General features: G+C 50.0%; 32 protein-coding genes and 4 pseudogenes across 37 annotated transcripts in view; 10 read left to right on the top strand and 26 right to left on the bottom strand.

Annotated features, from left to right (window-relative positions):
- Positions 1–5,194: 5,194 nt before the first annotated feature.
- Positions 5,195–6,156, bottom strand: LOC132074810 (mas-related G-protein coupled receptor member H-like). The gene has a single exon (XM_059474837.1). It carries the CDS (start codon positions 6,154–6,156, stop codon positions 5,236–5,238), a length of 921 nt encoding a protein of 306 aa, XP_059330820.1. The 3' UTR covers positions 5,195–5,235.
- A 12,558-nt stretch (positions 6,157–18,714) lies between these two features.
- Positions 18,715–28,320, bottom strand: LOC132074458 (mas-related G-protein coupled receptor member H-like). Of its 2 annotated transcripts, XR_009418612.1 has the most exons (2): positions 26,295–28,320; positions 18,715–19,704 (listed from the first exon to the last, which is right to left on the bottom strand). XR_009418612.1 is itself a non-coding variant. In XM_059474291.1 (1 exon), exon 1 carries the CDS (start codon positions 27,550–27,552, stop codon positions 26,632–26,634), a length of 921 nt encoding a protein of 306 aa, XP_059330274.1. In that variant the 5' UTR covers positions 27,553–28,320; the 3' UTR covers positions 25,743–26,631. The 2 variants fall into 2 exon arrangements, 1 of the variants encoding a protein (XP_059330274.1); XM_059474291.1 differs by lacking the exon at positions 18,715–19,704 and having other exon boundaries at positions 25,743–28,320.
- Positions 19,961–20,956, bottom strand: LOC132074953 (mas-related G-protein coupled receptor member H-like; annotated as a pseudogene).
- Positions 28,321–29,548: 1,228 nt separating the features above from the next.
- On the bottom strand, positions 29,549–31,865 carry LOC132074198 (mas-related G-protein coupled receptor member H-like; annotated as a pseudogene).
- A 3,475-nt stretch (positions 31,866–35,340) lies between these two features.
- LOC132074194 (mas-related G-protein coupled receptor member H-like) lies at positions 35,341–36,231 on the bottom strand. The gene is given in 1 exon segment (XM_059473803.1): positions 35,341–36,231. A coding segment is annotated over 1 exon segment (891 nt).
- A 7,045-nt stretch (positions 36,232–43,276) lies between these two features.
- LOC132075031 (mas-related G-protein coupled receptor member H-like) lies at positions 43,277–44,140 on the bottom strand. Its single transcript, XM_059475168.1, has one exon. The coding sequence runs from the start codon at positions 44,138–44,140 to the stop codon at positions 43,277–43,279; it is 864 nt and encodes a 287-aa protein (XP_059331151.1).
- Positions 44,141–56,148: 12,008 nt separating this feature from the next.
- LOC132074715 (mas-related G-protein coupled receptor member H-like) lies at positions 56,149–58,159 on the bottom strand. The gene has a single exon (XM_059474692.1). The coding sequence runs from the start codon at positions 58,157–58,159 to the stop codon at positions 57,251–57,253; it is 909 nt and encodes a 302-aa protein (XP_059330675.1). The 3' UTR covers positions 56,149–57,250.
- A 3,525-nt stretch (positions 58,160–61,684) lies between these two features.
- Positions 61,685–62,626, bottom strand: LOC132074965 (mas-related G-protein coupled receptor member H-like). The gene has a single exon (XM_059475075.1). It carries the CDS (start codon positions 62,624–62,626, stop codon positions 61,685–61,687), a length of 942 nt encoding a protein of 313 aa, XP_059331058.1.
- Positions 62,627–77,785: 15,159 nt separating this feature from the next.
- On the bottom strand, positions 77,786–135,991 carry LOC132075182 (proto-oncogene Mas-like). Its single transcript, XM_059475393.1, has 2 exons — positions 135,593–135,991; positions 77,786–79,451 (listed from the first exon to the last, which is right to left on the bottom strand). The coding sequence occupies exons 1-2, from the start codon at positions 135,845–135,847 to the stop codon at positions 78,732–78,734; spliced, it is 975 nt and encodes a 324-aa protein (XP_059331376.1). The 5' UTR covers positions 135,848–135,991; the 3' UTR covers positions 77,786–78,731.
- Positions 83,922–90,752, bottom strand: LOC132075181 (mas-related G-protein coupled receptor member H-like). Of its 3 annotated transcripts, XM_059475392.1 has the most exons (5): positions 90,366–90,752; positions 88,540–89,210; positions 87,617–87,814; positions 86,742–87,189; positions 83,922–86,495 (listed from the first exon to the last, which is right to left on the bottom strand). In XM_059475392.1, the coding sequence occupies exon 5, from the start codon at positions 86,430–86,432 to the stop codon at positions 85,452–85,454; it is 981 nt and encodes a 326-aa protein (XP_059331375.1). In that variant the 5' UTR covers positions 86,433–86,495; positions 86,742–87,189; positions 87,617–87,814; positions 88,540–89,210; positions 90,366–90,752; the 3' UTR covers positions 83,922–85,451. The 3 variants fall into 3 exon arrangements, with proteins under 3 accessions (XP_059331375.1, XP_059331374.1, XP_059331373.1); XM_059475391.1 differs by lacking the exon at positions 90,366–90,752 and having other exon boundaries at positions 88,540–89,377; XM_059475390.1 differs by lacking the exons at positions 87,617–87,814; positions 88,540–89,210; positions 90,366–90,752 and having other exon boundaries at positions 86,742–87,414.
- LOC132074192 (mas-related G-protein coupled receptor member D-like) lies at positions 89,482–92,216 on the top strand. Its single transcript, XM_059473798.1, is given in 5 exon segments — positions 89,482–89,971; positions 91,375–91,395; positions 91,398–91,667; positions 91,670–91,914; positions 91,917–92,216. Coding segments are annotated over 5 exon segments (1,326 nt in total).
- LOC132075198 (uncharacterized) lies at positions 94,702–95,769 on the bottom strand (annotated as a pseudogene).
- LOC132074190 (proto-oncogene Mas-like) lies at positions 97,772–98,683 on the bottom strand. The gene has a single exon (XM_059473795.1). It carries the CDS (start codon positions 98,681–98,683, stop codon positions 97,772–97,774), a length of 912 nt encoding a protein of 303 aa, XP_059329778.1.
- On the bottom strand, positions 101,119–102,851 carry LOC132075188 (uncharacterized). Its single transcript, XM_059475401.1, is given in 4 exon segments — positions 101,119–102,085; positions 102,087–102,433; positions 102,436–102,743; positions 102,745–102,851. Coding segments are annotated over 4 exon segments (933 nt in total). The 3' UTR covers positions 101,119–101,914.
- On the bottom strand, positions 106,402–121,482 carry LOC132075195 (mas-related G-protein coupled receptor member D-like). Its single transcript, XM_059475407.1, has 2 exons — positions 118,099–121,482; positions 106,402–106,481 (listed from the first exon to the last, which is right to left on the bottom strand). Exon 1 carries the CDS (start codon positions 121,436–121,438, stop codon positions 120,545–120,547), a length of 894 nt encoding a protein of 297 aa, XP_059331390.1. The 5' UTR covers positions 121,439–121,482; the 3' UTR covers positions 106,402–106,481; positions 118,099–120,544.
- On the bottom strand, positions 106,560–109,856 carry LOC132075197 (mas-related G-protein coupled receptor member H-like). Its single transcript, XM_059475409.1, has one exon. It carries the CDS (start codon positions 109,788–109,790, stop codon positions 108,924–108,926), a length of 867 nt encoding a protein of 288 aa, XP_059331392.1. The 5' UTR covers positions 109,791–109,856; the 3' UTR covers positions 106,560–108,923.
- LOC132074187 (mas-related G-protein coupled receptor member H-like) lies at positions 113,286–117,620 on the bottom strand. Its single transcript, XM_059473781.1, is given in 4 exon segments — positions 113,286–115,852; positions 115,854–115,994; positions 116,942–116,948; positions 117,440–117,620. Coding segments are annotated over 4 exon segments (1,062 nt in total). The 3' UTR covers positions 113,286–115,119.
- Positions 124,996–125,997, top strand: LOC132074186 (mas-related G-protein coupled receptor member A1-like). Its single transcript, XM_059473780.1, is given in 4 exon segments — positions 124,996–125,176; positions 125,179–125,457; positions 125,460–125,695; positions 125,698–125,997. Coding segments are annotated over 4 exon segments (996 nt in total).
- On the bottom strand, positions 128,657–129,561 carry LOC132075083 (mas-related G-protein coupled receptor member D-like). The gene is given in 2 exon segments (XM_059475256.1): positions 128,657–129,312; positions 129,315–129,561. Coding segments are annotated over 2 exon segments (903 nt in total).
- Positions 135,992–141,122: 5,131 nt separating the features above from the next.
- On the bottom strand, positions 141,123–142,351 carry LOC132074886 (mas-related G-protein coupled receptor member A7-like). Its single transcript, XM_059474925.1, has one exon. The coding sequence runs from the start codon at positions 142,349–142,351 to the stop codon at positions 141,434–141,436; it is 918 nt and encodes a 305-aa protein (XP_059330908.1). The 3' UTR covers positions 141,123–141,433.
- Positions 142,352–145,329: 2,978 nt separating this feature from the next.
- LOC132075155 (mas-related G-protein coupled receptor member A1-like) lies at positions 145,330–146,339 on the top strand. The gene is given in 5 exon segments (XM_059475364.1): positions 145,330–145,519; positions 145,522–145,791; positions 145,794–146,038; positions 146,041–146,206; positions 146,209–146,339. Coding segments are annotated over 5 exon segments (1,002 nt in total).
- A 2,626-nt stretch (positions 146,340–148,965) lies between these two features.
- Positions 148,966–151,177, bottom strand: LOC132075194 (mas-related G-protein coupled receptor member H-like). Its single transcript, XM_059475406.1, has 2 exons — positions 150,603–151,177; positions 148,966–149,983 (listed from the first exon to the last, which is right to left on the bottom strand). The coding sequence occupies exon 2, from the start codon at positions 149,870–149,872 to the stop codon at positions 148,967–148,969; it is 906 nt and encodes a 301-aa protein (XP_059331389.1). The 5' UTR covers positions 149,873–149,983; positions 150,603–151,177; the 3' UTR covers position 148,966.
- Positions 151,178–152,579: 1,402 nt separating this feature from the next.
- Positions 152,580–155,428, bottom strand: LOC132075184 (mas-related G-protein coupled receptor member A1-like). Its single transcript, XM_059475397.1, has one exon. It carries the CDS (start codon positions 155,403–155,405, stop codon positions 154,428–154,430), a length of 978 nt encoding a protein of 325 aa, XP_059331380.1. The 5' UTR covers positions 155,406–155,428; the 3' UTR covers positions 152,580–154,427.
- Positions 155,429–161,911: 6,483 nt separating this feature from the next.
- On the bottom strand, positions 161,912–163,855 carry LOC132075196 (mas-related G-protein coupled receptor member H-like). The gene is given in 3 exon segments (XM_059475408.1): positions 161,912–163,106; positions 163,109–163,429; positions 163,432–163,855. Coding segments are annotated over 3 exon segments (870 nt in total). The 3' UTR covers positions 161,912–162,981.
- A 3,190-nt stretch (positions 163,856–167,045) lies between these two features.
- Positions 167,046–168,020, bottom strand: LOC132075185 (mas-related G-protein coupled receptor member H-like). Its single transcript, XM_059475398.1, has one exon. It carries the CDS (start codon positions 168,018–168,020, stop codon positions 167,046–167,048), a length of 975 nt encoding a protein of 324 aa, XP_059331381.1.
- Positions 168,021–170,504: 2,484 nt separating this feature from the next.
- LOC132074240 (mas-related G-protein coupled receptor member H-like) lies at positions 170,505–171,491 on the bottom strand. The gene has a single exon (XM_059473892.1). The coding sequence runs from the start codon at positions 171,489–171,491 to the stop codon at positions 170,505–170,507; it is 987 nt and encodes a 328-aa protein (XP_059329875.1).
- Positions 171,492–173,490: 1,999 nt separating this feature from the next.
- On the top strand, positions 173,491–174,437 carry LOC132074239 (mas-related G-protein coupled receptor member H-like). The gene is given in 2 exon segments (XM_059473891.1): positions 173,491–173,932; positions 173,935–174,437. Coding segments are annotated over 2 exon segments (945 nt in total).
- Positions 174,438–176,406: 1,969 nt separating this feature from the next.
- Positions 176,407–177,363, bottom strand: LOC132074993 (proto-oncogene Mas-like). Its single transcript, XM_059475116.1, has one exon. It carries the CDS (start codon positions 177,361–177,363, stop codon positions 176,407–176,409), a length of 957 nt encoding a protein of 318 aa, XP_059331099.1.
- Positions 177,364–184,345: 6,982 nt separating this feature from the next.
- On the top strand, positions 184,346–185,280 carry LOC132074238 (olfactory receptor 4S2-like; annotated as a pseudogene).
- Positions 185,281–188,347: 3,067 nt separating this feature from the next.
- LOC132074604 (olfactory receptor 4D5-like) lies at positions 188,348–189,295 on the top strand. The gene has a single exon (XM_059474509.1). It carries the CDS (start codon positions 188,369–188,371, stop codon positions 189,293–189,295), a length of 927 nt encoding a protein of 308 aa, XP_059330492.1. The 5' UTR covers positions 188,348–188,368.
- Positions 189,296–194,857: 5,562 nt separating this feature from the next.
- On the top strand, positions 194,858–201,081 carry LOC132074237 (olfactory receptor 5V1-like). The gene is made up of 4 exons (XM_059473889.1): positions 194,858–195,773; positions 198,440–198,509; positions 200,305–200,364; positions 200,856–201,081. The coding sequence occupies exons 1-4, from the start codon at positions 194,858–194,860 to the stop codon at positions 201,079–201,081; spliced, it is 1,272 nt and encodes a 423-aa protein (XP_059329872.1).
- Positions 201,082–209,692: 8,611 nt separating this feature from the next.
- LOC132074651 (ferritin heavy chain) lies at positions 209,693–213,093 on the top strand. Its single transcript, XM_059474601.1, has 4 exons — positions 209,693–209,952; positions 211,290–211,436; positions 211,873–211,998; positions 212,766–213,093. Exons 1-4 carry the CDS (start codon positions 209,842–209,844, stop codon positions 212,922–212,924), a joined length of 543 nt encoding a protein of 180 aa, XP_059330584.1. The 5' UTR covers positions 209,693–209,841; the 3' UTR covers positions 212,925–213,093.
- A 794-nt stretch (positions 213,094–213,887) lies between these two features.
- On the bottom strand, positions 213,888–220,803 carry LOC132074650 (bestrophin-1-like). Its single transcript, XM_059474599.1, has 9 exons — positions 220,652–220,803; positions 220,395–220,489; positions 219,672–219,905; positions 218,939–219,093; positions 218,157–218,234; positions 216,625–216,777; positions 216,105–216,185; positions 215,383–215,534; positions 213,888–215,098 (listed from the first exon to the last, which is right to left on the bottom strand). Exons 1-9 carry the CDS (start codon positions 220,801–220,803, stop codon positions 213,919–213,921), a joined length of 2,280 nt encoding a protein of 759 aa, XP_059330582.1. The 3' UTR covers positions 213,888–213,918.
- Positions 220,804–226,340: 5,537 nt separating this feature from the next.
- Positions 226,341–240,317, top strand: RAB3IL1 (RAB3A interacting protein like 1). Of its 3 annotated transcripts, XM_059474506.1 has the most exons (12): positions 226,985–227,226; positions 230,460–230,694; positions 230,880–230,975; positions 232,398–232,475; positions 233,050–233,265; positions 234,576–234,704; positions 235,434–235,562; positions 235,650–235,762; positions 236,064–236,087; positions 237,378–237,477; positions 238,044–238,110; positions 238,450–240,317. In XM_059474506.1, exons 1-12 carry the CDS (start codon positions 226,985–226,987, stop codon positions 238,530–238,532), a joined length of 1,512 nt encoding a protein of 503 aa, XP_059330489.1. In that variant the 3' UTR covers positions 238,533–240,317. The 3 variants fall into 3 exon arrangements, with proteins under 3 accessions (XP_059330490.1, XP_059330489.1, XP_059330491.1); XM_059474508.1 differs by lacking the exons at positions 226,985–227,226; positions 236,064–236,087 and adding an exon at positions 227,519–227,852; XM_059474507.1 differs by lacking the exons at positions 226,985–227,226; positions 234,576–234,704; positions 236,064–236,087 and adding an exon at positions 226,341–226,495.
- A 6,442-nt stretch (positions 240,318–246,759) lies between these two features.
- On the bottom strand, positions 246,760–261,883 carry LOC132074284 (acyl-CoA 6-desaturase-like). The gene is made up of 12 exons (XM_059473985.1): positions 261,428–261,883; positions 257,964–258,074; positions 256,769–256,966; positions 256,554–256,655; positions 255,943–256,068; positions 254,665–254,725; positions 254,257–254,333; positions 253,995–254,092; positions 253,315–253,411; positions 252,347–252,426; positions 251,192–251,317; positions 246,760–250,306 (listed from the first exon to the last, which is right to left on the bottom strand). Exons 1-12 carry the CDS (start codon positions 261,632–261,634, stop codon positions 250,255–250,257), a joined length of 1,335 nt encoding a protein of 444 aa, XP_059329968.1. The 5' UTR covers positions 261,635–261,883; the 3' UTR covers positions 246,760–250,254.
- A 7,754-nt stretch (positions 261,884–269,637) lies between these two features.
- LOC132074285 (acyl-CoA (8-3)-desaturase-like) overlaps positions 269,638–273,661 on the top strand; it is a 9,087-nt gene continuing 5,063 nt past the window's right edge. The window contains exons 1-5 of the mRNA XM_059473986.1: positions 269,638–269,883; positions 271,823–271,933; positions 272,209–272,406; positions 273,169–273,270; positions 273,402–273,530. Of these exons, the coding sequence (XP_059329969.1) occupies positions 269,686–269,883; positions 271,823–271,933; positions 272,209–272,406; positions 273,169–273,270; positions 273,402–273,530 (738 nt within the window). The 5' untranslated portion in view covers positions 269,638–269,685. The remainder of the gene's footprint in view (positions 269,884–271,822; positions 271,934–272,208; positions 272,407–273,168; positions 273,271–273,401; positions 273,531–273,661) is intronic.

The following is a 273,661-nucleotide window of genomic DNA, read 5'->3' as shown; positions in this document are numbered from 1 at the left end:
GGAAGAATTCAGTGGGAAGGAGTGAGGTGGGAGGGTTGGGTTGTTCTGCAGAGAATGTGAAAGTAAAGCTCAGGGCAGAAGATGGGGGAGCTGAGGAGGGCACTGCAGTCACCCGGAGGGGGTGTCAGGAACAGAGCAGCTGCTGCAGGAGAGGAAGGTGGGGTAGGGAGGAAGGCAAACATTCCACTGACCTGTTCCCTGTGGGGCAGCAGCAGGCAAAGGGGTCTGTGCAGATCAGCGGCGCTTCCTGGTCCCTCTTGCTCCTTTGGGATCCATGTCCTAAAGTGGCTCGTGCCAGGTCAGGGACATGAAGGAGAAAGTGCCCAGGTCACCAGGAGCTCCCCACTCCCATCCTGCTGGCTCCTCTGTGTTCCCTGTCCGGGTGTTGCTCCCCAAGGCTCGGTGGGGCCATAGGGCAGGGGGAAGTTGTTTTACAACTTCAGCTATGTCAGAGCTCCACTCCCTCAGAGTTATATATCTTGATTTTTTTTTTTTTCTTGTCCAAAAAGGAATTGGCTTTGGTCAAATGTCCACATGTAGAACTTTGCAAATGGCTTCTCATTTTCTTCTGATGAGAAACATTCCTTCCCTGCAGAATGACCCATTCTCCAACTGCCTTCTCTCTCTCTACCATTCCTCATTTCTCTTCCCTGAGGGGTCATTATCCCTCCAGCAGCAGAGGGGTGCTGCTGGTGCTGGTGGCACTGGAATGCTGCTGGCAGTGCTGGTGAAGAGTCAGGCTGCTTGTGAGAAACTGCTCCCATTCTGGGAAGAGCTCTGGGACCATTGCAAAAGCCTCCCCTGTGCCCAAAGAAGCAAAACTGAGGCAAGAATTCCCATTTTTGCATTCTCCCTCAGGCTCACACAGCCCAAGGGAAGGACAGCACTCAGTTGCTTGCAGCCAGGCTATCAGCACTTGAAGCCCACCCTGATTACTGCCAATCCCCTTGATGATGCAGTGAAAGCTGTCAGTGACCAGGGTGCTGTGAACTCCCTGCCAGCCCTTCACCAGAGCTGCTCCTGCTCCTCCTCAGTCCTGGGAACACTTGGGGTTGTTTGTGACACCTGATCCCAGACTGTCCCTTTGCAAGCAGCGATAACTGCCAGTATACCAGATTGCGACAAACCCTATCCAGACTGGCCTTGGCGACTTTCAGGGATCCAAGGTCAGCCACAGCCTCACAGGGCAGCCTGTGCCAGGGCCTCAGCACCCTCACAGGGAAGGATTTCTTCCCAATATCCAACCTGACCCCACCCTCTGTCAGTGGGAAGCCATTCCCCCTTGTCCTGTCACTCCATGCCCTTGTCCAAAGTCTCTCTCCACCTCTCCTGGAGCCCCAGCAGCTCCTGGATCATGAAGTGTTTGCCCTTGAAAGGATTGGGCTGGTGAGGGGATGTGAGATTCCATAGCTGGGAACACAAACACGGTGTCAGCAGGGAAGAGAGGTGACAGTTCTGGTCCCAGGACCAGCAGTTTCCAGGAGGAGCACCCAGATCCCTGAGGCACATGTCAACCTGGGTAGGAATCATCTCATCCCAGCTTTCCAGGAATTCCTTGGAATTTACTGTAGGCTGCCGCCTGACTGCAAAGGGAGGATGTACAGGATGTAGTGGATGACTCAGATGCAACCTGCAACTTTCTAAGGATTAAAGCCAAGAGAGCAGCATGGATTTGCCTCTTCTTGGAAGAAATGCCATTGCTGACATCCTAAATCATCCCTCTGGTGTGTTCCAGGGCTCCAGCTGAGCCAAAGAATTTTTTATTGCACGAATCTTCTTGGAAACTATGTGGTGAAGGTGAAGTACCTCTGAAATTGTGGCATACACATGGCAAAACTAGATTTGAATCAGAAATCAAACTTTAAGAGGACATTTGTAGTGCACGGTCCTTAGGATCCACTGCAGGAATGACAGGGGCCAAGTTAAGGCAGTTCAAAAGATGAAAATTTTTGAATTATGCTTGCTTAAAAGTGAAAGATGCAGCTGAGATGGAGCCCAAGTGCTGTGGGCACAGGTGTGGTTGCTGAGGCTCTCTCCCGTTGCTCATTTCCCGGGCAGAGTGAAGAGCAGCTGAGGAGCAGAGCCCTGAGCCCGTGGCAGGCTCTGAGGCAGCTGCCTGTGTGTGAGAGCCCTGGAGAACACGAGGCAGCACGGAGAGCAGGGGCTGTGGCAGGAGCTGGGACAGAGCCCGCGCCGGACGCTGCTCGGGCTCAGCCCGCGGGCTGCGCTCCCCTTTCCCAAGGGACCATTCCAGGGAACCTCCTGCAGATCCCGGCCCAGGGACAGCAGCTGGAGCCTGGCAGCTGAGGGCAGTGCACTGCGGGCAAGTTCTCCAGGCTGCCAGAGGAAACCAGGTCAGACTCTTCTCTTCCACCTTCACCAGGGCCCCCTCATTGGGTGGAACCTGGTTATGGATTTTGGGGGCAGAACTGAGATCTGTAGGGAATTAAAAGGTATAAATAGTATGGGAAAAGGGAGGGAATATTGAAACAGGAGTGTCCTGCTGAAGGAATCCAGCAGCTCAGTGATATCAACTGACACCTGAGAGTCCAGGTCAGATCCATCCCAAAGCCATTTGCTCTCTGACACCTTCATGGGCAATCCTCTCCTTCTCCAATTCCTTTTCTGTTCCAGCTGTGTCATTTCCACAGCCAGGAAGGAGGTATCTCCCTGGGTGTTGTGCCAGGCACACAGGACCAGGCTCCCACATCCTCCTTGCCATCTGTCCTGTCCCTCACCCCTTCCTGTGCTGCTCCACATGGAAGCTGTGGGTGGGAAAAGATGGGAAAAGCCACGTTTGGGGGACAGCAGCGTTGCTCTGGTGTGTCTGTTTGTCACCCCTGCAGCTGTGTGAGGGCAGGAGAAGCAGCAGAGGTGTCACCATGAGCACTTTGTCCCCTGGCACGGAGGGAGCCAGCCCTGCGTGCTGGAGCCAGCCCGGTGGGAAGGAATCCCAGGGGAGCTGGAATGAGGAGAGCCACGACAACTGGAGCCAGTGTGACAGCAGGCAGTGGAGCAAAGTGCCTGTCCCGCTGCTGCTGCTGCTGCTGCTGTGCCTGTGTGGGATGGTGGGAATGGGGCTGTGCTCTGGCTCCTTGGCCAGCAGCAGTGTCCACCCTCTGACTGACTTCCTGCCTGGGAGCTGTGCCAAGGAACTCGCCCCATCTGGTAGTGTTGCCTTCCAGAGGGCTTTTGAGGGAGTGGCAGAGCCACGGCATATGGACAACACAGGGCAGTCGTCATGCAGTGGAATCATCATGAAAGAGAGGCATCATAAAATAGAACCATAAAATCTCCAGAGTTGGAACGTAGCCACAAGGTTCATGGAATTGAGCTCCTGGCCCTGCTCAGGACATCCCAACAATCCCAGCCCATGTCTGAGAGCATTGTCCAAATGCTCCTTGAGCTCTATCAGGCTGGTGCTGTGTGCAGCAGGGGAACTCCTGCCTGGGGTGGTTGCTGGATGACCTGAGGAATCCTCATGGAATGGTTTGGGTTGGAAGGAACCTTAGAGATCATCTCATTTCATCTCTCCTTCTGCCATGGGCAGGGACACCCAGGAAAACTTTTGGTTTGAAATTGTTGCTCTTTTGAAAGGAAGCTCAGGGAGGGAGTGGCTTGGGTGACACTGGAAACAAGGATGGTGCTGGGAACTGGGAAAAGTACATTAAGGGTCATGATCTTGCTGCACTTGCCTTGGGAGAAGCGCCTTGGCTGAAATGTCATTCCCTGGAAAAGATGTTGTGGAAAGTTCCTACTCTACACTGGGCAGAAAAAGGGAAGACAGGCAGTGAAAACACCTTTCAGATGTCAAAGTGTCTCTGTTATCTTAATTATAAAGAACTCCTTAGGAGTTAGAAATGCTTATGAGCATTATAAATGCTCCTAAGTTGTTTAACCTCATGTGTGTCTCAAAACGTGACTCCACACAAGGCTTTCACTCTCACTTCCCTTTCCAGAACCAGTGGCACATTGGTTTCCCCTGGATTTAAGGCAGTGGGAAAAGGAGGGACAATTTCCCCCTGAGCAAGAGATGTGGCTGCTGCCCAGGTCTCTCCCAGGAGGAATCAGGAGCTCTTGGCACTGCCAACATCATCCCAAGCATTGCAGGCACGTGCCTTAGGAAGGGCTCGGGTATGGGACAGGGACCTGCCCTGCTCCCAGACCAGCCAGAGGCTTTAGAATGGGATAAAAGAAGGAAATGAGCCATTTTGGACACTGTTTCACAGGCACAGGCTTTGCAGTGAAGCCTGGATATTGTTTATTCAACAAATCTGATTGAGGGGTGGTTACAGAATGACAAAGATCAGGAGAGGCTGGACTGTGGCTGGAGCTGCTGTGCAGAGTGGCCGTGCAGCTCCTCCTGAGGGTGGCCAGGTTCAGGATGGAGGTGCTCAAGGGCTTCCCTGGACACTGATGCTGGGGAACCAGAGGATGAATGGCCCCATTCTGCAGAAGAGCAGCATAACCCCCTGATTTCTGTGCAATTAAATGGTCCAAGCATCTGGTGATGGGAATTTCCATATTCCATGTATTTCTTGATACAGGTATAGCAGTTCAGTGGAGTTCACTTTCGACCCTGCACTTTACTCAGAGGGATTCAGTTCTGGAATTCTAGAATGTGAGAAATCCCCACTGAGAGGATAAGGGAATGTTGCTGTCCCTCCCCAGCTCTGCAGCCCTACCTGGTGTCCCTTCCCATCAGCTGGGAATGCAGGGCTGGCTCTGCTGGACAGAAGGGGAAGGATGCTCCCTGTGATCCCAACCCCTCTCCTGCCATCCAGAGGCACCAGCCCTGCATGGATTTGGGAAATCACTGCCACCCTGTGCTGGGTGTGTCCCCAGGGATTAAGGTGTCCCATTCTTTGCAGGCAAGGGCTCCCTGGAAACACCATGGAACTCATCTGCTGAGCCAAAGGAGTTGGAGTTCATTCCCTGGGGCAGAGGCCATGAGGGTCATTCCATGGGGAATGGAGCTGGGGAACAGCACTGAGCCCAGCTGCACTGCTTGGAGCCATGTGGATCCAGGAGAGAGTAGGAAAGCCATGCTCCAATGTGCTCCCTGCAGAGCATCCCACAAAAATCACCCAAGGCAATGCCCCTTCTCCCTTCTCCTGCAGGAATACAGCACCATGCGGTGGGTGGTATTGATTAATCAGGAGGCTCAAGGAAACCTTCCGCCTACTTGGGCCCTAGTGGGATCCTTGAGGAAAGCAGTGGAAGTGATCAGCACGTTCAGACCCCCGTGTCCATGGCAGGATAATTTCTGCGGGCTGTTTTTACTTTTGGCTCCTCAAAGACCCTCTGGAGGGAGAGCTGGAGGGACTGCACGGAGCAGGGCCTCCAGCGCCTCCCTGCCAAGAAGTAGATGAAGGGTTTGATGCTGCTGTGGATGCAGGTGAGCAGGAAAACAACTTGTGAGGATACAGCGATGTAACCGAGCTGCTGCAGGAAATTGAAGAGGTTGAGGAGGAGAGTGAAGAGCGCAATGATGACGATAACGATGTTGCGCCTCTTGGGTCGCTGCTGCTGGCAGCCCTGCTTGGACTTGATGAAATTGACTGTGTGAGAAATGGCCACAGGTGCAGGAAAGAGTAGCAGGATGATGGTGTACATGGAGATGAAAAGTGCCCGGCAGTGCTCCTGCTGCTGTGATGGGCACAGGAATGTCACCATGGGAATGACAGTGAAGACAGCAAAGAAGGCCCAGTATTGGACAGTGCCCAGCACCCACAACAGGCGCTCGGGAAGCTCCCAGTGGCAACAGAGCCAGCAGAGCTTGTACACACACTGCACATTACTGCCACCTATCAACCACAACAGCCCCCAGTAGGGGGACACCACTGACAGCTGGAAAAGGAAATTTCGGTACAGCAGGGGCAAGATATGAGAGCAGGACACATCCTCCACCAGGATGAGGAGGGCAGACGGGACCGCAAAGAGGAGGTAGAGGAAGTCCATGACAGCCAGGTCAAAGAAGTCAGAGTTCCTGCTTCTCAGGTTGAGGAGGCCGATGACAGCCCCGTTGCCAGCCAGCCCACAGAGGCAGATGAGCAGTGTCACACTGTGTATGGCCACACTGGTGACATCTGTCTCACACAGATCATCTCCTTCAGTGGGTGAGGCAGGAGATGGGGACACGGTGGTCACCTCCATGGATGGACGCTGGGCAGACAATGGGATGTGGCCCCTGGCTGTGGTCAGAGTGGATGGGCAGTCAGTGCTTGGATAATCCAGGGATGGACCGTGTTGCTCCTCAGCAGCTCCCTGCAGTGGGAAGGATTCAGTGGGGAGGAGTGAGGTGGGAGGGCAGTGGCTATTTGGCAGGGAATGTGAAAGAAAAGCTCAGGGCAGAGGATGGATGACCTGGGGATGGCCCTGCAGTCACCGGGAGAGGGTGTCAGGAACAGAGCAGCTGCTGCAGGAGAGGAAGGTGGGGTAGGGAGGAAGGCAAACATTCCACTGACCTGTTCCCTGTGGGGCAGCAGCAGGCAAAGGGCTCTGTGCAGATCAGCGGTGCTTCCTGGTCCCTCTTGCTCCTTTGGGATCCATGTCCTAAAGTGGCTCCTGCCAGGTCAGGGACATGAAGGAGAAAGTGCCCAGCTCACCAGGAGCTCCCCATTCCCATCCTGCTGGCTCCTCTCTGTGCCCTGTCCTGGTGTTGCTCCCCAAGGCTTGGTTGGGTCATAGGGCAGGTGGAAGTTATTTTACAACTTCAGCTATGTCACAGCTCCACTCCCTCTGAGATATTTATCTTATTTTTTTTTTCTTTGCCACAAAGGAATTGGCTTTTGTCAAAAGTCCACCTGAAGAATTTGCAAATGGCTCCTCGTTTCCTTCTCATTAGAAATACTCCTTCCCTGCCAAATTTCCCATACTCCATTCACTTTCTCTCTACCATTCCTTATTTTCTTGTCAGAGGTATCAATGTCCCTCCAGCAGCAGAGGGATGCAGGGGATGCTGGTGGCACTGGAATGCTGCTGGCAGTGCCGGCAGTGCTGGTGAAGCATCTGGCTGCTTGTCAGAAACAGCTCCCATTCTGGGAAGAGCTCCAGAGCCATTGCCAAAATCTTCCTTGGGCCCAAGGAAGGACAACTGAGGCAAGAATTCCCATTTTTGTCATTCCAATGCAGGCTCACAGAGCCCAAGGGAAGAACAGCACTCAGTTGCTTGCAGCCAGGCTATCAGCAATTGGAGCCCACCCTGATTACTGCCAATCCCCTTGATGATGCAGTGAAAGCTATCAGGGACCAGGGTGCTGTGAGCTCCCTGCCAGCCCTTCACCAGAGCTGCTCCTGCTCCTCCTCAGTCCTGGGAACACTTGGGGTTGTTTTTGTGGCTGTCTGATCCCAGACTGTCTCTCTGCCAGCAGGGACACCTTCCACTATGCCAGGTCTCTCCAAACTCCATCCAGACTGGCTTTGGACACTTTCAGGGATCAAGGGACGGCCATAGCCTTTCTGAGCAACCTGTGCCAGGGCCTTGCCACCCTCAAGGAGGGATTTCTTCTCAATATCCAATCTGACCCCACCCTCTGTCAGTGGGAAGCCATTCCCCCTTGTCCTGTCACTCCATGCCCTTGTCCAAAGTCCCTCTCCACCTCTCCTGGAGCCCCATCAGCTCTTGGATCATGAAGTGTTTGCCTTTGAAAGGATTGGGCTGGTGAGGGGATGTGAGATTCCATAGCTGGGGACACAAACACGGTGTCAGCAGGGAAGAGAGGTGACAGTTCTGGTCCCAGGGCCAGCAGTTTCCATCAGGAGCATCCCAGATCCCTGAGGCACATGTCAGCCTGGGTAGGAACCATCTTGGAATCCACTGTAGGCTGCTGTGTGAGTCCCAATGGAGTATAGAGGATGACTCAGATGCAACCTGCAACTTTCTAAGGATTAAAGCCATGAGAGCAGCATTCATTCTCAGAAGAAATTTCATTGCTGAAATTCTAAACCATCCCTCTGCTGTGTGTCAGTGCACCAGCTCACACTGAATTTATTATTGCATTAATCCTCTTGGAAGCTGCGAGGTGAATGTCCAGTGCCAAATTATGGTATACAAGTGGGAAAACTAGATTTGAACAAGAAATCAAAGTTTAGCAGCACATTTTTTGTGCAGGGTCCTAAGGACCCACTCCCGGAAATATAGGGTACAAGTTCAGGATTGACCATTCCAGGGAACCTCCTGCAGATCCTGGCCCAGGGACAGCAGCTGGAGCCTGGCAGCTGAGGGCAGTGCACTGCGGGCAAGTTCTCCAGGCTGCCAGAGGAAACCAGGTCAGACTCTTCTCTTCCACCTTCACCAGGGCCCCCTCATTGGGCTGTGTGGTGGTTTTGCACGGGAGGTGTTTACAGAAGTGGCGTCAGTTTCTGTTGAACGCTCAATCTGTCGAGCGACTGGGAAAGCTGTGTACGCCTCTGTGAAAAACACACGTTAAAGATGGAGAATCTCGGGAAAGCTCTTTCTCTTGTGCTGGGTACAGAGGTATCCCAGCTGGGCGGCCCTGCCGTGGAGCCGCCCCCTTCCCGGGGCTGCCCCGGCCCAGCCTCGCCTGTCGGCCTCAGGCAGGGCAGGGCAGGCCGCAGAGCCGATGCTGAGCTGAGCCGTGACTCTGACATCTTGCTCAGCCTCACCTCTGCCTTAGCCTGAGCCCCATGGCCCGAGCCGGGCCCCAGGAACAGCCCCGGGCCAGGGCCAGATGTTCGCCCATCAACTCCTCCCCTCTGGTCCCAACTCCCCAAAACACCGAGCCCCGTCTGACCATCTGCAAGCCTTCAGCAAGATATTAACTCGTTCAGTCCTTCAGTCCTCCCTTGAGTGAGAGAAAGGAACTACATACAAGCATGTAAAAAGCAACATAAAAACATCAAAGTCAGTAAAGGAACAGTTAGATCCCAGACAGGAGGGATAAGGAGATACCTTGATCTTAAGGCTGTAATCCTCTTGTAAAGTTATAAAGACTCTGTTTCTCTATAACACATGAAAACATGAAGAGATGAAGAGTTCCAATTGTGATAAATAGGTATGATTTGTGCTGATAAAAATTGAAACAATAATCAATATTGATACAGTAATTAATACTTGAGAATAATAAAATAGTTAATAGTTAAAAGTTGTAATGCCAAAGAAGAGAGTGAAAGGAGGGGCTCCACCCCCCCTTCCCAGCAGATGCTCTCAAGGACCACAAGAAAGAAGCTGAAGATACAGTTGCTAAAAATGACCAAGAACCTGGTTGGATCCCAAGAAAATGCTAATTATAAAGGATTTATTGCCTTGATATGTAGATGCAGTGATACGTTAGTCTTGGCTTACATTGTATTGGCTTGGTGCGCATGTGTAACCCAAAGGTGAATTAAAGGACAAAGAAGAAGACTACAGAGCCTTCATCAGTGACAACCCCCAAAGACTTGTGCAACCACCAAACCGAGTGGTGGTGTGTGCGTGATAAGCGAGGTAATGAGGGCGGAGATAGAGATATGACGAACCGAAAATAGGAGGAGATGGTATTGACACATGGCATATAAAGGGTAATTTTACTTAGCAAGCTCGTACGTGAGGTGGCGCTATTATTTGAACCAAAATATCCCTTATTTATATATTTTCTAAACTATTCAATTAAAATTGTTACTACTTTTAATATTGTTTAGCTTTTTTTTTGTGATGGGATAATTGGGCAAACATAACAATTTTGGTGCCGATACCTGGGACTCTCTCAACTCCGGGGAGGTGGATAGTTTCTGGCAAGGAGCTCCCTACCAGACTTTTAAGTGGTCCCAAGGCTAGACCACTCTCCCTTGGGAAAAGAGAGTTCTTTTTACAATAACACATAAGCAAATTAGTTATTGTAAGCGCGCAGGAGAGGCTCCCATCAGAGTGCTGGCTTATAGGAGGGAGAGTACCCATAGAAAACTGCTTTGTGCACGAAGACCCTTGTGAGAAAAGGAGGCTGTGAATATCACAAGGTTTTGGGTCGGGGGCAGCTGTATGCATGTGTGAGTGTGTGTGCAGTGTCTGAAGACGGGGGCTGTGCAGTCCCAGACCCCCGAAGCAGGTGGGACCTCCCAGTACCGCATTTTCACGCCGTCCAAGAGGAGGCCGGCCGGAAAAGGAGAGAAGTGAAAGAAAAGTGAATGAGTGGGGACCCCAGGAGGGTTTGACCCAGGGGGAAGGAGGGGATCCCTGCTCCAGGCACCTGTGGGAAGGTCCTTGGGCAGGAGGGATTGCCCAGTAGGGAGACTGAGAGAGTGAATGAATAGGTTCAATTTCCTTGGAGGGGTCGGTAGCAGGCAATTTAGTATGTGATTAGATGGTGAGAGGACGGAGCTAATAGATTGAGAAAGAGGGAGATATAGGAGTGGAACAGGTAGATTGAAAAGGCAGTGTGACAAAGTAATAAGTGAGGAAGTTGAGCCACGAGGTGAGTGTGGGAAACTAAGACTCTCCTGGCACCGGGGATTTCTTAGTTTGTTGCCGCCAAGAATGAGTCAGGGAAAAAGTAAGTTCCTTTTAAAGAGATAAAGTAAGTTCCTTGACCCAGGGGCTGTAGATTGTAAGAAAAATTTGCAGTGGTTGGAGGTATCTGGGAACCGTGAGGGGGCTTCTCAGAGGGGCAGCATTCCTCAGGACAGCCCACTGGGGATGATAATACGGTTTTGGGATGAATAGGAATCCCGAAGGGAAGAAAATCAAGAAATTTGGAGGGCAGTGCCTAAAAGACATATTATAGGAAAAGCTTTGAATGAGCATCAGAAAAAATATGAGTCCCTGGCAGAATGGTTAAAAATATTAAAAAGAGACTTGCAATTATATTCAAGTATAGATACTGATACTGCAGTAGGGCAGGTTCTGTTAAAAATTCAGTTTGTGACCAGATCTTGCGGTGACATCAAGAAAAAGCTAGAAAAATTAGAAGACTGGCAGGACAGGAGACTTCAAGAGTTACTGAGAGAGAAGCACAAAGGGTGTTTGTAAAGAGAAATGAGAAAAAGCAGAAATCAGATGCCAGAAATTTTGTGGCAGCAGTTCAAGAAATGCAGGCAGCTTTGAATACAGAAAAATCTGCAGGGAAAAACAAACAGCGGATGTCAGGATCTATTTTTAGGAACACAGGACCTGTGCATTTTTCCCGCCACAAGAAAAGACACTTAAAAAATTCTTGCCCCACTTTGAAGAGTGCGGGACCCATCTGTTTTTATTCTCATAAAAAGGGGCACCTGCAAAAAAATTGCAGAAAGAAACAGCAAGATGAGAAAACTTCTCAGGAGAATCAGAGAGGTCAAGAGTTTTGTTTAATGAAGAGGACCGAATTACAACCAGAAGACCCCTTGATAATAAAACTAAAAGTAAGTCCTCAGAGAGAAGAAGTTGTATTTTTAGTCAATACAGGAGTTTCTTGGTCGACAGTGACAAAATTACCCCAGGGATGTGAGATAAGTCGTGAGTGAGTTTCAGTAATCGGAATTACAGGAGAGGCTTTCCCTGTTCCTGTAATAAAAAGAGTACAAATTGAAACAGATGACAAATTTAGAGTAAATGATTTATTGTTGATACCAGAGGCCGAGAATAATTTGTTAGGCAGAGATCGAATAATAGCCTTAAATTTACAGATAAAACCCTGTGAAGGAAAACTTAAAATTTATTCTTTAACTGAAGAAGATAATCTAGAAATTAATGACATGGGTTGGCATTCAGGTGAAGTGGGAAAAAGTTTAGGGTAAAGGAAAAAGTTTAGTCCCTCCTAGTCAGCACAAGCCTGTGAATTTTATGCATTACTCTGTGCATTATTAATACTAAAAGGGCACGAAGGGACTATTTATACAAACTCCAAATATGCTTTTAGTGTAGTTCATACTTTTAGAAAAATTTGGAAAGAAAGGAGATTTATAAACACTCAAGAGAAAGGGTTAGTACATGGGGAATTGATAATTCAGATACTTAAAGCTTTAAAAGGCTTAAAGAAAAATAGTAGTAGTTCATATAAAAGAACACCAGAGAGGGAGTCAGAGAAATAATTTAGCTGATGAAGAAGCAAAAAGAGCGACCTTAAGAAAAAGAGATCCTGAAATCATGACCTTACAAAAACTAGAAATTCAGCAGGAGACACTTTCCCTTCCGCTAGCAGAACTGGCAGCTATAAGGAAATTAGGAGCAACATTTAAAGAAATAAAGTGAGTTTTTCCTGATGGCAGGATTATGATGCCAAAAACCAGTGGCACATTAGATCTTAGATAACTTGCATAGATGGACACACTGGAGAGCAAGAGCCTTTTGTGATGACTTTTTAAAATTTTATGGGTGTATAAAGACATTTGAAATTAGAAAGCAAATTACCCAGGAGTGTCTTACATGTCAAAAGGTAAATAAGAAAGTGTTGAGGAGCCCTCCCTCTGGAGGATGCAAAACAGCCTACAGGCTATTTGAAAAGATCCAAGTTGATTTTATAGAATTACTAAAAGTAGGTCGGTATAAATATTTGTTAGTTATAATAGATCAATTAACTCAGTGAATTGAAGCATTTCCAGCAGCTCGAGCTACAGCTCAAACGGTAGCTAAAATATTGTTAGAACATGCAATTTCAAGAATGTGATAATATGGTAGAATTTAAGTTTATTTATATTAACCCTAATTTATTGAGAATGAACTAGGCTTCCTGGATGCTGCTGACCGCAATTCCCTTGAGCTCAGAGACAGAAGAACGCGGGTGGAAAAAGAATAAAAGACTTTGTGAATCAGTGGGAACAGCCTAAAAAGATCGAAGATTTCCTCCAGGGTCACCCAGCAGCAACACTATTGGAATTGGTTACAGAACTGCAATCCCAACAACTGAGATTGATAACACTGGTTGTTCAAGGGGTCCAAAGACAAGTAAAACGTTGGGAGTGCAGTAAACATGGCTTAAGGTATCATCCCTGGATATGTATTGTTTGCACACTTTGTTTTAACTCATGGTGGAGAGTAATTAGGAGGGAAGAAAAGGAAAGACAATTGATTTGCTTGCTTTGCTATGGTTATGTATTTAGCCAGCTAATTATAGAATGCATTGCTAGTGATTTTTTGGGATACCTTTGAGACTGGGAGATGGGACCCTTCTAGCAGCAATTAGATTAATAGAGAACTTAGATCAATTGATACTTGCTCTATTGGCTATAGCACAAATAAGAGAACGAGCAATTCACAACATTATAGACCAGTGTCTCATAACTGATAGTTGTTGTGGAGAAGAAGTCTATATACCACATCATAGGCGCATTCCAGGGGCACACTGGCGCTGCGAGTGTGCCTATGGGAGGCGGCGACTTAATGAACTCCCTGCCCTGTAAGCAGAAAATCATTAGTAAAATCTTAGTGTAGTTGGCATATCCCTGGAATTTTGGAGAATATAAATTTATGGTGTTCTGGCCTAACCTTTTCCCTGTTCTCTTCATTTTAATTATTCATTCTTAACTAGCCAGAACAGAGAAACAGCATTTAAAAAGGGACAAGGAAACTCTGTGGGCCTATGGGTGCCAAGGAAACCAAAAGCACCAGTGACTAGATCCCGGGATATTACCTTTGCTACCGAGAAGACTGGCATCTCGGCCCTTGGTTGCAACCCAAGGGGCCTTGAGAAAGGTAGAAAGGCAGATTTCCTGAGGATTATTTTCACTGTGATCATTCTGGTACCCTTGGCGGTTGGCCAAAGCCAGAAGGCCTCACTGTGATCATTCTGGTACCCTTGGCGGTTGGCCAAAGCCAGAAGGCCTCACTGAACACAGTTTCGGCAATGAAAAAGCAAACAAGGCAAAAACCAAGTCCCAGCAATTTCAACATTGGTGACTTTTGCACTCACCCTGTGTGGATTAAAGACAAGATGGAATCTGTGTTTGTGACACACCCGTATGTTAGTTCTGCCTGCTACAATCACAGCAATTTTATAGATGTTTGTGTTAAAGAAGTTATAGATGTTTGTGTTAAAGCAGGAAAGATGTATAGGGTAGAGAAAAATTTGGGATATAATGGATGAGCTCCTTATCCCCATGGTAATCAGATTAGCCCTCAATATGAAAGGTTTTTTGTTTTGAAAGAAATGATAATGGAGATGATCCAAGTGTAGGAATAGGAGGCCAGGCACTAAGAGAAAAATTGAAAGAGAAAATAAAAGAAGAAAAAGAAACAAAGGAGAATAGAGGAAAGAACAGGAGAAAAGTCAACAGAATTGGCTGAATTGTGTAAACAGCTAAAACACTATTACAAAGATTGGGATTTGCCAGCCTCGAATAAGAATCTGTTTGTGGGATTGATGCAAAGGATTGCTACAGAATTGGAATTATCCAGATGAGGGATTTGTGGAGGTCTAAAAATGGCTGAAAGATGGCATTGGAAAGGTGAGAGCTTAGCTGCAGAGCAATTTTTAAAGTGGAACCACACCCAAATTTCTGGAACATTGAAGAGACCCGAAGGACAGATTTTAAGCCATCAAGTAATTGGAATCATTTGTATAACTCGAGAAGGAAGGAAATTTAATAAAGTAGCAGGGCATACTCCTTGTAAATCCACATTGGTGGTTAATATGGATAATCGTTCAAAAATTTGGCGACCTGAAACCCCGTTGGATATTGGGGACCAATAAAAGAAATAAATTGTGAATGGGATGAACAAATTAATTTATGCTGGTCTAAAGGTCCTGGAGCTAACCCCTACCAATCCATCGACAGCCTGAGGTCTTATTGGGAACAACTGGAGAAAACTGATAAGAAATGGAAAGCCTCAGATGGGATATGTTGGATTTGTGAGCAATGAGTACACAGTGAGTTACCTCAAAAATGGGGAGGAACCTGTACCTTGGGAACAATACAACCCTCCTTCTTTGTTCTACCAAAGTCTAGGAGCAATGTGCTAAGAACTCCACTGTAGGAAACCCTGCAGTGGAATAAAGGAGATTTGAATTTAAATTTTCCAACAGCAGGAGGGAATCAAAAATGGGGGAAGGACGAATGGCCTGCAGAACAAATTATAGCATATTATGACCCAGCAACATAGGCACAAGATGAGTCATGGAGATATAGGACCCCAATTTACCTGTTGAATAGTTTAATAAGGCTCCAAGCAGTAGTGGAGGTGGTGTCAAATCATACCTCCGGTGCTTTAAAAATGTTGGCCAGGCAATATACACAAATGCGGGCATTTGTGTACCAAAACAGGATCGCCCTAGACCATCTGTTAGCAGAAGAAGGAGGAGTTTGTAGAAGATTTAACGAATTTAAGTGCTATGTAGAAATTGATGATCATGGGGAAGCTATCACAGAACTTGCAGAGGAAATTAAAAGAGTGGCTCATGTGCCAGTACAAAAGTAGAATTCAATCTTGAAAGCAGATTGGTAGGGTAATCTCTTTGGAGGTGTTTGGAGGAAAAAGTTAGAGTTCATGTTGCTATGCTCAATTCCGAGACTTCTGTTTCTGCCTTGTATGATTTTGTGTTTTATTAGGCTAATTCACTCAGTGATTCAGGGGATGCAGATTGCAACAATGTCTCTAGATTCAGAATAAGCAGAAAAAGGAAAACCAAGATCTATAATAGTATTAAAACCTAATCAACCCCTGTTAAAGAACAAGGACTTAAAAAGATTGAAATAGACCAGGAGATGCTAACTAAACTTGAAAGAGAGTGTGAAAGACTAGAAGCAGTAATAGAAATGCTGGAAAAGTTTGAAGCAGGAAAGAGACAATGAGAAAACCAAAATTCTGAAAGCTATAAAAGATATCATGGCACAGCTTTTTAAATACAGCACGAATCATAATGATCAAAAAGAGAAATGGGGGATTTGTGATAAATAGGTATGATTCGTGCTGATAAAAATTGAAACAATAAGCAATATTGATGCACTAATTAATATTTGGGAATAATAAAATAGTTAAAAGTAGTAATGCCAAAGAAGAGATGAAAAGGAGGGGCTCCAGCCACCCCCCCCCCCCCCCCCGCCCGCTTCCCAGCAGATGCTCTCAAGGACCACAGGAAAGAAGCTGAAGATACAGTTGCTAAAAATGAGCAAAAACCTGGTTAGGTCCCAGAAAATGCTAATTATAAGGGATTTATTGCCTTGATATGTAGATGCAGTGATACATTAGTCGTGGCTTACATTGTACTGGCTTGGTGCGCATGTGTAACCCAAAGGTGAATTAAAGGAGAAAGAGGAGGAGGAGAGGTCTTCATCCAAAATGACCCCCAAAGACTTGTGCAACCACCAAACCGAGTGGTGGTGCGTGCATGATAAGCGAGGTAATGAGGGCGGAGATAGAGATATGATGAACCGAAAATGGGAGGAGATGGTATTGACACATGGCATATAAAGGGTAATTTTCACTTGGCAAGCTCGTACGTGAGGTGGCAAGGGTCCCAGAACTCTGCCCTCTGTACCCCGCGGTTATTGTTTGCTTATGCACTATTATTGGAACCAAATTATCCCTTATTTTAATCAAATTATACTGTATCCAATTTAATATTTTTATTTTAACAATTCAATTAAAATTGTTACTACTTTTAATATTGTTTGGGTTTTTTTATGATGGGATAATTGGGCAAACAAAACGATCCCAAAGCCATTTGCTCTCTGATATCTCCATGGGCAATTGTCTCCTTCTCAAATAGTTTTCCTGCTCACCTCTGTCCTGTCCGCAGCCAGGAAGGAGGTATCTCCCTGGCTTTTGTGCCAGGCACACAGGACCAGGCTCCCACATCCTCCTTGCCATCTGTCCTGTCCCTCACCCCTCCCTGTGCTGCTCCACATGGAAGCTGTGGGTGGGAAAAGATGGGAAAAGCCACGTTTGGGGGACAGCAGCGTTGCTCTGGTGTGTCTGTTTGTCACCCCTGCAGCTGTGTGAGGGCAGGAGAAGCAGCAGAGGTGTCACCATGAGCACTTTGTCCCCTGGCACGGAGGGAGCCAGCCCTGCCTGCTGGAGCCAGCCCGGTGGGAAGGCATCCCAGGGGAGCTGGAATGAGGAGAGCCACGACAGCTGGAGCCAGTGTGACAGCAGGCAGTGGAGCAAAGTGCCTGTCCCGCTGCTGCTGCTGCTGCTGTGCCTGTGTGGGATGGTGGGAATGGGGCTGTGCTCTGGCTCCTTGACCAGCAGCAGTGCCCACCCTCTGATTGACTTCCTGGCTGGGAGCTGTGCAAAGGAACTCACCCCGTCTGGTAGTGCTGCCTTCCACAGGGCTTTTGAGGATGTGCCAGAGCCAGGGCATAGGGACAGCACAGTGGAATCATCATGAAAGATAGTCAGCATAAAATAGAACCATAAAATCTCCAGAGTTGGAACGTAGCCACAAGGTTCATGGATTTGAGCTCCTGGCCCTGCTCAGGACATCTCAACAATCCCATCCTATGTCTGAGAGCATTGTCCAAATGCTCCTTGAGCTCTGTCAGGCTGGTGCTGTGTGCAGCAGGGGAACTCCTGCCTGTGGTGGTTGCTGGATGACGTGAGGAATCCTCATGCAATGGTTTGGGTTTGAAGGAACCTTAGAAATCATCTCATTCCAAGCCTTCAGTTGTGGGAAGGGACACCAAGGAAACCTCTTGCTTTGAAATCTCTGCTTTGACTATTTTCTATTCACCAGGTCTGAGCTTTCTCTGTCTCAGAAATGGGCTTCCTCACCCTGTGGAACTTTAAAATTATGTGACCCCAGCTGAGAGCTTTTCCCATTGGTTTTTCTTGGTTTGTCTGCTTCAAACCAGCAAGTAGATGGATAAAAAATCTTGGCACAGCAGTGCAGAACAATTCCTTGTTGAATCCTATCCATCTGCAGCAGCTCCTGTCACATGGGAATACATTGTGGAGGCTTCACTCTGAGCATTGTTGCAGCGGTGAGTGAGGAAGTATTTGGCATGGCCCCTGGAAGGTTTTCTCCAGCAAGCATTCAAGATCTGGGGCTGTGCGCTATCTTGTGAGGTGGAGAAGTTTGGTCTTTAACAATTCTTCCCACCAATACCAATCTAAGGTTCTATGGAAAATGAAAGCTCAGGTAGGGAGAGGCCTGGATGACACTGCACACATGATCCTCCTGCTCTTACCTTGGGAGAAATCCCCTGGCTGAGCTGTTCTTCCATGGACAAGAGGTTGCACCATGGAAACTTTCTGCTTTCCAATGGACAGGATAATGGGAGAGAAAAACCCTCTCAGATGTAAAAGTCTCCCTCTTCTGTTAATTATTAACAACTCTTTGCATAAATGCTCTTTAGGTGTTTAACCTCACGTGTGTCTCCAAAGCCTCACTCACCACCCACGGCTTTCACTCTCAGTTCCCTTTCCAGAACCAGGGGCATGTTGGCTTCCCCTGGATTAAAGGCAGTGGGAAAAGGAGGGACAACTTCCCCCTGAGCAAGAGATGTGGCTGCTGCCCAGGTCTCTTCCAGGAGGAATCAGGAGCTCTTGGTTCTGCCAACATCATCCCAAGCATTGCAGGCACGTGCCTTAGGAAGGGCTCTGGTATGAGACAGGGACCTGCCCTGCTCCCAGAGCAGCCAGAGGCTTTAGAATGGGATAAAAGAACGAAATGAGCCATTTTGGACACTGTTTAACAGGGACAGATCCTGAGTGAGGCCTGGATGTTTATGCAATGAATTCTTGGGCCGTAACTAGAACTGTGAAAACAAACAAAAACTGTAAATCCAAACTTAGTTTAGTGACGGCAGTGAGGGAACACATGCAATCAATCAATATGATTGCTAAAGCAAGCTTCTGTTTATTTGGAGTACTGCGGCACTTTTATATGTTTTCAGTAATTATTCATATTCGTCGTTAGTTCATTGGTTTAAAGCAAAAGGTTATGTGTACATACTCCTCCTACTTGGTGGTTTCTATCACAGTGTTCTTCCTCATTCTCATCTCTTTTACTTCTCTATTTCTATATTGCAAAACCTGATTTCTTCTTCATTCTTGCTGCTGTCCTTGCCCTCTTGACCTTGTCAGCATGATGCAGCATACTTTGCAAACTCCTTACAATGGTGTAAGGCCTAGTTCTGTCAAGTGAAGCCTACTTATGCTAAGCTAATATGGGGTTTGCTTGTACAACATTTCCAGGGACCCATGGCTCTGTTCATCCAGCCATTCTTGACAGTTTAGGGGTAGTTTCTGAATGACAAAGATCAGGAGAGGCTGGACTGTGGCTGGAGCTGCTGTGCAGAGTGGCTGTGCAGCTCCTCCTGAGGGTGGCCAGGTTCAGGATGGAGGTGCTCAAGGGCTTCCCTGGACACTGATGCTGGGGAACCAGAGGATGGATGGCCCCATTCTGCAGAAGAGCAGCATAACCCCCTAATTTCTGTGCAATTCAATGGTCCAAGCATCTGGTGATGGGAATTTCCATATTCCATGTACTTTCTGATACAGGCACAAAGGATCAATTGAGTTCACTATCACTGCACTTTACTCACAGGGATTTAATTCTGGAATTGAAGAATGTGAGACATTCCCACTGAAAGGATAAGGGAATGTTGCTGTCCCTCCCCAGCTCTGCAGCCCTACCTGGTGTCCCTTCCCACCAGCTGGGAATGCAGGGCTGGCTCTGCTGGACAGAAGGGGAAGGATGCTCCCTGTGATCCCAACCCCTCTCCTGCCATCCAGAGGCACCAGCCCTGCAGGGATTTGGGAAATCACTGCCACCCTGTGCTGGGTGTGTCCCCAGGGATTAAGGTGTCCCATTCTTTGCAGGCAAGAGCTCCCTGGAAACACCATGGATACTCATCTGCTGAGCCAAAGGAGACGGAGTTCATTCCCTGGGGCCGAGGCCATGAGGTCATTCCATGGGGAATGGAGCTGGGGAACAGCACTGAGCCCAGCTGCACTGCTTGGAGCCATGTGGATCCAGGAGGGAGGAGGAAAGCCATGCTGCAATGTGCTGCTCCCTGCAGAGCATCCCACAAAAATCACCCAAGGCAATGCTCCTGCTCCCTTCCGCTGCAGGAATACAGCACCACGGGGAGGGTGATCCTGTGGATAGTGATTCATCAGGTGACTGAAGGAAACCCTCAGGCTTTGTGCCAAGGTCCTTCAGAAGAGCAGTGGAAGGGATCAACAGGCTCAGACTGCTGTTTCTGTGCAAGACTTATTTCTGCGTTTGTTTTTTTTTTTTTTGCTGCTCAAAGACCCTCTGGAGGGAGAGCCAGAGGGACCCCATGGAGCAGGGCCTCCTGCACTGCCCTGCCAAGAAGTAGATGAAGGGTTTGATGCTGCTGTGGATGCAGGCAAGCAGGAAAACAACCTGGAAGGGCACAGTGAGGTAACCGAGCTGCTGCAGGAAATTCCAGAGGCTGTGAAAGAGAGTGAAGAGCACAGTGATGAGGATAACGATGTTGCGCCTCTCGGACTGCTGCTGCTGGGAGCCCCACTTGGCCCTCATGAGGACGATTGTGTGGGAAGTGACCACGGTGCAAGAAAGAGGAGCAGGATGATGATGTACATGGAGATGAGAGCTGCCCAGCAGAGCTCCTGCTGGTGTGATGGGCACAGGAATGTCACCGTGGGAATGACAGCAAAGAGAGCAAAGAAGGCCCAGTATTGGACACTTCCCACCACACACATCACGTGCTCAGGAAGGTGGCAGCTGGAGCAGAGCTTGCAGAGCTTTTACATAGACTGCGCAGTCCTTCAAGACACCAGTGCCCTGTAGAAGGGGACCACTGACAGCTGGAAAAGGAAACTCACGTACATAAAGGGCACAATAGGGGAGCAGGTCATGTCCTCCACCAGGAAGAGGAAGGTAGAGGGGACTGTGAAGAAGAGGAAGAGGAAGTCAATGAAAGCCGTGTAAAAGAAGTAACGATTACTCTTTTTCAGGCTGAGGAGCCAGAGCACAGCCCCGTTCCCAGCCAGCCCACAGAGGCAGATGAGCAGTGTCACACTGTGTATGGCCACATTGGTGACATCTGTCTCACAGACATCATCCCCTTGAGTGGTTGAGGCTGGAGATGGGGACACGGTGGTCACCTCCATGGATGGACACTGGTCAAGCACTGGGATGTGGCCCCTGGCCGTGGTCAGAGTGGATGGGCAGTCAGTGCTTGGAGAATCCAGGGATGGACCATGTGGCTCCTCAGCAGCTCCCTGCAGTGGGAAGGATTCAGTGGGGAGGAGTGAGATGTGCAGGGGAGGAGGGCAGTGGGAATGGTGGGGTGTGAGAGGGAAGCAGTGTGCTTGGACTGTTCAGCAGGAGATGCAGAAAGGAAGTGCAGAGCAGAGGATGGATGACCTGGGGAGGGCCCTGCGGTCACCGGGAGAGGGTGGCAGGAACAGAGCAGCTGCTGCAGGAGAGGAAGGTGGGGTAGGGAGGAAGGCAAACATTCCACTGACCTGTTCCCTGTGGGGCAGCAGCAGGCAAAGGGCTCTGTGCAGATCAGCGGCGCTTCCTGGTCCCTCTTGCTCCTTTGGGATCCATGTCTTAAAGCAGCTCCTGCCAGGTCAGGGACATGAAGGAGAAAGTGCCCGGGTCACCAGGAGCTCCCCACTCCCGTCCCTCTGGCTCCTCTCTGTGCCCTGTCCTGGTGTTGCTCACCAGGAGTCATGGGGGGAGTGGGAAATTGCATCTTTGGCTACATCAGAATGTCACTTCCTCTGAGTTTTTGGTCGTGTGGTTTTTTTTCATACAGAGGAAGTGACTTTTGTCAAAAGCTCCAAATGAAACATTTTGCAAATGCCTCCCTGTTTCCTCCTGATGAGAAACATTCCTTCCCTGCAGACTGTCACTTTCTCCTACTGCCTTCTCTCTCCTGAGAGACTTGTACCATTTCTTGTTTCTCTTCCCTGTGGGGTCATTGTCCCTCCAGCAGCAGAAGGATGGTGTTGGTGCTGGTGGCTCTGGAATGCTGGCAGTGCTGGTGAGGCAGCTGGGTATTTCTCAGAAGTAACTCCTGTTCCAGGAAGAACTCTGGGATCATTGCCAAAGCCTTCCTATGGCCTGATGAAGCCGATCTGAGGTGGTCCCTCTCCTCTCCTCTCCTCTCCTCTCCTCTCCTCTCCTCTCCTCTCCTCTCCTCTCCTCTCCTCTCCTCTCCTCTCCTCTCCTCTCCTCTCCTCTCCTCTCCTCTCCTCTCCTCTCCTCTCCTCTCCTCTCCTCTCCTCTCCTCTCCTCTCCTCTCCTCTCCTCTCCTCTCCTCTCCTCTCCTCTCCTCTCCTCTCCTCTCCTCTCCTCTCCTCTCCTCTCCTCTCCTCTCCTCTCCTCTCCTCTCCTCTCCTCTCCTCTCCTCTCCTCTCCTCTCCTCTCCTCTCCTCTCCTCTCCTCTCCTCTCCTCTCCTCTCCTCTCCTCTCCTCTCCTCTCCTCTCCTCTCCTCTCCTCTCCTCTCCTCTCCTCTCCTCTCCTCTCCTCTCCTCTCCTCTCCTCTCCTCTCCTCTCCTCTCCTCTCCTCTCCTCTCCTCTCCTCTCCTCTCCTCTCCTCCCCTCCCCTCCCCTCCCCTCCCCTCCCCTCCCCTCCCCTCCCCTCCCCTCCCCTCCCCTCCCCTCCCCTCCCCTCCCCTCCCCTCCCCTCCCAGTCTCTGCACCTCATTCCCACCCCACTCTCCATCCTCACCCCATCCTATCAAATCCCACAGCTTTCCCAGATGGAGCTGCTCCCCCACTCTGAGCTTGGCCTTTCAGGCTCTGCTCTCCTCTGGATTTGCCAGCATCCAGACCTCCTCCAGCCCCCTCTGACTCTCTCCTGACCCCTCCAGCCTGCTCTGACACCCCAGAACCCACCCAGGGCTGATTTTTTCCCTGACAGTCCTTCTCCTCCCCTGCTCCACCAGGGACTCCAGCAGAGTCCCTGCTCCTCTTGGCCACAGGGTTCTAGGACCCAGGAGGGAGGAGGAAAGCCCAGCTCCAGTGTGCTCCTCAGGATCACACAGGATGATAAATGTGCCTGGAACCATTGTAGAAACAGATAAGGAGGCCTGCAATGGTGTCAGGGCAAGTGTTGTAACAAGAAGGCCAAAGGAAAAGTTCAAGGCAAGGTCACCTTTAATATCTCAGCACTCAGTGAACACAATCACTGAGGTTACCCCAGCCTTCAGTTTCATAATCCAGGTTCTCTGACAATGGTTGCTTCCAAATCCCTCGCTATGTTCCAAGTTGGTTTCCCCCTAAGATGTATCTATGCCTGATGTAAACCTCTCCCCTTGCTCCTCCCCTGAGGTTATCCCCTTGCTGGCTGTTTGTACCTGCCCACTGTTTTTGGCCTGCTATAAACCACTAGAGAGCTGCTCTCTCCCTCTTTCCCTTCCGAATCTCTGCATTAAAGGACTATTGGGAGACCAGGCCGGGAGCATCCTTTGACTCTTTTACTTTTCTCCCTGATGCCGGTAGAGTTAATCCCGCTGTAGAGCCCCAGCTCTGAGGTTCAGCTCCTGGTGAATTCATCCTGGAGCTGTTCCATACACCTTGGCGTGCCCGCGGGTGTCCTGAGAGAGCAAGCTAAAGGCTCCAGTGGCTGGCATCAGCTGGCGCCCGACGTGGGGCACCATTTGTAGCATCCTGCATTGCTACTAGTGAAGTGCAAAGAAGCAAAAAGGGCCTTTGCACAGCATCCACAGATGTTTAATTCTGCTGTGAGGTGAGATGCTCGGAGTTTCCCCCACCCACACACATGGAGGGTAGTCCAGGTTTTACTCTCTCGGGGCCTGGGGTCTGACCCTGCTCTCAGGGCAGTACAAAGATCAGGGCCCATCAGGGAAAAAGCAGCAAGTGGCTCAGTGAAACCACCACCACCTGCCCACCGTGGCTGCCTTGAGAGCCCCGCGCTGGCAGCGTCCCTGGGCACCATCTGAGACAGACCCAGGAGGGGGCTGAGCTCCAGCACAGCCACCGGTACTGGCAGTAGGACAAACTCCACATGGCAGCACACCAGCACCACATCCAGCACCAGCAACACAAACACAAACCCACTGGCAAAGGTATAAAAGTCCTTGCCATCAACATTTTGGGGACAGTAAAATGGTTCAGTTTAAAAAACAGATACAGTTTCATCACCTGGAGAGATAACAAAGAATATGTGTTTGTTCATCAGACTGCTACAAAGAATAAGCCTGTGAAATACCTCCACAGTCCAGGAAATGGAGGAATCGTGGCATATAATACAAGGAAGAAAAGGCCCCCAAGCAGCCAATGTGACAGGACCTGGTGGAGTTCCAGTGCAAGGTAGTAAACATGCATCAGACTGCAAACCTGCAAAATATTATCCACATCATAGAAGTCCTCCACACACCTACCAAGGAAATAGAACCTCAAACCAACAACCATCAAGTCCCAGCAATACCCTAAAAGGAAGAAGAACACAGAACACCAATGAGGTGTCCAGCATCCAAAAGTCCAGGTTGATAATGAAAGAACCTTCCAGTCCAATGAGTCCCACTTCTTCTAATACCCTTCCCCAGTTCCTCCCTGCTAGTAAAGTCCAGTGGCCTCCCTGCCCCCCTCTCACTTTTTCCTTTCCATTGTCCTATTACCCCTTTTTTATGTTCCCACAAATTCCTACCACCTTTCCCCCCTTTCCATACCCTCCCTTAACTAATCCCTTCCCCCAGAGTTCCTTAGTAATATCAGAGGGAGGGTAATTGGGAGGGAAAGAAAGGAAAGCTCCCCTAAAGTAACCATCTTTTTCTGAAAAGTTAATGATTTCTATTTGGAGTTTCCAGCAGGCACACCAGCACCTACACTGCCTTGTACAGAGCCAATTACAGCCAGCAACGCTATCACACGTAGCAGAGAACCAGTCCCTGCTGAAGGAACCTTCTCCTGACTCAGTTTCCTGATAAACCGTACTAAGAAAACCCCACGTTCCCTCCTGCCAGCTCTAAGACACTCCAGGAAATCTGTTTGGACATTGAGAACTCAGAATAGTTTGCATTTTGAAAATTGTCTTATGCGCGGTTTTGATTGTTTTTGTCATTTTGTGTTAATTCAGTTAATCCTTCAGAGAAGCTGTCTTAATAATATAAAAAAATGGGAGTTGTGGAGGCCCTGGGAGGAATCCCCTAAATTAGGGTGACACAAGAAGCTTTCACGAAAGCCGTTACACTCCATTGGCTCCTTCCCCTGTTCCTATGTCTGGAAATGAGTTCTAGGAAAGTGATATTTATGTATTAGATAATAGACACACTTTAATGACTGTGTGGTTATGATGGATAAAACCCCTGTTAGAAAGTCTCACCGCACACAGATCAGGGAGAGATCCTTCTGTGCAGGTAAGGAATTCCTGCTTTATAATGCTGCTTCCCATTGTGTTAGAAAGTTTATTTCAGCCGATTTCAGAGTCAAGATGCAAACGGGATGCACAGCACAGAGAAGAGGAGACCTGGGGATGGCCCTGCAGTCACCGGTAGAGGGTGTCAGGAACAGAGCAGCTGCTGCAGGAGAGGAAGGTGGGGTAGGGAGGAAGGCAAACATTCCACTGACCTGTTCCCTGTGGGGCAGCAGCAGGCAAAGGGCTCTGTGCAGATCAGCGGCGCTTCCTGGTCCCTCTTGCTCCTTTGGGATCCATGTCCTAAAGCGGCTCCTGCCAGGTCAGGGACATGAAGGAGAAAGTGCCCAGGTCACCAGGAGCTCCCCATTCCCATCCTGCTGGCTCCTCTCTGTGCCCTCTCTGTCCCGGTGTTGTTTCACAATCTCAGTGCAGTCACAGGGCAGCTGGAAATGGTTTTGCATCTTTGACTTCCACAGAGTTCCACAGCCTCGGGGTTGTTGATCTTCATGTTTTTCATTTTCCCCACGAATCAAGGGGTCTTTGTTGTGACAAAACGACAACTCACTTCTTAAAATTTCAAAAGTTTATTAAAATACAACAAGGGACAAGGTAAAAGGAACAGTGCTCGGTACGCACTCGCAGCCAGAGGCATGGCCAGAGGCACACAGAAGCAACGGGCCCAAAACAGAAACAAGATTTGTGCTCTCTTTGTAAATCACCCCCGGGTAATCCATCCCCCACATTCAGACACATTCCGCTTTTTCAACACAGCTCCTCCTCCGTCCCGCCTTCCCCGGGCTTGTGCAGTGCTTCGGGCTTCGACTGCCCACAATGGTCAGATTGGTCAAATGGTCAGATCAGCATTACAACTCTCAGCGTGAACACAGTACTCGTATGAGAAAAACTCAAAATCTTAAATAAAAAAAAAAAAAAGAGAGAAAGAAGAAGAAGAAGAAAAAAAGAAAGACAGAAGGGTAAGGATGCTCCCTGTGATCCCAACCCCTCTCCTGCCCTGCAAGGATTCAGGAAATCACCACCACCCTGTGCTGGGTGTGTCCCCAGAGATTAAGGTGCCCCATTCTTTGCAGGCAAGAGCTCCCTGAAAACACCATGGAACTCATCTGCTGAGCCAAAGGAGATGGAGTTCATTCCCTGGGGCCAAGGCCATGAGGGTCATTGCATGGGGAATAGAGCTGGGGAACAGCACTGAGCCCAGCTGCACTGCTTGGAGCCATGTGGATCCAGGAGGGAGGAGGAAAGCCATGGTGCAATGTGCTCCCTGCAGAGCATCCCACAGAAATCACCCAAGGCAATGCTCCTACTCCCTTCTCCTGCAGGAATACAGCACCACAGGGAGGGTGATCCTGTAGGTATTGATTAATGAGGTGACCCAAGGAATCCCTCAGTCACTCTCCTGGGGTCACTCAGCAGTGCAGTGGGAAGATTCAACAGACTCACACCCCCGTGTCCCTGGTGGCATCATTTTTGCGTGCAGTTTTTATTTCCTGCCCCTCAAAGACCCTCTGGAGGGAGAGCTGGAGGGAGTCCATGGAGCAGGGCCTCCAGCACCTCCCCACCAAGAAGTAGATGAAAGGTTTGATGCTGCTGTTGATGCAGGCGAGCAGGAAAACAACCTGGGAGGGCACAACCATGTAACCGAGCTCCTGCAGGAAATTCCAGAGGCTGATGATGAGAGCCAAGAGCACAATGACGAAGATAATGATGTCGCGCCTCTCGGGCTGCTGCTGCTGGGAGCCCCACTTGGCCTTAATGAAATCAACAGCGTTGGAAACGAGCAGAGGTGCAGCATAGAGGAGCAGGATGATGATGTACACAGAGATGAGAGCTGCCCGGCAGTGCTCCTGCTGGTGTGATGGGCACAGGAATGTCACCGAGGGCATGATAGTGAAGACAGCAAAGAAGGCCCAGTATCTGATAAGGGTCAGCACCCACAACAGGCGCAGAGGAGGGTCACAGCAGCAGCAGAGCTCAAAGAAGTTCCGCATATATCGCGCACTGCTGCCGGCTGACAGCCGGTACAGTGCCCAGTAGGAGGAGAAAACTGAGAGCTGGAAAACAAAGTTCATGTACATCAAGGGCATGACAGGAGAGCAGGACACATCCTCCACCAGGATGAGGAGGGCAGAGGGGACCGCAAAGAGGAGGAAGAGGAAGTCGACAAGAGCCATTTCAAAGATGCTAGCGTTCCTGCTTCTCAGGCTGAGGAGGCCGATGACAGCCCCATTGCCAGCCAGCCCACAGAGGCAGATGAGCAGTGCCACACTGTGTATGGCCACGCTGGTGACATCTGTCTCACACAGATCATCTCCTTCAGTGGGTGAGGCAGCAGATGGGGACACGGTGGTCACCTCCATGGATGGACGCTGGGCAGGCAGTGGGATGTGGCCCCTGGCTGTGGTCAGAGTGGATGGGCAGTCAGTGCTTGGAGAATCCAGGGATGGACCATGTGGCTCCTCAGCAGCTCCCTGCAGTGGGAAGGATTCAGTGGGGAGGAGTGAGATGTGCAGGGGAGGAGGGCAGTGGGAATGGTGGGGTGGGAGAAGGAGGAGGGGTCTTGGGCTGGTGTTCAGGGGATTGATAAGGGAGAGAGAAAAAACATTTTCAACTCTTCTGAAGTTCCTTAAAGACTAACTGGGCAAATAGATAAAAATATGTAAGATGTGGACCCTGTCTGATAAATGTGGCTGGAGCCAGAGTAGAAACAGATAAGGAGGTCCACAGTATTTTTAGGGCAAGTTCTGTAAAAAGAAGCAAGAGACCCTGGCCAAAGGAAAAGTTCAGGGCAGGGTCAACTTTAATATCACAGTACTCAGTGAATGCAACCACAAGAGACCCCGCTGAATGATCATCCAGGGCCATCAGAGGACACTCAGTAGGAAATGGATGCATGGAAATGAGTTCTTGGAAAATGGTATTTACGTTTATGTTTAAGGTGTTCTTTAGATAAGAAAAACTTTTAAAGTCTATGTATGGTTATAATAAATAAAAACACTGATGTAAAGTCTCACAACACACAGAAATAATGAGAGAACCTTCTGTGTGTCCTGCTGCCTAATAGTTCACTAGTAAAATGATTAGTTGGTGTTAGGAATTTTATTCTGTCTGATTTTGGTATCACTCCTCATCCATGCCATGCCATGCCATGCCATGCCATGCCATGCCATGCCATGCCATGCCATGCCATGCCATCCCATCCCATCCCATCCTATACCATCCCATCCCATCCCTCCCATCCCACCCCGATGGGTTCCCAGTCCCTGGCCTCTCCCTGGCTGCAGGTGTGGCCTGTTCGGCTCTGCTGCTCTCCAGTGGGAGATTTGGCATTGGTGGCACCCAGAGCCCTCCTGCCCCCTCCAGCCCCTGTCTGCCTGATGCCTTGGGCTGGCTCCCTGGAACAGAGGCCAGAGCAGGTGAAGAGAATAAAAGGAGGCATCGATGAAAGGCCTTCAAAAGGTTCACTCTGGGCTCTCAAAGCCTCTGAGAGGGGCTGCACCCAAAATGGATAGTGGTCATGAGGTTTTCAGACAGATATAAGTGTGGTCCATTTACAAATCAGGGATTAATCCTCCAATTACAGCTTCAGGTAAGGAAAGTATTTAAACCCAGTTGGCCCTACCACAATTCATTTTTGTCTATACTTTCCTTTTGTCTATACTTTTCTGAGACAGTAGAGCGTCCTTGAATTTCAGACCTAGAGGATTGGTTTTATCTGTCCAAACGTTGCAGACAGTTACATAACACTTTCCATGGAGCTTAGAGTTATGCAGTAATGCAGTACAGAAAAATAGAAAGGCTAAAATCCTAAGGCATCATGCCCCCTCTGACATCCTCTAGAAATTCCCCCCAGGCTGCCTTCCCTTCCAGACAGCCCCGCTCCTCTCCTGCCCCACTCAGGAGCCCCAGCAGTGTTTCTGCTCCTCCTGGCAATTCCATGCTTCTGCAGCGCAATGAACAGCAGTGCAGCCATTCCTGTAGTGCCTCTTGTTTGTGTCCAAAGGAGGCTGGGGGGCTGGAGAGCAGGGATGGAGCTGGGGAGGGGCATCTCCAAGAGAAAGACGGCCCCAAAGCCTTCCGGGGCAGGCCGGGGTGAGCAGCCCGTGGGGAGGGAGTGGAGCCTGAGGCCCGGGGCTGGGAGGGATGGGAAGGACGGGAGGTGGGTGGGCTGCATGGGGAGTGGGATGGGAGGGTGGTGTGGGAGGGGTGGGACATGATGGAGCTGCTGGGAAGATGTGGTGGGAAGGTGTGGGGTGTGGTGGGGCTGGAGAGAAGGTGTGGGGTGTGGTGGGGCTGTAGAGAAGGTGTGGGGTGTGGTGGGGCTGGTGACCTCAGGGAAGCCCCAGGGAGGGGGGTGATGCCCCATGGAGCCCATGGTGACAAACACAGGTGTCACCCTGCTCCTGGAAGGGGGTGGCTGTGCTGAGGATCACGGCCTCCTCCTCTCCTTGCTGCTGCACCACCTGAGCCTGCTGAGGGAGCAGCTGAAGGCAGTGGAGAGAAAGAATTTCTGAAAGCAGAGACATCTTTGCACCTGGCTCACAAAATTAAAAATTAACGATCTCGGGGGAGATCTCTGCTGTGACACTCACAGAGCACTCGGGGTGGGGAATGCTGAGCCCCTGGGCCATTGTGTCCGTGCCAGCCCAGCTCTGGGCACTGGGGATCATGGTTGCTGCAGGGAGCACAAGCCATGGCTGTGTCCCCTCTGACACCAAGATGTGGAAGACGAACAGCAAAAGCGTGTTAGACTAATAATGATTTTGAGTCAAAATTGTGAACATATTGGAAATACATTTGCCACAGACAGCTTTAAAGAAAAAAAACATATTTCAGGCATGTTTATGCAATATAATATTAAGGATTTTTTATAGATACTCCCAAATGTGGCCCCAATTTCTTATGTCATGGTATAGGTGTTTTGTTTCTTTTAATTAGTACTAGAATATGCCATCTATCTTAGTTAAATGTATAAGCTGGATTTTTTTCCAGTAAACAACATTTTATAAATGTAACGTACACGACTTGGATATGGCTCTCTTATTGCCATTGCAGTTTATATCTTGCAATTTTTTAATTACATCTTTTGGTATGCATAGGCCTTTGAAATCCTAACCTTCTCAAGGTATCATTCTTATTCTATGACATCCAATTTTTTCTGGTTATATGATAACCATTCAAAGTACTTTATTGATTTCTTTTCTCCATCTATTGAGTAAGTTCTCTATGGGGTATGCGCTGACAAAGTTTTCTACTGACACTCAGCCAATACAGATCCAAATCAAAACCAGCTAAAAAACCGCAGTCAAATAAGCCTTGACTAATTAAACATAGTTCATTACAGAAATTTCTAAGCAGTCACAGAATTCCTGTCTAACTACCTCTCTGTCCCCTCCCTCCAGCCACATTCCCAGCTGGCAGCAGCAGCCAGAGGAAGCCGGGAAGCGCTGGCAGAGGGGGCAAAGGCAGCTCAGGGTTCATGGTGCTGTTTATTGATATCAGACCTCAGTGGGATGCAGGAACCAGGTGCCAGGGGGAATTTTGGGGTCACAGCTGTGTTGGGAAGGATGCATTTGGGGGTAAAGTGCTCTAGGACCTGTGAGGGAGAAGCAAATCCATGCTCCAATGTGCTCTGTGCACAGCATGCCTCACACATGGCCCCTGTCACTGCCTGTGCTCCCTTTCCCTGCAGGAATAAGGGTGGGAGGGTGATCCTAAGTCACTGCCCCATGGTCCTGCATGGGGGCACTTGAAGGGTTCAACAGGCTCAGAACCCGTGTCCCTGGTGGCATCATTACTGGGGGCAGTGCTCCCTTCTGGCTCCTCCAACACCTTCTGGAGGCACTCCCTGAGGGACCCCATGGAGCAGCACCTCCAGCACTTTGTTACTGAGATGTAGATGAAGGGGTTGATGCTGCTGTGCGTGCAGGCAAACAGGAGAACAACCCGGGGGGACACAGTGGTGTAGCCGAGCTGCTGCAGGAAATTCCAGAGACTGAGGGGGACAGTGGGGAGCACAGCGAGGAAGACAATGATGTCAAGGCTCTTGGATTGCTGCTGCTGGGAGCTACCCTTGAAGTGAATGAAGAGGATTGTGCTGGACATGACCATGGATGGAGCAAAGACGAGGAAGTTGAGGATGTACAGGGAGATGAGAGCCCCGCGGCAGCAGAACTTGTGTTCCTGTGACTGTCACAGGGAATTCACCGCAGAAATGGCAGCGATGGCAGTGATGGAAAGGGCCCAGAGCACGGCACTGACCACCACCCATGAGAGGTCCTGGGGAAGGTGGCAGAAGAGCCCAGGTGGGCAGAGCATGGACCTGCCCCTCTCGATGCTGATGCCGTCAGCCGGTACAGCCCTACGCTGTGGAACATCGGGAAGAGGAGGAAAAGGAAGCGTATGGATGCTGGGGACATGATGGAGGAGCAGGAGAAATCCTCCTGCAGGAAGAGCAGAGTGGAGGGGCCATGAAGATAAGGAAGAGAAAATTGATGATGGCCTAGTCAAGGATGTAGGCAGTGATGGGTTTCATGGTGTCCCTGTGGATGTAGAACCCGAGGAGCCCGAGCACAGCCCCGTTCCCAGCCAGCCCACAGAGGCAGATGAGCAGGGTCACACTGTGTGTGGCCATGCTGGTGACATCTGTGTCACACAGATCTTGCCCTTCAGTGAATTAGTTGGCGGGGGGGACACGATGTTCATCACCTGGATGGCAGCTGGGCAGGCAGTGGGATGTGGCCCCTGGCTGTGGTCAGAGTGGATGGGCAGTCAGTGCTTGGAGAATGCAGGGATGGACCATGTGGCTCCTCAGCAGCTCCCTGCAGTGGGAAGGATTCAGTGGGGAGGAGTGAGATGTGCAGGGGAGGAGGGTGGTGGAAATTGTGGATTGGGAGAGGGAGGTGGGAGGTTTGGGCTGGTTAGCAGGAGGTTGATAAATAACACAGAAAATAAACATTTTTAGTTCTTCTGAATTTCTTCAAAAGCAAAGCAGCCAAAATTTTAAAGGATGTGTTATAGATGGATAATGGGATGATTGGCTCTCACAGTTAAGGGATGAATACTGTGTGAATATTAAGAGAAGCTTCAGTGATATATCATTATGTTACTGCACTCTGTTGTTTAGATGTCCCCTGTTCTCCCCATAGTCCCCTTCTCTCCCCTCTGTACTGTTGCCATCAGAGAGCCTGAGTCATCTAGGACAGGTAGAAAGAAGGGGTGTACAAAAGCTTGTTGCTGGGGGGGAAGAGGTGCAGCATGAGAGCACCTGACCCTCCAGTCAAGCTGCAGGAAAGCAGGCTCCAGCAGTAAACACAAAGAAGGGCTGACTGACAGACTTTGGGAGGGGCCAGGTTTAGCTGATGCAACCCCCGGGGTATCAAAGGTGAAGCATCCATCTTGAAGATCAGCCAGCCACGTGGTGGGCAGCCATGAGGGAAGCTCCCAGGCCTGCTTCTCCTTATTTAGTCCTTTTGTTGCAGTTTCTGTTAAGGTTCAATAAACCTTTAAAAATTAAAAAAAGTGGGTGTTTGTTTCTCACAGGATGTAAAGGCTGGCACATAGGATGGCAAACATGGCAGGAACCAGAGCAGAAACAGATAAGGAGGCCTGCAGTGGTTTTGGGGCAAATTCTGGAATAAGAAACAACACTGCTTGGCCAGATGAAAAGTTCATGGCAAGGGCACCTTAAATATGGCAGAATGAATTTAATATGACCACCAGAGAGACTCTGCTTAATAAACATCCAGGATCATAGAAGGACCTGCAGGAGGAGGTGGACGCATGGAAATGAGTTCTAGGAAAATGGTGTTTATGTATTAGATAAGAAAGACTTTTCAATGCTTCCATGTAGTTGTAATGGATTAATACCCTGTTGTAAAGTCTCACCATACACACAATACAAGGAGAGATCCCTCTGTGTCCTGTGCAGGTCAAGAATTCCTGCTTCCTTATGCTTTGCATTGTGTTGGAAAGTTTGTTCTGGCCCATTTCAGTATTAGGTTACAGACGGGATGCACAAGAGAAGAGAGAGGAGCTGTGGAGGGCCCTGCGGTCACCGGGAGAGGGTGTCAGGAACAGAGCAGCTGCTGCAGGAGAGGAAGGTGGGGTAGGGAGGAAGGCAAACATTCCACTGACCTGTTCCCGGTGGGGCAGCAGCAGGCAAAGGGCTCTGTGCAGATCAGCGGCGCTTCCTGGTCCCTCTTGCTCCTTTGGGATCCATGTCCTAAAGCGGCTCCTGCCAGGTCAGGGACATGAAGGACAAAGTGCCCAGGTCACCAGGAGCTCCCCATTCCCGTCCTGCTGGCTCCTCTCTGTACTCTGTCCTGCCGTTGTTTCGCAAAGCTCGATGGGAGAGTCGGAAATTTAATCTTTGCTTACGTCATAATTTCCCTTACTCTGAGTTATTTGTCTTGACTGTTTTTTCTGCCATAGAGGAAGTAGCTTGACATGCAGATTTCTTTGAATGGCTCCTCATTTCCTCCTGTTTAGAAACTCTTTTCCAAATGGGACATTCTCCAAATGCTTTCCCTCAGCAGGTTTCTACCATTCCTCATTTATCTACTCTGAGGTGTCATTGTCCCTCCTGCAGCAGAGAGCTGCTGGTGGGGCTGGTGGCACTGGAATGCCGCTGGCAGTGCTGGAAGTGCTCAGAGCACTGTGCGAGCACCTGGGTGCTGCTCAGAAACAACTCCCATTCCGGGAAGAGGTCCGGGATCATTGCCAAAATCTTCCCTGGCCCTAAGAAAACAAACTGAGCTAAGAATTCCCATTTCTCTCATTCCAGTGCAGCCTCACACAGCCCAAGGGAAGGACAGTACTCAGTTGCTTGCAGCCAGGTCAGCAGCACTTAGAGCCCACCCTAATTACTGCCAATCCCCTTGATGATGCAATGAAAGCAATTAGGGACCAGGGTGCTGTGATCCCCTTTCCAGCCCTTCATTAGAGCTCATCCTCCTCCTCCTCAGATTTGGGAGACCTTGTGTTTGTTTTTACCTGACCCCATCCCTCTGGGCAGCCTGTGCCAGGGCCTCAGCACCCTCACAGGGAAGGATTTCTTCCCAATATCCAATCTGACCCCACCCTCTGTCAGTGGGAAGCCATTGCCCCTTGTCCTGTCACTCCATCCATGCCCTTGTACAAAATGCCTGTCCACCGGTTCTAGAGCCCCATCAGCTCCTGGATCATGAAGTGTTTGCCCTTGAAAAGATTGGGGTGGTGAGGGGATGTGAGATTCCATAGCTGGGGACACAAACACGGGTTCAGCAGGAAGAGAGGTGACAGTTCTGGTCCCAGGACCAGCAGTTTCCAGGAGGAGGATCCCAGATCCCTGAGGCACGTCAGCCTGGGTAGGAATCATCTCACGTCAGCTTTCTGGGAATTCCTTGTAATTCACTGTAGGCTGCTGTCCAACTGCCAGAGGAGTGTAGAGGATGACTCAAGGGAAACAGGCAACTTTCTAAGGATTAAAGCCAAGAGAGCAGCATGGATTTGCCACTGAAAAGAAGTGACATTGCTGACATCCTAAATAACCCATCTGCTCTGGGGCAGAACTCCAGCCCACACACATAATTTATTATTGCACAAATCTGTTTGGAAACTGTGTGGTGAAGGGGATGTGCCACTGAAATTGTGACATACATACGGCAAACTAGATTTGAATCCAAAAGAAAAGTTTAACAGTACATTTGTAGTTCAGGGTCATAAGGATCCACGTCAGGGGATGACAGGGGGCAAGTCCAGGCTGTTCAAAAGACAAGATTTTGGGATTGAGGTTGCTATAAAATAGGATAGAAGCTGAGATGGAGCCCAAGTGCTCTGGGCACAGGTGTGGTTGCTGAGGCTCTCTCCCGTTGCTCATTTCCCGGGCAGAGTGAAGAGCAGCTGAGGAGCAGAGCCCTGAGCCCGTGGCAGGCTCTGGGGCAGCTGCCTGTGTGTGAGAGCCCTGGAGAACACGAGGCAGCACGGAGAGCAGGGGCTGTGGCAGGAGCTGGGACAGAGCCCGCGCCGGACGCTGCTCGGGCTCAGCCCGCGGGCTGCGCTCCCCTTTCCCAAGGGACCATTCCGTCAGTCACTGTCCTAGGGTCGCTCAGCAGTGCAGTGGGAGGAATCAACAGACTCAGACGATCATGTCCCGGATGGCTTAATTTCTACGTGCAGTTTTTTTTTTTCTGCTCCTCAAAGACCCTCTGGAGGGCGAGCTGGAGGAACCCCACAGAGCAGGGTCTTGTGCACCTCCCCAACAAGAAGTAGATGACGGGTTTGATGCTGCTGCTGATGCAGGTGAGCAGAAAAGCAACCTCTGAGGACAGTGCAATGTAACTGAGCTGCTGCAGGAAATTGCAGAGGCTGAGAAGGAGAGTGAGGAGCACAATCATGACGATAACGATGTTGCGCCTCTCGAGTTGCTGCTCCTGGGAGCCCCACTTGGCATTAATGAAATCCACTGTGCTGGAAACGAGCATGGGTGCAACAACGAGGAGCAGGGTGATGGTGTACATGGAGACGAGAGGAACACAGCAGTGCTCCTGCTCATGTGAAGGGCACAGGAATGTCACTGTGGGAATGACAGCAAAGAGAGCAAAGAAGGACCAATATTGGCAGTCATCCACCACCCACCTCAGGCGCTTGGGAAGGTCCTAGCGGCAGAAGAGCTTCCAGAGATTGTCTATAGGCACCACATTGCTGCCGTCCATCAGCCAGAATGTCTCGCAGTAGTAGGAGACCACTGAGAGCTGGAAAAGGAAATTCAGGTATAGCAGGGGCAGGATAGGAGAGCAGGACACATCCTCCACCAGGAGGAGGAGGGCAGAGGGGAGCGCAAAGAGGAGGTAGAAGAAGTTCATGACAGCCATTTGAAAGATGCCAGTGTTCCTGCTTTTCAGGCTGAGGAGGCCGATGACAGCCCCGTGCCCAGCCAGCCCACAGAGGCAGATGAGCAGTGTCACACTGTGTATGGCCACTGTGTTGACATCTGTCTCACACAGATCATCTCCTTCAGTGGGTGAGGCAGGAGAGGGGGACACAGTGGTCACCTCCATGGATGGATGCTGGGCAGGCAGTGGGATGTGGCTCCTGGCTGTGGTCAGAGTGGATGGGCAGTCAGTGCTTGGAGAATCCAGGGATGGACCATGTGGCTCCTCAGCAGCTCCCTGCAGTGGGAAGGACTCAGTGGGGAGGAGTGAGATGTGCAGGGGAGGAGGGCAGTGGAAATTGTGGGGATATGGAGGTGGGAGGGTTGGGCAGTTCAGCAGGGGACACAGAAGAGAAGCACATTGAGAAAATTGCATGTATTTTATGATTGGCTTTTCATAAATATTAAAATGAATGTTGTATGTGTTGTGTTAGAAAGTAATGTTGTATTAATTCTTTTAAGTAGTGTGTTAAATATAGGTTTCGGTTATAAAAATTGTTAAAATAAAAACTATGCTATGTAAGATGCTTTGTTTAAAAAGAAAGGATTTGCAGCAAGATAGCAGCCACAGGACACCTAAATCTTTTAGAGAAAAGAATTTATTGCCTTCTTATCAGAAGAAACTAACTTCTTCCCGCCTTGAAGGCGCTGTTAGGATTAGAGGGAAGAAGTTGATGAAGACCAGATGGAATCCTGTGTTTGAATGGAATTTATGCATCATGTATGAAGTGTACGAATATGCAACGGGCTATTGTTTTTAAGGGTTAATCCTTTGTTAGCGGGGATCAGTTTTCGACCTCATGATGCCCAAAAAAGCTACCTGGACGTCTGTAACTCTTTGTTTTTATTGTCTCATATTGTCCTGATTCAATTTTTCCAAATTGTTATAATCTAATTGTGTTACTATTTTTTTAACCATTTTATTACTATTAAACTTTTAAAAAAACTTTGAAAACAAGTAATTGGCGTTTTTCATAATTTGGTAGCAGAGGATGGTTACTAACACCTCGCTGCCGGTGCTTTAGGAGAGTCAGAGTGGGGAAGGCACGCCCTGCCCTCTTTGGCAGCCTCCCTCTGTCTCCCCTGGGGTGACCGACAGAAGCAGGTTATGATCTGTGGACAAAAGAGGCAATAAAACAAAGAGAAGGGAAAAAGTCTCCCTACAACCGCGGTAATTGGCCCCCTAAGAGTAGTAGTGCACACGAAGAACCCGGGAAGGAAAAAGGATTGGTAAATATTTCTCGGGGGGGCAGGTATGGGGGATGAATGTGTGTGAATGAGAGGCGGGCTGGCTGTCCCAGACCTGCCAAGTGAGTGAGGAGTCTCCCATGCTGGGTTTTCGTCTTTTCTCGAGAAAAGCAGCCAGTAAAGAGAAGAAGCCATTAATGAGAGAGTGAAAGAATCCCCCGGGGTAACTGGGACTGGGTCTCAGGGAGGGGTTGGACCCCTCCCAGGTAGGGAGCAAGGTTTCCTAGCCCAATCCACTAGGAAACGGGACAGGAGAGGCCCCTAAAACCTGCTGGGTGGAGGGATTTATATTCCAAGAGCATCCAAGAGCAGAGTTGAGCAGAATTTTGTCGGAGTGAGGATATGCCCAAGAACACTCAGGGTGGGACAACACAGCTAGATTGAGGGATGAAAAATTTTTTTTTTCCTGCTTGAAAGGCACAGCACATGGTTGTTAAGAGGTTATTCAATGCCGAACTGAGGTCCAGAAAGGCGTTAGCAGAACGGGCCCTCCTTGAAGAGAAAAGAGGATAAGTTGACTAGAGAAGGAAAAAGAATGTCAGGAGCACCTGGGCACGCCAGGTTTGGGGTTGTCAGTTTGGGAGGTGTCCGAGCGCTCCCTACGAGCAGCGGGGTCTCGGGGGCTGCGGCAGGGACCGATCCATGGAGGTGCCCCGGGCGGTGCTGGCAGCACAGGACACAGGTTTGTGGACAGGAGCGGGCTGGCTCTGGGGTGGAACTGCCGGGGGGCTCTCAGACTGTCGGGGTCCCGAGCCCAGGATGGCAATGTGGGCCCGGTAAGTGGGCCGAGAGAGGGAAGGAGAGAGAAAGAGAGAGAAGAAGAGGGAGAGAGAGAGAGAGAAAGGGCAAAAGGCACCCAAGGCATATCCCCAGGGTCCCCATGCCCGTGGCTGCTCTCCCCTGCTCCGGCCCTGCAGCCAAGTGGCAGCACCGGGAAAAGGCCAAGAACAGCACTGACAGCAAGCCTGTGAAGAGAGGGAGAAGGGCCTAGCACTAAAAGATAAAATCAAAGCAGAGATTGATGACTCTCCAAACCTCACAAAGTAGTTGGTTTTTCTTAAGTAAGAAGTTTTTTTGGTTTTTTTTCAATTTTTTGTGTTTTGTTTGCTGTTAAAGAAAAAGTTTTTCCTGAAGAATGGATTTGTAAGGCTAAAACAATTAAATGCTGCCCAAAAAAGTAAAAGCAATAGATGTGATACATCTCATGTTAAAATTGGTCTAGCATTCTTATTTAACTAACTGCAACTCACAGAAAGAAGAATTTGCCTCTGCAGCTAGTAGCACAGCTGGATAGAAGAAGAGGCTGCTGTAGAGAAAGCTTTTAGCTAAACCCAGAAAGTTTAGAAGAAAGGAAATGGTAAAAGTTAATGCAGTATTATCTTTCTTTTATTCCTATGCTATTAAGAAGTCCTTTCCAGGTACTACTGAAGCAACAATCAGAATCATGGAAAGAGGGTGAATTCACACCAGCAAAATCAAAGGACTTGTGAAGCAACCTGAGGAATGGTCTATCACATTTAAACCGGGTGGTACCGAACTGACTTTCCAATGGAGACCGAGTGGTAATAGTTTGGGAAAACCCAAATGATCCAAGAAATGTAAAAAGAATAACACTGAATTAAGAAATAAGATAACGCTTATATCACTGGTTTCGAGCACAGCCTGAATAAAATATCTCCTTGGAGGAGGAATACTTCAGATAGAAGGATCAAGACTGTTTTTGTATTCTGATCTTAGCCTGAGAACTGTAGAGGAGAGAAGGGGAATTACCATTTCCATTAGTAAACTTTATTTGATTCATTCCAATACTGGACATGCTAGCTGGGTTATAAGTAAATGCCTAAATTGTGACAGTAATTAGTATTGTGGTCTGCAAAATTTATGCTCTTATTGCATAAAGTGTTAAGGTAATAACTCTGTTTAGTGGATGGAAATTATTAGTGCCTGTTGAATGAGAGATACCTGAGGAACAGTAAGAGACTACAGTTAAACGGTGTCAAAAACAATTTGCCTGGAAATTAGTTAAGAGAAAGTAACAAGAAAATAGAGGACAAGACCAGATTGGCCTCTGTATTCGCCACCGAGAAGATCAAATACACCTGCTGTGGGTTGCAGCCTCACAGGCATGGGAGGTGGGAGTATAAGCCATACTGGGCCTCTGTTATTCCTGTTTCTGGCACTCATTTGTTGTCTTTTCCCTTTCAGGATACCAGCAAGATTGTGTCACAAATGCTACAGAAAGCATCACATAGAAAGAAACCAAAGTTCCTCCTTTATTACGCACACCCATGTCAACAGCCACTGCTATAACCCATCCAAATTAAGAACCTGTAAGCAAAATGGAGTAAATGATTGGATTACAAGAAACTTAGGAAAAAGCAGTAATAGATTTGGAACTGAATGTCCAAAAGGAGAGAGATGGATTTGTTTTAAATTTAATCTTGAAGATACGGTTCAAGATTTGGTAAAAAAACAAATAATAAACGAAAAGGTAAAACCAGCACAGCAATCTAAATCTCTATTGACTCCAAATTATCTCTTGAGTCGTATTACAAGACTCCAAGGACTTAGAGAAATGATAGCAAATAAGGCTGCACAGGCATTAGAGTTAATATTAAGTCAGCTAAGCCAAACAAAAACTGTAGGGTATCAGAATAGGTTAGCTTTAGACTATTTATAGGCCAAAGAAGGGGGTGTTTGTGGAAAGTTCAATATAGCAGATTGTTGAACATTGATGACCACAGAAAAGTCATTCTAGCAAAAGCAAAAGAAATCAAAGAAGAAAAATATATATATGCATATAATAACCCAGGTACCAGTCCAAAAAAATTAGAAAACAATGTTAAAATCTAGCTGGTGGGGGAATGTATTAGAAGAAATTAAGATCTTTCATTTTGTGTTACAACTGTTTCTATATTTCTTCCTTGTGTAATCCCCTGTTTTATTTTGCCAGCATAGTCCAAAAGATGCAAGTAGATAAGAAATATTGCTCAAGCCAAATGATTTACAAAGAATAAGAGTGGGGATTGTGAAAAATGCATGTATTTTAAGATAGGCTTTTTGCAAAAAATAAAATTAATATTATCTGTGATGTGCTAGAAAGTAATGCTGTATTAATTCTCTTAATTACTGTGTTAAATATAGTTTTAGGTTATAAAAATTGTTAAAATAGGAACTAAGCTATGTAGAAGCTTTGTTTAAAAGAAAGGACTTGCAGCGAGACACCAGCCACAGGACACCTAGATCTTGCAGAGAAAAAGAATTTATTGCCTTCTTATCAGAAGAAACAAACTTCTTCCCGCCTTGAAGGCACTATTAGGATTAGAGGGAAAAAGTTGATGAAGACCAGACAGAATCCTGTGTTTGAATGGAATTTATACATCATGTATGAAGTGTATGAATATGCAACGGGGTGTTGTTCATAGGGGTTAATCCTTTGTTAACCTGTGTCCTTTTTCAGGCTCAAAATGCCCAGAAAAAGGTACCTGGGCGTCTGTAACTCTTTGCTTTTATTGTCTCATATTGTCCAAACTTAATTTGTCCAAATTGGTATTACTCTAATTGTATTACTCTTTTAATAGCCATTTTATTATTATTAAACTTTTAAAAAATTTTAAAAACAAGTGATTGGCGTTTTTCACATGACCCATTTCTCTATTAGGATACAGACGGGATGCACAGGAGGAGAGAGAGGAGCTGGGAGGGCACTGCAGTCACCCGGAGGGGATGGCAGGAGCAGAGCAGCTGCTGCAGGAGAGGAAGGTGGGGTAGGGAGGAAGGCAAACATTCCACTGACCTGTTCCCTGTGAGGCAGCAGCAGGCAAAGGGCTCTGTGCAGATCAGCGGCGCTTCCTGGTCCCTCTTGCTCCTTTGGGATCCATGTCCTAAAGCGGCTCCTGCCAGGTCAGGGACATGAAGGAGAAAGTGCCCAGCTCACCAGGAGCTGCCCATTCAGCCGGCTCCTCTCTGTGCCCTGTCCTGCTGTTGTTTCCCAGGGCTCGGTGGAATCACAGGGCAGTAGGAGATGGTTTTACATCTTTGGCTTCCACAGAGCTCCACAACCTCTGAGTTTTTGATCTTTTTCATTTTCCCGTAAAAATCAAGTGATTTGTTTTCTTTGTTGTGAGAAATGATGGCTCACTTAAAATTTTTAGAAGTTTATTAAACTACATCAAGGGACAAAATAAGGTAAAATGGAAAGCGCTCAATGCTCACTCGCAGTCAGAGGCATGGCCAGAGGCACACTGCCCAAAATAATAACAGGATTTGTATACTCTTGGTAATCCAACCCCCACATTCAGACACATTCCGCTTTTCTAACACAGCTCCGCCTCCGTCCCGCCTTCCCGGAGCTTGTGCAGTGCTTCGGGCTTTGACTGCCCACAATGGTCAGAGATCAGCATTACAACTCTCGACATGAACACAGTACTTTTATTAGAAAAACTCATAAGCTTAAAACAATTTTTAAAAATGAGAAAAAGACAGAAGGGGAAGGATGTTCCGTGTGATCCCAACCCCTCTCCTGCCATCCAGAGGCACCAGCCCTGCAGGGATTTGGGAAATCACTGCCACCCCATGTTGGGTGTGTCCCCAGGGATTAAGGCGTCCCATTCTTTGCATGCAAGAGCTCCCTGAAAACACCATGAAAGTCATCTGCTGAGCCAAAGGAGATGGAGTTCATTCCCTGGGGCCGAGGCCATGAGGGTCATTGCATGGGGAATGGAGCTGGGGAACAGCACTGAGCCCAGCTGCACTGCTTGGAGCCATGTGGATCCAGGAGGGAGGAGGAAAGCCATGCTCCAATGTGCTCCCTGCAGAGCATCCCACAGAAATCACCCAAGACAATGCCTGTGCTCCCTTCTCCTGCAGGAATACAGCCCCACAGGGAGGGTGATCCTGTGTATATTGATTCATCAGGAGGCTCAAGGAAACCGTCAGCCACTCTCCTCAGCTCCTACAGCAGAGCAGTGGAAGGGATCAAAGTGCTGTGAGAGTCTGTCCGAAATATCCTTCATGTTTGCCTCATGATTGCCAGGAAGACCACCGAAAAGTTAAAAGCTGTTGAGCTGGTGGGATGGGGGGAATTACGTGCTTCTTAGCTCAATGTGTCCACAGGTGTTGTTTTCTAACACGCCAAGCTGATCTTGAAGGGGCACCCTGCCCTTTCTGAACAATGGACCTGGACTTTCTCCCCACCTCCTGGCCTGGCTGGTTTGAGCTTTGGGGTGGTCCCTCTTCCAAGAGAAGACCCCTCTCGCCTGCCTTCCACCATCATGGCAGACAAGCAGAGATGTAGGCCTCTTCATCAAGGAACCAAGACAAGAAACCCCTGTGCAAGAAAACCCCCCTCGCATCTTCTTCCAGAGACTGGGACTGAACCCTTCTCAACTCGGGGGAGGTGTGCAGTGTGGGGAGGAAAAGCTGCCCAGAAGTAAGCGCAGTGTGAGTACTGAGCCATGAAAACAATGGTACCTGTTGCCTGGCTTGAGTTTGTGTTCCCCCTATTCTTTTACCCCTCGAAGACCTTTGTTTCAGCTGAGAAACCATTCCCCTTCCCCCAACAAAAGATGGAATAACTGGGGTCCTGGTCAGCTGTGCCTTTTGAGATCTCCCTGGACGTGGCCTGGAGAGCTTTTGACGGCTGGACCTCAAAGGATAAAAGCTGCATCACATTTCGGTAGCTATACCCATCTCCCATCCTTTCCTCCCTCTTTTCCTTATCTTCTCCTTTTTTCCCTGGTTCCCCCCCCCCGCAAATGCCCTGTGCCTTTGTTGGTTCTTTTTGCACCTTAAAATCACCGCGTTACCCATTCACTAGGGCGGATCGCGAGAAGTGCCCAGACCGCTGTGAGTCCATGATGGACTCATCACTGTGGGCGATGTGTTCTTCCGCCACCTCAAAGACCCTGTTTTCTTCTGCCTCCTCAAAGACGCTGTTCTGCCTCCTCAAAGACCCTCTGAAGGGAGAGCTGGAGGGGGTCCATGGAGCAGGGCCTCCAGCACCTCCCCACCAAGAAATAGATGAAGGGTTTGATGCTGCTGTGGATGCAGGTGAGCAGGAAAACAACTTGTGAGGACACAGTGATGTAACCGAGCTGCTGCAGGAAATCGCACAGGTTGAGGATGAGATTGAGGAGCACAATGAGGAAGATAATGATGGCGTACCTCTGCTGGGAGCTCTGCCTGGCGTTAATGAAGCTGACTGTGCTGGAAATGAACACGGGTGCAACGACGAGGAGAAGGATGAGGGTGTACATGGAGATGAGAGCTGCCCGGCAGTGCTGCTGCTCATGTGATGGGCACAGGAATGTCACTGTGGGAATGACAACAAACAGAGCGAAGAAGGCACAGAATTGGAAAATAAGCACCAGCCACACCAGGCGCAGAGAAGGCTTCCAGCAGCAGCAGAGCCAGCAGAGCTTGTACCACATAAAGGTGTTCTGCATCATCCAGAGCACCCTGTAGGTGGAGACCACTGAGAGCTGGAAAAGGATGTCCAGGTACATCAAGGGCAGGATAGGAGGGCAGGACACATCCTCCACCAGGAAGAGGAGCGCAGAGGGGACCGCAAAGAAGAGGAAGAGGAAGTCAGTGAAAGCCAGGTCAAAGATGCCAAGGTTGCAGGTTTTCAGTCTGAGGAGCCAGAGCACAGCCCCATTCCCGGCCAGCCCACAGAGGCAGATGAGCAGTGTCACACTGTGTATGGCCACGGTGGTGACATCTGTTGCACACAGATCATCTCCTTCAGTGGGTGAGGCAGGAGATGGGGACACGGTGGTCACCTCCATGGATGGACGCTGGGCAGGCAGTGGGATGTGGCCCCTGGCTGTGGTCAGAGTGGCTGGGCAGTGAGTGCTTGGAGAATCCAGGGATGGAGCATGTGGCTCCTCAGCAGCTCCCTGCAGTGGGAAGGATTCAGTGGGGAGGAGTGAGTTGGGAGGGGTGGGCTGTTCAGCAGGGAATGTGGAAGATAATCTCAGGGCAAAGGAGGGGGGAGCTGGAGGAGGCACTGGGGTCAGCGGGAGTGGGTGTCAGGAACAGAGCAGCTGCTGCAGGAGAGGAAGGTGGGGTAGGGAGGAAGGCAAACATTCCACTGACCTGTTCCCTGTGGGGCAGCAGCAGGCAAAGGGCTCTGTGCAGATCAGCGGCGCTTCCTGGTCCCTCTTGCTCCTTTGGGATCCATGTCCTAAAGCGGCTCCTGCCAGGTCAGGGACATGAAGGAGAAAGTGCCCAGGTCACCAGGAGCTCCCCATTCCCGTCCTGCTGGCTCCTGTCTGTACTCTGTCCTGGTGCTGCTCCCCAAGGCTTGGTTGGGTCATAGGGCAGGTGGAAGTTATTTTACAACTTTGGCTATGTCACAGCTCCACTCCCTCTGAGATATTTATCTTAATTTTTTTTTCTTTGCCACAAAGGAATTGGCTTCTGTCAACAGTCCACCTGAAGAATTTGCAAATGGCTCCTCGTTTCCTTCTCATTAGAAATACTCCTTCCCTGCCAAATTTCCCATACTCCATTCACTTTCTCTCTACTATTCCTTATTTTCTTGTCAGAGGTGTCAATGTCCCTCCAGCAGCAGAGGGATGCAGGGGATGCTGGTGGCACTGGAATGCTGCTGGCAGTGCCGGCAGTGCTGGTGAAGCATCTGGCTGCTTGTCAGAAACAGCTCCCATTCTGGGAAGAGCTCCAGAGCCATTGCCAAAATCTTCCCTGGGCCCAAGGAAGGACAACTGAGGCAAGAATTCCCATTTTTGTCATTCCAATGCAGGCTCACAGAGCCCAAGGGAAGAACAGCACTCAGTTGCTTGCAGCCAGGCTATCAGCAATTGGAGCCCACCCTGATTACTGCCAATCCCCTTGATGATGCAGTGAAAGCTATCAGTGACCAGGGTGCTGTGAGCTCCCAGCCAGCCCTTCACCAGAGCTGCTCCTGCTCCTCCTCAGTCCTGGGAACACTTGGGGTTGTTTTTGTGGTTGTCTGATCCCAGACTGTCTCTCTGCCAGCAGGGACACCTTCCACTATGCCAGGTCTCTCCAAACTCCATCCAGCTTGGCTTTGGACACTTTCAGGGATCAAGGGACGGCCATAGCCTTTCTGAGCAACCTGTGCCAGGGCCTTGCCACCCTCAAGGAGAGATTTCTTACCAATATCCAATCTGACCCCACCCTCTGTCAGTGGGAAGCCATTCCCCCTTGTCCTGTCACTCCATGCCCTTGTCCAAAGTCCCTCTCCACCTCTCCTGGAGCCCCATCAGCTCTTGGATCATGAAGTGTTTGCCTTTGAAAGGATTGGGCTGGTGAGGGGATGTGAGATTCCATAGCTGGGGACACAAACACGGTGTCAGCAGGGAAGAGAGGTGACAGTTCTGGTCCCAGGGCCAGCAGTTTGCAGGAGGAGCATCCCAGATCCCTGAGGCACATGTCAGCCTGGGTAGGAACCATCTTGGAATCCACTGTAGGCTGCTGTGTGAGTCCCAATGGAGTATAGAGGATGACTCAGATGCAACCTGCAACTTTCTAAGGATTAAAGCCATGAGAGCAGCATTCATTCTCAGAAGAAATTTCATTGCTGAAATTCTAAACCATCCCTCTGCTGTGTGTCAGTGCACCAGCTCACACTGAATTTATTATTGCATTAATCCTCTTGGAAGCTGTGAGGTGAATGTCCAGTGCCAAATTATGGTATACAAGTGGGAAAACTAGATTTGAACAAGAAATCAAAGTTTAGCAGCACATTTTTTGTGCAGGGTCCTAAGGACCCACTCCCGGAAATATAGGGTACAAGTTCAGGATTGACCATTCCAGGGAACCTCCTGCAGATCCCGGCCCAGGGACAGCAGCTGGAGCCTGGCAGCTGAGGGCAGTGCACTGCAGGCAAGTTCTCCAGGCTGCCAGAGGAAACCAGGTCAGACTCTTCTCTTCCACCTTCATCAGGGCCCCCTCATTGGGCTGTGTGGTGGTTTTGCACGGGAGGTGTTTACAGAAGTGGCGTCAGTTTCTGTTGAATGCTCAATCTGTCGAGCGACTGGGAAAGCTGTGTACGCCTCTGTGAAAAACACACATTAAAGATGGAGAATCTCGGGAAAGCTCTTTCTCTTGTGCTGGGTACAGAGGTATCCCAGCTGGGCGGCCCTGCCGTGGAGCCGCCCCCTTCCCGGGGCTGCCCCGGCCCAGCCTCGCCTGTCGGCCTCAGGCAGGGCAGGGCAGGCCGCAGAGCCGATGCTGAGCTGAGCCGTGACTCTGACATCTTGCTCAGCCTCACCTCTGCCTTAGCCTGAGCCCCATGGCCCGAGCCGGGCCCCAGGAACAGCCCCTGGCCAGGGCTAGATGTTCGCCCATCAACTCCTCCCCTCTGGTCCCAACTCCCCAAAACACCGAGCCCCGTCTGACCATCTGCAAGCCTTCAGCAAGATATTAACTCGTTCAGTCCTTCAGTCCTCCCTTGAGTGAGAGAAAGGAACTACATACAAGCATGTAAAAAGCAACATAAAAACATCAAAGTCAGTAAAGGAACAGTTAGATCCCAGACAGGAGGGATAAGGAGATACCTTGATCTTAAGGCTGTAATCCTCTTGTAAAGTTATAAAGACTCTGTTTCTCTATAACACATGAAAACATGAAGAGATGAAGAGTTCCAATTGTGATAAATAGGTATGATTCGTGCTGATAAAAATTGAAACAATAATCAATATTGATACAGTAATTAATATTTGAGAATAATAAAATAGTTAATAGTTAAAAGTTGTAATGCCAAAGAAGAGAGTGAAAGGAGTGGCTCCACGCCCCCTTCCCAGCAGATGCTCTCAAGGACCACAAGAAAGAAGCTGAAGATACTAAGATAGTAGAAGCTGAAGTTGCTAAAAATGACCAAGAGGTTGGGTCCCAAGAAAATGCTAATTATAAGGGATTTATTGTCTTGATATGTAGATGCAGTGATACGTTAGTCTTGGCTTACATTGTTCTGGCTTGGTGCGCATGTGTAACCAAAAGGTGAATTAAAGGACAAAGAAGAAGACTACAGAGCCTTCATCAGTGACGACCCCCAAAGACTTGTGCAACCACCAAACCGAGTCGTGGTGTGTGTGTGATAAGCGAGGTAATGAGGGCAGAGATAGAGATATGACGAACCGAAAATAGGAGGAGACGGTATTGACACATGGCATATAAAGGGTAATTTTACTTAGCAAGCTCGTACGTGAGGTGGCGCTATTATTTGAACCAAAATATCCCTTATTTATATATTTTCTAAACTATTCAATTAAAATTGTTACTACTTTTAATATTGTTTAGCTTTTTTTTTATGATGGGATAATTGGGCAAACATAACAATTTTGGTGCCGATACCTGGGACTCTCTCAACTCCGGGGAGGTGGATAGTTTCTGGCAAGGAGCTCCCTACCAGACTTTTAAGTGGTCCCAAGGCTAGACCACTCTCCCTTGGGAAAAGAGAGTTCTTTTTACAATAACAAATAAGCAAATTAATTATTGTAAGCGCGCAGGAGAGGCTCCCATCAGAGTGCCGGCTTATGGGAGGGAGAGTACCCATAGAAAACTGCTTTGTGCACGAAGACCCTCGTGAGAAAAGGAGGCTGTGAATATCACAAGGTTTTGGGTCGGGGGCGGCTGTATGCATGTGTGAGTGTGTGTGGAGTGTCTGAAGACGGGGGCTGTGCAGTCCCAGACCCCCGAAGCAGGTGGGACCTCCCAGTACCGCATTTTCACGCCGTCCAAGAGGAGGCCGGCCGGAAAAGGAGAGAAGTGAAAGAAAAGTGAATGAGTGGGGACCCCAGGAGGGTTTGACCCAGGGGGAAGGAGGGGATCCCTGCTCCAGGCACCTGTGGGAAGGTCCTTGGGCAGGAGGGATTGCCCAGTAGGGAGACTGAGAGAGTGAATGAATAGGTTCAATTTCCTTGGAGGGGTCGGTAGCAGGCAATTTAGTATGTGATTAGATGGTGAGAGGACGGGGCTAATAGATTGAGAAAGAGGGAGATATAGGAGTGGAACAGGTAGATTGAAAAGGCAGTGTGACAAAGTAATAAGTGAGGAAGTTGAGCCACGAGGTGAATGTGGGAAACTAAGACTCTCCTGGCACCGGGGATTTCTTAGTTTGTTGCCGCCAAGAATGAGTCAGGGAAAAAGTAAGTTCCTTTTAAAGAGATAAAGTAAGTTCCTTGACCCAGGGGCTGTAGATTGTAAGAAAAATTTGCAGTGGTTGGAGGTATCTGGGAACCGTGAGGGGGGTTCTCAGAGGGGCAGCATTCCTCAGGACAGCCCACTGGGGATGATAATACGGTTTTGGGATGAATAGGAATCCCAAAGGGAAGAAAATCAAGAAATTTGGAGGGCAGTGCCTAAAAGACATAATATAGGAAAAGCTTTGAATGAGCATCAGAAAAAATATGAGTCCCTGGCAGAATGGTTAAAAAGATTAAAAAGAGACTTGCAATTATATTCAAGTATAGATACTGATACTGCAGTAGGGCAGGTTCTGTTAAAAATTCAGTTTGTGACCAGATCTTGCGGTGACATCAAGAAAAAGCTAGAAAAATTAGAAGACTGGCAGGACAGGAGACTTCAAGAGTTACTGAGAGAGAAGCACAAAGGGTGTTTGTAAAGAGAAATGAGAAAAAGCAGAAATCAGATGCCAGAAATTTTGTGGCACTAGTTCAAGAAATGCAGGCAGCTTTGAATACAGAAAAATCTGCAGGGAAAAACAAACAGCAGATGTCAGGATCTATTTTTAGGAACACAGGACCTGTGCATTTTTCCCGCCACAAGAAAAGACACTTAAAAAATTCTTGCCCCACTTTGAAGAGTGCGGGACCCATCTGTTTTTATTCTCATAAAAAGGGGCACCTGCAAAAAAATTGCAGAAAGAAACAGCAAGATGAGAAAACTTCTCAGGAGAATCAGAGAGGTCAAGAGTTTTGTTTAATGAAGAGGACCGAATTACAACCAGAAGACCCCTTGATAATAAAACTAAAAGTAAGTCCTCAGAGAGAAGAAGTTGTATTTTTAGTCAATACAGGAGTTTCTTGGTCGACAGTGACAAAATTACCCCAGGGATGTGAGATAAGTCGTGAGTGAGTTTCAGTAATCGGAATTACAGGAGAGGCTTTCCCTGTTCCTGTAATAAAAAGAGTACAAATTGAAACAGATGACAAATTTAGAGTAAATGATTTATTGTTGATACCAGAGGCCGAGAATAATTTGTTAGGCAGAGATCGAATAATAGCCTTAAATTTACAGATAAAACCCTGTGAAGGAAAACTTAAAATTTATTCTTTAACTGAAGAAGATAATCTAGAAATTAATGACATGGGTTGGCATTCAGGTGAAGTGGGAAAAAGTTTAGGGTAAAGGAAAAAGTTTAGTCCCTCCTAGTCAGCACAAGCCTGTGAATTTTATGCATTACTCTGTGCATTATTAATACTAAAAGGGCACGAAGGGACTATTTATACAAACTCCAAATATGCTTTTAGTGTAGTTCATACTTTTAGAAAAATTTGGAAAGAAAGGAGATTTATAAACACTCAAGAGAAAGGGTTAGTACATGGGGAATTGATAATTCAGATACTTAAAGCTTTAAAAGGCTTAAAGAAAAATAGTAGTAGTTCATATAAAAGAACACCAGAGAGGGAGTCAGAGAAATAATTTAGCTGATGAAGAAGCAAAAAGAGCGACCTTAAGAAAAAGAGATCCTGAAATCATGGCCTTACAAAAACTAGAAATTCAGCAGGAGACACTTTCCCTTCCGCTAGCAGAACTGGCAGCTATAAGGAAATTAGGAGCAACATTTAAAGAGATAAAGTGAGTTTTTCCTGATGGCAGGATTATGATGCCAAAAACCAGTGGCACATTAGATCTTAGATAACTTGCATAGACGGACACACTGGAGAGCAAGAGCCTTTTGTGATGACTTTTTAAAATTTTATGGGTGTATAAAGACATTTGAAATTAGAAAGCAAATTACCAAGGAGTGTCTTACATGTCAAAAGGTAAATAAGAAAGTGTTGAGGAGCCCTCCCTCTGGAGGATGCAAAACAGCCTACAGGCTATTTGAAAAGATCCAAGTTGATTTTATAGAATTACTAAAAGTAGGTCGGTATAAATATTTGTTAGTTATAATAGATCAATTAACTCAGTGAATTGAAGCATTTCCAGCAGCTCGAGCTACAGCTCAAACGGTAGCTAAAATATTGTTAGAACATGCAATTTCAAGAATGTGATAATATGGTAGAATTTAAGTTTATTTATATTAACCCTAATTTATTGAGAATGAACTAGGCTTCCTGGATGCTGCTGACCGCAATTCCCTTGAGCTCAGAGGCAGAAGAACGCGGGTGGAAAAAGAATAAAAGACTTTGTGAATCAGTGGGAACAGCCTAAAAAGATCGAAGATTTCCTCCAGGGTCACCCAGCAGCAACACTATTGGAATTGGTTACAGAACTGCAATCCCAACAACTGAGATTGATAACACTGGTTGTTCAAGGGGTCCAAAGACAAGTAAAACGTTGGGAGTGCAGTAAACATGGCTTAAGGTATCATCCCTGGATATGTATTGTTTGCACACTTTGTTTTAACTCACGGTGGAGAGTAATTAGGAGGGAAGAAAAGGAAAGACAATTGATTTGCTTGCTTTGCTATGGTTATGTATTTAGCCAGCTAATTATAGAATGCATTGCTAGTGATTTTTTGGGATACCTTTGAGACTGGGAGACGGGACCCTTCTAGCAGCAATTAGATTAATAGAGAACTTAGATCAATTGATACTTGCTCTATTGGCTATAGCACAAATAAGAGAACGAGCAATTCACAACATTATAGACCAGTGTCTCATAACTGATAGTTGTTGTGGAGAAGAAGTCTATATACCACATCATAGGCGCATTCCAGGGGCACACTGGCGCTGCGAGTGTGCCTATGGGAGGCGGCGACTTAATGAACTCCCCGCCCTGTAAGCAGAAAATCATTAGTAAAATCTTAGTGTAGTTGGCATATCCCTGGAATTTTGGAGAATATAAATTTATGGTGTTCTGGCCTAACCTTTTCCCTGTTCTCTTCATTTTAATTATTCATTCTTAACTAGCCAGAACAGAGAAACAGCATTTAAAAAGGGACAAGGAAACTCTGTGGGCCTATGGGTGCCAAGGAAACCAAAAGCACCAGTGACTAGATCCCGGGATATTACCTTTGCTACCGAGAAGACTGGCATCTCGGCCCTTGGTTGCAACCCAAGGGGCCTTGAGAAAGGTAGAAAGGCAGATTTCCTGAGGATTATTTTCACTGTGATCATTCTGGTACCCTTGGCAGTTGGCCAAAGCCAGAAGGCCTCACTGAACAGAGTTTCGGCAATGAAAAAGCAAACAAGGCAAAAACCAAGTCCCAGCAATTTCAACATTGGTGACTTTTGCAATCACCCTGTGTGGATTAAAGACAAGATGGAATCTGTGTTTGTGACACACCCGTATGTTAGTTCTGCCTGCTACAATCACAGCAATTTTATAGATGTTTGTGTTAAAGAAGTTATAGATGTTTGTGTTAAAGCAGGAAAGATGTATAGGGTAGAGAAAAATTTGGGATATAATGGACGAGCTCCTTATCCCCATGGTAATCAGATTAGCCCTCAATATGAAAGGTTTTTTGTTTTGAAAGAAATGATAATGGAGATGATCCAAGTATAGGAATAGGAGGCCAGGCACTAAGAGAAAAATTGAAAGAGAAAATAAAAGAAGAAAAAGAAACAAAGGAGAATAGAGGAAAGAACAGGAGAAAAGTCAACAGAATTGGCTGAATTGTGTAAACAGCTAAAACACTATTACAAAGATTGGGATTTGCCAGCCTCGAATAAGAATCTGTTTGTGGGATTGATGCAAAGGATTGCTACAGAATTGGAATTATCCAGATGAGGGATTTGTGGAGGTCTAAAAATGGCTGAAAGATGGCATTGGAAAGGTGAGAGCTTAGCTGCAGAGCAATTTTTAAAGTGGAACCACACCCAAATTTCTGGAACATTGAAGAGACCCGAAGGACAGATTTTAAGCCATCAAGTAATTGGAATCATTTGTATAACTCGAGAAGGAAGGAAATTTAATAAAGTAGCAGGGCATACTCCTTGTAAATCCACATTGGTGGTTAATATGGATAATCGTTCAAAAATTTGGCGACCTGAAACCCCGTTGGATATTGGGGACCAATAAAAGAAATAAATTGTGAATGGGATGAACAAATTAATTTATGCTGGTCCAAAGGTCCTGGAGCTAACCCCTACCAATCCATCGACAGCCTGAGGTCTTATTGGGAACAACTGGAGAAAACTGATAAGAAATGGAAAGCCTCAGATGGGATATGTTGGATTTGTGAGCAATGAGTACACAGTGAGTTACCTCAAAAATGGGGAGGAACCTGTACCTTGGGAACAATACAACCCTCCTTCTTTGTTCTACCAAAGTCTAGGAGCAATGTGCTAAGAACTCCACTGTAGGAAACCCTGCAGTGGAATAAAGGAGATTTGAATTTAAATTTTCCAACAGCAGGAGGGAATCAAAAATGGGGGAAGGACGAATGGCCTGCAGAACAAATTATAGCATATTATGACCCAGCAACATAGGCACAAGATGAGTCATGGAGATATAGGACCCCAATTTACCTGTTGAATAGTTTAATAAGGCTCCAAGCAGTAGTGGAGGTGGTGTCAAATCATACCTCCGGTGCTTTAAAAATGTTGGCCAGGCAATATACACAAATGCGGGCATTTGTGTACCAAAACAGGATCGCCCTAGACCATCTGTTAGCAGAAGAAGGAGGAGTTTGTAGAAGATTTAACGAATTTAAGTGCTATGTAGAAATTGATGATCATGGGGAAGCTATCACAGAACTTGCAGAGGAAATTAAAAGAGTGGCTCATGTGCCAGTACAAAAGTAGAATTCAATCTTGAAAGCAGATTGGTCGGGTAATCTCTTTGGAGGTGTTTGGAGGAAAAAGTTAGAGTTCATGTTGCTATGCTCAATTCCGAGACTTCTGTTTCTGCCTTGTATGATTTTGTGTTTTATTAGGCTAATTCACTCAGTGATTCAGGGGATGCAGATTGCAACAATGTCTCTAGATTCAGAATAAGCAGAAAAAGGAAAACCAAGATCTATAATAGTATTAAAACCTAATCAACCCCTGTTAAAGAACAAGGACTTAAAAAGATTGAAATAGACCAGGAGATGCTAACTAAACTTGAAAGAGAGTGTGAAAGACTAGAAGCAGTAATAGAAATGCTGGAAAAGTTTGAAGCAGGAAAGAGACAATGAGAAAACCAAAATTCTGAAAGCTATAAAAGATATCATGGCACAGCTTTTTAAATACAGCACGAATCATAATGATCAAAAAGAGAAATGGGGGATTTGTGATAAATAGGTATGATTCGTGCTGATAAAAATTGAAACAATAAGCAATATTGATGCACTAATTAATATTTGGGAATAATAAAATAGTTAAAAGTAGTAATGCCAAAGAAGAGATGAAAAGGAGGGGCTCCAGCCACCCCCCCCCCCCCCCCCCCGCCCGCTTCCCAGCAGATGCTCTCAAGGACCACAGGAAAGAAGCTGAAGATACAGTTGCTAAAAATGAGCAAAAACCTGGTTAGGTCCCAGAAAATGCTAATTATAAGGGATTTATTGCCTTGATATGTAGATGCAGTGATACATTAGTCGTGGCTTACATTGTACTGGCTTGGTGCGCATGTGTAACCCAAAGGTGAATTAAAGGAGAAAGAGGAGGAGGAGAGGTCTTCATCCAAAATGACCCCCAAAGACTTGTGCAACCACCAAACCGAGTGGTGGTGCGTGCATGATAAGCGAGGTAATGAGGGCGGAGATAGAGATATGATGAACCGAAAATGGGAGGAGATGGTATTGACACATGGCATATAAAGGGTAATTTTCACTTGGCAAGCTCATACGTGAGGTGGCAAGGGTCCCAGAACTCTGCCCTCTGTACCCCGCGGTTATTGTTTGCTTATGCACTATTATTGGAACCAAATTATTCCTTATTTTAATCAAATTATACTGTATCCAATTTAATATTTTTTATTTTAACAATTCAATTAAAATTGTTACTACTTTTAATATTGTTTGGGTTTTTTTATGATGGGATAATTGGGCAAACAAAACGATCCCAAAGCCATTTGCTCTCTGATATCTCCATGGGCAATTGTCTCCTTCTCAAATAGTTTTCCTGCTCACCTCTGTCCTGTCCGCAGCCAGGATGGAGGCATCTCCCTGGCTTTTGTGCCAGGCACACAGGACCAGGCTCCCACATCCTCCTTGCCATCTGTCCTGTCCCTCACCCCTCCCTGTGCTGCTCCACATGGAAGCTGTGGGTGGGAAAAGATGGGAAAAGCCACGTTTGGGGGACAGCAGCGTTGCTCTGGTGTGTCTGTTTGTCACCCCTGCAGCTGTGTGAGGGCAGGAGAAGCAGCAGAGGTGTCACCATGAGCACTTTGTCCCCTGGCATGGAGGGAGCCAGCCCTGCCTGCTGGAGCCAGCCCGGTGGGAAGGCATCCCAGGGGAGCTGGAATGAGGAGAGCCACGACAGCTGGAGCCAGTGTGACAGCAGGCAGGGGAGCAAAGTGCCTGTCCCGCTGCTGCTGCTGCTGCTGTGCCTGTGTGGGATGGTGGGAATGGGGCTGTGCTCTGGCTCCTCAGCTTCTGCATCCACAGGAACCCCATCACCCCCTGTGTGCTCAGCCCGGCCATGCCTGGCTCCACCTTCCTGCTCTCCATCACCATCACCCTGGGGATATTTTCTGTCCCAGAGAGCTTCTGCCACCAGCTGGGCTCGTGGGGTGTGACATCTGGGCTGAAGGTCCCCATTCTCTTGGCTTTCACTGCTGCTGTGTCCTCTCTGACAGCCCTCAGTGCTGTCACAGCTCTGTTTGTCCTCCCGTGTCCTGCTGGCCCTGCCCCTGCTCCCAGTGCTTCCCGGTGCTCCTGTGTGCCCTGCTCTGGCTGCTCTCCTTGCTGCTCACTGCCACCCTCCATTGCTGCCCTTTGGTGCCCATGGCCTTGGTGCTGAGCTGCCCCTTCTCAGTGCTCAGCCTGCCCTGTTCTGCTCTGGCCCTGCTGGCCAGGCTCCTGTGCTGCTCATGGAAACAGCTGCCAGGGAAGCTCTGTGCCCTGCTCCCGCTGCTCCTGTCATCTCCTTCCCCTTCTTCACTGCTGATTTTGGGCACTGGCTCTTGCTGAGGGCGTTTGACTTCTCTGTCTTTGCCCCCAGCCCCTCTCTCCTGCTCACCTGTGCCCAGAGCAGTGCCCTCCCTCTGATTGACTGCCTGGCTGGGAGCTGTGCAAAGGAATTCACCCCTTCTGGTAGTGTTGCCTTGCAGAGGGCTTTTGAGGCTTTTGTGCCAGAGCCAGGGCATAGGGACAACACAGGGGAGTCATCATCAGGTGGAATCATCATGAAACAGAGTCATCACAATATAGAACAATAAAATATCCAGAGTTGGAAGGGAGCTACAAGCACCATGGAGTTGAGCTCCTGGCCCTGCACAGGACATCCCAACAATCCCAGCCTGTGCCTGAGAGCATTGTCCAAATGCTCCTTGAGCTCTGTCAGGCTGGTGCTGTGTGCAGCAGGGGAACTCCTGTCTGGGCCAGTTGTGAGTGACACCAGGAATCATCATGGAATGGTTTGTGTTGTGTCCTGGTTTAGGGAAAATTTGGGATGAAACCTTCAAATGGGATCACTCTAGAAAATAAATTTAAGCAGCCCCTCCCCCAGCTGGTTCAGAAAAATATTACCTCAGAGAACAGTGGAAAAAACAGTTTATTTAACAAGCAAACTATTCACAAGCATAAAAAATGAAAGCAATATTAAACAATAAAATCTCTTGCTGTTCTGAAGAGTTGGCAAATTCAGCCAGTCCTTGTTGTGGAGTGTAGTTTGGCTCACTCAGTCCCTTATCATTCCCTCTGGTGCTGGAAAATGCCGCGTCCCAGGCCCCGGTGGGCCACAGGTGTGAGCTCCTGGTGCTCTTCTGTGTTTTCAGTCCAGAGCAGGTTTGAACAGTTCCAAGCCAAAGGAAAACCAAAGTCTCAGGAACATTCTTCAGAAGAGGAGCATAACCCCCTGATTTCTGTGCAATTCAATGGTCCAAGCATCTGGTGATGGGAATTTCCGTATTCCATGTACCTTCTGGTACAGGCGCAAAAGTTCAGTGGAGTTCACTATCGGCCCTGCACTTTTCTCAGAAAGATTCAGTTCTGGAATTGAAGAATGTGAGACATTCCCACTGAAAGCATAAGGGAATGTTGCTGTCCCTCCCCAGCTCTGCAGCCCTACCTGGTGTCCCTTCCCATCAGCTGGGAATGCAGGGCTGGCTCTGCTGGACAGAAGGGGAAGGATGCTCCCTGTGATCCCAACCCCTCTCCTGCCATCCAGAGGCACCAGCCCTTCAGGGATTTGGGAAATCACTGCCACCCCATGCTGGGTGTGTCCCCAGGGATTAAGGTGTCCCATGCTGTGCAGGCAAGAGCTCCCTGAAAACACCATGGAACTCATCTGCTGAGCCAAAGGAGATGGAGTTCATTCCCTGGGGCAGAGGCCATGAGGGTCATTGCATGGGGAATAGAGCTGGGGAACAGCACTGAGCCCAGCTGCACTGCTTGGAGCCATGTGGATCCAGGAGGGAGGAGGAAAGCCATGCTCCAATGTGCTCCCTGCAGAGCATCCCACAAAAATCACCCAAGGCAAAGCTCCTGCTCCCTTCTCCTGCAGGAATACAACAATAAAGGCTGGGCGATCCTGTGGATATTGATTAATCAGGAGGTTCAAAGAAACTCTCAGCCTCTGTGCTGAGGTTATTTAGCACAGCAGTGGAAGGGATCAGCAGGCTCAGATCCCCGTGGCTCAGATCCCCGTGTCCATGGCAGGATCATGGCTGTGGGCAGTGTTTTCTCTCGGCTCCTCAAAGACCCTCTGGAGGGAGAGCCGGAGGGACCCCATGGAGCAGGGCCTCCAGCACCTCCCCACCAAGAAGTAGATGAAGGGTTTGATGGTGCTGTGGATGCAGGCGAGCAGGAAAACAGCCTGAGAGGGCACAGTGATGTAACCGAGCTGCTGCAGGAAATTCCAGAGGCTGAGGAAGAGAATGAAGAGCGCCACGAGAACAGTAACGATGTCACGCCTCTTGGGTTGCTGCTGCTGGGAGCCCCACTTGGCCTTAATGAAATCAATTGTGCCAGAAATGACCACAGGTGCAACAAAGAGGAGCAGCACGATGGTGTACAAGGAGATGGAATTTGCCTGACAGTTCTCCGTGCATGAGAATGCCACCATCAACATGACAAAATAGAGAAGAGTGAAGGCCGACTCCTGGACACTGATGAGCACTGGCCTCGGGCGTTCGGGAAGCTCCCTGCGGCAGCAGAGCCAGCAGATCGTGCGCATATACAGCATAGTGCTGTTGAATATCAGCCAAAACAGCCCCCAGTAGTAAGACATCGCTGATGTAGCGAAAAGGAAATTCAGGTACAGCAGGGGCAGAATAGGAGAGCAGGACACATCCTCCACCAGCAGCAGGAGGGCGGAGAGGACTGCAAAGAGGAGGTAGAGGAAGTCAATGACAGTGAAGACAAAGATGCCAGTGTTCCTGCTTTTCCGTTTGAGGAGGCCGATGACAGCCCCGTTCCCAGCCAGCCCACAGAGGCTGATGAGCAGTGCCACACTGTGCATGGCCACGCTTGTGACATCTGTCTCACACAGATCATCTCCTTCAGTGGGTGAGGCAGGAGATGGGGACACGGTGGTCACCTCCATGGATGGATGCTGGGCAGGCAGTGGGATGTGGCCCCTGGCTGTGGTCAGAGTTGATGGGGAGTCAGTGCTTGGAGTATCCAGGGATGGACCATGCAGCTCCTCAGCAGCTCCCTGCAGTGGGAAGGATTCAGTGGGGAGGAGTGAGATGTGCAGGGGAGTAGGGCAGTCTGAATGGTGGGGTGGGAGAGGGGGGCGGGAGGGTTCAGCTGCTGTGCAGGGGATTGATAAGTAGGAGACAATAAACATTTGTAACTGTTTTGAAGTTGCTTATACACTAACTGGGCAAATATATAAAAATATTTAAATATGTGGACCGTGGGTGATAACCATGGCTGGAGCCAGTGCAGAAACAAATAAGGACGTCAGCAGTATTTTTAGTGCAAGTTCTGTAACAAGAAGCAAGAGCACATGGCCAAAGGAAAAGTTCAAGGCAAGGTCACCTTTAATATCAGAGCACTCAGGGAGTACATCCACGAGAAGCCCCTCTCAATGAAACTCCAGGATTATAAAAGGACTCCCACTGGGAAGTGGATGCATGGAAATGAGTACTAGGAAATTGGTGCTTATGTACTAGATAAGAAAAACTTTTTAACGGATGGTCAAAAAGAATAAAAACACAGTTGTAAAGTCTCACAACATACAGAAATAAGGAGAGATAAATCTGTGTGTCCTGCTGCTTAATACTTCCTTTGGTAACAACATTAGTTGTTTTTAGGAACTTTATTCTGTCTGATTTTGGTATCACACCTCATCCCTATCTCCACCCCAATCTGCATGCCATGCCATGCCATGCCATGCCATGCCATGCCATCCCATCCCATCCCATCCCATCCCATCCCATCCCATCCCATCCCGATGGGTTCCCATTCCCTGGCCTCTCCCTGGCTGCAGGTGTGGCCTGTTGGGCTCTGCTGCTGTCCACTGGGAGATTTGGGATTGGTGGCACCCAGAGCCCTCCTGCCCCCTCCAGCCCCGTCTGCCTGATGCCTTGGGCTGGCTCCCTGGAACAGAGGCCAGAGCAGGTGAAGAGAATAAAAGGAGGCATTGATGAAAGGCCTTCAAAAGGTTCACCTTGGACTCTCCAAGCCTCTGAGAGGGGCTGCACCCAAAATGGACAATGGCCATGAGTTTTACAGACAGATATAAGTTTGGTCCATTTGCAAATCAGGGGTTAATCCTTCAATTACAGCTTCAGGTAATGAAGTCATTTAGCCCCACTTTGCCCTCCCCCAATTCACTTTTGTCTATGCTTTTCCATGCTGATGGCAGTGTCTTTGAATTTCAGGCCTAGAGGAATTGTTTTGCCTCAGCAAAATGTGCAGACAGTTAACTAACACTTTTCCATGGAGTTTAGAGTTATGCACTAATGCAGTACAGGATATGAAAAATAGAAAGGCTAAAATCCTAAGGCATCATGCCTCCTCTGACATCCTCTAGAAATTCCCCCCAGGCTGCCTTCCCCTCCAGACAGCCCCGCTCCTCTCCTGCCCCACTCAGGAGCCCCAGCAGTGTTTCTGCTCCTCCTGGCAATTCCATGCTTCTGCAGCCCAATGAACAGCAGTGGAGCCATCCCTGTAGTGCCTCTTGTTTGTGTCCAAAGGAGGTTGGGGGGCTGGAGAGCAGGGATGGAGCTGGGGAGGGGCATCTCCAAGAGAAAGATGGCCCCAAAGCCTTAGGGGCAGGCTGGGGTGAGCAGCCCGTGGGGAGGGACTGGATCCTGAGGCCCGGGGCTGGGAGGGATGGGAAGGACGGGAGGTGGGTGGGCTGCATGGGGAGTGGGATGGGAGGGTGGTGTGGGAGGGGTGGGACATGATGGAGCTGCTGGGAAGATGTGATGGGAAGGTGTGGGGTGTGGTGGGGCTGGAGAGAAGGTGTGGGGTGTGGTGGGGCTGGAGAGAAGGTGTGGGATGTGGTGGGGCTGGAGAGAAGGTGTGGGATGTGGTGGGGCTGGAGAGAAGGTGTGGGATGTGGTGGGGCTGGAGAGAAGGTGTGGGGTGTGGTGGGGTTGGTGACCTCAGGGAAGCCTCAGGGAGGGGGGTGATGCCCCGTGGAGCCCGTGGTGACAAACACAGGTGTCACCCTGTTCCTGGAAGGGGGTGGCTGTGCTGAGGATCACGGCCTCCTCCTCTCCTTGCTGCTGCACCACCTGAGCCTGCTGAGGGAGCAGCTGAAAGGAGTGGAGAGGAAGAATTTCTGAAGGCAGAGACACCTTTGCACCTGGCTCACAAAATTAAAAATTAAATATCTTAGGGGAGATCTCTGCTGTGACACTCACAGAGCCCTCGGGTTGGGGAATGCTGAGCCCCTGGGCCATCGTGTCTGTGCCAGCCCAGCTCTGGCACTGGGGATCATGGTTGCTGAAGGGAGCACAAGCCATGGCTGTGTCCCCTCTGACACCAAGACGCTTAAGTATCACAGCTAAAATGTGTTAGACTAATAAAAATTTTGAGTCAAAATGATGAACATATTGGAAATATATTTGCCATAGACGTGTTCAAAGAAACAGTAATTTTATCGGCATTTTTATACACTGTAACATGAAAGATTTTTTTTGGATACTCCCAATATTGCCCCCAGTTTTTTATATCAAGGTAAGGGTGTTTTGTTTGTTTTTATTCCTACCAGAATATGTTGTCTCTCTTAGTTTAATAGATAACCTGCGAGTTTTTCCTGCTAAACAATGTTTTAATTAATTTTATGTCCTGGTTAGACATTTCCTACAAATTAAGTTTTCTGAGGTGTACAAGCCTAGGAAATGGCTCTCTTATTGCCATTGCAATTTATCTCTTGCAATTTATTAATTAAGTCTTCTGTTATGTATTGTCCTCTGAAATCCTAATTCTCTCAAGATATCATTCTTATTCTATGATGTCCAATTAATTTCTATTTATATGAAAATCATTAAATACTTTATTTAATTTTGTTCTTCAACTCTTGACTCAGTTCTCGAAGGGCTATGGGTCGATTGATTTTTCTACTGACACTCAGCTAATACAGATCTAAATCAAAGCCAGCTAAAAAACCACAGTCAATTATGCCTTGACTAATTAAACATAGTTCATTATTAAATTTCAGAACAGTCACAGAATTCCTGTCTAACTACCTCTCTGTCCCCTCCCTCCAGCCGCATTCCCGGCTGGCAGCAGCAGCCAGAGGAAGCCGGGAAGCGCTGGCAGAGGGGGCAAAGGCAGCTCAGGGTTCATGGTGCTGTTTATTGATATCAGACCTCAGTGGGATGCAGGAACCAGGTGCCAGGGGGAATTCTGGGGTCACAGCCGTGTTGGGAAGGATGCACTTGGGGAACGATGCCCTAGGACCTGGATGAAGGCTCCAATCATGCTCCAGTGTGCTCTGTGCAGAGCATGCCTTACTCATGGCCCTTGGCAAATGCCCCTGCTCCCTTTTCCTGCAGGAATATAGAGCAAGACGGTGATAGCATGGATGTTTAATAATCTGCAGGCTCAAGGAAAACTTCAGCCACTGCCCCATGGTCCTGCATGGGGGCATTTGAGGGGTTCAACAGGCTCAGACCCCCGTGTCCCTGGTGGCATCATTACTGGGGGCAGTGCTCCCTTCTGGCTCCTCAAACACCTTCTGGAGGCACTCCCTGAGGGACCCCATGGAGCAGCGCCTCCAGCACTTTGTTACTGAGATGTAGATGAAGGGGTTGATGCTGCTGTGCGTGCAGGCAAACAGGAGAACAACCCGGGGGGACACAGTGGTGTAGCCGAGCTGCTGCAGGAAATTCCAGAGACTGAGGGGGACAGTGAGGAGCACAGCCAGGAAGACAATGATGTCAAGGCTCTTGGATTGCTGCTGCTGGGAGCTACCCTTGAAGTGAATGAAGAGGATTGTGCTGGAAATGACCACGGATGGGGCAAAGACAAGGAAGTTGAGGATGTAGAAGGAGATGAGAGCCCCGCGGCAGCAGAGCTTGTGTTCCTGTGACTGGCACAGGGAATTCACCGCAGAAATGGCAGCGATGGCAGTGATGGAAAGGGCCCAGAGCACGGCACTGACCACCACCCATGAGAGATCCTGGGGAAGGTGGCAGAAGAGCCCAGGTGGGCAGAGCATGGACCTGCCCCTCTTGATGCTGATGGCCGTCAGCCGGTACAGCCCTACGCTGTGGAACATCGGGAAGAGGAGGAAAAGGAAGCGTATGGATGCTGGGGACATGATGGAGGAGCAGGAGAAATCCTCCTGCAGGAAGAGCAGAGTGGAGGGGGCCATGAAGATGAGGAAGAGGAAGTTGATGATGGTCAGGTCAAGGATGTAGGCAGTGATGGGTTTCATGGTGTCCCTGTGGATGTGGAACCCGAGGAGCCAGAGCACAGCCCCGTTCCCAGCCAGCCCACAGAGGCAGATGAGCAGGGTCACACTGTGTATGGTCATGCTGGGGATATCTGTCTCACACAGATCATCTCCTTCAGTGGGTGAATTGGCAGCTTGGGACATGATGTTCATCCCCTGGATGGACACTGGGCAGGCAGTGGGATGTGGCCCCTGGCTGTGATCAGAGTGGATGGGCCGTCAGTGCTTGGAGAATCCAGGGATGGAGCATGGGGCTCCTCAGCAGCTCCCTGCAGTGGGAAGGATTCAGTGGGGAGGAGTGAGATGTGCAGGGTCTCACTCCCTGCAGTGGAACTTGTGGAGGGCAGTGGAACTTGTGGTGTGTGAGAGGGAGGCGGGAGGTTTGGGCTGGTTAGCAGGAGGTTGATAAATAACACAGAGAATAAACATTTTCAGTGCTTCTGAAGTTGTTCAAAAGCAAAGTGGCCAAAATTTTAAAGGATGTGTTATAGATAGATAATGGGATGATTTGCTCTCACAGTAAAGGGATTAATACTGTATGAATATTAAGAGAAGATTTATTGATGTATCATTATGTTATTGCAGTCTGTTGTTTAGATGTCCCCTGTTCTCCCCAGAGTCCCATTCTCTCCCCTCTGTACTGTTGCCATCAGAGAGCCTGAGTCATCTAGAACAGGTGGAAAGAAGGGGTGTACAAAAGCTTGTTGCTGGGGGGGGAAGAGGTGCAGCATGAGAACACCTGACCCTCCAGTCAAGCTGCAGGAAAGCAGGCTCCAGCAGTAAACACAAAGAAGGGCTGGCTACAGGCTTTGGGAGGGGTCAGGTTTAGCTGATGTAACCCCTGGGGTATCAAAGGTGAAGCATCCATCTTGAAGATCAGCCAGCCACGTGGTGGGCAGCCATGAGGGAAGCTCCCAGGCCTGCTTCTCCTTATTTAGTCCTTTTGTTGCATTTTTTGTTAAGGTTTAATAAAACTGTAGAAATTTTAAAAAGTGGGAGTTTGTTTCTCACAGGATGTAAAGGCTGGCACACAGGATGGCAAACATGGCAGGAACCAGTGCAGAAACAGATAAGGAGGCCTGCAGTGATTTTGGGGCAAATTCTGGAACAGGAATCATGGCCAGAGGAAATGTTCAAGGCACGGGCACCTTTAATATGGCAGCATTCATTGAATATGACCACCAGAGAGACCCCTCTGAATGAACCTCCAGGACCATAAAAGGACTTTCAAGAGGAGGTGGATGGAAATGAGTTCTAGGAAAATGGTGTTTGTGTATTAGATAAGAAATACTTTTTAATGCCTACATGTGGTTCTGATGGATTAATACCCTGTTGTAAAGTCTCACCTAATACCCTGTTGTAAAGTCTCACCATAGAGACAATACAAAACAGAGATTCCTCTGTGTCCTGTACAGGTCCAGAATTCCTGCTTCCTCATGCTTTGCATTGTGTTAGAGAGTTTGTTCTGGGCCATTTCAGTATTCGGATACAGAATGGATGCACAGGAGGAGAGAGAGGAGCTGGGGAGGGCCCTGCAGTCACCGGGAGAGGGTGTCAGGAACAGAGCAGCTGCTGCAGGAGAGGAAGGTGGGGTAGGGAGGAAGGCAAACATTCCACTGACCTGTTCCCTGTGGGGCAGCAGCAGGCAAAGGGCTCTGTGCAGATCAGCGGCGCTTCCTGGTCCCTCTTGCTCCTTTGGGATCCATGTCCTAAAGCGGCTCCTGCCAGGTCAGGGACATGAAGGAGAAAGTGCCCAGCTCACCAGGAGCTCCCCATTCCCATCCTGCTGGCTCCTCTCTGTGCCCTGTCCTGGTGTTGCTCCCCAAGGCTTGGTGGTGTCATGAGGGGAATGGGGGAATAGAAAATTGCAACTTTGCCTACCACAGAAATTCAGTTCCTCTGAGCTATTTATGTTGGATGTGGGTGTTCTTTTGGTATTTTTTTTTTCCTACAGAGGAAGTGGCTTTTGTCAGAAGCTCTAAATGAAGACTTTTGCAATCAGCTCCTTTCTCTCCTGATGATTAACACTCCTTCCCTGCAGAGTGTCCCATTCTCCAACTGCCTTCCCTCACCTGACAGGTTTCTACCATTCCTCATTCCCCTACCCTGAGGGGTCACTGTCCCTCCAGCAGGAGAGGGATTCTGGTGGTGCCAGTGGCACAGAAATGCTGCTGGCAGTGCTGGCAGTGTGGGTGAGGCAGCTGGGTGCTTCTCAGAAACACCTCCTGTTCCGGGAAGGGCTCTGAGATCATTGCCAAAACATGCTCTGGGCTGGGGAAACACAGCTGAGCTGCTTCCTCCTCCTATCCTGATCCTATCCTCATCCCCATCCCCATCCTCAACCCTATGTCCACCCCGCTCTCCATCATCATTCCATCCTATCACATCCCACAGGTTTCCCAGATGGAGCCGTTTCCCCACTCTGAGTGTGGCCTGTCAGGCTCTGCTCTCCTCCAGTGGGGAGATTTGGGATTGTCGGCATCCAGAACGCCTCCAACCCACTCCGAGCCTCTCCTGACCCCTCCAAAACCTCCTCCAACACCCCAGACAATCCTCAGGGCCCTCCTTTTCCACCCAACAGCCCTGATCCTGCCCTGCTCCAACAGGAACCCCTGGCAGTGTCCCTGTTCCTCCTGGCCACAGGGTTCCACATCCCAGGAGGCAGAACGAAAGCCCAGCTCCAATGTCTTCCTCAGGATCGCACAGGACAATAAATGTGGCTAGGGCCAGTGCAGAAATAGATTTGGAGGCCTGCAGGGGTTTTGGGGCAGGCCTCAAAAAAAAGTTCTGTAAGAAGAAGCAAGAGCACATGGCCAAAGGAAAAGTTCAAGGCAAGGTCGCCTTTAATATCTCAGCACTCAGTGAATGCAACCACCAGAGACCCTCCTGAATGATCCTCCAGGATCAGAAGAGGACTTGGAGAAGGAGGTGGATGCATGGAAATGAGTCCTAGGAAAGTGATGTTTATGTATTAGATAAGAAACACACTTTAATGACTGTGTGTGGTTATGATGGATAAACCCCCTGTTGTAAAGTCTCACCTCAAACAGAAATATGGAGAGATCCTTCTGTGTGTCCTCTGCTTCCTAATGCTTCTCATTGTGTTGGAAAGTTTATTCTGGCTGATTTTGCGATCACTCCCAGTTCCCATCTCCACTCCTCATGCCATGCCATGCCATGCCATGCCATGCCATGCCATGCCATGCCATGCCATGCCATCCCATCCCATGCCATCCCATCCCATCCCATCCCATCCCATCCCATCCCATCCCATCCCATCCCATCCCATCCCATCCCATGGCCGCTGCCTATGTTGAAGCTCTGCCCCTCAGGCTCTGCTGCTCTCCAATCAGGACATTTGGGATCAGCACCATCCAGATCCTTCCTGGCGCCTCCTGCTCCCTCCCACACACCCAGACCCCCGGGGACACTTCCCCCCCTACCTGCCAGCCCCGCTGCACCCGGGAGCAGGGACATCTCTGCTGTGACACTCACAGAGCCCTCGGGGTGGGGAATGCTGAGCCCCTGGGCCATCGTGTCCGTGCCAGCCCAGCTCTGGCACTGGGCATCATGGTTGCTGCAGGGAGCACAAGCCATGGCTGTGTCCCCTCCCTCCAGCCACATTCCCGGCTGGCAGCAGCAGCCAGAGGAAGCCGGGAAGCGCTGGCAGAGGGGGCAAAGGCAGCTCAGGGTTCACGGTGCTGTTCATTGATAGCAGACCTCAGTGGGATGCAGGAACCAGGTGCCAGGGCGAATTCTGGGGTCACAGCCGTGTTGGGAAGGATCCCTTTCAGGAAAGCGGGTTTTAAGTGTTCTGGGAGGTGTAAGAGAGGAGGGAAAGCCATGCTCCAATGTGCTCCCTGCAGAGCATCCCTCCCACGTGGCCCTTGGCAATGCTCCTGCTGCCTTCTCCTGCAGGAATTGAGGTGGGAGAGTGACTCTGTGGTATTTATTAATTAAGTGACTCAAGGAAACCCTCAGCCAATGTACTGGGATGCTTCATCAGTGCAGGGGAAGGGATCAATAGGCTCAGACTACCATCACTGAAATCATTCCCTGGTGGAACCATTGCTGCTGGCAGTGTTTTCTTCTGGCACCACAAAACCCTCCAGAGAGATTTCCTGAGGACCTCATGGAGCAGTTCTTCCAGCATCTCCCTACCTGGAGTTAGATGATGAGTTTGATGACGCTTTTGATTCAGGCAAGCAGGAAACCAGGCTGGGAAGGCAGAATGGTGCAGCTGAGCTGCTGCAGGAAATTCAGAGGCTGAGGGGGAGAGTGATGAGGAGAGAGAGGAAGAAAATAATTTTGAGCCTTTTGGGCTTGCCCTTGTCTGAGCAACATGAGACCCGCATGCAGAAGAATATGCTGGAAATGAGCATGAAGGGAGCAAAGAGGAGGCGGTGGAGGGTGCACATGGAGATGAGAGGCCATGGCAGTGCTCTTCATGAAGCTGGCCCAGGGAAGCCACTGTTGGATTGAGAGCAATGACAGCAAAGAAGGCCACTGCAGGGCACTCATCACCATGCATGGCGGGTGCTCAGAAAAGAAAGAGGAGCAGCAGCAGAAGAAACTGAAGGCTGCAGAGCCTAACCCTGAGATGTTCATGAACAGCACACGGTACAGCCCCAGGCTGGAGCACAAGAGTGACAGCCGGAAAAGGAAGCTCAAGGACCCCAGGGGCAAAATAGCAGAGCAGACCACATCCTCTACAGGGAGGAGCAGTGTGGGTGGGAGCATGAGGAGGAGGAAGAGGAAGACAGCACTAGCCACGGTGAAGATGAAGTTGGTGGTGAAGCCGATGCTGAGGAGCCAGAGCATAGCCCCATTCCCAGCCAGCCCACAGAGGCAGATGAGCAGTGTTACACTGTGTATGGCCACGCTGGTGACATTTGTCTCACACAGATCATCTCCTTCAGTGGATGAGATGGGAGACGAGGACTTAGTGGACACTGCTATGGATGGACCCTGGGCAGGCAGTGGAATATGGCCCCTGGCTGTGGTCAGAGTGGATGGGCAGTGAGTGCTTGGAGAATCCCAGTATGAGCCATGTGGCTCCTCAGCAGCTCCTGGCAGTGGGAAAGATTCAGTGGGGAGGAGTGAGATGTGCAGTTGAGGAGGGCAGTGGAAATTGTGGGGTGGGACAGAGAGGCAGTAATTTGGGCAGTTCAGCAGGAGATGTGGTAGGAAAGCGGAGGACGGAGGAGAGGGGAGCTGTGCAGGGCCCTGTAGCCACCGGGAGAGGGTGTCAGGAACAGAGCAGCTGCTGCAGGAGAGGAAGGTGGGGTAGGGAGGAAGGCAAACATTCCACTGACCTGTTCCCTGTGGGGCAGCAGCAGGCAAAGGGCTCTGTGCAGATCAGCGGCGCTTCCTGGTCCCTCTTGCTCCTTTGGGATCCATGTCCTAAAGCGGCTCCTGCCAGGTCAGGGACATGAAGGAGAAAGTGCCCAGATCACCGGGAGCTCCCCTTTCCCGTCCTGCTGGCTCCTCTCTGTGCCCTGTCCTGGTGCTGCTCCCCAAGTCTTGGTAGGAGTGTAGGAAATTAAATTACTGGCTACAGGAAGTCCAGAAGCATTACTAAGCAAATTCCACAAAACATGGAAATCCTTCCTTTCACCCCATGGCTGCCCCAGCTTTGCACCAGATAACCCAAAGATTAGTTCACAGAGACATCCAAATGATTTTTATCATCAATCTCTAGTCTGCTTTGGGACTACAACTGCTGTAAATCTTCAAACCTAACTCAGCAGTAAGAATATATTGTCACCCATTGCTTCTATTCTCTTACAGCCTTGACCTGCAAATATGATGATATTATCTTTTCCTCTAATGCCACTGCCATCCCTAAAGTGCTCATGACTCCTCACTCTTTATACATGCATCAGAATTTCACTTCCAGTGAGTTATTTGTGTTGACCTTGTTTTTCTGCCACAGAGGAAGTAGCTCGACATGCAGATTCCTTTGAATGACTCCTCATTTCCTCCTGATTAGAAACTCTTTTCCAAATGGGACATTCTCCAAATGCTTTCCCTCTCTCAGAAGGTTTCTACCATTCCTTATTTTTCTACCCAGAGGGGTCATTGTCCCTCCTGCAGTAGAGAGCTGCTGGTGGGGCTGGTAGCACTGGAATGATGCTGGCAGTGCTGGAAGTGCTCACTGCATCTGAGCGCACAGAAACAACTCCCATTCTAGGAAGAGGTCCAGGATCGTTGCCAAAATTTTCCCTGACCCCAAGACAGACAACTGAGCTGAGAATTCCCATTTCTGTCATTGCAATGCAGGCTCACACAGCCCAAAGGAAGGACAGCACTCAGTTGCTTGCAGCCAGGTCAGCAGCACTTAGAGCCCACCCTGATTACTGCCAATCCCCCAGATGATGCAATGAAAGCTATTAGGGACCAGGTTTTGGGGTGTTGTGATCCCCTTTCTAGCTCTTCATTAGGACTTTCCCTCCTGGGACTTTGGTGCCCTTTTGTTTGTTTTTACCTGACCTCACCCCTCTGGGCAGCCTGTGCCAGGGCCTCAGCACCCTCACAGGGAAGGATTTCTTCCCAATATCCAATCTGACCCCACCCTCTGTAAGTGGGAAGCCATTCCCCCTTGTCCTGTCACTCCATGCCCTTGTACAAAATGCCTGTCCACCCGTTCTAGAGCCCCATCAGCTCCTGGATCATGAAGTGTTTGCCCTTGAAAGGATTGGGCTGGTGAGGGGATGTGAGATTCCATAGCTGGGGACACAAACACGGGTTCAGCAGGAAGAGAGGTGACAGTTCTGGTCCCAGGACCAGCAGTTTCCAGCAGCAGCATCCCAGATCCCTGAGGCACATGTCAACCTGGGTAGGAATCCTCTCACCTCAGCTTTCTAGGAATTCCTTGAATTCACTGTAGGCTGCTGTCGGTCTCCCAGTGTAGTGTAGAGGATTACTCAGAGGAAACCTGCAATTTTCTAAGGATTAAAGCCACAGTGTCGGTGATGAAGAGAGATGGGGAGACTGACTTGGTGATCAGAATCCAATTTTATTGTGGGATACAAATGTTTATATAATATTTCAGGGAGACTAGTAATGTGTACTACATTTATTAGGTTAAAATCACATACACAACCTTATGCATATAACAACATCTCTTGCTTGAAGAGTTTAATGGGATTTTCTTTTTCCGGTAATCATCCCTGATTTATTCTTTTTGCAATCTAGGTCTAATTTTCAAAGTTCTGTTTGCTTTTGCCAAGGCATCCTGTTCTCACATCTCTTATGTTAACCATGTCCAAAGTCCATCATCTGTCTTGTTTCCCCCAACATTCAATACCATGGGAGTAGCATTGATTAGCCTCTTCTCAGAAGAAATGACCTGGCTGAACTCCTAAATCATCCCTCTGCTCTGTACCAGTGCTCCAGCTCATGCACAGAATTTATTAATGTATGAATCCTCTTGGAAACTGTATGGTGCAGGTGAAATACCACTGAACTTGCAGTATAACAGGGGGAAAACTAGGTTTGAAACAGAAATCTAAGTTTAACAGCACATTTGTAGTGCAGGGCCCCGAGCATCCAGCCCAGAAATGACAGGGGACAAGTTCAGGCAGTTCAAAAGACAAGATTTTGGGATTGACGTTGCTATAAAATGGAATAGAAGCTGAGATGGAGCCCAAGTGCTGTGGGCACAGGTGTGGTTGCTGAGGCTCTCTCCCGTTGCTCATTTCCCGGGCAGAGTGAAGAGCAGCTGAGGAGCAGAGCCCTGAGCCCGTGGCAGGCTCTGAGGCAGCTGCCTGTGTGTGAGAGCCCTGGAGAACACGAGGCAGCACGGAGAGCAGGGGCTGTGGCAGGAGCTGGGACAGAGCCCGCGCCGGACGCTGCTCGGGCTCAGCCCGCGGGCTGCGCTCCCCTTTCCCAAGGGACCATTCCAGGGAACCTCCTGCAGATCCCGGCCCAGGGACAGCAGCTGGAGCCTGGCAGCTGAGGGCAGTGCACTGCGGGCAAGTTCTCCAGGCTGCCAGAGGAAACCAGGTCAGACTCTTCTCTTCCACCTTCACCAGGGCCCCCTCATTGGGTGGAACCTGGTTATTGATTTTGGGGGTAGAACTGAGGTCTGCAGGGAATTAAGAGCTATAAATAGTGTGGGAAAAGGGAGGGAATATTGAAACGAGTGTCCTGCTGAAGGAATCCAGCATCTCAGTGGTATCAACTGACACCTGAGAGTCCAGCTCAGATCCATCCCAAAGCCATTTGCTCTCTGATATCTCCATGGGCATTCCTCTCTTTCTCCAATTTTTTACCAGCACCAGCTCTGTCCTGTCCACAGCCAGGAAGGAAGTATCTCCCTGGCTTTTGTGCCAGGCACACCAGACCAGGCTCCCACCTGTCCTTGCCATCTGTCCTGTCCCTCACCCCTCCCTGTGCTGCTCCACATGGAAGCTGTGGGTGGGAAAAGATGGGAAAAGCCACGTTTGGGGGACAGCAGCGTTGCTCTGGTCTGTTTGTCACCCCTGCAGCTGTGTGAGGGCAGGAGAAGCAGCAGAGGTGTCACCATGAGCACTTTGTCCCCTGGCACGGAGGGAGCCAGCCCTGCCTGCTGGAGCCAGCCCGGTGGGAAGGCATCCCAGGGGAGCTGGAATGAGGAGAGCCACGACAGCTGGAGCCAGTGTGACAACAGGCAGGGGAGCAAAGTGCCTGTCCCGCTGCTGCTGCTGCTGCTGCTGCTGTGCCTGTGTGGGATGGTGGGAATGGGGCTGTGCTCTGGCTCCTTGGCCAGCAGCAGTGCCCACCCTCTGATTGACTTCCTGGCTGGGAGCTGTGCAAAGGAACTCACCCCCTCTAGTAGTGTTGCCTTCCACAGGGCTTTTGAGGATGTGCCAGAGCCAGGGCATAGGGACAGCACAGGGGAGTCGTCATCCAGTGGAATCATCATGAAAGATAGTCAGCATAAAATAGAACCATAATTTATCCAGAGTTGGAAGGGAGGCACAAGGTTCATGGAGTTGAGCTCCTGGCCCTGCTCAGGACATCCCAACAATCCCAGCCCATGTCTGAGAGCATTGTCCAAATGCTCCTTGAGCTCTGTCAGGCTGCTGCTGTTTGCAGCAGGAGAACTCCTGCCTGGGCTGGATGCTGGATGACGTGAGGAATCCTCATGCAATGGTTTGGGTTTGAAGGAACCTTAGAAATCATCTCATTCCAAGCCTTCAGTTGTGGGAAGGGGCACCAAGGAAACCTCTTGCTTTGAAATCTCTGCTTTGACTATTTTCTATTCACCAGGTCTGAGCTTTCTCTGTCTCAGAAATGGGCTTCCCCACCCTGTGGAACTTTAAAATTATGTGACCCCAGCTGAGAGCTTTTCCCATTGGTTTTTCTTGGTTTGTCTGCTTCAAACCAGCAAGTAGATGGATAAAAAAATCTTGGCACCGCAGTGCAGAACAATTCCTTGTTGAATCCTATCCATCTGCAGCAGCTCCTGTCACATGGGAATACATTGTGGAGGCTTCACTCTGAGCATTGTTGCAGCGGTGAGTGAGGAAGTATTTGGCATGGCCCCTGGAAGGCTTTCTCCAGCAAGCATTCAAGATCTGGGGCTGTGGGCTATCTTGTGAGGTGGAGAAGTTTGGTCTTTAACAATTCTTCCCACCAATACCAATCTAAGGTTCCATGGAAAATGAAAGCTCAGGTAGGGAGAGGCCTGGATGACACTGCACACAAGGAAGGTGCTTGGAAGTAGAAAAGTACATTGGAGGATCATGAGTCTCCTGCACTTGCTTTGGGAGAAACCCCCTGGCTGAGTTGTTCTTCCATGGACAAGAGGTTGCACCATGGAAACTTTCTGCTTTCCAATGGACAGGATAATGGGAGAGAAAAACCCTCTCAGATGTGAAAGTCTCCCTCTTCTGTTAATTATTAACAACACTTTGCATAAATGCTCTTTAGGTGTTTAACCTCACGTGTGTCTCCAAAGCCTGACTCACCACTCAGGGCTTTCACTCTCAGTTCCCTTTCCAGAAGCAGTGGCATGTTGGTTTCCCCTGGATTAAAGGCAGTGGGAAAAGGAGGGACAACTTCCCCCTGAGCAAGAGATGTGGCTGCTGCCCAGGTCTCTCCCAGGAGGAATCAGGAGCTCTTGGCGCTGCCAACATCATCCCAACCATTGCAGGCACGTGCCTTAGGAAGGGCTCTGGTATGAGACAGGGACCTGCCCTACTCCCAGAGCAGCCAGAGGCTTTAGAATGGGATAAAAGAAGGAAATGAGCCATTTTGGACACTGTTTAACAGGGACAGATCCTGCAGTGAGGCCTGGATGTTTATGCAATGAATTCTTGGGCCGGAACTAGAACTGTGAAAACAAACAAAAACTGTAAATCCAAACTTAGTTTAGTGACGGCAGTGAGGGAACACATGCAATCAATCAATATGATTGCTAAAGCAAGCTTCCGTTTATTTGGAGTACAGCGGCACTTTTATATGTTTTCAGTAATTATTCATATTCGTCGTTAGTTCATTGGTTTAAAGCAAAAGGTTATGTGTACATACTCCTCCTACTTGGTGGTTTCTAACACAGTGTTCTTCCTCATTCTCATCTCTTTTACTTCTCTATTTCTATATTGCAAAACCTCTTTTCTTTTTCATTCTTGCTGCTGTTCTTGCCCTCTTGACCTTGTCAGCATGATGCAGCATACTTTGCAAACTCCTTACCATGATTTAAGGCCTAGTTATGTCAAGTGAAGCCTACTTATGCTAAGCTAACATGGGGTTTGCTTGTACAACATTTCCAGGGACCCATGGCTCTGTTCATCCAGCCATTCTTTGACAGTTTAGGGGTAGTTTCTGAATGACAAAGATCAGGAGAGGCTGGACTGTGGCTGGAGCTGCTGTGCAGAGTGGCTGTGCAGCTCCTCCTGAGGGTGGCCAGGTTCAGGATGGAGGTGCTCAAGGGCTTCCCTGGACACTGATGCTGGGGAACCAGAGGATGGATGGCCCCATTCTGCAGAAGAGCAGCATAACCCCCTAATTTCTGTGCAATTCAATGGTCCAAGCATCTGCTGACGGGAATTATCCATATTCCATGTACTTTCTGGTACAGGCACAAAGGATCAAATAAGTTCACTATCACTGCACTTTTCTCAGAAGGATTCCATTCTAGAATTGAAGAATGTGACAAATTCCCAGTGAAAGGATAAGGGAATGTTGCTGTCCCTCCCCAGCTCTGCAGCCCTACCTGGTGTCCCTTCCCATCAGCTGGGAATGCAGGGCTGGCTCTGCTGGACAGAAGGGGAAGGATGCTCCCTGTGATGCCAACCACACTCCTGCCATCCAGAGGCACCAGCCCTGCAGGGATTTGGGAAACCACTGCCATCCTGTGCTGGGTGTGTCCCCAGGGATTAAGGTGTCCCATTCTTTGCAGGCAAGAGCTCCCTGAAAACACCATGGAACTCATCTGCTGAGCCAAAGGAGATGGAGTTCATTCCCTGGGGCCGAGGCCATGAGGGTCATTCCATGGGGAATAGAGCTGGGGAACAGCACTGAGCCCAGCTGCACTGCTTGGAGCCATGTGGATGCAGGAGGGAGGAGGAAAGCCATGCTGCAATGTGCTCCCTGCAGAGCATCCCACAAAAATCACCCAAGACAATGCTCCTGCTCCCTTCTCCTTCAGGAATACAGCACCACAGGGAGGGTGATCCTGTGGATATTTATTAATGAGGAGGCTCAAGGAAACCTTCAGCCACTCTCCTGGGGTTCTTCAGCAGAGCAGTGGAAAGGATCAGTCACCTCAGATCCCCGTGTCCCTGCTGGCATCATCTCTCTGTGCTCTTTCTCCTTTCTGCTTCTCAAAGACCCCCTGGAGGGAGTCTCTGAAGGCCCCCACTGTACAGTGCCTCCAGCAGCTCACTATGGAGCAGGACCTCCAGGAACTCCGCATGGAGTTGTCTGTCTTCCAACTCCCCACCAAGAAGTAGATGAAGGGTTTGATGGTGCTGTGGATGCAGGTGAGCAGGAAAAAAATCTGTGATGGCACAAATGTAACTGAGCTGCTGCAGAAAATGGCAGAAGCTGAGGAGGAGAATTAACAGTGCAATGATGTGAATAACGATGTCGCGCCTCTTTTGATATACATTGCAAGGCCGAAAGTCATCAGCCAGAGCGGCACCCAGTAGCAGGAGAACAAAGAGAGCCGGAAAAGGAAATGCAGGTACAGCAGGGGCAGGATAAGAGAGCAGGACATGTCCTCCACCAGGAGGAGGAGAGCAGAGGGGACTGTAAGGAGAAGGAAGAGGAAGTCGGCGACAGCCATGCTACAGATGCAAAAGTTATCACCCTTCAGGCTGAGGAGGCCGATGACAGCCCCATGCCCAGTCAGCCCACAGAGGCAGATGAGCAGGGTCACACTGTGGGTGGCCACATCAGTGATCTGTCTCACACAGATCATCTCCTTCAGTGGGTGAGGCAGGAGATGGGGACACGGTGGTCACCTCCATGGATGGACGCTGGGCAGGCAGTGGGATGTGGCCCCTGGCTGTGGTCAGAGTGGATGGGCAGTGAGTGCTTGGAGAATCCAGGGATGGACCATGTGGCTCCTCAGCAGCTCCCTGCAGTGGGAAGGGTTCATTGGGGAGGAGTGAGATGTGCAGGGGAGGAGGGCAGTGGGAATGGTGGGGTGGGAGAGGGAGGTGGGAGGGTTGGGCTGTTTGGCAGACGATGTAAAAGGAAAGCACATGGCAGAAGAGGGGGCAGCTGGGGAGGGCCCTGTAGCCACCGGGAGAAGGTGGCAGGAACAGAGCAGCTGCTGCAGGAGAGGAAGGTGGGGTAGGGAGGAAGGCAAACATTCCACTGACCTGTTCCCTGTGGGGCAGCAGCAGGCAAAGGGCTCTGTGCAGATCAGCGGTGCTTCCTGGTCCCTCTTGCTCTTTTGGGATCCATGTCCTAAAGCGGCTCCTGCCAGGTCAGGGACATGAAGGAGAAAGTGCCCAGCTCACCAGGAGCTCCCCATTCCCATCCTGCTGGCTCCTCCCTGTGTGTTCTGTCCTGATATTGCTCCCCAGGGCTCAGTGGAGTCTCAGAGGAGTTGCAAGTTGCAGCTTTGGTTATGTCAGAGCCTCATCTCCTGTGAGATATCTATCTTTGGGTTTTTTTGCTACAGATGAAGTGACTTTTGTCAAAATCTCCAAATGACATATTTTGCAAATGCCTCCCTATTTCCTCCTGATGAGAAACATTCCTTCCCTGCAGGCTGTCCCTTTCTCTACTGCCTTCTCTCTCCTGAGAGACTTGTACCATTCCTTGCTTCCCTTCTCTGTGAGAGGTCACTGTCCCTCCAGCAGCAGAGGGATGCTGGTGGTGCTGGTGGCACTGGAATGCTGGCAGTGCTGATGAGTCAGCTGGGTAGCTGGGTGCTTGTCAGGAGTAACTCCTGTTTAGGGAGGAGCTCTGGGATCATTGCCAACGCCTCCCCATGGCCCAAGGAAGCAGAGCTGAGCTTCTCCCTATCCTATCCTATCCTATCCTATCCTATCCTATCCTATCCTATCCTATCCTATCCTATCCTATCCTATCCTATCCTATCCTATCCTATCCTATCCTGTCCTAACCCAATCTCTGCACCCCATTCCCACCCCACTCTCCATCCTCACCCCATCCTATCACATCCCACAGCTTTCCCAGATGGAGCCGCTTGCTCCCCCACTCTGAGCGTGGCCTCTCAGGCTCTGCTCTCCTCTGGCTTTGCCAGCATCCAGACCCCCTCCAACCTCTTCTGACCCTCTCATGACCCCTCCAGCCCCCTCTGACACCTCAGAACACATCTGGACCTGATTTTTTTTCACCTGACAGCCCCACTCCTGCCCCACTCCACCAGGGACCCCTGGCAGTGTCCCAGCTCCTCTTGGCCACAGCGTTCTAGGACCCAAGAGAGAGGAGAAAAGCCCAGCTCCAATGTGCTCCTCAGGATCACACAGGATGATAAATGTGCCTGGAGCCAGTGCAGAAACAGATTTGGAGGCCTGCAGTGGTTTTGGTGCAATTCTGTAACAAGAAGCAAGAGCACATGGCCAAAGGAAAAGTTCAAGGCAAGGTCACCTTTAATATCTCAGCACTCAGTGAATGTGACCACCAGAGACCCCTCTGAATGATCCTCCAAAATCAAGAAAGGACTTGGAAAAGAAGGTGGATGCCTGGGAATGAGTCCTAGGAAAGTGATGTTTATGTTTTAGATACGAAAGACACTTTAATGACTCTGTGTGGTTATGATGGGTACAACCCCTGTTGTAAAGTCTCACCCCAAACAGAAATATAAAGAGATGTGTATGAGCTGTAATGAGAGATGCAGGACTCCAGGTGGGTCTTCAAGATGCAGTTTATTACATCCAAGATGTTCCAGCAGTCCAGTGTCATGGGTGACAGAGCCTGTGCCCACAGCTGTCAGCTCCAGCTGCAGGCAGGCCTGGAGACCATTTGGTTTAGGTTACATTTCTTTGCTGAGCATCTTAATACAGTAGAACCAATCTATAACTTAACTTTTATCTCTAGCCTATCCTAGCTACTATAATTACCATATTCATGTTCCTATTCTCCAATCACTAAAAGTTAGTACATAACAGTTTAAGCTAGAAGTTGTTAATCAGTTTTCTTGCATTCAAAAATTCTGAGACATTTTTTCTACTTGCAACATCAGCAGGCTTGTTTGCCTCTGCTTTCTTTCTGGTGTGTAAAAAAATCTTCTTGCCTGAGGTGAGTTTATCCTTTGCTCTAAGTGATAAAGCCCCCTTCTCACTAACTTGCCCTTTGCCTCCTTGGTTTTCCAGCAATATTGGCTCAGCAATTCTTTTCTTCTATATCAAAACTTGCTTCCATCTCTATTCCTTCTTCAGATTCTACATTCAAAAATCTTTCTGTTAGCATACATATATGTGACACTTTTTTGCCAAACTTTCATCCTTCCGAACAGACATTGTACTGTGTGTCCTTTGGAGGTAAAGAATTCCTGATTCCTAATGCTTCCCATTGTGTTTGAAAGTTTATTCTGGGTGATTTCGGTGTCACTCCCAGTTCCCATCCCCACCCCACTCCCTATCCCATCCCATCCCATCCCATCCCATCCCATCCCATCCCATCCCATCCCATCCCATCCCATCCCATCCCATCCCATCCCATCCCATCCCATCCCATCCTGTGGCTGCTCCCCGCCTTGAAGCGCTGTGCATTGGGCTCTGCTGCCTCTAGCTGGGACATTTGGGATCAGCAGCCTCCAGACCCTTCCTGACCTCCTCCACACCCTTTGAGAGCTCTCTGACCCTTCTGGACCCCTCTGACAACCTCCAGGCCTGCGCTGGGACCAGATTTTCCCCTACATTCCCACTCATCTAGGACCATGAGCAGTGTCTCTCCTGCTCCCAGCCATTCCTGCTTTTGTACCTTGAAAAAAAAATTCAGCAAAGAAATAACATTTTACAGCATTTAGCTGGAATGGTATCTCATGACTTAACCTTGCTTCCAGGCCTGACTCGCTCAGATGTCTGAAGTACTAACACAGCCGAGAGAGAGAGCAGCATTTCTGCCACATTTGCCCCAGCAGATGCAGCTGTGTGCACACAGCCAGCCAGGCAGGCAGAGTGAGTGCAAGGTGCCTGTGAGCAATTGCCCTGGCAGGCAGTGAAATGCTCCCTGCGGATCCCTTTGCATCTCCTCCCTGGGCCAAGGGCTGGGCCTGGAGCCCTGCGGGGATGGGCCCAGGAGCCGTCGGCGTTCGGGGATCAGCCCAGGGCAGCAGCCGGGAGAGATCCCAGCTGGGAGAGGCCCCAGTGCCAGGGAGCTTCTGCTCAGCGCTGCTGGGCCCAGCAGAGCTCCAAGGCTCTCCTTTGGGGCCGCTGCTCACAGGGCCCCAAGGCATGGGCGGCACTCACAGCAATGGCTCAGCCTGGCCACACTTGGGGCCGGCAGCTTCCTGGGACAGTGGCAGAGCAGGGATGCTGTGGCATCCAGGGCAGTACAAGAATTTCCAAGGCTGTTGATGAAAGCCCAGGAGGTGGTTGGACAGCAGCAGTTGCTGGGAGCAGAGGGTGTTTCTGATCAGCGCCACAGGAGCTGAGCCCAGGGGCTGCTCCTCAAGGCTGAGGCCTCCCAAGCACAGATCAGAGCCCAGAGCGGCCTGGAAAGGGGCTGGGGATGCAGCAGCACAGGGAGGGTGATCCTGTGGGTATTGATTAATCAGGAGACTCAAGGAATCTCTCAGCCACCGTCCCAGGGTCCTTCAGCAGCGCAGTGGAAGGGATCAACAGGCTCAGACCCCGGGGTTTACCACAGGATTATTTCCAGAGTCAATGTTTTCTTCTGGCTCCTCAAACACCCTGTGGATTGCCTCCCTTAGGGACTGGATGGAGGAGTGCTTCCTGCAGCTCGCCATGGAGCAGTGTCTCCAGCAGCTCCCCATGGAGCAGTCTCTCTTCCAGTTCCCCACCAAGAAGTAGATAAAGGGTTTGATGCTGCTATTGATGGTGGTGAGCAGGAAAACCACCTGGGAGGGTACACCTGTGTAACCGAGCTCCAGGAGAGACCAGAGACTGAGGGGCAGACTGAAGAGTGCAATGAGGAAGATAACAATGTCAAGCCTCTTTTGTGGCTGCTGCTGGGAGCCAGGCTTGAGATGAATGAATAGAATTGTGCTGGAAATGACCATGGGTGCAGCAAATATGAAGACGTTGAGGCCGTACATGGAGGTGACAGCCACCTGGCATTGGTCCTGCTCGTGTGACTGGCACAGGGAAGTCACCATGGGATTGACCGCGATGACAACGAAGAGGAAGGCCCAGAACAGGAGACTCATCACCACCCTCAGCAAGCGCTCAGGAAGTTGGCAGCCACAGAATACCAGGCAGAGGATGGACCTGCACCTCTCAATGCTGATGAATGTCAGCCGGTACAGCCCCATATTGTAGGCGAACAGCGACAGCTGGAAAAGCAAGCTCAAATACATTGGGGGCATTATAGCAGAGCAGGAAACCTCCTCCACAAGGAATACCAGGGTGGAGGGGACCATGAAGAAGAGGAAGAGGAAGTCGTTGATGGCCTGGTTGAAGATGAATTGGGTGATGGTATTAATGTGCAGTAGCCAGAAGAGAGCCCCGTTCCCAGCCAGCCCACAGAGGCCAACGAGCAGCATCACAATGTTCATGGCCATACTGGAGACATTGATCTCACACTGACCAGGTCCATCTCTTGGTGAGGTGAAAAGAGGGGATGTGGTGGTCACCTCCATGGATGGACGCTGGGCAGGCAGTGGGATGTGGCCCCCGGCTGCGGTCAGAGTGGATGGGCAGTCAGTGCTTGGAGAATCCAGGGATGGACCATGCAGCTCCTCAGCAGCTCCCTGCAGTGGGAAGGGTTCAGTGGGGAGGAGTGAGATGTGCAGGGAAGGAGGGCAGTGGAAATGGTGGGGTGGGAGAGGGAGGTGGGAGGGTTGGGCTGTTTGGCAGAGGATGTAAAAGGAAAGCACATGGCAGAAGAGGGGGCAGCTGGGGAGGGCCCTGTAGCCACCGGGAGAAGGTGGCAGGAACAGAGCAGCTGCTGCAGGAGAGGAAGGTGGGGTAGGGAGGAAGGCAAACATTCCACTGACCTGTTCCCTGTGGGGCAGCAGCAGGCAAAGGGCTCTGTGCAGATCAGCGGCGCTTCCTGGTCCCTCTTGCTCCTTTGGGATCCATGTCCTAAAGCGGCTCCTGCCAGGTCAGGGACATGAAGGAGAAAGTGCCCAGGTCACCAGGAGCTCCTCATTCCCATCCTGCTGGCTCCTCTCCATTCCCTGTCCTGGTGTTGCTTCCCAAGGCTCGTTGCAGTCATGGGGGAGTGAGGAAGTCAAAAACTGCACCTTTGCCTACTTCAGAAATTCAGTACCTCTGTGTTATTTATCTTGGGTGTGGTTTTTCTTTTTTTTTTTTTTCTTTTTTTTTCTTCAGAGGAAGTGGCTTTTGTCAGAAGATCTAAATGAAGACTTTTGTGATGTGCTCCTCTTTCTCTCCTGATGAGAAACACACCTTCCCTGCAGAGTGTCCCGTTCTGCAAGTGTCTTCCCTCTCTAGATATGTTTTTGCCATTTCACCTTTATTTTCCCTGAGGGGTCATTGTCCCTGCAGCAGCAGAGGGATGCTGCTGGTGCTGTTGGCACTGGAATGCTGGCAGTGCTGCTGAGGCAGCTGGGTGCTTCTCAGAAACAACTCCAGTTCCGGGAAGGGCTCTGAGATCATTGCAAAAACATGTTCTGGTCCCGATGAAGCACAGCTGAGCTTCCTCTTCCTATTCTGATCCCATCTTCATCCCTGCTCCCCCAACCCTGTCCTCACCTGGCTCTGCATCCTCACGCCATCCTATCACATCCCACAGCTTTCCCAGATTGAGCTGTTTCCCCATTCCGAGCATGGCCTGTCAGGCTCTGCTCTCCTCCAGTGCAGAGATTTGGGATTCATGGCTTCCAGACCCCCTCCAACCCACTCTGACCCTCTCCTGGCTGTTCCAAAACAGACTCCAATACCCCAGATGCCCCTGGGACCCCGTCCCCCCCCGAACACCCTCGATCTTCCCCCGCTCCACCAGGGACCCCTGGCAGTGTCCCTGCTCCTCCTGGCCATAGGGTTCTAGGACCCAGGAGGGAGGAGGAAAGCCCAGCTCCAATGTGCTCCTCAGGATGACACAGGATGATAAATGTGGCTGGAGCCAGTCCAGAAACAGATTTGGAGGCCTGAAGGGGTTTTGGGGCAACTTCTGTAGCAAGAAGCAAGAGCACATGGCCAAAGGAAATGTTCAAGGCAAGGTCGCCTTTAATATCTCAGCACTCAGTGAATGAGACCACCAGAGACCCCTCTGAATGGTCCTCCAGGATCAGGAGAGGACTTGGAGAAGGAGGTGGATGCATGGAAATGAGTCCTAGGAAAGTGATGTTTATGTTTTAGATAAGAAAGACACTTTAATGACTCTGTGTGGTTATGATGGATAAAACCCCTGTGGTAAAGTCTCACCCCAAACAGAAATATGGAGAGCTCCATCTGTGTGTTCTCTGCTTCCTAATGCTTCTCATGGTGTTGGAAAGGTTATTCTGGCTCATTTTGGTGTCATTCCCAATTCCCATCTCCACTCCTCATGCCACGCCACACCACGTCACGCCATGCCATGCCATGCCATGCCATGCCATGCCATGCCATGCCATGCCATCCCATCCCATCCCATCCCATCCCATCCCATGGCCGCACCCCATGTTGAAGCTCTGCCCCTCAGGCTCTGGTGCTTTTCAGTCAGGACATTTGGGATCAGCACCATCCAGATCCTTCCTGGCGCCTCCTGCTCCCTCCCACACACCCAGACCCCCGGGGACGCTTCCCCCCCTGCCCGCCAGCCCCGCTGCACCCGGGAGCAGGGACATCTCTGCTGTGACACTCACAGAGCCCTCGGGGTGGGGAATGCTGAGCCCCTGGGCCATCGTGTCCGTGCCAGCCCAGCTCTGGCACTGGGCATCATGGTTGCTGAAGGGAGCACAAGCCATGGCTGTGTCCCCTCCCTCCAGCCACATTCCCGCTGGCAGCAGCAGCCAGAGGAAGCCGGGAAGCGCTGGCAGAGGGGGCAAAGGCAGCTCAGGGTTCACGGTGCTGTTTATTGATATCAGACCTCATTGGGATGCAGGAACCAGGTGCCAGGGGGAATTTTGGGGTCACAGCCATGTTGGGAAGGATCCCTTTCAGGAAAGTGGGTTTTAAGTGTTCTAGGAGGTGTAAGAGAGGAGGGAAAGCCATGCTCCAGTGTGCTCCCTGCAGAGCATGCCTCCCACATGGCCCTTGGCAATGCCCCTGCTGCCTTCTCCTTCAGGAATTGAGGTGGGAGGGTGACTCTGTGGATGTTTATTAATCAGGTGACTCAAGGAAACCCTCAGGCGATGCCCCAGGGTGCTTCATCAGTGCAGGGGAAAGGATCAACAGGCTCAGACTGCCATGGAATCACTGAAATCATTCTCTGGTGGAATCATTGCTGCTGGCAGTGTTTTCTTCTAGCCCCCCAAAGACCTTCTGGAGAAATTTCCTGAGGAACACATGGTGCAGTTCTTCCAGCATCTCTGTGAAAAAAGTGTGCCAATCACTTGTTTTTAAAATGTTAAAAGTTTAATAGTAATAAAATGGTTATAAAATAGTAATATAATTAGAGTAAATAAAAATGTGGACAATTATGATTTAGCATAATATGGGACAATAAAAACAAATAGTTCCAGACAGTCTAGGTGCATCTTTCTGGGCAAAATAAGCCCAAGAAAGGACACACATTAACAGAGGATTAACCCTTAAAAGCAACAGCCTGTTGCATATTCATACATCTCATACATGGTGCATAAATTCCATTCAAACAAAGGATTCTGTCTGGTCATCGTGAACTGCTCCCTCATAATCCTGATGGCATCTTCAGGACTAAGGCAGGAAGAAGTTCATTTCTTCTGATAAGGGAGCAATAAATTCTTTTTCTCTGAAAGAATTCAGTGTCCTGTGGTTGCAGTCTCAGTGAGAGTACCTCATTCCTCTCTTTTAAAAAAAGTATCTTAACAGCATTGCACTTGAAACTTTTTCTTTCTATTCTTGGAGTGTATTTTCTCCCAGTCCTCATCTCAACTCATGAGCCCTTTGTTAATTTTTGTTTCCCTCTCCTCTGCCCAGCTGAGAGCAAGAGAAGGTGAGTGAACGGCTTTCGTGGGTGCCTGGCGTTTGGCCAGTGCCAAACCACGACAGGCTTGCAGCAGGTTATCAGCATCAGAGCCCACATTTCTTACTGACAGTACCCTTGATGATGCAATAAAAGCTATTGGAGACCAGATGCTGGGGTGCTGGGGTGCCCCTTGCAGCTCTTCACCAGAGCTCATCCTCCTCCTCCTCAGCCTTGGGAATACTTGTGGTTGTTTGTTCCTCATCTCACCCTTTTCAAGCAGGGACACCTTCCACTAGACCTGGCTGCTTCAAACCCCATCCAGCCTGGCCTGGAACACTTCCAGGGATGGGGAGGCCGGAGCACCTCTGGGAACCTGTGCCAGGGCCTCTCCACCCTCACAGGGAGGAATTTCTTCCCAATATTCCCCCTAACCGTGTTCTCTGGCAGTGGGAAGCCATTCCCCCTTGTCCTGTCACTTCAGGGCTTTGTCCAAGGCGCCTCTCCAGTTCTTGGAGCCTCTTTAGGCCCTGGAAGGGGCTCTAAGGTCTCCCTGAAGCCTTCCCTTCTCCAGGCTGAACAGCCCCAGCTCAGAGACCTCAGAGAAGCCACAGGGAGGGGGTTGATGCCCCGGGACACAATGGTGACAAAGACAGATGTCACCCTGCTCCTGGAAGGGGTGGCTGTGCTGAGGAGCACGGACTGCTCCTCCCCTTGGAGCTGCACCATCTGAGCCTGCTGAGGGAGAGGCCAAAGCCAGGGCAGAGGAAGAATTTCTGAAGGCACAAAACCACCAGCAAGGACATCAGTAAAAACCAAGTTTAATATTAAGCAGCTGCACACCAAAGTACTGTCCCTGTGTGTGTATTTGTGCATGAGTGCAAGGGCAGGTGACCAAAGGACAGCGTAAGTAAGAATTAAATGGAAAATGGCCGAAAACCTATACAGCACTCAAAATTAACAGTACTTCACTACTTACACCTTAAACTGCACAATTTAGCAGAGGAATATCACTTAGTAGCATTTAACTTTATTTATGACTGATACTTCCTTCCAGGCTTGCCCCAGTGAGATGTCTCGGGTACTAACACAGCTGAGAGAGCAGCATTTCTGCCACATTTGCCCCAGCAGATGCAGACGTGTGCGCACACAGCCAGCCAGGCAGGCAGAGTGAGTGCAAGGTGCCTGTGAGCAATTGCCCTGGCAGGCAGTGAAATGCTCCCTGCGGATCCCTTTGCATCTCCTCCCTGGGCTAAGGGCTGGGCCTGGAGCCCTGCGGGGATGGGCCCAGGAGCCGTCGGCGTTCGGGGATCAGCCCAGGGCAGCAGCCGGGAGAGATCCCAGCTGGGAGAGGCCCCAGTGCCAGGGAGCTTCTGCTCAGCGCTGCTGGGCCCAGCAGAGCTCCAAGGCTCTCCTTTGGGGCCGCTGCTCACAGGGCCCCAAGGCATGGGCGGCACTCACAGCAATGGCTCAGCCTGGCCACACTTGGGGCCGGCAGCTTCCTGGGACAGTGGCAGAGCAGGGATGCTGTGGCATCCAGGGCAGTACAAGAATTTCCAAGGCTGTTGATGAAAGCCCAGGAGGTGGTTGGACAGCAGCAGTTGCTGGGAGCAGAGGGTGTTTCTGATCAGCGCCACAGGAGCTGAGCCCAGGGGCTGCTCCTCAAGGCTGAGGCCCAAGGAGCCTTTCTGAGATCCCAGTGCAGCCTGGTTTTAGGAAAATTATCCACAAACATCAGAGGTTTATGTCCAAAAAGGAGACAGAGGAGTCTTTTGAGTTTATTTGAACAAAGGGAGAGGTCATGGGGTATTCCCCTGTGATCTCTCAAAATTTTGGGAGAGGCAGACTCCCATTTTATCCTAATTTCCCAGCTGCATTTCCCTTCTCTCTTTCCCCATTGGCTGAGGTACTTGAGAGCTACAGATTCCCCAATATGCCCGATACTGATGATTTTGCTCTAATGTATAACCCTCCCTTTTAATTTTAAATTCTTTGGGTTTTTCTTCCCCATTGTTTCTTTCCTCTTTCAATGTCTAATTTCATTTATCAGAAAACCTAATGTTTCTTTGTAAATGGAAATATCTTCTTCCATTCATCAATCAGTAAAATGCTTCCCATTGTTTCTTTTATCTCCCTGTGCTTGTTGTATCTACCAGAAGACCCACAGCTTGTTTATAAAGACAAATCGGCCATTGCTCTTACTGGAAAGGGGGTTGGGTGATGCACCAGCAGAGGGAGGGTGACACTTTAGATATTTATTCATCAGGCGAATTAAGCAGTCCCTCAGCCACAGTCCCAGAGTCCCTCAGCAGTGCAGCGGGGAGATTCAACAGGCTCAGAGCACTGTGTCCATGGCAGGATCATGGCTGTGGGCAGTGTTTTCTTCTGGCTCCTCAAAGATCCTCTGGAGGGAGAGCTGGAGGGACCCCACAGAGCAGGGCCTCCAGCACCTCCCTACCAGGAAGAAAATGATGGGGTTGATGGTGGTGTGGATGCAGTTAAGTAGGAAAGACACTGGGGAGGGCAAAGCGGCATAACCAAACTGCTGGACTAAGTTGCAGAGGCTGCGGGGCAGAGTGAAGAGCACAATGATGCAGAAAACAATGTCGAGCTTCTTGGGTTGCTGCTGATGGGAGCCAGGCTTGACCTTAATGAAGAAGATTGTGCTGGAAATGAGGACAAAGGGAGCGCAAAAGAGGAGGTTGAAGGCGTACATGGAGAACAGAGACATCCGGCAGTGCTCAGATCGCTGGATTGCGCACAGAGAAATCATGGAGGCAAAGACAGCGATGAGAGCCATGAAGAAGAAGCCAAGGAGACCCCAATGCATCACCTTCAACAGCTGCTGGGGACGGTGGCAGCAGTGCCAGAGTGGGCAGTGGATGGACCTGCACCTCTTGATGCTGATGAATGTCAGCGTGTACAGCCACAAGTTGTACGACACCAGTGGCACCTCAAAAAACATCGCCACATACCACAAGGGCATGATGATAGAGCAGGACACAACCTCCAGAAGGAAGAGCAGAGTGAAGGGGACCAGAAAGAGGAGGAAGAGGAAGTCCAAAAAAGTCAGGATGAGAATGTAACGGTTGGTTCTCTTCCTGGACAAACAGCGGGCCCCGGTGAACCACAGGACAGCCCCGTTGCCAGCCAACCCACAGAGGCAGATGAGCAGTGTCACACTGTGCATGGCCACGCTGGTGACATCTGTCTCACACAGATCATCTCCTTCAGTGGCAGGAGATGGGGACACGGTGGTCACCTCCATGGATGGATACTGGGCAGGCAGTGGGATGTGGCCCCTGGCTGTGGTCATAGTGGATGGGCAGTCAGTGCTTGGAGAATCCAGGGATAGACCATGTGGCTCCTCAGCAGCTCCCTGCAGTGGGAAGGATTTAGTGGGGAGGAGTGAGGTGTGCAGGGGAGGAGGGTGGTGGGAATGGTGGGGTGTGAGAGGGAGGTGGGAGGGTTGAGCTGTTTGGCAAGGGATGCAGAAGCAAAGCACAGGGAAGAGGAGGAGGGAGCTGGGGAGGGCACTCCAGTCACCTGGAGAGGGTGGCGGGAGCAGAGCAGCTGCTGCAGGAGAGGAAGGTGGGGTAGGGAGGAAGGCAAACATTCCACTGACCTGTTCCCGGTGGGGCAGCAGCAGGCAAAGGGCTCTGTGCAGATCAGCGGCGCTTCCTGGTCCCTCTTGCTCCTTTGGGATCCATGTCCTAAAGCAGCTTCTCCTAGGTCAGATCCATGCAGAAGAACATCTCCACGTCACCAGGAACTCCCCACTCCTATCCCTCTCTGCCCTGTCCTGTTTTTGCTCCCCAAGACTCAGTGGGGTCACAGGGCAGTCGGAAATGGTTTTACAACTTTGGCTGTGTCAGAGTTCCACAGGCTTAGAGTTACTGATCATGATTTTTTTTTCCTTTGCCACAAAGGAGGTGGATTTTTCAATGCCTGTGCAATTCCTCCTGATAAGAAACAGTCCTTCCCAGCTCAAGGTGCATTCTGCAACTGCCTTCCCTCTCACAATAGGTTTCTACCATTCCTCATTTCTCTTCCTTGAGAGGTCAGGTTCCCTCCTGCACCAAAGAATGCTGGAGCTGCTGGTTGCGCTGGAGTGCTGGCAGTGCTGCTGAGGCAGCTGGGTGCTTTTCAGAAGTAACTCTCAGTCTAGGAATGGCTCTATGATATTTGCAAAAAGATGCCCTGGGCCTAAGAAAGCACAGCTGAGCTGCTTCCTTGTTCTATCCCCTTACCATCCTCATCTCTGCCCCCACTCCCCATCCCCATCCCGCTCTCCACCTCACGCCATCCTATCACATCCCACAGGTTTCCCAGACGGAACTGTTCCCACACTCTGAGCGTGGCCTGTCAGGCTCTGCTCTCTTCCAGTGGGGAGATTTGGGATTCACGGCTTCCAGACCCGCTCCAACCTCCTCTGACCCTCTCCTGGCCATTCCAAAACAGACTCCATTACCCCATGATGCCCCTGGGACCCCATCCCACCTGAAGAGCCTCGATCTCTTGGTCCACCAGGGACCCCCGGCAGTGTCCCTGCTCCTCTTGGCCATAGGGTTCTAGGACCCAGGAGGGAGGAGGAAAGCCCAGCTCCAATGTGCTCCTCCAGATCACACAGTATGATAAGTGTGGCTGGAGCCAGTGCAGAAACAGATTTGGAGGCCTGCAGTGGTTTTGGGGCAATTTCTGTAACAAGAAGCAAGAGCACATGGCCAAAGCAAAAGTTCAAGGCAAGGTGACCATTAATATCAGAGCACTCAGTGAATACAACCCCAGGGATCCCTGGGAATGAACCTCCAGGCCCAGGAAAGGACTTTGAGAAGGAGGTGGATGCATGGAAATGAGTCCTAGGAAAGGGATGTTTATGTATTAGATACGAAAGACACTTTAATGACTGTGTGTGGTTATGTAAAGTCTCACTTCAAACAGAAATATGGAGAGATCCATCTGTGTGTCCTCTGCTTCCTAATGCTTCTCATTTTGTTAGAAAGTTCATTCTGGCTGATTTTGGTATCACTCCCAATTCCCATCTCCACTCCTCATGCCACGCCACGCCACGCCATGCCATGCCATCCCATGCCATGCCATGCTATGCCATGCCATGCCATGCCATGCCATGCCATGCCATGCCATGCCATGCCATGCCATGCCATGCCATGCCATGCCATCCCATCCCATCCCATCCCATCCCATCCCATCCCGTCCCGTCCCATGGCTGCTCCCCTATGTTGAAGCTCTTCCCCCCCAGGCTCTGCTGCTCTCCAATCAGGACATTTGGGATCAGCACCATCCAGATCCTTCCTGGCGCCTCCTGCTCCCTCCCACACGCCCAGACCCCCGGGGACACTTCCCCCCCTACCCGCCAGCCCCGCTGCACCCGGGAGCAGGGACATCTCTGCTGTGACACTCACAGAGCCCTCGGGGTGGGGAATGCTGAGCCCCTGGGCCATCGTGTCCGTGCCAGCCCAGCTCTGGCACTGGGCATCATGGTTGCTGAAGGGAGCACAAGCCATGGCTGTGTCCCCTCCCTCCAGCCACATTCCCGCTGGCAGCAGCAGCCAGAGGAAGCCGGGAAGCGCTGGCAGAGGGGGCAAAGGCAGCTCAGGGTTCACGGTGCTGTTCATTGATAGCAGACCTCAGTGGGATGCAGGAACCAGGTACCAGGGCGAATTCTGGGGTCACAGCCATGTTGGGAAGGATCCCTTTCAGCAAAGTAGGTTTTAGGTGTTCTAGGAAGAGTAAGAGAGGAGGGAAAGCCATGCTCCAATGTGCTCCCCGCAGAGCATCCCTCCCACATGGCCCTTGGCAATGCCCCTGGTGCCTTCTCCTGCAGGAATTGAGGTGGGAGAGTGACCCTGTGGATGTTTATTAAACAGGTGACTCAAGGAAACCCTCAGCCAATGTCCTAGGGTGCTTCATCAGTGCAGTGGAAGGGATCAATGGGCTCAGACTGCCATGGAATCTCTGAAATCATTCCCTGGTGGAACCATTGCTGCTGGCAGTGTTTTCTTCTGGCACCACAAAACCCTCCAGAGAGGTTTCCTGAGGACCTGATAGAGCAGTTCTTCCAGCATCTCCCTACCTGGAATTAGATGATGAGTTTGATGATGCTTTTGATGCAGGCAGGCAGGAAACCAGGCTGGGAAGGCAGAATGGTGCAGCTGAGCTGCTGCAGGAAATTCAGAGGCTGAGGGGGAGAGTGATGAGGAGAGAGAGGAAGAAAATAATTTTGAGCCTTTTGGGCTTGCCCTTGTCTGAGCAACATGAGTCCTGCATGCAGAAGAATATGCTGGACATGAGCATGAAGGGAGCAAAGAGGAGGCGGTGGAGGGTGCACATGGAGATGAGAGGCCATGGCAGTGCTCTTCATGAAACTGGCCCAGGGAAGCCACTGTTGGATTGAGAGCAATGACAGCAAAGAAGGCCACTGCAGGGCACTCATCACCATGCATGGCAGGCACTCAGAAAAGAAAGAGGAGCAGCAGCAGAAGAAACTGAAGGCTGCAGAGCCTAACCCTGAGATGTTCATGAACAGCACACGGTACAGCCCCAGGCTGGAGCACAAGAGTGACAGCCGGAAAAGGAAGCTCAAGGACCCCGGGGGCACAATAGCAGAGCAGACCACATCCTCGACAGGGAGGAGCAGTGTGGGTGGGAGCATGAGGAGGAGGAAGAGGAAGACAGCACTAGCCATGGTGAAGATGAAGTTGGTGGTGAAGCTGATGCTGAGGAGCCAGAGCACCGCCCCGTTCCCAGCCAGCCCACAGAGGCAGATGAGCAGTGTCACACTGTGTATGGCCACGCTGGTGACATCTGTCTCACACAGATCATCTCCTTCAGTGGGTGAGGCAGGAGATGGGGACACGGTGGTCACCTCCATGGATGGACACTGGGCAGGCAGTGGGATGTGGCCCCTGGCTGTGGTCAGAGTGGATGGGCAGTCAGTGCTTGAAAAATCCCAGTATCAGCCATGTGGCTCTTCAGCAGCTCCTGGCAGTGGGAAGGATTCAGTGGGGAGGAGCGAGATGTGCAGGGGAGGAGGGCAGTGGAAACTGTGGGATGGGACAGGAAGGCAGTAAGTCTGGGCAGTTCAGCAGGAGATGTGGTAGGAAAGCGGAGGACAGAGAAGGGGGGAGCTGGGTAGAGCACTGCGGTCACCGGGAGAGGGTGTCAGGAACAGAGCAGCTGCTGCAGGAGAGGAAGGTGGGGTAGGGAGGAAGGCAAACATTCCACTGACCTGTTCCCTGTGGGGCAGCAGCAGGCAAAGGGCTCTGTGCAGATCAGCGGCGCTTCCTGGTCCCTCTTGCTCCTTTGGGATCCATGTCCTAAAGCGGCTCCTGCCAGGTCAGGGACATGAAGGAGAAAGTGCCCAGATCATCAGGAACTTCCCATTCCTATCCTGCTGGCTCATCTCTGTGCCCTGTCCTGGTGTTGTTTCCCAAGGCTCGGCGGGAGAGACAGAAGTTAAATCTTTTGCAATGTCAGAATTTCCTGTCCTCTGATTTATTAGTGTTGACTATTTTTTCCATAGAGGAAGTAGGTCAACATGCAGATTTCTTTGAATTGCTCCTCATTTCCTCCTGATTAGAAACTCTTTTCCAAATGGGACGTTCTCTAAATGCTTTCCCTCTCTCAGCAGGTTTCTACCATTCCTCATTTATCTACCCTGAGGTGTCACTGTCCCTCCTGCAGCAGAGAGCTGCTGATAAGGCTGGTGGCACTGGAGTGCTGCTGGCAGTGCTGGAAGTGCTCACAGCACTGTGCCAGCATGTGGGTGTTTCTCAGAAACAACTCCCATTCTGGGAAGGGCTCTGGGATCATTGCCAAAACCTTCCCTGGCCCCAAGAAAACAAACAGAGCAGAGAATTCCCATTTCTGTGATTGCAATGCAGGCTCACACAGCCCAAGGGAAGGACAGCACTCATTTGCTTGCAGCCAGGTCAGCAGCACTTAGAGCCCGCCCTGATTACTGCCAATCCCCCAGATGATGCAATGAAAGCTATTAGGGACCAGGTTTTGGGGTACTGTGGTCCTCTTTCCAGCCCTTCATTAGAGCTCATCCTCCTCCTCCTCAGACATGGGAACCCTTTTGTTTGTTTTTACCTGACCCCATCCCTCTGGGCAGCCTGAGCCAGGCCCTCAGCACCCTCACAGGGAAGGATTTCTTCCCAAAATCCAATCTGACCCCACCCTCTGTCAGTGGGGAAGGAAGCCATTGCCCCTTGTCCTGTCACTCCCGCTGCTGCTGCTGCTGTGCCTGTGTGGGATGGTGGGAATGGGGCTGTGCTCTGGCTCCTCAGCTTCTGCATCCACAGGAACCCCATCACCCCCTGTGTGCTCAGCCCGGCCATGCCTGGCTCCACCTTCCTGCTCTCCATCACCATCACCCTGGGGATATTTTCTGTCCCAGAGAGCTTCTGCCACCAGCTGGGCTCGTGGGGTGTGACAGCTGGGCTGAAGGTCCCCATCCTCTTGGCTTTCACTGCTGCTGTGTCCTCTCTGACAGCCCTCAGTGCTGTCACAGCTCTGTTTGTCCTCCCGTGTCCTGCTGGCCCTGCCCCTGCTCCCAGTGCTTCCCGGTACTCCTGTGTGCCCTGCTCTGGCTGCTCTCCTTCCTGCTCACTGCCACCCTCCATTGCTGCCCTTTGGTGCCCATGGCCTTGGTGCTGAGCTGCCCCTTCTCAGTGCTCAGCCTGCCCTGTTCTGCTCTGGCCCTGCTGGCCAGGCTCCTGTGCTGCTCATGGAAACAGCTGCCAGGGAAGCCCTGTGCCCTGCTCCTGCTGCTCCTGTCATCTCCTTCCCCTTCTTCACTGCTGATTTTGGGCACTGGCTCTTGCTGAGGGCGTTTGACTTCTCTGTCTTTGCTCCCAGCCCCTCTCTCCTGCTCACCTGTGCCAAGAGCAGTGCCCTCCCTCTGACTGACTGCCTGGCTGGGAGCTGTGCAAAGGAATTCACCCCCTCTGGTAGTGTTGCCTTCCAGAGGGCTTTTGAGGCTTTTGTGCCAGAGCCAGGGCATAGGGACAGCAGAGGGGAGTCATCATCAGGTGGAATAATCATGAAACAGAGTCATCAGAATATAAAACAATAATATATCCACAGTGTGAAGGGACCTACAAGGATCTTGGTGTTGAGCTCCTGGCCCTGCACAGGACATCCCAACAAGCCCAGCCTGTGCCTGAGAGCATTGTCCAAATGCTCCTTGAGCTCTGTCACGCTGGTGCTGTGTGCAGCAGGGGGGAACTTCTGCCTGGGGGGGATGCTGGATGTAATGAGGAATCCTCTTGCAATGGTTTGGATTGTGTCCTGGTTAGGGTAAATTTGGGAGGAAACCTCCAAATGGGATCCCTCTAGAAAATAAATTCAAGCTGCCCCTCCCCAGCTGTTTCTGGAAAAGATTTTCTTAGAGAAAAGTGGAAAAAACTGTTTATTTAACATGCAAAGTATGCACAAGGAGAAGAAATTAAAACAATATTAAAAAATAAAATCTCTTGCTGTTCTGAAGAGTTGGCAAATTCAGACAGTCCTTGTTGTGGAGTGTAGTTTGGCTCACTCAGTCCCTTATCAGTCCCTCTGGTGCTGGAAAATGCCACGTCCCAGGCCCCGGTGGGCCACAGGTGTGAGCTCCCAGGGCTCTTCTGTGTTTTCAGTCCAGAGCAGGTTTGAACAGTTCCAAGCAAAAGGAAAACCACAATCCAGGAAACTTCTCTGCCTTAGCTAGCTGAAAAAAACTAAAAGTAAAGGAGGGCTCTGTGCTGCATTGTCTGTGCTGCAGACAGCACGGTCTGGGAGCAGGAATGGGGAGGAGTGAACGCAGCTTCTGGAAACAAACTGCTGCATCTGCTCTGCCCCTCTTTGCTCAAGAACCAGTCTGAAATGTGCAAAACCTATTTCTGGGCTAAGCAGATGAATGGGGATAAAATTCAGCTCATAAAGTCACCCAGGACAGGTTTTAAGGAACGGTAGAGGTCATCTCATTCCATCTCTCCTTCTTCTATGGGCAGGGACAGCCAGGAAGCCTTTTGCTTTTAGTTCTTGCTCTTTTGAAAGGAAGCTCAAGTAGGGAGTGTCCTGGATCACACTGGAGACAATGAAGGTGCTAGGAAGCAGGAAAAGTACATGGAAGGACAATGGTCCTTGTATTGGCTTGGGAGGAACGCCCTGGCTGAGTTGTTCTTCCCAGGACAAGAGGTAGTACCTTGGAAAGTTTTGTCTTTCCAATGGACAGGAAATGTGAGAGAGGGGGAGAAAAACCCTCTCAAACCTCAAAGTCTGTGTCTTCGATAAATCATTAAGAACTCTGTGCATAAATGCTCCTCACGTATTTACCCTCATGTTTATCTCCAAAGCCTGACTCACCACCAACAGCTTTCACTCTCACTTCCCTTTCCAGAAGCAGTGGCACATTGCCTTCCCCTGGATTTAAGGCAGTGGGAAAAGGAGGGACAACTTCCCCCTGAGCAAGAGATGTGGCTGCTGCCCAGGTCTCTCCCAGCAGGAATCAGGAGCTCTTGGCACTGCCAACATCATCCCAACCATTGCAGGCACATGCCTTAGGAAGGGCTCTGGTATGAGACAGGGACCTGCCCTGCTCCCAGACCAGCCAGAGGCTTTAGAATGGGATAAAAGAAGGAAATGAGCCATTTTGGACACTGTTTAACAGAGACAGGCTCAGAAGTGAAGCCTGGATATTGTTTCGTCAACAAATTCAGAGGCTGGAACTTCCACAGTGGAATCAAACAGAAACCATGAATCCAAATCTGACTGAGGGGTGGTTACAGAATGACAAAGATCAGGAGAGGCTGGACTGTGGCTGGAGCTGCTGTGCAGAGTGGCTGTGCAGCTCCTCCTGAGGGTGGCCAGGTTCAGGATGGAGGTGCTCAAGGGCTTCCCTGGACACTGATGCTGGGGAACCAGAGGATGGATGGTCCCATTCTGCAGCAGAGCAGCAGAACCCCCATATTTCTGTGCAATTCAATGGTCCAAGCATCTGGTGTTGGCAATTTCCATATTTCGTGTACTCTCTGGTACAGGCACAAAGGATCAGTGGAGTTCACAATTTACATACAAGGATTTAGTTCTGGAATTCTAGAATGTGATAAATTCCCACAGAAAGGATAAGGGAATGTTGCTGTCCCTCCCCAGCTCTGCAGCCCTACCTGGTGTTCCTTCTCATCAGCCGGGAATGCAGGGCTGGCTCTGCTGGACAGAAGGGGAAGGATGCTCCCTGTGATCCCAACCCTTCTCCTGCCATCCAGAGGCACCAGCCATGCAGGGATTTGGGAAATCACTGCCACCCTGTGCTGGGTGTGTCCCCAGGGATTAAGGTGTCCCATTCTTTGCAGGCAAGAGCTCCCTGGAAACACCATGGAACTCATCTGCTGAGCCAAAGGAGATGGAGTTCATTCCCTGGGGCAGAGTCGATGAGGGTCATTCCATGGGGAATAGAGCTGGGGAACAGCACTGAGCCCAGCTGCACTGCTTGGAGCCATGTGGATGCAGGAGGGAGGAGGAAAGCCATGCTGCAATGTGCTGCTCCCTGCAGAGCATCCCACAAAAATCACCCAAGGCAATGCTCCTGCTCCCTTCTCCTGCAGAAATACACCACCACAGGGAGGGTGTTCCTGTGGATATTTATTCATCAGTTATTCCTGAATAATATAAACAAAAGCTCTCAGCCTCTGGCCCAGGTCCTTCAGCAGATCAGTGGAAGGCATCCACAGGCTCACATCCCCATGTCTCTGGGGGACTCAGTGATGTGGGCTGTTCTTTCTTTCTGCTACTCAAAGACCCTCTGAAGGGAGAACTGGAGGGACCTCACTGTACAATGCCTCCAGTAACTCACCATGGAAAAGGCTCTCCAGGAGCTCCCTGCCCAGAAGTAGATGAAGGGGGTGTTTGAGGCTGCTCTTGGTACAGGTGAGCAGGAAAACAGCCTGGGAGAGCACATTGATGTACCCAAGCTGCTGCAGGAAATGGCAGAAGGTGAGGATGCGATTTGAGAGTGCAGTGAGGTGGAGAACCATGTCACGCCTCTTGGGTTGCTGCTGCTGGGAGCCCCACTTTGCTCTAATGAAATCAATTGTGCCAGAAATGGCCACGGGAGCAACCAAAAGGAACAGGATGATGGTGTACATGGAGATGAGAGGTGCCCTGTAGTGCTCCTGCTCTTGTGAGTGGCACAGGAATGTCACCATGGGAATGACAGTGAGAAGAGCAAAGAAGGCCCAGGACTGGACACTTCCCACCACCAGCCACATTTGCTTGGAAAGGTCCCAGCGGCAGTGCTGGAATATGTTGTACATGTAGAGCACAGTGCCAGCAGGCCTGAGCCAGAACAGCCCCCTGTAGCACAGACCACTGAGAGTTGGAAAGGGAAACGCAGGTACAGCAGGGGCATTACAGGAGAGCAGGACACATCCTCCACCAGGAAGAGGAGGGCAGAGAGGACGGTGAGGAGAAGGAAGAGGAAGTCGGCAACAGGCAGCTTGAAGATGCCAAAGTTATGGGTTTTCAGGCTGGGAACGGGACTGTGCTCTGACTCTTCAGATGAGCAGGGTCACACTGTGTATGGCTACACTGGTGACATCTGTCTCACACAGATCATCTCCTTCGGTGGGTGAGGACACGGTGGTCACTTCCATGGATGGACGCTGGGCAGGCAGTGGGATGTGGCCCCTGGCTGTGGTCAGAGTGGATGGGCAGTGAGTGCTTGGAGAATCCAGGGATGGACCATGTGGCTCCTCAGCAGCTCCCTGCAGTGGGAAGGATTCATTGGGGAGGGATGGGATGTGCAGGGGAACAGGGCAGTGGAAATTGCTGGGAGACAAGGGTAGGAAGCTTGGGAGTTCAGAAGAAGACACAGAAGGGAAGCTCTGGACAGAGGAGGGGGGAGCTGGGGAGGGCACTGCGGTCACCGGGAGAGGGTGTCAGGAACAGAGCAGCTGCTGCAGGAGAGGAAGGTGGGGTAGGGAGGAAGGCAAACATTCCACTGACCTGTTCCCTGTGGGGCAGCAGCAGGCAAAGGGCTCTGTGCAGATCAGCGGCGCTTCCTGGTCCCTCTTGCTCCTTTGGGATCCATGTCCTAAAGCGGCTCCTGCCAGGTCAGGGACATGAAGGAGAAAGTGCCCAGCTCACCAGGAGCTCCCCACTCCCGTCCTTTTGGCTTCACTCTTTGGCCAGTCCTGGTTGCTGTGCAGGGCTTGATGGCGTCAAAGGGGAGTTGGAAATTGCAGCTTTCACTATGTCAGAATGTCACTTTCTTTGAGATATTTATCCTTGCCTTGTTGAGACAGAGGAAGTGGCTTTTGTGAAAAGCTCCAAATGAAATATTTTGCAAAAGGCTCCTCCTGATTAGAAACATTCTTTCCCAAAATGTCCCATTCTCCAACTGTCTTCCCTCTCCTGACTGGTTTCTACCATACCTCATTTCTTTTCCCTGAGGTGTCACAGTCCCTCCATCAGCAGAGGGATGCTGGTGGTGCTGGGGGCACTGGAATGCTGGCAGTGAAGACAGTGCTGGTGAGTCAGTTGAGTGTTTCTCAGCAGCAACTCCAATTATGGGAGGAGCTCTGGGATCATTGCCAAAGCCTCCCCTGGGCCCAAGGAAGCAGAGCTGAGCTCGTCCCTATCCTATCCTATCCTATCCTATCCTATCCTATCCTATCCTATCCTATCCTATCCTATCCTATCCCAATCTCTGCACCCCATTCCCACCCTGCTCTCCATCCTCACCCCATCCTATCACATCCCACAGGTTTCCCAGATGGAGCCGCTCCCCCACTCTGAGCGTGGCCTGTCAGGCTCTGCTCTGCTCTGGCTTTGCCAGCATCCAGACCCCCTGCATCCCCCTCTGACCCTCTCCTGACCCCTCCAGCCTGCTCTGACACCTCAGAACCTCCCTGGGCTGATTTTTTTTCCCCTGACAGCCCCTCCCCTGTTCCACCTGGGATCCCCATCAGTGTCCCTGCTCCTCCTGGCCATAGGGTTCTAGGACCCAGACGGGAGGAGGAAAGCCCAGCTCCAATGTGCTACTCAGTAGAACACAGAATGGTAAATGTGCCTGGAGCCAGTCCAGAAAGATTTGGAGGCCTGCAGGGGTCTTGCGGCAGGTTCTGTAACAAGAAGCAAGAGCACATGGCCAAAGGAAAAGTTCAAGGCAAGGTCACCTTTAATATCTGAGCACTCAGTGAATGCGACCACCAGAGATCCCTCTGAATGATCCTCCATGACAATGAAAGACTTTGAGAGGAAGGTGAATTCATGGAAAAGAGTTCTAGGAAAGTGATGTTTATGTATTCGATAAGAAACACACTTTACTGTCTGTGTGTGGTTATGATGAATAAAACCCATGTTGTAAACTCTTGCCATATACAGAACAAGGGGAGATCTGTGTATGCTATGGTGGTAAAGAATTCAAACTTCCTAATTATTTCCATTGTGTATGAAAGCTTATTTCAGCCCCTTGTGGTATCACTTCCCAGCATCATCTCTACCCAATTGACATGGCATGGCATGGCATGCCATCCCATCCCAACCCATCCCATCCCATCCCATGGCCACTCCCCGTGGGAATAGGTGATCCTAAGTCACTGCCCCATGGTCCTGCATCGGGGCAGTTGGGGTTCAACAGGCTCAGACGCACGTCTAACTGCTCCCTTCTGGCTCCTCCAACACCTTCTGGAGGCAGTCCCTGAGGGACCCCATGGAGCAGCGCCTCCAGCACTTTGTTACTGAGATGTAGATGAAGGGGTTGATGCTGCTGTGCGTGCAGGCAAACAGGAGAACAACCCGGGGGGACACAGTGGTGTAGCCGAGCTGCTGCAGGAAATTCCAGAGACTGAGGGGGACAGTGAGGAGCACAGCCAGGAAGACAATGATGTCAAGGCTCTTGGATTGCTGCTGCTGGGAGCTACCCTTGAAGTGAATGAAGAGGATTGTGCTGGAAATGACCATGGATGGAGCAAAGACGAGGAAGTTGAGGATGTACAGGGAGATGAGAGCCCCGCGGCAGCAGAGCTTGTGTTCCTGTGACTGGCACAGGGAATTCACCGCAGAAATGGCAGCGATGGCAGTGATGGAAAGGGCCCAGAGCGTGGCACTGACCACCACCCATGAGAGGTCCTGGGGAAGGTGGCAGAAGAGCCCAGGTGGGCAGAGCATGGACCTGCCCCTCTCGATGCTGATGGCTGTCAGCCGGTACAGCCCTACGCTGTGGAACATCGGGAAGAGGAGGAAAAGGAAGTGTATGGATGCTGGGGGCATGATTTCAAAACAGAATAAATCTTCCAGCAGGAAAAGCAGAGTGGACGGGACCATGAAGGTGAGGAAGAGGAAGTTGATGATGGCCAGGTCAAGGATGTAGGCAGTGATGGGTTTCATGGTGTCCCTCTGGATGTGGAACCCAAGGAGCCAGAGCACAGCCCCGTTCCCAGCCAGCCCACAGAGGCAGATGAGCTGTGTGAAAATGAGTATGGCCATGCTGGGGACATCTGTCTCACACAGATCATCTCCTTCAGTCGGTGAGATGACAGGGGGGGACACGGTGGTCACCTCCATGGATGGACGCTGGGCAGGCAGTGGGATGTGGCCCCTGGCTGCGGTCAGAGTGGATGGGCAGTCAGTGCTTGGAGAATCCAGGGATGGAGCATGTGGCTCCTGAGCAGCTCCCTGCAGTGGGAAGGATTCAGTGGGGAGGAGTGAGATGTGCAGGGGAAGAGGGCAGTGGAAATGGTGGGGTGGGAGAGGGAGGTGGGAGTGTTGGGCTGGTTAGCAGGGGATGGGGAAGGGAAGTGCAGAGCAGAGAATGGATGATCTGGGGAGGGCTCTGCGGTCACCAGGAGAGGGTGTCAGGAGCAGAGCAGCTGCTGCAGGAGAGGAAGGTGGGGTAGGGAGGAAGGCAAACATTCCACTGACCTGTTCCCTGTGGGGCAGCAGCAGGCAAAGGGCTCTGTGCAGATCAGCGGTGCTTCCTGGTCCCTCTTGCTCCTTTGGGATCCATGTCCTAAAGCGGCTCCTGCCAGGTCAGGGACATGAAGGAGAAAGTGCCCACGTCACCAGGAGCTCTCCACTCCCATCCTTTTGTCTCCTCCCTGTGCCCTGTCCTGGTGTTGCTCCCCAAGGCTTGGTTGAATCACACGGGAGTGAGGAAGTTAAAAATTGTAACTTTACCTGCTTCAGAAATTCATTTCCTCTGAGTTATTTATCATGCGTGTGGTTTTGTGTTTCTTTTTTTTTTTTTTCTTCTGAGGAAGTGGCTTTTCTCAGAAGCTCTAAATGAATTTTTTTGCGATTGGTTCCTCTTTCCCTCCTGATGAGAAACACTTCTTCCCTGCAAAATGTCCCATTCTGCAACTGCCTGCCCTCTCTAAATAAGTTTCTACCATTCCTCCTTTGTCTTCCCTGAGGAGTTACTGTCCCTCCAGCAGCAGAGGGATGCTGGTGGTGCTGGTTGCACCATAATGCTGCCAGTGCTGGCAGTGCTGCTGAGGCAGCTGGGTGCTTCTCAGAAACAACTCCTGTTCCAGGAAGGGCTCGGAGATCATTGCAAAAACGTGCTCTGGGCTGAGGACGCACATTTGAGCTGCTTCCTCCTCCTATCCCGATCCCATCCTCATCCCCATCCCCATCCCCATCCCCATCCCCATCCCCATCCCCATCCCCATCCCCATCACCATCCCCATCCCCATCCCTACCCCACTCTCCATCCACACTCCATCCTGTCACATCCCACAGGTTTCTCAGATGGAGCTGTTCCCCGCACTCTGAGTGTCGCCTGTCAGGCTCTGCTCTCCTCCAGTGGGCAGATTTCGGATTGTTTGCATCCAGACCCCCTCCAACCCGCTCCAAGCCTCTCCTTACGCCTCCAAAACTGCCTGCAACACCCCACATTGTCCCCAGGGTTTCCTTTTCCACCCAACAGCCCTGATCCTGCCCTGCTCCAATAGGGAGCCCCAGCAGTGTCCCTGCTCCTTCTGGCCATAGGGTTCCAGGAGTCAGGAGGGAGTAGGAAAGCCCAGCTCCAAGGTGCTCCTCAGAATCACGCAGGATGATAAATGTGCCTGGAGCCAATGCTGAAACTGATAAGGAGGCTTGCAGTGGTTTTGAGGTAAGTTCTGTAACAAGAAGCAAGAGCATGTGGCCAAAGGAAAAGTTAAAGGCAAGGTCACCTTTAATATCTCAGCACTCAGTGAATATGACCACCAGAGACCCCTCTGAATGATCCTCCAGGATCGGGAGAGTACTTAGAGAAGGACGTTGATACCTGCAAAGGGGTCCTAGGAAAGTGATGTTTATGTATTAGATGAGAAAGACACTGTAATGGCTCTGCGTGGTTATGATGGATAAAACCCCTGTTGTGAAGTCTCACCACACAAAGATCAGAGAGAGATCCTTCTGTGCAGATATGGAATTTCTGCTTCCAAATGGTTCTCCTTGTGTTAGAGAGTTTATTTCAGCTGATTCCATGTCAAGATACAGAGGGGATGCACAGGGCAGAGGAGGGGGGAGCTGGGAGGGCACTGCAGTCACCGGGAGATGGTGTCAGGAACAGAGCAGCTGCTGCAGGAGAGGAAGGTGGGGTAGGGAGGAAGGCAAACATTCCACTGACCTATTCCCTGTGGGGCAGCAGCAGGCAAAGGGCTCTGTGCAGATTAGCGGCGCTTCCTGGTCCCTCTTGCTCCTTTGGGATCCCTGTCCTAAAGCGGCTCCTGCCAGGTCAGGGACATGAAGGAGAAAGTGCCCAGATCACCAGGAGCTCCCCATTCAGCCGGCTCCTCTCCGTGCCATGACCTGCTGCTGTTTCATAAGTCTCAGTGCCTGGGTCATTCTGGTTTTACAACTTCGGCTTGCTTGGAGTTCCACAGCCTCTGAGTTATTGATCTTGATTGTTTTCATTTTCCCCTAAAAATCAAGTGGTCTTTTTGTTTTTTGTGAGAAACGACGCCTCACTTAAAATTTTTAGAAATTTATTAAAATACAGCAAGAGACCAAATAAGTATAATGAAAAGCACTTAATGCTCACTCGCAGCCAGAGGCACAGCCAGAGGCACACTGCCCAAAATAGTAACAGGTTTTGTACCCTCTTTGTAATCCATCCCCCGCATTCAGACATATTCCGCTTTTCCAACACAGCTCTTCCTCCCTCCCGCCTTCCCGAAGCTTGTGCAGCGCTTCGGACTTCTGCTCTCCACCATGGTCAGAGATCAGCATTGCAACTTTTGACATGAACATAGTACTTGTATTAGAAGAACTGCAAAGCTTAAAGAGAAACTAAAAAAAAAAAAAAAGACAGAAGGGGAAGGATGCTCCATGTGATCCCAGCCCCTCTCCTGCCATCCAGAGGCACCAGCCATGCAGGGATTTGGGAAATCACTGCCATCCCATTCTGAGTGTGTCCCCAGGGAATAAATGTGTTACAGTGCAGGCAAGAGCTCCCTGAAAACACCATGCTGAGCCAAAGGAGATGGAGTTCATTCCCTGGGGCCGAGTCGATGAGGGTCATTGCATGGGGAATAGAGCTGGGGAACAGCACTGAGCCCAGCTGCACTGCTTGGAGCCATGTGGATGCAGGAGGGAGGAGGAAAGCCATGCTTCAATGTGCTCCCTGCAGAGCATCCCACAAAAATCACCCAAGGCAATGCTCCTGCTCCCTTCTCCTGCAGAAATACACCACCACAGCAAGGCTTATCCCGTGGATATTTATTCATCAGGAATTCCTGGTTAATATCAAGGAAACCCTTAGCCTCTGGCCGAGGTCCTTTAGCAGAGTAGTGGAAGGCATCCACAGGCTCACATCCCCATGTCTCTGGGGGACTCAGTGATGTGGGCTGTTCTTTCTTTCTGCTCCTCAAAGGCCCTCTGGAGGGAAAGCTGGAGTGACCTCACTGTACAATGCCTCCAGTAACTCACCATGGAAAAGGCTCTCCAGGAGCTCCCTGCCCAGAAGTAGATGAAGGGGGTGTTTGAGGCTGCTCTTGGTACAGGTGAGCAGGAAAACAGCCTGGGAGAGCACATTGATGTACCCAAGCTGCTGCAGGAAATGGCAGAAGGTGAGGATGCGATTTGAGAGTGCAGTGAGGTGGAGAACCATGTCACGCCTCTTGGGTTGCTGCTGCTGCTGCTGGGAACCCAACTTGGCCTTCATGAAATCAATTGTGCCAGAAATGGCAATGGGTGCAGCCAAGAGGAACAGGATGATGGTGTACATGGAGATGAGAGGTGCCCTGTAGTGCCCCTGCTCTTGTGAGTGACAGAAGAATATCATGGAGGGAATGACAGTGAAGAGAGCAAAGAAGGCCCAGGACTGACACTTCCCATCACCAGCCACATTTGCTTGGAAAGGTCCCAGCGGCAGCGCTGGAATATCTGGTATATGTGGAGCACAGTGCCAGCAGGCCTGAGCCAGAACAGCCCCCAGCAGTAGGAGACCACTGAGAGCTGGAAAGGGAAACGCAGGTACAGCAGGGGCATTACAGGAGAGCAGGACACGTCCTCCAGCAGGAAGAGGAGGGTGGAGGGGACTGTGAGGAGAAGGAAGAGGAAGTCGGCAACAGGCAGCTTGAAGATGCCAGAGTTATGGGTTTTCAGACTGGGAATGAGGCTGTGCTCTGGCTCCTCAGATGAGCAGGGTCACACTGTGTATGGCCACACTGGTCACATCTGTCTCACACAGATCATCTCCTTCAGTGGGTGAGGCAGGAGATGGGGACACGGTGGTCACCTCCATGGATGGACGCTGGGCAGGCAGTGGGATGTGGCCCCTGGCTGTGGTCAGAGTGGATGGGCAGTGAGTGCTTGGAGAATCCAGGGATGGACCATGTGGCTCCTCAGCAGCTCCCTGCAGTGGGAAGGATTCAGTGGGGAGGAGGGAGATGGGAGGATTGGGCAGTTCAGCAGGGGATGTGGAAGGGAAGCTCAAGGCAGAGGAGGGGGGCAGCTGGGCAGGGCCCTGCAGTCACCGGGAGAGGGTGTCAGGAACAGAGCAGCTGCTGCAGGAGAGGAAGGTGGGGTAGGGAGGAAGGCAAACATTCCACTGACCTGTTCCCTGTGGGGCAGCAGCAGGCAAAGGGCTCTGTGCAGATCAGCGGCGCTTCCTGGTCCCTCTTGCTCCTTTGGGATCCATGTCCTAAAGCGGCTCCTGCCAGGTCAGGGACATGAAGGAGAAAGTGCCCAGGTCACCAGGAGCTCCCCATTCTCATCCTGCTGGCTCCTCTCTGTACTCTGTCCTGGTGCTGCTCCCCAAGGCTCAGTGGGGTCACAGGGCAGGTGGAAGTTGTTTTACAAATTCAGCAACGTCAGAGCTCCACTGCCTCTGAGTTATTTATCTTGAATTTTTTTTCTTTGCCACAAAGGAAGTGACTTTTATCACAAGTCCACCAGAAGAATTCTACAAATGGCTCCTCGGTTTCTTCTATTTAGAAACATTTCTTCCCTGCAGAATGTCACGTACTCTAACTGCCTTCTCTCTACCATTCCTTGTTTCTCTTCCCTGAGGTCTCATTTTCTCTCCAGCAGCAGAGGGATGCTGGTAGTGCTGGTGGCACTGGAATGCTGCTGGCAGTGCTGGCAGTGCTGGTGAAGCATCTGACTGCTTCTCAGAAACTGCTCCCATTTTGGGAAGAGCTCCAGAATCGCTGCCAATACCTCCCCTGCGCCCAAGGAAGCAAAACAGAGAGAAGAATTCCCATTTTTGTCATGCTACCCCAGTCTCACACAGCCCAAGGAAAGGACAGCACTCAGTTGCTTGCAGCCAGGCTATCAGCACTTGGAGCCCACCCTGATTACTGCCAATCCCCTTGATGATGCAATGAAAACTGTCAGGGACCAGAGTGCTGTGAACTCCCAGCCAGCCCTGAGGAGGAGCTGCTCCTGCTCCTCCTCAGTCCTGGGAACACTTGGGGTTGTTTTTGTGGTTGTCTGATCCCAGACTGTCCATCTGCCAGCAGGGACACATTCCACTATCCCAGATTGCCTCAAACACACTCCAGCCTGGCCTTGGACATTTCCAGGGATGCAGGGACAGCCACAGCCTCACAGGGCAGCCTGTGCCAGAGCCTTCAGCACTCTCACAGGGAAGGATTTCTTCCCAATATCCATTCAGAACTCACCCTCTATCAGTGAGAAGCCATTCCCCCTTGTTCTGTCACTCCATGCCCTTGTCCAAAATGCCACTCCAACTGTCCTGGAGCCCCATCAGCTCCTGGATCATGAAGTGTTTGCACTTGAAAGGATTGGGCTGGTGAGGGGATGTGAGATTCCATAGCTGGGGACACAAACACAGGTTCAGCAGGAAGAGAGGTGACAGTTCTGGTCCCAGGGCCAGCAGTTTCCAGGAGGAGAATCCCAGATCCCTGAGGCACATGTCAGCCTGGGTAGGAGTCATCTCACCTCAGTTTTCTAGGAAAACTTTGGAATTTACTGTAGGCTGCTGTCTGACTGCAAAGGGAGTGTAGAGGATGACAAAGATGAAACCTGCAACTTTATAAGATTAAAGCCAAGAGAGCAGCATGGATTTGCCTCTTCTCAGAAGACATCCTAAATCATCCCTTTGCTCTGTGCCAGTGCTCCAGCTCACACAGAGAATTGGTTAATATATGGGTCCTCTGGCAAACTGTGTGGTGAAGATGAAGTACAGGAGAAATTGTGGAACACACATGGGAAAACTAGATTTTAATCAGAAAGGAAAGTTTAACAGGGCATTTTATAGTGCAGGGTCCTAAGGATCCACCTCAGCAATGAGTGGAGGCAAGTCCAGGCTGTTGAAGAGACAAGATTTTGGAATTGGGGTTGTTTTAAAAATGAAAGATGCAGCTGAGATGGAGCCCAAGTGCTCTGGGCACAGGTGTGGTTGCTGAGGCTCTCTCCCGTTGCTCATTTCCCGGGCACAGTGAAGAGCAGCTGAGGAGCAGAGCCCTGAGCCCGTGGCAGGCTCTGAGGCAGCTGCCTGTGTGTGAGAGCCCTGGAGAACACGAGGCAGCACGGAGAGCAGGGGCTGTGGCAGGAGCTGGGACAGAGCCCGCGCCGGACGCTGCTCGGGCTCAGCCCGCGGGCTGCGCTCCCCTTTCCCAAGGGACCATTCCAGGGAACCTCCTGCAGATCCCGGCCCAGGGACAGCAGCTGGAGCCTGGCAGCTGAGGGCAGTGCACTGCGGGCAAGTTCTCCAGGCTGCCAGAGGAAACCAGGTCAGACTCTTCTCTTCCACCTTCACCAGGGCCCCCTCATTGGGTGGAACCTGGTTATGGATTTTGGAGGCAGAACTGAGGTCTGTAGGGAATTAAGAGCTATAAACACTGGGGGGAAAAGGGATGGAATATTGAAAGGAGTGTCCTGCTGAAGGAATCCAGCATCTCAGTGATATCAACTGACACCTGAGAGTCCAGGTCAGATCCATCCCAAAGACATTTATTCTCTGATATCTCCATGGGCAATCCTCTCCTTCTTCAATTGTTTTCCTGCTCCAGCGCTGTCCTGGCCACAGCCAGGAAGGAGGTATCTCCCTGGATGTTGTGCCAGGCACACAGGACCAGGCTCCCACATCCTCCTTGCCATCTGTCCTGTCCCTCACCCCTCCCTGTGCTGCTCCACATGGAAGCTGTGGGTGGGAAAAGATGGGAAAAGCCACGTTTGGGGGACAGCAGCGTTGCTCTGGTGTGTCTGTTTGTCACCCCTGCAGCTGTGTGAGGGCAGGAGAAGCAGCAGAGGTGTCACCATGAGCACTTTGCCCCTGGCACGGAGGGAGCCAGCCCTGCCTGCTGGAGCCAGCCCGGTGGGAAGGCATCCCAGGGGAGCTGGAATGAGGAGAGCCACGACAGCTGGAGCCAGTGTGACAGCAGGCAGTGGAGCAAAGTGCCTGTCCCGCTGCTGCTGCTGCTGCTGTGCCTGTGTGGGATGGTGGGAATGGGGCTGTGCTCTGGCTCTTCAGCCCACAGCAGTGCCCACCCTCTGATTGACTGCCTGGCTGGGAGCTGTGCAAAGGAATTCACCCCCTCTGGTAGTGTTCCCATATAGAGAGGGCTTTTGAGGCTTTAGTGCTAGAGCCAGGGAACAGGGGCAACACAGGGGAGTCATCATCAAGTGGAATAATGATGAAAGATACTCAGCATAAAATAGAACCATAAAATATCCGAGTTGGAAGGGAGCCACAAGGAGCATGGAATTGAGCTCCTGGCCCTGCACAAGACATGCCAGCAATCCCAGCCCTTGCCTGAGAGCATTGTCCAAATGCTCCTTGAGCACGGTCAGACTGGTGCTGTGTGCAGCAGGGGAACTCCTGCCTGGGGCTGTTGTGGGTGACACCAGGAATTCTCATGGAATGGTTCGGGTTGTGTCCTGCTTTAGGGTAAATTTGGGAGGAAACCTTCAAATGGGGTCCCTCTAGAAAACAAACTCAAGCAGCCCCTCCCCCAGCTGGTTCAGAAAAAGATTTCCTAAGAGAGAAGTGGAAAAACTGTTTATTTAACAAGCCAAGTATTCAAAAGCACAAAAAATGAAAACAATATTAAACAATAAAATCTCTTGCTGTTCTGAAGAGCTGGCAAATTCAGACAGTCCTTGTTGTGGAGTGTAGTTTGGCTCACTCAGTCCCTTATCAGTCCCTCTGGTGCTGGAAAATGCCGCGTCCCAGGCCCCGGTGGGCCACAGGTTTGAGTTCCCAGGGCTCTTCTGTGTTTTCAGACCAGAGCAGGTTTGAACAGTTCCAAGCAAAAGGAAAACCACAGTCCAGGGAACTTCTCTGCCTCAGCCAGCTGAAAAAGCTTAAAAGCAAAGGAGAGCTCTGTGCTGCATTGTCTGTGCTGCAGACAGCACGGTCTGGGAGCAGGAATGGGGAGGAGTGAGCGCAACTTCTGAAAACAAACTGCTGCATCTGCTCTGCCCCTCTTTGCTCAAGAACCTGTCTGAAATGTGCAAAACCTATTTCTGGGCTAAACAGATAATGGGGACACAATTCAGCTCACACCAGGACAAGTTGGAAGGAACTGTAGAGACCATCTTTTTCCATCTTTTCTTCTTTCATGGCCAGGGACATCCAGGAAATCTTTTGCTTTGAAGTCTTGCCCTTTTTAAAGGAAGCTCAGGTAGAGGGTGGCCTGGGTTTACACAGGAGACAAAGAAGGTGCTGGGAAGTAGAAAAATACATGGAAGGATAATGGTCCTTCAGCACTTGCCTTGGGAGGAGCTCCCTGGCTGAGCTGTTTTTCCCTAGACAAGAGGTTGCAGCTTGGATACTTTCTGCTCTCCAATGGACAGGAAATGAGAGTCAAGGAGAGAAAACCCCTCTCAGATGTCCAAATCTCTCTCTTCTGTTAATTATTAAGAACTGTGTTAATAAATGATCCTTCGCTGTTGAACCTCACGTGTGTCTCCAAAGCCTGACTCACCACCCACAGCTTTCACTCTCACTTCCCTTTCCAGAAGCAGTGGCACATTGGTTTCCCCTGGATTTAAGGCAGTGGGAAAAGGAGGGACAACTTCCCCCTGAGCAAGAGATGTGGCTGCTGCCCAGGTCTCTCCCAGGAGAATTCAGGAGCTCTTGGCACTGCCAACATCATCCCAAGCATTGCAGGCATGGGCCTTAGAAAGGGCTCTGGTATGGGACAGGGACCTGCCCTGCTCCCAGAGCAGCCAGAGGCTTTAGAATGGGATAAAAGAAGGAAATGAGCCATTTTGGACACTGTTTAACAAGGACAGGCTCAGAAGTGAAGCCTGGATATTGTTTCGTCAACAAATTCAGAGGCTGGAACTTCCACAGTGGAATCAAACAGAAACCATGAATCCAAATCTGACTGAGGGGTGGTTACAGAATGACAAAGATCAGGAGAGGCTGGACTGTGGCTGGAGCTGCTGTGCAGAGTGGCTGTGCAGCTCCTCCTGAGGGTGGCCAGGTTCAGGATGGAGGTGCTCAAGGGCTTCCCTGGACACTGATGCTGGGGAACCAGAGGATGGATGGTCCCATTCTGCAGAAGAGCAGCATAACCCCCTAATTTCTGTGCAATTCAATGGTCCAAGCATCTGGCTATGGGAATTTCCATATTCCATGTACTTTTTGGATACTGGCACAGGAGTTCAGCAGAGTTCACCATCGACCTTGAACTTTACTCAGAGGGATTCCATTCTGGAATTGAAGAATGTGAGACATTCCCACTGAAAGGATAAGGGAATGTTGCTGTCCCTCCCCAGCTCTGCAGCCCTACCTGGTGTCCCTTCTCATCAGCTGGGAATGCAGGGCTGGCTCTGCTGGACAGAAGGGGAAGGATGCTCCCTGTGATCCCAACCCCTCTCCTCCCATCCAGAGGCACCAGCCCTGCAGGGATTTGGGAAATCTCTGGGACTCCATGACGGGTGTGTCCCCATGGATTAAGGTGTCCCATGCTTTGCAGGCAAGAGCTCCCTGAAAACACCATGGAACTCATCAGCTGAGCCAAAGGAGATGGAGTTCATTCCCTGGGGCTGAGTCGATGAGGGTCATTGCATGGGGAATAGAGCTGGGGAACAGCACTGAGCCCAGCTGCACTGCTTGGAGCCATGTGGATGCAGGAGGGAGGAGGAAAGCCATGCTCCAATGTGCTCCCTGCAGAGCATCCCACAAAAATCACCCAAGGCAATGCTCCTGCTCCCTTCTCCTGCAGGAATACAGCACCACAGGGAGGGTGATCCCGTGATATTTATTGATCAGGTGACCCAAGGAATCCCTCAGTGACTTGCCTGGGGTCCTTCAGCACAGTGGTGGAAGCGATCAACAGGCTCAGACAGGCTCAGACTGCGGTGAGGGGAGCATTTAGCGCGACTCACACAGCTTTGGCTATTCAAAGACCCTCTGGAGGGAGAGCTGGAGGGACTCCATGGAGCAGGGCCTCCAGCACTCCCCTGACAAGAAGTAGATGAAGGGTTTGATGGTACTGTGGATACACATGGTGACGAAAACAACCTCTGAGGGCACGCCTATATAACTGAGCAGCTGCAGGAAATTCCATATGCTGAGGGGGAGAGTGAGGAGCACAGTGATTAAAATAACGATGTTGCGTCTCTTGGGTTGCTGCTGCTGGGAGCCCCACCTGGCATTAATGAAATTGATTGTGTGAGAAATGACCATGGGTGCAACAACGAGGAGCAGGATGAAGGTGTACACGGAGATGAGAGCTGCCTGGCAGTGCTCCTGGTTGTGTGATGGGCACAGGAATGTCACCGTGGGAATGACAAGGAAGAAAGCAAAGAAGGCCCAATATTTGACACTGTCTGCCACCCAAACTAGGCACTCAGGATCGTCCCAGCAGCAGCAGAGCTTGCAGAGCTTGTCCATACACGACACATTGCTGCTGCGCATCAGCCGGTACAGCCCCCAGTAGTAGGAGACCACTGAGAGCAGGAGAAGGAAACTCAGGTACAGCAGGGGCAGGATATGAGAGCAGGACATGTCCTCCACCAGGAAGAGGATGGCGGAGGGGACTGTGAGGAGAAGGAAGAGGAAGTCAGTGACAGCCAGCTGAAAGATGCCATAGTTGCGGTCTTCCAGGCTGAGGAGGCCGATGACAGCCCCGTTGCCAGCCAGCCCACAGAGGCACATGAGCAGTGTCACAATGTGTATGGCCACGCTGGTGACATCTGTCTCACACAGATCATCTCCTTCAGTGGGTGAGGCAGGAGATGGGGACACGGTGGTCACCTCCATGGATGGATGCTGGGCAGGCAGTGGGATGTGGCCCCTGGCTGCGGTCAGAGTGGATGGGCAGTGAGTGCTTGGAGAATCCAGGGATGGACCATGTGGCTCCTCAGCAGCTCCCTGCAGTGGGAAGGATTCAGTGGGAAGGAGTGAGATGTGCAGGGGAGGAGGGCAGTGCAGTGGAAATTGTGTGGTGGAGAGGGAGGTGGGAGTGTTGGGCTGTTCAGGCACAGGGCAGAGGAGGGGGGAGATGGGGAGGGCACTGTGGTCACCGAGAGAGGGTGGCAGGAACAGAGCAGCTGCTGCAGGAGAGGAAGGTGGGGAGGAAGGCAAACATTCCACTGACCTGTTCCCTGTGGGGCAGCAGCAGGCAAAGGGCTCTGTGCAGATCAGCGGCGCTTCCTGGTCCCTCTTGCTCCTTTGGGATCCATGTCCTAAAGCGGCTCCTGCCAGGTCAGGGACATGAAGGAGAAAGTGCCCAGCTCACCAGGAGCTCCCCCACTCCCATCTCTCTGGTTCGTCTCTGCCCTGCCTTGTTTTACTCCCCAGGGCTCAGCCGAGTGATAGAGGAGTTGGAAATTGCAGCTTTGGCTAGGTCAGAACGTCACTTCCTTTGAGATATTTATCTTTGGTTTTTCTGCTAGAGAGGAAGTGGCTTTGGTGAAAAGCTCCAAATGAAATATTTTGCAAATGGCTCCTCATTTCCTCCTGATGAGAAACATTCCTCCGCTGCAGAATGACCCATTCTATGACTGCCTTTCCTCTCCTCACAGGTTTCTACTGTTCCTTGTTTCTCTTCCCTGAAGGATCACAGTCCCTCCAGCAGCAGAGGGATGCTGGTGTTGCTGGTGGCACTGGAATGCTGGCAGTGCTGGCAGTGCTGATGAGTCAGCTGGGTGCTTGTCAGAAGTAACTCCAATTCCAGGAGGAGCTCTGGGATCATTGCCAAAGCCTCCCCACGGCCCAAGGAAGCAGAGCTGAGCTCGTCCCTATCCTATCCTATCCTATCCTATCCTATCCTATCCTATCCTATCCTATCCTATCCTATCCTATCCTATCCCAATCTCTTCACCCCATTCCCACCCCGCTTTCCATCCTCATCCACCCTATCACATCCCACAGCTTTCCCAGATGGAGCCACTCCCCCACTCTGAGCGTGGCCTGTCAGGCTCTGCTCTGCTCTGGCTTTGCCAGCATCCAGACCCCCTCCAGCCCCCTCTGACCCTCTCCTGATCCCTTCAGCCTGCTCTGACACCCCAGAACTCACCCAGGGCTGACTTTTTTTTCCCCTGACAGCCCTACTCCTCCCATGCTTCACCACGGACCCCAGCAGTGTCCCTGCTCCTCCTGGTCACAGGGTTCTAGGTTCCAGGAGAGAGGAGGAAAGCCCAGCTCCAATGTGCTCCTCAGGACCACACAGGATGATAAATGTGGCTGGAGCCAGTGGAGTGACAAATTAGGATGCCTGGAGTGGTTTTGGGGCAAGTTCCGTAAAAATAAGACACAGGAAATGGCCAAAGGAAAAGCAATCTCAAAGCAAAGTCATCTTTAATATGACAGCATGCCGTGAATGAATAAGCCCACCAGAAATCCCTCTGAATGATCCTTCAGGAGCATCAAAGGCTGTTCAATAGGGAGTGGATGCCTGGAAATGAGTTCTCAGAAAATGGTGTTCATGTTCTAGATAATAAAAACTTTTTGATGTGTATGTATGGTTATAATGAAAAAAACGCTGTTGCAAAGTCTCCCAACACAGACAGAAATAAGGAGAGATCCTTCTTTGTGTCCCGCTGCCTAATACTTCCCTTGGTAACACCATTGGTTGGTGTTAGGAACGTTATTTTCTGTCTGATTTTGGTACCACTCCTTATCCCTATCTCTGCAACACTCTCCATCCCATCCCATCCCATCCCATCCCATCCCATCCCATCCCATCCCATCCCATCCCATCCCATCCCATCCCATCCCAATGGGTTCCCAGTCCCTGGCCTCTCCCTGGCTGCAGGTGTGGCCTGTTGGGCTCTGCTGCTGTCCAGTGGGAGACTTGGCATTGGTGGCACCCAGAGCCCTCCTGCCCCCTCCAGCCCCGTCTGCCTGATGCCTTGGGCTGGCTCCCTGGAACAGAGGCCAGAGCAGGTGAAGAGAATAAAAGGAGGCATTGATGAAAGGCCTTCAAAAGGTTCACCCTGGGCTCTCAAAGCCTCCGAGAGGGGCTGCACCCAAAATGGACAATGGTCATGACTTTTTCAGACAGATATCAGTTTGGTCCATTTACAAATCAGAGGTTAATCCTCCAATTACAGCTTCTGGTAATGAAGTCATTTATTGCCCTCCTGTTTGCCCTCCCCAATTCACTTTTGTCTATACTTTTCTGGGCCTGATGCAGTAGAGTGTCCTTGAATTTCAGGCTAGAGGGATTGTTTTGTCTGACCAAATCTGAAGACAGTTAACTAACACTTTCCATGGAGTTTAGAGTTATGCACTAATGCAGAACAGGGTATGAAAAATAGAAAGGCTAAAATTCTAAGGCATCATGCCCCCTCTGACATCCTCTAGGAATTCCCCCCCAGGCTGCCTTCCCCTCCAGACAGCCCCGCTCCTCTCCTGCCCCACTCAGGAGCCCCAGCAGTGTTTCTGCTCCTCCTGGCAATTCCACGCTTCTGCAGCGCAATGAACAGCAGTGGAGCCATTCCTGTAGTGCCTCTTGTTTGTGTCCAGAGGAGGTTGGGGGGCTGGAGAGCAGGGATGGAGCTGGGGAGGGGCATCTCCAAGAGAAAGACGGCCCCAAAGCCTTAGGGGCAGGCTGGGGTGAGCAGCCCGTGGGGAGGGAGTGGAGCCTGAGGCCCGGGGCTGGGAGGGATGGGAAGGACGGGAGGTGGGTGGGCTGCATGGGGAGTGGGATGGGAGGGTGGTGTGGGAGGGGTGGGACATGATGGAGCTGCTGGGAAGATGTGGTGGGAAGGTGTGGGGTGTGGTGGGGCTGGAGAGAAGGTGTGGGGTGTGGTGGGGCTGGAGAGAAGGTGTGGGGTGTGGTGGGGCTGGTGGCCTCATGGAAGCCCCATGGAGGGGGTTGATGCCCCGTGGAGCCCATGGTGACACACACAGGTGTCACCCTGCTCCTGGAAGGGGGTGGCTGTGCTGAGGATCACGGCCTCCTCCTCTCCTTGCTGCTGCACCACCTGAGCCTGCTGAGGGAGCAGCTGAAAGGAGTGGAGAGGAAGACTTTCTGAAGGCAGAGACACCTTTGCACCTGGCTCACAAAATTAAAAATTAAAGATCTTTGAAGACATCTCTGCTGTGACACTCACAGAGCACTCAGGGTGGGGAATGCTGAGCCCCTGGACCATCCTGTCTGTGCCAGCCCAGCTCTGGGCACTGGGGATCATGGTTGCTGCAGGGAGCACAAGCCATGGCTGTGTCCCCTCTGACACCCAGGCTTCTAAGTCTTACAGCAAATGTGTCTTAGACACATTTGAGTCAAATGTGAACAATTTTGAGTCAAAATTGTGAACATAATGGAAATTTATTTGCGATAGATATGTCCAAAGAAACAACTCTTTTCAGGCATTCTTATACATTACTGCTGAGAAACAGAATTCACTGCTTAGAGTTTTTAATGTTCAATAATAATAATAATAATAATGATAGTTTTTAAAAGTTCAATAATATTAATAGTAATAGGATAAAAAAGGACACTGTTTCCAGGGCTGGGTTTCTCCCGGCAAACAGACAAATAATATGGAGAGAGGGGGAGTGTTGCGTATACAGACAATGTTATTTTTGTACTGTTACATTGCTGAAATGCATGCATATTCATGTGTTTCATGCATTATTCAAACATTCTTTCAAAATTTCTGATGTTTTGGGAACTCCTTTGCCTGAGTTTTTCATACTCTGGCTTATCTGCATGACATCCTGGGTTCAGGTCAATGTGTTTTATTTCTTCTTGTGCCTCCATGCTGCTGTTTCCCATCCTCTGATGAGATTTTACTGCGTCCTCCTTAAATCGAACATGGTATTCTCTAATTGTCCTCCAGGGCTCTGGTTTGAGTCATGGTTATCACTTGGAGAGGTTGGTCAGTGGATGCCTTACACTGTTTTTAGTTACACGAAAGCATTTTTCACATCTTATGTTTTGCTGAGGTCTGTAACACAATACATTCCTCACAGTATTATTTCAAAAAGTGATACATAGATATTATATTCATTACACTACTATTTCTGTGAGCAATACAGTGCATACATAAGTTGATAGATTATATTATACTAACATGCAGCTAAAAATAGTTATAACTGATACGATTTCTAAATAATTATAATCAATAACAACATGCTAGGCTAATACATAAATGCAAATGCCACTATTATCTGGTCAATTCCAGACCACAATATCCAAGATTTTTTAATAGATACACCCAAAAGTGCCCCCAGTTTCTTACACCAAGGTATAGATATTTTGTTTCTTTTAATTACTACCAGAACAGGTTGTCTTAGTTTAATGCATAACCCAGGATTTTCCAGCTAAACAATGTTTTATTAAATTTGTTGTCTTGGTTAGACAGTTGCCACTGATTATGTTTTCTGAGGTGTACAAGCTTAGGAAATGGCTCTCTTATTACCATTACAATTTGTCTCTTGCCATTTATTAATCAAGTCCTCTGGTGTGTATGGGCTTCCAAATTCCTAGTTCTCTCAAGATATCATTCTTATTCTTTGGCATCCAATTAATTTTCTAGTTATATGATGACCATGCAAAATACTTTATTGAATTTTCTTCCCCAACTACTGAGTAAGATCTCTAAGGGCTATGGGTCGATTGAGTTTTCTACTGACACTGAGCCAACACAGATCTAAATCAAAACCAGCTAAAATCTACAGTCAAATATGCCTTGATTAATTAAACATAATTCATTATGAAATTTCAAAACAATCACAGAATTCCTGTCTAACTACCTCTCTGTCCCCTCCCTCCAGCCGCATTCCCGGCTGGCAGCAGCAGCCAGAGGAAGCCGGGAAGCGCTGGCAGAGGGGGCAAAGGCAGCTCAGGGTTCACGGTGCTGTTTATTGATATCAGACCTCAGTGGGATGCAGGAACCAGGTGCCAGGGGGAATTCTGGGGTCACAGCCATGTCGGGAAGGATCCATTTGGGGAACAGTGCCCTAAGACCTGTGAGGGAGGAGCAAATCCATGCTACAATGTGCTCTGTGCAGAGCATCCCTCCCACATAGCCCCTGTCACTGCCTGTGCTCCCTTTTCCTGCAGGAATAAGGGTGGGAGGGTGATCCTAAGTCACTGCCCCAGGGTCCTGCATGGGGGCACTTGAAGGGTTCAACAGGCTCAGACCCCCGTGTCCCTGGTGGCATCATTACTGGGGGCACTGCTCCTTTCTGGCTCCTCCAACACCTTCTGGAGGCACTCCCTGAGGGACCCCATGGAGCAGCGCCTCCAGCACTTTGTTACTGAGATGTAGATGAAGGGGTTGATGCTGCTGTGCGTGCAGGCAAACAGGAGAACAACCCGGGGGGACACAGTGGTGTAGCCGAGCTGCTGCAGGAAATTCCAGAGACTGAGGGGGACAGTGAGGAGCACAGCCAGGAAGACAATGATGTCAAGGCTCTTGGATTGCTGCTGCTGGGAGCTACCCTTGAAGTGAATGAAGAGGATTGTCCTGAAGATGACCATGGATGGAGCAAAGACGAGGGAGTTGAGGATGTACAGGGAGATGAGAGCCCTGCGGCAGCAGAGCTTGTGTTCCTGTGACTGGCACAGGGAATTCACCGCAGAAATGGCAGCGATGGCAGTGATGGAAAGGGCCCAGAGCGTGGCACTGACCACCACCCATGAGAGGTCCTGGGGAAGGTGGCAGAAGAGCCCAGGTGGGCAGAGCATGGACCTGCCCCTCTCGATGCTGATGGCTGTCAGCCGGTACAGCCCTACGCTGTGGAACATCGGGATGAGGAGGAAAAGGAAGCGTATGGATGCTGGGGACATGATGGAGGAGCAGGAGAAATCCCCCAGCAGGAAGAGCAGAGAGGAGGGGGCCATGAAGATGAGGAAGTTGATGATGCCAGGTCAAGGATGGCAGGTCAGTGATGGGTTTCATGGTGTCCCTCTGGATGTGGAACCCGAGGAGCCAGAGCACAGCCCCGTTCCCAGCCAGCCCACAGAGGCAGATGAGCAGTGTCACACTGTGTATGGTCTGCTGGGGACATCTGTGTCACACAGATCATCTCCTTCAGTGGGTGAGATGGCAGGGGGGATGCGATGTTCATATCCATGGATGGATGCTGGGCAGACAGTTGGATGTGGCCCCTGGCTCTGGTCAGAGTGGATGGGCAATGAGTGCTTGGAGAATCCAGGGATGGACCATGTGGCTCCTCAGCAGCTCCCTGCAGTGGGAAGGATTCAGTGGGGAGGAGTGAGATGTGCAGGGGAGGAGGGCAGTGGGAATGGTTGGGTGAGAGAAGGAGGTGGCAGGGTTGGGCTGTTTGGCTGGAGGCTGATAAATAATATAGAGAACAAACATTTTCAGTTTTTCTGAAGTTGTTCAAAAGTAAAGTGGCCAAAATGATAAAAAGATGAAAAGGCTGGCACACAGGATGGGAAACATGGCTGGAACCAGTGCAGGCGCAGATAAGGAGGCCTGCAGTGATTTTGTGGCAAGTTCAGGAACAAGAGGCAACAGTGCGTGGCCAAAGTTCAAGGAGAGACCACCTTTAATATGGCAGCATTCATTGAATATGATCACCGGAGAGACACCTCTGAATAAATCTCCAGGGTCAGAAAAGGACTTCCAGGAGGAAGTGGATGCATGGAAATGATTTCTAGGAAAATTAAGTTTGTGGATTAGATAAGAAAAACTTTTTAATGCCTATATGTTGTTCTAATAGACTAATACCCTGTTGTAAAATCTCAGCATACCTGCAATATAAGAAGACATGCCTTTGTGTCCTGTGCAGGGCAAGAATTCCTGCTTCCTCATGCTTTGAATTGTGTTAGAAAGTTTGTTCTGGCCCATTTCAGTATTAGGATACAGAATGGATGCCCAGGAGGAGAGAGAGGAGCTGGGGAGGGCCCTGTGAGGAGAGGGTGTCAGGAACAGAGCAGCTGCTGCAGGAGAGGAAGGTGGGGTAGGGAGGAAGGCAAACATTCCACTGACCTGTTCCCTGTGGGGCAGCAGCAGGCAAAGGGCTCTGTGCAGATCAGCGGCGCTTCCTGGTCCCTCTTGCTCCTTTGGGATCCATGTCCTAAAGTGGCTCCTGCCAGGTCAGGGACATGAAGGAGAAAGTGCCCAGCTCACCGGGAGCTCCTCACTCCCTCCACTCTGGCTCCTCCTCGTGCCCTGTCTTGGTTTGATTCCCAGGGCTCGGTGCAGTCACGTGGCAGTTGGAAATGGTCTTACAACTTTGCCTCCCTCAGAGTTCCACAGCCACGGGGTTATTGATCTTGATTTTTTTCCCCCTGCAATAAAAGTGGATGTTTTCTTTGTTGTGAGAAACGATGGCTCCCTTCTTAAAACTTTAAGAAATTTATTAAACTACAACAAAGGACAAAATAAGGTCCAGAGGCACAGCCAGAGGCACACTGCCCAAAATACTAACAGGATTTGTAGACTGTAATCCACCCCCCACATTCAGACACATTTCGCTTTTCCAACACAGCTCCTCCTCCGTTCCGCCTTCCCCGAGCTTCTGCAGCGCTTCGGGCTTCGACTGCCCACAATGGTCAGAGATCAGCCTTGCAACTGTCAGCGTGAACGCAGTACTCACGTTAGAAAAACTCCAAAGCTTAACAGAGCTTCTTTGAACATTATAAAACACGTAATAGTCGTTCAACATTTGCGAGAATGAATCACCATAGCACCTGTGTATAACATTTTTAATAGCTCCTCATTTCCCCCTAATTAGAAACAGTCCTTTGTGACCCTGTTTACAGAGTTCTCAGGTGGAGGGAAGAGACAAGGATCTGACTCCATGTTTCAGAAAACTTGATTTATTATTTTATTATATACCTTACATTAAAACTATACTAAAAGAATAGAAGAAAGGATTTCCTCAGAAGGCTAGGTAACAATAAAATATCCACAGCTGGAAGGATCCTACAAGGATCTTGGTTTTGAGCTCCTGGCCCTGCACAGGACATGCCAGCAATCCCAGCCTGTGCCTGAGAGCATTGTGCAAATGCTCCTTGAGCTCTGTCAGGCTGGTGCTGTGTGCAGCAGGGGAACTCCTGCCTGGGGCCATGGTGGGTGACACCAGGAATTCTCATGGAATGGTTTGGGATGTGTCCTGGTTTAGGGTACATTCGGGTGGAGACCTCCAAATGAGATCTCTCTCAAAAACAAATTCGAGCAGCCCCTCCCCAGCTGGTTCAGGAAAAGATTTCCTTAGAGAAAAGTGGCAAAAACTGTTTCTTTAACAAGCGAAGTATTCACAAGGATAAGAAATGAAAACAATATTAAACAATAAAATCTCTTGCTGTTCTGAATGGTCGGCAAATTCAGACAGTCCTTGTTGTGGAGTGTAGTTTGGCTCACTCAGTCCCTTATCAGTCCCTCTGGTGCTGGAAAATGCCGCGTCCCAGGCCCCGGTGGGCCACAGGTGTGAGCTCCCAGTGCTCTTCTGTGTTTTCGGTCCAGAGCAGGTTTGAACAGTTCCATGCCAAAGGAAAACCACAATCCAGGAAACTTCTCTGCCTCAGCCAACTGAAAAAACCCAAAAGCAAAGGAGAGCTCTGTGCTGCATTGTCTGTGCTGCAGACAGCACGGTCTGGGAGCAGGAATGGGGAGGAGTGAGCGCAGCTTCTGAAAACAAACTGTTGCATGTGCTCTCCCCCTCTTTGCTCAAGAACCAGTCTGAAATGTGCAAAAGATATTTCTGGGCTAAACAGATGAATGGGGATACAATTCAGCTCATAAAGTCACCCAGGACAGGTTGGAAGGAACAGTACAGATCATCTCATTCCATCTCTCCTTCTTCCATGGGCAGGGACAACCAGGAAACCTTTTGCTTTGAAGTCTTGCTCTTTTGAAAGGAAGCTCAGGTGGGAAGTGGCCTGGGTGGCATTGCAGACAAGGAAGGTGCTGGGAAGGAGAATAAGTACATCGACGGATAATGGTCCTTCTGCACTTGCCTTGGGATGGACACTTCGGGTGAGTTGTGCTTCCCTGGACCAGAGGTTGTACCTTGGAAAGTTTTCTTTCCAATGGACAGGAAATGAGAGTCAGGGAGAGAAAACCCCTTTCAGATGTCCAAGTCTTTCTCTTCTGTTAATCATTAACAACACTGTTAATAAATGCTCCATAGCTGTTTAACCTCATGTGTGTCTCCAAAGCCTGACTCACCACCAACAGCTTTCACTCTCACTTCCCTTTCCAGAAGCAGTGGCACGTTGGTTTCCCCTGGATTTAAGGCAGTAGGAAAAGGAGGGACAACTTCCCCCTGAGCAAGAGATGTGGCTGCTGCCCAGGTCTCTCCCAGGAGGAATCAGGAGCTCTTGGCACTGCCAACATCATCCCAAGCATTGCAGGCATGTGCCTTAGGAATGGCTCTGGTATGAGACAGGGACCTGCCCTGCTCCCAGACCAGCCAGAGGCTTTAGAATGGGATAAAAGAAGGAAATGAGCCATTTTGGACACTGTTTAACAAGGACAGGCTCAGAAGTGAAGCCTGGATATTGTTTCGTCAACAAATTCAGAGGCTGGGACTACCACAGTGGAAAGAAACAAAAACCATGAATCCAAATCTGACTGAGAGTTGGTTACAGTAATGACAAAGATCAGGAGAGGCTGGGCTGTGGCTGGAGCTGCTGTGCAGAGTGGCTGTGCAGCTCCTCCTGAGGGTGGCCAGGTTCAGGATGGAGGTGCTCAAGGGCTTCCCTGGACACTGATGCTGGGGAACCAGAGGATGGATGGCCCCATTCTGCAGAAGAGCAGCATAACCCCCTAATTTCTGTGCAATTCAATGGTCCAAGCATCTGGCTATGGGAATTTCCATTTCCATGTACTTTATTGACACAGGCACTGTAGTTCAGTGGAGTTCACCATCGACCTTGAACTTTACTCAGAAGGATTTAATTCTGGAATTCAAGAATGTGACAAATTCCCACTGAAAGGATAAGGGAATGTTGCTGTCCCTCCCCAGCTCTGCAGCCCTACCTGGTGTCCCTTCCCATCAGCTGGGAATGCAGGGCTGGCTCTGCTGGACAGAAGGGGAAGGATGCTCCCTGTGATCCCAACCCCTCTCCTCCCATCCAGAGGCACCAGCCCTGCAGGGATTTGGGAAATCACTGCCACCCCATGCTGGGTGTGTCCCCAGGGATTAAGGTGTCCCATGCTTTGCAGGCAAGAGCTCCCTGAAAACACCATGGAACTCATCTGCTCAGCCAAAGGAGATGGAGTTCATTCCCTGGGGCCGAGGCCATGAGGGTCATTCCATGGGGAATAGAGCTGGGGAGCAGCACTGAGCCCAGCTGCACTGCTTGGAACCATGTGGATCCAGGATGGAGCAGGAAAGCCATGCTCCAATGTGCTCCCTGCAGAACATCCCACAAAAATCACCCAAGACAATGCTCCTGCTCCCTTCTGTTGCAGGAATACACCACCACATGGAAGGCGATCCTCTGCATATTGGTTCATCAGGTGACTCAAGGAAACCCTCAGGCCTTGTGCCTTGCTTCTTCAGCAAAGCTATGGAAGGAACAGGCAGGCTCAGAGCCCTGTGTCAGTAGGGCTAAAATTTGAGCAGGTAGTTTGTTCTTTCTACTAGTCAAAGACCCTCTGCAGAGATTCCATGAAGACTCCCACAGTACAGAGCTTCCAGGAGATCGCCATGGAGCTGTCTGTCCTCCAGCTACCAACCAAGAAGTAGATGAAGGGTTTGATGCTGATGTGGATGCAGGTGAGCAGGAAAAAAATCTGGGGGGACACAGTGATGTAACTGAGCAGCTGCAGGAAATTCCAGATGCTGAGGAGGAGTGTTAACAGCACAATGAGGATGAAAACAATGTCGCGCCTCTTGGGTTGCTGCTGCTGGGAGCCCCACTTGGCCCTAATGAAATCAACTGTGCTGGAAATGACCACGGGTGCAATAAAGAGGAGCAGGATGAGGGTGTACATGGAGATGAGAGTCGCCTGGCAGAGCTCCTGCTCTTTTGACGGGCATAGCAATGTCACTGTGGGGATGACAGTGAAGAGAGCAAAGAAGGCCCAGTACTGGACACTGTCCACCAGCCACCTCAGGCGCAGAGGAAGGTCCCTGGGGCAGCGGAGCCAGCAGACCTTGTGCATAGTCATCACGCTGTTGCTGGGCATCAGCCGGAACAGCGCCCAGTAGTAGGAGGCCACTGAGAGCTGGAAAAGGAAATTCAGGTACCGCAAGGGCACAATAGGAGAGCAGGACACTTCCTCCACCAGGAAGAGGAGGGCGGAGAGGACGGTGACAAGAAGGAAGGTGAAGTCGGCGACAGCCATCTTAAAGATGCCAGGGTTACGCCGTATCAGGCTGAGGACCCAGAGCACAGCCCCATTCCCAGCCAGCCCACAGAGGCAGATAAGCAGTGTCACACTGTGTATGGCCACACTGGTCACATCTGTCTTACACAGATCAGCTCCTTCAGTGGGTGAGGCAGGAGATGGGGACACGGTGGTCACCTCCATGGATGGACGCTGGGCAGGCAGTGGGATGTGGCCCCTGGCTGTGGTCAGAGTGGATGGGCAGTCAGTGCTTGGAGAATCCAGGGATGGACCATGTGGCTCCTCAGCAGCTCCCTGCAGTGGGAAGGATTCAGTGGGGAGGAGTGAGATGTGCAGGGGAGGAGGGCAGTGCAGTGGAAATTGTGTGGTGGAGAGGGAGGTGGGAGTGTTGGGCTGTTCAGGCACAGGGCAGAGGAGGGGGGAGATGGGGAGGGCACTGTGGTCACCGAGAGAGGGTGGCAGGAACAGAGCAGCTGCTGCAGGAGAGGAAGGTGGGGTAGGGAGGAAGGCAAACATTCCACTGACCTGTTCCCTGTGGGGCAGCAGCAGGCAAAGGGCTCTGTGCAGATCAGTGGCGCTTCTTGGTCCCTCTTGCTCCTTTGGGATCCATGTCCTAAAGTGAGTCCTGCCAGGTCAGGGACATGAAGGAGAAAGTGCCCAGGTCACCAGGAGCTCCCCATTCCCGTCCTGCTGGCTCCTCTCTGTTCCCTGTCCTGCTTTTGCTCCCCAAGGCTTGGTAGAGTAACAGAGGAGTTGGAAATTGCAGCTTTGGCTAGGTCAGAACATCACTTCCTTTGAGGTGTTTATCTTTGGGTTTTTTTGCTACAGAGGAAGTGGCTTTGGTGAAAAGCTCCAAATGAAATATTTTGCAAATGGCTCCTCATTTCCTTCTGGTGAGAAACATTCCTCCCCTGCAGAATGACCCATTCTCTGATTGCCTTCCCTCTCCTCACAGGTTTCTACTGTTCCTTGTTTCTCTTCCCTGAAGGGTCACTGTCCCTCCAGCAGCAGAGGGATGCTGGTGGTGCTGGTGGCTCTGGAATGCTGGCAGTGCTGGCAGTGCTGATGAGTCAGCTGGGTGCTTGTCAGAAGTAACTCCCATTTAGGGAAGAGATCTCGGGTCATTGCCGAAGCCTCCCAATGACCTGAGGAAGCAGAGCTGAGCTGGTGCCTATCCTGTCCTGTCCTGTCCCAATCTCTGCACCCCATTCCCACCCCGCTCTCCATCCTCACCCCATCATGTAACATCCCACAGCTTTCCCAGACGGAGCCACTCCCCCACTCTGAGCGTGGCTTCTCATGCTCTGAGCTCCTCTGGCTTTGCCAGCATCCAGACCCCCTGCAGCCCCCTCTGACCCTCTCCTGACCCCTCCAGCCTGCTCTGACACTCCAGAATCCACCCAGGGCTGACTTCTTTTTCCCCTGACACCCCCACTCCTCCCCTGCTCCACCAGGGACCGCGGCAGAGTCCCTGCTCCCCCTGGCCATAGGGTTCTATATCTCAGCACTCAGTGAATAGGAACACCAGAAACCGATCTGAATTATCCTCCAGGATCAGGAAAGGATTTCCAGATGGAGGTGAATGCATGGAAATGAGTTCTGTGAAAGTTATGTTTATGTATTTTATAAGAAAGAGACTTTAATGACTGTGTGTGGTTATAATGGATAAAAGCCCTGTTTGTAAAGTCTCACTACACACAGATCAAAGAGAGATCCTTCTGTGTGTGCTGTGCTGGTGAACAATTCCTGCTTCCAAATGCTTCCCATTGTGTTTGAAAGTTAATTTCAGCCAATTTCAGTGTCAGGATACAGACGGGATGCACAGGGCAGAGGAAGGGGGAGCTGGGAGGGCCCTGCGGTCACCGGGAGAGGGTGTCAGCAACAGAGCAGCTGCTGCAGGAGAGGAAGGTGGGGCAGGGAGGAAGGCAAACATTCCACTGACCTGTTCCCTGTGGGGCAGCAGCAGGCAAAGGGGTCTGTGCAGATCAGCGGCGCTTCCTGGTCCCTCTTGCTCCTTTGGGATCCATGTCCTAAAGCGGCTCCTGCCAGGTCAGGGACATGAAGGAGAAAGTGCCCAGCTCACCGAGAGCGCTGCATTCTCATCCTGCTGGCTCCTCTCTGTGCCCTGTCCTGGTGCTGCTCCCCAGGGCTCGGTGCAGTCACAGGGCCGACGGAAGTGGTTTTTCATCTTTGGCTTACACAGGGTTTCACAGCCTCGAGGTTGTTGATCTTGATGTTTTTCATTTTTCCTATGAATCAAGTGATCTTTTTCTTTGTTGCGAAAAACGCCGCCTCACTTCTTAAAACTTTAAAACTTTATTAAACTACAACAAGGGACAAGGTAAAAGGAACAGTGCTCAGTGTGCGCAGTCGCGGCCAGAGGCACACTGCCCAAAACAGAAACAGGATTTGTACTCTCTTGGTAACCCCCTTCACCCCCCCCCGGTAATCCACCCCCCCACATTCAGACACATTCCGCTTTTCCAACACAGCTCCTCCTCCGTCCCGCCTTCCCGGAGCTTGTGCAGCGCTTCGGGCTTCGGCTCCCCACCATGGTCAGAGATCAGCATTACCACTTTCAACATGAACACGTTTGAACATTGAGAGAAAAGTAGTTCTGTAGCCCCAGAAAAAAAAATAATCTCTGTTCCTAGCGATGAAGATGGTTTTAAAGTCAGATAATGAGTACTTTTACCTTTGAACAACTCATCTTTAAAACAGTACCCCATAAGTTGACATAACCCATAAACACAATTGTGGGGAAAAAAAGAACTTGTAGAAAATAAGAGAGAATTCACAATTGCAGACTTCCCAAAACAAATACCATTCATAAAAAATTAAGAGCCACGAGAGAGCTATTTTTCTCATAGGGAAGTCTCCATAACATTAACAAGAGAGACTCCTCTCCCTAAGTGAACTAAAGAAAGACCATTCTAGAAGCAGTAAACTGACTAAAATTGTAAGTTTTGTTTCTTTGCATTGTCAATAAGAAAGAAAAGGTGGTAAGGAGAAGTGTTCTAAAAGTTTAATTCTGATTCTTATTACTCTATCTTTTAATTACTGTTAATAAATTTTTCTTTATGCGCTTTTAAAATTTTAAACCTACTTTACCTTTCTTCTAATCCTACATCACAACAGGAAATGAATACTCTAGTGCTTAACCAGCACTAAACCAACCCCACTCATTAGTACATTAGCAAAAAATTCACAAAATCAGCGAAAGCTCAAATTAACAAGCCACAACCACTACAGGCTGGAATCTGGTTATGGATTTTGGGGGTAGAACTGAGGTCTGTAGGGAATTTAAAACTGGAAAAACTGTAGGAAAAGAGATGGAATATGGAAATGAGTGTCCTGCTGAAGGAATCCTCTAACTGCTCAGTGATATCAACTGACACCTGAGAGTCCAGGTCAGATCCATCCCAAAGCCATTTGCTCTCTGATACCTCCATGAGCAATCCTCTCCTTCTCCAATTGTTTTCCTGCTCCAGCTCTGTCCTGTCCACAGCCAGGAAGGAGGTATCTCCCTGGATGTTGTGCCAGGCACACAGGACCAGGCTCCCACATCCTCCTTGCCATGTGTCCTGTCCCTCACCCCCTCCCTGTGCTGCTCCACATGGAAGCTGTGGGTGGGAAAAGATGGGAAAAGCCACGTTTGGGGGACAGCAGCGTTGCTCTGGTGTGTCTGTTTGTCACCCCTGCAGCTGTGTGAGGGCAGGAGAAGCAGCAGAGGTGTCACCATGAGCACTTTGTCCCCTGGCACGGAGGGAGCCAGCCCTGCCTGCTGGAGCCAGCCCGGTGGGAAGGCATCCCAGGGGAGCTGGAATGAGGAGAGCCACGACAGCTGGAGCCAGTGTGAGAGCAGGCAGGGGAGCAAAGTGCCTATCCCGCTGCTGCTGCTGCTGCTGTGCCTGTGTGGGATGGTGGGAATGGGGCTGTGCTCTGGCTCCTCAGCTTCTGCATCCACAGGAACCCCATCACCCCCTGTGTGCTCAGCCCGGCCATGCCTGGCTCCACCTTCCTGCTCTCCATCACCATCACCCTGGGGATATTTTCTGTCCCAGAGAGCTTCTGCCACCAGCTGGGCTCGTGGGGTGTGACAGCTGGGCTGAAGGTCCCCATCCTCTTGGCTTTCACTGCTGCTGTGTCCTCTCTGACAGCCCTCAGTGCTGTCACAGCTCTGTTTGTCCTCCCGTGTCCTGCTGGCCCTGCCCCTGCTCCCAGTGCTTCCCGGTGCTCCTGTGTGCCCTGCTCTGGCTGCTCTCCTTGCTGCTCACTGCCACCCTCCATTGCTGCCCTTTGGTGCCCATGGCCTTGGTGCTGAGCTGCCCCTTCTCAGTGCTCAGCCTGCCCTGTTCTGCTCTGGCCCTGCTGGCCAGGCTCCTGTGCTGCTCATGGAAACAGCTCCCAGGGAAGCTCTGTGCCCTGCTCCTGCTGCTCCTGTCATCTCCTTCCCCTTCTTCACTGCTGATTTTGGGCACTGGCTCTTGCTGAGGGCATTTGACTTCTCTGTCTTTGCCCCCAGCCCCTCTCTCCTGCTCACCTGTGCCCAGAGCAGTGCCCTCCCTCTGATTGACTGCCTGGCTGGGAGCTGTGCAAAGGAATTCACCCCCTCTGGTAGTGTTGCCTTGCAGAGGGCTTTTGAGGCTTTTGTGCCAGAGCCAGGGCATAGGGACAACACAGGGGAACCATCATCAGGGGGAATCATCATGAGAAAGAGTCTGCATAAAAGAGAAGCATAAAATATGCGGAGTTGGAAGGGAGCCACAAGGAGCATGGAGTTGAGCTCCTGGCCCTGCACAGGACATGCCAGCAATCCCAGCCTGTGCCTGAGAGCATTGTCCAAATGCTCCTTGAGCTCTGTCAGGCTGGTGCTGTGTGCAGCAGGGGAACTCCTGCCTGGGGCTGTTGTGGGTGACACCAGGAATTCTCATGGAATGGTTTGGGTTTTGTCCTGGGTTAGGGTAACTTTGGGAGGAAACCTTCAAATGGGATCACTCTAGAAAACAAACTCAAGCAGCCCCTCCCCCAGCTAATTCAGGAAAATATTTCCTGAGAGAAAAGTGGAAAAAAACTGTTTATTTAACAAGCAAAGTATTCACAAGCATAAAAAATGAAAACAATAGGAAACAATAAAATCTCTTGCTGTTCTGAAGAGTTGGCAAAATTCAGTCCTTGTTGTGGAGTGTAGTTTGGCTCACTCAGTCCCTTATCAGTCCCTCTGGTGCTGGAAAATGCCGCGTCCCAGGCCCCGGTGGGCCACAGGTGTGAGCTCCCAGGGCTCTTCTGTGTTTTCAGACCAGAGCAGGTTTGAACAGTTCCAAGCCAAAGGAAAACCACAGTCCAGGGAACTTCTCTGCCTCAGCCAGCTGAAAAAGCTTAAAAGCAAAGGAGAGCTCTGTGCTCCATTGTCTGTGCTGCAGACAGCACGGTCTGGGAGCAGCATGGGGAGGAGTGAGCTTCATGTAAAGTGAAAAATTTCAGCTTCTGAAAACAAACTGCTGCATCTGCTCTGCCCCTCTTTGCTCAAGAACCAGTCTGAAATGTGCAAAACCTATTTCTGGGCTAAACAGATGAATGGGGACACAATTCAGCTGATAAAGTCACCCAGGACAGGTTGGAAGGAACTGTGGAGATCATCTCATTCCATCTCTCCTTTTGTCATGGGCACGGACAACCAGGAAAGCTTTTGCTTTTAGTTCTTGCTCTTTTGAAAGGAAGCTCAGGGAGGGAGCGGCCTGGGTGACAGTGGAGACAAGGAAGGTGCTGAGAAGTAGAAAAAGTCCATGGAAGGATAATGGTCCTTCAGCACTTGCCTTGGGAGGGACTCCCTGGCTGAGTTGTTCTTCCCTGGAGAAGAGGTTACACCATGGAAAGTTTTGTCTTTTTAATGGACTGGAAGTGGTAGAGATAGGGGAAAACCCCTCTCAGGTGTCCAAGTCTCTCTCTTAAGTTGTCTATTAAAAACTCTTTTAATAAATGCTCTTTGGCTGTTTCACCTCACGTGTGTCTCCAAAGCCTGACTCACCACTCAGGGCTTTCACTCTCACTTCCCTTTCCAGAAGCAGTGGAACGTTGGTTTCCCCTGGATTTAAGGCAGTGGGAAAAGGAGGGACAACTTCCCCCTGAGCAAGAGATGTGGCTGCTGCCCAGGTCTGTGCCCAGCAGGAATCAGGAGCTCTTGGCACTGCCAACATCATCCCAACCATTGCAGTCATGTGCCTTAGGAATGGCTCTGGTATGGGACAGGGACCTGCCCTGCTCCCAGACCAGCCAGAGGCTTTAGAATGGGATAAAACAAGGAAATGAGCCATTTTGGACACTGTTTAACAGAGTCAGGCTCTGCAGTGAAGCCTTGATATTGTTTGCTTAGCAAATTCAGAGGGTGTGACTACAACAGTAGAAAGAAACAAAAACCATGAATCCAAATCTGATTGAGGGGTGGTTACAGAATGACAAAGATCAGGAGAGGCTGGACTGTGGCTGGAGCTGCTGTGCAGAGTGGCTGTGCAGCTCCTCCTGAGGCTGGCCAGGTTCAGGATGGAGGTGCTCAAGGGCTTCCCTGGACACTGATGCTGGGGAACCAGAGGATGGATGGCCCCGTTCTGCAGAAGAGCAGCATAACCCCCTAATTTCTGTGCAATTCAATGGTCCAAGGATCTGGCTATGGGAATTATCCATATTCCATGTACTTTCTGGTACAGGCACAGGAGTTCAGTGGAGTTCACCATTAACCCTGCACTTTACTCAGAAATATTCAGTTCTGGACTTGAAGAATGTGAGACATTTCCACTGAAAGGATAAGGGAATGTTGCTGTCCCTCCCCAGCTCTGCAGCCCTACCTGGTGTCCCTTCCCATCAGCTGGGAATGCAGGGCCGGCTCTGCTGGACAGAAGGGGAAGGATGCTCCCTGTGATCCCAACCCTTCTCCTGCCATCCAAAAGCACCAGCCCTGCAGGGATTTGGGAAATCTCTGGGACTCCATGATGGGTGTGTCCCCATGGGTTAAGGTGTCCCATTTTTTGCAGGCAAGAGCTCTCTGAAAACACCATGGAACTCATCTGCTGAGCCAAAGGAGACGGAGTTCATTCCCTGGGGCAGAGGCGATGAGGGTCATTCCATGGGGAATGGAGCTGGGGAACGGCACTGAGCCCAGCTGCACTGCTTGGAGCCATGTGGATCCAGGAGGGAGGAGGAAAGCCATGCTCCAATGTGCTCCCTGCAGAGCATCCCACAAAAATCACCCAAGGCAATGCCCCTGCTTCCTTCTCCTGCAGGAGTACACCACCACAGGGAGGGTGATCCGGTTGATATTGACTAATCAGGAGGCTCAAGGAAACCCTCAGCCTCCTTGGGTCCTCCTGGGGTCTTTCAGGAGAGCAGTGGAAGGGATCAACAGGCTCAGACCACTGTGTCCATTGTAGGATCATCACTGTGGGCAGTGTTTTTTTCTGCCTCCTCAAAGACCCTCTGGAGGGAGAGCCAGAGGGAGTTTATGGAGAAGGGCCTCCAGCACCTCCCTGCCAAGAAATAGATGAAGGGTTTGATGCTGTTGTGGATGCAGGCGAGCAGGAAAACAACCTTAGAGGGCACAGTGATGTGACCGAGCTGAGGCAGGAAATTGCAGAGGCTGATGGTGAGAGTGAGGAGTACAGTGATGACGATAACGATGTCACGCCTCTTGGGTTGCTGCTGTTGGGAGCCTCGCTTGGAATTAATGAAATAGATTGTGCCAGAAATGACCACGGGTGCAGTAAAGAGGAGCAGGATGAGGGAGTACATGGAGATGAGAGCTGCCTGGCAGTGCTCCTGCTCGTGTGATGAGCAAAAGAATGTCACTGTGGGAGTGACGGTGAAGAGAGCCAAGATGGCCCAGTATGGGATAGTGTCCACCACCCACATCAGGCACACAGGAAGGTCCCATCGGCAGCAGAGCTTGCACACGTTGTGCATATACCACACAGGGATGCTGCTCATCAGCCTGAAGAGCACCCAGTAGTGGGAGACCAATGACAGCTGAAAAACAAAGTTCATGTACATCAAGGGCACGATAGGAGGCAGGGAACATCCTCCATCAGGATGAGGAGGGCAGAGTGGACTGCAAAGAGGAGGAAGAGGAAGTCAATGACAGCCAGGTCAAAGAAGCCAGCATTCCTGGTTTTCAGGCTGAGGAGGCCGATGACAGCCCCGTTCCCAGCCAGCCCACAGAGGCAGATGAGCAGGGTCACATTGGTGACATCGATAACACAGGCATCGCCTCCTTCAGTGGGTGAGGCAGGAGATGGGGACATGGTGGTCACCTCCATGGATGGATGCTGGGCAGGCAGTGGGATGTGGCCCCTGGCTGTGGTCAGAGGGGATGGGCAGTGAGTGCTTGGAGAATCCAGGGATGGACCATGTGGCTCCTCAGCAGCTCCCTGCAGTGGGAAGGATTCAGTGGGGAGGAGTGAGATGTGCAGGGGAGGAGGGCAGTGGGAATGGTGGGGTGGGAGAGGGAGGAGGGAGGGGTGGGCTGGTGTGCAGGGGATTGATAAAGAAGAGAGAATAAACATTTTCAACTCTCTTGAAGTTGCTTAAAGACTAACTGGGCAAATAGATAAAAATATGTGAAAGTGTGGACCCTTTGTGATAAACGCGCCTGAAGCCAGCGCAGACAAACATAAGGAGGTCCACATTATTTCTGGTGAAATTTCTGTAAGAAGAAGCAAGAGCACATGGCCAAAGGAAAAGTTCAGGGCAAGGTCACCTTTAATATCAGAGCACTCAGTGAATGCGACCACCAGAGCCCCCACTCAATGAACCTCCAGGGCCATCAGAGGACTCCCAGTAGGAAGTGGATGCATAGAAATTAGTTCTAGGAAATTGGTATTTACATTTATGTTTAAGGTGTTCTTTAGATAAGAAAAACTTTTTAATGTCTATGTATCGCTGACCAGGGGTATATGTACAAATCACAAACGGGACGGGACTGCTGTGAAACGTGCCTTGAGCTGTTTTATTTTTCAGCATCAGTCTCATTACATTGTTATGACAATGGGAAGATGCCACCAGCTCACATCCCAGGCAGCAGACTAAGAGCTTAATGTTACAACTTAGTTTATAAGCTTCTTGACATATCACACAAAGCAAAAGCATATTGACAGTAGCTCTATCTAACTACTATAAGCACACGTACCTTTAGTTAAAACAATGCTTTCTTATTTAGAATACAATACCTACTTGTAAGCCTTAAAACACAATGCACAGAGCTCTATTATTAAGCTTCAAACTTCTTAATATCTTGCTAGATAAACTTTTCTGTAGCTTAGGGAAATATTCTAGACAAGCATTAATGCACAGACTATTGTTGTATTGGTCTTTGCTTTCCTACTTTTTAAATAATTTTTCTGCTGGCCTATCTCATGGCTGCTGCTTAGCTCTAATGGCAGTTCTGTCTCTGAGGCCTGCCTTTTGCAGCTTTCCCAAAACCCTCTGATTTTGTGGATTCCCACATCCATGTATGGTAATACTGGACACAGTTCTAAAGTCTCACAACACACACAGAAATAGGGAGAGATCCTTCTGCGCGTCCTGCTGCCCAATACTTCACTTGCTAACACAATTAGTTGGTGTTAGGAGCTTATTCTGTCTGATTTTGATATCACTCCTGCTCCATGCCATGCCATGCCATGCCATGCCATGCCATGCCATGCCATGCTATCCTGATGGGTTCCCAGTCCCTGGCCTCTCCCTGGCTGCAGGTGTGGCCTGTTGGGCTCTGCTGCTGTCCAGTGGGAGATTTGGCATTGGTGGCACCCAGAGCCCTCCTGCCCCCTCCAGCCACGTCTGCCTGATGCCTTGGGCTGGCTCCCTGGAACAGAGGCCAGAGCAGGTGAAGAGAATAAAAGGAGGCATTGATGAAAGGCCTTCAGAAGGTTCACCTTGGGATCTCCAAGCCTCCGAGAGGGGCTGCACCCAAAATGGACAATGGTTATGAGTTTTTGAGACAGATATAAGTGTGGTCCATTTACAAATTGGGGGTTAATCCTCCAATTACAGCTTCAGGTCATGAAGTCATTTAGCCCCAGTTTTGCCTCCCCCAATTCACTTTTGTCTATACTTTTCTGGCCCTCAGGCAGTAGAGTGTCCTTGAATTTCATGCCTAGAGGGATTGTTTTGTCTGACCAAAATGTGCACACAGTTAACTAACACTTTACATGGAGTTTAGAGTTAAGCACTAATGCAGTACAGGATATGAAAAATAGAAAGGCTAAACTCCTAAGGCATCATGCCCCCTCTGACATCCTCTAGAAATTCCCCCCAGGCTGCCTTCCCTTCCAGACAGCCCCGCTCCTCTCCTGCCCCACTCAGGAGCCGCAGCAGTGTTTCTGCTCCTCCTGGCAATTCCACGCTTCTGCAGCGCAATGAACAGCAGAGGAGCCATTCCTGTAGTGCCTCTTGTTTGTGTCCAGAGGAGGTTGGGGGGCTGGAGAGCAAGGATGGAGCTGGGGAGGGGCATCTCCAAGAGAAAGACGGCCCCAAAGCCTTCCGGGGCAGGCTGGGGTGAGCAGCCCGTGGGGAGGGAGTGGAGCCTGAGGCCCGGGGCTAGGAGGGATGGGAAGGACGGGAGGTGGGTGGGCTGCATGGGGAGTGGGATGGGAGGGTGGTGTGGGAGGGGTGGGACATGATGGAGCTGCTGGGAAAATGTGGTGGGAAGGTGTGGGGTGTGGTGGGGCTGGAGAGAAGGTGTGGGGTGTCATGGGGCTGGAGAGAAGGTGTGGGGTGTGGTGGGGCTGGAGAGAAGGTGTGGGGTGTCATGGGGCTGGAGAGAAGGTGTGGGGTGTGGTGGGGCTGGAGAGAAGGTGTGGGGTGTGGTGGGGCTGGTGGCCTCAGGGAAGCCCCAGGGAGGGGGGTGATGCCCCGTGGAGCCCATGGTGACAAACACAGGTGTCACCCTGCTCCTGGAAGGGGGTGGCTGTGCTGAGGATCACGGCCTCCTCCTCTCCTTGCTGCTGCACCACCTGAGCCTGCTGAGGGAGCAGCTGAAGGCAGTGGAGTGGAAGAATTTCTGAAGGCAGAGACACCTTTGCACCTGGCTCACAAAATTGAAAATTAAAGATCTTTGAGGAGATCTCTGCTGTGACACTCACAGAGCACTCAGGGTGGGGAATGCTGAGCCCCTGGGCCATCCTGTCTGTGCCAGCCCAGCTCTGGGCACTGGGGATCATGGTTGCTGAAGGGAGCACAAGCCATGGCTGTGTCCCCTCTGACACCAAGAAGTTTAAGTCTAAAATCAAAAGTGTATTCGACTAGTAATAATTTTGAGTCAAAATTGTGAACATATTGGCAATTTATTTGCTATACATATGTCCAAAGAAACAACAATTTTCAGGCATTTTTATACACTATTATATTCAAGATGTTTTAATAGATATCCCCCAAATGCTCCCAATTTCCTATATTGTGATATCGTTTTTTTTTTTCTTTTAATTCCTACCAGAATCTGCCATCTATCTTAGTTTAATGAATAACCTGTTTTTTTTGCAGGCAAACAGTATTTTATTGGCGGTGCTTCAATGCTAGTGAAGAACCCCTTTGCCCTGTCTCCCTGCACTGTTAGTGGGAAGGAAGTAGGGCCTGGGGGAAAAAAAGTGCTTTAAAGATTTTTAGTACTTCTCATTATCATCCTCTGCCTCTGTATATAATAAATTTGTTTAATACCATTACATTTGAACCCGTTTTTTTATTAATGAAATGTTTTTTCTCCCAGTCCTCATCTAAACTCTTTGAGCCCTTTTTTAATATTTGTTTCCCTCTCCTCTGCCCAGCTGAGAGCAGAAGCTGAGTGAACGGCTTTCGCGGGTGCCTGGCGTTTGGCGAGTGCCCAACCACGACAGGCTTGCAGCAGGTTATCAGCATCAGAGCCCACATTTCTTACTGACAGTACCCCTGATGATGCAATAACAGCTATTGGATACCAGATGTTGGGGTGCTGTGGTGCCACTTGCAGCCCTTCACCAGAGCTCATCCTCCTCCCCCTCAGCTTTGGGAATACCTGTGGTTGTTTGTTCCTCATCTCACCCTTTGCAAGCAGGGACACCTTCCACTAGACCGGGCTGCTTCAAACCCCATCCAGCCTGGCCTGGAACACTTCCATGGATGGGGAGGCCAGAGCATCTCCGGGAACCTGTGCCAGGGCCTCTCCACCCTGACAGGGAGGAATTTCTTCCCAATATTCCCCCTAACCCTGTTCTCTGGCAGTGGGAAGCCATTCCCCCTTGTCCTGTCACTTCAGGCCTTTGTCCAACGTGCCTCTCCAGTTCTTGGAGCCACTTTAGGCCCTGGAAGGGGCTCTAAGGTCTCCCTGAAACCTTCCCTTCTCCAGGCTGAACAGCCACAGCTCAGAGACCTCAGAGAAGCCACAGGGAGGGAGTTGATGCCCCATGGAGACAGTGACAAACACAGATGTCACCCTGCTCCTGGAAGGGGGTGGCGGTGTTGAGGAGCACGGACTGCTCCTCCCCTTGGAACTGCACCATCTGAGCCTGCTGAGGGAGAGGCCAAAGCCAGGGCAGAGGGAGAATTTCTGAAGGCACAAAACCACCAGCAAGGATATCAGTAAAAACCAGGTTTAATATTAAGAAAAGAAAGTGCTACCTCTATTTGTGTGTTTTTGTGTGTTCAAGGGCATATGACAAAAGGTCAGCGTGGATAAGGATTAAAAGGAAAATTACTTAAATGCTTTACAACACTCAAACTTAACAGTACTTCAGTTACACCTTAAACTCGGCAATTCAGCAAAGGAATATCACTTAGTAGCATTTAACCCTATTTATCCTTGATAGTTCCTTCCAGGCCTGCCCCAGTCAGATGTCTCAAGTACTAACACAGCTGAGAGAGCAGCATTTCTGCCACATTTGCCCCAGCAGATGCAGACGTGTGTGCACACAGCCAGCCAGGCAGGCAGAGTGAGTGCAAGGTGCCTGTGAGCAATTGCCCTGGCAGGCAGTGAAATGCTCCCTGCGGATCCCTTTGCATCTCCTCCCTGGGCCAAGGGCTGGGCCTGGAGCCCTGCGGGGATGGGCCCAGGAGCCGTCGGCGTTCGGGGATCAGCCCAGGGCAGCAGCCGGGAGAGATCCCAGCTGGGAGAGGCCCCAGTGCCAGGGAGCTTCTGCTCAGCGCTGCTGGGCCCAGCAGAGCTCCAAGGCTCTCCTTTGGGGCCGCTGCTCACAGGGCCCCAAGGCATGGGCGGCACTCACAGCAATGGCTCAGCCTGGCCACACTTGGGGCCGGCAGCTTCCTGGGACAGTGGCAGAGCAGGGATGCTGTGGCATCCAGGGCAGTACAAGAATTTCCAAGGCTGTTGATGAAGCTCAGGAGGTGGTTGGACAGCAGCAGTTGCTGGGAGCAGAGGGTGTTTCTGATCAGCGCCACAGGAGCTGAGCCCAGGGGCTGCTCCTCAAGGCTGAGGCCTCCCAAGCACGGATCAGAGCCCAGAGCGGCCTGGAAAGGGTCTGGGGATGCACCAGCACAGGGAGGGTGATCCTGTGGGTATTTATTGATCAGGAGACTCAAGGAATCTCTCAGCCACTGTCCCGGGTTCCTTCAGCAGTGCAGTAGGAGGAATCAACAGGCTCAGACCCCCGTGTCCACAGAGGGATCATCTCCACAGGCAGTGTTTTCTTCTGGCTCCTCAAACACCCTGTGGATTGCCTCCCTTAGGGACTGGATGGAGGAGTGCATCTTGCAGCTCTTCATGGAACAGTGTCTCCAGCAGCTCCCCATGGAGTAGTCTCTCTTCCAACTCCCCACCAAGAAGTAGAGAAAGGGTTTGATGCTGCCGGTGATGCAGGTGAGCAGGAAAACCACCTGAACGGACACAGCGATGTACCCGAGCTGCTGCAGGAGAAACCAGAGACTGAGGGGCAGACTGAAGAGTGCAACGAGGAAGACAACAATGTCAAGCCTCTTGTGTGGCTGCTGCTGGGAGCCAGGCTTGAGATGAATGAAGAGGATTGTGCTGGAAATGAGCATGGGTGCAGCAAATAGGAAGACATTGAGGGAGTACATGGAGGTGAGAACCACCCAGCATTGCTCCTGCTCGTGTGACTGGCACTGGGAAGTCACCATGGGATTGACAGCGATGACAACGAAGAGGAGGGCCCAGAAGAGGACATTCATCACCACCAACAGCAAGCGCTCAGGAAATTGGCAGCCACAGAATACTAGGCAGAGGACAGACCTGCACCTCTCGATGCTGATGAATGTCAGCCGGTACAGCCCCATGGTGTAGGTGAACAGTGACAGCTGGAAAAGCAAGCTCAGATACATTGGTGGCATTATAGCAGAGCAGGATACTTCCTCCACAAGGAAGAGCAGGGTAGAGGGGACCATGAAGATGAGGAAGAGGACATCAGCGATGGCTTGGTAGAAGATGAATTCGGTGATGGCATTAATGTGGACTAGCCAGAGGAAAGTCCCGTTCGCAGCCAGCCCACAGAGGCCAATGGCCAGCGTCACAAAGTCCATGGCCACGCTGGAGACATTGATCTCACACTGACCAGGTACATCAGTTGGTGAGGTTAAAATAGGGGACATGGTGCTCACCTCCATGGATGGATGGATGCGGGACAGGCAGTGGGATGTGGCCCCTTGCTGTGGTCAGAGTGGATGGGCAGTGAGTGCTTGGAGAATCCAGGGAAGGACCATGCGGCTCCTCAGCAGCTCCCTGCAGAGGGAAGGATTCGGTGGGGAGGAGTGAGATGTGCAGGGGAGGAGGGTGGTGGAAATGGTGGGTGAGAGAGGGAGGTGGGAGGGTTGGGCTACTTTGCAGGGGATTGATAAATTAGAGTGAATAAACATTTTCAACTCCCCTGAAGTTGCTCCAAGACTAACTGGTCAGAGAGATAAATTAATATAAAGATGTGGACCTATGGTGATAAATGTGGCTGGAGCCAGTGCAGACACAGATAAGGAGGCCTGCAGTGGTTTTGGGGCAAGTTCTGTAAAAAGAAGCAAGAGCACATGGCCAAAGGAAAAGTTGAAGGCAAGGTCACCTTTAATATCACAGCACTCAGTGAATATGACCACCAGAGTCCCCTCTGAATGAACCACAGGACATGAAAGATTCTTCAGTAGGAAATGGATCCCTGGAAATATGTTCTTGGAAATTGGTGTTTATGTAATAGACAAGAAAAAATTTTACTATGTAGGTATAGTTATAATGGAGAAAAACAGTGTTGTAAAGTCTCACAACACACACACAGAAATAAGGAGAGATCCTTCTGCGTGTCCTGCTGCCTAATGCTTCCCTTGGTAGCACCATTAGTTGGTGTTAGAAACTTTATTCTGTCTGACTTTTGTATCACACCTCATCCCTATCTCCACCCACTCTCGATTGCATCGCATCCCATCCCATCCCATCCCATCCCATCCCATCCCGTCCCATCCCGATGGGTTCCCATTCCCTGGCCTCTCCCTGGCTGCAGGTGTGGCCTGTTGGGCTCTGCTCCTGTCCAGTGGGAGATTTGGCATTGGTGGCACCCAGAGCCCTCCTGCCCCCTCCAGCCCCTGTCTGCCTGATGCCTTGGGCTGGCTCCCTGGAACAGAGGCCAGAGCAGGTGAAGAGAATAAAAGGAGGCATTGATGAAAGGCCTTCAGAAGGTTCACCTTGGGCTCTCAAAGCCTCTGAGATGGGCTGCACCCAAAATGGATAGTGGTCATGAGTTTTTCAGACAGATATCAGTTTGGTCCATTTCCAAATCAGGGGTTAATCCTCCAATTACAGCTTCTGGTAATGAAGTCACTTAGCCCCAGTTTTGCCTCCCCCAATTCACTTTTGTCTATACTTTTCTGTGCCTCAGGCAGTAGAGAAATGCAGGCCTAAAGGGATTGTTTTGTCTGACCAAAATGTGCAGACAGTTAACTAACACTTTCCATGGAGTTTAGAGTTATGCACTAATGCAGTACAGGATATGAAAAATAGAAAGGCTAAACTCCTAAGGCATCATGCCCCCTCTGACATCCTCTAGAAATTCCCCCCAGGCTGCCTTCCCCTCCAGACAGCCCCGCTCCTCTCCTGCCCCACTCAGGAGCCCCAGCAGTGTTTCTGCTCCTCCTGGCAATTCCACGCTTCTGCAGCGCAATGAACAGCAGTGCAGCCATTCCTGTAGTGCCTCTTGTTTGTGTCCAAAGGAGGTTGGGGGGCTGGAGAGCAGGGATGGAGCTGGGGAGGGGCATCTCCAAGAGAAAGACGGCCCCAAAGCCTTAGGGGCAGGCTGGGGTGAGCAGCCCATGGGGAGGGAGTGGAGCCTGAGGCCCGGGGCTGGGAGGGATGGGAAGGACGGGAGGTGGGTGGGCTGCATGGGGAGTGGGATGGGAGGGTGGTGTGGGAGGGGTGGGACATGATGGAGCTGCTGGGAAGATGTGGTGGGAAGGTGTGGGGTGTGGTGGGGTTGGAGAGAAGGTGTGGGGTGTGGTGGGCCTGGAGAGAAGGTGTGGGGTGTGGTGTGGTTGGTGGCCTCAGGGAAGCTCCAGGAGGAGGGTGATGCCCCGTGGATCCCATGGTGACAAACACAGGTGTCACCCTGCTCCTGGAAGGGGTGGCTGTGCTGAGGATCACGGCCTCCTCCTCTCCTTGCTGCTGCACCACCTGAGCCTGCTGAGGGAGCAGCTGAAGGCATTGGAGAGGAAGAATTTCTGAAGGCAGAGAGACCTTTGCACGTGGCTCACAAAATTAAAAATTAAAGATCTTTGAGGAGGTCTCTCCTCTGACACTGACAGAGCCCTCGGGTTGGGGAATGCTGAGCCCCTGGGCCATCCTGTCTGTGCCAGCCCAGCTCTGGCACTGGGGATCATGGTTGCTGCAGGGAGCACAAGCCATGGCTGTGTCCCCTCTGAAATCAAGACATTTTAAGTCTAACAGCAAAAGCATGTTAGACTAATAAGTATTTTGAGTCAAAATTGTCAACATATTAGAAATTTATTTGCAATAGGTATGTACAAAGAAACAACAATTTCCAGGCATTTTTATGCACTATAATATCCCAGACATTTTATAGATACTCTCCAAAGTATTCCCAATTTATTATATTTTGATATCGGTGTTTTGTTTGTTTTAATTCCTACCAGAATATGCAGTCCCTTATTGTTTAGTGTAAAACACGGGTCGTTTCCAGGTAAACAGTGTTTTATTGGCAGTGCTTCAATGCTGGTGAAGAACCCCCTCACCCTGTTTCCCTGCACTGCTGGTGGGAACGAGGGAGGGGTCTAGGGGAAAGAAAGGTGTTTCAAAGGTTTATTTTGCTTGTCATTATCGTCCTTTGAATCTGTTAATTATAAATTTACTCAATACCATTAAATTTGAATCACTTTTTCTATTCTTGGAGTGTTTTTCCTCCCTGTCCTCATCTCAACTCATGAGCCCTTTTTTAATTTTTGTTTCCCTCTCCTCTGCCCAGCTGAGAGCAAGAGAAGGTGAGTGAACGGCTTTCACAGGTGCCTGGCGTTTGGCCAGTGCCAAAACATGACAGGCTTGCAGCAGGTTATCAGCATCAGAGCCCACATTTCTTACTGACAGTACCCCTGATGATGCAATAACAGCTATTGGATACCAGATGTTGGGGTGCTGGGGTGCCCCTTGCAGCCCTTCACCAGAGCTCATCCTCCTCCTCCTCAGCCTTGGGAATACTTGTGTTTGTTTTTTCCTGCTCTCACCCTTTTCAAGCAGGGACACCTTCCACTAGACCGGGCTGCTTCAAAACCCACCCAGCCTGGCCTGGAACACCTTCAGAGATGGGGAGGCCAGAGCATCTCTGGGAACCTGTGCCAGGGCTTCTCCACCCTCACAGGGAAGAATTTCTTCCCAATATTCCCCCTAACCCTGTTCTCTGACAGTGGGAAGCCATTCTCTGTTGCCGGGCTTGCAAGGGTTGCAGGAGTGAAGAGACAGACGAGAATCTTGACTTCGTGATCAGAAGGCTGGATTTATTAATTTATGACATATATTACATTCAGACTATACTAAAAAGAATAGAAGGAAAGTTCAGAAGCTTGGTAAGCTAAGAATAGAAAAAGAATGAATCAACAAAGGAGCTCTCTCTAATTCTGTCTCAGAGAGATCTGATTCTTGATTGACCCTTAATTGTACACAAGCAACATGGGCCAATCACAGGTGCACCTGTTGCATTCCACAGCACCAGATAACCACTGTTTACATTCTTTCTCTGGGGCCTCAGCTTCCCAGAAGGAAAAATCCTAAAGAAAGGAATTTTATGAAAAGATGTCTGTGACAATACCCCATTGTCCTGTCACTTCAGGCTTTTGTCCAACTCGCCTCTCCAGTTCTTGGAGCCTCTTTAGGCCCTGGAAGTGGTTCTAAGGTCTCCCTGAAGCCTTCCCTTCTGCAGGCTGAACAGCCCCAGCTCAGAGACCTCAGAGGAGCCACAGGGAGGTGGTTGATGCCCCGTGGAGACAACGGTGACAAACACAGATGTCACCCTGCTCCTGGAAGGGGGTGGCTGTGTTGAGGAGCACGGACTGCTCCTCCCCTTGGAACTGCACCATCTGAGCCTGCTGAGGGAGAGGCCAAAGCCAGGGCAGAGGAAGAATTTCTGAAGGCACAAAACCACTAGCAAGGAAAGCAATAAAAACCATTAAAATCACTAAGAAAGTTTAATAATAAGCAACAGCATACCAAAATGCTGTCCCTGTGTGTGTGTTGGTGTGTGAGTGCAAGGGTGTGTGACAAAAGGATGCAAGATAAGGATAAAAAGGAGGGTAAGTATAAAAAGGCCTAAAAGATTTACAGGACTCTAACTTAACAGTACTTCACTTATAGCTTAAAGTTAGCCATTCAACAGAGGAATATCCCTTAACAGCATTTAACCGACATCTTACAGTTCTTTACAGGCCTGGCCCAGTGAGATGTGTCAGGTACTAACACAGCTGAGAGAGTGAGCAGCATTTCTGCCCCATTTGCCCCAGCAGATGCAGACGTGTGTGCACACAGCCAGCAGCCAGGCAGAGTGAGTGCAAGGTGCCTGTGAGCAATTGCCCTGGCAGGCAGTGAAATGCTCCCTGCGGATCCCTTTGCATCTCCTCCCTGGGCCAAGGGCTGGGCCTGGAGCCCTGCGGGGATGGGCCCAGGAGCCGTCGGCGTTCGGGGATCAGCCCAGGGCAGCAGCCGGGAGAGATCCCAGCTGGGAGAGGCCCCAGTGCCAGGGAGCTTCTGCTCAGCGCTGCTGGGCCCAGCAGAGCTCCAAGGCTCTCCTTTGGGGCCGCTGCTCACAGGGCCCCAAGGCATGGGCGGCACTCACAGCAATGGCTCAGCCTGGCCACACTTGGGGCCGGCAGCTTCCTGGGACAGTGGCAGAGCAGGGATGCTGTGGCATCCAGGGCAGTACAAGAATTTCCAAGGCTGTTGATGAAAGCCCAGGAGGTGGTTGGACAGCAGCAGTTGCTGGGAGCAGGGGGTGTTTCTGATCAGCGCCACAGGAGCTGAGCCCAGGGGCTGCTCCTCAAGGCTGAGGCCTAAGGAGCCTTTCTGAGATCCCAGTGCAAGCTGATTTTAGGAAAATTGATCCACAAACATCAGAGGTTTATGTCCAAACAGGAGACTGAGGCATCCTTTGACTTTATTTGAGTAAAGGTAGAGGCTATGAGGCATTCCCCTGGGATGTCTCAAAATATGGAGGACATAGCCTCCCTTTTTATTCTAATTTCCTTGCCGCATTTCCCTTCTCCCTTTCCCCACTAGCTCAGGTACTTGAGAGGTACAGACTCCCTAATACACCTGATACTAAAGATTTCCCTCTAATGTATAACCCGTCCTTTTAATTTTTAATTATTATACAATTTAGGGGTTTTTCTTCCCCATTCTTTCTTTCACATTTTGATGTCTAATTTCATTTATCAGCAAATCTAAAGTTTATTAGTCGATGAAAATATCTTCTTCCATTCATCAATCAGTGGAATCCTTCCCATTGTTTCTTTTATTTCCCAGTGCTAGTTGTATCTACCAGAAGACCCACAGCTTGTTTGTAAAGACAAATCCGCCATTGCTCTCATTGGAAAGGGGTTGGGTGATGCACCAGCAGAGGGACGGTGACACTTTAGATATTTATTCATCAGGTGAATTAAGCAGTCCCTCAGCCACAGTCCCAGAGTCCCTCAGCAGTGCAGCGGGAAGATTCAACAGGCTCAGAGCACTGTGTCCATGGCAGGATCATGGCTGTGGGCAGTGTCTGTCTCCTCAAAGACGCTCTGGAGGGAGAGCCGGAGAGTCCCCACAGAGCAGGGCCTCCAGCACCTCCCCACCAGGAAGTAGATGAAGGGTTTGATGGTGCTGTGGATGCAGGCGAGCAGGAAAACAACCTGGGAGGGCACAATGGTGTAGCCGAGGTACTGCAGTAAATTCCAGAGGCTGAGGGGCAGAGTGAAGAGCACAATGAGGCAGATAACAATGTTGAGTCTCTTGGGTTGCTGCTGATGGGAGCCAGGCCTGACCTTAATGAAGAAGATTGTGCTGGAAATGAGCACAACGGGAGCACAGAGGAGAAGGTTGAAGGCGTGCACAGAGATGAGAGACACCCAGCAGTGCTCAGATAGCTGGACAAAACACAGAGAAATCATGGTGGCAAAGACAGTGATGAAAGTGATGAGCAGGGCAAGCATCACCCATGACAGCTGTTGGGGACGCTGGCAGCAGAGCCAGAGCGGGCAGTGGATGGAGCGGCACCTCAGGATGCTGATGGATGTCAGTGTGTACAGACAAAAGGTGTGTGACACCAGTGGCACCCTGAAAAGAAACCACACATACTGCAAGGGCATGGTGACAGAGCAGGACACATTGCCCAGCAGGAAGAGAAGAGGGGAGGGCAACAGAATGAGGAGGAAGAGGAAGTCCAGAAGAGTCAGCATGAGAATGTAAAAGATGGTGCTGTTCCTGGACAAACAGTGGGAGCCAAGGAGCCAGAGCACAGCCCCGTTCCCAGCCAGCCCACAGAGGCAGATGAGCAGTGTCACACTGTGGGTGGCCACGCTGGTGACATCTGTCTCACACAGATCATCTCCTTCAGTGGGTGAGGCAGGAGATGGGGACACGGTGGTCACCTCCATGGATGGATGCTGGGCAGGCAGTGGGATGTGGCCCCTGGCTGTGGTCAGAGTGGATGGGCAGTCAGTGCTTGGAGAATCCAGGGATGGATCATGTGGCTCCTCAGCAGCTCCCTGCAGTGGGAAGGATTCAGTGGGGAGGAGTGAGGTGGGAGGGTTGGGCTGTTCTGCAGAGAATGTGAAAGTAAGGCACAGGGCAGAAGATGGGGGACCTGGGGAGGGCACTGCAGTCACCCGGAGGGGGTGGCAGGAACAGAGCAGCTGCTGCAGGAGAGGAAGGTGGGGTAGGGAGGAAGGCAAACATTCCACTGACCTGTTCCCTGTGGGGCAGCAGCAGGCAAAGGGCTCTGTGCAGATCAGCGGCGCTTCCTGGTCCCTTTTGCTCTTTTGGAATCCTTGTCCTAAAGCGGCTCCTGCCAGGTCAGGGACATGAAGGAGAAAGTGCCCAGCTCACCAGGAGCTCCCCACTCCCATCCTGCTGGCTCCTCTGTGTTCCCTGTCCGGGTGTTGCTCCCCAAGGCTCGGTGGGGCCATAGGGCAGTCGGAAGTGGTTTTACAACTTCAGCTGCCTCAGAGCTCCACTCCCTCAGAGTTATATATCTTGATTTTTTTTTTTTCTTGTCCAAAAAGGAATTGGATTTGGTCAAATGTCCACATGTAGAACTTTGCAAATGGCTTGTCATTTTCTTCTGATGAGAAACATTCCTTCCCTGCAGAATGTCCCATTCTCCAACTGCCTTCTCTCTACCATTCCTCATTTCTCTTCCCTGAGGGCTCATTTTCCCTCCAGCAGCCGAGGGATGCTGGTGGTGCTGGTGGCACTGGAATGCTGCTGGCAGTGCTGACAGTACTGGTGAAGAGTCTGGCTGCTTGTCAGAAACTGCTCCCATTCTGGGAAGAGCTCTGGGACCATTGCAAAAGCCTCCCCTGTGCCCAAAGAAGTGAAACTGAGGCAAGAATTCCCATTTTTGCATTCTCCCCCAGGCTCACAGAGCCCAAGGGAAGGACAGCACTCAGTTGCTTGCAGCCAGGCTATCAGCACTTGGAGCCCACCCCAATTACTGCCAATCCCCTTGATGATGCAATGAAAGCTATCAGGACCAGGGTGCTGTGAACTCCCAGCCAGCCCTTCACCAGAGCTGCTCCTGCTCCTCCTCAGTCCTGGGAACACTTGGGGTCGTTTGTGACACCTGATCCCAGACTGTCCCTATGCAAACAGAAACAACTGCCACTATAACAGATTGCTACAAACCCCATCCAGCCTGGCCTTGGTGACTTTCAGGGACCCAGGGACAGCCACAGCCTCACAGGGCTGCCTGTGCCAGGGCCTCAGCCCCCTCACAGGGAAGGATTTCTTCCCAAGATCCAACTTGACCCCACCCTCTGTCAGTGGGAAGCCATTCCCCCTTGTCCTGTCCCTCCATGCCCTTGTCCAAAGTCCCTCTCCAACTCTCCTGGAGCCCCATCAGCTCCTGGATCATGAAGTGTTTGCCCTTGAAAGGACTGGGCTGGTGAGGGGATGTGAGATTCCATAGCTGGGGACACAAACACGGTGTCAGCAGGGAAGAGAGGTGACAGTTCTGGTCCCAGGGCCAGCAGTTTGCAGGAGGAGCATCCCAGATCCCTGAGGCACATGTCAGCCTGGGTAGCAATCATCTCAACTCAGCTTTCTAGGAATTGCTTGGAATTCACTGTAGTCTGCTGTCTGACTGCCAGAGGAGTGCAGAAGATGACTCAGATGAAACCTGTAACTTTCTTAGGATTAAAGTCAAGAGAGCAGCATGGATTTGCCTTTCTCAGAAGAAATGCCATTGCTGAAATCCTAAATCATCCCTCTGCTGTGTGCCAGTGCTCCAGCTCATGTACAAAATTAATTATTGCATTAATCTTGTTAAAAACTGTTTGGTGAAGGTGAAGCACCACTGAAAATGTGATATACAAGGGGAAGTTTACCAGGACATTCAACGACATTTAGGATTCGCAGGATCCTAAGGATCCTCCACAGGTACGAAACGGGGCAAGTTAAGGCAGTTCAAAAGACGAAAATTTTTGAATTGTGCTTGCTTAAAAGTGAAAGATGCAGCTGAGATGGAGCCCAAGTGCTGTGGGCACAGGTGTGGTTGCTGAGGCTCTCTCCCGTTGCTCATTTCCCGGGCAGAGTGAAGAGCAGCTGAGGAGCAGAGCCCTGAGCCCGTGGCAGGCTCTGAGGCAGCTGCCTGTGTGTGAGAGCCCTGGAGAACACGAGGCAGCACGGAGAGCAGGGGCTGTGGCAGGAGCTGGGACAGAGCCCGCGCCAGACGCTGCTCGGGCTCAGCCCGCGGGCTGCGCTCCCCTTTCCCAAGGGACCATTCCAGGGAACCTCCTGCAGATCCCGGCCCAGGGACAGCAGCTGGAGCCTGGCAGCTGAGGGCAGTGCACTGCGGGCAAGTTCTCCAGGCTGCCAGAGGAAACCAGGTCAGACTCTTCGCTTCCACCTTCACCAGGGCCCCCATTGGGTGGAACCTGGTTATGGATTTTGGGGGTAGAACTGAGGTCTGTAGGGAATTTAAAACTGGAAAAACTGTAGGAAAAGAGATGGAATATGGAAATGAGTGTCCTGCTGAAGGAATCCTCTAACTGCTCAGTGATATCAACTGACACCTGAGAGTCCAGGTCAGATCCATCCCAAAGCCATTTGCTCTCTGATACCTCCATGAGCAATCCTCTCCTTCTCCAGCTGTTTTCCTCCTCCAGCTGTGTCCTGTCCACAGCCAGGAAGGAGGTATCTCCCTGGGTGTTGTGCCAGGCACACAGGACCAGGCTCCCACATCCTCCTTGCCATCTGTCCTGTCCCTCACCCCTCCCTGTGCTGCTCCACATGGAAGCTGTGGGTGGGAAAAGGTGGGAAAAGCCACGTTTGGGGGACAGCAGCGTTGCTCTGGTGTGTCTGTTTGTCACCCCTGCAGCTGTGTGAGGGCAGGAGAAGCAGCAGAGGTGTCACCATGAGCACTTTGTCCCCTGGCACGGAGGGAGCCAGCCCTGCCTGCTGGAGCCAGCCCGGTGGGAAGGCATCCCAGGGGAGCTGGAATGAGGAGAGCCACGACAACTGGAGCCAGTGTGACAGCAGGCAGTGGAGCAAAGTGCCTGTCCCGCTGCTGCTGCTGCTGCTGCTGCTGCTGTGCCTGTGTGGGATGGTGGGAATGGGGCTGTGCTCTGGCTCCTCAGCTTCTGCATCCACAGGAACCCCATCACCCCCTGTGTGCTCAGCCCGGCCATGCCTGGCTCCACCTTCCTGCTCTCCATCACCATCACCCTGGGGATATTTTCTGTCCCAGAGAGCTTCTGCCACCAGCTGGGCTCGTGGGCTGTGACAGCTGGGCTGAAGGTCCCCATCCTCTTGGCTTTCACTGCCGCTGTGTCCTCTCTGACAGCCCTCAGTGCTGTCACAGCTCTGTTTGTCCTCCCGTGTCCTGCTGGCCCTGCCCCTGCTCCCAGTGCTTCCCGGTGCTCCTGTGTGCCCTGCTCTGGCTGCTCTCCTTCCTGCTCACTGCCACCCTCCATTGCTGCCCTTTGGTGCCCATGGCCTTGGTGCTGAGCTGCCCCTTCTCAGTGCTCAGCCTGCCCTGTTCTGCTCTGGCCCTGCTGGCCAGGCTCCTGTGCTGCTCATGGAAACAGCTGCCAGGGAAGCTCTGTGCCCTGCTCCTGCTGCTCCTGTCATCTCCTTCCCCTTCTTCACTGCTGATTTTGGGCACTGGCTCTTGCTGAGGGCGTTTGACTTCTCTGTCTTTGCCCCCAGCCCCTCTCTCCTGCTCACCTGTGCCCAGAGCAGTGCCCTCCCTCTGATTGACTGCCTGGCTGGGAGCTGTGCAAAGGAATTCACCCCTCTGGTAGTGTTGCCTTGCAGAGGGCTTTTGAGGCTTTTGTGCCAGAGCCAGGGCATAGGGACAACACAGGGGAGTCATCATTAAGTGAAATCATCATGAGAAAGAGTCTGCATAAAAGAGAAGCATAAAATATCTGGAGTTGGAAGGGAGTCACAAGGAGCATGGAGTTGAGCTCCTGGTCCTGCACAGGACATCCCAACAATCCCATCCTGTGCCTGAGAGCATTGTCCAAATGCTCCTTGAGCTCTGTCAGGCTGGTGCTGTGTGCAGCAGGGGAACTCCTGCCTGGGGCTGTTGTGGGTGACACCAGGAATTCTCATGGAATGGTTTGGGTTTTGTCCTGGTTTAGGGTAACTTTGGGAGGAAACCTTCAAATAGGATCACTCTAGAAAACAAACTCAAGCAGCCCCTCCCCCAGCTAATTCAGGAAAATATTTCCTGAGAGAAAAGTGGAAAAAAACTGTTTATTTAACAAGCAAAGTATTCACAAGCATAAAAAATGAAAACAATAGGAAACAATAAAATCTCTTGCTGTTCTGAAGAGTTGGCAAAATTCAGTCCTTGTTGTGGAGTGTAGTTTGGCTCACTCAGTCCCTTATCAGTCCCTCTGGTGCTGGAAAATGCCGCGTCCCAGGCCCCGGTGGGCCACAGGTGTGAGCTCCCAGGGCTCTTCTGTGTTTTCAGACCAGAGCAGGTTTGAACAGTTCCAAGCCAAAGGAAAACCACAGTCCAGGGAACTTCTCTGCCTCAGCCAGCTGAAAAAGCTTAAAAGCAAAGGAGAGCTCTGTGCTGCATTGTCTGTGCTGCAGACAGCACGGTCTGGGAGCAGGAATGGGGAGGAGTGAGCGCAGCTTCTGGAAACAAACTGCTGCATCTGCTCTGCCCCTCTTTGCTCAAGAACCAGTCTGAAATGTGCAAAACCTATTTCTGGGCTAAACAGATGAATGGGGACACAATTCAGCTCATAAAATGACCCCAGGAGAGGTTGGAAGGAACGGTAGAGATCATCTCATTCCATCTCTCCTTCTTCCATGGGAATGGACAGCCAGGAAACCTTTTGGTTTGAAGTCTTGTTCTTTTGAAAGGAAGCACAGGTTGGGAGTGGCCTGGGTGACACTGGACACAAGGAAGGTGCTGGGAAGTAGAAAAATGAGATTGGAGGATCATGATCATTCTGCACTTGCCTTGGGAGGGACGCCCTGGCTGAGTTGTTCTTCCCTGGACAAGATGTGCCACCATGTAAAGTTTTGTCTCTCCAGTGGAAAGGAAATGGGACACCGAGAGAGAAAAACCCTCTCAAATGTCAAAGTCTCTCTCTTATGTTAATTATTAAGACACCTGTCAATAAATGCTGCTCAGGTGTTTAACCCCACGTGTGTCTCCAAAGCCAGACTCACCACTCAGGGCTTTCACTCTCACTTCCCTTTCCAGAACCAGTGGCACGTTGCATTCCCCTGGATTTAAGGCAGTGGGAAAAGGAGGGACAACTTCCCCCTGAGCAAGAGATGTGGCTGCTGCCCAGGTCTGTGCCCAGCAGGAATCAGGAGCTCTTGGCACTGCCAACATCATCCCAACCATTGCAGTCATGTGTCTTAGGAATGGCTCTGGTATGAGACAGGAACCTGCCCTGCTCCCAGACCAGCCAGAGGCTTTAGAATGGGATAAAAGAAGGAAATGAGCCATTTTGCACACTGTTTAACAGGGACAGGCTCTGCAATGAAGCCTGGATGTTTTTATTCAACAAATCTGATTTAGAAACAAAAACCATGAATGCAAATCTGATTGAGGGGTGGTTACAGAATGACGAAGATCAGGAGAGGCTGGACTGTGGCTGGAGCTGCTGTGCAGAGTGGCCGTGCAGCTCCTCCTGAGGGTGGCCAGGTTCAGGATGGAGGTGCTCAAGGGCTTCCCTGGACGCTGATGCTGGGGAACCAGAGGATGGATGGCCCCATTCTGCAGAAGAGCAGCATAACCCCCTAATTTCTGTGCAATTCAATGGTCGAAGCATCTGGCGATGGGAATTTCCATATTCCATGTAATTTATGGACACAGGCACAGGATTTCAGCGGAGTTCACTATCGACCCTACACTTTACTCAGAAGTATTATATTCTGGAATTCAAAAATGTGAGACATTCCCACTGAGAGGATAAGGGAATGTTGCTGTCCCTCCCCAGCTCTGCAGCCCTACCTGGTGTCCCTTCCCATCAGCTGAGAATGCAGAGCCGGCTCTGCTGGACAGAAGGGGAAGGATGCTCCCTGTGATGCCAACCCCTCTCCTGCCATCCAGAGGCACCAGCCCTGCAGGGATTTGGGAAATCACCACCACCCTGTGCTGGGTGTGTCCCCAGGGATTAAGGTGCCCCATTCTTTACAGGCAAGAGCTCCCTGGAAACACCATGGAACTCATCTGCTGAGCCAAAGGAGTTGGAGTTCATTCCCTGGGGCAGAGGCCATGAGGTCATTCCATGGGGAATGGAGCTGGGGAACAGCACTGAGCCCAGCTGCACTGCTTGGAGCCATGTGGATCCAGGAGGGAGGAGGAAAGCCATGCTCCAATGTGCTCCCTGCAGAGCATCCCACAAAAATCACCCAAGCCAATGCCCCTGCTCCCTTCTGCTGTAGGAATACAACATGACGAGGAGGGTGATCCTCTGGATCTTTATTGATCAGGTGACTCAAGGAATCCTTCAGTCACTGTTCTAGGGTCACTCAGCAGAGCAGTGGGAGGAATAAATAGGCTCAGATCCCCGTGTTCATGGCAGGATCATTTCTCTATGCAGTTTCTTTTTCTGCTCCTCAAAGACCCTCTGGAGGGAGAGCCGGAGGGACCCCATGGAGCAGGGCCTCCAGCACCTCCCCAACAAGAAGTAGATGAGAGGTTTGATGCTGCTGTGGATGCAGGCGAGCAAGAAAAAAACCTCTGATGACACAACGATGTAACTGAGGTGCTGCAGGAAATTGCAGAGGCTGAGGAGGAGAGTGAAGAGCGCAGTGATGAGGATAACAATGTCGCGCCTTTTGGGCTGCTGCTGCTGGGACCCCACCTTGGAAATAATGAAATCAACTGTGATTGAAAGGAGCATGGGTATAACAAAGAGGAGCAGCATGATTATGTACATGGAGATGAGAGCTGCCCGGCAGAGCTCCTGCTCATCTGATGGGCACAGGAATGTCACTGTGGGGATGACAGCAAAGAGAGCAAAGAAGGCCCAGCGTTGGACACTTCCCACCACCCACCTCAGGCGTAGAAGAAGGTCACAGTGACAGAAGAACTTGCAGAGCTTGTACATATATACAACAGGTCTCCTGGTCATCAGCCATAACAGCGCCCAGTAGTAGGAGACCACTGAGAGCTGCAAAAGGAAACTCAGGTACAGCAGGGGTATGACAGGAGAGCAGGACACATCCTCCACCAGGAAAAGGAGGGCAGAGGGGACTGTGAGCAGGAGGAAGAGGAAATCAGTGACAGCCAGAACAAAGAAGCGATAGTTGGGGATTTTCAGGCTGAGGAGGCCGATGACAGCCCCGTTCCCAGCCAGCCCACAGAGGCAGATGAGCAGGGTCACACTGTGTATGGCCACACTGGTGACATCTGTCTCACACAGATCATCTCCTTCAGTGGGTGAGGCAGCAGATGGGGACACGGTGGTCACCTCCATGGATGGACGCTGGGCAGGCAGTGGGATGTGGCCCCTGGCTGTGGTCAGAGTGGATGGGCAGTCAGTGCTTGGAGAATCCAGGGATGGATCGTGTGGCTCCTCAGCAGCTCCCTGCAGTGGGAAGGATTCAGTGGGGAGGAGTGAGATGTGCAGGGGAGGAGGGCAGTTGAAATTGTGGGGTGTGAGAGGGAGGTGGGAGGTTTGGGCTGTTCAGGCACAGGCCAGAGCAGGAGGTGTCGCAGATATTTTTTCACAGAAATCCTTTCTTTCAGATTTCTGCGTCTTCTGGAAGGCAGAGGCCTCAGAAGAGAATGTAAACAATTGTTATCATCTGCTGTGGCATGCAACAGGGGCCTCTGTGATTGGTCTCATGTGCTTGTTTATAATTAAGGGCCAATCACAAGGAACAAGCTCGGGACAGAGTCCCTGGACACAACTTTGTTATAGATTCTTTCTTTCTATTCTTAGCTTAGCTAGCAGCTCTGCAACTTCTCTCTTTATTCTATTTAGTATAGTTATACTGTATTATATTTAATATATCAATAAATCCAGCCTTCTGATCAAGAAACAAGATTCTCGTCTCTCTCTCACTTCCAGCGACCCACTTACAGGACGCTGTAAGGAGGCAGCTGGGCAGGGCACTACGGTCACCGGGAGAGGGTGGCAGGAACAGAGCAGCTGCTGCAGGAGAGGAAGGTGGGGTAGGGAGGAAGGCAAACATTCCACTGACCTGTTCCCTGTGAGGCAGCAGCAGGCAAAGGGCTCTGTGCAGATCAGCGGTGCTTCCTGGTCCCTCTTGCTCCTTTGGGATCCATGTCCTAAAGCAGCTTCTCCTAGGTCAGATCCATGCAGAAGAACATCTCCACATCACCAGGAGCTCCCCACTCCTATCCCTCTCTGCCTTGTCCTGTTGCTGCTCCCCAAGACTCAGTGGGGTCACAGGGCAGTCGGAATTGGTTTTACAACTTTGGCTGTGTCACAGTTCCACAGCTTAGTGTTACTGATCTTGATTTTTTTTTTTTTCCTTTGCCACAAAGGAGGTGGATTTTTTAATGGCTTTGCAATTTTTTCTGATAAGAAACACTCCTTCCCAGCTCAAGGTGCATTCTGCAACTGCCTTCCCTCTCACAATAGGTTTCTACCATTCCTCGTTTCTCTTCCTTGAGAGGTCAGGTTCCCTCCTGCAGCAACAGAATGCTGGAGCTGCTGGTGGCACTGGAATGCTGGCAGTGCTGCTGAGGCAGCTGGGTGCTTTTCAGAAGTAACTCCCCGTCTAGAAATGGCTCCATGATACTTGCAAAAAAGATGCCCTGGGCCTAAGAAAACACAGCTGAGCTGCTTCCTTGTTCTATCCCCTTACCATCCTCATCCCTGCCCCCACTCCCCATCCCCACCCCGCTCCATCCTCACCCCATCCTATCACATCCCACAGGTTTCCCAGATGGAGCTGCTCCCCCACTCTGAGCGTGGCCTGTCAGGCTTTGCTCTACTCCTGTGCAGAGATTTGGGATTCATGGCTTCCAGACCAACTCCAACCCCCTCTGACCCTCTCCTGGCCATTCCAAAACAGACTCCAATACCCCAGATGCCCCTGGGACCCCATCCCCCCCAAAACAGCCTCAATTTTTCCCCACTCTACCAGGGACCCCTGGCAGTGTCCCTGCTCCTCCTGGCCATAGGGTTCTAGGACCCAGGAGGGAGTAGGAAAGCCCAGCTCCAATGTGCTCCTCAGGATCACACAGGATGATAAATGTGGCTGGAGCCAGTGCAGAAATACTTTTGGAGGCTTGCAGGGCTTTTGGGGCAAGTTCTGTAACAAGAAGGAAGAGCACATGGCCAAAGGAAAAGTTCAAGGCAAGGTCGCCTGTAATATCTGAGCACTCAGTGAATGAGACCACCAGAGACCCCTCTGAATGATCCTCCAGGCCCAGGAAAGGACTTGGAGAAGGAGATAGATTCATGGAAATGAGTCCTAGGAAAGTGATGTTTATGTATTAGATAAGAAACACACTTTAATGACTCTGTGTTTATGATGGATAAAACCCCTGTTGGAAAGTCTCCCCAAACAGAAATATGGAGATATCCATCTGTGTGTCCTATGCTTCCTAATGCTTCCTATTCTGTTGCAAAGTTTATTCTGGCTGATTTTGGTATCACTCCCAATTCCCATCTCCACTCCTCATGCCACGCCACGCCTCGCCACGCCACGCCACGACACACCACCCCATCCCATCCCATCCCATCCCATCCCATCCCATCCCATCCCATCCCATGGCCACTCCCCATGTTGAAGCTCTGCCCGTCAGGCTCTGCTGCTCTCCCATCAGGACATTTGGGATCAGCACCATCCAGATCCTTCCTGGCGCCTCCTGTCTGTTGCATATTCATACATCTCATATATGGTGCATAAATTCCATTCAAACAAAGGATTCTGTCTGGTCATCGTCAACTGCTCCCTCATAATCCTGATGGCATCTTCCGGACTGAGTGAGGCCAGAAGATTGTTTGTTTCTCCTGTTAAGGGAGCAATAAATTCGTTTTCACAGAAAGAATTAGGTGTCCTGTGATTGCTATCTCAGTGAAAGTACCTCATTCCTCTCTTTTTAAAAAAGGCTCTTTACACCATTACATTTGAAACTTTTTTTTTTCCTCTTCTTGGAGTGTTTTTTGTCCCAGGCTTAATATCACCTCAGGAGCCCTTTGTTAATTTTTGTTTCCCTCTCCTCTGCCCAGATGAGAGCAGGAGAAGGTGAGTGAACGGCTTTCGCGGGTGCCTGGCGTTTGGCCAGTGCCAAACCACGACAGGCTTGCAGCAGGTTATCAGCATCAGAGCCCACATTTCTTACTGACAGTACCCCTGATGATGCAATAAAAGTTATTGGAGATCAGATTCTGGGGTGCTGTGGTGCCCCTTGCAGCTCTTCACCAGAGCTCATCCTCCTCCTCCTCAGCCTTGGGAATACTTGTGGTTGTTTTTTCCCGGTCTCACCCTTTGCAAGCAGGGACACCTTCCACTAGACCCGGCTGCTTCAAACTCCATCCAGCTTGGCCTGGAACACCTCCAGGGATGGGGAGGCCAGAGCATCTCTGGGAACCTGTGCCAGGGCCTCTCCACCCTGACAGGGAGGAATTTCTTCCCAATATTCCCCCTAACCCTGTTCTCTGGCAGTGGGAAGCCATTCTGCCTTGTCCTGTCACTTCAGGCCTTTGTCCAACGCGCCTCTCCAGTTCTTGGAGCCTCTTTAGGCCCTGGAAGGGGCTCTAAGGTCTCCCTGAAGCCTTCCCTTCTCCAGGCTGAACAGCCCCAGCTCAGAGACCTCAGAGTAGCCACAGGGACGGGGTTGATGCCCCGTGGAGACAATGGTGACAAACACAGATGTCACCCTGCTCCTGGAAGGGGGTGGCTGTGCTGAGGAGCACGGACTGCTCCTCCCCTTGGAGCTGCACCATCTGAGCCTGCTGAGGGAGAGGCCAAAGCCAGGGCAGAGGAAGAATTTCTGAAGGCACAAAACCACCAGCAATGAAATCAGTAAAAACCAGGTTTAATAACAAGCAGCAGCACGACAAAGTTCTGTCCCTGTGTGTGTGCTTTTGTGTGAGTGCAAGGGCAGGTGACAAAAGGACAGTAAGGATAAGGATTAAAAGGCAAATGGCCTGAATGCTTTAGAGCACTCAAACTTAACAGTAATTCAGTTACACCTTAAACTGAACAATTCAGCTGAGGAATATCACTTAGCATCATTTAACCTTATTTATGCCTGATACTTCCTTGCAGGCCTGCTCCAGTGAGATGTCTCAGGTACTAACACAGCTGAGAGAGCAGCATTTCTGCCACATTTGCCAGAGCAGATGCAGACGTGTGTGCACACAGCCAGCAGCCAGGCAGAGTGAGTGCAAGGTGCCTGTGAGCAATTGCCCTGGCAGGCAGTGAAATGCTCCCTGCGGATCCCTTTGCATCTCCTCCCTGGGCCAAGGGCTGGGCCTGGAGCCCTGCGGGGATGGGCCCAGGAGCCGTCGGCGTTCGGGGATCAGCCCAGGGCAGCAGCCAGGAGAGATCCCAGCTGGGAGAGGCCCCAGTGCCAGGGAGCTTCTGCTCAGCGCTGCTGGGCCCAGCAGAGCTCCAAGGCTCTCCTTTGGGGCCGCTGCTCACAGGGCCCCAAGGCATGGGCGGCACTCACAGCAATGGCTCAGCCTGGCCACACTTGGGGCCAGCAGCTTCCTGGGACAGTGGCAGAGCAGGGATGCTGTGGCATCCAGGGCAGTACAAGAATTTCCAAGGCTGTTGATGAAAGCCCAGGAGGTGGTTGGGCAGCAGCAGTTGCTGGGAGCAGAGGGTGTTTCTGATCAGCGCCACAGGAGCTGAGCCCAGGGGCTGCTCCTCAAGGCTGAGGCCTCCCAAGCACGGATCAGAGCCCAGAGCGGCCTGGAAAGGGGCTGGGGATGCAGCAGCACAGGGAGGGTGATCCTGTGGGTATTTATTGATCAGGAGACTCAAGGAATCCCTCAGCCACTGTCCTGGGGTCCTTCAGCAGTGCAGTGGAAGGGATCAATAGGCTCAGATAACTGTGTTCACAACAGGATCACCTCCATAGGCAGTGTTTTCTTCTGGCTCCCCAAAGACCCTGTGGATCGCCTCCCTTAAAGACTGCATGGTGAAGTACCTCCTGCAGCTCCCCATGGAGCAGTGTCTCCAGCAGCTCCCCGTGGAGTAGTCTCTCTTCCAGTTCCCCACCAAAAAGCAGATGAAGGGTTTGATGCTGCTGTTGATGCAGCCAAGTAGGAAAAGCGCCTGGGAGGACACAACTGTGTAACCGAGCTGCTGCAGGAGAAACCAGAGACTGAGGGGCAGACTGACGAGTGCAACGAGCAAGATAACAATGTCAAGCCTCTTGTGTGGCTGCTGCTGGGAGCTAGGCTTGAGATGAATGAAGAGGATTGTGCTGGAAATGACCATGGGTACAGCAAATAGAAAAAGGTTGAGGGTGTACATGGAGGTGACAGCCACCTGGCATTGGTCCTGCTCGTGTGACTGGCATAGGGAAGTCACCGTGGGATTGACAGCGAAGGAAATGAAGAGGAGGACCCAGAACAGGGGAGTCATCAACACCCACAACAAGTGTTCGGACAGTTGGCAACCACAGAATACCAGGCAGAGGACAGACCTGCACCTCTGAATGCTGATGAATGTCAGCCGGTACAGCCCTATAATGTAGGTGAACAGTGACAGCTGGAAAAGCAAGCTCAAATACATCAGGGGCATTATAGCAGAGCAGGAAACCTCCTCCACAAGGAAGAGCAGGGTGGAGGGCAACATAAAGATGAGGAAGAGGAAGTCAACATTGGCCTGTTTGGAGATGAAGTGGGTGATGGCATTAACATGCAGGAGCCAGAGAATAACTCCATTCCCAGCCAGCCCACAGAGACCAACGATCAGCATCATAAAGTCTATGGCCATGTTGGAGACATTGATCTCACACTGAGCAGGTGTGTCAGTCGGTGAGGTGAAAAGAGGGGACATGGTGCTCACCTCCATGGATGGATGCTGGGCAGGCAGTGGGATGTGGCCCGTGTCTATGGTCAGAGTGGATGGGCAGTCAGTGCTTGGAGAATACAGCGATGGACCATGTGGCTCCTCAGCAACACCCTGCAGTGGGAAGGATGTGGGTGGAGGAGGACTGGGGAGGAGGGAGATGTGCAGGGGAGGAGGGCAGTTGAAATTGTGGGGTGGGAGAGGGAGGTGGGAGGGTCGGACTGGTTAGCTGGAGGCTGATAAATAACATAGTGAATGAACATTTTCAGTTCTTCTGGAGTTTTTCAAAAGTAAAGTGGCCAAAATTTTAAAGGATGTGTTATAGATAGATAATGGGATGATTCCTCTCACAGTTAAGGGATGAATACTGTGTGAATATTAAGAGAAGCTGTATTGATGTATGTTATTGCAGTCTGTTGTTTAGATGTCCCCTGTTGTCCCCAGAGTCCCCTTCTCCTCTTACGGTGTTGTTGCCATCAGAGAGCCTGAGTCATCTAGAACAGGTGGAAAGAAGGGGTGTACAAAAGCTTGTTGCTGGGGGGGGAAGAGGTGCAGCATGAGAACACCTGACCCTCCAGTCAAGCTGCAGGAAAGCAGGCTCCAGCAGTAAACACAAAGAAGGGCTGACTGACAGACTTTGGGAGGGGCCAGGTTTAGCTGATGCAACCCCCGGCGTATCAAAGGTGAAGCATCCATCTTGAAGATCAGCCAGCCACGTGGTGGGCAGCCATGAGGGAAGCTCCCAGGCCTGCTTCTCCTTATTTAGTCCTTTTGTTGCATTTTTTGTTAAGGTTTAATAAATCTTTAAAAATTTTTTAAAGTGGGTGGTTATTTCTCACAGGATGTAAAGGCTGGCACACAGGATGACAAACATGGCAGGAAGCAGTGCAGAAACAGATCAGAAGGCCTGCAGTGATTTTGGGGCAAATTCTGGAACAAGAGGCAACAGTGCATGGCCAGAGGAAATGTTCAAGGCAAGGGCACCTTTAATATGGCAGCATTCATTGAATGTGACCACCACAGAGACCCCTCTAAATGAACCTCATGGATCATAAAATTACTTCCAGGAGGAGGTGGACGCATGGAAATGAGTTCTAGGAAAATGGTGTTTATGTATTAGATAAGAAAAACTTCTAAATGCCTACATGTGTTTCTAATGGATTAATACCCTGTTGTAAAGTCTCACCATACACCCAACACAAGGAGAGATCCCTCTGTGTCCTGTGCAGGTCAAGAATTCCTGCTTCTTCATGCTTTGCATTGTGTTATAAAGTTTGTTTTGGCCCATTTCAGTATTAGGATACAGACAGGATGCACAAGAGGAGAGAGAGGATCTGGGGAGGGCCCTGCGGTCACTGGGAGAGGGTGGCAGGAACAGAGCAGCTGCTGCAGGAGAGGAAGGTGGGGTAGGGAGGAAGGCAAACATTCCACTGACCTGTTCCCTGTGGGGCAGCAGCAGGCAAAGGGCTCTGTGCAGATCAGCGGAGCTTCCTGGTCCCTCTTGCTCCCTTGGGATCCATGTCCTAAAGCGGCTCCTGCCAGGTCAGGGACATGAAGGACAAAGTGCCCAAATCACCAGGAGCTCACCAGGAGCTCCCCATTCCTGTCCTGCTGGCTCCTCTCTGTGCCCTGTCCTGATGTTGTTTCTCAGGGCTTGGTGCCGTCATGGGGGTTTGGGGAAGTCAAAAATTACAACTTTGCGTACTTCAGATATTCAGTTCCTCTGAGTTATTTATGTTGGGTGTGGGGGTTCTTTTGGTGGTTTTTTTTTTCCGACAGCGGAAGTGGCTTTTGTCAGAAGCTCTAAATGAAGATTTTTTGTGACCGGCTCATCTTTCCCTCCTGATAAGAAACACTCCTTCCCTGCAGAGTGTCCCATTGTCCAACTGCCTGACCTGTCTAAATAAGTTTTTTCTATTCCTCATTACTCTTCCCTGAGGGGTCATTGTCCCTCCAGCAGCAGAGGGATGCTGGTGTCACTGGAATGCTGCTTCCAGTGCTGGCAGTGTGGGTGAGGCAGCTGGGTGCTTCTCAGAAACACCTCCTGTTCCAGGAAGGGCTCTGAGATCATTGCAAAAACAAGCTCTGGTCCCGAGGAAGCACAATTGAGATGCTTCCTCCTCCTATCCCGATCCCATCCCCATCCCTCTCCCCACCCCACTCTCCATCCTCACCCCATCCTATCATATCCCACAGGTTTCCCAGACAGAGCCATTCCCCCACTCTGAATATGGCCTGTCAGGCTCTGCTCTCCTCCAGTAGGGAGATTTGGGATTGTTGGCATCCAGACCCCCTCCAGCCCACTCCGAGCCTCTCCTGACCCCTCCGAAACCGCCTCCAACACCTCAGACCGTCCCCAGGGCCCCCTGTTCACCCCTGTGGGAATTCAGCACATCCCTCTGGATGTCCAGAGTTGCCAAGAACCACGTCGGGGGACTTGGAGACCCAGGCATTTTGCCCGGAACACCTGGTGACTTGATTTTGATCCTTGCAATGAATTGCCAGCTTGGCATGGGGATGTGAAAGCCACACAGGTTTGAATGGTGTAATAATAGAATATTCACAGGGTGAAAATGTAGATTTTGGGATGTTTGGTATAGGGGTTATGGGGACAAGAAGGAGGAATCAGGGCGTGTCTAGTCCCGCTTCTTTCTTCTTCTTGTTCTCCATTTTCTGCTGTGATGTTAGCACTTGGGGATGGTTTAGAATAGAAATGCATTGTCTAACATAGGTGATAGGTATTGGGAATTAAAAGTAAATGTCATATATGTAGTTTGTAGCATAAAAAGACCACAGCACCTCGGGGTGGTCAGAGTACTTGTGGCTGCTGGGCTGACCAGATCTTGGCTGGGCAGAAAGAAAATTTTGTAGATAAGAATTATGAAACAACCTGAAGACTGAAAAGTGAAGAGTCCAGACTCATTCTTCAGAGTGCGGGCTGCTGCAGAACCATCCCATGCATTTCGGGGCAGAGAACAGCCAGCCAGCCCGAGAACCCCAACAGCCCTGATCCTCCCCTGATCCACCAGGGACCCCCGGCGGTGTCCCTGCTCCTCTTGGCCATAGGGTTCGAGGGCCCAGGAGGGAGGAGGAAAGCCCAGCTCCAATGTGCTTCTCAAGAGAACAAAGGATGATACTCGTGGCTAGAGCCAGTGCAGAAACGGAATTGGAGGCCTGCAGTGGTTTTGGGGCAAGTTCTGTAACAAGAAGCAAGAGCACATGGCCAAAGGAAAAGTTAGAGAAAAGGTGACCTTTAATATTAGCGCACTCAGTGAATAAGACCACCAGAGACCCCTCTCAATGATCCTCCAGGATCAGAAAAGGACTTCAAGAAGGAGGTGGATGCCTGGGAATGGGTCCTAGGAAAGTGATGTTTATGTATTAGATAAGGAACAAACGTTAATAACTCTGTGTGCTTATGATGGATAAAACCCGTGTTGTAAAATCTCACTCCAAGGAGAAATATGGAGAGATCCATTTATGTGTCCGTTGGAGGTAAAAAATTCCTTGTTCCTAATGTTTCCCATTGTTTTTGAAAGTTTATTCCAGCTGAATTTAGTATCACTCCCAGTTCCCATCTTCACCCATTTCCCCATGCCATGCCATCCCATCCATTTCCATGCCATGCCATGCTATCCTGATGGGTTCCCAGTCCCTGGCCTCTCCCTGGCTGCAGGTGTGGCCTGTTGGGCTCTGCTCCTGTCCAGTGGGAGATTTGGCATTGGTGGCACCCAGAGCCCTCCTGCCCCCTCCAGCCCCTGTCTGCCTGATGCCTTGGGCTGGCTCCCTGGAACAGAGGCCAGAGCAGGTGAAGAGAATAAAAGGAGGCATTGATGAAAGGCCTTCAAAAGGTTCACCTTGGGCTCTCCAAGCCTCCGAGAGGGGCTGCACCCAAAATGGACAATGGCCATGAGTTTTTCAGACGGATATAAGTTTGGTCCATTTACAGATCAGGGGTTAATCCTCCAATTACAGCTTCAGGTAATGAAGTCATTTAGCCCCACTTTGCCCTCCCCCAATTCATTTTTGTCTATACTTTTCCATGGTGATGGCAGTGTCATTGAATTTCCGGCCCAGAGGGATTGTTTTGTCTGACCAAAATGTGCAGACGGATAACTAACACTTTTACATGGAGTTTAGAGTTATGCACGAATGCAGTACAGGATATGAAAAATAGAAAGGCTAAACTCCTAAGGCATCATGCCCCCTCTGACATCCTCTAGAAATTCCCCCCAGGCTGCCTTCCCCTCCAGACAGCCCCGCTCCTCTCCTGCCCCACTCAGGAGCCCCAGCAGTGTTTCTGCTCCTCCTGGCAATTCCACGCTTCTGCAGCGCAATGAACAGCAGTGCAGCCATTCCTGTAGTGCCTCTTGTTTGTGTCCAAAGGAGGTTGGGGGCCTGGAGAGCAGGGATGGAGCTGGGGAGGGGCATCTCCAAGAGAAAGACGGCCCCAAAGCCTTAGGGGCAGGCTGGGGTGAGCAGCCCGTGGGGAGGGAGTGGAGCCTGAGGCCCGGGGCTGGGAGGGATGGGAAGGACGGGAGGTGGGTGGGCTGCATGGGGAGTGGGATAGGAGGGTGGTGTGGGAGGGGTGGGACATGATGGAGCTGCTGGGAAGATGTGGTGGGAAGGTGTGGGGTGTGGTGGGGCTGGAGAGAAGGTGTGGGGTGTGGTGGGGCTGGAGAGAAGGTGTGGGATGTGGTGGGGCTGTAGAGAAGGTGTGGGGTGTGGTGGGGCTGGAGAGAAGGTGTGGGGTGTGGTGGGGCTGGAGAGAAGGTGTGGGGTGTGGTGGGGCTGGTGGCCTCAGGGAAGCCCCAGGGAGGGGGGTGATTCCCCATTCAACCCCTTGGTGACAAACACAGGTGTCACCCTGCTCCTGGAAGGGGGTGGCTGCGCTGAGGATCACGGCCTCCTCCTCTCCTTGCTGCTGCACCACCTGAGCCTGCTGAGGGAGCAGCTGAAGGCAGTGGAGAGGAAGAATTTCTGAAGGCAGAGACACCTTTGCACCTGGCTCACAAAATTAAAAATTAACGATCTCGGGGGAGATCTCTGCTGTGACACTCACAGAGCACTCGGGGTGGGGAATGCTGAGCCCCTGGGCCATCCTGTCTGTGCCAGCCCAGCTCTGGGCACTGGGGATCAGGGTTGCTCCAGGGAGCACAAACCACGGCTGTGTCCCCTCTGGCACCAAGAAGTTTAAGTGCAAAATCAAAAGTGTATTAGACAAGTAATAATTTTGAGTTGAAATTGTGAACATATATTTGCCATACACAGTTTGAAAGTACCAACAATTATCAGGCATTTTTATACACCATAATGTCCAAGATTTTTTACAGATAAGTCCTCCAAATATATTATATTTTGATATCTGTGTTTTAATTATTACCTGGATATGCTGTCTCTTTTTGTTTAATGGATAACAGGGGTCGTTTCCAGGTAAACAGTGTTTTATTGGCAGTGCTTCAATGCTGGTGAAGGACGTCCATGCCCTGTCTCCCTGCACTATGAATGGGAAAGACGGAGGGGCTAGGGAAAGAAAGGTGATTTAAAGTTTTATTTTATTTTTCATTATCGTCTTCTGAATCTGTTAATAAATAATTTACTGGATACCAGAAAATTTGAACTTTTTTTTTGCGTAGACTATTTTTTTCTCCCAGTCCTCATGTGAACTCATGAGCCCTGTGTTAATTTTTGTTTCCCTCTCCTCTGCCCAGATGAGAGCAGGAGAAAGTGAGTGAATGGCTTTTGTGGGTGCCTGGCATTTGGCCAGTGCCAAACCATGACAGGCTTGCAGCAGGTTATCAGCATCAGAGCCCACATTTCCAACTCACAGTACCCCTGATGGTGCAGTAAAAGGCATTGTAGACCAGATGTTGGGGTGCTGGGGTGCCCCTTCCAGCCCTTCACGAGAGCTCATCCTCCTCCTCCTCAGCCTTGGGAATACTTGTGGTTGATTTTCCTGATCTCACCCTTTGCAAGCAGGGACACCTTCCACTAGACCGGGCTGCTTCAAACCCCATCCAGCCTGGGCTGGAACACTTCCAGGGATGGGGAGGCCAGAGTATCTCTAGGAACCTATGCCAGGGCCTCTCCACCCTGACAGGGAAGAATTTCTTCCCAATATTCCCCCTAACCCTGTTCTCTGGCAGTGGGAAGCCATTCCCCCTTGTCCTGTCACTTCAGGCCTTTGTCCAACGCACCTCTCCAGTTCTTGGAGCCACTTTAGGCCCTGGAAGGGGCTCTAAGGTCTCCCCGAAGCCTTCCCTTCTCCAGGCTGAACAGCCCCAGCTCAGAGACCTCAGAGAAGCCACAGGGACGGGGTTGATGCCCCGTGGAGACAATGGTGACAAACACAGATGTCACCCTGCTCCTGGAAGGGGGTGGCTGTGCTGAGGAGCACGGACTGCTCCTCCCCTTGGAGCTGCACCATCTGAGCCTGCTGAGGGAGAGGCCAAAGCCAGGGCAGAGGGAGAATTTCTGAATGCACAAAACCACCAGCAAGGAAATCAGTAAAAACCAGGTTTAGTATTAAGCAAACCAATATGCTATCCCTATTTGTGTGTTTGTGTGTGTTCAAGGGCGCATGACAAAAGGACAGCGTGGGTAAGGATTAAAAGGAAAATGGCTTAAAAGCTTTACAACACTCAAACTGAAGAGTATTTCACTTACACCTTAAGCTTAGCAATTCAGCAGAGGAATATCAGCAGCATTTAATCCTATTTATTCCTGATAGATCCTTGGAGGCCCGACTCGCTCTGATGTCTCAGGTACTAACACAGCTGAGAGAGCAGCATTTCTGCCACATTTGCTAGAGCAGATGCAGATGCAGCTGTGTGCACACAGCCAGCCAGGCAGGCAGAGTGAGTGCAAGGTGCCTTTGAGCAATTGCCCTGGCAGGCAGTGAAATGCTCCCTGCGGATCCCTTTGCATCTCCTCCCTGGGCCAAGGGCTGGGCCTGGAGCCCTGCGGGGATGGGCCCAGGAGCCGTCGGCGTTCGGGGATCAGCCCAGGGCAGCAGCCGGGAGAGATCCCAGCTGGGAGAGGCCCCAGTGCCAGGGAGCTTCTGCTCAGCGCTGCTGGGCCCAGCAGAGCTCCAAGGCTCTCCTTTGGGGCCGCTGCTCACAGGGCCCCAAGGCATGGGCGGCACTCACAGCAATGGCTCAGCCTGGCCACACTTGGGGCCGGCAGCTTCCTGGGACAGTGGCAGAGCAGGGATGCTGTGGCATCCAGGGCAGTACAAGAATTTCCAAGGCTGTTGATGAAAGCCCAGGAGGTGGTTGGACAGCAGCAGTTGCTGGGAGCAGAGGGTGTTTCTGATCAGCGCCACAGGAGCTGAGCCCAGGGGCTGCTCCTCAAGGCTGAGGCCTCCCAAGCACGGATCAGAGCCCAGAGCGGCCTGGAAAGGGGCTGGGGATGCAGCAGCACAGGGAGGGTGATCCTGTGGGTATTTATTGATCAGGAGACTCAAGGAATCCCTCAGCCACTGTCCTGGGGTCCTTCAGCAGTGCAGTAGGAGGAATCACTAGACTCAGACCCATTTGTCCATGGTGGGATCATTTCTGTGGGCAGTGTTTTCTTCTGGCTAGTCAAAGACCCTCTGGAGGGAGAGCCGGAGGGACTCCACAGAACAGAGCCTCCAGCACATCCCTGCCAAGAAGTAGATGAAGGGTTTGATGCTGCTGTTGATGCAGGTGAGCAGGAAAAAAAATGGGAGGGCACAACAATGTAACCGAACTGCTGCAGGAAATTCCAGAGGATGGAAAGGAGAGTGAAGAGACCAATGGAGATGATAACGATGTCGAGCCCCTCAGGTTGCTGCTGCTGTGGGCCCCACTTGGCCTTAATTGACTTAATTGTGCTGGAAATGACCAGCACAGTTATGGGTGTGACAAGGAGGAGTAGGATGATGGCCCACATGGTGATGAGGGCTGCCTGGCAGTGCTCCAGGTCATTTGATTGGCACTGGGATGTCAGTGTGGGAATCTCAGTGAAGAGAGCAGAGAAAGCCCAAAACTGGACAATCATCACCACCAAAGCAGATGATCAGGAATGTCACGGCGGCAGCAGCACTTCAAGAGCTTTTTGATATACATTGCAAGGCCGAAAGTCATCAGCCAGAGCAGCGCCCAGTAGCAGGAGGACAAAGAGAGCCGGAAAAGGAAACGCAGGTACAGCAGGGGCAGGATAAGAGAGCAGAACACGTCCTCTGCCAGGAGGATGAGGGCAGAGGGGACTGTGAGGAGAAGGAAGGGAAAGTCGGTGACAGCCATGCCACAGATGAAAAAGTTATCACCTTTCAGGTTGAGCAGGCCGATGACAGCCCCGTTCCCAGCCAGCCCACAGAGGCAGATGAGCAGTGTCACACTGTGGGTGGCCACAGTGGTGACATCTGTTTCACACAGATCATCTCCTTCAGTGGGCGAGGCAGGAGATGGGGACACGGTGGTCACCTCCATGGATGGACGCTGGGCAGGCAGTGGGATGTGGCCCCTGGCTGTGGTCAGAGTGGATGGGCAGTCAGTGCTTGGAGAATGCAGGGAAGGACCATGTGGCTCCTCAGCAGCTCCCTGCAGTGGGAAGGATTCAGTGGGGAGGAGTGAGATGTGCAGGGGAGGAGGGCAGTGGGAATGGTGGATTGGGAGAGGGAGGCAGTAAGTTGGTCAGTTCAGCAGGGCATGCGTAACTAAAGCACAGGGCAGAGGAGGGGGAAGTTGGGGAGGGCCCTGCGGTCACCGGGAAAGGGTGTCAGGAACAGAGCAGGTGCTGCAGGAGAGGAAGGTAGGGTAGGGAGGAAGGCAAACATTCCACTGACCTGTTCCCTGTGGGGCAGCAGCAGGCAAAGGGCTCTGTGCAGATCAGCGGCGCTTCCTGGTCCCTCTTGCTCCTTTGGGATCCATGTCCTAAAGCGGCTCCTGCCAGGTCAGGGACATGAAGGAGAAAGTGCCCAGATTACCAGGATCTCCCCACTCCCATCCTGCTGGCGCCTCACTCTGCCCTGTCATTGTGTTGCTCCCCAGGGCTCAGTGGAGGCTCAGAGGAGTTGGAAATTGCACCTTTGGTTATTTCAGAGCCTCATCTCCTCTGAGACACTTATCTTTGGTTCTTTTTGCTACAGAGGAAGTGACTTTTGTCAAATTCTCCAAATGAAATATTTTGCAAATGTCTCCTCATTTCCTCCTGATGAGAAACATTCCTGTCCTGTAGAATGTCCCTTTCTGCAACTGCCTTCCCTCTCCTGACAGGTTTCTACCATTCCTTGTTTCTCTTCCCTGCGGCGTCACTGTCCCTCCAGCAGCAGAGGGATGTTGGCGGCGCTGGCAGTGCTGATAAATCAGCTGGGTGCTCGTCAGAAGTAACTCATATTTAGGGAGGAGCTCTGGGATCATTGCCAAAGCCTTCCCTGGGCCCAAGGAAGAAGAGCTGAGCTGCTCCCTATCCTATCCTATCCTATCCTACCCTATCCTATCCTATCCTATCCTATCCTATCCTATCCTATCCTATCCTATCCTATCCTATCCTACCCTATCTCATCCTATCCTGTCCTATCCTATCCTATCCTATCCTATCCTATCCTATCCTATCCTATCCCAATATCTGCACCCCATTCCCACCCCACTCTCCATCCTCACCCCATCCTATCACATCCCACAGCTTTCCCAGATGGAGCCGCTCCCCCACTCTGAGCGTGGCCTGTCAGGCTCTGCTCTCCTCTGGCTTTGCCAGCATCCAGACCCCCTGCAGCCCCCTCAGACCCTCTCCTGACCCCTCCAGACTGCTCTGAAACCTCAGAACACATCCGAGACTGACTTTTTTTTCCCCTGACAGCCCCAGTCTTCCCCTGCTCCACCAGGGACCCTGGAAGTGTCCCTGCTCCTCTTGGCCATAGGGTTCTAGAACCCAGGAGGGAGGAGGAAAGCCCAGCTCCAGTGTGCTCCTCAGGATCACACAGGATGATAAATGTGCCTGGAGCCAGTGCAGAAACAGATTTGGAGGCCTGCAGTGGTTTTGGGGCAAGTTCTGTAACAAGAAGCAGGATCACACGGCCAATTGAAAAGTTCAAGGCAAGGTCGCCTTTAATATCTCAGCATTTAGTGAATGTGACCACCAGAGACCCCTCTGAAGGATCCTCTCGGGCCAGGAGAGGACTTCAAGAAGGAGGTGAATGCATGGAAATGAGCCCTAAGAGAGTGATATTTATGTATTAGATAAGAAACACACTTTAATGACTGTGCGCTTATGATGAATAAAACCCCTGTTGTAACCCCTGTCAGCACACACAGATCAAAAAGAGATCCTTCTGTGTGTCCTGTGCAGGTAAAGAATTCCTGCTTCCAAATGCTTCCCAGTGTGTTAAAAAAATTATTTCAGCTGATCTCAGTGTCAAGATATAGAGGGGATGCACAGGGCAGAGCTTGGGAGAGCTGGGGAGGGCCCTTCAGTCACCCGGAGGGGGTGTCAGGAACAGAGCAGCTGCTGCAGGAGAGGAAGGTGGGGTAGGGAGGAAGGCAAACATTCCACTGACCTGTTCCCTGTGAGGCAGCAGCAGGCAAAGGGCTCTGTGCAGATCAGTGGCGCTTCCTCTTGCTCCTTTGGGATCCATGTCCTAAAGCAGCTCCTGCCAGGTCAGGGACATGAAGGAGAAAGTGCCCAGCTCACCAGGAGCTCCCCATTCAGCCGGCTCCTCTCTGTGCCCTGTCCTGCTGCTGTTTCGTAAGTCTCAGTGCCTGGGCCACGGTGCTTTTACAACTTCGGCTTGCTTGGAGTTCCACAGCCTCTGAGTTAATGATCTTGATTCTTTTCATTTTCCCCTAAAAATCAAGTCGTGTTTTTGTTTGTGGTGAGAAACGACGCCTCACTTAAACTTTTTAGAAGTTTTTTAAACTACAGCAAGGGACTGGCAGCCAGAAGCACGGCCAGAGGCACACTGCCCAAAATAGTAACAGGATTTGTAGACTCTTTGTAATCCACCCCCCACATTCAGACACATTCCGCTTTTCTAACACAGCTCCTCCTCCCTCCCTCCTTCCCGGAGTTTGTGCAGCGCTTCGGGCTTCGGCTCCCCACCATGGTCAGAGATCAGCATTACAACTCTCAACGTGAACACAGTACTCGTGTTAGAAAAACTCCAAAGCTTAATTTTATTTTTTTTAATAAGACAAAAGAGGAAGGATGCTCCCTGTGATTCTAACCCTTCTCCTGCCATCCAGAGGCACCAGCCCTGCAGGGATTTGGGAAATCACTGCCACCCTGTGCTGGGTGTGTCCACAGGGAATAAGGTGTCCCATTCTTTGCAGGCAAGAGCTCCCTGAAAACACCATGAAAGTCATCTGCTGAGCCAAAGGAGATGGAGTTCATTCCCTGGGGCCGATTCCATGGGGAATAGAGCTGGGGAACTGCACTGAGCCCAGCTGCACTGCCTGGAGCCATGTGGATGCAGGAGGGAGGAGGAAAGCCATGCTCCAATGTGCTCCCTGCAGAGCATCCCACAAAAATCACCCAAGGCAATGCTCCTGCTCCCTTCTCCTGCAGGAATACCGCACCATGGGGAGGGTGATCTCGTGGATAATGAGTAATCAGGTGACTCCAGAAAACCTTCAGCCTCTGTGCTAAAGTCCTTCAGCAGAGCAGTGGAAAGGATCAAAAGGCTCAGATCACTGTATCCCTGGTGTCATCATCCCTGTGGTCAGTTTTTTCTTTCTGCTTCTCGAAGACCCTCTGGAGGGAATCCCTGAGGGCCCCCACTGTACAGTGCTTGCAGCAGCTTGCCATGGAGCAGGACTTCCAGGAGTTCTGCATGGAGTTGTCTGTCCTCCAGCTACCAACCAAGAAGTAGATGAAGGGTTTGATGCTGCTGTTGATGCTGGCGAGCAGGAAAAAAAATTGGGATGGCACAACGATGTACCCGAGCTGCTGCAGGAAATGGCAGAAGCTGAGGATGACAGTTAACAATGCAGTGAGGTGGATAACGATGTCGCGCCTCTTGGGCTGCTGCTGCTGGGAGCCACACTTGGCCTTAATGAAATCACTTGTGGTTGAAATGAGCAGGGGTGCAGCAAAGAAGAGCAGGACGAAGGTGTACATGGAGATGAGAGCTGCCCAGCAGTGCTTCTGCTCCTGTGATGGGCACAGGAATGTCAGAGTGAGAATGACAGTGAAGAGAGCAAAGAAAGCCCAGTATTGGACACTGATCACCAACAGCCACAGGCGCTTGGGAAGGTCCCAGTGGCAGCAGAGCTTGCAGGACATGTATATATACTGCACATTGCTCATGGGTATCAGCTGGAATAACGCCCAGTAGTAGGAGACCACTGTAAGCTGGAAAAAGAAATTCTGGTACAGCAGGGGCACAATAGAGGAGCAGGAGGCATCCTCCACCAGGAAGAGGAGGGCAGAGGGGACTGTGAAGAGAAGGAAGAGGAAGTCAGCAACAGCCAGGTTAAAGATGCGATAATTACCGCTTTTCATTGTGAGGAGGCCGATGACAGCCCCGTTCCCAACCAGCCCACAGAGGCAGATGAGCAGTGTCACACTGTGTATGGCCATGCTGGGGACATCTGTTTCACACAGATCATCTCCTTCAGTGGGTGAGGCAGGAGATGGGGACACGGTGGTCACCTCCATGGATGGATGCTGGGCAGGCAGTGGGATGTGGCCCCTGGCTGTGGTCAGAGTGGATGGGCAGTCAGTGCTTGGAGAATCCAGGGATGGAGCATGTGGCTCCTCAGCAGCTCCCTGCAGTGGGAAGGGTTCAGTGGGGAGGAGTGAGATGTGCAAGGGAGGAGGGCAGGGGAAATTGTGGGGTGGGAGAGGGAGGAGGGAGGGTTGGGCAGTTCAGCAGGGAATGTGGAAGGGAAGTGCAGTGTACAGGAGGGGGGAGCTGGGGATGGCCCTGCAGTCACCGGTAGAGGGTGTCAGGAACAGAGCAGCTGCTGCAGGAGAGGAAGGTGGGGTAGGGAGGAAGGCAAACATTCCACTGACCTGTTCCCTGTGAGGCAGCAGCAGGCAAAGGGCTCTGTGCAGATCAGAGGCGCTTCCTGGTCCCTCTTGCTCCTTTGGGATCCATGTCCTAAAGCGGCTCCTGCCAGGTCAGGGACATGAAGGAGAAAGTGCCCAGGTCACCAGGAGCTCCCCATTCCCGTCCTGCTGGCTCCTCTCTGTGCCCTGTCCTGGTGTTGCTCCCCAAGGCTTGGTGGGGTCATAGGGCAGGCAGAAGTGGTTTTGCAACTTCAGCTACGTCAGAGCTCCACTCCCTCGGAGTTACTTATCTTGAATTTTTTTTTATCTTTGTCTCAAAGGGATTGGCTTTTCTCAGAAGTCCACATGAAGAATTTTGCAAATGGCTCCTCATTTTTTCTGTTTAGAAACATTTCTTCTCTGCAGTGTCCCATTCTCTGATTGCTTTTCCTCTCTCAGCAGGTTTCTACAACTCCTTGTTTCTCTTCCCTGAGGGGTCATTGTCCCTCCAGCAGCAGAGGGATGATGGTGATGCTGGTGTCACTGGAATGCTGCTGGCAGTGCTGGCAGTGCTCTTGAAGCACCTGGCTGCTTCTCAGAAACTGCTCCCATTCTGGAAAGATTTCTGACATCTTTGCCAAAACCTGGGCCCGAAGCGCCACAACTGAGACAAGAACTCCCATTTCTGTCATTCCAATGCAGGCTCACACAGCCCAATGGATGGACAGCACTCAGTTGCTTGAAGACAGGTTATCAGCACTTAGAGCCCACCCTGATTACTGCCATCACCTTGATGAGGTAATGAAAGTTTTAGGGACCAGATTTTGGGATGCTGTGATCCCCTTTCCAGCCCTTCATTAGGGCTCATCCTCCCCCTCCTCAGACATGGGAGCTCTTGTGTTTGTTTTTACCCGACCCCATCCTTCTGGGCAACCTGTACCAGGGCCTCACCACCCTCACAGGGGAGGATTTCTTCCCAATATCCAATCTGACCCCACCCTCTGTCACTGGGAAGCCATTCCCCCTTGTCCTGTCCATCCATGCCCTTGTCCAAAGTCCCTCTCCACCTCTTCTGGAGCCCCATCAGCTCTTGGATCATGAAGCGTTTGCCCTTGATAGGACTGGTCTGGTGAGATTTCATAGCTGGGGACACAAATGCAGTGTCAGCAGAGAGAGGTGACAGTTCTGACCCCAGGGCCCCCACACATGCCAGTTTCCTGGAGGAGCATCCCAGATGCCTGAGGCACATGTCAGCCTGGGTAGGAATCATCTCACCTCAGCTTTTTAGGAATTTCTTGGAATTCACTCTAGGCTGGTATCTGATTGCCAGGGGAGTGTAGACGATGACTCAGATGAAACCTGCAACTTTCTAAGGATTAAAGCCAAGAGAGCAGCATGGATTTGCCTCTTCTCAGAAGAGATGACATTGCTGAAATCCTAAATCATCCCTCTGCTGTGTGTTTCACCTCATTCACAGAATTTATTATTGCATGAATCCTCTTGGAAACTGCATGGTGAAGGTGAAGTACCACTGAAATTGTGGTACACAATTTGCAAAATTAGATTTGAAAGAGAAATCATAGGTTTTGTCCTGCAGAGTCCAAAAAATCCACCTGTGCAACGCGAGGTAGCGATTTCAGCCAATTCACAGACAAGATTTCAGGATAAGTGTTGCTAAGAGGAACCTGACACAAACTGCTTTTCCTAGAAGGAATGTAGTGCTCTTGGAATTGTCAAAAGATGGCTCATTCCAGACATTGTAGGCACTAACCTTAAGAAGAGCTCTGGTGTGAGACAGGTACCTGCCCTCCTCACAGAAAATCCAGAGGATTTAGAATGGGAAAAATTAAGGAAATGAGTCAGTTTCTGATGCTGATTCCCAGGGACAAGCTCTGCAGCAAAATCCCTGATGTTGTTTATTCAGTAAAATCTGGGGCAGGAGTTACCACATTGAAAAAAACCAAAAAGAAATAATCCAAACATAATTTCGGGGTAGCAACAAAATTAAAAATATCAGTACATCAGAGTTTATTCCTTGAGGCCAAGGCAATGAGGGTCATTCCATGGGGAATACAGGGACAGGACTGATCTCAGAGCCATGCACTCCAATACTTCTGGCTGTCTCTGAGGTGCCACATGTGCAGAAGTGCCTCACAGAGCTGTCACCTCCATCACAGTGTCCCCAGCCCCGTGGCTCCCCTCGTCACTCCCGCCTTTCTCCTCAAACACCCTCCGCAGAGCCACTCTGACCGAACGCTGGAAGTGGCACCGCCGGCAGCTCCCCACCAGCACATAAATCACCGGGTTGAGGGAGCAGTTCAGCAGTGCCAGGAACAAAGAGGGGTCTTCTGGGAATAAATCACCGGAATCTGGGAGATTGATGAAAACCTCCATGCAGAAAGGGATGCCAAAGGCAAAGAACAGCAGGACGTTGAGCACGATGGCCACAAAGAGCTTCCCTGGCTGCCGCCTCCGGGAGCCACAGCGCAGCTTGAGGAACAGGAACAGGTTGGAAACCAACATCATGAGGGAAAAAACCACGGAAATGGCCAGGGCTACACCTGCAATGACGGTCCCAGAGTCCTCAGTGTAGGTGGAGGTGAGGTAGAGGGAGGAAACAAAAGCCCCTGCCAGGGCCCAGAGGGCCCCGCTGATGAGGGCCGAGAGGTGCCGGGGGCGGTGGCAGCGGTACCAGATGGGGCACAGGACGGAGACGCAACGCTCCACGCTGAGGGCTGCCAGCAGCCCCAGGCTGCTCAGGTCAAACACGTGGCACGGGAACCCAAGGACAAACACAAAGCGCTGATAGTGGTGAATAAAAGGAAACAAAGATGTGCAGAATGTTGCTAAGGTCAGAAAAGCCAACAGAAGCAGGAGAAACAGGAGGAGCAGGGAGAAGTCTGCAACAGCCAGATTTAGGATGTAGACAGTGAAAGGGCTCTGCTGTGTGTGCAAGCCCAGGAACCACAAGACCACCCCATTCCCTGCCAGCCCACAGAGGGAGATCCCCAGGCACACCCCTGCAAAGGCAATCAGGCTGGAGGGAATGCTGGAGCATTCAGATATATGTTCCTCCCAGTCTAGAGATCCATAAAGTGTATTGTTCAGGGTGAGATTTGTTGTGCTGTTCTTGTCCATGGTGAACGATCCTGCTCCCAGCAGCTGCCTTCTCCCTTTCCCACCACCTCCTAGGGAGAGATGGGGAACCAGAGGGAAATAAGGGACATCAGCACTCCCAGCATTTTCCAATTGCCCACACAGCCCCAGGCCAGCCCCAGGAAGAACCCCCACCCCTGCAGTGCCCAGGACTGGCTCCCAGCCCTCCAGCCCTGACTCTAGACAGGAATCTCCCACCATGCCATCCCTGAACTCCTACCTCCCGTAGGAACAGCACTGACACAGCAGCACCAGGAGAAAGGATTTGGGATGGCTGCTGGAACCACTGGCTGTGCTTCAGTCTCGTGCCTCGTGCCTGGCTGCAGCCCTTGGCCCAGAGATCATATCCCACGGTCAGAGCTCCCCTCACAATCTCCCCACATCAGTGACAGCTTCCCTCACATGTCCAGGGACACAGATCTTATCAGGAGGAGGTGGCCACATCACCCCCTTCCTCTGCCACCCTCCAATGTTATCCCACCGTGCAAGGGGCTTCTGCCTTCCACTGCGTGTGCCAGGTGATCCATCTGTCAATGCAGAAGGGGATATCAATCTTTCCCAGGGATGGAGTATGGCAGAGGGGTGAGAGAGATGAGCCAGAGACCTTCAGGGGTGAGAAATCACTGGTGTGCAGACATGCCACAGCACAAGTTGCTCAGTTGTCTCTCGTGACATGTAAATTGTGCTCAAAGACTTCTTCCAACTTCCTTCTGGGAGAAACTTGCAGGGGTGGCACCTTCTTCCATCTCCCTCTCATGGATGGATGCTGAGCCTAAGTTGTCTCCTTGTTTCAAGTCTTCCTCTAGCTCCAAACCCTGAAGCTCCAGGCTGGACCCCTGGAGAGCACATGGACCTTGTGCATTAACACACCCATCAGTTCTTGGGATGGCAAGCACAGGATACAACTCCAAAGGAGATGGAAAACCCATGAAAGAGGGGCAGAAGATAAATGCCAGTTCCCGTGCTGTGAAAGGCAGAGGTTGTGTGGCAGGAACCACTTGGAGATAAGAGCACTTTGGCAGCACCATGTACCCCACAAACCTAATCTCTGAGGAGACACATGCCCCGCAGGGGTGATGAGGCTGATGATTGGGATTAGACAGGATGGGATTAGAGGCTGTGGGCAAAGCCCTCGTGCAGTCCCGGGTCTGGGCACTGGTGATTTCCCACAGCAAGTGGACACAAGGACAGTGCTCATCCCCATGGCTGCTGCTCAGGGGCTCTGTTGGCATCTAATGAAGTCTGGAATTTCTGAGGGGTTCAGAAAACCCAGTAACAGCTGAATAGATCATAGTGGAGTACCCCTTCCATGGACAGGATCTGCCCTCACCAGAGGAGGGTTTTGACCCAGGATTCCCAGCACCTGAAGGGACATAATATTATCTGTGCTGTCCTCTTATTTTCATTGCTTTAGATCCAGTAAATGATTAAAATTCAAAAGTCTGAGTGCTGCAGTAATGGGATCATAACAGATGAGCAGCTGCTCATGAAGAACTGGGGGGAGGAGCGGAAGGCAGTGACATGGCCACCTCCTCCTGATAAGATCTGTGTCCCTGGACATGTGAGGGAAGCTGTCACTGATGTGGGGAGATTGTGAGGGGAGCTCTGACCGTGGGATATGATCTCTGGGCCAAGGGCTGCAGCCAGGCACGAGGCACGAGACTGAAGCACAGCCAGTGGTTCCAGCAGCCATCCCAAATCCTTTCTCCTGGTGCTGCTGTGTCAGTGCTGTTCCTACGGGAGGTAGGAGTTCAGGGATGGCATGGTGGGAGATTCCTGTCTAGAGTCAGGGCTGGAGGGCTGGGAGCCAGTCCTGGGCACTGCAGGGGTGGGGGTTCTTCCTGGGGCTGGCCTGGGGCTGTGTGGGCAGTTGGAAAATGCTGGGAGTGCTAATGTCCCTTATTTCCCTCTGGTTCCCCATCTCTCCCTAGGAGGTGGTGGGAAAGGGAGAAGGCAGCTGCTGGGAGCAGGATCGTTCACCATGGACAAGAACAGCACAACAAATCTCACCCTGAACAATACACTTTATGGATCTCTGGACTGGGAGGAATATATCAGATCTGAATGCTCCAGCATTCCCTCCAGCCTGATTGCCTTTGCAGGGGTGTGCCTGGGGATCTCCCTCTGTGGGCTGGCAGGGAATGGGGTGGTCTTGTGGTTCCTGGGCTTGCACACACAGCAGAGCCCTTTCACTGTCTACATCCTAAATCTGGCTGTTGCAGACTTCTCCCTGCTCCTCCTGTTTCTCCTGCTTCTGTTGGCTTTTCTGACCTTAGCAGCATTCTGCACATCTTTGTTTCCTTTTATTCACCACTATCAGCGCTTTGTGTTTGTCCTTGGGTTCCCGTGCCACGTGTTTGACCTGAGCAGCCTGGGGCTGCTGGCAGCCCTCAGCGTGGAGCGTTGCGTCTCCGTCCTGTGCCCGTCAGCGGGGCCCTCTGGGCCCTGGCAGGGGCTTTTGTTTCCTCCCTCTACCTCACCTCCACCTACACTGAGGACTCTGGGACCGTCATTGCAGGTGTAGCCCTGGCCATTTCTGTGGTTTTTTCCCTCATGATGTTGGTTTCCAACCTGTTCCTGTTCCTCAAGCTGCGCTGTGGCTCCCGGAGGCGGCAGCCAGGGAAGCTCTTTGTGGCCATCGTGCTCAACGTCCTGCTGTTCTTTGCCTTTGGCATCCCTTTCTGCATGGAGGTTTTCATCAATCTCCCAGATTCTGGTGATTTATTCCCAGAAGACCCCTCTTTGTTCCTGGCACTGCTGAACTGCTCCCTCAACCCGGTGATTTACGTGCTGGTAGGGAGCTGCCGGCGGCGCCGCTTCCAGCGTTCGGTCAGAGTGGCTCTGCGGAGGGTGTTTGAGGAGAAAGGCGGGAGTGACGAGGGGAGCCACGGGGCTGGGGACACTGTGGTGGAGGTGACAGCTCTGTGAGGCACTTCTGCACATGTGGCACCTCAGACAGAAGTATGGAGACAAGGGCACTCCAAGCAGCGTATCCAGGCTCAGTCCAGTTCCCCAGCTGGGTTTATTCTCCATGGAACTGCCCTCGCTGCCCCATCCATAGGGAATAAACTCTGTTGATGAAGCAAAGTCTGCAAAAATGGGCAGAGAAAGGGGTGTTGGCTTGGTGAGATTTGGGATGGAAGGGTCTAAGAGATGGGTGAAAATTGCAATTTGGGGAAAAGGGAGAGAAAAAAGAGAGAAAGGGGAAAGGGAGAAAAGGGGAGAAAGAGAAAAAAAAGGGAAAAATCCAACAAAGTAAAAAAGGAAACTAAGCAAGAGAATGAATGGGAGAGAAACAGAAAAAAAAAAAAAAAAGAAAGCATGGTAGAAAGTAAAATAATAAAGATTGAGAATGGCAAAGGATTTGCTTGGAGAGGACAGATAAAGAAGGATATCCCTGGTGTGCTAAATCCCCATAAATAGTTGGGTCAGTCACACAGGGGCTGGTCCTGCTCCCTCTGGAATCATTGGAGGAAAACTTATTCACCTAACCACAGCAGTGTTATACCAAAAACCATCTGGATGTAGCTGTTATAAAATAAACTTGGCTTTTCTGTCATTTTTCAGTAGACACTTAGTGGAAGGTTCTTCCTGTGCCTTAAATTTAAAAAAAAATATTTATCTGAGTTTACATTGTGTGTGTTTTTATCAGCTAATAAATCAGATAGCAGCAGCAACAACAACAACAACAACAACTTTAAATAGACTTTTTATCCCTTTAGGGGGGAAAAAACAACAAAAAAGAGAATTCTGGTCTTTTTAATAATACAAAAATATTTTGTTTTCCCAATGATAAAAACATTTGAGACATCAAAAAGATCACATTTTGAACATGAATTTGTGAGGTTTTTCAAAGAAAATTACCCACATTGACTTATAAATGTTAGGTAGTCTGATAGCACAAATAATCCCATTTTGCCCCTCAAAGGATTTGGTTTAGAAAATAATTTGTTGAAAATCATGGTATTTATTTACCTTGTTCTGTTTCCTGTATTTTCCCCACTATCCTTAGATTTATTTCTAATTGTAAAGAAGATTTAAAAGCCATGGATTCTGATGTGTCCTTTTAAAGGAAGAAATTACAACCCAATGCATGCTGTAGATAAATATAGAGACTCTGTCAAAGGCTGGAGGAAATTAAAATAACATGCAACAATATGATAATATAAAATACTAATCTCCATTCACATATTTCTTTGAAATACAAGACAAGCGAGGATGAAACTCAATGAATAAATTTTTAAAGCAAATTGGAAGGAGTGGGAGCCCTCTCCTGCTCTCCTTTCCTGGTGTGGAAAAATCCCTGGTTCAGAGAAGAAATGGACTTGGATGTGAATCTTTTCAGTCCTTGAAATGCTCACATTAGGAGACCCAGAGTGGCTCTGTGAGCCACCAAAGGCTGTGTGTGTGCTCTGACATGGGATGGGAATTCTAAGTGAAGAGGGATGAATGGATTCTCCTTCAGGAATTTTATGCCTGCTTCCAACAGGAGGATTGTTGGTACTGATCTTCTTTTCAGAGATCTGAGTGAAAAGCAACACAAAATTTATGAGTTTATGAATGACAAGGATTTATCCTGAGCAGGATTTCTTTGATGAAATTCAGACACCAAGACATTTCAGTCTTATCAAATGGATATTATTTAAAAGTCACTGGAAGAAAGAAACAGGAACTTTTAATGTGTCTTAAATACAGGTCAGGTAAATTCTGTGCTCCAGGTGCTTATGTGCCATATGGGGCACTTAAAATAATGACCCAAAGGGGGGGTCTTAAAATAATGAGGACTTAAAATTATGACCTAAAATGTCTACAAAGAGGGTACTGAGGGTCAGGTGAGATGAACCTTCCCCAGTACCTCAGAGTTCTTCAGTTCTGCCAAGACATTCCAGGCAGGATTTTAGGAGGACATGGTTATCGTGTCCCGCGTTTCCCGCTCATCTCTGTCATCCGCTGAGTCTTGGAAGGCCCTCTGGAATGCCAGCCTGAGGGTGAGCCGGAATTTCCGATCCCTGTAGCTTCCCACCAGGAAGTAAATGACGGGGTTGAGGGTGCTGTTGACGCAGGACAGCACAAAGCCAATCTCTGGGGAATACAGGAACTTGAGGCCCAGGAAGTCCAGGAGGATGAGGACACTGAGGGGCACGGCGAAAATGAGGAAGAAGAGGATGGTGAGCATGATGACAGTGAAGAGCCGGCCCGTTTGGAAGGGCTGGGAGCTGCACTTGACCCGCAGGAAGAGGGTGAGGCTGAAGAGCAGCATGAGGGGCGCGCAGACGAGGAAATCCAAGGCTCCGATGGCGATGAGCAGGCGCTGGCAGGCCCTGGGAGAGGGGCGAACGGTGCACAGGACATATCCCAGAGTGTTCAGGAGCAGGGACAGGGCCCAGAGCAGGCCGGACACCACGGCAGACAGGTGCTTCGGGCGGTGTGTCCGGCACCAGATGGGGGACAGCACAGACAGGCAGCGCTCAATGCTGATGGCCGTCAGCAGGTACAGGCCCGTGCCGTACATGAAGAGATCCAGGAAGAGGAAGATCCCAAACTGCACCCCCACGTTGAACTGCATCAGGTACTGCACGGTCTCCACGGCGATGCACAGCAGGTACCCGAAGTCAGCGGCTGCCAGGTTCAGGATGTAGACGGTGAAATGGTTCCTGCGGATGCGGAAGCCCAGGTACCACAGGACCAGGCCGTTCCCCACCATCCCACAGGCAGCACTCAGCAGGCAGAAGCTCTCCATGAACTTGAGGACAGTGTAGGATGGCTGGGGTTGTCCCACAGCCCCGCTGTAGTTGGTCCCAGGAGCATGGATGGCTGTGGTTGGAAGGACCATTGGTGTGGTTGAGGGTCTCATGATGGGTGATTCGGACCTGGGAGCAGAGAGGGGAGAGGTGGTAACTCCAGGGTGACTTTTCTAGAGGGGTTCCTTGGTTTGTTCCAAGGCTTTGTAGCTAGAACTTGATCTCATGGAACTTCAAAATAAATTGGTTTGGAAGGGACCAAGAGCCTGGAGTAACAGGAAGGCTTCACACTGACAGAGTGTGGGTTTAGATGGGAGACTGGGAATAAATTCTTCCTTGTGAGGGTGGTGAAGCTCTGGCACAGGTTACCTAGAGAAACTGTGCCTGCCCCATCTGTGGAGGTAGGCTGGAGCAAACTGGGATATTGGAAGGCGTCTCTGCCCATTGCAGGGGATTGGAACTGGATGATCTTTAAGGTCCCTTCCAGCCCAAACCACTCAGGAATTCTGTGATTCCATGAGAACAATTGGTAGTTTTTTATATTAATGAGTGATTTCTGTTTTAATATGGTGCCATTTGATGTGGTTCTCCTTGGTCCCATGTACAGTAACAAATAAACATTTTGGTTTGGCAGAGCCCTCAGCTTCTCCCTCAGAAACTGCAAGAACCACATGTAAGAAACCACAGATTATCTTGTCCTCACAGGACATGGGAGCCGTGGCTCTGATAACTTTTCCACACCACTCCATGATTTAAGTTATTATTTCCTTCCCTGTGGTACTAAGATCTGATTGAAAATCTTGGGGGTGAAAAAAATGGGTTTAACACCTTTTTTATGGTCTGATGAGAACAAATACACTGGCTCTTCTGCTGTCTCCTAACCAGCTGTTATTTTGGACATGGAAGGCAGAGAAGTTAAAAAGAGGATAGGAACAAAAAATGGGGTTTTCTGGGAAGATGTGAATCACTGAACCACGTAGCCAGCATGAATCCTCTGTTTTTTCTTTGTGGTACAGCAGCACACATGGAGACAGACTTCCAAAAGCACCCAGAACGTGACGGACTGAATCGCTGCTGTTCCATCCCAGCACCCCAGGCACACTGACCTCATGGACAGAGGGAAATGAAGTGTGTGGTGCCGGGAATTTCAAGGCCAAGTTGGATGGGGCTTGGAGCAACCTGGGCTAGTGGAAGGTGTCCCTGCCCATGGCAGGGGGTGGGACTGGATGGGCTTTAAGGTCCCTTTCAGCCCAAATTATTTGAGGATTCTATGATTTCCTTGATTGAAACCAGGGAACTTCTGGCACTGCAGAGCTGGATGTTCCCATCCTCAGCTCTTATAGCACCTTGAGCACTTCTAGCATGAACACTGTGGAGAGCAGCCCTGTGGCTGTTCCTCCCTCACAGCCTGCTCCAGGAGTGGCCATAAATGATCACGTTTTTGCAGAAATTAGCAGAAACAGCCTCGAGTTCTGTTCAGCTTTTCTGCTGCGAGAACAGAGGAAGGCCCGGTGGTTAAGTGGTTTCCTGGCTTCTGTGCAACCAAATTTCCACTTGATCTGAAGAGAGTGTGAACATTTAAGTGTCACCTAAGTTCTGTCTCAGCCCACTGACACCTCCACAGGTGCATCTCTCCCCACTGGGGATTAAAGGGATGATAGGTGATAATTCCCAATGTTAAATGGCTTTGTGCCATTGATCATGTCATGGAATCATGGAATGGTTTGGGTTGGGAGGGATCTTGAAGCTCATCTTGTTCCAACCTCCTGCCACAGCCAGGGATACCTTCCACAGACCAGGTTGCTCCAAATCCCTGCCAACCTGGCCTTGGACACTTTCAGGAATAAGGCAGCCACAGCTCCTCTAGGCAACCTGTGCCTCATCACCCTCACAGGGAAGAATTTCCTCCCAAGACCTAATTCAAATCCACCATCTTCCAGTTCAAAATAATTCCTGTCACTCCAGGCCCTTCTCCAAAGTCCCTCTCCAGCTGTCTTGGAGCACCTTTAGGCACTGGAAGGTGCTGTATGTGCATAAAGAAGGTGCTGTATGTGCCAGGAACAGAAATGGCTGCAATGGGTAAATGAGAAACCATCGACAGTTTTGCCTTCTGCTGCAATAGAAGTGATGAGATCCTTATCTTACTTCTGTAGACTGTGGAGAAGAACACTGCAAAAGTCACTCATGGTTCTCATTTATTTATCATAGTCCCTTGGAAAGACTGAATTCCTGTTTCTAAGACACATTCAGGACATGATCCCACTTGCTTATGTAACTAATAAGTGAAAACTGTCCTCAAACATCAGCAGCCTGAGTCCAGGTGATCTTTTCCTCCCTTGAGATAAAACATCCTCCATGTGATTTGCCTCCAAATCCTGCCTGTAGTTCCTGAGGCAGAACAACCCTGATCCCACAAAGGTGTCTCAGACAGTGGACAGAAAGTTCTGCTGTTGTAATGCCAGGTCTCTGAGTAATGACTTTTTATATTACAGAGGTGCATTTAGAGCAGTTCAAGAGCACTTGTACAGGCACAAGAGTCCCTGGAATGAAGCTCTCCTTATATTGAAAATTATTATCATCAATTCCTGACCTACAGCAAATTTCTGTCCAGCAAAGGAAGTAAATTTTTGATCTTTTTTCCTCCATTGTTTTTGTTTCTCCTCCCTTCCCCAAAGCCTGACAACCCATCAGAGTGCAACGTCAAAGACCCACATCAGAATTTCTCACCTTTTTTGCGTTCCTGGGAATTTCAGCGCCTGTGCCCAGCAATGTTGTCCCCTGGATGGTGTGACATAGGGTGCAGCTCAAGTCTTTGTGTCATCCTGCAGTGCTGGGCTGGGCAGCACTGTTTAAAAAGCCATGGTGTTTTCAGCGTGACCCTCCAGGCAGCCAATCACTCATGGGGGAAATACCTCCCCTGTGCGGGTATGATCACTCAGATTTGAACCACTTCCCCCTCCCCTCTTTGCAGTGTCATGGAAACATCATTTTTTTACTACTTCTCCCTTCTTCAGCCATTCTTGCAAGAACTGTCCATACAGACTTTGCACTGTACTTAAGGCCCTGAGATGCCCTGGTTTCACAGCCCCTGAAGATGAGATTTTAGTGCTGCTCAGGTAGAGAAATTTCAAGTTTTCTCCCATAACATCTTTGGTGGAGGTTTCACAACCTCCCTCAGTACTTCTCATTCCTTCCTGTCCCTGCCCAGTTGTCACACACCGGCCACCACAGTGGGTCCTCTCCCAGCACAGTTCAGCACCTTATTGGATCTCTACTGCTTCATCCAACCGTGCCCCCAAGCTTTCCACCTCAGCAGTTCCAGATGCCCAAACCCTGCTTGTGCTGCCCTCAGCGTGGAGCTCTGGGGTCAGGAGCTCTTTCAGTGCATCTTCACACCCCACAGGCTTTCAGCACAGTCCTTCAACACCTCAGCCACTTCAGATTTCACAAAATCCCTCCAGCCCCATGCCTTTCACTTCCAGTTTCACAGCTTCCCCCTGAATAGAGCTTCAGGTTCTTCCTCACCTTGTGGCTCCTAAGCAGACAGAACCCACCACCACCCACCCACAACATCCCAGTCCTGTCCATGCACACTCCATGTTCATGAGCCACCCCAATTCAAAGGGTGTGGAAACAGAGAAAACACCTTTCTCCTTTCCTGACATCCTTACAGGGAACTATTTTGTCCCTTAGTCCCTTGGGCCAGGGAAGTAAAGGGACAGGAGTGGGACACCACCCAAATCGCTGCCATGTGTGTCAGTGGGCACAGGAATGGGCAGATCCAGCCCAAATTTGCTTAGCAGGTCAGAAATGCATTTGTACATCTTCAGCTTCTGTTGTCATCTGTTCTTCCTCTTCCTTTCCCAAAGACTGTAAGACTGTTTTTACTTTCTTACCCAATCCTATTTCCTATAGTGGTTACTGGCAACCCTCATTAACCTGGCCAGGACTCCAGGCTATGGCACAAAATGATATCTAAATTAAAAGACTATTTTTATCCAGAGCAGGATTTAATCTCCTCATTAATTTGAGGTTTTCCATTTTCTCTGCATGGATTGCTGGCATTCCATGTTGGGAGACATTCAAAATGCCTTTGTTGTTATTGAACCATTCTGAATTTCAGTAAATGTCAGCAAAACAAACAGAGGGATGGGCAGTGGATGAAACTATTTATTGATGCACCTAAATCTCAAGCTGAAAATACACAGTATACTTCAGAGCAGTGATGAGCTGGAATTGCAGTAATTCACAAATTCATCAAATTCTGGTATGGTTTGAGTTGGAAGGGACTTAAAGGTCATCCAGTTCCATCCCCAGCCATGGGCAGGGACACCTTCCACTATCCCAGAGTGCTCCAAAATGTCCTGGAACACTTCCAGGGATGGGGCAGCCACAGCTTCTCTGGGCAACCTGTGCCAGGGCCTCAGCACCCTCGCAGGGAAGAATTTATTCCCAATATCCTATCTAAATCCACCTTCTGTCATTTAAAGCCATTTCCTCTTACTGATTAGGTGACTAGGTTCATTTCTTTGCAGAGGAAATCCTGGACTGGCTCAACTCAGCTAACTTCCACAGATGTACAAGAGCTGACTTCCTCCCCTCCCTTAGTTTCCCAATTTGTAAAATAAGGATTTTTTTTTAGCTTACTCTACTTTACTAACCTTTGCTGAAACATTGCAAGTTCTTGAAAAGGCCTTACTCCCTGGGCTACCAGTGATGAATTTTCATGGAAAATAGGGACTTGGAGGGTCATCAAGAAGTGACCCAAGCCACTCTCTTCTCTACTTCTACTTACTACTAGAAACCTTTCAGATTATTTATTTTTTTCATGAGGGCTTGTGGAGCTTTATTGGGATACACAATGATTTAAAAATCCTCACAATTTTATTATTACTCACAGTGCCATAAAGCCTAAGCTGTGGATCTAAGGTTTGGGAAACACACAGTGTCGCAGACATTTTTTCACAGAAATCCTTTCTTTGGGATTCTGCATCTTCTGGGAAGCAGAGGCCCCAGAGGAGAATGTAAACAATTGTTATCAGCTGCTGTGAAATGCAATAGGATGCACCTGTGATTGGTTCGTGTTCCATGTGTACCATTAAGAGCCAATCACAGGGCAAGCTCTCTGGAACACAGGGACAGAGATTTCTCTTGGTTTTAGATTCTTTCTATTCTTAGCTTAGCTTGGCAGCCTCTGCAACTTCTCTCTTTATTCCTATTAGTATAGTTATAATGTATTATATATCATATATCAATAAATCCAGCCTTCTGATCAAGAAACAAGATTCTCGTCCTTCTCTCCCCAAGCGACCTCCTCAGGTCACTGTAATAACAAAGTCAGAGTCTGGGAATGTTAACTTGACCAGGCACATCCCATGCTTGCCCAGTTTAATATTCAGCTAATCTACTGGCTGTTATTTCCAAAAATCATGGAATTGTTAAGGTTGGAGAAGCCCTCCAAGGCCATCGAGTCCAAGCACTTCCCAGCAGTGCCACCACTACTGTGTGTCCCTAAGTGCCACATCCACAGGTTTTAAATCCCTCCAGACTGATGGTGACTGCCCCACTGCTCTTGGTAAACTGTGCCAGGGCTGCACCACCCTCTGAGTGAAGAAATTTTTCCTAAAATCCAATCTAAACTTCCCCTGGAAGGATGGGATTAATTTCTTCTCCTTCCCACCCCTGAGCATTCACACCTCCCTCCTCCAGCCCCAAGAGCCCTTGAGCTGGGAGATTTCCTTAGAGAGGGTGAAGTAGGTCTGTGTAAACAGGGAATTAAGCCCTGGAAGAGGGAGATTTCCTTGGAGAGGTTTGAGGAAAGTTACTTAAACAGTTTTTTTATCTCTGCTTGCTGGGCTGTGAGTGCACTCTTCAGCGCTCATGCTCCCTCCAAGCAGCTCTAACATGGGCAGGAAAAGCCAGGATACACTTGGTGATAAAGGACAGCAAGGAATTAAATGAGGTGGGATTAAAAAAGGCACCTCCTAAGCAAGTGTTAGAAGCTTTTTAGAAGCTGTTCTATGTTCTTTAAAACCTCTACCAGGAAAAGGAGATGTTGGGGACATAAAATCTTACAGCTCTTACACAAAAATTAGATCTCCAAGCACAGAGAAGATAAGTTTTCCAGGATCTTTTCCCTTTCCTCTTTTCTTTCCTTTTCCTGATTTCCTTTCCTCTTTTTCCCCCCTGCCCTTCCTCTTGAAAAAGGTGAAAATACAAAAAGAAATTTCCCCTGAAATTGTCAACCATCTCTGGCTCTCTTTGGCTGTAACCATGTGCAGAACTGGTTTTGCAGTCCCAAATCAGGTTATTAAATTCTTCTTCAATTAACCACCCGAGATTTTAGGTGAAAACCCTTGCAAATAAGAGGATGGTGCAATTCCTTATTATTTTTTTTTTAATTATAACAATCCACATTGCATTTATTTCATATCCCAACTGATTACACTATATCATGTACTTCTGGTCAGTGACTGAAAAGCTAATTTTAGAGGTAAGATCTCCCTTTTATCCCCTTTCTTGAGTATGTTTTACCTCCTGTAAGTAAAACTGCAAGCACAGGAGAAGTCAGAAACTTTCCCAACTTCCTCTTTAGGCTTCACTTTTTCAAGTTTGAAAATTTTGTTTTTTCTACATTTCAGCATTTCCTGTGGGTGCTTGATCAGTTTTTTGCCTCTACAGGACTTTCTGATCTTGCTCTATCTTAAAATCATAAAATTGGAGCCTGGATCAGATGGATCCAATCCCAAATGGATCCAGTGAGTGGCATCCCTGCCCATGGAAGTGGGGTTGGAACTAGATGGTCTCTAAGGTCCCTTCCAACCCAAACGATTCCAGGAGTCTATGATTCTATGGCTGTGTCTCATATACGGCAAATTAAATATGTAGAGGGGAAAGAACAATGAAAAAACAAACAAAAACCAAAACAAATTTTAAAAGAATTTGATAAACTTAATTCTAAACTTATGTATTTCTTAGAGAGAATGCACTTCTGATAAAGAATTAATTTTTAAGAATGAAAAAACTGATGAATCATTTTGTCTTTATCCTTCCACATTTCCAGGCTCTGCACTGCACATTGCCCACTAGACTGGCATGGAAAACTCCAGCACCATGAAGGAATTCATCCTCCTGGGCCTCTCAGAGAACCAAGGTATGCAAAAAATGTATTTTGTGGTGTTCCTGCTTTTCTACACACTCACAGTGGCAGGATATCTCACAGTTCTCACTGTGACGAGCAGCCGGCGCCTGAACTCCCCCATGTACTTCTTCCTCTGCCACCTTTCCTTTGTAAGTTATTGTTACTCCTCTGTCACAGCTCCCCAAATGATTTCTGGCTTCCTGGTGGAAAATAACACCATCTCCTTTGCAGGTTGCATAGGGCAGCTCTTTGGGGCTTCATTTTGTTTGGCTGCACAGAGGTTTTCATCCTGACAGCCATGGCCTACAACCGTTGCATGGCCGTCTGCCAGCCCCTGTGCTACCCTGCGCTCACGTCCCACAGTCTGTGGCTGCATGGTGGGGGTCTCTGGGTGGGGGTCTTCCTGCATTCCACCCTCGAGACCTTTCCCACCCTTCCCTGCTCCCTTTATATGGCCCCAACAAAGTCATCCACTATTTCTGTGATGTCGACCCCCTACTCCCCCTGGCCCACGCCAACACACACGCCAAGGGCCTGGCCGCAGTGGCCAACAGCGGGGTGATATCCCTGAGCTGCTTCCTCGTCCTGGTCATGTCCTACATGGGCATCCTGGCTTCCCTGAGGTGGCACAAGACTGGCAAGATGGCACAAGGCCCTGTCCACGTGCAGGTCCAACATCACTGTGGTGATCCTGTGACTTGGGCCCAGCACGTTTGTTTACATCTGCCCATCCGGTGGCTTGTCTGAGGACAGGAGTGTGGCCGGGTTCTAAATGCTCATCACACCCATGTTCAACCTCCTCATCTACACCCTCCGGGATGGGGAGGTGAAGGGAGCCATGAGGAAACTGTGCAGGAGGAAAGTGGGAAGTGGAAATGGGAAGGGGTAGAGCTGTGATCATGTTCCCAAAAAATTGGAGAAAATCAAGCAGGTTTTGCTGTAATTTCTTCTGTGACAATGCCCCAAAATGGGCCTTTCAAAGAACAGCTGCCTATTGGTCTAATCCTCCTGGAATTAGAAAGGCACTAGAAGTTATTTTTATGATGGAAAAGACATTGGGAACTCTGACATTCCCTTCCTATTCCTTGTCAATGACCAAAGGCCCACACCAAGGCCTCCTGAGCAGCTGCAACATCAGGGCTTAAATGCTGTTAAAAATACTGAAAATATTGTCCAGGTGGAGCGCCCCATAAGAAACAAAAAAACAAAAAAACCCGTGATATTAAGAGCTAATTGGGTGGTTTGCTGATGAAGGAACAGGAAGGGAAACTTCTCTCCTTACTCCCCCACTTCAGCCAATCTTTTCTGACCTGTTCCATGTCAGGCTGGATGGGACCTGAAGAAACCGGGTCTGGTGGAAGGTGTCCCTGCCCATGGCAGAGGATTGGAATGAGATGGTTTTTTAAGTCCCTTCCAAACCAAACAGCTATTCTGCAATTCCATCATTCTCCTATAATTCTATCTACTTCACCTGTCTCTGCCCAAGACAGCAGCAAATAAAATAAATGTAGTTTAAAATGTTATGGAAATGAAAAACAGTGGGGTCTTTTAGAGGTCTCACTTCTGGGTGATTCTGAGCAAATATTCACCCATTGCTTGTGGAAGGTGTCACTGGAAACTGTGTCAGGCTCCTCTATACTTTGCAAATAATTCTTACAAGAATTTCATACTTGAGCTCAAAAGTTGCTCCTGTGCTTTACTGTGTCAGTAAAAATACCTGCTGAGCAAGGAAGGCTCACCACAAATCTTTGTGCATTTTTTGAAATGATTTCCAACTTACTTCTTGTTTTAAAGTTTTAAGTCAGGTGTCTGAGGGATGACATCAGTGATATTTTGCTTTGTGCTGTCAACATGTAAGTTAGTAAGAAATAAGATTGTAGATGAGAAAGACAGGCTTATGAAAAAAGCAAAATTTGTATCCATTTACATGAATTTATATAAATGTCCTATGTCAGAGACATCTTTATCTGATGTCTCTCTCCAGGGATTAAAGTAATAACTACCCAAGGAACAATTTTAGTTCCTTGCCACTGATGTTTTCTGACAAAACTCCCTTTGCCTCTGGGATCTCATTACTCCTGATAGCCTTGTGCCTTGTGGTGTGATGTACCTGAACTATTTCTGCTACAGAAATAATTGCACTTGAAGATGCACCTGGAGGTTGCTTTTTGATTTGGTGGGTTTGGGTGGTTTTTTTTTTTGCATAATGGGAAGTACAGAAGGTTGAGCTGTTCTTTTCAGGGCTTAGAGTTGGCAGAGATACAGAGCTGCTTCCATAACTTCCAAGCAGCGCCTTGCAGAGACTTTCTGATGGAACCCCCTGAAGTGGTTTGGGGAGGTCGTCAGAGGAGCGACAGCAAGTGAGCTCTGTGGAAGTGTTCTGGGATTGTTCCTTTGTTTTGCTCAGGCCCCACTGAAATCCTGCCTTTGCAAAGCAGCATTGCTGGTGAGTGACTTTTGGGAGATCTATTTTATGACTTAGAATAAAAAAACATTAAAAAATCAGTTGCAGATTTAGAATCCCAGAATGGATTGGGCTGGGAGGCACCTTAAAGCTCATCTTGTTCTGATTCCCTGCAACAAGGGGATTGCTCTGGTTGCTCCAAGCCCTGTCCAGCTTGGTCTTCAGCACTTTCAGGAATATCACACACAAGTGATCCTGGTGTTCTGCATGGGAATGCTGTAAGGGTGGATTTGTGGGTTTGTCAGTAAAGCAGAAACATCTCAGTCAGCAGCCCAGTGTCACCACAGGTGTATTTATGGGGTGTTTCACACCACAGCCAAGACCTCGGTATTATTTCTACCACCCTCCTCAGCTAAATAACCAGAGCTTGTTATTACACATGTCCGTGACATATTCTGGCTTGGATTTCACTGCCACTCCTTCAGGGAAGCATTGGCTTTAAACTGAAATTGTCCCAAAAAGACAGCAGAAGAAATACAGTGGATATTCAACATACCAGAGGACAATGTCTGTGTCCTGTTAATGTCCCCTGTCTAATGATTTGGCCTTTTAGATCTTTTAAGGCAGCTTTATTCAATGCTTATACTATCATAGACATCTGGTTTCTTACTTGTAGGCTCCTGCTTGCTCAGATATAAACTCCTCAGCTGAAATAAGCAGTAAAGGAATTTCCTGGAGGGATTTTAAATGGACAAGTGCATTCCTCTGCTGCTCCCACTGTAACCTCCACAGGACAGTGAGTGTATTTGTTTACTGAAAAACTTAAAAAATTAATTTTAAAACTGTAAAGGTAGAGAAGCCATTCAGGGTTTTGAAGCTTCTGCTGTGTTAGAAACCCCAGTTTCTCCAGTGAGGAACTTCCCAGACCTGGTTTCAGTGCATGAATTCCCAGTTTTAGTCTGAATAAGTTAACTGGAGAGCCCTTTCCTTAGTTTAGAGGAGTGTCATTAGGATCAGAACATGGAACAGCTCATGCCTGAGAATGGCAGCATTTGCTTGTAGTCACTTCAAATTTCCAGCAGGCAAAAAGCACAGCATTTTCCCAGCATTCATGGCTCTAGTTATCTGAGAACAGGATGTGCTGGAATCACCATTCCTGAAAGGATTTAAAAGCAGTATGGATGTAGCACTTGGAGACATGGTTTAGTGGAGGGCTTGGCAGTGTTGGATGGAGAATTGGACTAAATGGGAGCTTTTCCAACTTTAACAATACTTTAATTCAGTGATTTCTCCCTCACAGAATGCGAGCACACCAACCATGATGCAGGAAAATAGTGGTCAGAGTGAGTTCATGGGAGAAGGTCAGTGTGGAAGGGCAGGCTACACCTGAGTAGGGGCAGAATAGGGGGTGAGTACACCCCCTGTGCTTTCTGTCATTTGTGACATGACACTGTGCTTTTTGCAGCAGCAAATGCATCCTGCTCATACCATCCATGAGCCTTGGAGCTGTAGCACATTCCCTTCCCTTCCTGGCCACCCCCCTACCTGCGCCATGGCAGCCTGAGCTGCAGCGATGGCACAGGACAACTCCTCCCAGGTGACTGAATTCATCCTACTGGGGCTCTCTGACACCAAGGAGCTGCAACTCCTCTTCTTCACGTTCTTCCTCCTGGCCTACACCATGGTCCTGCTGGGCAACCTCCTCATCATTGTGACAGTCAGGACTGACCCCAAGCTCTCCTCCCCCATGTACTTCCTCCTCTGCAATCTGTCCTTCATCGATATCTGCTGCACCTCTGTCACTACCCCCAGGGTGCTGGTGGCCCTGCTCTCAGGGCACAAGGCCATTGCCTTTGAGGGCTGCATGGCCCAGCTGTTTTTCCTGCACTTTGTGGGCTCCTCAGAGATGTTCATCCTGACGGTGATGGCGTTTGACCGCTACACGGCCATCTGCAGGCCCCTGCACTACACGGCCATCATGGCCCGCAGGGCCTGCTGGGCGCTGGTCGCGGCCTGCTGGGCCGGGGGCTTTATCCACTCCATTGTCCAGACTGTGCTCATGCTGCAGCTGCCCTTCTGCGGCCCCAACACCATCCACAGCTACTTCTGTGACGTGCCGCCCGTCATCCGCCTGGCCTGCGCCGACACCACCCTCACCGAGTGGCTCATGGCCTCCAACAGCGGCCTCATCTCCCTGGGCTGCTTCCTGGTGCTGGTGGCCTCCTACGCCCTCATCCTGGCCAAGGTCCGGGCCCATGTCTCCCAGGGGAACTGGAAGGCTCTGTCCACGTGTGCCTCACACGTGATGGCCATCACACTGCTCTTCATGCCCTGCATCTTCACCTACCTGCGGCCCGCTGGGACCTTGCCCACCAGCAAATACGTCTCTGTCATCTACACCATCTTGTCACCCATGATGAACCCCCTCATCTACACCCTGAGGAGCAGCGAGGTGAAGGAATCCATGTGGAGACTCTGGAGGCATTGCAGAATCTTCTGACACAGGCTGGGTTGGCAGGACCCTGGAGTTACACCCAGAGTTACACCTGGAGTCACGTTCCTGCTCTACTCCTACACAATAATGACTCGGTGGCTAAAGCCCACAGACTTCCAATTATGTACAAATACATTTCTATACACATATTACTGTTAATATTAAAAATCCATGCTGAAAACCCCAAACTTCCTAAACACTTTCACTCATGTGGGATCATAATTTTCAAATAAATAAATGAATCCAGGGTGAGGCTTGTCTCCCTCTCTAACATGCTTTTCCTGTGCTGTGACAGCAGATGGCAGAGGCACATGCACTAAGTGTCCCCAATTCACCCACCAACACTGGAAGATAGAGACAGTGCAGATTCTGCTTGTAGGGTTTCCTTTAGACATATAAGAATATTTGTAGCCATAATTCTCTCACAGAAGTGAATTATTTAAATCATACAAGGTCCAATATATGGAGGAAGGAGGAGGAGTGGAGATGGACTCCAGAGACAAAGAGTGTCCTGCATGGAGGCAGGACAAGATGGAATGGCTTCACACTGGCACAGGGTGTGTTTAGATGGGATATTGGGAAGAAATTCTTCCCTGTGGTGGTCTGGCATGGGTTTGCCATGGCTGCCCTGTCCCTAGAAGTGTTCCAGGCCAGCTTGGATGGGGCTTGGAGCAATGTGGGATATCAGGGATAGTGGAAGGTGTCCCTCCCAATGGCAGGGGGATGGAATGGGATTGTCTATAAGGTCCCTTCCAACCCAAACTGCCTCTGTGAGGGCAGCAGTTACATCACCAAATCCATCAGGGATAGAAATTCAGTGGTTTTCATGAGAGGAACACCATCAATTTCATTGTTTTAAAATTATTTGGATTGGATTCATCCCACCTAAATAAAATCATGGAATCACTGAGATGGGAAAAGCCCTCTAAGATCATCAAGTCCAACATTCCGCAGGGCTACTCAGGCCACCACTAACCCATGTCCCCAAGTGCCACATCCACACAGCTTTTAAATCCCTTCAGGATTAGCCACTCTACCACTGCCCTGGGCAGTCCATTCCAGGGCTGGAAAACCCTTCCCATGAAGGAATTTTTCCTAATATCCAATTTAAATTGCTGCACAGGAAGTGAAAGGATTTCCACATTTCCTGTCTCTCCTCACTGTCTTAAATTAGCCCTCACTCTCACACCTGTAGGAACAGGAGGATCAGAAGCATCAGTGAGTCATTGATCTTCCTGGTTAAAAGAGATTTCCAAACATCTCCCATCCTTGTGCAAATGAGATTTCTTTTTAATAGTGAATTTCTACTCAAGATCATCACAGAATGGTTTGGGCTGGAAGGGAGCTTTTCTTTTTTAGTATTAGAGAAAAATGTTGAAGAATTAAAATTTCTTTAGGTCAATTAGGGTAAATTCCAATTGAGAAAAAAAAATGTATCACTGTGATATTTTTTTTTTAACATTCCAATAAAGCTTCTATGAATATTTTATGTATAAATCAATGCAAGGCAAATTGGAGCAGTGGTCCAGTTATTTTGCTGGTGTCAATTTGTTCACCAGGTATAAACTGGGGGCATCAACAGTGAATTGATTTGAAGAACCTGCTCCAATTTTGATAAAATAAATAAAAATTCCATATTTTTGGGAGCTGGGATTTCAAGCGGCTTGGAGCAATCTTATCCAGTAGAATATGTCCCTGCCCATTGCAAGGGGTTGGAATGGGATGAGCTTAAAAGTCCCTTCCAACCCAAACTATTCTATGAAGACAAACAATTTAATATAATTGATTTTTCTCCCCTGGAAACATCTTGGCACGACTTTAACAAGGCCTCAGAAGATGTTGTTAAAAAGTTGGTGTCTGACAAATTGCAAAGGTGCAGCTTTGGCAGCTGAGTTTGTCCCTGTGCGTAAATTGGCTCCACTGCGCACCATTAAAATCCCAAGTTCTTTCTCTACTGGAAATTATCAGCTCTATGAGCGCATCCTCAGATTTATTGCCTTCACCTAGAGGACAGTGAAAAATGGCCTCAAAGGTAAAAAAAAATCCTGTGAGAACTGGCAGGATCTCTACAACACTTTTGTTAAATCCCAAGAAGCCTGAAGAGATCTCAGGCTAATCAATTTTATTTAAAAACTACGAGACTGAAACACAAATGGACATCAGAGAAAAGGGAGCATTTTCAACAGACTCTAATTAGTCTGGGCTCATCATAAGCATTCCTAGGTGGAAATCTCAAACAATTACAAAACTAGGTAGTCACAGAAGTGACAAAAATCAAATCAACTTTAGTTGTGTAACAGTGGGGATGGCAGGGAGGAGTGGGCAAGAGGAGTCTAATCCAGCATATCATCAATTAGTCCACATCTGGATTCTGCAAATAGAGATATTTTTGTTGTTGTTTGTTTTGAGGGGGTTTTTAATGAATTTTTATAATAAAATATAATGCAACATAATTTTTATGTATTTACTCTGAGGCAGAACACATATCTCTAAAACTATCCTGTGCTTCTACTTCTAAATAACCCAGCTAAGATTATCCCTGCAAATAAGCAACTTAAATGTGGAGTTGAGAGCCTGGGTGACTGGCAACCTAATGAGGCCAATGCATACTACCCCAAAAGAAAGATTTAAAATTTATGAGGGGAACAGAATCACAGAATTGTTTGTCTTGGAAGGGAGAGGTGAGGAATGGATCTCTTTGCTGTATCTCTTTCTGGCATCTGGGTTTATTCCAAAATTCCATGGGAAGTGTGATGCCTGATGATCCTTGGGATAACTTTAGCTCACAGGGAAAGGGCTGGGCCATGGGGATTTATTCCAGCCATAGCTCTGCACTCCCATGGCAGGTGAGGCCTGTGCTGTGGGACCCCTGGGGAATTCCAGTTTACACCATCCTGGAATGGTCTGGGTTGAAATGGACCTTACAGTTCATGTTGTTCCACCCCCTGCCATGGGCAGGGACACCTTCCACTCTCCCAGGCTGCTCCAAGCCCCATCCAAGCTGGCCTTAGACACTTCCAGGGATCCAGGGGCATCCACAGCTTCCCTGGGCCAGGGCCTGTGCCAGGCCCTCACCACCCTCACAGGGAAGAATTTCTTCCTAATATCCAATCTAAATCCCTCATCTTTTAGTTTAAAACCATTCCCTCTTGTCTTATCACTGTTTGGCCATGTAAGATGCAGAATCTTTAATTTTCCAGGAGTTTGCAAACACAGCAAACAGGCTGGAAGAATGCTGGACAGCAAGAGTCCTTCACGCGAACAGTGCAGAATTTACAGTCAGGTATTGCTGGAATAGGAACAGTCCTGGACATCACATGGGGAGTGGCACTCCCATAAATCACACATGGATGCTTAATGGGACCAGAAGGGAATTTTTGTTAGCTCTTCAAAGTAGTGCTGGTAATTTTGGATCCTTAGATTTCCAGCCCTTTTCGGGCAATGTTCTGAAAAACCCCTCATATATGCAATTAAGGGAACAGCCAAAAAAACTGCCAGACACACTTGTCCCCAGACGCTCCCTCATATTTATAAAACCTCATTAGAGAAGAGAGGTGCTGACTGCTGCAGCCAAGCCAGTCCTTGTGCCAGTGCTGGCAGGTGTCTGTGTGAATATTCCAATGCTGCTTTGTTGGGATTCATCTCTTCCTTAGGAGTGAAATCATTTTTATGTCACATGTAGAAAGAAGAAAAAGGATGTTTTGTTTCCTGGAGCTACGGACAACTATAAATCACCTGTAATTAATTCTGTGCAGCAGTGAGTATTTCTGTGTTCTTTCAGTGCTATTTCACCTGAATGAGCTCCACATTTCATGAACAAGTGATGTCCCTTTTATTTCTGCTGAGTTAACTATTTCTTACATAGTTTAAGCCCTGACTTTGCTCCCTCTCTGTGGGATCTCAGCACCTCAGGACGGAGGTGCAGAGTGGCCGAGATCACCCTTGGGGGGCTCGGGAGTCCTGGAACGTTGCCAGAAGTGTCTGGTGGCTGGACTTTGATCCTACACAGGAGACGACATCTGTATGAGGATGGGAGGATTTCACTGGGTGAATGGTGAAGGGATAAGTTAATTAGAGTGTAAGACACAGGGTTTAGGATTTCTGTAGAGGGGGGTCTAAAGAAGTAAGATGGAGGAATTGGGGCGTGTCCTATTCTTCTTCTTCTTCTTCTTGGCCTCCATCTTCTGTGGTGATGTTGGCACTTTGGGATTGGTTATTACTAAAAGTGCACTGGTTAATAAGGGTAAAAGGTATTGGGGAAAAATAATAAATATTGTATACATAACTTCGAGTATAAAGATAGGTGACCGCCCCGGGGGCTCTCAGTGTGCCCATGGCTGACATGCTGTGCAGACCTCTGTTGGGCCGAAAGAAAATCTTTTAGATAAACAATTAATAAACACCGAGACTGAGAAAAGATCTGAAGTCTCTTCTCGTCCTTTGAAGTGCGAGCTCTTCAAGGCCATCCCCGAGCCTTTCCAGGCCACCTAAACAGCCGAGAAACCGACACCTCTCAAGCTTCTGGGAGAACATGAGACCACAGTGGAGCCTGGCCAGATGAAATATTTCATCAATCTATTTATCTCTGCATATCTTAGAAATGGGAATGTGGTACAATATTCCCATCATCTCAGAATTAATCCCAAAGTCTCCCAAAAGGAGGTTTGGACTGAACATTGCTTTCCCTCTTCTAGGGCTGGTATGTAAATCCTTACTGTAAATACTGAGCTACATTCCATGAAGCAGTGTGGGGAAAATGGCAATATCTTTTAATGCCACATTTAGACTTCTTTGAACTGGGGAAATGGGTTGGGGAGAAAGTCCAGATAGATGCTAGAAGTACTAATGGTATTATGGAAGTCTGTAGGGTAAAATTTATAGAAAACTGGGGGTCTTTAATGGGATGCCAAATTATAACTTTTTAAATTATAGAATCATAGAATAGTTTGAGTTGGAAAGCTCCTTAAAGCTGATTCCAAACCCCTGCCATGGGCAGGGACACCTTCCACTAGAACAGGTTGCTCCAAACCTCATCCAAAAGCTGAAAAAAAAACCCTAATATGCATCTATCTGCTGATTATGAGGGATTTAATTATTTTCTGGCAGCATTACTCCCTTAAAAAGTTTTAGCTTCTGTTACTAATCTAGACCCTTTTTGTGGTATTATTAATACTAAGTATTTTATGTTGAAAGGAATTTTAGGATCTATACCACACTCCCCTTGCTCAGAGAACCTTGACAGCCCCCTTGTGTTGCCTGGAGCTGTGTCCAAGCTAGATGCCACAGAGAAGGTAACTTCCACTTCCAGCTCTTCAGACTGAGGTGGCAACTTGCAAAACCTAACATTTTGATTTAATCATTGTGAAGTTTAATACCTACAATTCGCTTTTTGCATTAGGAATATGTGGGCAAAATTGAGATTTTGAGTCCAATGCTTAGAAACGGTTTTGAACTTCAAAACAGACCAAAAAAACCCTCACAGTCTTTAAAATGGGGATGAAATTGTGATTAAGTTACACCTTCTTTATTCCAGGGAAACCTCTGCTCGTTCGCACAATGAGAGATAAGATGCAGAGGGTCAACCTCTCAGCAGTATCCGAGTTTGTTTTCGTGGGCCTCTCTGATGTTCCAGAAATCCGTTTGCTTCTCTTTGTGCTGTTTCTGCTCATTTATTTGGCCACCATGGCAGGCAACATCACTCTCCTCATTGCCATCAGCACTGACTCCCACCTGCGCAGCCCCATGTACTTCTTCCTCGGCAACTTATCCCTGCTGGATCTCTTATGTCCCACCATCACCGTGCCCAAGATGCTGGGGGCCTTGCTGCTGGAGCACAAAGAGATTTCTTTCTCTGGCTGCCTGTTCCAGCACTTTTCCCTCATTGCTGTGGTGGGCACAGAGATTTTCCTCCTGGCTGTGATGGCCTACGACCGCTACGTGGCTGTGTGCCACCCCCTGAGGTACCCCAGCATTGTGAGCACGAAGCTGTGTGCTCAGCTGGCCCTGGGCACCTGGGCAACAGGGCTTCTGAACTCCCTACTGCACACCTCTCTGGTTTTCACACTCTCTTTCTGTGGTCCTAATGAAATCCAGCAGTATTACTGTGACTTTCCTCCCGTGCTGGCCCTCTCCTGCTCGTCCACCCACAGCACGGAGTTGGTGATCCTGGTGGTGGCCGGGGTGCTGGGGAGTGGCGCCTGTGTGGTCACTGTGGTCTCTTACATCTGTATCCTCCTGGAAATCCTGGCCAGGAAGTCACCTGGGATCTGGCACAAGGCTTTCTCCACTTGTGGTTCTCACCTGGCTGTAGTTTGGCTTTTTTATGGGACCACCATCTACACCTACGTCCGCCCTTCCTCCACCTATTCCCCACAGTGGGATAGGGTCGTGTCCATGCTCTATGGAATGCTCACTCCGCTCCTAAATCCCATCATCTACAGCCTCAGGAACAAAGACGTAAAATGTGCCCTAAAAAGAGTGATCAGCCAGGTGAGAAGGGCTTTAACAAGACAAGAAAACCTCACTCAGTCTCCATCATCAGCTGGGTAGAAACCACAGTTTGTGACTGATGCTCTCTCACTTTCTGACATCTGAAAAATAAATGCTGGAAACCAAATTCATTTTCTGGGCTGAAAACACCTTCTTTTGGCTCCCTCTGCAGTTAGAAGGGAGAGCTGTGTACTTCCAGAATTGCATGGCACAGCTTCAGGTCATTTTCACAGAAGAGTCCAGCTGGGAATGCCGTTCTCTACTGAGCACTGAGGAAGCTAAGGTGAGAGCAGGCAGGTGTTGGATGCATATTTTAGGGCAGAAATTCTGGGAATTGGTACTCAGGCACACTTAGATATACCCTATGAAAGCAGTTTAAATCCCTTTCAAAATTAAACTCCAAATATATTAAATTATGTTTGATGGATCAGCCCTGAAATTGCTCTCCTCTTTCCTTGTTGTGTGTCTGTTGTTTGCTGGAATTGCCAGAGTTCCATCTCTGAAGCCATGTTTGCCACTATGTTTTTCCTTTTTCCCATTTTTTTCTCCTTGCTACATCAAATCCTAACGGAAAGAGAGGTGATGCTGCTTCCTGCTGCTCATCCCTCTCTTCACCACCTCTCTTCCTTGTAGAGAAGTAATAAATAATCTGTTAAAAAGCTGAGATTATTCTCACTTGATTGACCCCCAAAGTTTATGATCAAATAGGTTTAATAAAATCTCTTTTATTTAACTACAAGTGCCTTTGAATTTTTAAATACTTTCACTCTGTAATGAGACTTTTTATTAATTGTTGCCTTAAAGTGTTTGAAATGCAAGAAAATTCGTCAGTGTGAACGAGATTACAACTGTGAGCAGGATATTTATGAAGAAAAAAAAATTCCTGCTCCAGCTCTTGTAGGAGCTGGAACAAGGAATGGCTGAATGGTAGCACAACCAGGGCACAGGAGATGGATCTGTCTTTATGCACAACTTTACTCCTGACTAGAACCCCTGAAACCTGGAATCTGTTCCCCTTGGGATGTCCCAGGCACTTCCAGAAGTTCTGAGTGACTTCTGCCAACCACAAGTTGTTGGCCAGGGGAAGCTGCTGGTGCAGCTGGAGAAGGAAAATGATGAAGGATCAATAATTATCCTTCAAATTCCTGCCATAACTTCTGCACCAACCAAGTGGAGGACTGGAGAGGTGTTGTCCAAGCCATGAATCCTCCAACCAAAGTGTGGAGAAGTTAGGACAAACTGAACTGCTTTGGAAGTTTTCATTTTCTTTAAAAAGGAGGAAAGTTTCCTTCTCCTCAGTGCCTGTGAAATTCTCCCTCAGGACTGGTTAGAAGGATGAGGGAAGTCTACCAGGAGCTTCCTAAGAAGGTTTTAAGAACATTAGAGGCTCCTTCAGGATGCCCAGAAGGGCTTGTTAAAGAAGAAGGGCCTTGGGTGGCTGCTGCCTGCAGGATTGGAGAATGCTCCTCTTTCTAGAGGTGATGGAATCTAACTGTAGCCGTGTGGAGAGATGCCTAAGGATGGTCATCAGTCTGTGTGCAATTCCAAACCCTGGATGCCTTTTAAAAGAGGCATCTGAATTCCAAGGTACCAAACTAGAGCCTGATTTCCAATGTGTGTCCAGATGGGAGATTTTGATGCCTCTCCTGCCTTGTGAAGGTGGAAAGGTTGGATTATCAAGTCTAATTCTGCTACAGTTCCCTCCCTCTCCACCCACCCCAGCCATGTGTTCCCAAAAAGATCCACCGTAAGGAGCTGCTTGCTGCCAGCAGACCAAACAAGGCTCACAGCAAAAGCTGGGATTGAGCCTTTGGGTAACTTGGTGAGGAATTTGTTCCTTCTTTTCTCCTTCTTCCCCAGAAGAGCTGTGGCTGCCTCATCCCTGGAAGTGTTCCAGGCCAGGCTGGATGGGCCTTGGAGCAGCCTGGTCTGGTGGGAAGTGTCCATTAGAGGTTCACTCTTTATCATCAGCTGTATCACCCCTTCACAAATTAAGGTGCTAATCTCTAACTATTCCTCAAAACCGAGACATCCTCCTTCATTTTCCTCATGCCCAGTAACCTCTGACACTGGAAGGAGACAGCTGTGATTTTCTTTGGCACCACTGGAAAAATTTAGCAGGGCAGGATCATAATACACCATAATACACTCACCCAGTTTCTGCTCCTCTTTTCCCTGAGCGTGTGTTTTTGGCTGCTCTTGGAAATCAATACCCCTGGACTGACTCATGAGCACAGAGATCCTCTTACATTCCTAGGAGTGGAGCTTCCCTGCTGGAATGGGGGTGGGAGTACAGACAGCACCAAGTAAATCGAGGAAAAATACTCTGTCAATGAAGTTCCCATATAAGTGATCCTCTGTGCATTTACACTTTGCTTTTGCCACTGAAAATCAGATTTTACCTATTATTTGCTAATCACATAACTAGTGAGAGACCATTTTCATTTATCTATTCCTAAAGATAAAGAATTCCTGAAATTCTTGATGAGCCTTCAAAAAAAAAAAAAAAAACCACCAACCAAAAAAACCCCAAAACCAAGCTTTCTTTTTCCTTAAGCAAAGTCCGACTATATTATTTATGTGTGGATTTTATATTTTATTACTTGCAATGAAACCAGAGCAGATTTTCCCCTCTGATTTTTTTTTGTATGGTGCTGCCAGATATGAAAATATGCAACATAAAAGAGAATGTGAATGATTTATTTTTCTCCTCTAAAAATAGCATCCACTTGTGAAGTTCAAATTGGGCTACAGTTCTGGCTTTACAATTCCCAGGACTTTGGGAATCAAAACAAAAGTTGCATTTGGTGCGTCAGTGCTATTTTCACCTCCCATTCCTCCCTGGTTTTAATTCTTATACAAAAAATTGATTCATAGAATCAAGATTCCTTGTGAAGAGACTTTGTCCTCTCTGTGGCCACCCTTTAAACTTTTGGCTTTATATGGCTTTAAGATGAAGGAGAGAGGATTAGATTAGATATTGGGGAGAAATTTATCCCTTTGGGGGTGGTAAAAATCTGGTTGTTTATTAATCCAATTTTAGACAGCTTTGTGTTATCTCACTCAAGGGTAACCACCTAAAATTTTGGAATTTATACTGCTCATCCAGGCTTCCTTTCTCTGTCCTGCCTAGAATATAAATTCTGGCATCAGCAGAAATGTCTATTAACTTTTGCAAATTTAGAGTTAAATTATGTGCTTTTTCTTGTAAGGAATACCCAGAATTCCTTCCTTAGCAGACTAAATCCAATTCAAATTGAAGTTTCAGGTAAAAAAGAAGTGTGAGGGGAATTGCTTGGAAAATCTAAAGATATTTGGCTTTGAATATTTAAAAAGAATTCTCATGGCTTGCTATCCATTAATTACTACAAAATTAATCAGCCTCAGGAAAGTAAACACACCAAATATTTGCGAGAAATCCCAGAATCAGATGCAACATTTAATTTTAAACTTGGAAAAGTAAAAGCTTTTGTACAGGGAAACTACTTCCTTTGTTTGCCAGCTCTGCCATACTCTCTACAGAGAAAGGAATAAAATCTTTATATATTTTATCATATTTTTATGGCCTGTTCTGCTGTCACCAAACATCTTTCCTGCCTGTTCTCATCCTGCTTTCTTGACAATTTCACCACTTTCACACATTTTTCCATTTTCTCTTTTTGCATGTATACCACAAGCTCTGGATTCCCCTCCCACAACATAATTAGATTTTTATTTCTGCTTAATTGTGTTACAAGTTGCTTGTTGGTGGTTATGGGAATGTCCAGCCTGAAAAAGTGAAGGTTCCAGAGGGACCTTGGAGCCTTCCAGTGACAAAAAGGGCTCAGGGAGAGCTGGACAGGGACTTTGGACAGGGAGTAGCAGGACAAGTGGGAATGGCTTCGAACTGACAGGAGGTGGGTTTAGATGGAATATTGGGGGGGAAACTCTTCCCTGTGCGGGTGGCGAGGCCCTGGAATGGATTTCCATGGGAAGCAATGGCTGCCCCATCCCTGGCAGTGTCCAAGGCCAGGCTGGATGGGGCTTGGAGCAACCTGCAATAGTGGAAAGTGTCTCTGCCCATGAATGTGATGGTTTTTAAGGTTGTGAAAAATGTGTATTTTATGATTGGCTTTTCACAAATATTAAATGAATATTATATGTGTTATGTTAGAAAGTTATGCTGTATTAATTTTCTTAAGTAATGTGTTAAATATAGTTTAAGGTTATCACATAACGTTAAAATAGAAGCTATGTATGTGGGATATTTTTTTAAGAGAGGAATGAGGTACTTGCAACAGATAGAAGCCACACGACACCTAAATCTTTCAGAGAAAGAGAATTTATTGCTCCATTATCAGAAGAAACAAACTTCTTCCCACCTTGCTCAGCTCTGAAGATACCGTCAGGATTAAGAAGAGGAAGTTGACACTGACAGGACCGAATCCTTTGTTTGAATGGAATTTATGCATCATGTATGAGATGTATGAATATGCAACACGTTATTGCTTTAAGGGTTAATCCTCTGTTAACGTGTCCTTTTTCAGACTTATTTTGCCCACAAAGAGGTACCTGGCCTCTCCGTATCCCTTTGTTTTTATTGTCTCGTATTGTCCTAATCCTAATTGTCCAAATTCTTATTACTCTAATTATATTACTATTTTTATAACCATTTTATTACTATTAAACTTTTTTTAAAAAACCAAGTAATTGGCGTTTTTCACAAGGTTCCTGCCAACCCAAAGCAGTCTGTGACACTGTGATAATCAGGACTTTTATAAACACTGGAAATGATGATTTCTCAGAGAAACAAAAAGTTGTGGGTATGTTCCTTATAAAACTTAGGATGCAACTTGACTCTTCTGTTGCAACATTTTATGTTTGGCACAGTTCCACTGGGATTATCTCAATGTCCTTTCCTGTTTACACAGTCCCGAGCACCGCCCTCCCTCAGTCCCCCGCCTGATGGGGTTTGCTGTTGGGGGAACACTTCCCCCACGGCCATGACACCCGCCCGGGCCTCCCCCTGACGTCATCCCCACGCGACACCGACACTGCACCACGGCAGCGCTGCGGGATGGCGGAAACCACCCGGCAGGTCCCCGAGTGTCCGTGAGGAGACAACAGAGACGGAGCCGCCCCGCCGAACCGCGGAGAAGCCGCTGGTAGACACCGTTCCGCCGTCGCGCCGCTGCGACTACAACTCCCGGCGTGCCCCGGGGCAGCGGCGCGCGGAGCGCGCTGATTGGCCCGCGGGGGAGGGGGGCAGCGCAGCGCGGGCGCCCCCACGTGGCGGCTCGGCCGGGCCGGGACCCCCGGGATAAACCGGAATAACCCGGGACAGTCCGGAATAACCCGGGATAAACCGAAACAACCCGGCTGCCCCCCGATCCCGTGCCACGGGCCTCGCCCGGGCTACCTGAAAAAACCTCGTACTGAGTCTGGTGGTTGGGAACGGGGCCAGGTGCTGCGATGCTTCCCTTCCCTTCCCTTCCCTTCCCTTCCCTTCCCTTCCCTTCCCTTCCCTTCCCTTCCCTTCCCTTCCCTTCCCTTCCCTTCCCTTCCCTTCCCTTCCCTTCCCTTCCCTTCCCTTCCCTTCCCTTCCCTTCCCTTCCCTTCCCTTCCCCTCTCCTCTTCCCTGCCTGGAAAAGGCACATGGCTCCAGATGCCTTTCGTTTCTCCCTCCACCCCTTTTCCAGCTCTTTGCTTGTCTCCTGACACCCTGGGGCAAGGATTTTCCCTCGCATCCCTATTTCTCTCGGTCGCTTCCCTCCCCTCTCCCGTTCCTTTCCCTTCCCCTCCCAGATCAGGTGGGCATGAGAAGCTCTGGGACACAGCAGGGAGATTCCTCCCTTCCCAGGAAGCCTCTGGCAGGCACGTGAGGTGGAAAATATCACTTGGAAGGGTGCTGGGAGCTTCTTCAGTGAGCAGCTTCCAACAGTGCCCTGTTTGTTGGCTGTAATCTTAGTGCTGGAACACAATGGGAATGTTAACAAAATTCTTTTCTGTAAAGGACAGCATCCCTCACAGAGCAACTGAACTGAAATTACAGCTGATTAACCTTTCATTCATTTCCTGATTTATGGTATAACACAGGTTTTTTCAGGTAAAATAAAGATGCTTTTTAAATGTATCATGACGTTCTTAATTTGGTTCTTGTAGATACCAGGCAAAGGTTGTTGTCTGCAAATGGAATGTTACCTCATTCCCAAGGAGGAGGATGAATAAAAGTCATGTGAAGGTTGGGAAGAGATCCCACCCACTTCCCAATTTCTCATCCTCGAGGTTTGATTGCTTTTGGAGGTGCTGTTGCTCAATCCTCATCCTCACACCTGACAGGAAAGCAGGAACTGCCTGAAACAGAGATCTGCCTGGTTTTGGTGGAGGGTGATATGGGGAAAGGAGTAGAATTGTCTTCTCCCAATTACTTCTGGAAAAAGCCACTCCTGAAGGACTTGGAAGAAGAAGAGAAAGTTTCCAGCTGATGTAAAGCAATGTTGGTGTCACTTTCTCTTCCTGTTCCTCAGCCTCTCTGCACTGGTGCTTCTCACGCTGGACGTGGCTGGAAAAACACAGATTCTGGAAAAAACCCAGATTCTGGTGAAAAACACAGATTCCTGTAAAAACACAGGATGCTCAGTCCCCTTCCAATCTCTGCAATTCCCAGCTGTGTTCCCATCCTTGTCACTGTAAGCATGTGAAGTGGCTGTGCGACAGTTTAGGTTGAAATAACTGAATTATTATTATTAATTAAAATTATGAATATATAATATTATATATAATATAATTGTGAATAAATCTTTCCTGAAATAAATTTAGGAAATGCTCCTTTCTCTGAATTGAGCTGCTTTCCTGGCCTCTGGAATCCAGCAAGAAGGGATTGAACCCTTCCCAGCTGAGGAATTTTGTGGTAACAACATTTTTCACCACAGCAAGGCTGATGATTTGAAGGAGAAGGATTTCCAGCAGAAAACTCTGGATGTTTTCTCCTGTCCAAGGCTGACAACCTCCCTGCTCCTTTTGAAATGCTTTCATTTATGTGGAGGGAGGTAGAGACTGGTGACTCCAGAGTAGATCAGAGTAAACACAAGCAGGGAATAAAGTGGGAATTGCCTTTTCCAGGCAAAGTCCACTGCTAGTTAAACCTGCCTGAGGCAGGGATACAGTCAGGAATTCCAATAAAAGCTTGGTAACTTTTTTTTGTGTGGTCATGCTGAGCCTGCTGGTCTTGATTGAACAAAGTTCTCTGGATGAAGTAACAATGCTGCAATTCTGGCTTCTTTCTTCTTCTTCTTAGTCAGAGGCTGTTTTCCATGGTGACCTCAGAGACATCCTCGTGGTTTTGCATCCCTCTGCTCCCTCCCAGGCTGTTGTTTCAGCTGATGTCAGCCCATTGCTCAACCTGTACCTCCTGACTGGAGAAATGCTTTGTCAGAGAACTTTTCCTTCTGGGCCTGAGTGAACATCCTCCCTGCCCCTTGGGGTCCTGGCATTTTGGGGAAATTCTCTGTGATCACCCTTTGCCCTCGAGTCACTGAGCTCCTCCGTGTGTCTCTAACCCTGGAGCTTTCAGACCCATCCAGTGGCCAAAAGAAACTGGTCCGAAATGCTGTTTTCTGCTAAGTTCATGGCCTGCAGGGACACTCTAAGGGGTCAGCAGGGCGGCTGGAGACAGGGAAAAGAGACACACGAGGTGTGGGGGTGTTTGTGTGAGGAATGCAGCCTTTTTGGCTGTGGGAGTGTTTCATCTTCTTTCCTCTGAGCCTGCTGTGAGTTGTGTCCCTTCTCAGACACTTTTAGAAGGAGCCAGGAGCACCAAACAGCAGGCAAGGAAGGGCCTGGCCTGTGCTAAGTACGTGTGGAGCGGAAATCTTTTTTGTTTGTTTTTACTTGTCAGACTGGAAAGTTCCTGATTTGAGTTTCAGTCTTGGTCATCGCTGCCTATTTAGACAGGTTTGAGGCCATGCATGACTGAGCAAGCAAGTGGGTGGAAGATTCCTCAGGCCAGGTAGAGCATTCCTCTGGCTCAGGGGACTCTGAGGCCTTTGCCTCCACAGCCTTTATGGCAGCATCTTCCCAGGACTCTGACCACAAAGGCCAGGGTGCTCTGCCCAGGTTCAGGGTTCTGCCCAGCCCAGCAGTGTCTGAAACAGCCCTGTGGGATTGCTGGGGGCTCCTGGGGCTGTCCTGACCCCTTATCTCCCTGTCCCACCGAGTGGGTGGCCTCTCTGTCCGTGCTTTATGGCCTGCTGGGACGCTGATATCTGTGGGCACGGCCCAACATCTGCTGAGCTGAGCACAACAGCTTCAACACAGTCCTGAAGGACAACCCCATTTCAAGTGTCACAGCCATTTCTTGCCCCAGCGGAGATGTTTTCCCCTGGTTTATTTCTCTCTCTCTGTGCAATTTTCTTGCATTTTCCCCCCCAGTTTGATGAGTGTGCAGGGACAGCCCTGCTGGATCTCTCCCCCACCTTGAGGAAGGAGCTGTGTCCAGGACAGCACCCCACACTTCAGCACTGCCTCGCTGCTCCACAAGCAGCACCATGTTTTTAGGCCCAACTTGAACCCCTTGAGCTGCTTTTCAGTATTTTTACTTTGATTCCAAGGGCCTGAACGTGGCTTAGGAGGAAGTTGCATGCAGCAGTAAAGGTGGATGTGGGTGTGGAACCCGTGGAGTTGTGGCTGCACCTCAGCATGAACCATGGCAGTGTTTTCAGTGTCCCCTCCCAGCACACCAGTCTTTCCCAGAGAAAACTCTCCCTGTGCCTCTCTTCTGCTGACAACATTCCTCTACATGGATCGAATCCCTTCAGTTCTTCTGAATGAGCCATGGAATGAGTTCCTGGAGAGACCTGCTCATCAGTTTTGGCGGTGCCTCCCACCCATGCTGCCCAACAGAGATCAGCCATGGGCCACTGCTTGTTTTTGGGGTGTTTTATCAGGCTGCTGCATGTCCTTCAACTGCCAGCTCCTTGTAAAAGCTTGTTTCTTCTCCTCATGCTTGAAAGCATTTGCTGCTCGTCCCTTTTTGGGTGGCTGAGTATAAAAGCAGCCTCCTCTGAGAGATTTAGTGTCTGCTTAAACTCAGTGCTGCACTAAATCCAAGGAACACCTTTGTGCATCCTCACTAAATTACCTGATGGCCTCAGGGGGGACAAACCTGTTTGTTTCTTTGATTTCCAAGTAAAACTTCTTTTTAAAAAAGAATATTTCACCCATGTATCTAGAATCAAAGCTGCCTGGTGATCCATGAGGGCTTCAACACTCACCAGCATTTTCCAGGAAAATTCATGCTCAGAAGGAGGGGATTTTTGTGGTGTATTGAGAAATTTCCCCCTTTTTGTTGACTTTGGATGGGTGGTCTATTTGCAGTTTTTCTACAGTATTTGAAGAAAAAGTTCAATACAACAGAAATAGGGGACAGGAATGATCCCCACCCCCTTGTTTTTAACACTGTAAATCTGAGGGGGGGAAAGGTGGATGACACCATGGCAGAATCCTGTGGTGGAATGTCAACATCAAACTGATTGCGGCTTTTGCAGCTGGGCAAATCCATGTTGTGAAAGCTCCTGTACATGCACCTGGGGCACAGGCTGCCTTTGGAATCAGGGATGGTGCTCTTCCCTCACAGATAGTGGAGTCAGTCTGAAAATTAGTTTAAAAAGGGCTGAGACATCCAAGTAAATTCACCAGATCCTGTTTCTGGCTGTGCTGACAGAATTACTGTATTATTAACATTGTTCTTCCTCACTCTCTTGGTTCAAAGTGTATTTTTTACAAGACTTGTAAAAGAAATAAAAATAAATGAAAGGATGTTCTGGGCAAATTAGAGAATTGCAATCTCCTACAGCATTTTATTTAGACTGTGTGTAAAAATACTCCAGAGGGAAAAAAAATCCTGTGTCACAACTTAGAAGAAGTTTGTCTGTCTAAAGAGAGCTTTATAATCCTCGTCTATAAAATCTTGGAATACAAAGCTACAGATCATTCTGTGTTTGGACTTTTTCCCTGCATAAAAAAAACCAGCTTCATTTTCAGTCTCCAAAGCAAATTTCCCGGCAGAACTTCAAACATCCTTTGTCTGTCTCCCTTTGGAGAGTATTTCCAGAAGGCAGCAGCTCTGTGAACCCCAGCCATTTGCATTCTGTGCTGTAAGTACTAAGTGAAAACTTGTTGCCTAAATCCAGGGTTTCCCACTTGGAAAAATTCGGGCACCTAAAAGAAACAAACTGGAAAGTTTTCACCGAGTGTTTTGCCCAAGGAGCAACAAGAAGGAGTTTTCAGTTAAACTCCCAGAGCAAGTGGAGCCCAGATGTTTTTAGTAAACAGCTTTCAAAACTCACAGTTGAGACCAGTGTCAAATTTCCAGACACATGATCAACCTTGGAGCCAACTTTAGAGTTGCTTTTGTGTTTGCATAAAGCCTAGAAGCTGAATGACATGAAGTTTGTGGATGGAGTGGAGGTTCTCCATAACAAATATTTGACTGGATGCAATTTCTCTTATTTACAGGACTTTGAGCTTTGGGGAAAAAAAAAAAAAAAAAAAAAAAGATTACTGTATTTTTGTTTATTTTATATTTGAGGCATATTCAGCATTTTCTTGCTCGGTGGAATTGGAACAGTTGTTGATTTTTAACTGGGATTTGTTATTATTGTGGCCATTAAACCAACATGGCAAAATCAAGTGTTTTAAAGCTAGAGGTGAACCATTTCTACAGGTGAGAAATAAAATTAATGCATTCCTGGGCATTCTGGCTCTCTGCTCACACCAAGGCAGCCCTCTCCCTGAAGGTCTAACTGGATGCCTAAGCCACATGCCAAGGCTTTTTCTCAGGGACTGTATCAGCAAAAATCTGTCTCAGAACTTACTTTGGGCAAATACTGTCCAGGATTTGTTTACAAGTCCTGTTTTCTGCCCCTTTGGGAAGGTCATGCACGAGAAGGGCACGGGCAGAGTCAGGATAAATGATATCAAGTGGGGGTAGGAGGCATGGAAACTTTCCCTTTGGGTACATCTTGATCTCTGACCTAATAACCTTCTGTATCATGCGCAGACACTCACCAAAGAAGCTCTGATTATTTCTGCATGCTTAAAACCAACTTTACTATCCCTAACTGGGTGGATTTTGGGGTCTGTGCCCTGTGTACAGTAGCTAAGCTGTAAACAAGAGAGCTTGCTCCATTGTTCCTGATGGGATATCATCCAAGGGAAAACAGGGATTGTCTTCAACAATTTGAAGCTTGTGTACACAGACAATACACTGTTTTTGCCTGTGGGCAGCATGAACATGCCTCTACTTCAGCCCAAGAAAGCAGCTGAGAGGAACATGAATTCAAACCAAGAGGATGGGGCAGGCCCTGGGCAGCTGGGAATGCTGAGGGGTAAAAAAGTACTAAAATAAGGGAAGAATTTCTCCCTAAGCAGTAAAGAATTTTTTTTCTAAAGAACTTAACAGGCATTCTTGTGAAGAAGCCTGCTAAAAGCATCACCTTACTCAGGCTGAGCTTTCCATCAAGCGACTGTGGGGGTATTAGGCATTGGGTTTTTTGGGTCTGGATTGAAGGCACTTGAGAGAGTAATTTGTGTTTGGACTCAAGTGTTTATTATTTCTTTTTCGTTAAAAGGTTTCACTACTGTGAGTTCAGCAGCTTGCCATTAGAAGGCACAAAATGGCCAACAATCTCTTGTTACAAGGTCTTCTAAGACTAAAGTATCCAATTAAGAACTGACACCTAGATTATTTTCCCTTTTAACCCAATAATTGATCCCAAAGAGCCTGCAATGGGGGCTTTTCTGCCCAATTACAAAATGCCACCCAAACCCATGAAGAAGAAGGAAGAAGCATGAAGAAACGCAGGACGACACCCTGTGTCCTCCATCTTGCTTCCATCCACAACATAGTAAAAATCCCAAAACCTAAATTTCTCACTAAGTGATACACTTACACTACTCTCTATAATCTATTGCACACTTTTGTGGATTCCAGTCTATGTTGAAGTCTAGGAAACTTTCTCCATGAATGAGGGCAAAAGTCAGTGCTGCCCTAGGGGTCAGGACACCCCAGAGCAGACACAGAAATATTCCTCGTGCTCTGGGTTTCCACAGTGACTTTCACATTTAGGAGGGAATTGTTCCCTGCAAAGATGGTGAGGCCCTGGCACAGCTTTCCCAGAGAAGCTCTGGCTGCCCCTGGATCCCTTGAAGTGTCCAAGGCAGGGCTTGGAGTAACCTGGAACAGTGGAAGGTGTCCCTGCACATGGCAGGGTGGAGCAGGATGATGTTTAAGGTCTCTTCCAACCCAAATCATTCAGGGATTTCATTATAAAGGCATTTTCACTAAGAGCAGCACAAGATAAAAGGAGGCCTGAACCGAGCCATGAGGAAACAATATGAAGTAGAGTCAAAATTAAAACAGTAATTTGGGACAGGAAAGATCTGGGAATGGCTGAATCCTGTGAATTCTTCACCTTGGTTACCAAGACATGACCCCATGGCTGTGCAACCCCGTGTTTCCTCTCCTGACCATGTAAATCTGCTGTCATCAAACACAATGTGCATTGTGCAACTGTAGAAAGCAGAATTTGGGACTTCCCTAATGCTACTGACGTGGAATCACGAGTGGCACAGACTGTCCCAGCTGCAGAAGAAATATTACAAACTTTGCAATTATGGAGTTTGTTTGATGTTCCTGTTGTGAAGACACTCCACTGTGAACACAGAAATAAAGAAAAAAAGAATTAAAAAAAAAAAATCTGCCCAGCAGCTACTTCTTTTTTTTTTTTTTTTTTTTTTTTACATAAGCTTTTATGTGGGAGGAGAACAGGAGATTTGCAATGTACCTGGCAGCCTGCCGAAGCATAGGTATGACCCACGTTATCTTATAGATCTTAATTACTTGTGATGGTTAACCGACAGGAGCAGCAGAAAACCCTGAAACAAAGGGAGGCCGAGGCTCCCTGTTCCCTCCAGGGCATTTGGAGTGTCTGGAAAATGCTCTGGTGCTGCCCTTTACCCACACACAGGCACTAGTGCAGTCACGCGTGGGACATCCCACAGTGCCGGGAAGGGTCAAAGACCAGATAAAGACCTGTAGAAAGAACTGGTGAGAGGAAAACAATTATTTAATCTGAGTTTATGGTCTTAGTACATACAGAAAAAAATATTTAATCTGCAGGCGCAGTACGTAGAGGAAAAAATATTTATTCTGAGTTTACAGGCTCAGTAAATTGTATTTCTGGTGAATTTCAGCAGGAACATTAGCTTGGGAAAAACCAGGGTTGAAGGTTGGCTTGGGAAAAACCAAGATTGGGGTGTTCAGTGCTCTGGGATGATCTCAGTTTAGCATTTTCTATTCCCTTGTAATCTGGTTAAAATTTAAGAAAGTAGATACTAAAAGACTCGAGTGCTTATTCTAAATTAATGATTGAATTGAACGACTGAAGAATTTATTGAAAATAAATGATGGCACACACATCGAATGACTGGGATAGCAGTAAAAGAGGCTGAAGTACTCATCTCATTACCAACAGGTTCAGCTTTGGACATGTGGCCCTCAGTTTCTGGGTTTAACTTGGATTTTAGGAACTTTTTCATCTAACAGAGAGGGGGCTCAGGCACTGGCAGCAAGCACCGCTGCCCGGAGGGATGTGGGACGTGGGACAGGGCAGGGCAGCAGGCCGGGCAGCGCGCTCCAGGGGAAATGGCCGGGCCCGGTGGTTTTGGGGGGGTTTCCCAACAGGGGCCATTCCGGGATGGACGGCGCGCGCGCGGCGGGAAACGGTGGCGCGCGGGGAGCAGGCCCCGCCCCGCCGTGGGCGTGGCCAGGGCGGGTGCTGAGTCACGCCGGGCCAGCAGAAGGGCGCCGGGACGCCCCGAGCCTTCGTGGGGGCGTGGCCTGGAGCGCGGCGGTATAAAAACCGCGCCGGCGGGCGGGCTCCCCTCACAGCGCGTCGGCGGCGGAGCGAAGCGGGTTCCTGCGTCAACAGTGCTTGGACGGAACCGGCCGCGCTCGGGCCCGCCGCCACCCCCCCCCTTACACCGTCGTCTACACAGTCACTTCAACACCCACCGGAGCAGCCATGGCAGCGCCCCCCTCTCAGGTGCGCCAGAACTACCATCAGGACTGCGAGGCCGCCGTCAACCGCCAGATCAACCTGGAGCTCTACGCGTCCTACGTGTACCTCAGCATGGTGAGGGCGCGGGCGCGGCGGGCTGAGGGAAGGGTTCTGCGAGGGATAAAGAGGCGACGCGAGGGCTCTGCTCTGCGGGGGGTTCCTGGGTGCCGGGCGGTGCCTGCGCGCACAGCTCCTCCTCCTCCTCCCCCCTGCTGCGTTCAGGCCCGTCTGGGCCGCCCCCTGGGTGTAGGTGAGGCGCTTTTATCTCGCCTGCTCCGCGGCCCCGCCGCCGTTGCCCTTGGCGGCTCTGTTATCAGCCGCGCTCAGCGCCTCTGCCCTTGGGGCCGGGCCGGGTAGCGGGAGGTGCCTAGGGAGGCTCCTGGCACCCTTCCCGCAGGCGTGCTCGCCTCCCAGGCTCGGGTTTTCCTCCAGGAATCGGTAGGAATCCATGGTTTCCTCGGGCCTTGTGTTTCCATGTCTCCTTCGGCCCGAGGCGCCCATTATAGCTGTTCCCTGACCTCTGTGCAGCAATCCTGCTGCTGTGGGCGTGCTGGGACATTGAGACTTATTAGGGACGACGCTGTGCCATGTTGTGCCACGTATTTTGTAGCTTTTTTGTCTGTGTTAATGTGGTTCTGAGCCCGGTTTAGAGCTTCTGTTGGTGGGCGATAGTGGTACACAAGCGCCGGTGCTTTGCCTTGAACCTCCAGGCCGCTGGTCTTAGAGCGGAGAGTTCTGTAGTAGGTTGGTAAATAATTGGCAGTTCATACAGAACTTAAATCCTGGTAATGACCACGGAATAAACAAGCTATGTCACGGCTTGTAATTGCTGTTAGTTTTTTTTTTTTTTTTTACTTTCAGAAAAATAGCTTAATTCATAATTTAGTTGCTGTTAAATTCATATTGTAGTTCAATTTCTCTTGTATTTTAAATGTCACCTTTTTTCCCCCACAAAAAAGTAGAAAGTGTATTCCTTAGTCTAATCCCTGGAAAGCCTAGTGAAGCAAGAGACCTTTATTGCAGGAGTACCTAAAAGTTCCTGGCTCACCCGTACCTGATGTTGCAAGTCATGACCCTGACCTGCAATGTGGTCATTGTAAACAAGCTCAGGCAAACAATGGGACGATTTCTCCGTGAAAAAGACTTTTAAAGGCTGCAGTTTAACGGTGCTCAGAACAGATATCTCCGGGGTTTCAGATTTTTTTGTATTCGTGTTTTTGGAACTGAGCCAAGGACACAAACACCCTTTATTTGTGTCCTTGGTAGGAGTACAGGTTAAAATTTAATCCTAGCTGGAAAAAATCAAATGATACTAAGGGGAGAATTGTTCCACACTGCCTTTCTGGCCTGGGCTTGGAATGCAGCCATCCTGAAGCAGAGGTTTAGAGTCTGTGAACTCTTTTATTTTTCAGTCCTACTATTTTGACCGGGATGATGTGGCCCTGAAAAACTTTGCCAAGTACTTCCTGCATCAGTCCCACGAGGAGCGGGAGCACGCTGAGAAGCTGATGAAGCTGCAGAACCAGAGGGGCGGGCGCATCTTCCTGCAGGACGTCAAGGTGAGCTGGGGACTCCTTCTGGGGCTTCTCTCTGGGTCCTCCCCAGAAGGAGCAGCAGCTGACGCTGGAGAGGCACAGTAATTTGAGATGTGCAGCAATTTGATTATTTGTGCTGATTAACTAATTAAGAAGGACTTGTTGTGTGTGGAGAGGGTGCTGAGCCCCAGGTTGTTTGCTGTATGGTGAGAGCAGAGCCAGAAGGCAACTGGTTCATCACCATCATTAAACTTAACACAGAGCAGATGTGCCCTGTGCACTGTTTTGAGAAGTGGGATTTTAATGGTTTGCTCAGTTCTGTTCTGAGGGTGCACTTCAAACTTTTGACTTGGCATAAATGCCTAAACTTGGTCTAAAACAGAGAGTGACCTAAAGGCTCTCCACCCTGCTGGTCTGTGCGTTCTTACAGCAAACATGTCCCGTTGCTTTCCCCTTTCAGAAGCCAGACCGTGATGACTGGGAGAATGGCCTGACTGCCATGGAGTGTGCCCTGCACCTGGAGAAGAACGTGAACCAGTCACTGCTGGAGCTGCACAAACTGGCCACCGAGAAGAACGACCCCCACGTGAGTACATGCTGAGGATCAGCGTGGCTGTCCGAGGATGTGCCTGGTATTTGTGTGGCTTTGGGGCTGAGCTGTGTGTCCCTGGTGTTGCTAGAGGTGAAAACAGGTGTGAACCTGTCTTTCCAGAGCCCTTTGGTTACTGCTGTCCTTCCAGCAGCATTTTTAAAGTGGCAGGGACCTGCTTTATTCCCTCTGGAGTGTCTGTGAACAGTCTCTATGGGAGACCATTTCTGAGGGGGTTGAGCTCCATCTTTTTAAGGCTTTTTGTCACAAGGGCTTACTTGCCACAAAATTCCAGAGTTGCTTTGGAATATTAAAAGCCCTGGTGTTTCAGAACAGTGTCTGAAAACACAGAATTCTTCTCAGATGGAAGTTTTTTGCAAGGCTGTATTGCAGTTGCCTAATAGCAGGAAGAGATTAATACATGTGAAAATCCAGGCACTCTAGACAGTGTCCTGCCTAAGTTAGAGGGACTGAGGATTAGTAAGTCCTCACTGCTGTGGGTTTGCTGTGCAGTGGGGGTGTCTCAGATCTTTTCAGGAGCTTGGCTAATGCTTCCTGCCATGAGGAAGAGGAGAGGCTTCCTGAGCTGCCTGGCTCTGCAGGGTTCTGGAGCAAATGAGCCTACCTAAGCCTGGCTCACTTTGATCTTGTTCTGCAACAAAACTAGAGGCTGCTTCCTCTCAGCTTGAAAATTCTGCATCCTCCCCTTAGAGAGCCTCAGTAGGGTTTCAGGCCTGAATTTAAACCTCTGGTCTCCCTTTCAGTTGTGTGACTTCATTGAGACCCATTACCTGGATGAGCAGGTGAAAGCCATCAAGGAGCTGGGTGACCACGTGACCAACCTGCGGAAGATGGGGGCCCCCAAATACGGCATGGCAGAGTATCTCTTCGACAAGCACACCCTCGGGGAGTGCCACAGCTGAAGCCCTGCCAGGACCATGCTCTGGGTTTCAGTGGGACTCCTACTTACTGTCCAGCCATGCATGCAGCTTCAGTTACTTAGCTAAACAGTTCCATACTCTGTACCAAATATCCCCTGTTCTGTTCGTGTTTTATGTACTGCCCTCCAGCCAATAAAGTGACTTGGTTCCAGCTGGCTTTTCCTGTTTAGTTTGGAGGGAGAGTAGGCAGCTGTAGTGAAGGCAGTGGGAGGTAAATTTGTTGTGCGACATGGGGGATTTGCAGCTGCTGCTGAAGGCAGAAGTGGGAAAATCTCTGTGGTTTCTTTTAATTCCTTGCAGGGAACTAAAATGAGGAAATGAAACCAAGGTCCTGGGCTTCAGCCTCACTTTTTATTTTCTGAGAGTGGGCAGTAAATATCAGCTGAGTGTTGTCTGCTGCCATCCAGCTTTCTCTGAGCACTGTCAAATTCCTGGTGGGAGATGTGGAACTTCAGAAGGAAGCAATGTGCTGGGCAGATGCTGCAGCTGCCTGTGCTGGCAAGGCCTTACCTTGCCTTATCCCAGTACTGGAAAATACTTGCCAGACAGGACTGGACGAAGCACTGTGGGTCTGCATCACAAGTGATGGGACTTTATTCAGTCCCTTACTTTTCCCTGGACTATCTTGTTAGGAGTGCAAGTCCTGCCTGAGAAAGGACTCAAGCTCTCATTCTTGCTGTGAGGAGAGAAGTAGCCACGTTAACTGTGTTCCTGTTCTGGGGTACAGCTGGCTGGTCAGGCTGGCACCTGCAATATTTAGCACAATATTTAGTCTTGTTCTTTTGCTACAGGTTGGGTTTTTTGGTGCTTTTGTTCTTGCAACAGGAGTTGTGCCTGCTGCTGTAGCTGAGGCCAGGAGCAGCGTGTCCTTAGTGCTGGTTTCAGCCCAGGCTGAGCTCCAGCTGCATGTCCAGCACCTCTGTGTTGGGTGAGTGCCAGGATTAGGCAGGTATCCCATGGATCCATGGATTCCCCTTTAGCTGTACTGGTCCATCTGCTCCTCCCCTGGGCTTTCACTGGCCTCCAGGATCACCTCCATCAGCCCCACATAGTCACCCTCAGCTAGGGAGATTCCAGAGTCATTGGGGGATGGACTCTCTGCTCTCCTGGGTTCTTGGGGTGCTGGAGGGTTGGTGTTTCCATTCCCAGTGTCTCTCATGTTCCTGGAAACCTCTGGGTGCTGCTCTGGAGCACTGGCTGCGTCTTCCAAACTCAGGCTGCGAGCCTCAGGGCCCAGGTTGCCCTTGTGGGACCTTTCCAGCGCTGGAGAGGTGACGGGAGTGAAGGAGAAGCAGAGGGAGGTGCTGCCTCCAGGGGTTTTGTTGCTGGGGGTGTGAAAGGCACTGGAATGCTCCGAATTGGGAGTGGCTGAGGCTGTGCTCTCCAGGTTTAGCCAGGGTGGGCGTGAGGCTTTGGAGCTCTTCAGGCTTTTGAAGCTGCCGTGCTTCTCATGCTCAGGGGGCTCTGGCAGGAAGGGGAATTTGGGGCTGTTGCATGCTGTGGACTGAGCTCCTGGACTTCCCGTGGTGGCGGCTTCCCTGGAGCTGCTCTTTCCTTCTTCTACTGTCACAGCCACAGAGTCAGGGCCTTTACTCCGCTCTGTTGGCCAAACAAAGGTTTCCTTTGCAGCAGAGCCCAGGGAGCTCTGACTCTTGTCCACATCACTGGCCCTGGAAGGGGAGGCATTGACAATGACATCCCGAAGGGAAGTGGAGCACGCGGCAATGCTGGAGAGCGCCGGTGGCTTCTTGCGCCCTGGGCGCCGGGAAGGGAAAATCATGGGGATGGAGCTGATGGGTGTCTGTGGAGCGCTGTAGAACCCAGGCCTCTCGTAAAAGGGGGTAGACATGAAAGCATCAAACTCCCTTAGCTTTCCCTCTTCACTGTCCCACTGCTCCTGGGAGTCTCCCCTTGGCTGATTGATGCCACAAGGGCTTCCAGCCTTCCCCATGTCCTGGTAGGTATAATGGGAGAAGGGCGACGCAGGATCTCCTCGCCGGCGCAGCAGGTTCATCCGGGAAGAGGACCTGGAGAAGTTTGGGGACTGGACACCCAGGAGGCGGCCGAGGTGTCCCAGCAAGGGAGTGGAGTGGTTGGCCTCCTCGTTCTCTTTAATCTGCTCCAGGGGCTGGAACTCCATCTCTTCTTTCTGCATGCTGAGAAAGCAAAGTGGACTGTTAAGGAGCCACAGAGGGGAGGGGGGATCTCCTGGAGAGGCTGGAGCACTGAGAATGCAGCTGCCAGTGGCAAGCCTCTCTCTGTATTGCCACTAGCCCCATCAAAACAGGGATGCTCATCATACAGGTGAGTGAGGAAAAGAGGTTAGATTTATCCTTTCCCACTGAGAATGTTGGCTGTTGTGGGTGAACCTAAAAGCTCCTCAAGTGTAATGTCCTACAGACTTGATCCAGGTGTTGTGACGCTTTGTCCCTGCACTCACCTGATGTCAAAAGTGGAGCCCAGGAAGGACGGGCGCTTGTACTCAGCGGTGGCAGCAGTGTAGGGTGGCTGGGGGTCAGGCTCGTTCCAGTACAGGTCCTTCTCCAGAATGGGTAAATCCTGGTGCATCTCATCCACTGCCATGAGGGAGACCTGCGGGGGACAGCAGGAATGTCACACGGGGTGAGTGAGGAGCATTTTGTGTGCCTCTTACCAAGGGACAAAGGAACATGGAGCTGGAGGAAGCGGTGCGGCACGGAAACCAGGCAAGTGGCTGGGGTTGCTGTGGTTTCCTGTCATTTTGGTTGTTTCTCACACTGAGATTTGATTAATTGGAAGGAGAATGGTGCTGAAGGAAACAAGAAAGCAACAGACTCACTAGGACAGAAGGGTGGGGAGGTACATAGTTATTGCATGGCAGAAAGCAGAGGAGGCAGTTTCAGATGGACTCAGGGTAGGAAAGCAAGGAGGGGCAGGAATGATGTGTCATTCAAAGGCAGCTGAGGCCTGAAACAAGCAGCTTTGATCTATCTCATGTGCCAGAGCATGGACTGAAGCTGCAGGCAGCCTCTGTGTACAAAGACATGCCAGAAGCCCCAAATTCCCTGCTGTGGATTGGAAGGATCTCCCATTGGAGGCAGAGGTGTTGCAGGAGAACTTGGTCACTGTCCTGCCTTGATGTTCCTCTTCAGGTGAGGCTCAACTGGCAAATTTTCCCTTTACCTGCAGGTTCCTGTCAATGAGCCAGTTGGCTTCAAAGTCATCATCGTCCTCCCCAAAAGGGTTGATGAGCTGCTCAGCCACCTGCATATGGAGAGCACACAGCAAAGGTCACCATTGTCATCCCTGCCCCTTTCCCTGCAGGGAGAAGTCAGGTGTGATGTCCCTTGAATTCCAAGCCATGTTTTTCTTCCCAAAAGGGAGTGGGTTAAAAGTGGAAGCATTCTGGGGGCTGGGAGACATTAGAATTTGTAATAACTTCCCCCTGCTCACACAACCCTCCTGCAACTTAAGGAGCTCCTTTTTTCCCCTCTAGTCAGGACCAAAGCCTAGGAAAAGTGCAGCTGGTGTCCAGAATGAGACAGCTGGAAAATTAGAAAGTCCTGGCACTTCCTCAGCCCCTCTTGGCTTCCTGTTATTGCCCATAGATCAAAGAACACAGCAGGGTTCCTGGTGAGCTCACACTGGGAAAAACCCTTGGCTGGGTCAGATTCCAGCTCCAGCCATGCGTTCTGGGACTTACCTTTAACCAGCCAGCATAGAAGAAGAATTGTAAAAATGTAAAGACGGGCACAAAGAGATCCAGTTCATGGCCAGGATATGCTTTCTCTGGATCCAGGAACTGTCTCCCAATCAGACAGGCCAGGAAGAAGCTGTAAACAGCCACGGTCACCACCTGGGAAGGACGCCAAGGGACACACCAGGGCAGCATGAGTTCCCAGCATCTCCCTTCAGTTCCACCCCACACAGCTCCAAGGCCAAGCTCTGTAGCCTCTGGGAAGCCTTGGATTCAGTTCTGACAGGCTTTTTGGAGGAGGATTCATTTCCCTACAGAAAGCTACAGACATTCCCTTTTCCCAGCAGCTTTTACCTACCCTGTGTGCTGTCCCTGGACTGGTATCTGTGCAGGTGTCAGAGGCAGCAGCAAGCATGTGACATCCTGAGTGGGCTGGAAGCTGTCTCATGGCTCAGTCCGTGCTGGCAGGCTGCTTCCCTTCCAGGAAGGGAATCCTGGCATTGCTATTTGCTCCTTCCTTCCTTCTCCTCATGCTGAGCTTTTATTAATATTTGCCTGCCTAGATTTCAGGCAATGCTGAGCTTTGTGCTTTCCATGTCACCACAGGACTGGAAACTTCCCCTTTTCAAGTTAAAAGTAACCAAGACTCTCACGTGGTCCCTTGAAATAAATGGTGGGTTCAAAACAGGAATACACTTTGCATGTTCCCCATTAACCTCTGGCAGTGCCAGAGCAGCAGCAACAGCTCATGTTTCATGGTGAAGGGCATCCCTGTTATCTGAGCAAGGAGACAAAGGAGCAAGGTGGTGCCAAAGTGTCTGCCTGGGCTGATAAACAGCTGAGTACATGCCTGGCACAACCTCCTGGGATCTTGCCCGGGATGTGATCCCTGCAAGGTGGTGCAGGGACTGTGTCTGTGTGTTTCTGTTTTCCATGGGGGTTTGTTAGCCCTGGATAGAGGTTATTTCTGGAGAGGTGGATGTGTCTGAGTTAGGCTGGGCTGGGTGTGTGCTGAGGGACCAATGGAAGAGAGATGATGTGTGGGGGTGAGGGATTCAAGAATAACCTGCATTTTTCATGGGTGGGTCAGGTATGAAGCACTTCTACAAAGATAGGCTGAGAGAGCTGGGCCTGTTCAGCCTGCAAATGAGGTTTTGGGGAGGCTGTGGCCTTTCCAGTACCTTAAAGGAGCTTATGGAAAGGAAGGAGAGGGACTTTTTACACAGGTGGATAGTGACAGCGCAAGGAACAATGGTTTTAAACTGATAAGAGGGCATGTTTAGATTAGATATGAGGAACAATTCCTTACTAAGAAGGTGTGAGTCCCTGGCGTAGGTTTTCCAGAAAAGCTGTGGCCTCCCCAGCCCTGGAAGCGCCCAAGGCCAGGTTGGACGGGGCTTGGAGCAACCTGGGGTGGTGGAAGGTGTCCTTGGATGAGCTTTGCGGTCCCTTCCAACCCAAACCATTCTGGGTGTGGGTGTAAGTGTGTATGTGCACGGGCAGTGGTGGAGCAGTGGGTGTGGGGATTCCCTTCTCACCTGGGTGTAGACCAGGGGGATGCTGATCCAGTCATATCCGTAAAGTTTCCCACACTGGCTGCGCAAGGTGTTGAGCTCCTGCAGCAGGAAAAAGGGAATGGCATGTCAGGATAACTTCCCATCTCCTTGCAGAGCCTCTCCAGCACCCCTGTCCTCCATTGCTCCAGCCCTTTCCTTTCTGCTTATACCTTCTCTGGAAGGGGGGCTCAGTCTCATCCTTGGAGGAATTCCCTGCTGCCTGGGTGTCTCCCCCTAAGCTCAAGATCCCTCCTAGCTCACTTCACAGCAGAGTTTCTCCTCCCAAAATGAGCAGCCAACAGGTGAGGCCAAGAATGCCCTCAGGAGCATCCATTTCTCTCTCCGGTCTATAGATAAATATCCCAGAGGGAGGTTTCTCTCTCTCAGGGGAGATGAATCCTGCTCCAGGCAGCAGAAACCACGTGACTTTTTCTGCACATGAATACCAAGAAGGATGAGCTGCTCCAGAGCCTTTTTCTGTGCAGCTGGGCAGGGATTGTTGCCAGGTCTTGCCCATGGAGCATGGCCTGTTGCCCAAAACTATCTAAGAGTTTTTAGTAGCAATGTTTTCTACAGGACCTCAGTTGTTGAGGATGTTTTTGACTTCCCCTAGACTTCAGATATATTCTTCCTTGTGGCTTTCCATCTGGATCCTAGAAACCTCCACTGGCATTGGCTGTTCTGGAATGTGTCAAGGACTTGTTTCACAGGTGCCCCCTGTTCTCCAATATCTCAAAGCCCTGCCTGTCCCCTCTGTCACTCACATTCAGGATGCCTTGGAGCAGCACACTGTCCCGGATCCTCCCATCATTCCTCGCCTTCACAGCCAGGTTGGAGAACCACACACACGGAATCCAGAACTTGTTGTGGGGGGAATTCAAGCTCTCAAACTTCTTGTGCTCTTCTGGTGTCATGAGGCCTGAATGGGAAAGAGCAGCTGGGAGAGGGATGGACATAGAGGGCAGAAGGAACTGATCTGGTCTGGAATGAAAACATCTGAATCTCAGGTGGATGCCTTGGCTCTCCCTAAAAATCCCATTAAAGACTCAGAATTTGGGGAGACATGCAGAAGGACAAGTCTCCCTGTTAAAACATTGAGTCATGGAGGTGAGATTATGGGATTTCACTTTGGATGTCTGCAGCACATCAGATAAGAGCCCATCAGGGAGATAAAGCACTGCTGGAGGTGCAGCTGCCTGGTGTCCATTGATACTTGTTGAGAATGGGATAATTTGTGTCCCTGAAGTGCCTTTTCTTTCTAGGAGGCTTAACTATATCACATCTCTGTGGATTGCCAAGGGCATCCAGACAATGTGGCTGGACTGGGAACTCGGCTGCACCTCGAGGAGCATTTCCCAGAAGATGCAGTGTGCCCTGCAGTTAAGCTTGGAGACTTGGAACTCGAATTCCCACCTGAGGAAACAACACCACCCCATTTCCACAGAAGCTTTCCCAGGGCCCCCTGCCCCTGGAGGAGCAGCAAGGAGCAGTGCTGACCTGCCCTCACGACGTGCTCCATGCTGGGGAAGCGCTTGTAGACGGCGGTGCTGACGGAGCGCAGGATCAGCACGCTGACCAGGTTGCTGTAGCGCATCAGGGTGCGGCGCAGGAGCCTCCCGTACTCGTCCTCCCCATCCACATTGCAGGACACCAGGTTCATGATCCGGTCTGGCCATGGGATGCTCTCATACTGGGCCCACCAGCGGGACACCACCAGGGCCACATAGAAACCTAGAGAGGAGCTGAGAGAGTCAGGCATCTGAAAAGGGCTTCTTCCTCCCTCTGTCTGATCTCTTCTTTTGCTCACACAGGGAGGGGTGCAGCAATGTCTAGAGGGGAATTCAGTCCTCCATGCTCAAAGGAGGCTGGATTTTATATTTCCCTTCCAATCTAAACTGTTCTGATTCTATGAAGCAACCTTAAAGATCTCATTCCAACCCCCTACTCTGGACAGGGACATCTTCCACCGGACTAGGTTGCTCAGAGCTCCACCCAGTGTGGCCTTGAAAACTTCCAGGGGTGAGGCAGCCACAGATTCCCTGGGCATATCTGGTGCCACTTGGAGCTTGTCCTCCTGTGCTGGGGAACACTCACAGATATGGGACACTCCTCCCACTTGAGGAGTTTTACAAAGGCAGAGGGAGGGACCTGCTCTGCCGAACCAAGGAGAAGAAATGCTGTCCCATTCCCCTCCCTGCTGGACTCCAGTCAGCTCCTTACCCAGCACGAAGGACACGGGGATTAGCTCGGCGTAGCTGTTGCAGTACAGCGCCAGCTTCTCAAACATCAGCCTTTGGCTCTCGCTCAGGATCAGCCTAAAAGGGACAAACAGAAGCAGCTCTCCCTCTCCTTTCCCCCCTCCCCTTCCCTCCTGTGAGCAGAGTCTGGCAAGTGCCTGCCCAGCAGAATCCCTGCCCCAAGCCTGTGTTTCTCCCATGTCCTGCCCCAGGCCAAGCTGTGGGCGTGAAGTTGCTCACCTGTAGACAAGGCTGATGGTGAAGTAGAGCGAGATGAAGATGAGGAACTCTGAGTAGAGCAGTTTGTAGATGCTGCCCTTCCATTGGAGCAGGAGCTGGGAGAAGGTGCCCAGGCGGGCATCAGCCACGCGGTTGGTGTAGGTCACTGTCATCACAGCTCCTGTGCAGGCACACGACAAGCAGGGCTTGGAGCTTGAGCAGGAGGAGACACAGGGACATCCCACATTTCCCACCAAGCAAGATGGAAAGGAAGGAGAAAACAGAATGAGCTGAGAGCAAAAGCTGGGTAAGATGTAGGCAGCAGCACAGAAAACCAGGAGGAAATTGACAGCAGGCAATTAATTTGATGGGTTTGCCAACTTTTCTCTGTCCTTGAGCTGGTTATAGTGACCAAGGATGTATTTTCTGGTGCATCCCTTTGTTTTTAGTGTTTGAGTTTTTTCAGCATTCAAGTGGGGCTGGTTGGCTGAAGAGGCCAAAGCTCATGTGCCACCCCCTTCCACAGAACACTTGTGGTAAGATTAATTTCAGGGTCACAAACTGCAAAGTTTATGCTTAGCCCAGTAATTTTCTTAATATAGTTTTTGTTTCAAATATGTTTCTGTAAACCTACTTGCTGGTAGGCATCTTCCTGAAAAAAAAAACCCCAACCCAAAGGAAAGGAAAAACCCCAGAAAAATTTCTTGGGACTGATCCAGATGAAGGTATCCCAGCAAGGAGAGCTATCTGCACTCTGCTGGACCTAGTCATGTAGGCAGAGCAGCCTTCCCTGTTGGAGATCTGTGGGATGGAGTTCAGCCAGGCTCATAGGGCCCAAATTCCAGCAGCTCCACCTCCCCTCTCCTTCAGCCATATGTTGCATAATAAATCACAGTGGCTGAAAAATAGGCATTCAGGCTCCTGAAGTGCTCCCCAGACATGCAGCATCCCCATTTCACTTCTAGTCTAACTTGCATAAATAATTCTTTATAATCAAGTGATAGTCAGGCTCATAGTTGCATAAACCTGAATTTATTTTAAAAACACCCCAACAAACAACAAGACACCAGTGTTATCCATGCCAGGCAGATTGGTGAATGATTTCTTGGGTTAGAAATAATTATCCAGTGTGAACTATTGGTATTTCTGAATCCTAATATGTCACCAGGCATTGCTATTTAACAGAGGTAATAATGTTAATGATTGTGGGGCCTTGGGCTCTTCCCTGAATTATGGGGATGAAGAAGCACTTCAAGGGACAGGTCACACCCTGAAGCAGCTGCAGGCAGGTGAGTTTGGGCCTACATTCCTCATTTGTTTCTCATTTAAGCATCCCAGTGAAAGATTTACATTTAGGTGGGGACAACTCAGGTCCCAGTGAGCTGCAGCTGTGAAGAAAACCAGCAAAGTCTGGATTTTTGGCTATTTCAGCCAAGCAACATCTTTTTCCTGAGTTTGGCTTTTTGGTGCTACTCCTCCTTTGGGTTTCCCTGTTGTGACTCAGGTCCCTGAGTCCTCTCTTAAGGGTGATACAGAGGAGCAGAACTGTCCTTGTCCCCAGCTGCACAAATGCCCTTTTCAGTCAATCCTCGTGTCCATTCCATATGGATTTCTGGGTATAGGACTTGGAACAGTAGGTTATAACTGCCCCAGAAGTTGAACCCACAGGCTGCCCAGAAGAGAAAAGCATGCCCAAAACCCCATGTATTTTTGGGGCCCCTTACACAAAGCTGCATCTCTTCTCTGGGCTTTAGGGCTCGAAAGCACTCAGGGAGATTCTTCGTTGCGTAATTCAAATTCAGATTCCCTTTTTTACCAAAGAAGGAAAACTCCAGCTCTTGGCCATGTAAATAATGGATGTCACCCACCTCTACTCTGTTCTGCTCCTGTGTGGTTTATGGGGCTTTTCCCAGTGCTTTTCCCTCCAGCCTTGGATGGGTAAGGCACCTCCCTGCCCACCTGCCAGCCTGTGCTGGGCTGCCCTGGGATGTCACTGGGCAGCTGGCACGTTCCGTTAGTGGCTGAGGTCCATGGGAGGTGGTGCACTGGCACACCGGAGTCAGGATGGGCTGGAAGAGCCCACCCAGGGAGCTGCTGCCTGCCACTGCCTGCATCCCCTGCTCATCTCTCTGGACTAACCAACACACCTGGAAGTTGACTGACCTGGAATTCAGTTGTGGGAGCCCACAGCAAGCAAGATTCTGGGACATCAGGTGCATCACCCACCACAAACAGATCCTAGCAGGTATTGCAGAGACGGACAACGAGCAGACAGAGCAGAGGGATGGAGCCAGAGGAGGTCACGGATAAGCAGGAAGATGGATCTCTGCAGGAAAGAGTGATCCTCCTGCTGTTGTTAGGAGGACCAGATACTCACAGTCATGGGCTCCTGAGCCGTGCTGGAGGCTGGGGAGCTTTGGTCCTGCACGTGTCCCCGCTGGGTCCTTTGTGGCCCGGGCCACCGCCTGCATCCTCGTGCCCCCTTGGCTCATAGGGGGATTGGACCTGCCCCACACGGTGTGCTAAGGAGCCTGAGACCCACTTGGGAGCTGCAGCCGGTCACTTGATGCCGTAATCCCTTCTCATTACAAAAGAGACTCTGTTGTCTTTTGCCCTGTTCCCTCCTAATCTTCTGAGTAAGCCCTGCGTGTTTATAGAGGCGGCCGGAGGAGGGGGAGGCAGGGCTGGCTGCTCCACTGCTGCTAACTCCTGGCACAGCCATGGTGGCTGCCAGAAGAGAGGCATTTTTCCTCTAATTCTTTCCTGTTTGGTCCCTCTCTCCGTGTCACAATCTTACAGGAACCCCAGGAGATTATTCAGGGCTGGAATTTTCCACCAAGGCTGTAAAACATGGAGCTCTTGGGGGCTGCCCTCTCTTCCCTAGGTCAGTGAAACACCTGGTCCATGCTCTGCCTGGCTCTCACGATGTTTCCCTGTCATCCCGTGCTGTCCCTGGATGAGTTTGCCACCTCTTCTGGCTGTGGTTTGGATGATGGGGATTTCCACTCTGCCACTGGTTTTCTGAGACTCTTTCCATGTGTTTGCTTTCTTTTGCTCTTGCTTTTCCAGCAGTGCTTGAGAGCTGTCACTGTGCTTCCTTGCATGACATCCTGGGAAACACTGGTCCTTGCCTTGCCTTCAAACTTCCACCAAGCCAGGGAACTCCTTCCCTCTTTCTTCCCAGGGTTCTTAGTCCCTTTTCTGCTCCTTCCCAATTTGACTGTCCTTCCTTTCTACCACCTCCTCAGTGCTTCTGCTCAGGTCTTAAGGACATTCCCCTTCCATAAGACTCTGAATCAAAATCTTCTCTTAATTAACTGGTCTTCCATCGTTTAGGCAGCTGTGGGACACTGGAGAGGGAGCACAGCTCTGATCCTTGCAGGTAAGAGCAGCTGGAGACCCAGGCTCCTGTAATAACCAACTTTCTCTTGTGCTTTGTCTTTGACATTTAACATCAGTAGTTGGGATCATTTTGTCCCAGCTGTAGTTTTCTCCCTTCTGTGACTGGTCCTTGACCAGGGGAGTGGGTTACCTCACTGCTCCTCTGGAGCAGGTGCTGCCTGGCATCTGCCTGATGTGGGATTTCTGGTGCAGTCTGGGAATTGCTGCCAGTGGCAGGGAGAGCATGGTTTAAAACGTGGGATCAGTGCTCTGTGAAGGGACATGACAGCAGGGGGACCTTCTCTGAAGGGATTGTAGTCCATCCACTTCCAGGGCTGGAATTGCTGAACAGGCAAGCTGAGATAGATCTCGAGGGTCTTAGTGCCTGAACCCTCATCCCCACACACAGCAGGGAGACCAAAATGCTTCAGGTGAGACATTTGCTGCAGCTGTTGGGAGCAGTTTGGCTGCTCCTGGGGATGTGGAACAACAACCCCCTGAGTGTCATGCTGTTTGTGGAGGGATGTGCTGGCATCTGGGGGCCTCTGCTGCCCTCCTCTGAGAGCAGCTCTGCTGGCAGCTCGTGTGCTCCACAGCTGCCCCAGGGACAGTAGGAAAAATGTGTGGAATTTAATATTAAAGTAAATAACTGAGGGACTAACAGCGTGGCAGAGCTGCTTGGATCTCTTTCCACATCTCTTGTGGCCTCAGAACCTGAGGAGGAGCATGGTCTGAAAGCCTGCCTTGCTCAGCAGAGCATAAGGCAAAGAGGTGCTGACATCCATCCTCAGCCTCAGAGCCCTGGAATCATCCTTGTTTTCTCCATGCTGAAGATGTAGAGATTGAATTGCTTGGTGGGAATTGAATCCCTGCTTTGGGAATGCCAAAGGGCCTCTCTCAGTGCTGAGTTAGCAGCAGCTGGCTGGGAAAGGCACAGTGCCCTCCTTGCTCTCTCCCAGAGAACAGTAAGTGCTTTTAGGGACAGCGGATCCCAAAGCTTGGTGAAATCCCTTTTCCTTCTCCAATTTCAGTGCTGGGATAGACACAGAGGCAGCTGGCATCAGAGGTGTCTCCTGCAAACTACATTCTTCCTTGAAATCTGATGTAATTTTTTAAAAAAATGAACTGGGAAGTGTCTAGGGAGATGCTGTTTTTCATGGACAGGATTTACTCAGAGGTTTGACTGGCCAGAAATGTTTGAAGAGGATGCAGTGACCCTGCAGTGCTTTTGTGAGGACCCCCAGGCTTGTTCCCCTCATGCTGCAGAATTCCTCACTAATTCTTGCTGCCCTGAGAGCTGAGGGTGCCTGTCCCGGTGCCAAGTTCCATCTGACCCTTTGCATTTTGTTTTTAGGGGCTTGCAAGGTGACAAGTCTCTCACTTTGCCTCATATTGCACAGTTCAGTGCATACAGCATGAAAATGAGGGAAGGGTCCTTAGTGAGGTCCCTTGTCTCTTGCCTTAGGAATTGTGGTGGGGATTAGGTGCCAAAGGGAGGATCAAACATGCTGGTGCTGGAAATCAGAGACTCCAGAGGAGCCTTGCTGCAGCCCTTGCAGCCAGCTGAGCAAACATGTGGCACAGCCAAGGAGCCAGCCAGGAGGGGCTGGATGGAGCCTGGAGTTTCAGGCCATTTGTTCTCCTTTCCATGGCAATACCATCTGGTTTGAGTTTGCTGGGTAAGGGGTATCAGCAAGTCAGATTTTGCTTTCCAAACTCAAAGGTAATGCCTGTTCTTCCTTCCCTTCCCAGCATCTGTCTGGCTTTTTCTTTTTCTTCCCCTTTCCTCCCCTGTCATTTCCCTTCCTTTTGTTTCCACTTTTCCCTTTTTCCTTACCTGCTTCTCTTCTGGGAAGAAGAAGGGAGCACATGCTACTCTCCCCCTTATGACAAGTTACTTTTTCAAGTGGCTGGGATTCAGCACATCCCTCTCAAAGCTTCCTGTCAGCACTATCAGCTCTCATCCTTCCTGCCTTTGTTGGTTCCTGGAAGCACTTCTACCTTTCTAATCCGAGGACCCTCTGTTGCTGCTGGCCAAGCCTTGGGAGTTAATAATTACAAAGACTAATTACATCTGGTGTGCTTTGCAGAGCTGAAGATCTTTCCCCTCCTCCCAAAAGTTCTCTGAAGATAGCAAAGGTTGCAGCCAGAGACACAAACATCCCGGACACTCCGTTCCCAGACTTCAGAGCATGGGCTTGGCCTGTGCTGTCCCCACGGATCCCGGCCATGAGGCAGGGCAGGGCTGGAGGTGACACAGACACCCAGGAGATGCTGGGACAGAGGACTGCTCTCTGTGCGGTATCCACAGCAAAATCCTGCAGTGGACACCAGGATCACCATGTCTGACTCTCCTGCCTCCGGTGTTGGGTCTGTCCCAGAGGCAGAGGATGGACAAGCTGAGAGCAGGGAGGGGGCTGTTGCTGTGTGTGAAGGCTCCAAAGGAGTACGGCTGCCTGGAGGGAAGCCCAGGGCAACGGCAAGGTAGGATGTGATGGGAAATGTCCTCTGAGGGCAGCAGCAGGTTTTGGTTCAAAATTCCGGTGCTGTCAATCCACAGGTGGCAATGGGATCCACTGTGGAACAGGGGTGACAGCAGAAGTGGTTTGCCCGTTGGATTCTGAGCCCAGTGCTCCCGTTGAAGTATAAAAACCCTGGACAACCAGCAGCCGATTTCCCCCCCGGCCAGATTTCCCCCATCCTTCCACCTTCCTGCGTTTACATCCCAGGTTTTCTCTCTATATTGGCTTTGTGTGGCACTGTTTTGGTAGCGGGGGGCTACAGGGAAGGAGAGGTCCACCGGCAGCCTATGGAGAAGCCCACAAGGGAGCGCAGGCATGCCCGAAGGAGGCTGTAGCCCCACAGGGAGCCTGTGCTGGAGCAGGGTCCTGGCAGGACATGTGGAGAGAGAGGAGCCCGCGCTGGAGCTGCCTATTCCTGACCCTGTGGAAGGGACCCACGCTAGGGCAGTGCATGAAGAGCTCCTTGGAGAAGGAGGACTTCTCACGTGGGAGGAACCCCACGCTGGAGCAGGGGCGGAGTGTGAGGCATCCTCCTCTTGAGGAAGAAGGAGCAGCACAGACAGCAGCCCCCATTCCCCAGCCCGCTGTCGGGAAGGAGGCGGAGGAAGCCAGCAGCGATTCCGAGCCGGGCACGAAGAGCGGAGCGGAGGGACGGTTGTCGGACATTTCCTTGCACGTCCTCCCTGCCCCGCGGTGAGTCCACGGGTGACAAACGCCGCTGGCTGCCAGCTCAGCCCGTCCCGCCCGTGCCCGCAGGGACCCCCCGGGCCGGCGGCGCTCAGGGCGCAGCCGCGCCGCATCACGTGGGCGGCGGGGCCGCGGCTGCCCGGGATCGGCTCCGGAGCCTCCGGGAACCGGTCCCGTTCTGGCTCCTCCGGGCGCGGATCCGCCGGGGCCTCCGGGTCTGATCCCTCCTGGCCCGGCTCCTCCGGGCGCGGATCCGCCGGAGCCTCCGGGTCTGATCCCTCCTGGCCCGGCTCCTCCGGGTCTGATCCCTCCTGGCTCGGCTGCGGCTCCTCCGGGCACGGATCCGCCGGAGCCTCCGGGTCTGATCCCTCCTGGCTCGGCTGCGGCTCCTCCGGACACGGATCCGGTGGCGGCTCCGGGTCGGGTCCCTTCGGGCACAACTCCCGCTTCGGCTTCTCCGGGCACGGCTCCCGCTCCGGCTGCGGCTTCTCCGGGCGCGTCTCCGCTTCTGGCTCCGGCTTCTCCCCCGAGCTCCCGCTCCCGGTGCGGTTGCACCGGCCATGGGGGCTGTGGCGGGCGCGCCTCCGCCGTGAGCAGCATCGGCAGCAGCGGGACCCAGCGATGTTGCGGGGGTAGGTGCGGGTCTGCACGGGGAAGGAGTGGCGTCCGTGTGCCGGGGCTGTGTGCCTCCGTAGAGTCCGGGAATGGTTTGTGTTGGAAGGGGGTCTTGAAGTTTTCTCCTGCCGCGGGCAGGGACACCTTCCACTAGACCGGGTTCCTCCAAGCCTTGTCCAACGTGGCGTGGACACTTCCAGGGATGGGGCAGCCACGGCTTCTCTGGGAAATCTGTTCCATCACTCTCACAGGGAAGAAGTTGTGTGGAAGCCAAGTAAGGAGATAGAATACGGAGGCAGCAGCATCCCCAGATACAGAACTTGACGTTTCATTGCTAAGGAGAAGACAAGAAACACCAACGTGTGTTCTGCTATAATATAATAACATAAAAATAGAATAAACCACAGCCAGATGCTCTGCCAAACATTTGAGGGATGATGCTGAGCACACTTGGGATGATGAGCCACTCTGGACTGATGCCGGTCCATGGCGGCGCAGGTCAGGCATCCATCCCAGTGGGGATGGAAAAGTCAGGCCCTGCTCCCAAACCTGGAGTAAGAGTTTAACCTGGAGAGAGCTGGAGGCTGCTTGCACAGGAAACAACCCCGTCGGATCAGCGCTGCAGGAAACATGTGGGGCCCGCTGGAAAAAGTGCAGATCCTGCACATTTTTTTGCTTTTTCTACAGAAACCAACTTTAGAAGGTTATTGGGTGTTGGGAAATTTTTTTTTGTGTGTGTGTAGATTTGCATTTCTTGTGTCAATGCATGACTCTTAGGATATGATCCATTTTTCCTGGAAAGACAGCTACCCGTCAGCAAGAGAGGAAGTGTTTCTGGTGGTCCTTTGGTCTCTGGGATAGGATTTCAGAGCCCCGCCTGGACACTGAGCAGAACCAGCATAGCCAAAGCTTCCATAGGGATTCTGTTTGCATGGTGTGGAGAAAGAATGAGCTATTCTGTTGTAGATGAGTTTCCAGGATATGTTTTTGGCATTACAGAGTGTGGGTGGGACCGTTTAATTCCTCCATATCCTCCAGTTTTCTTCTGTAGCGTGTGGAAATACGCTGAAATATCTGTCTCCTGAGGCAACTTTCAGCTGAGAATTAGAGAGTCATAAAGGAACAACATTATTTTTTCCTTCCTGTGGGTTAGATTAAGTGTATTTATATCAGTAGGCTGGTGAAATGTCCCTTTTCCTTGCTGCTTCTTTTATTTATTATTTTTATCCTCAGTGCTCTGGTTTTCTTGCTCCTTTCTGGTGTGAATTCTTCCCAGTGTTCTGAGAGTTCTTCACGTGTGCTTTTCCACATGCTTTCCTATGACACCTGAGCTGATTCAGCTGGGACCTGCAGCTTTGTTCCCTCTTTGGAAGGTAGCTGTGGACAGCTGTTGGTCTTGGACAGCTTGGGGGGCACAGAAAGGGAGAAATTAGAGTGGAAAAGGTGATAGAACACTCTGGACTGAGGAGATAAGCTGAGCCTGTATGGAGTCAGAGCAAGGGGAAAGAGCATGGCCTGGCCGGAATGCAGGAGAGGAGAACACAGAGATGGGGCAAAGGAGAGAGGAAAAAGTGAGCCTGAGCAAAAAGAGGTGATGGCTGCTCTGCAGGAGGAGGTGGTGGGTGAGGAGCAGTGTCCAGGAGTGTGGGAGGAGGTGCACAAAGAGAAGGGCACCAGAGCTCAGCCAGAGCTTGTGAGCCAGAGATAAGCAGCAGCAGGTTAATCAGCAGGGCAGTGTCTGTGTCTGGGCAGGGCAGAAAGCTTCCATGTGGGGAGGGCTTGGACACATTGCCCCTGCCTTCAAATGGAGGGAGATTCCATGGGGAGAGTTCAGTGAGGAAGAGGAGAAATGCAAACACCACAGTGACAGCAGTGCCCTGCATACAGGCACTCAAATGATGTTTTCCATTCCTAAAACTTCTCCAGCCTCTGTGTTAATTTGGGAGTTGACAAAGCCCTGCTGAGCACTGGGGTGCAGTGTCCTGGGTCACTCTTTTGGTTTCTTCTTTCTAGGGTGTTTCTGCTTGCTAGCTACTGAAACTAAAAAATAGGGCTTCGACTCAGCTTGGGGAAAATACATTGGTTTAGACAGCTCTGTGGGGGATTTTGGTGGGACATAGGTGGGAAAATAGGTTAAAAATTTGTTAAAAATAGATATTTTCCTTCTGGAGCAGATGCAGGGGGTAGAGGAAGGCTGGGTTGGCAGCAGAGGGGATTGGGCTCTTTATATTAAGAATGGGAAAGCTGTATTGCCTTTTTTTGCCTTTTTTATTTGCTTCCCTACTTCAGTAGGGAAGTCTGACCTTAGGTCTGCTGGGTGTATCCTGGAATCTTAAAAATCTATCTGCAGGGTGTTTTTCCTGGACAGCAGGTGAGAATGGGATCTGTCCTTAGTTCTCCTGGTTATGATCCTGAGTTAATGAGGACATCTTGCCAAAAGGGTAAAGCACTTCCATAGGGTTGCAGGGCAGAGGAACAGGTGCAGCTGTTGCTGCCCAAATTCTTCCCCATCACCCTCCCTGCCTCATTCCCACTGCCCGTGCCCAGGACTGGATGTGTTGTGAGTGTTGTAGGAAGGTTCTGGATCACCCCCATGCTCATTTTCCCTGTGCTGTTACCCCCAGCCAGGTCAGTTTGGAGGAAGAGAGCCAGAATCCACCTGCTGTGGGACACTGGAAGCCCCTGATGCCATCCAAAGGTGACAAGGAGGAGCCAGAGGGTGGATGCCAGGATGCTGGAGGTGTGCATGAACCCCAATCCACGGAGCAGCTCAACGTGTCCCGGCTGCGCAGCTCCTCGGTGGAGATCCGGGAAAAGGGCTCGGAGTTCCTGAGGGATGAGCTGCACAAAGCACAGAAGGTGAGCCCCAGGGTTTTGGGGAACTCCTGGGGAAGGTGGCACAGGTTGGAGCAGAGGGGACTTTCCTGGAGGTGGTGACAGGAATCTTGGGTCATGGATCAGGTGCTGGGGTGGGGAGGAAGGGCTGTGGTTGACAGGCTGGGGAAGGGCATCAGCATTCCTATCCCTCTCCATTTCCTCAACAGGAGCTGAAGCTCAAGGACAAAGAATGTGAGAGATTGTCAAAAGTCCGGGAACAGCTGGAGCAGGAGCTGGAGGAGTTAACAGCCAGCCTGTTTGAGGTACCACCCTCTTCCTTTCCCATCATTTCTTAAGATAAGCTTGCATCCAGCTCCTTTAAGACAGGCTTTCCCTGGACTTCCAGCTCTCCTCTCACAATTTCCTCCTCTCCCTTGTTGTTCTTTCCCATTTGGAGAAGCAGAGCTGGCCAGTGGTGCAGGTAGAGCCTTTACCTGGATTTCCTTCCCCTTCTAGGAGCTGTGGGGTGGCATAAAGAGCACGGTAGTTACAGCTCCAGAACGTGGGAATGCCTGGAGCTGGAGCCAAGCATAGCTCCCTGTCCTTCTCCATGCTTGCTCTGCAGTCTGGGCAGCTCCTCTGCAATAGAGATGATTCCCTGGCTCATCCCAGCCCTTGCTGGGGATGGGAACATGCTGGATGTTCTCATCCACTCTGCTCCAGTGAGTGTCCAGAAGGCTTGCTGGTTTTTGGTTTTGTTTTGGTGGTTTTTTGTTGTAATGGGATTCTTGGCCAAGCTGTATCCTGGCAAAATCCTGTTCACCAGCAGCTCTAATGTCTGGATCTGTGTCGATAATGAGGAAAGCCAGAGCCCATCTGTACCTTTGAGATGCAGGGCTGTGAGAGCCAAGGAAGCACTCCCTCCCAAAATTTTGGCTGCCTGAGCACAGGGTGATCTTGGAGATCATGTAGCCAAGGGCTGTGCCCTCCCTTTGGTGGCCTTGGCCAGATGCTGTTTCCAGACTGCAGGGAGGCCCCAGCTGGGCTGCATCCTGCTCCCCTCTTCCTGTGGGCAAAGCTTCCAAGCCAGTTTGCACCATTTGGCCCCCACGCGAGCTCCAGCTCCTGCTGGGTGACAGCCATGCCTGGGGCAGTGGGACCAGCTGCTCCAAAAGGGGAGCAGGAGCAAAGTGCAATAACAAGGCAGGCAGGAGCAGTGCCCTCACCAACACTGAGCAATGAGTGTGGATCAGGATCAGAGCCACAGGCAGCAGTCAGGGTCAGGAGCCGGTGCAGGCATCACCCAGCAAGGCTGCAGTGACTGCAGGAACCAGGCTGACGTCAGGCTGGAGTCACAGCTCTTGGGATAGGGGCAGGCACAGCTGTGGTGTGGAACAGGGGGTTCTAATGTCAAAGCAATTCCCAAGGGCAAGGAAAGTCAGGTCTTTGCTTCTGGCATTCTTCTCAGCAGCCCCTATCAGTGAGAGATGACCTTGGCCAGCTAAACTCCTTAACTTAGCCAGCTACACTCCTGGAAAGGGGGTGCACTCCAGGCTCTGGCACTGTGAGCCTTCTCTGGGAAACTCTGAGGGAAGGCTCTGCACAGCTGAAGGAACAAACCCCCTGGATGTGGCAGGGATGTCTGTCCCCTTGCCTGAAACGTGTGATGTGGCAAACCTGGGGCCTGCCTTGTTGGCTGTGTGAGCTGGGGTGTGGCAGGTGGATTAAAACTCTCTCTGGTGCAGGAAGCCCACAAGATGGTGAGAGAAGCCAACACCAAACAGGCTGCAGCAGAGAAACAGCTCAGGGAGGCCCGGGGCAAGGTGAGTGACTCTCTGTGACTTCATTTTTGGGGTTGGTGTGGTGGCATCTCTGCCTAGCCCGGCCACAGGGCTGTTTGCTGGCTGAGCAGAGTGAAGTGCAGCTTCATCTCTCTGAGATGCTGTGGTCCCTTTCTGGCAGACTCTTGAGTGAGTGGGAAAAGGCCTCACAGACATTCTTGCATTGCAGTTTCCTGCTGATCCTGCTCTCTCTAGGGAAATGGATCCACAGAGAAATAATGAGTTCAATTGTTACAGCCCTGGGATGGAAGGATAGAGCAGGAACCTGGGGAGTTGGAATTTCCTGACATGGCTGCACCACAGGGCTGCTCAAATGGCTCCATCTTGAGGAGAGAGACATTTCTTTGGAATCATTAGTTCTGAAAAGAGCCTGCGACAGAAGGGGTAGATTCCCATCAGCTGCTGTTTAAAATTCTGGATGATGGTGGCACTGGGAGGATGGGAAGAGGCTTCATGGCTGGACTTTTAGCTGCTTCCCTGTGGCTTCAATATTTGATGGGATGCAGCAAACTGGAGTCCAGCAGGTGCCGAGGGTGACTCTTGCTTGTGTCCCCAGATTGACATGCTGCAGGCAGAGGTGACAGCCCTGAAGACGCTGGTGATCACATCCACACCGTCCTCCCCGAACCGGGAGCTGCACCCTCAGCTGCAGAGCCCTTCCAAAGGTGGCTTCAGGAAGGGCCATGGGAGGAACAAAAGCACCAGCAGTGCCATGGTGTCAGCTGCCAGCCAGAACGTGGCTCCAGAGCCTGTCAGCCGCGAGTGCAGAGAGGTGGGTGTGGGACATCCAGCAGGAGTGCAGAGAGGTGGGTGTGGGACATCCAGCCAGGAGTGCAGAGAGGTGGGTGTGGGACATCCAGCCAGGAGTGCAGAGAGGTGGGTGTGGGACATCCAGCCAGGAGTGCAGAGAGGGTGGGTGTGGGACATCCAGCCAGGAGTGCAGAGAGGTGGGTGTGGGACATCCAGCCAGGAGTGCAGAGAGGTGGGTGTGGGACATCCAGCCGGGAGTGCAGAGAGGTGGGTGTGGGACATCCAGCCAGGAGTGCAGAGAGGGTGGGTGTGGGACATCCAGCCAGGAGTGCAGAGAGGGTGGGTCAGGGACATCCTGAGCATCCAGAGCTGGCTTCAGGAAGGGCCACAGGTGGAACAAGAGCACCAGCAGTGCCATGGTGACATCTGCCAGCCAGAATGTGGCTCCAGAGCCTGTCAGCCCGGAATGCAGAAAGGTGGGTCGGGGACATCACCTGCGTTGACCTCGGAACCACTGCTCTGGGAGCTCTGGGCTTCTCACAGAGCTCTGTGGTCTCACTGAGCAGCTGTTTGTGCCCTGTTCCCTAAATTTGTGCTGAGGCAGCCACTGGAGGGCTTCCTTTTGTGGGGGTTTCCTCTTTGTCGGGACAGGAAGCAGTTGAGGCGTCACTGAGGGGCAGATCCAGGGGGTGCCAGTGCTGTGAGCAGATGTGGAGAGCTGCTGAGCAGAAGCTGGTTCCACTATCCAGATGTGGACACAGCTGTCCTGGGAAGCAAATAGGAAGCACTTGGTCAGGAAAAAATGAAACTGAAGAAAAATGTGCTGCAGGAATGTGTCTCATAGGTGATTTTTTGGGAACTACGGACCTGTGTTGTGAAGAATTGTTGAGGGAACACAAAGGCTTGTTAAAGATTTGGATCTGTCATTTCTTTATGGAGGCAACTTCCACAGGGTGCAGATCTCCTGTGGTTTCAAATCTCAGGGCTCAGCCTCCAGAGTTCCCAGTGTTATATATCAAGGATGGGATGGTTTTTTGTCCTTCAGAATCCTTATGGGAGAAGTGATAAAAGGGAACCTGGCATTCAGAGAATTGGTGCTCTATGGGAAAGATCTTAAATTGGGCCTAAAAATGGTAATTTCTGTTCCCTTTCTGCACCTCAAGCTGAAGTCTAAAGATGTGGCCTGTGGCCCTGTGGTGCCTTGAGGACCATGCTCAGTTCCTGCAGGGCAGGACTTGAGCCTTTCTCTGTATCTCATGTTTTTTACCTCCCTCTTTGCCTGTCTCTCTAAACCTCTTCCTTCACTGTCTGTCTTTCCCTCTGCCCTCCAAGTCTGGTTTCCCTGCTCTTCTCTCCCTGCTCCTTTGCATCCTCCCTGGGAAGGCTATCCACATCACCTATGAGCCAGGCTGGCAGGCCTTGGGAGCAGATGCTTCCTCCTTCTCCTCTTCCTCACGGCAGGTAACCAACCTTTGGGAATGGGTGGGACCCACCTGCCTCTCACGCTTCCAGCCTTTCAGTTCCAGCTTCCTTTTATGCTAATCTCCATTTTTTTTCCTTTCATTTTGCTCTTTCTCCATTTTTTTTCCATCCTGTGGCTCTGAAGCTGTTGCTGGTCCCAGGTGAGCAGTCTCCATGGCACGAGGGGATGTGCTGGAATCTGGACTTTTCCAGCTGCATTCACTCATGTTCTTTGTGTTGCTCAGCTTAGTTTTATTTTTTCCTTTCAGAAACTTTTGTTGGGCTTGTAGGAGCTGCTCTGTCAGTCAGGTTGGTGCTTTGCCCAGTGATCCATCTGGGATTTAAATGACAGATCCCACAGAGTCTCCTCTTGCCCCTCATCATTCCTGCCACGAGTTGAGCGTGCACTTTGTCTATTTGGTGGTTGTGTGGTGGCTTTCCTGCAGCCACTGGAAGGAGGAAAAGCCACCTGGAGGAAAATGGGATAGAGAGGTGCCTGCAGGCTTCTGGCACACACAGCCCAGGGTGGCTGTGTCACTGTGGCACAGAACTGCTGCTGGGTGGGACACGAGAGATCCTTGGAGCCAGGCAGCTCCCCTCAGATACTTCTGTGATGTCTGAGCCTCTCCAGCTGCAGAGCAGATGTTTCATGGGTTTCCTGCATAGTATCAGGTACTTTCTGACAAGGTATTCCTCCCTCTTCCTGCTCCTCTTGGACACTTGCTGCAGGTCGACTCCATTTTATTTGCTGAGTTCCAGGCCTGGAAGGAATCTCCAACTCTGGACAAATCCTGCTCCTTCCTGGACAGAATTTACCGAGAAGATGTAGGACCTTGTCTGGACTTCACCAAGCAGGAGGTGAGTGGTGGAGAAGCAGGAGCAGCTGGCAGCTCTGGAGTGTTCCCTTCCTGGAATTCATTCCTGCTCTCCCTTGTTCTGCTGCAGCTGTCGGAGCTGGTGCGAGTGGCAGTGGAGCAGAACACCCTCACCATCGAGCCCGTGGCTTTCCAGGCTGTCCCTGTGGGGAAGGTGGCAGCAGAAGAGTGTGGTGGCCCCAAGTAAGGACCATGTCTCCCTGCCTTGTCCCCTCCTTGCTGCTGGTTTGTCCCCTGTCATGGAGTGATGTGACAGGCAGCCTGGGGCCACCTCCCACTAGCGGGAGTGATGTGATACTCCAAACAGAGGAGGGATTTTATTCAGATATTAAATGGAAGTCCTTTCTTACCTTCTGAGGTGTCCCTGTGACAGAAGGGACATGCAGGTTTCCTACCACTTTTCCTGCAAATTATTCCCCAAACAACCCATCCTGTGTTTATCAGTTTCCTTTTGATTTTTTAAATTTATTTTTTGTCTTCACAGTGGCTTCCGGTCACAAATCGTAACGTAAGTGAAATATTTATTGTTCAGCCAGTGATCAAAGGTCTCTGGAGCATTAACAAGTCACTAACTCAGCACCATGTGACAATTTGGAGGTTTTTGCTGAGCTGACCTAACTCTTTAACTCTGTCTCAGTTCCACCCAGGCAGGAAGGGAAGGAGCCCATTGGCAATAAAAGACCCAAAAGGAATTTGTTCCCTTTTTCCCCAGATGCAAAACACTGATTTTTATGGCTATTTTGGTTTGTTTGATTGTGATAGCTGTGGTTTTACACCAAGTGGTACCAATCAAGCAAGAGTCACTTTTCCAGAATGTTGCAATGCTCAAATATGTGGCTCCTTACAGGTATCTTGTTTACAAAGTTTTTGGTCACCCTGCACCTTTTGGGAATTCAGTCTCCTTAGGCTGTGTTAATATTTGGTAAATGATTACTTCTCCTTGCATCTGGACACTTGGAACCCGTGCTTCCACTCTTGGCTAATGTTTGCCTTGAGAGCAGTGGAAAACAAGTCTAGGGACAAGCTCAGGAGCTCTCTGAAACATCTGCTCCCCTCTGCTGTCACCCCCTGTGGCTCCCTAGAGAAGGTTTTTTGCAGTTTGGGAGTGATGTTCCTCTTCCTACTGAGTCCCTGAGGAACAGGGTGATAACTGTGCACTTGTAAATTCTCCTTTATTGCTTTAAGTGATTATGGGAATCATCTGCCTTGCAAATAGCAGGAGAAAAGGGAAGAAAATAAAGGAATGCTGCACCCCTTGCAGATTATTGTATGGAAAAGGCTGTTTTCACCCTCTGAAATCTCAAAATTGGGAAGCCAAGCTCCTTTCCTGTCTGCCCAAGGAGGGGTTGGCTTGTTTTGAGTTCTTTGAGTATGTGCAAATCCTGCTCAAATGCTGGATTTACCTGTTTTGAGGGCAGCTCTGGTGCCCAGCCAGTGTGTTTACATCTCACCAGGAAAGCTGATACACCTGAGCCTACCTGGAATGTGGGGGACATATGCAGAGACCAGGGGACATTGAGGCTCTGCTCCAGCCTCACTTCTTTAATATTTCCTGTGGTTTCCTCTGGGGCTCTGTGTCAGGGAAAAGGTGCTTTCATCTAAAATCTCCTAAACTTGCCATTTATGGAATATTTCCAGGAGCAGAAGAATATCAGCCAAAGGGGATTTTTTTTCCTTCTTCGCACTGCCTGACACAGGGGTGGCTTCTGATCTCTCACTTCCATCTCTCCAGGTGGCTGAATTGCTGGATCTGTGCTGTGCCACTGGATTGCTGAAGTGCTGTTCCCTTTTCGTGCAGGAAGTGTGCTCTGAGCGGCCTCCCCAGGACCTGCAAGCACCGGATCATGCTGGGGGATTCTGGGAATTACTACTACATTTCCCCTTCCTGCAGGGCCAGGGTAAGTCCTTCTTAGGGTGCCTTGACCTTCCAACATCATTCCATGCCCTGCAGTGGGTGAGTTCCTGAGGGTCAGCTCTGGAATTGAGGAAAAACTATGGGATTGAGGTTGTTCCTGAGGTTGAGGTGGCTCTTAGTTGGTGGTTAGGGGGCAGATCCAGCTCTTCCTTCTGCTTACAGATAACCTTCAGTGTGTTCACTTGGCATGATTTCATTCAGTACAGAGCTTTGATTGTTTGGCTCTATTGTTATTATTTAATTCCCCTTTGTAAAACACAATGATTTTCTGCTCTTTGGAGGCTGTTACTGTTCCAGTCCAGATCTGTGCCTGGCTATGGGAACAAACTGTCCTTTCTGTGGAGGGGAGGGAGAAGGTGGATCATTTGTTAATGTTGCTCTTGGGGCTCTTGTTCTGAGGAGGATTTTACAAGTCAATTCTTTCCTGAGCTGATATCACAAAATTTGTTTTCTGTGCACGAGTTTGAGTCATTTTCATCACTTACACCAAAGTAATGTCTCAAATCTTTGTTCCTTTGTTTTTTCCCCTCTTCTCTCTCTGTCACCCAGATCACAGCAGTGTGCAACTTCTTCACCTACATCCGCTATATCCAGCAAGGCCTGGTGAGGCAGGATGGTAAGAGCTGGCTCCAGGGGGATGCTTTCTGTGGGGGCAACTGGGAGGAATTGGGAGGAGCTGTTTGGAGTGACAGGAGTGGGGTTGGCTGGGAGTGTCTTGGAGAAGCAGATAAATGACAAAAGAGAGGCATGAGGGGAGCATCTCTTCCTTCCTTATCAGCTTCCTGGGAGCTTTGCTCAGGGTGGAGCTGGTAAGGGGTGACCTGATGGGCCTGTCCTGCTTCCTTCCCCTCTGGGAATGCTGGGAGCACAGCAGAGTAGGAGCTGTGCTCCTACTCCTTCCTTACTGACTTTTTGGTGTTTTTTTCCCCTTCTCTGCCCCTGTTGTGCTTTGCAGTGGAGCTGATGTACTGGGAGGTCATGCGGCTCCGCAGGGAGATGTCTCTGGCCAAACTTGGATTTTATCCCAGCGAGATGTGAGCAGAGCCCTGAGCCTGGAGGAAACTGCTCCTGGAGGAAGGGCTTGGAGTGCAGTGCCTGTCCTGCTCCCTCCCACCTTCCCTCTCCTGGAGCACGGAGCAAGAGGCACAACTTCCACCTTCAGCTGTCCCACTCCTCCAAGTATGACTGGAATGCAGCTGCCACGCTGCCCCTGGAGCTGGGCTGGCCCTGGCTGCTCCAGGATGGCCATCCATGGACTCTGGAGTCTCCTATATGCAGTGTACATCCATTTTTTTAAACCTTTTGTTTTTATATGCAGCCTGCTTTGGCATAACCTGAGGCCAGGCCTGTGCAGGGTGGGAATTCTGGACCTTCCTTGTGAGCCACTCTGTCAGGACAGATGCTGGCTGTCTGTTCCACTCGTTTTTTTGGGATGGAGGGGGTGCTGTCCCTGAGGTCTTGCTGACCACAGCAGCCCTGAAAATGCCAGCAGAGCACAATAATCTTGAACAGTTTGTTTCCAAGTACTTCCTTGTTCCTTTTCAAGGAGCATGCAAGAGAAGCTTGTTGCCAGCAGAGTCACAAAGAGGGATTTGTTCCTGTTTTTAGCTGGATGTTTGGCACTGGGTTATGCAGGCTGGGGAATGGCTGGAGCTGTGCACCTGGGGCCTCCAGCAGAAGAAAGGGAGCAGGGAAAATTCCTGACTCCCAGCAGGCTGCAGGATTTTTTCCCTGGACTAGGGAATCTGCTGGAGTTGTCAGAGGCAGGACCCTGTGGCAGTCCCTGATGTGAAGTGCCCCATGATGCTCCTAAACACAAACATCACCCACAAACAAGTCTTGGAGCTGTTCCTGCTCTTGAGGGAGCTTTGGGCAGTCCTGTTTCCACTCTTCAGGCAGAACCCCTGCCCCAGGTTGGGTTCTTTGTGTCTCCAGAAGGGATGTGCCCAGGCTGGGCAGTCCCAAAGCCCAGAGATTCCTTCCCAGTGTTATATTGGAGCTGAAGATGCCTGTCCACTGGGAATCATGACACTTTCTTGGCTGCCATCCCTGGTGAGGGAATCTGAGACCTCTTTGTGTGCCCATGAGGAATGTGGCTGAGGTTCCTGCCTGCCCCAAATTGTGCTGGGAGGGAGGGATGTCACTGGAGCTGTAGGAGTGCACAGGCCTGACACATCCTGAGCCCAAACCCAGGTTTATTAAAGCCATGACAGTATTTTGTAGCTAATTTAGCCTTTTTTTCAGTGACTCTGGAATCAGCTCAGCCATCACCCACTCTGGGGTTTCCACTTCTGACCGGGTTGTCACCCTGTCCCTCTGCCACCCTCAGCAAGCTGGTGCCCATCCTCAGCTCCTGAAGGATATTACAGGAGGAACTCGATTTTCTTCCACTGAGCTGCTGGATTTTGTCTAGGGGAGAGAGAAATAACACAGCTCTGGTTTCCCCAGCTGTGGATTTCAGCTCAGGTGAATTCCACCCCTGGAATTTCTCCCTGAATCTCTTCCCCCATCCTTTCTATCTCTCTATGTCTTCCTATGCCGTGAGCTGCTACACTGCACGAACATTGCAGCACTGGGAATGAGATGATCTCTCTGGCTAGGAGATGTTTTGGTTTGTGGGATATTTTTTCCCCCTTGGTGTCACGTTGAAAAGCACTTTGAGACCAAAGGAACTGGAGCAATGCCTTGTCTGAGGTTGTCTTGCATTTCAAACAAAGGAGAGAACAATTTGTGAAGGAAAATGAAGTCACTCCGTTAGCAGCGGGATGGTTGCACCCTGCTCTTTCATAAAGGAAAATAAACATTTGCTATTAACCTCTACAAGCCTGGTTGGAGTTGGAGGGTTGGGGTGCTTGGGGTTCAAGAGAAAATACTTCAGGATGGAGTTTGGGGTGCTTTTATTCATCAGAACAGGTACCTGTTCTTCCTGAGGGAAGCTGAGGCATCTCCTGCTCAGTTGTGTCTCCTTTAATTTGCTGGCTGGAAGCACTGCACGGGTGCTGGGTAATTGGGGGATCTTCTTCCTTCCTCTTTCCTCATCAGTCTCCCACTTCTCCTCTCAGCAGGCAGAGGGTTGGGGTCACTCTGGTTTCACTAAAACCTTTTGCTCTCCTCCCTGCTCGGCTCTGCACATTACCATGGAAGATCTCATCCCCTCTGATGAGACAGAGGTGACAGTGGGAGAGCTGCGTGCAGAAAGGGATTTAATTTCATTTTCAATTAAAAAGCCGTGCAAGGATCTGGTTGTGCAGCACAGTCAGGCAGCCACGAGAGGGCACAGGCAGCCCAGGCAGGGACTGTCCTCCCTCCCTCCCTCCCTCATCCCTCCCTGGGAGAATGGAGCATCTCCAGGTCCCACCCCGTCCTGATCCTCCCTGCAGCCTCTTGACAGGAAAACATTCCTACAGCTCCCCTGCGCTGCTGGGAAAGGGAATTGGGCAGCTGGCGAGTGGAAAGGAAGGATTTGGATTTCTGTAAGGGATGGTCAGGCAAGACACTGGAAATGCTTTCCTGTGTCTGGGTCTTTCAGTGCAATGTCAGCAGGGATTGCTGTCAGAAACTTCCCTGTGACATTGGCTCCTAAGCTTCTAAGGTATGAGAATTCATCATGTCCCCTATTCCCAGCCTTTTCCACCAAAACTTTCCTGCTTTTTTCCCTCATGAATAAACCAGGGTTTGAACAGAGTCTCTGGGTGCTCTGGTACCTCCTGCAATCTTCCTTGCACCTATTTTCCCCCACAAAGGGTCTGCCAGAGTGTCCTGGGCTGAAATAAAGAGCTTCAAAGGGATGGGAGTTCAAAAATCTGCTTTTACAGATGTGTTTGACTTGCTTGATTTTGTTTTCATCCGTTTCCCTCAAGTTTGGGAGAGGGATATTTGGATGATGGTGGAGGTGAGTGCTGTGCACAATGAGGTGCTTCTAAGCATTTGTGGATTTGAGAAACTGGGATTTAGACCAGAGAGATTTGGTTGCTCCTGGCAGTTCCCTGTGTCTGCTGGCTGTTTCCTTTCCCTGCCTGTGGAATTACTCCAGCTTTGCTCAGGGCTGTAAATCAGGCTGTCTTTGTGCAGCTGGTCAGGCTGTCCCCACATGCCCACACACAGAGATGGATGGTTCCTGTTCCCAGGAACCAACAAATGAAAGATTTCAATTTTTTTATTATTATTTGCTCCAGGTGCAATCAAAGACGAGAGAAGATAAGCAGCTGGCCTTGGAAAAGTCAGGACTTTCCATGCTTTCCTGAGCTTCCTGTAGGATGAGTCCATCAAAGCAGAGAGGATTCCCTGCAGAACAGGCAGCACTGGGCCAGCCACGGGGAAATTCCAGTCATTTCGGACATTCAGGGAGTGTGGCCCTGCCAGGGGAGTCAGATATCCTGGCACAACTCTCAGTGTGCACGTGGCACCCGTGGCTGCGGCTGGCCAGCTCTGCCGAGGCAACCTGTTCCTAATAGGAGCAAATCCCTCTGGTGCCACCGGTGCTGGGGGCCAAGGGGTCAGATTTGCTGTTTGTCATGTCAATATTCCCATGTTTGTGCAAGGCTCACTGGGCTGAGCTGGAAAGTTGACTTCAGCCAGGCTGAGAAGGCAGCTGGACTTTGTGCTGGTTTATATAACTCCCAGAGAATGTTTCATCTCCTTTGGGAGTGGATTAGGATGGAAAGGGAACATAAAGAAAATGTCTAGTTGTGGGCTGGATGTGAGGGGAAGAAGGGAAAATGGCTTTGAAATGGCCTTAAGATGAAGGAGGATAGATTTGGGTGAGATATAGGGAGAAATCCCTGCAAGGGTGAGGAACCCCTGGCACAGGTTGCCCAGGGAAGCTGTGGCTGCCCCTGGGTGCCTGGAAGTGTCCAAAGCCAGGTTGGATGGGGCTTGGAGCAGCCTGGGACAGTGGAAGGTGTCCCTGCCCATGGCAGGGGTTTGGAATGAGATGGGCTTTGAGATCCCTCCCAACCCAAACCATTCTGGGATTCTGTGATAAATCTGAGCTGCCAGTGGTGTCCTGGCTCAGGAGATGAGATAGCACTGGCTGGAGTGATGGAGCAGAGGACAGCACGGAAGGTTTAGGAAAGAAGAGGCACTCCTTTACTTTTGTTAACTTAATCTTGAAATTATTCCCCTTGTAGCAGAAAACAGCTGCACAGGAAAAGCTGAGTCACTGATACAAACATTATTTACAAGTGACTCCAGTGATGGAAAAGCCATTTGTGCAGGAGTAGAATCCCAAAACAGCTCCCCTTGGGACTGAGAGGGGAACTGGGAGGAGGAAGCTGAAGGTGGAGGTGTTCCCCAGGAAGTTCTGCAGTGGAAATCTCAGCTCTCAGTCCTGTGCTGCTCACAGAGCTTCCAGGGATATCTGTGTGGGCACAAAGAACATCCTGAGCTTTTAACTCTGCTAATGCTCCTGGTTTCTGCTCCCTCTCTGGTACTGGGGCTGCAGGCTTCCCTCTGGCAGATGTAGCCATGAGATTGGCTCAAGGACAGCTCCCTGCCCTTAATTCCCCTGGCTCACTGTGCTAATTCTGCTCTGTTAATCACCTTAGAGTCAATTTAAGGTGCTTCATGCCAAAGGACACTTATGTGGGTCACAGCTCAGTGACACCTTTGCTCTTTTTGCATCAGCACCTGGACAGAGGTGACTTGTCCTTTGCCTTTGGTGACTTCACCTTTGTTAGGCCACCTGAGCCATCTGGCAGAACCAGGAGGAAGGAGGGAAGCAACAATCCAACTTTCCATCAAACTGAGGGCAGATAAATAATGTCTCAGGAGAGTTGGAGCAGTGTCTGATGGTCCCACGGGGCTTTTGGACAAGGAAAGTTTTGCAACCACCCCAAAATCTTGGCAGCTCTGGCAGACATTAGTCCTCAATAGAAGAGGGAAATTGGATTCCAAATCTGATTAGTTTCATGCTGGAATGATGTATATGTGGAGAAGACCTCATGGACTGTGTTTGAGTAGTGCCTGAACCAATTGAGTTGGGAAAACCCAAAAAACCATTTTTCTGTTGTCAGCAGTTGGGCATTGCTACTTTCTCCCCACTGTGCTGGTTTTAAAAGCCTGGCTTTACACGTTCTAAATACACAAATGAGTTAAACCCTCTCTTACTGCAGCCTCTGGGACTCATCCCTGTGCCAACACCACCACATCCAGGAGAGCTTCTCTGAAACCATTTACTAAATATTTCAATAGAGACCTTTAATAGAGAGACATTGCAGAAAGGAAATTACTTCTTAATCTCTGTCTGCTGTTTTGTGTTTGATTCATTTGTGCATCACAGGACAGAGCAGGCTCAATGTCTTTTTGGTTTTAATTCTTTATTTTATGCAGACAAAACCATTCCCGGGGAATGGTTTCGGCTTGAAGGGATCTCTAAAGATCATCCAGCTCCTGACTTGCCCAGAAGCTCCTGCTGCACCATTCAAGCCCAGACATCCTGTTACTGTGGAGCTGTTGATTTTCTGCAGGGATGTGGAGGAGTCATGGTGCTGGAATGCTGCTGGAACACTGTGCCTTCACCATTCCTTGCCCTCTAGTGCTGTTGGATTCCGTTTCACTCGCATACCTTCACCAAATCAGGTGTTCAGTTTTAGACTCAGTGAGCTCCAGCATGATGGGGAGACAAGAATGAGCAAGGCATGGAATTGGAATTGGCAGCAGTGCTTTGATTTCTGGTCACACTTTATTTCCCCCTCCCCGGGGTGATGGTGAAGCATGGGCTGTGCTACTTTGCTCCCTTTGGGGTTGTAAGCGTGCCCTAAAGGTTTGTGGACTTGCAAAGGTGATAATTTCAGCTCTGAGTGATTTACTTGGAGATGCTGGACCAGGAACTGGCCCCAGCTGAGAAACCAGCAACATCTTCAGCTCAGAACCCAAACTTCCAGGTTTTATTAGGCATCTATCAGCAATAAGGGAACAAAACACACAGAGGAAGTACAATATGGCTTCTATATTTTATAGAAAAACCAACTGCTGCTAAATGAAGGCCAGGCTAATTGAGGCCAATTAAATTAATCAGCCAAGTGAACCAGCCACACCCATGCTGAGAAGGATGGGTGCCATCACAGGCAATTACTGTGATTAATCCTCTCACTGTGATCCCCACAGCCAGCACCTGGCCAAGAAGTTGGGGAGTTACCTAACTGTGCTCAGGAGGATGCTGCAGGCAAAGGTGGTGCTTCCAGGTGAGGATCCTTCTGCTTGGCATTTTCCCACTCCTTTCTTGAATTTCTGCTGAGCCTCCCTTGACCTGAGCAGCCTGGGCTTGACCTTCAAACCTCAGAGTTTGGCAGAAGGTGGAAAAGCTCTGACACAGGGTATTTTAGAACACAGCATCATTCACCCCAGTGAACTTACATTTGTACTCTCCAACCTCTGTGGAGGGTAGATAACATCTTTATTTTTATTTTATATAATTATTTATTTATATGACTTATAATTATTGTATTTTATGTTCTGCTGTGGGGAAATTATTCACCTCCTGGCTCACTCTGGAATTCTGGATTATTCCCTTCATACTCTTTACATTGTAGTTTCCAAATGGATGTGTGTGTGGCTGGAAATGTGAACAGAATATTCACCTTACAGCAGCTCCAGAAATGCCCTGTCCTGTAGAAATCCTAGGACAGAGGGATGGTGTTGGGAGGACTCAGTATGGAAGTGTTTCTATGTGATGGTTGAGGTTTAGGCTAATTTTTCAATAAAATATATATGATAACATGATATAAACCAGCACAAACACAGAAAAAAAACTGAGGGTTTTTCAGAGGCTGAGCTTGCTGTTGTTTTTTTTGTTGTTTTAATTTTGGGGGTTTTTTTTAACAGTTTTAAAAACCTGTTGCAAGAAGGAAGCTCATAAATGTGGCTGTCCCATCCCTGGAAGTGTTCAAGGCCAGCTTGGAGGGGATAAAAACTGTACATCTGAACACCATGAAGTTGTTTCTCCCCATGCTGATGCCACACACAAATTATGTTGTGAAGAAGCTTCCTGAAACCTCTAGAACTGTGCCCCTGCAGAGTAAGTAAAACATGATTTTTTTTTAAAGGCAATATTGTTCAAAACAATATCGATTTGTAACAGTTAATTTTTGTGTAAGAGCCACCTGTGTTTGCATTCAGGGAACCTGTTTGTTCTGGGATGAAATGAAAGCCCTAAAAATGGGGTCATTTTCTGCTTGGAGTTCTGTGACACCTCGTGGCACCTGATTTTGGGCAGGATGAGTTTGCCTATGGAGCAATTCCTTTGGACTCTGGCAAGCTCCAGTGTTGGTTTTAGGGGGCAGATAAGGATAATCTGGCCATCACTCTGTCTCCTGACCCTGGAGAGCCTGTCAGTTCCCTCTGTCTGCCCCTTCACCTGATGGGACAGGTTTCAATGGGTTCATCTGCCAGAACCAGCTCTGTCAAAGCCTCTGGGCTGACCTCAAGACAGTTTTGATCTAAAATCCTCCGCTGGTGTCGACCCAAAACCCACCAGAGCATTGGATGGAGCTGTGGGTTGGAAAAGCTGCTGCAAGGTGGCTCACCCCAAGATGAGCCGTGAATGGGCACAAAATGGACTTTAAGAAAATTGTAATATGCTTCTATGAAGTTTTCACAACAACTTTGTTCTCAGCTGTTTCCTCAGACAGTCTGAAGGCCGAGCGTGGCCAGGCAAATCTTTGATAGGAAAATCTCATTTCCTTTGGTGTTTGTTCCCAGGATGAGGGGAAGCAGCAGTATTGATCCTGAGATTGTGGAGGCTAATAAAGAAATCCATCTGTGCTATTAAAGTCAAGGGTATCAAAGTAATAACACTAATTTCACTGTGTGAAGTGGAAAAAGGACTTTCCACACTCACTGGCTAACAGCTCCTCCATAAAAAGCCCCAGGAAAACCAAGGGAAGCCATAATAAGCAAGTCTGATCCCAGCTCCTTTTTTAGTTTGCTTCCACAGCGTTCTTGGCTTGGAATCTGATTTTGAACTGCTAAAAAAAAACCAGTTACAAGGCTAAATCTGAAACCGGAGCTTGAATCACCCTTTATGTCATCACCCTTTATGTCAAATCCTACCTGACTCTTTACAATTCTGAATTTGAACATGTTTTTGATCTCAGAGCAAAACCTGGATGGTGACATTCCCACCCTAGAAGTGTCCTGACTTGCTTAGTTGGCATCTCCATGCCACCTGCTTGTGGGTTTGTATGGCAGAAAGAACTCCAAGAGGGAACAAATTCCTTGAGCACCAGTGGCTCCGGAAAAAAAAAAAAAACACATAAAGCATCTGTATGGTCAACAAATAGTTATGATTTTATTGAGTGGTAGAATACACAAGGAAAAAAAATTGCTCTTTTTGAGTTACTGGATTTTTTTTTCAAAGAATTAAGAATAACCAGGAGCTGTCCTATAGGAATGTGGGTTTGTTGTTTTAACATTGGAAGTGTTAGGGCTTTGTTAGGAAGGCTTTCTTGGGAAGGCATCTACTGAGGAAAAGGATGTCTTTGCCCTAATGATGACCTCAAATCCAGCCAGAGAGCTCAGCCCCTGCAGCAGGGAACGATGGTGCCTGGACATGGGTCCTGACAAGCCTCCCAAGCCCTATTTCAGTGAGTAGTTGGGAGCTAGACTCCTCAAATCTGTGCTTGGAGGGAAAACTCCAAGGAAAGTCCCCTAATTCCCACTGTGCCTCTGCCTGGGAGCTGGGGGCAGTGAGTCCCTGCTCCCAGGGCTGTGGGAGGGGGGCTCGGTGTGAGACCCAGCTCACTCCGAGGTGCCTGTGGATGTCACCTGTCCCTGCCACCCCCTCTGAGCCCCAGCTCTGCCCTGTATCCAGCACAGCCCTCCAGGCAGATTCCAGCCGTGCTGGGAGATCATGGGACACCTGATTCCAAATTTCTCCACCTTCATCCCTCAGTAATTTTTCTCCAACTCTCATGCATCCCTCCCCAACCCCTGACCTTCCCAAACTTCTCCCATCTCTCATTCTCTTCCCAAAACACACCCAGAGGCTTCTCTTTGCTGCAGTTTGTGCTTTTCTCTGGCATCCTCAATCATCCTGGTCCTCCAGCTCCTACGCCAGTCCCCCACACTGAGTGAGGAAAACAAATCCAGTCCTTCCCTGGCTGTTGTTTGATTCTCTGCCCTGAAACCAGCTCTGTGTTTCCAGCTCCCCATTGCCATGTGTGTAGCTGGGTTCAATAAACCCTGGCAGGCTCCCAGCACCTCATACTGGCTTAGGGGTTGGTTTTTTTTTTTTTCCATGTTTGTGTCTCATTACAGTGCAAATGAATGACCTTTATCAAGTGAGACAGTGGACAAGATTTCACGTCATTATTTTCAGAGAAACTGGTTAGTTAAGAGTCCTCAGAAAGCTCGGCAAAGCTGTGCTGAAAATTCTATGTTTCAGTCATTTTGAAGTTTATATCCATCTACATTTCCAGTCTTACTGAAACTTCTGGAATATCTCCAGATAAGCCTAATTTCACTTGGAGAACAATGATAACAAAGCAGATTGATCCAGACTTCCAGGGCTCTTTGACCTGCTCCAGTTAAAGAGGGGAGAGCTTGTAGAATCCTGGAATGGTTTGGGTTGGAAGGGGCAACAAAGATCATCCAATTCCACCCTCCTGCCATGGACAGGGACACCTTCCCTAGACCAGGCTGCTCCAAACCTCATCCAACCTGGGCTGAAACACTTGCAGGGATGGGGTGTCAACAAGGAATCAAGGCACATAGGAAACAGCTCAAATTCCAAGAGAGAAAACTGGGATTTTTTTTGGAAGGAGAGGAAGAAGCTATATGAGCCAGAGAGGCTTTGCCTGGAAAAATAGTAAGTTTTTTTAGGGAAAAAATGCCCATTTTCCTAGCAGCTGATACTTCCCCAAGATCAACCCAAACAGCTTCCCAAGAAGAAAAGTGAGAAGAGATGAAGGTGGCAGGGCTAAGGAGGAAAACATCTGCTCTGGAAATAAGACAAAAAGCCCCAAGGGCTGTCAGAAGAAGCAGCTGGATATTTAAAAGCTTGCACTGCTGATGCCACTGTGCTCGTGGTCATCCTTGCTGGAGCACAGTGAGGTACATTCAAGGAAGGTATGCACAAATTAAGGCAGTCCTGATGAGGTTAGCCAAAGGAGAGCTCCTTACTACCTGCCTGGGAAATCACAGCATCCAGAAGGATGTTGCTTATGTAGCTTTTCACCCTAAACATTCCTGCTGGCACTTGGGTGAGCAAGACCCCCAGAACAAGCCCTTTACAAACCTAAACATTACTTGCTGAAGCTGCAAGATGCTGAATTCCCCACGGTAAGCAAAGATAAAATCTCATTTTATTCTCCAAAGAGGGTGTGGAGGGAATACATTTATTTTTTTTTTTTGCAATGCTGGCTGCAGTCCCAGAGTTGTCTCTATTCATGATGAAGCACCTTGCTGATTCTGTGGGATGCTGCTAGGATTCAAGGATTTGACAGAGAGGATCCAGTTTCAGAGCTGAGGGAAGTAATGAGCCGTGCAAAGTTACCAGAGTCTCCCTCCTGGTGTTTCCAGGGAGCACTGAGGCAGATGCTGGAGCTGGAGGCTGCTTTTGGAACCATGGCCCTTTGTCCTAAACCAGATATCTCTTCTGTTGTGTTGCAGCTGAACCTGAACCCCTGGATTTATTTGGGGTCAGGTCACCTGTTCCAGAAGCACCTGGAAACTGTCCAACCATATCTCCTGATAAGCCATTAGTGAATTTTGGTAATTAGGTGGTGGGCAGAAAATGGAGTTTTAGACAGCTTGTAAGAGGGTTCTCCAAAGTCTCTGATCAGCAGCACAGCCTGGGCAGGGCTGATTCCAGCTGGGATTTGAGCAGCTCCTCCTTTTGCAGGGAGAACTCCTTTTCTCCTGCGATTGTTCCCAAGGGAAGGGTGAACAGTGCCATGGCTCCTGGCCTCGGGCAGGCAGGAAGAGGCTGGGTGCCATGCCAGGCATGTGCAGACAGGCAGAACTCTGGGTTTCTGCAGGGCAGGATGGTGAAAAGGCCGTTTGTGGTTCCCTTGGAGCACTGAGGAGCAATTAGCACGTTTTGCTGGTTTGATTGTTTTGGTCTTTTGTGTGATTTACTGACGCTGTGCCAGACCTGCTGCTCATTAAAGAGAAAACAGACCCTCTCCTAAAGGAGACCTTTTGCTGTTTAAACCCAGAAATCTTCTACAGACCCCTGGGAAGAGGGGCTGACCCTAAAAACACGGCTGTGTTAACCCTGCTGTGGTTAGGGGTTAGCTGTGCAGGGCCAGGTCACAGCTTGCACTAAAGGGATGCTACGGTTAGAGAAGGGGGGGAGGCAGGGAAAGGAGGGAGCTGGGCTCTGGACAGGGCTGGGAGCAGCTGCCAGTGCTGTGGGATGTGATTCCTCTTCCACACAAACATGGGAAAGAGGCATGAGCTGACTGGGGTGTCCTTGGATCACAAACATTCACTGAGGCCAAAAACCCCCAGGTGTGAATCAGGGTTTGTGTGGTTTAGGCAGAATGAGAGTAAATCTTGTGAAAAGAAGGTCAAGGTCAGATGTTAATGCCCCTTTTTTAAACATTTGCACTGCTGGCCTTGCTTTCCACCCTCTGGAGCACATTTTAAATCTGTGTGGATTGAACAGAGCCAGCACCAGAAGCAGCTGGCAAGACAGGAACTCCCCTACAACCCTGGATTTAGACTGAGATCTGAGAGTAAAAGACACAAGTGTGAATCCCCCCCACGTCCCCCCCATCCCTCCCGGTCACTCACACCTCCCCAGAAAGATTCATGATCACTTATGGAGATAAGCATCCAGCCAGAGATCTCCAGATTTCTTGAGGGACCTGTGGGAAGAAAAGGAGAAGTTTGGGAATCTTGGTTCTGTTGTGTTTTTCCTGCAATGAAGGCTGTTACTGAATTTAATATCAATCACAGGATCACACTCACAGAACCCACCCTCTGTCAGTGTGAAGCTATTTCCCCTGCTCCTGTCACTTCAGATCTATGTCCAAAGTCCCTCTCCAGCTCCTTTGGAGCCCTTTTAGCACTGGAAGGGGCTGTAAGTTCTCCTGGGAGCCTCCAGGCTTCACTCCACTGTGCCTTGGTGCCGTGTGGCCCTATTTTGGGCCACCAGATCTGGGGACAAAAGCAGGTTTGGAGCCAGCTCTCCTGCCCACTGTGGGCACCCCACTTCAATCCTGCTTTGTGCAGGAGGTGCCTGGACTGCAGAGCTTTCTCATGTTCCCTGCCATGAATTATTCCCCTAAGAGCAACTGAGACACCAACATCAACACCGAGGCTGCTGACAAGGACTGTTAGATCCTCTCCAGCCCTGCCTGTAGGGAATTGCCTGTTGCTGCTGGCAGAGCTCTCAGGGGACACAGCAGGGGCTGTAACCTGACCAGTTTCCCTTTGATTCATCTCACTTTGCAGCAGGAGATCTGCTAGCAACTCCCAACAGCAGGAGCCACCAGCTGTCAGAGCAGGGTTATATAAAAATCAGAATCATTAGGGTTGGAAAAGCCCTCTAAAATCAACCTCAGCACTGCTGAGCCACCATGTCCCCAAATGCCACAATCAGGTTTGTACCTGTCTAAAGGTCAAGTGTTTGGTACTTTGACAGCAACAAGACAAATTTCTGAAAGGTCTGCTGTGTGCTGGATCCTCTGTGCTAGAAAATATCAGGTGTCCCTGAAAAATGAGCTGCAGTGGGCTCAGGAGGGCCTTACCCAACGATGTCTACGAACGCTTTCCCGAGAGGCTTCTCCTCATAGTGGACTCCATACTTGGCACATAAAGACTTCACCAAAGGCTTCACCTTCCAGAAGTTGTGCCGTGGCATTGTTGGAAACAGGCTGGAGACGAGAGAGAAAACAAAGCTGAGAAAACTCTTGAGACAAGCGACAAGGGCTGGGCATTAGGATCCGCATCCTCAGGGGCTCATCGTTGGTGCCTCCTCCTCAAACTGCACAAACAAGGGAAGGAGGCACAGAGACAGCCCTGCTTTACATTCCTCTGTCTCAAGGAGGTGGTTAAAACTGATTTCCTGCCCTGCCTCAAAGCAAAGCCATACTCAGGACACACTGAAAGCCAGTTTGTGCAAGAAGGGACATGACTGCAATGAGAGGGCAGTGGGAGTGAGGGAACAGCCTCAGAGATGGCCGACCATATTCCTCCAAATAATTGTTTCTTGCTGAACTGAATTCCCAGTGAACTGCTTCTTCACCTGTGGAAGCAGGTAAAGAAGGATTGTGGGGGCACCTTGCCCTATGCTCTTCCATGGAGATTTCCTAAGCTGGCTCCCAAACCAGCCAGCCTCACCCTAAAAGCCATTTCTTTTACATTTGCTGTTGCCATTGGCAACAGACTGTCCATATGGCCCTGTTTTCCATATTTTTTCTGGAATCTGGTACCCAGCATCCTACATAGTCCCACACTCTATAAAACACTGGAATACTTTGGGGGAGGGGAGTTTTCTGAGGTGGATGCTTGGGATTTGAGCCCACAGCCTTTGCAACTGGTAGATGCATAACAACAACTCCTAATTAAACCCTAAATTAAGGCTGTGAGAGTGAAAGCTTTGAAGCAAGAGAGAAAAATGTCATGGCTGTAAGAGAAGCACACTATCATGGAATGGTTTGGGTGGGAAGGCATCTTTAAGCTCATTCAGTTCCTACCCCACCATGGCAGGGTCACCCACTAATGCAGGTTGCTCCAAGCCTCATCCAGCCTGGGCTTGAGCACTTCCAGGGATGGGGCAGCCACATCTTCCATGCCTGTGTAGTCTGGGACTCTATTTCCTGGGCATACAATCCTTCCCCAGCCCATCATTCCCTCCCCTGGGCTGGGACAAGCTGGCAGTGCCATCCCAGCCCTGTACTCACTGGTGCTCGATCTGGAAGTTCAGGTGCCCGGTGAACCAGTCGTTGAAAAAGGACTGCTCAATGTTGCAGGTTGCTGCCATCTGCCAGGGAGAGAGGGAGCTGTGAGGGTTAGGGGTGGCTCATCCCAAAATCAGGGTGAAATTCCTCTTCCCTGAGCTCTGGGAGTGCAGAGCTTGCCGTGGCTGGGTGTAGCAAGGGGAGTTTCAATCCCTCCTCAGGGCCTCAGGTAATCAAACTCTCACTGGTGATGTAGCAGCCCAAGCCCAGATTCCTAAATCTCAGCCTCTCCCATTTGAATTCAGAGGATTGACAGCAGTACCAATGTGGAAAACAGGAGGAACATGGACACAAAGCTTCCCCATCACCATGTAGTCATTGCTCAGTTTGCCTTAAGTGTGATATTCTGAGACTATTTCTTAGGTATTCTTGCCATTAATGATCATTAAAATTAGATATTTTTTCTTAATATTCTTAAAATTCAACCAAATTTTTAATAGGGTTCCTCCCTCACACATTTTACTTGGATTTGCAGGGAGATAGAACTTCTAAAATATCAAGAATATGGTTCTAGAATAAAGAACAGGAAAGAGAGAAATCAATCACTCATCTTCCAGAACAAAAGGACAAAGGCAGGCTCCAAAATGAAGAGTCAACATATTTTCCTCAGCTGTTTTGTTACTGGGATCTACAGGCCTGGCCAAAATATGCAGGAATGTTTTTTGGATTTGCAGTCACATCCAGCTTCACTCACCACAGAAGCAGGTAACCTTTTGATTGTCAAAGTAATTGCAGACCTTTGGAATTCCATGTCTTTCCCCAGCACTGCTGGCTCTGGGAAGAACATCTTTATGGGAAAAGTAATGGACAGGACAACTCTATTCTAGTAAGGGGTGGTGGTAACTCTCATACTCTTTGAGTAAATCCCATTTTGGGGTGAGTCAGGGGTGATTTTCTCCCCTCCCAGTTACCTGGGAGCTCAGCCAGTCTCTGTGCTTCTCAGAATCAATTTCCATTGGAATGTGATTCATCTGGGTGACCCACACAAACCAGTGACTCTCCAGAAACCTGCAAAACCAGGAAAAATCGTGAGAACTTCTACCAGACATGGGGACATCAGGTAATTAAAGTGGGGTTTGCAGGGAGCAGCAGAGACTTGGATGGATGTTGACAAGGAATTGCCTGGAATCATCTTTGTTCCAGGCTTGTTTTCTGCAAAAGCAGATGATTCTGCTTTTTTGCAGAATTTTGCAGTTTTGCTTTTTTTTTTTCTCTTGCACTTTGAGTTTCTTCAAATATTTTGGGAATAATGGGCTGGTTCTGATAAGTTTTCCAGCTTGATTTCGGACTTGGAGCATGCACAGAATTACCTCTACAATCTGCTGGAAAGAAGGTGGGATGAGGCACTCTGGGAGGGTCCAGCCATGACCAAAGTGGGGTCAGCAGTGTGTGGGAACAGGGAATGAGGAAAGGCAGGGGAATCCTGGCAGGACCATCACGGGGCAGGGGAAGGTGCAGGAAGAGTGCCAGAGGAGCTGGAACTCGGAGATGCTGACAGGGAAGTGAAGCAGTGGGACACAGCAGAGCTGAGGCCAGGCTCAAACAGCACTGGAGGGATGGGAGAGCAGCAGGGATGCCCTGGATGCCCTACCTGACAAACGTGAGGAGACACAGGGATCCCAGGACGCCGTAGAACGGGATGTAGGTGATGAAATAGCGCAGGTAGTAGCTGATGGCCCAGGCCAGGTCCTGGGGGACAGAGAAACCACCAGGCATCACTTTGCCCATCTTGGATAATGTGTCCTTGCTGGTGATGTTTGGAACACTGGGTAATTCCTGCCTGCCCCCTGGCCTCCCTCTCTGCTCCAGTTTCCAGCCAGACCCCATAAGGATGGAGGGAATGTTTCACTCACCGCCCAGAACCTGCGCTTGATCATGGTCGAGATGATTTGGATTTGGAAATACACAGGGATGAGCAGAGGTGGGAAGACTGCAAGGCAAAGGGAAATGGTTTGGCCATCAGAGGGGTGGGGAGGTGTGTGACATGAGGGACTGCTTCCATGGAACTGGGAACATGCAGCTTTTCCATGGAGCCTCTCACATGAAGGTTATTCCCAGCCTCAGCTGTTTTACATTCCCTTGCTGTATGAGGCAATGTTCCAGGTGCTTGGATATCCCTGAGCTGATTCTGGGACCTGCACAGGGTCCTGAGGAAGGGTGGGATGAGTTGGGATTTGAGGAGCTGCTCTGCTCACACAGTGAGGGCTGGAAAGGACAAGTGGCATTCCAGGAAAAGGGAAGGTAGGAGGGTGGATACTCACTGAGGAAGAAGTACTCGTGCTGGTGGTTGTAAGGCAGGTACTTCAGCTTCTTCTTGCCATACTGCAGGACACAAAGAGACAGCTCAGCCTGGCATTGGGACATTCCCAGGTAAAAGCAGATTCTCTGCAATAATTCTTAATTTATTGACCAGGGAGTTTTGACTGAATTCCCACAAGCGGATAAGAAGAGATTCAGAGTGATTAAATGTCCTAACTTTGTCACTGTTAGGTGTGAACTCAATTTTTAAAGATGGTTTCTATTTACTTGATGGAATTTTGATGTACTTCACCTTCTGCCATCCCTGTGTCTCTGAGAAGAGCTGCCAGCACCTCCATCTTTACTAATATGAATGTGATAGGCATAAAGTCTGATTTTTTGGAAAGAAAGGCTTGTAACACCAATAAATCAGGCACATTATTCTCTCTGGGCTGAGCTCTGCAAGGCTGTGTGCTTGGCATAATTTGGAAAATGATTTTTGTACCAATGTGAGAATATTGGGATAGACTGTTTCTGTCCTAATATCAGATATTTTGAGGTGGAAATCCAGTTTTTCCTTGTTATCATAAATGTTTAGGTTTTCCTTTAAGTAATAGAACCATGGTCTGCTTTCTCAATAATACAAAATCTGTCAGAGAAACTATTTTTAATGTTGTATTTCCCTGTGTTGTCTTTGCTGCTTGCCCCTATTCTTGGGGTTTTGTTTTTAAAACTAGAAATCCTTGTTCCACTGTGAAAAACACCACGATTTAAGTGCTTTGGGTAGGTTTTTATAAACAGGCAGTAAATATTTTGGCTCTGGAGGGGTAGATAGAACTAAAATTAAAATCACTTGATGCTGGAAGATATTTGCTATGGAAATGGAAGGTCAGTTTTGAAATGCTCCTGCTGGAATACTAAGGAACACTGTATTCCCCCTCATGTTGGTACCTCAAGCCAGCAGCATGAAGTGGCCTTTAGTGGCTTTTTGCTTTCTCTCCAGCCCCATCTGCATCATTTTTCCCGAGGTAAACCAAGACACTTTCTCCTGTGGTCAGCACAGGAAATGGATTGGGAATTAGTAGTCAGTGCTGCTCCTCAGCCCAAGGGTTGGCTCCAAACTGCTGTCAGACCACGTAGCCAGACGAAATCCCTGGATTAAGCATTTCCTTTCTAGCATTCCTGGAAGTCCTGCCTGTGTAAGTCATGTCTAACAGTGGGAGCCAACTCCTGGATTTGCGCAACCACTCTCAGGGCCCTCTCGGACAGTAGTTTTCCATGTTTTCCCCACTTTTCCTTACCTCAACGGGCTGTGTGTCTCCCAGGACAAAAATGTGTAGCATGTTCACATCTGGGTCCTTCTGGAAGATGTTGGGCTTGGCGTGGTGCTGGAAGTGGCGGTGGTTCCACCAGTTTGCAGAGGCACCCTGGGCAAGGAGAACAAGGAGTTTTCATCCATGGAGAGCTGCTCCCAAGGTGGGAGTACCCAATCATTTATAGGGACTAAAGTGGTGAGAGTCAAGTTGTGGGATTTGCTTTGGAAAGAGCAGCAAGCAGGGAGTGGTGGAGTTGTTGGTTGCTATGAGACTGCTGCTTGCAGAGGGATCCCTAAGGATCATCCATGTTGAAAGAACACAGAATAAACACACTCTGAGCGAGTTACAGGTCACTGTGTCTTCCCAGAAAATCCTGAAATGCTTTGAGTTGGAAGGGACTTTAAAGCTCATCCAGTCCCAACCCCCTGCCATGAGCAGGGACACCTTCCTCTAGCCCAGGTCGCTCCATGGGCAATGGTCACCAACTTATTTTGTGCCTCTGCTCACTCTGGGAAGGTTGAGAGCCTCCCTTTCCTACTCTGCCACAGCCAAAGTGATGCATCCCCAGAATTCCCTGGCTCCATAATTCCCTTTACCTTCAGGTGCCCAATGACAAACTTGTGGACGATGTGGTTCCAGGAAGACTTCTTGAAGACAGAGAGGTGTCCAAAATCATGTTGCAGCCACCCTGCCTGGGCCTGGGATAGGGAGAAATCAAATAGTTAAGAAGCTATTGAGAATCAGAGCTAAGCAGGAAAGAAATGCAGATGGAGGGCACATTGTCAGTGTGAGGAAGATCTCTCTTTGTCACCTGGGAAGTTGTAAGGATGCAGGCAAGGATGAGGGTTGTGATCCAGCCGGTCCCAAAGTAGGAAATCATGAGCCAAGCCAAAACTTCCATGACGATGATGTGTCCCAGGTAACAGGAGAAGAACAAGGGGCTGGCTTGGAACAGGTTCATGTCCTCTGCTGTCTTCCTCAGGGTCCGGAAATCTTCCACCAGCTGGGACTGCAACAGGACAGGCAAGAGCAGAGTGAGGCTTGGGAGTGAGCCTGGCTGAGTTGTGGGGTGGATGGAGGAAGGATGAGCTCCATGCCAAGTTCCCTGGCTCTATATTCCAGCTTTTTGCCCTGTATCCCTATGAATAAACATCCTGGCTGGTCTGAGCCCACATCCTGACCTTTTGGACTTGGAGCCAGGAGAGTAAGTAATCCAAGCTCTGTTGAGTGTCACATCACCTGATGGCTCTTGTCTGAATGAGCTTCCTAAGCACTAAGGAGAAGCTGGAGCAAGAGGGAATTCAGTGCTATTGTGCCTAATTCCAGAGCTCTGATAATGAGCACCCACTATCACCCGTCATCCATTCAATCCGTGGGCCAGCTCCTGTGCAGCCATCCATGAGGGGCATTCCTGGGTCACTGGGGGCCAGCATTGTCCCCTCTATTGTGAGTGACACAGATATAGCACAATCATGGCCAGCCACAAACAACGGGGCAGGATTGAGTTTCCTGGGCAGAGCCAGTTGTGCCACACTCTGGGCCTGAATAATGGATGAGCAGGGATACAGAGCTGCCCTGAGGATGGGCAGAGGCTGCTGCTCCTTAGCAAGGCCACCAAAATGGGACATCTGGGGACTTGTGTTTTGCAGCTTGGTCACCAGCAAAGGAGCAGCAAGAAGGGACCACAGTCACCAGGGCTGGTGCACATTTCCCATTCCACCTGTCTCAGTTCCCATTTCCCTTCAGGATGGGCTCAGTCCAGCCTGGGTGCCTGGAATGGGCTGCCAGAAATTGGCTGTTGGTGGCTCTGTGGGAAAGAAAGTATTTGTACAGCCAAAAGTGTCACCCCTCTTTCCACACATATTCGAATCCATGATAGGATGAAAATACTCTACATGGAGATGTTCAGTCACTGAAAACTCCTCTCCCTCTCTGGAGAGCATCCCAAGAGGGAAAGAATGGTGGAAATAGGCAGCCTGAACCCCAGCTGAGGAATAAATACTCACATTTTTGTCTCGGTCCTGGCTGGGCTCCCCTGGAGCGAGTTCTCCAATAAGCAAGGGCTTGAGAAACTTCTGCACCAAGGTGGGATTGATGTGGAAGGCCTGGAATGCATCCTGGAGTGGAAACAGGAGGAACTCAGTGAGATCCAGGAGTAAGATGTGCTTTCTATTCACTGTGTCATTCCCACCCACCCCCAGCAGTTGTGGAAAAGGGGGCCAGGTGACCTCCAGCTCTGGGTTCACTTTTTGGGACATTAATTCCACTGATGAATTTGCTGTGCTGGGAATGGTGAGACCTGGGATGGCATCCAGCCATATGGTGAAAGGCACCTCGAGAAATTCTTTCTAAGCAACTAAATACTTAAATCCTGTTAATTCCCTTAGAAGGTAGGCAGAGGGGAATTTGTGCAAATCCCTCCTAGGATATAAATACCCTTGGAAAGTCTGCTCCTGGAGGCAAGTCAGGAGAGGGGCTGACTGGTCACTGAAGCTGGATGTGACTGCAAACACAAAAAATATTCCTAAGTGTTTTGGCCAGGCCTGGAGATTCCAGCTGTAAAACAGCTGAGGAAAAACTGGTGACTTTTCAGAAGAATAATGCCTTATTTGTGGAGTCCTTTTGATCCTGGCATTCACGAGTTTATCTGGCTCTTCTTTTTCTCTGTTCCTTCCCCTTTCCACATATTTCTGTCCACCTGCACCCCACAGGTGCCTGATGCTCGTAGTGGGATCTTGGCCAGATCCTTTCACATGGCACAGCCGGAATTTTAACCCCAAGGACAGCAGTAGGGACAGAAAGCCGACCCAGAACAGAAACCCTCACTCTGTCCTTGCCCTTTCCTCACTGCACAGAACTGGAGTCAGCTCTTGGAATTCACCTGGGAGAACAGGAAAGATTGGTTCCATGAAGTGCTAAGAGAGTATGGAAAAAAATCATTAAAAACAGGAGTGAGGGGAACCGTGCTCCAGCCTTTCCACCTTTGTCCCATTGCCTAACAGTTGTAGTGACCAACTTATATTTCCCTCCTGGCTCTAAAGACAAAGGGCAGGCTGGAAAGTGCTCCCTGTGTCCAGCTGACCCTTCTGGGAGCTGCCCTCCATCTGGTGTTCAAAAATACCAGGCAACAACCTTGGGCCCAAAGTCCTCCAAAATCAATTGAAACTTGTCACCTGGGAAGTTGACCCAGAAATGGATCACTGAAATGTTGACTCTGGTTCCCTGTTTCTCTCTCTGGAACGATTTGTAGAAGATGTAAAAGAGGATGAAAAAGCAGAATGAGAGGGGAAGTAGACTGTATCTGCTGCAAGGCTCTGCAGTTTTGGGTGAAAACAAAAAAAGGGGAAGAGAGAGGGTGACACAAAAAATAATACTGAATCAATATTTTTTAATGCTTCTTAACTGCTGGGAATAAAAAAGTCTGGAGGTCTGATTGGGTGCTTACTGCCTGGAGATCCTGCAAATGATGGAAGGATTGGATTTTTGTTATGTTTATCTTATTAAGCTCCTGTACTAATAGGTCCCAAATATAAGAGAGTTCCTGAATTTTGGAATTGTTCTCAGTTCTGTACTGCAGGAGATAAAAAGCTTAAGGGAAAAGATAATCCCTGGGAAATGCTGTGTGATGTTGGCACTTGACCTCCCAACTTTGTGATCTACTGACCAAATAAGCCGAAGTGTTTTATGGGATATGGGAGTTATTCCAGCTGCTTTTCGTGAGAAAAAAGCTTTGTGTAATTGAGATATGAGCTGTACTTGAGCATTGGGAGTGTTTACAGCAGTCAGCACAAGTATTTTCTTTTACACCCCTGAACACTTCTGGGACAGAGACACTGCAAAGTGTCCCTGCCTTTGTGTTCTGTGCATGAGGTGACACCAGAACAGGTTGGCCCAGACTCAGATGTTGTGTTTAAAAAAATCAGAGACTCATGGAATGGTTTGTGCTGAAAGGGACTTCAAAAATCATCCCATTCCACTCCCCTGCCATGGGCAAGGACACCTTCCATGGACCAGGTTGCTCCAAACCCCACCCAGCCTGGCCTTGGACACTTGCAGGCAGTCACAGCTTCTTTGGACAACCTGTGCCAGGGCCTCAGCATCCTCACAGGGAAGGATTTCCTCCTAAAATCCAATCTAAACCCACAGAGGGTTCTCCCCCTGAATGAGAGAGGGTTTTCTGGCTGCAAATGGTTGTTCACCAGAGAGAAGCTGCAAAACTGATGCCAATCCTGATGTAGTGCTCAGAGTGGTGATTTAACAATTTCAGAGCATTTTTAAGGCCATGCCTTCATGGAGTGTGGGATGCAGTGTAACCTGTATTGCTGGGAGGAGAACCAGCAATCCTGGAACCACCAACCTGTGTTTCAGCCTCCTTTCAAGGATTCTGCAGTAACAGATGTTTTTTGGTTGCTAATGGAGATACTGGAGTTAAATTCTTGGGGATAGGAGTCAAGCTCCTCCTGTTTCAGCAGCTCTGGGTTTAAGCAGTTGAAAACAAAACGTGGCCCATCTTTCTGAGAGAGAAAGCTACTCATTCAGAGGATTTACTGCAAAGGGACAGAAGGGCCAAAATGCAGCTCAGTGCTTCAAAGGAAAAGAATGGAGAATACCCACTGGACGCAGGGAAATGGGGGCTGATGGAAAAAGAAGGTTCTGCCAAAAAATTTTGTCGCACATGGAGCCTCCTCCTTGCCAAGGTGTCGGGAGCCGTGGGAGACCAGCAGTTCCTGTTCCTGCTTGGGCTCTCCAAGCTCTGAGGCTGCTTGGATTTCATTAACACGCCCTGAAGGGAGAACATGCTCTCTGGATGCACTTCTGAGGAAGGTGGTTTTGAGGGAAACCCCAGACAACAAACAATTTATTTCTAATTTGTTCCTGTTTCAAGGTTGGGGGTTTTTTTTGTTGTTGTTTGGTTTCTTATCTTTGACTGAAACCTGAGAGGTGGCTGAACCCAGCGAAGGAGCAGCTGGAGCAGCAGCAAATGGTTTGCTGGTTTGTTTTTTTTTTCCTCTTTTCTGTAGCAACCTGTAACCAAATTCTCCAGAGAATTTTCTCCTGGGGAAAAAATGCTAAAAAGCTCCTTGTTTTAAAGCCTCCTCACAGAAGCAACTTTGAGACACAGCCTGGCCTCTGTTTAACCCTCCCTGTGCTTGGCTGCGTGACTCTGCATGTCACAAGCTCCCCCTGGAAAAGGGGACATTTGGGACACTTTGCTCCTGAATTCAGGGCTCCAGGCACGACACAAGCAGGAGACAAAGGCAAACCAGCAGGATTTAAGCAGAGCAATCCCTACCGACCCATCGTGGGGGGACCTGCATCGGCTGGGAGCAGCGGGAGGGCTGAGCCGGGTGTCCAGCAGGTGTTGGGGAGATGGGGACAGGGGACAGCAGCAGCTGGCTGCCCTCGGGGAGGGAAGGAGCTGTCAGAGGATGCTGCTGGAGCCGGGAGAGCCGCGGGGGTCGCTCCTTACCGTGGCATCTTCGCCGGCGCAGTGGCTGATGACTCGCTGGCCCCCCGGGTGCCTCTTTGCCCACTTGGTGACATTATAAACCTTTCGCTCTATCACCAGCCACTTGTCCGTCCTCAGGTTGTGCTTCTGGATCTCCTCCCAGGTGTAGAAGCGGATCTGCGCCGCCGGCTCCCCCGAGTCCCCCCCTTGCTCACCCCCTTTCCCCATGGGGCCGCTCGATTCTTTCTGTCTTCTTGACCAGAGCGGGAGAGCAGGGGGGAGAAGCCGTCCCTGCGCCTCTCGGGGCTGTGCCGGAGGGGAAGAGCTTTCCTGGCGGGATTGGACTCAGCTGATCCCCTGCTCCCTCCCTTCGCCTTCGCTCATGTCCTCCCTTCTCTTTGTTTCTGCTTCTCTCCGCCTGCTCGGAAGTGCCCCCTAGGCTGGCTGTCCCCGCACTGATGCACTTTATCCTCGCACATAGCCCTGTGTTTGGAGGGAAGCTCGGCCCCTTCCACCCACTCGCCCCCTCGCACCCCCCTCCTGGGCATCCCTCCCCGGGCATTCTCCTCCCTCGGCATGCCCTCCCTCTCCGGCATCATCCTTTCTCCCAGACACTCTCCTCCCTCCCGGCATCGCCCCCCTCCCCAAACTCAGCATCCTCCTCCTCCCCTGCCGGGCCCGCCGCCCCTCTCGCCGCCGCCCCCCCGCCGGTGCCGGGGCTCTCCCGGCGGGATCAGCCGAGCCCCAGCGCCAATCCCGGCTGTCCCGCCGCCCTCCCGCTCCCGCCCATTGGCCCGGACCGATCTTTCGAAGCGGCTGCGGGCCGGGACCGCCGGGGGACGGCAGCCCCTCTCCTCCTCCTCCTCCTCCCGCTCCCAGCTTCGTGTCCTCGAGATTTTTTGGCTCCTGATGTAAAGAGCTGTACCCGCCGGTTTTTTTCCTTTTCCCGCGTTATTTTTCTTGCCCTTCCCCTTCTTTTTTTCCCCATTCCTTTTCCCTGTTTTCTTTTTTTTTCTTCATTTCCTTTTCTGCCCTCTCTTCCTTCCTTCATTTTCTCTCCCTCCCCTTCCCCACCTTTCCCACTTCCCTCCTTTCCTCTCTTTTTCCTCCCTTTATCCCCCTTTTCCTTCTTCTTCTCTTTCCTACTTTTCCTACCTTTCCCCCTTTATTCCGTTTCCCTTTCTTCCCTCTTTCCCCCTTTTGTCATCTCTTTCCTCTTTTCTTCCCTCTTGCCCCCTTTTTCCTCCCTTCTCCTCTCCTTCTCCCCTTCCCGCCTTTTCCCTTTCCACTCCTTTTCCCTCTTTTTTCCCTTCACCCCTCTTCCTGCTTCCCCTCTTTCCACCCTTTTCTCCTCCTTCCCCTCTCCTTTTACTATTTTACCATTTTTACTATTTTTTAAACATTTTTTCTATTTTTACTCTTTTTTTACCCTTTTCCTTCCTCCCTCTTTTTCATACCTTTTTTCCCTGCTTTTTCCTCCTCTTTCTGCCTGGCCTCCCCAAGACTTCTCACCCCACTCTTCCCTGCTGAGCTCAGAAAGGAGCTATTGCTGTTCTGCCTGAAATCTTCATTGTTTTGCTCTGTTTTTGCCAGGCTGCCGCTGGTGGCTGCCAGGTTTCACAGCTTTGCTGTGGCACAGGCAGAGCTGGTTGAGCTCTGCTGCCCCAGGCCATGCTTTTATTGACAGGTGGGATAATGGCATCTTTGCCATCTTTTCCTTGCCGTGGGGCACCTTATTGTACACAATTCCTGCGTTAGGTTATGCAAGGTGTGGTGTGGCAAGGAAAAAAACAACACAGACCTCTTTCCCTGAGGCTTTGCTTACCTCTGAGAGGACCTGTGGCCACTTTCCAGGGCAGGTATGATCCCCAGTTTCCTGGTGATAGGAATCTTTTCCAGTCATTATTTTGCATGAATAAGTGGGAGGATTATTAATCCTTTCTGTAGTGGCAGAGCAGGGGAAGGAACCCACAGGGTTAACCATAGAATCACAGAAGGATTTGAGTGGGAAAGGACTTTAAAGCTCATCCAGTTCCAATCACTTGGACAGGGAAATCTTCCACTATCCCAGGCTTCTTCAAGCTCCATCCAACCTGGCCTGGAACACTTCCAGGGATGGGGCAGCCACATTTCCCATTCTCTGGGAAATCTGTGCCAGGGCCTCACCACCCCCACAGGGAATGATTTCTTCCTATCCAAATCTCTCCTCTTTAGCTTTGTGCCAAGGCGTGTCAGAGCCTTCCTCTGTTTCTGCCTGGTGTTAATGCTGAAGGATGGCTTCAGCCTGTTAGACAGTCTTTGCCTGTGGTGTGGGGTGAGGAAAGTCAGAAATGACAGGAATGTTTTGCTAAGACATGCAAGTTTTATTTAGTTTGGTTCAAAATAGCCCTGTGACAAGGATCAGACTAAATTACAGCCAGACACCACATTAAGGTGGACCTGAAACTTGTTGCTTGTGGTGAGGGAAAAGTTCACTGAGTTCTTTGAATTTGGGGGATTTTCTTTGAATTTTGGGGATTTTAGTCCTGTAGATGCGCTTGCATATGTACAACCCAGGAAGAAATCCTTCCCTGCAAGGGTGCTGAGGCCCTGGCACAGATTTCCTAGGGAAGCTGTGTCTGCCCTATCCCTGAAAGTCTCCAAGGCCAGGTTGGAGGGGTTTGGAGCAACCTGGGACAGTGGAAAGTGCTTCAAGCCCCATCCAACCTGGCAGGGGGTTGGAATAGGATGAGCTTTAAGGTCCCTCCCAAACCATTCCTGGATTCTGTGTTGATTCTATGAAATAAGCTGAAAAGTAGGTTGCTCCATTTTGGAATTTACCTGTAGATGGACAAAGAATCAAAATCAGCTCCCGGAACTCCCCACCTGGATATTTCCCATGGAAAATTGCACCATAACTTAATGACAAGCCATTGAAAGATGCTTCTGAAATAATCCCTGCTGCTCTCAGCCTCCTGCAGCACAGCCAGCCAGGCTGTCAGGCTTCAGGCAGGGCTTGTTCCGAGTTTTCTTTGGCTCCTGGGACCAAACCAGCCCCAGCACAGAGAGGAGAACAGGCTCTGCTCTATGGCCAAGTGGGTGAAAGGCTGCGGTCGCTGCCCGGTGTAGCTTTAGCAGCACAAAGAGCTTGTGTGAGGGACATAAAAGCCCTGAGTTTAACCAAAGAGTCACGAGATGTGGGCAGAAAAGGTGAGGATTGTGAAAGGGAGCAAAGTTTGGGAAGGGGGGATGTAAAAGTGGGAGAGTTTTTGCAGAAGTGGCATGTCTGCTCTTCAGCTAATGAGTCAGTGAGGGATTTCTTACTGGAGTAGACTGGAATGGTGAAAAAGCAGGGAAAATTGGTAGCTCAGGTGTCTTTACACTGTCTCATGCATTGGTTTAATGTTAAGAAAATTCCTTTTCCCTGAGGAAAGTGCTTTAATAATGTAGCAAAACCACAACATTTTGTGTGTTTGTTGTCTCATCCTATTGTGGAGTTTTATGTGGGAGGCAAGGTCTGATAAGTTTATTTTTGCCAAGGTCTGATAAGTTTATTTTAATTTGGTTTTCAGAAAGGACTAGACTTTGACAGCAGCACGCAGACTGGCACCAGCACATGGAAATGCCCTGTAGCTGTGCTGCAATCCTCATGGATGCAGGGAAAATCCTCCTTTTCCACCAGTTTATAGTATGAGACCTACCACTTGGTAAGGCCAGATGGCTCCAAGGCATCTTGGCTTGGTGGGAGAAGGAGGCAGCAGGAAGGAGCAGTGAACAGGGGAAACACACAAAGCAGCTTTCTGAAGGGGTAGAAGGCATGAACTGAGGGTTTGGGGAGGAAAACGCAGTGAAAATCAGATTTAGCTGCACCTTTAAACTTTTTTATACTTTAATAGTCTTTTTGATACCTTTTTCCTTTCTGCCAAAAAAATACATGTGAGGAGAGAAAGGACCCCAGCTTTTCTTTGTCTTTCACAAGAGGGAAAGGCTGAGAAGCTCTGAACATAAAAATAAATAATAAATTGAATAATAAATTCTAACACAGTGGGAAACAGCTGGACAGGGAATGGGGGGCTGGAGCCTGAGGTGAGGGAATCCAATGATTAGGTGTGAATGCTGTAGCAGTCCATGCATTTAAAACAAACTGCTACCAAAGAATTCCTTGATATTTTTTTACTCTGACATATTCCACTTTTTCTCTAGTCCTGGGAGAGTGGCTGAGAGCTGAGGAACTTTGAGAGGGAAACAACCAACAAAGGAACAGAAATCCCCATTGTGTGGGATCCATGGCTGGCAGGGATTCCACATTCTGCAGTGGATCTCGGGCTGCCCGTGGGTTTATCAGGGTCAGGGCACAAACTGCCAGGGGAGCAGGGGAGGGAATCACACTCAGACAGCAGCAGACGCTGGAATTCCAGCAGGCCAGAAATAAGCAGATAAATGCTCTGTTCTGATGCTGTTTTGTAATGATTTCTAGTGAAAGTCCTGCTGGTATTCCCATATTATCATCAGATCCTTTCCTTTTTTTCCTTACTCAGGTTTTGCTTTCAAAAATGTAGAACTCTAAACAATCACCACCTCACTCCCTCAGTTGCGAATCTGAATTTATGACTCCTGAAGGACAAAAAATAAGCTTATTTTTATCTCCTCCCTTACACAGAGTAATTCCTGGGTGCTTCTCCTTTCTCACAATCTCAGTCTTTTTTGCATCTAAACAGTCACTTTGCATTTATCAGTCAGTTGAGTTATTAGAGCAGAGCACTGAGCAAATATTCCATGAAGTTACACTGTTTGTATGGAAAATCAAGACTTTATTGTGGGTATTAAGTGTTTGCAACCCTAACAAAGAGTTCTGGGTACACCACTAACTCATTTAGGCCAACCTATTCCAGTATTCCAGCTCATTCCCAATAATACAGGAAGAATAAAGGCAATATTTCCAGTTCTCCTCTTCTGCTGCTGTTACACAGATGCTTGCAGTGGATCCCAAGCCTGGTGTAGGAATGGTGTTACAGGGAGCTGTCAAGCTCTTCCCTGGTAGTAACACAGTGACTAAATTAGTGGTTTCCTGCTGCATTTGCTTCATCAACGTGGCTGTTTTAATTGCACTGATGACAGAAGCTTGTAAATCATGCCACCACAATTCCCCTGGGCCTGGAATCTTCAGCTTTTCTTAGCCTGAATCAAAGCCAAGAACTGAGTCTTCTTTTAGGCTCTGCCCTTTTAAACTGTTTTTCGGCATTTGTTGTTTTCCTTTTATTTTTTTTTTCCTGTGGTTTCAGACCTCACCATCCATCATTGTAACTAATTTTCTCTAAAAGGAGAGAAGACAGACTGCAATCCTTTCAACTCATCTCCCTCTTTCCCTGATTAGTGGTTTGGTCACCAGATGCCCAAATATTTAGTGAATATTTAGTGATCCCTCACCACCCAGGTCACTTGGGTATTTTAAAGCATGTTCCAGTCAAGTCATGGTAGTGAAATAAGGAATTTTAATATATTTTCTCCAAATTCTGGCAATTCCCAGTCACCAGATTTGCGGGCTGATCAGAGGAGTGAACCAAAGAGCATCTCTTCCCTCCCTTTGGATTTTTGGTGGTTCATGGTAGTGGGTTTGGTTCATGGTGGTGGTTTTGGCAGTCTGGGGAGCTGGGTCACAGCATGATGCTGACAGCAGGTACAGAGGTGGAAGCAGTGAAGGTAAAACAAGGAGTCAGGGCACAGAAGGACTCATTTTACCTGGTGAATTGTGTTCCAGCAGGGATTGATGCCAGGAATCCCAGCTGGATGCAGGGTGCTGGTGAGTCTATGACAGCAGCTGGTTTTTCCCTGGCAGTTTTCATGACAAAGGTCCCGTTCTTGTCTCTGAGACACCCATTGAGATCCTGAGTGGGGCAAGGGCAGGGCAAACAAGCACTGCTGGCAACTGGCAGGACACAGAAACCTCCCCTGCTTAGGGCTGGTGATTCCAGGAGCCTCCATGGCTTGTCTTGAATCATCTGCTGAGGGGAAAGCAATCACAGCCAGGGATTTCATGTCAGAAGGAGCTTGGAAGAAAATTCCAAGGGCTGCGGTATAATTTGTGTTAATAAGGCATTAACAGCCCTTATAGCTGCTGAAACCAGAGGAAGCACATGAAGGGAACAAGAGTGGATTTTATCAAGTTTAGTGGTGCTTTTTGCCTGTTAAGATCCCTCAAAGCAAGTATCCAAAGGTTTAACTCGTGTAGGAAGATGGAATTTATTTGCTTTTAACAAATATAGGAAAAAGAAAACTGATCTCTGCATGCCCCCGTATTCATGATAAAAAATCATAAATACCAACTACATTTAAGATAAATATTCTGTTGTGCAATTGATCATGGGAAAAAAAGATAATTTGAAATAATTACTGCACAGTTCTGAATATAATTATGTTTTAAAAGATACCTAACATCCATTAATCTTTATTAACATGAATTGCTGAAGGGATGGAAATAAAAACAGTCCATCCAGTGTTTTGCAGGCACAGAATTCCAAGATGTGATGTAGCCATCAGGTGATGCAGCCTGGTGGCTCTTTGTTTCTATGGTTACCTTCAACTGGAATTGCTGTAACTAGGTCAGATTGGAAGGTGTGAATGGAAACAAAGAAATCTGGGATCAATAACAGAGTTCAGGGAGAAGGCTGCTGCTATGGAAAGGGAGATGAGTGTGGGGAGAGGAATTTTAATTTGCAACTCATATGGATGAGGTCCCACACAGAGGGATTGGTCTGTTTTAGCATCATTCACTCTTCCAGCATTATTCTGCTGTCTGAAGAATCATCCGCAGGGTTTTAATGTGATATACCTGTGGCAACACCTTCCCCCCCTCTGGCTGCATATCCAGGCATGAGCAGCCAAAAGGAGCCTCAGGACAGGAAAGGCTGAGGCAGCTGGAAGGGAGAACAGATGGAAGAGAGGGAGGGATCTTCTGGAAAGGGGAAGCAAAATCAAGGGTGGGGAAGATATGTCACAGTCAGCATAGGAATAAGGAGGAACAGGTTGTAAAAGTGGTTCAAAAGAAGGAACTTGAGTGTAAGGAAGGGAAACTCCCTGTGATGCGTTGAGTTTTAGCTTTCATATGTTCCAGATTCTGCACTGCATTAGTACATAACTCTGAACTTCACATAAAGTGTTAGCAAGTTGTCTTCACAGTTTAGTTAGACAAAACAATCCTTTTCCAGCCCCAGAACCAAGGACACCATTGCAGCTTTGAGCCCAGTGTAAACAGTGAATTGAGGAGAGCAAACTGGGAGGATGGGACTTCATAACCTGAAGCTGTAATTGGACAATTAACCCCAATATGTAAATAGACCAAAACTTATAAAAGTGTGAAAGTTCATGATCCCTTCATCTTAGGTGCATCTTGGGTAGAGACATGGCCAGGCTCTTGTTGTGCCCAGGGTGTATCCTTTGGAGGCCTTTTAATAAATACCTACTTTATTCCTTTAACTCTGTCTGCCCTCTGCTCCGGGTAGCCTCTCTAGGCATCACCTGGAAGGGCAGTGGGGACAGGTGGGGGTCGGTGTCTCCCCCAGGTAGCAAGTGACAGCACAAGAGGAAACAGCCTCAAGGTGTGCCAGGGGGGAGGTTTAAGTTGGATATGAAGGAGAATTGTTGTGAAGGGTTGACAAGCCCTGGAACAGACAGTTGGGGCAGTGGTGTAATCAGCTGGGGGGATTTAAAAACCGCATATATGTGGCATTTGGAAACGTGTTTCCATGGTGCCCAGCAACAGGACGAGGAGCAAAGGCTATAAACTGAAACTCCAGGAGTTTCACCTCAACGTGAAACTTCTTGACATTGAGGATGGCAGGGTCCTCTGGACAGGTGGCACAGCATCCAGGTGGGTTTAGAGACTCCAGAGAGGGGGACTCCACATCCTTCCTGCGGTCCCTGCACAGCCTGTCCCAGTGCCCTGCCATCCTTGGCAGGGTCAGGTTGAACTGAATGATCCCCAGAGCTCCCTTCCAACCCGAACGCTGCCGTGGTTCAGTGACTGATGGGCTGGGCAGTGCTGGGGGACTCGCTGCTCTCCGAAATGGTTCCGGGAGCCATCCCAGCCCCGACAGCCCGGGCTCCCTTCCGTCCCTGCGCCACCCCCGAGGGCCCCGGCATCCCGGCCGCCCCTCTCGGCCCCGGGGGCGGGCGCACGGCGGGCGCAGCCCAGTGGGCGGGGGGGACCGGCCTGGGCGTGGGGGCTCCGCGGAGGCGGAGCCGGGCCGGGCCGAGCCGAGCCGAGCCGAGCCGAGCCGAGCCCGGGCGAGCCGATCCCGGCCATGGAGGGCTCGGAGCCCGTGCGGGGGGAGATGCGGCGCTTCACCTGGGAGGAGATCGGGCAGCGGAACGGACGGGGGCCGGCGCCGCAGGAGCGCTGGCTGGTGATCGACAGGAAGGTGTACGACATCAGCCACTTCTGCCGGAGACACCCGGGCGGCTCCCGGGTCATCAGCCACTACGCCGGGCAGGACGCCACGGTGAGCGGCCGGCTGCGGCCCCGGCAGGGAGGGCTGCGGGAGGGATGAGCGCCGAGCAGGGTCCCTCGGGCTGGGAGCGGGATCCCTGGAGCTGTGAGCAGGGTCCCGGGGACTGGGAGCAGGCACGGACCCTCGGCTGTGGCACACACGGTACGCGGGGAGCGGTGTGCAAGGGGACACACAGCGCACGCTCCGCCGGGAATTGTTTGGGATTGTTGTTACGAGGAAGCGCTGCTGGAGGAATGACTGAAAAGCCGCAGCCGGGAATAAAAAATAACCCAATCCCCTCGGTAATTTTTGCACGCCGAGCAGTATCGGGTGCTGCCACCCGTGTGGCACACGCGGTGACAGAGTTGTTGTTTGCCTTCGCCCTCCTCAACTTCCCGAACCCGAGAGATGGCACTAGAGCAGAATATCACTGAAAGTCGTATTTCAGTCACGAAAAAGGAATGAATCACTCGTGTCTGAGTGCCAGCGGCTGTTGCAGAGTGGAGTAAATGCTGCTGGAGTAGGGTGGCTTTGCCAGTGGTGTTTCCTTCCTTTGTCTGCCTGTTCCTTTTCCAAAAATCTCTCCAAATGCGCGTGTTTGGAGCCAAGGGTGGATATGGGGTGGGAATCCACCTCTAGGATGGTGTTGATGGACTGTGTTTCGGCCAGGCTGGAACTTGAGGTCTCCACGTGAAGATCCCATGGTAGGAATATCATTTAGAGCCAAAAATAACAATTGAATTTGCAACATTTGCGAGGGCAGAGTGCACATGTGCTTTTTCAAAGCCCTGCCACTGGCACAGGTTGCCCAGACAAGTGGTGGAGCCCCATCCCTGGAAGCGTTCCAGGCCTGGCTGGGTGGAGCTTGGAGCAACCTGCACGGTGTCCGTGGATGGGACGAATGAGATGAGTTTTGAGGGGCCTTTCTCACCCGAACATTCTGAGTTTCTGTGAGCAGAAAAGGGTGAGCCCATGGAGTGAGCAGGGCTGCACGGTGGGATTGCAGCCAGCTGCATTCTTTAGGTGATGGTGATGATACCAGTGCCACCGCCGGCTGCAGCTGAACTGCTGACCGCTCAGAAACCCCTGCCAAGTTTTATTTCCCCGTGGTTTTGTCCCTGGGGATCAAAAGAACAAGACTCCACAAAACCAGGAAAAAATGGGAAGTAAAGGAAGAACTCCTCTGATTTCTAGAAGGTGCAGTCAGCCGTCCCCTAACCCCAGCTGGGATTGCACTCCAGGTTTCACAGCCTCGATGGAAAGGATTGGTCTAAATGTGTGGTACCATCCTCCCCTGCTCTGCCCACATACTCCTCCCCATTTTTCCCCCTTTTCTAATGAGAAAATGCAAATGTTGGTTCCCCTCTCTTTTCCCCTCCTTTATTCAGTGACCGTGAGCAGGGAGGATGCTACAGCTGACCTAGAGCTGGCAATATAAGCCTGATTTTTAACCCCTTTCCTGACCAGAGATCTTTTAAAAGCACTTTTTTTTTTTTAAAGCACACAATGATGGCCTAGTAATTATAGTGATAAACAATGAATGGTGCAGGAATCTTACAAAGTGATGCCCAGCAAGCAAATATTGTCCCAGAAAATTAAAAAAATCCACATCCTTAGGTTGAGGGAGATTGTAAAAATATGCTAATTTGGACATCAGTAGGGAAATGTCAAAAAGGAGGTGAATGGGAGATCAGGAATTAGATGCCAAAGTGCCATGTGTGCCTACAGGATTTGTAATTTAAATATAGGGACAGAATCTGTAGTGATAAAAGCCACTAGTGGGTTTTTTCACCTGGTTGCCATGGAAATTGACACCACATTTAAATAATAAAAGTAACTGGTTTCCCCAACAGGAATCTTTTGAATACTCCAGCATATCATGGAATAGATTTGTTTTGCTGCCACCTGAATGATGGTTTTTCTTCTTCCTGTTCCTCTGTCTGCATTTCAGGATCCTTTCATTGCTTTCCATCTTGACAAGGCACTGGTAAGGAAGTACATGAACCCTCTCCTGATTGGGGAACTGGCACCAGATCAGCCCAGCTTTGAGCCCAGCAAGAATGTGAGTGTCATAAAAACTTGCTTTTGGGGTTGAAATTGTGCTGTTTAACTTTTCTGACTGGCAGGCAGAACTCCCTGTACATAAGATCACAGGATCTCCTGGAATCACTGTTGGCTGAAGGTTAATTTCACATCATTATTTGTAGTTTTAGCAAAGATTTGTCTCCAGGTGACCCTCAGCTTTCCCCCTTTTCATCCCTGAGAGGGAAAACTATGCTGCTATTGATGTTCCTGAGGTGTTTTCTGACCAGTGCATGCTTTTGTGTCTCCCCACAGAAAAAGCTGGTGGAGGATTTCCGTGAGCTCCGTGCCACCGTGGAGAGGATGGGGCTTCTCCAGCCCAACCACATCTTTTTCATCCTCTATCTCTGCCACATCTTGATGCTGGATGTTGCAGCCTGGCTCATCATCTGGTATTTTGGAGCATCCTTGGTGCCTTTCCTCTTCTCTGCTGTGCTTCTGGGCACTGTCCAGGTGAGCAACTACACAAAATAAGCCCCAAAAAGCCAAATTTGGGACTTGGGGGCTTGTTGCCATAAGGAGGGGACAGATCTTATCATCATGGACTTCCTCAAATCCTGCTTCTCTCTGGATTCCACTAAAAGGCAAAACTACACATGCTGCTGTGGCAGAGCAGGGTTTGCCTCGCTTTTTCCTCCCCGTATTCCATCAAAGCCTTCCTTATTCCAGCCTTGCCCACACGATGAAAGCTGTGCCCCGCTCCTGAGCTCCACGGTGCCAGAACTCCGAGGCAGTGTGCAGGGGCCAAGCCACTGTGTTCCCATGGGAACTTGCAGGGAGTTAATGGAGAGGGCAGAGCAGCTCTCAAAGCCCCAGCTATTCCTGCCTGGCCAGTGATCCCCTTGGAATTACAAGTACTTGGAGGAGGCAGCAGCAAGCTGCTCCTTAAAGGAGACTTTGTTGCCGATTTCAGAGCAGTTTTGTGAGGGAATAAATGCTGGTTCTCAGCTCTGTGGCTGTTTTTTTTCCCGTGACTTTTTTTCCCTTCCTCATGGAAACAACTGTCCAGGACTAAAAGTCATTAGGCAGAGTCTGGAGTGCACTGGTGTGCAGTGAAAAAGGAGAGTTGGGATTGGGCCCTGGCAGTGGAAGTGCTTTTGCTATCCAGGGATACGCTGTGAGGAGCGTGGGAGAGGGAGAAGAAAGCCCTTTTCAGACACAGACCCTCCTGGCAGCTCTTTTTCCCCAGCAGCACTGTTGCATTCTTCCTTCCAGGCCCAGGCTGGCTGGCTGCAGCATGATTTTGGACACCTGTCAGTGTTCAGCAAGTCCAGGTGGAACCACTGGGTGCACAAGTTCGTCATCGGCCACCTCAAGGTGAGCACTGGCTGTGGGCAGGGGCTGCCAGAGCCCTGCCCTGCCACCAGAACCAATCCCAGGGTTAGGAGAGAACCGAGGGCAGAAGATCCACCTTCTGTAGGGCACTTTCTCCTCATCCATTCCCACAGGGAGCCCCGGCCAGCTGGTGGAATCACCTCCACTTCCAGCACCACGCCAAGCCCAACTGCTTCCGGAAGGATCCCGATGTCAACATGCACCCCTTGTTTTTTGCTCTGGGGAAAACCCTCTCTGTGGAGGTGAGACCTGAGAGAAGCTGGGAAGTGACAGCAATGGGATTCAAATTTGGGAAGCTGCAGAGAACTTGGACACTAATTAGTATGATTTTATATGGGGTGCTACTTCGCCTTCCACTACTCCCTAATATTCC

Source organism: Ammospiza nelsoni, chromosome 6 (genome assembly GCF_027579445.1).
Source record: "Ammospiza nelsoni isolate bAmmNel1 chromosome 6, bAmmNel1.pri, whole genome shotgun sequence".
NCBI lineage: Eukaryota > Metazoa > Chordata > Aves > Passeriformes > Passerellidae > Ammospiza > Ammospiza nelsoni.
The sequence above is the reverse complement of the archived record's forward strand: the minus strand, read 5'-3'. Positions and strand labels throughout refer to the sequence as shown.

Excerpts from the sequence above, each read along its gene's own strand:
- LOC132074810 (XM_059474837.1), bottom strand. The coding sequence starts at position 6,156 with ATGGAGGTGACCACCGTGTCCCCATCTCCTGCCTCACCCACTGAAGGA.
- LOC132074458 (XM_059474291.1), bottom strand. The coding sequence starts at position 27,552 with ATGGAGGTGACCACCGTGTCCCCATCTGCTGCCTCACCCACTGAAGGA.
- LOC132075031 (XM_059475168.1), bottom strand. The coding sequence starts at position 44,140 with ATGGAGGTGACCACCGTGTCCCCATCTCCTGCCTCACCCACTGAAGGA.
- LOC132074715 (XM_059474692.1), bottom strand. The coding sequence starts at position 58,159 with ATGGAGGTGACCACCGTGTCCCCATCTCCTGCCTCACCCACTGAAGGA.
- LOC132074965 (XM_059475075.1), bottom strand. The coding sequence starts at position 62,626 with ATGAACATCATGTCCCAAGCTGCCAATTCACCCACTGAAGGAGATGAT.
- LOC132075181 (XM_059475392.1), bottom strand. The coding sequence starts at position 86,432 with ATGACCACAGCCAGGGGCCACATCCCACTGCCTGCCCAGTATCCATCC.
- LOC132074190 (XM_059473795.1), bottom strand. The coding sequence starts at position 98,683 with ATGGAGGTGACCACCGTGTCCCCCCCTGTCATCTCACCGACTGAAGGA.
- LOC132075197 (XM_059475409.1), bottom strand. The coding sequence starts at position 109,790 with ATGGAGGTGACCACCGTGTCCCCATCTCCTGCCTCACCCACTGAAGGA.
- LOC132075195 (XM_059475407.1), bottom strand. The coding sequence starts at position 121,438 with ATGGAGGTGACCACCGTGTCCCCATCTCCTGCCTCACCCACTGAAGGA.
- LOC132075182 (XM_059475393.1), bottom strand. The coding sequence starts at position 135,847 with ATGGAGGTGAGCACCATGTCCCCTATTTTAACCTCACCAACTGATGTA. Across the intron at positions 79,452-135,592 it reads TGCTCTTCCTTGTGGAGGAA|GTTTCCTGCTCTGCTATAAT; the intron begins GTATCCTGCTCT and ends CTTGTGGAGGAG.
- LOC132074886 (XM_059474925.1), bottom strand. The coding sequence starts at position 142,351 with ATGGAGGTGACCACCGTGTCCCCATCTCCTGCCTCACCCACTGAAGGA.
- LOC132075194 (XM_059475406.1), bottom strand. The coding sequence starts at position 149,872 with ATGGAGGTGACCACCGTGTCCCCATCTGCTGCCTCACCCACTGAAGGA.
- LOC132075184 (XM_059475397.1), bottom strand. The coding sequence starts at position 155,405 with ATGGAGGTGAGCACCATGTCCCCTCTTTTCACCTCACCGACTGACACA.
- LOC132075185 (XM_059475398.1), bottom strand. The coding sequence starts at position 168,020 with ATGGAGGTGACCACCGTGTCCCCATCTCCTGCCTCACCCACTGAAGGA.
- LOC132074240 (XM_059473892.1), bottom strand. The coding sequence starts at position 171,491 with ATGGACAAGAACAGCACAACAAATCTCACCCTGAACAATACACTTTAT.
- LOC132074993 (XM_059475116.1), bottom strand. The coding sequence starts at position 177,363 with ATGAGACCCTCAACCACACCAATGGTCCTTCCAACCACAGCCATCCAT.
- LOC132074604 (XM_059474509.1), top strand. The coding sequence starts at position 188,369 with ATGGCACAGGACAACTCCTCCCAGGTGACTGAATTCATCCTACTGGGG.
- LOC132074237 (XM_059473889.1), top strand. The coding sequence starts at position 194,858 with ATGCAGAGGGTCAACCTCTCAGCAGTATCCGAGTTTGTTTTCGTGGGC. Across the intron at positions 198,510-200,304 it reads TCTAAAAATAGCATCCACTT|ACTTATTTTGCCCACAAAGA; the intron begins GTGAAGTTCAAA and ends GTCCTTTTTCAG. Across the intron at positions 200,365-200,855 it reads CCCTTTGTTTTTATTGTCTC|GTCCCCGAGTGTCCGTGAGG; the intron begins GTATTGTCCTAA and ends ACCACCCGGCAG.
- LOC132074651 (XM_059474601.1), top strand. The coding sequence starts at position 209,842 with ATGGCAGCGCCCCCCTCTCAGGTGCGCCAGAACTACCATCAGGACTGC. Across the intron at positions 209,953-211,289 it reads CCTACGTGTACCTCAGCATG|TCCTACTATTTTGACCGGGA; the intron begins GTGAGGGCGCGG and ends TTTATTTTTCAG. Across the intron at positions 211,437-211,872 it reads TCTTCCTGCAGGACGTCAAG|AAGCCAGACCGTGATGACTG; the intron begins GTGAGCTGGGGA and ends TTCCCCTTTCAG.
- LOC132074650 (XM_059474599.1), bottom strand. The coding sequence starts at position 220,803 with ATGACAGTGACCTACACCAACCGCGTGGCTGATGCCCGCCTGGGCACC. Across the intron at positions 219,094-219,671 it reads GGAGCACGTCGTGAGGGCAG|GCCTCATGACACCAGAAGAG; the intron begins GTCAGCACTGCT and ends TTTCCCATTCAG. Across the intron at positions 216,186-216,624 it reads TCTATGCTGGCTGGTTAAAG|GTGGCTGAGCAGCTCATCAA; the intron begins GTAAGTCCCAGA and ends CTCCATATGCAG.
- RAB3IL1 (XM_059474506.1), top strand. The coding sequence starts at position 226,985 with ATGAAGAGCTCCTTGGAGAAGGAGGACTTCTCACGTGGGAGGAACCCC. Across the intron at positions 230,695-230,879 it reads AGCTGCACAAAGCACAGAAG|GAGCTGAAGCTCAAGGACAA; the intron begins GTGAGCCCCAGG and ends TTTCCTCAACAG. Across the intron at positions 232,476-233,049 it reads TCAGGGAGGCCCGGGGCAAG|ATTGACATGCTGCAGGCAGA; the intron begins GTGAGTGACTCT and ends TTGTGTCCCCAG.
- LOC132074284 (XM_059473985.1), bottom strand. The coding sequence starts at position 261,634 with ATGGGGAAAGGGGGTGAGCAAGGGGGGGACTCGGGGGAGCCGGCGGCG. Across the intron at positions 254,726-255,942 it reads GAGACACACAGCCCGTTGAG|TATGGCAAGAAGAAGCTGAA; the intron begins GTAAGGAAAAGT and ends TGTGTCCTGCAG. Across the intron at positions 254,093-254,256 it reads TCAAGCGCAGGTTCTGGGCG|GACCTGGCCTGGGCCATCAG; the intron begins GTGAGTGAAACA and ends TCTGTCCCCCAG.